At 39.6% G+C, this 287,750-nt stretch overlaps 4 protein-coding genes and 1 long non-coding RNA gene across 7 annotated transcripts; 3 read left to right on the forward strand and 2 right to left on the reverse strand.

Annotated features, from left to right (window-relative positions):
* Positions 1 to 360: 360 nt before the first annotated feature.
* Positions 361 to 73,461, forward strand: MYOM1 (myomesin 1). 2 transcript variants are annotated; one of them, XM_035564142.1, is made up of 39 exons: positions 361 to 788; positions 9,286 to 9,423; positions 14,702 to 14,912; positions 16,580 to 16,737; positions 20,810 to 20,902; positions 21,829 to 21,917; positions 22,051 to 22,113; positions 23,655 to 23,819; positions 24,358 to 24,519; positions 27,930 to 28,071; positions 30,315 to 30,514; positions 31,991 to 32,047; positions 32,405 to 32,529; positions 34,029 to 34,212; positions 35,249 to 35,423; positions 37,191 to 37,312; positions 38,263 to 38,280; positions 40,182 to 40,378; positions 41,584 to 41,710; positions 42,454 to 42,638; positions 43,683 to 43,797; positions 49,604 to 49,760; positions 50,813 to 50,919; positions 51,037 to 51,081; positions 54,458 to 54,594; positions 55,603 to 55,747; positions 56,367 to 56,426; positions 56,685 to 56,752; positions 57,932 to 58,045; positions 58,726 to 58,813; positions 59,551 to 59,589; positions 59,683 to 59,788; positions 61,404 to 61,567; positions 62,764 to 62,800; positions 63,114 to 63,136; positions 64,741 to 64,796; positions 68,974 to 69,189; positions 71,978 to 72,122; positions 73,304 to 73,461. In XM_035564142.1, exons 1-39 carry the CDS (start codon positions 361 to 363, stop codon positions 73,459 to 73,461), a joined length of 5,019 nt encoding a protein of 1,672 aa, XP_035420035.1. The 2 variants fall into 2 exon arrangements, with proteins under 2 accessions (XP_035420035.1, XP_035420036.1); XM_035564143.1 differs by lacking the exons at positions 38,263 to 38,280; positions 71,978 to 72,122; positions 73,304 to 73,461 and having other exon boundaries at positions 364 to 653; positions 9,283 to 9,423; positions 68,974 to 69,961.
* Positions 73,462 to 79,770: 6,309 nt separating this feature from the next.
* On the forward strand, positions 79,771 to 123,349 carry LPIN2 (lipin 2). 2 transcript variants are annotated; one of them, XM_035564134.2, is made up of 20 exons: positions 79,771 to 80,001; positions 94,772 to 94,972; positions 97,480 to 97,575; positions 99,890 to 100,188; positions 104,076 to 104,183; positions 109,998 to 110,121; positions 110,782 to 111,103; positions 111,369 to 111,468; positions 112,618 to 112,805; positions 113,673 to 113,766; positions 114,120 to 114,189; positions 114,296 to 114,385; positions 115,098 to 115,180; positions 116,312 to 116,453; positions 117,293 to 117,441; positions 117,898 to 117,984; positions 119,747 to 119,899; positions 120,894 to 121,008; positions 121,679 to 121,782; positions 122,121 to 123,349. In XM_035564134.2, exons 2-20 carry the CDS (start codon positions 94,781 to 94,783, stop codon positions 122,263 to 122,265), a joined length of 2,661 nt encoding a protein of 886 aa, XP_035420027.1. In that variant the 5' UTR covers positions 79,771 to 80,001; positions 94,772 to 94,780; the 3' UTR covers positions 122,266 to 123,349. The 2 variants fall into 2 exon arrangements, with proteins under 2 accessions (XP_035420027.1, XP_035420026.1); XM_035564133.2 differs by lacking the exon at positions 79,771 to 80,001 and adding an exon at positions 88,771 to 89,143.
* A 5,511-nt stretch (positions 123,350 to 128,860) lies between these two features.
* On the reverse strand, positions 128,861 to 168,856 carry EMILIN2 (elastin microfibril interfacer 2). Its single transcript, XM_035564132.2, is given in 9 exon segments — positions 128,861 to 133,660; positions 134,432 to 134,566; positions 139,878 to 139,916; positions 140,480 to 140,812; positions 147,498 to 149,432; positions 151,502 to 151,677; positions 168,403 to 168,424; positions 168,427 to 168,524; positions 168,651 to 168,856. Coding segments are annotated over 9 exon segments (3,204 nt in total). The 5' UTR covers positions 168,779 to 168,856; the 3' UTR covers positions 128,861 to 133,322.
* A 9,360-nt stretch (positions 168,857 to 178,216) lies between these two features.
* LOC126913190 (uncharacterized) lies at positions 178,217 to 184,936 on the forward strand. Its single transcript, XR_007707857.1, has 4 exons — positions 178,217 to 179,107; positions 179,562 to 179,636; positions 180,826 to 180,922; positions 183,971 to 184,936. It is a non-coding gene; the product is annotated as an uncharacterized LOC126913190 (long non-coding RNA).
* A 5,508-nt stretch (positions 184,937 to 190,444) lies between these two features.
* On the reverse strand, positions 190,445 to 274,191 carry SMCHD1 (structural maintenance of chromosomes flexible hinge domain containing 1). Its single transcript, XM_035563999.2, has 48 exons — positions 273,785 to 274,191; positions 260,824 to 260,899; positions 260,193 to 260,354; positions 252,781 to 252,863; positions 252,539 to 252,669; positions 250,557 to 250,671; positions 250,314 to 250,433; positions 248,834 to 249,000; positions 246,734 to 246,827; positions 246,303 to 246,513; positions 245,416 to 245,536; positions 245,127 to 245,310; positions 244,475 to 244,672; positions 244,226 to 244,339; positions 243,640 to 243,746; positions 243,280 to 243,362; positions 243,009 to 243,122; positions 241,240 to 241,317; positions 241,041 to 241,160; positions 237,842 to 237,986; positions 237,442 to 237,538; positions 235,287 to 235,359; positions 233,479 to 233,618; positions 232,487 to 232,621; positions 231,385 to 231,612; positions 230,534 to 230,682; positions 228,454 to 228,542; positions 226,981 to 227,099; positions 226,106 to 226,273; positions 224,761 to 224,886; positions 221,173 to 221,252; positions 218,280 to 218,437; positions 214,507 to 214,622; positions 214,003 to 214,064; positions 210,830 to 210,917; positions 210,303 to 210,434; positions 205,554 to 205,703; positions 201,734 to 201,860; positions 201,450 to 201,569; positions 200,195 to 200,280; positions 199,012 to 199,134; positions 198,550 to 198,740; positions 197,917 to 198,026; positions 196,452 to 196,522; positions 194,640 to 194,811; positions 192,443 to 192,601; positions 191,606 to 191,723; positions 190,445 to 190,858 (listed from the first exon to the last, which is right to left on the reverse strand). The coding sequence occupies exons 1-48, from the start codon at positions 273,968 to 273,970 to the stop codon at positions 190,750 to 190,752; spliced, it is 6,105 nt and encodes a 2,034-aa protein (XP_035419892.1). The 5' UTR covers positions 273,971 to 274,191; the 3' UTR covers positions 190,445 to 190,749.
* Between the last annotated feature and the right edge of the window lie 13,559 nt (positions 274,192 to 287,750).

The following is a 287,750-nucleotide window of genomic DNA, read 5'->3' on the forward strand; positions in this document are numbered from 1 at the left end:
GTAATGACTGGAAAAGGTGAATACATGAAACTTCAACAGTTTGCAGTAAGAACAGGGAAATCAACTACAAATGATCAGATACAATAATGCAAAGATTTCTGTTCCCAATGAATGACATATGCACTTCTTGAAACTTAAATATGAGCCTACCTTAAAGTCTAAGAAACATCATAAATGAGAGCCCTAAATTTATTACACTTAATTTTTAAATGTTTAAGTTTCATGTTAGTTTGTTCTTTACTAATTGTATGCTAGCTCTGAAGTTTCTTTGATGTTAGTTTTTATGTTTGATCTTTTTCAGACAGTCCTGTTATATCTACAATCAGAAGAGTGCAGCAAAAACAAAATTAGAAGGCACTCATGATGTCTTTACCATTCTATCAAAGACACCATGACCATTATGACCGTGCATATCGCCATAAAGCACTGCAGTCAACTGTAAGCCAGTACCAAAAGGAAACCAAAAGCAAATCTGCTGTCTATGCTCAAGGATCTACAGCTTATGCTAGGGGCTCTGCAGCCTATCGCCATGCCTCTGCAGCAGACTTCAGCCTTGAGTCTTCAGCAGCATACAGCCGTGGCTCTTCAGCCTATGACCTTGAGTCAGCAGCCTACAGCTATGGATCTACAGCCTATGATCACTCTGCTGCACAAAGTAAAAGATCTGCTGCCTATAGTCTTGACTCTGAAGCCCTCAGCAAGAGCTCAGCTGCCTATAGTCATGGATCTGAATCAATCAACAAGCTGGCTGCAGCCTACAGGCTGGGATCTGAAGCCTACAGTCTTGGGTAAGGCAAAAAGTACATCTACCTTTGAAACAATATTCCAAAACAAAAATGTCTAACCATCTCTTATTGAAATCAATGGTAAAACTCTCCAGTTCTTCAACACAAACAAGCTCCGTAACTTGTATTAACATATTTTCCAGACCTGGAGTTTTTCCTTGGCTTTGAGACTGGGAAGAACTCTGGTCAGCTGTATTTGCTGGGCTAACTCGTGTGTGATGGTTGGGTTGGCATGAGAACAGCACTGGCAATGCTGACGTGGCTGAATGATGACAGATACGAGTTGTATATTCATTCTCCAAACTGACTGGGCATGAGCCACCCAATGGTTTTGCCATACTAGGAGAGCTGAAGCTAATCCGCAATGTTGAGATAGATAGCTTTTGGGTTGGGGCTGGCTCTTATTTGGCCACGTTGGAGCAGTAAAAGAACTTGGAGCTGTTCTCCTAAGTTTGAGCTGACATGCCCATATATCATTAAACAATTATTCCTTGGAATAAATGTTTCATTTTTGTGCTGAGTGATTCAAGAAATTGAACATTTCACTGTGGAAATAGGTTGAGGCATACTATTTTCAAAGAGTACATGAAATGTTCATCTTGCAATAGAAGAGCAGCTATGGTAAGCTGCCATGATTTTTGTTTAAGAAAGTAAATATTGCTCAATCAATACATTAGCAGAATGTTTTAGATACCATAACCTCACATTATTTTAATGTATCTCAGAAATTAACAGAAATTAGGGGAGCATTAAAGTAAGATTAGATCAGTTGTTAGCAGTGGAGGAAATAATAAACAAATTATAGACCAAAACATCTGCTCTCCATTATATTAATATAAAATGTAGAGTATTACTAGCAGAACTAATCAAGGCTTGTTCACCGGAAAACTTGAATTCTGAAAACTAAATGGCCTCCAGGGATTTTGGATAAAGATGGAATCCTGGCCAAAACCACTGAATGAAAGACTACCTGTACCATAGTAAATAATGCCTTGTGATTACAGCCTTCACTTGGCTTTCAGGAAGTTCAGGGTCATGTCTCTATTTGCCAGAGTTTGTTCATGAATTTGAACTTCAGGCAATTAGAGCCCAAATGAATGACTGGAGTGCCTGACTATCTTGGGCTAGATCATATCCTGTTTTTCCTGTTGAAACCATTTCCGTTGTGTAAATAATTAATCACTGAATGGAGTAGCAAAAGAGACTCATTTGTAACCTGCTGATTAAGCAGACTGGAGATGGTGGGACTGAGGACTATGTTTCTAGAGAGAGTAAGGTAGGGGAAGGCTTCCCAAATTGTTCCTGCACTGTGGTGGCACAGCTGTGCCTATGTGTTGCTGCTAACCATAACCCAAAGCCTCCCTATTCTCATAGAAAACTTTAAATATTCTGATAAATGGGAACGTTGCTTGAAGTTACAAAAAAAATACTTGTAAAAATAATTGCTGCCTAGCCTCATTTACCATCACTTCAGTGACACAGGTGTGTCAGATGTTTCTTCTGAAACGTGTCTTCTCACCAAGAACAGCAATGTCAGCAAAGCAATACTAAAGGAAACTGAATTGTTTAATGTACTGAAATTGTATTGGGAGAGAGCTTCAAACACTTCTAGATTTCCTACATGTTTTAATAATAATAACAATAATAATAATGATAATAATAATAATAATAGCTTTTGTTTTGAAACAGTATATTTGGTGCTATTTGCAAGCTACTCTGTAGTACAAGAGTTGCCAACAGACCTCATACTATCCTGGCAACCAGAGATAAGAATGCCTCAGCTGCAATGTCTCTCTGTGATCCTGATTTTGTATTGGAGAAACTCAGTGCTGCTATGGGAGACAAGGACTTGGGAGATTAGATTGACCAATTTAAACCTTTCTTGAATGAAATTTAATACACGAGAGAATACGGTTCTGAATGGCAACATTTAACATAATTTAATGGTTAATATGTCCTCAACGTTGGTATTTATTTGGTTTCTGAAGCAACTGCTTAATGGCCATTTTGGTGCAATTTGCAAGAGGTACAAGTAGAAGAATACCATGACTATATTGTTAATTGTGGCAATTTAAAGTAATTCTTCCCAAGTTCATGCTATCTTCCCACGAAAACCCAAAACACTTCAAGGGATAATGAGGAGACAAAAAGTGTTACTAAAAGAATTGGGGCAAATCAAAGACTTTCTGATTTCATCATTACGAAAGAAATGGTGTAACAGAAAAAACGAAAGTGTCTTAAAACACTTTCAATTTTCAAAAAGTAGAACAGGCCTTGAATCAAAATGCTGCATCTAGGTGACCTGGAGCACCGGTGGTTGCCTGAAACTTGAATGTGCACACAAATCCAAAATCAGATAAAATTGTTTAAGTAACAGTTGATTATTGCATATCACTGGATTTTAGTATCATATCTACATTTATGTTTAATAGTTTTGTGGATATATTGTTTTGAGGATAAACCTTGCTGAGCCCAAGGAGAAAAATATACCATTCAAATACTGAGCTCGTATTCAAGCCACCTCTTATTTCTATCTGAAGTAGCTTCTGCTAAACTTTACTATTCCTGCAAAATGTGTCTCATCCTTTTCTGTAGCCGCTTTACAGAAATGAGTATCCATAAAGAGGCAATATTGATATGCAGGTAGTGCTATGTGAGGAATTTATCACAGGAAAGCAGTGGCGAAGGACTCGGGGCTGGGTAACCTGCAAGACCTTGGTTTGATCCCAGTTCTCTGATGTTCAAGCCTTGCTTGAGTGGAAAACATGCCCAGAGCATGGACAGCTTGAAGGAGCTGCAGCAACAAAAAAGGCTCCATTTGGAGACGGGCTGCCTGTTCCTTGCATTTCAAGCTTTCTTCAAACCCATGACAGCTTGAAGAAGAGGAGAGAAATGAAAGCTGGCAAAACTAAGAGCAAGTGCGAAGGCTTTCAGCTCTGTCGGTTACCACTTGCCAAAGCTGTAAAATCCTGGACTCATAAAAGCAAGCAAGTCTCATCATGCAAGGGCTGCCGCTTCACATCAAGCCCTCTCTCCACCAGCCCGTGGGGCCACTGCCAGCCCTGCGCCGAGCCAGAAGGAGTGATGGCTTGCTGCTACCCCATGGATCCTGATGGGCTTGCAGGCCCAGCTGCCCGCTGGCAGCTCTGTCCCAAAGCTGTGGTAGTGGCCACCCGTCCTCCTCCCCTTCCTGTCCTGCCGGGGTATGCTGGTGGGGTTTGTGTGCCCCCTGTATGGTTCTGCCACCCACTCCCATGGCAGAGCCAGGCAGCAGCCTTCTTCCATGGCTTCTCCATGTGCTTCTGAGAAGCTCTGAGTCAGGTCTGACAAATCTCGTAGCTGTCAAACTGGAGTGCTGGATTAAGTCCCTTATCTCTTCTTCATTTCTCTTCTCTCTTTTTTTTTTTTTTTGAAGTTCTTTGTTCAAACTTCCATTGCTTTTCCATGTGTAATTTTCCTGGGTGAGAGCATCAGATAATCCCAAGCAAAGATAATTGTGTCACAGAGTGGTTATCTGCCACCAAATGGGCCAGAGGCTTGCTTACAGAGAAAATAAAAGTTATTGCTCTGGCTCGGGTATTTACATTTATATCCAGGTCAGGAGAAATAGCAAAGAAGACATAGCATAATTAGCAAACAGGAGAGGCATCTTATTAACTTGCAATTAATTGAAGTGCCAGATAGTAAGAGTGAATGCTCTTCTGAGCAATAACGTAACTGGGAACAGGATAGGACTGAATAAATATTACACTTTAAGAAACATGAGAAGACCATGATCTTGACCTCCGTGCTGGCACTGCTTATCCTTTGGTTTATTATAGGTGAGGGTTAAGGAGAAGGCTTCCAAACATCACAGCCAAGCATGGAAATTGATTTAATGCAACTTGCCATGTGGAAACAATTCCCCTTTAAAAAACTTGTTGTGGAAGCTATGTGAGGGAACAGCATGATTATTGCCAGCAATATTGCCTGAGCCCTTGACAAATCTGTCAGCAACTTAAAATGAATTTGGTCACCAAAGAGTGCTTCTCAACTTTAGAAGCTGTTTTTAAAGAGCTTTCTTGTGAAAAGCCAAAAAGCCTTTCATTTCTTTTTAATTTTTCCCTGCTGTAACTACACCTTAAGAAATTCCTCTTGGCTAATGGAGCTCCTCCTCTGCTGCAGCTATGGTGTATACCACATGCATCCCTTTCTGCTGGTGGAATTAAGTGAAAGAGAGAAACATTTAAAGAAGCATGCTAAGGACAAGGTGCATGATTTTCTAATGGTGTAAATGAGCTTACAAATGCCTTTTCATGCTGGGGTGGAATAATTGTGAAATAGGGTATTGTGGTCCACTCCTAGGAAACATTTCTACCTCCACTGGGCTCAGGATCATTTTGTGCAGGGTAGGAAACCTGTCCCTTCAGATGCAGAAACAAGGGCAGTGCCAACATACTGAAGTATATTCATATCTTGAAGATATAAATGAGAATATATATGGGAATAGGACGTCAAAACAAAACCTCTGCTTGTGAGTTTCACAGGCCCTGTACAATGTTGTATTTAGTTCCCCTGTTGGGCTAGAGGGAGCACTGATAGAGGCTGTTCAGGACAATACCTGTGCCTTTAGCATTTACAGTCATCCAGCTCCCATTTCATTCCATAAATTCAGTGACTCTAATGAGAGACTAAGAAAATGTTGGCATTGATATTTTAACATGCTGGAAACTTATCAAGAAATGAGGACACTGAGTTTGGGTCACCAACCTTGATAAGGCAGTACAGATAGCATCTGACCTGGAAAAAAATATACATATGCTAGCTGGGCAGATCGAATGAGGCTGAAAGCTGCTAAAAGGTCATGGTACTGTTCCTCCCTGCGAAACTAGAGAGCACTGATATCCTGCTCCTTCTCCTCTGGGGAGATTCTGTTCCACATATCAGGTAAAAGGTTGGAACACTTTAAAATAAAGGGCAAGATTTTAGAATCTGGTTCAAGAAAGCAGAGTCCTCCCTTAGGCTACCTAAATAATGGTTGTAAGGCAGGGTTTGGTTTTTGTATTGCGCAAGAAGAAACAGTAATAACAAAGAAGGAAAACAGAATCAAATGTCATGATAGAAGTAATGACCAATTTGTCTTCATGTGCAAAGAGGCCATGTGAATATACATTTCCACTAGCCTCCATACAGCTCACCCTGAATAGATGCAAACATAAGGAGGGTTTGGAAAGGAGAAACATTTTCTACCACTTCAAATTTATTCATCTCAGCTTTTGGTTTATGCACTCCAGTTCTGAAAGATTTTGGAGTTACTCTGGATACTCCTCTGAAAACACCAGCTGGGTTCTCTGATGTGGACAAAAACCAGTTAGAAACTTAGGAACAGCTGTGGGAGAAAGTGAGAACAAAACAGAAAGCATATTCTGTCAGTGTGTTAATCCAAGGTACGCTTGTAGCTGAAATACCGGCTGCAGTTCCTACCATCCCATCCCAAGAAGCAACCAGGAAAGGATCAGAGATCATCAAGAACAGTAGTGGGAGGACACCTAGAGAAGGTGTAGGTATTGGGGCTCTTACCTTGGGAAGATGGTAAACGTGAGAATGTAATATCCATGTATAAAATAGTGAAAGATCTGCAGAGAATGAATGAGGAACATTTTTTTTCCACTATTCTTCACACAGAGAAGCAGGTAAGCAGCAAAAAAAAAATATATATATACACATATATATAATATCACAATTTAAAACGGGTTCAAAAAAAGTGCCATTTACCTATATTGCTACAGCAATGATTTCAGCCTCTCACTCAGGACATCCTCAGATCTTTGCTTGAAACTAAAAAGATTTATCAGGGAAAGTATTTCTCTATATGAACTTTTTTTTTTTTTTTTTTAAATCTGTTCTTGACTATTGTTGGAGTAGAAAACTGGCCTAAAAGCACCCTTGACATTACTCAATGTAACACTGCTCACAGGGGTCTTGCTTAGTCCAGATCAACTTGTTGGAAGAGCAACAACTGAAGTAAATTGATCAGTGTCATGTCAGAGAACCTGAATCCAGCAGACAACTACAGGACCAATGTGGATCTGTTATTCAGTTTGCAGCTATCACCTGTGGCTTTGATAGCTGAGTGCTCTGTACCACCACAAAGTACCTGGAGGCAGCCCTTGCTCTTACAAGACGGCACAAAGACTCCCACTGCAGCTGCTGAAAAAAGAAGAAAGGAAAAAATATCTAGAAAGGTGCTTTTCTGGTTCTGAGCACATACACATGAGGACTGTTCACTATGCCAGCCAAAGCATGCAATAATATGAAGGACCCAGGAGTAGTAATCCAGAAAATAATCAAATGTCTGCAGGGAAAGATGCCTTGATCAAGAGACATGCAGCTTAGAAAACTCTGGAGTTACTGGGAATCAGCTGTTCATGTATGGTATTTTTATCCTATTCATCATACCTCCAAGAAAGTCCTAATTCCACCCCAGTTTCTCAGGCTATGGTGGAGATCCCTGGCATTAATCTGAAGGGTTTGAGGGATATTTTAATTAATGCCAGCAGTAGTAGGCAGAAAAAAATGAAGATGAGTTATTCAGCTTCAGCTACTTGCAGTGTTTGATTAAAACAAACAAACAACAATAAAAAAACTCAGAGCCTAAGAAAGAAAAAAACATGCAGAGGAGACATCAACAAAAGACCTGGCAGAAAGCGATGGGAACTGCTATGTATGCTGCCCGTTAATTCCCTGTACAGGTGCAGAATCTAGACCTGAACTGAAAACCAAACTGACAAGATAGCCAAATTCTGCTTTAGGAATAATGAGCAGGTTTGGATGTAACAACTCTGAAAACACCTGAGCTGAGATTTTCACCATATTTCATCTACTTTCATGAAAATCAAAAATTCCTGACATTTAAACTGAAGTCCAAAAGATACTGTGATCTTTCTCAGTCTAGAAATGATCAGGAGCCAAGTGGTCTCCTAAAGGGTTCAGCCTAAAGCCTCCAGGCAATCTGATGGCAGATTCACAATTCCAGGTTTCCCCATCTTGAAATAGGACAGGTATAAAAGTCATCTAACAAGTAAAGGACTGCAGCTCCTTACAGACCACAGTTCATCTACAATAAATAAACAAACAAACAAATAAATAAATAATATGGCTTTGCTTTTTCTCACCATTTATTTGACAACGAGTTGCCTCCATGCATTTCTGGTTGACCATAGTGGTTGTACCATATCATTGCCAAACCCAGGAAGGGGGCAACCTTTTGCTTTACTCTGTCTGGGCTGTTCCCAAGTGTTTTCTGCTTGGATTTCTTTCCCTAGAGCTGTGTCTGCCTCCTTTGGAGTCCCTCCCCAGCTGTCTGGGGTAGTAAAGAATTTATCTTCAATATTACATTCTACATGCTTTACATTCTCAGGGGCCCAGTGCTAGTATGAGGTTTGGCTATTAGTCCACCAGCCCTACCCAGGGGACTGGGAGCAGGTTAGCCCTGCAAGAATGGTCCAGGTCTGGGCTCAGGAGCCTTGCTGAGAAACGGTGGCCTTAATTCTGCCCCGCTGTCTTATGTCATGCAAACAAAGCTCCAGTCCAAAAGCAGGTTCATGTATGATTTCCCTTGGCAATGCCGAGACAGAGATGAATAGGCAATTCAGGGATTTGTAAAAGTCTGACAGCTAATGGGGATATTCCATCTCTGAGATATAAATCTGGCAGCTAAGGATGGAGTATTGCATTTGGAGAAAAGGAGGGAGGTATTTGGAGTTCTGTTAATATGATTTGTAAGCATGTTAAATATAAACCCAAATATGACTGCCTCAAATATGCTTCATACTCATCAGAAGTCCTCCCCACTAGCTGGGAAGTCTTTCCCAGGTTTTCCAGAAGTCTTTCTTTTGGTTTGCTTTTCTTTCTTCCCACTCACTCTCCACCTATCTGGGCAATGTGAAATGACATTACTTCACTCAGCTCTGTGCTTTCAGTAGTTTGGGGTAGTATGGGAGACCAGTGGGAATGGAAACAGCAGTTACTGGACAATTCACTGCCCTATAATTTCTCTAAGAAGACTTAAAAGCATCATGAACTTGAATATATTTGCCCACTGACAGTATTTTGTTTGGGGACCAGACAATTTGGGAACTATAAATTTTGGGAAAGTAGAGGTCATCGGTTCAGACACGATCTCCAGAATTACTTGGTGGTCTCAGTGACTTCAAGACCTACCAAAACTATGTACATAAACTCTCCAAGTCTCAAACCAAGCAATGACATGTGCAGGTATATTGATTATTCTCTGTATTTAAATTTAATATCAAGGGGCATCAGTGTAATATTTGTAATGGTCCCTTTGTCAAAAGTGCATTTAGTTATGTGTTTAATAACTCTGAAGACATGGTTATTAAAGACAATATTTTCTTTCTTACTAAACAGAGAGCAAAAACATGTCGTACTTTAATATTATGTTGGAGTGTTTCTTAACAGCTTTTTTCCCCTGAATTTAACAATATGATTTTTATTGCAGACTGAAAGATTCCAATTTAATGATTGAAGATCAATCCTATAAGATGAGTCCCAAAGCAAAGAGAGCAAAACAGAATTTGATATCTGAGGACAAAGAAAATGAAGCCATAGACTACTCAGTGCCTATATTCACAGGACGGTATGTCCATTTTCCTTTTTTTTGGTGCCTTACTTCTGACATTTTATTAACTAATTATAAAATAACAACTGCATTAATCTTTTTTTTTACACTCCTGGATCTGAAGGTGATTGTTTGCACTTCACATGAGTGATAAAAAGACAAAGAGAAGTTAACTGACTGGCAGAAAGTCCGTCATGGAGGTCAGTCATCCAGAACCAGGACAAATGAATCCAGGTGTCTGGTCTTTGTTTCAAACACGTCACCAGGGCCACTTTCTATGAAACTATGATATAATTATAACACTGCTTACTGGGAACTGGACAAACATGTTGTCTGCATTATTTAGCTTACTCTTGTGGTTTAAAGGCTTGTAATCCAATGTCTCCTACCACACATTAACCATAGAAACGATGAACCAATGTGCTAATGTTTTGTCCTGGCACAGGGAAAACCTGGAACGAAACCAAGTAATTTCTCAAATCCGCCATAATGATTCATGCTGATCTCACGTGTTGGTGGTATTTATTGCATGGTTATTACTGATGTAATACGTTTTACTGCAGCACTGTCCTCAGTAAAGCTGAATGTGAACTTTGTGTGGAAGCCAGAAGCCACACAAGCAAGGAGGCTCCCTTGCCCTTTTCTGGATGTGGCACAATGATCTTATTAGGAGTCTGCAACAGGTCAGGTGTAGCCAGTTGTTCAGGTTGATCCATACCAGGGTGCGGTGTGGAAAGCAGACTTCTGATTGGAGCCCAGGAGAAAAATCTCTTGCCCACCTGCAGCTGAACAGAAACCTTTCTCCAACTTGGCTTTCTTCTGCCCCACCCATTTTTCATGGGACACTTCTAAGCTGTTTTTGTGAGTGAGTGAACTTGTGCCTGCTGCTTGGTCAGCACTCAGTAAACAATGTCACTTTTGCCTTCATGTGAGACCAAGTTCCACCTTGCCAGTGGGAGACATCATTGCTTTTGCCTTCTGAGCATTCTGTTTTTGTGATGAGACCAGCAGTTTTGGTTTTTATTCCTTCCCTTCCACTATCCTGGAGTAATATTTACTCACCCCTTACAGATTTATGTGACAGATTCACTGCTCTTTGACCCCACCAACCTTCAGAAGCACACACTGTTGCATTTTTAAAGGATTTCTTTGGCGTTCCAGCTATATCTACTGTGATAGAAATACATAAATACGTCTCACACAAAGCTTGCAGTAACATATTTTCAAGGTTTCTCACTACCTATGTGCTTTACCTAGTGTTTCTGCCATCTGTCTCCCATGCCCTTAAACACAAATATGCTCCCTTTTTATTGTGCCTAGAGTCTACAAAAGTAAAATTTATAGCGTTGGTCAATAGCTGGGAATCCCAACTGATGGCTAGTACTCCTGGATGAGTATCTTAGATTTTATACAGGCTCCTGTGATCTTAACAAATCACGCCCCCCCCCCCTTTTTTTTCTTTTCACTTTTTTGTTCAGTGAATACTGTAATATCTAATTCAGCGTGATGGTGTGTAACATCATTGAGTTGTGTCAGTGTGATGCTTTGGGATACCACACTAAAGGACACCAACAGATTTTTACATCTCAGTCACTATTCTTCATCTTCTTACTGTTGTTGGTATCAGTATCACTTTTTGCACATGGCAACTCAGAAAGTTTTCTGTGCTTTTGTGCCACTGAAATGACCCAAACAGATCTTTTGTAATTAGTTTAAAAGTATTAAAAAAGGCATATGGTAGTTGTTAGGGTGCCCAACTCAACATGGCATGAAACATTTCAGGGTGCCTGATTTAGTCTTTTTTCTATTGGCATCACATTCACGAGTGCATGCCAAGGCTGCAGAAGTTGAATGCCACATTCCTGTCAGATATTTATTTTTGTTTGAAAGATAACAGCTGAAGCCTATCGAATCATGTGCATGTTAGATGTCATTCCCAAATTCCCCTTGTGAAACTGATGTGTGGCTTCCCATAGGCAGATAGCTGTTACAAGGAATAGTTATTTATAAAGGTCAGCTCTCTGTGTGTCCATCGGAGCTGTTGCTCGTGCTGCTGGACGACCTTCAGCACAGTGTCACCCTTTCCATGATTTGATTCTATTTCAGACCCTTGGATTCTGCTGTATAAACTTTTTTTCACTCAGATTATTCAGCTCATAACTCTTCCCCTTAAGCACCTAGCCTAATCCTTGCAAGATAAAATTAGGGAGAGCCAGCCAGTATTCCAGATAACAAAATATCTGGACCCAGATTTAACACCATAGGTGCTAAAGATACTGGATATGGCTCATGGGACTCTTTGCAGCCACTAATAAGTCTAAGCCAAAGGACTGCAGATGGCAGATACTCTTTAAATAATTGTGTGTGCCATTTGGAGGTTGATCCTCTTGTTTCTGTTTGAGAAGTATTTCCTATTGAAACCCATGAGACAAGGCTGCAGAATCAATTCTTAAATGGTACTCTGTGCAGCTTCTGATGCATTCATCATTTCAGAGGACTTGTTTCTCTTTGATCTTGGAAGATTATAACAGGAAAAAAATGATTAACAAATCTAAATATTTAATACTGTTGATCAAAAGCATCTAGGGAACTTTGCTGCAGACAACTAGGCTGAGTCCTGTATTAGACTGAGGATATTCATCAGCTCCCAGATGATGCTTTATGCCTTGAGGATTGGGTCCGTATTGTGAAGTTGCTGAGATCTTACCTACTGTAATCAAGGAGAAAATAATGTCAGCTTGCCTTTGAAAGAAAATGCCACTGACTCATTTAAAGTGAATGTAGATAGCTACATTCACATGCATTAAACTGAGTTTTCAAAGGTGTCTTCAGAAATCTCTGTCGTATCTCTGAAGCTTAGATGATATTTGTGTGGGGAGCTGATATGCACAAGTGAAGTGTATTACCCCATCGATACTTTTAAGGATCATCCTGTAAAAGCAGTCTGAGACTCAGAAAGTTCAAGGCAGAGTTTGAACAGGAGGGAAGTCAAAGCTTGAAACTTTTAAGTAATTTTTTAGCCTTTTGAGGAATTTTTATGTGTAATTATGTTTACATCATATTCTACAATTTGATTGTCTTGCATCTCACTGAACTGACATCATACTCCAAAGATTAGGAGTTGGATAGTTAGTTATGGGCTTGAATCCATATTTTCCTGAGTGATGAGATGTCCTATCAAATGCATAACATTAGCAATCTTAGAGAAAACAGAGAAAAAATATTTTGATTTGTAGCAGTAGTAAGTGTTTTATGACAAAACAATGAGGTTGTGTTTGAGTGCATTCTGGAAATAAGAGGCTACTTTCTCTATAGTGTTTGCAAGATGGCACTTAACTAGTACTTACTCAGAGCCTCTTTTCATTATGCCATCTAATGTTAATCTAAAGTAACTAAACTCAGCAAAAAGATATAAATGCTTCTAATTAGGTCAAGGAATTCTCATTGTGTATGCACTACTATAGGAGCTATAATGTCCTGACAGTGCCAAAACAATATGACTGCACTCATATTTCCACATATGCCTCTCAAGACAGGATAGAACCCATTGAGAGTACCACTTCTTTCCTGTGTTGTAGAAAGCCTGAAGGAGATACTTCAAGAAAATTCTTAATCATCTTTGTGAAGACTATCTTTGTGAAGAAAGGACTTCTGCAAGGCCTTTGACATGGTCCCACATGACATCCTGATCTCCAAATTGGAGAGGGATGAATTTGAAGGGTGGCCCATTCAGTGGGTAAGGAATTGGCTGAAGGCTGCACCCAGAGTTGCAGTCAATGGCTCCATGTCTAGGTGGAGGCTGGTGACGAGTGGTGTCCCTCAGGGGTCTGTCCTGGGACCGGTACTGTTTAGTATCTTTATCAGTGACAGAGACAGTGGGATTGAGTGCAGCCTCAGCAAGTTTACAGATGACTCTAAGCTAAGCAGTGCAGTTGATACAGCAGAAGGAAGGGATGCCATCCAGAGGGACCTGGACAAGCTTGAGAAATGGGCCCATGTGAACCTAATGAGGTTCAACAAGTCCAACTGCAAGGTGCTGCACCTGGGTTGGGGCAATCCTGGACATGAGCACAGACTGGGAGAAGAACTCACTGGGAGCGGCCCTGCAGAGAAGGACTTGGGGGTTCTGGTGGACAAAAAGTTTGTCGTGAGCCATCCCAGAAGGCCAGCTGTGTCCTGGGCTGCATCACCAGAGGGGTGGCCAGCAGGTGGAGGGAGGTGATTGTCCCCCTCTGCTCTGCCCTTATGAGGCCCCACCTGGAGTCCTGCATCCAGGTCTGGGGCCCCCAGCACAAGAGGGAAATGGATCTGTTAGAGCAGGTCCAGAGGATCACGAGGATGATCAGAGGGCTGTAGCACCTCCCCTATGAAGACAGGCTGAAAGAGCTGAGGCTGTTCAGCCTGAAGAAAAGAAGGCTCTGGGGAGACCTCATTGCAGCTTTACTGTACTTAAAGAGAACTTATAAAAAGGATGGAGAAGGACTCTTTACTCAGGTAGATAACGATCGGATAAGGGGGAATGGTCTTAAACTAAAAGAGGATAGATTTAGATTAGACATTAGGAGGAAATTCTTCACTCTAAGAGTAGTAAAGCACTGGCACAGGCTACCCAGAGAAGCTGTGGATGCCCCATCCCTGGAGGTGTTCAAGACCAGGCTGGATGGGGCCTTGGCCAACCTAGTCTAGTGGGTGGCATCCCTACCTATGGCAGGGGGTTGGAACAAGATGATCTTCTTGGTCCCTTCCAACCCAAGCTGTTCTATGATTCTATGAAAACACATGGAAGATCAATCACACGTTGAATGATTGAATTTTCCCATAACAAAGAGACCTTTTGTGATATGCAGTGATGTTCTGTTTTTGTATAAATCACAAATATACCAAATATATACAATATACAACAAAATACAGCTACAGTTATCCCCCACCCCTTTGGTATTTTTGCTACAAAAGCTCTAACTGATACTTAAGCCTGGCAGATCTGTGGGTGTGCTTGACACTCGTCACTATAGCAATGGAGATACAGGACCACAGCAGGATAGATGTCAAATGGAAAGTGTACATGACATGATTATACAGAAAGACACTGAAAATGGCTACAACTTCAGACAGTGAAGTTTCTGCTTTGAATACATGAGATGGTTCCAGAGGTAATGATCCTCAAAGCAGAAATGTGTTATGAAAGGCTGTTGGACATTTTACATCCACTGTGGTTGGCTAACTTGATAGAAAATAATAAGTGGAATATGTTCTCAGCATTTTCCAATGGCATTCTACTTTTTAAACCTTCTTTCAGTGAAGTGAGCGTCAGTGGGATCACAGACACAGAAGAAGAAAGAATTAAAGAGAGTGCTGCATATGTTGCCAGGAGGAACCTTTTTGCAACCGGTGAAGGAGTTAGTGTCAGCAAAGTGGCCAAGTCATCTTCTGAAGAGGAACGTCATGAGAAAAAATCAAGGAAAGTAGCGATCCGGGAGTCTGCTGAACGTGTGGCCCTGAAGAAAACGGTAAAAGAGCAGAAATGAACACAAAGCTGTAAACAGCATGGGTCTTCTTTCTTTGGTGTTTGTCAAGTGCCTCGCACATCAGAGCCCTGATTTACACCATGGGCAATCTCAATAATGTCAGTAAAGACCAAAGTATTTGCAATTAATATATTTTCAGTGACTTAAAGTCTTCTTATCTTGGTGTCAGGTGGATAAGAAAAGAGGCATCAGGAACTCTGCTGTAATACTGGGAGACAGGGAGGGAGAATGGAGCAGGGGAATTCTCTTTTTTTTGTGCCCACACCTATTTGAATGGCGCAGCATCCTTAACCTGAACCACAAGGCAGTCTCTAGGCAGCACTTGCTGATAAGAAAGTGATGGGGTAAATCTGGCATTTTATGGCCTGGGAACAAGCTTGTCCAAAGGGTTTACCCTCAGGTTTTAATCACAATGATGATGGAGGCAACTGTCAAAGCATCTGGAACTATTTTATATAGCTTTGATATTGTTGTGCAAATTGTTAAAAAACAATATTCAGAGGGTACTTACAAATACATTATGACCAGACTGGGAGAATATATCAAAAGAAAATCTGTTTTGTTTAGCTGATTTATTAATGTTCTGAGCAGAAGAATTGGCCATATGCTTCTAAAATATCCTCATGAGATGAGGTTGGAAAGGGTGTAAACACTTTGAAGGACAAGGTTAAAAATGCAAAATCATCTTGAAAAATTGAGAAATAGTGAAGGTGAAATTTGATAATAAATGGAAATTACTACACATAGAAGTGTAAAGTGGGGAATGCCTGGCTAGGTAGAAGTACTGAAGGATCTGGGAGTTATAATAGTTATAATAAAATGTCAGTCAAAATCAAGATTCTGTTGTATAAAAACAAATGTCCTTCTAGAATGTATCAATAAAGGTATTTTTATTAAAACATAGGAGACAGTAATTTAATTGTGTTAGAAACTGTTGGGCCCCTGATAATGAATAGTTAGCATTTAATGAATGTCGAGGACAAGTAGAACATATCCAGAAGTAAGAAACAACAAATGTAGGTAATATTGGTATTGCACATTTTATTAAAGTTTGAGAGGATTATAAAAGCTGTCTTCTTTTAATAGCCTTAATGCAGGGAGCTGTAATTCTCCATATACATGAAAGTTAGGGCAAAAAGTTTAATTTGCAGAAAGCAAGATTTATAGTATACTAATAACCTTTTTTCCAGCTCTGTGAATAGTCAAGCAGTTGAAACAGTTACCCTGGGAGGATGAAAGATTCCCCTCAGCAGGAAGGGTTTGAGAGCACATCTGTCAGAGATGCTGTAGGCATACATGATTTTGCATTAGAGGAGTACAGAAGACATCTAAGTTTCAGGCCCATTTCACCATTCACCATGTACACCAAAACCCAAACTTAAATGTAGAAAATTATTTTACCTGGGATCATTTTAAGAGGAGAAAATTTGGGAAAACCAAATCTAGCTATTTTGGAAAGAGATCTTTTGAAAATGAAAACATTGTTTTCCATGTCCAAGTGAGATAAATACAATAAGTGTGCTTATCTGGATTTTAGAATTAAATTTCCATACTTTTTTACTGCTTTTAAAAAATACAAAAATGCTTTTGAGAATCAATAGTTTGCACTTATAACTGCAGAAGTTTATGATGAGTTGTTTCTTTTCCAGCTAGAAGATACTCAGGCATTCCACAAAAAGCTGAATCAAGATAAACTTTTACATCCTCCTGAGTTTATTATTAAGCCTCGTTCTCACACTGTCTGGGAAAAGCAAAATGTCAAATTTCACTGTACGGTGGCTGGCTGGCCAGAACCCCGTGTTACATGGTAAGTTTGTATCACTGAAAGTCACCAATTAAACAATGTCTAAACTCACCTCAGTGAATATGGATTTTTTTTTCAGTAAAAATACAAGATCAGTAAAAATATAGGTACAGAGGACACCCTTTTTATAGCAAACACGTTTCAAGTCACTGCACAAAAACAAAGCAAAATACTAAAAGGCAAAATAATTTGTGTAACAACAGTACAAATACATAGATCTTCAGTACTATCCTTAAGAGAATGTTTTCCAAGTACTTCTGTGTAGTCTACAAATGCCATTAACCAAAAGCATTAACAAGAACTACCTGCTTGGCTGCTGAGCAGTTATACTACTGAATCTCCATAAAACTGAAATCTCAAGATGCAGGACGTTCATAGAGGACACATCATATTTATTTGAAATCAAAGGCTGCAGATAGATCTAGGATCATCCAAACCTTCTGAAATCTTCAGAGTTTGTTGGAGGTTTTTGATACACATGGTCTTTGGACCAAGTCATTATTGTAAGAACACCAAAATATACTCTTAGTCATAGCTGAAGGTCTGATTTGACTTGAATTAAAGTTTAACCTGACTGGAATTTAATTTAGCTTAATTAACAGTGACTTGTGAAGCTTTACAGTCTCACTATCTATTATGCTGGTCTTTCTTAACTCTTTCATGCTACACAAACACAGTCAAGTTGTTAAGATAATAGGTAATAAGTTTTTCAAACAAAATGAGTTTTGATAGTCACTTTTTAATTTAAAAGATTCTTATAGAATGTTGTTGTGGTTTAGCCCGGCTGGCAGCCAAACACCACACAGCCGTTCGCTCACCCTCCCCCCTCCCTCTCCGGGATGGGGGAGAGAAACGGGAAAGTGAAGCCTGTGAGTTGAGATAAGGACAGTTTATTAAGACAGGGAAAATAATAACAATAATAATAACAATAATAATAATAATAGTAATAATGTGTACAAAGTGATGCACAATGCAATTGCTCACCACCCGCTGACCGATGCCCAGCCTATCCCCGAGCAGCCGGCCCCCCCACCCCGGCTAGCCACCCCTATATATTGTTCAGCATGACGTCAGATGGTATGGAATACCCCTTTGGCCAGTTTGGGTCAGCTGTCCTGGGTCTGTCCCCTCCCAGCTCCTGCTGCACCCCCAGCCTGCTCGCTAGCAGGACAGAGCGAGAAGCTGAAAAGTCCTTGGCTTGGTGTAAGCATTGCTCTACAACAATTAAAACATCAGCATGTTATCAGCGCTCTTCTCATCCTAATCCAAAACATAGCACCCTGCCAGCTACTAGGAGGAAAATTAACTCTGTCCTACCTGAAACCAGGACAAATGTGTATATAGAATGTATGAATGTGTATACAAAATGAAAAAAAAAAAAGCCTATGTTCAGCATTAAGCATTAATTAGCAATGAGTTCTATGGATATTCTATTGGTGGAGCCAATATAAAGCATCTATTATACCATGATGGAATACTCGTATTTTGTATTTTACTTCTACTCCCCAAAACCTGATGTACTTAAACCAAGACTTCAGTTATTTGATTTTGCTTACACTGTGAACCAGCCTTTCATCTACTTGCTAAATGTGGATGGTGGAAGTTAATGCATTATTTTACAGTACATTTGAATTCCAAAGGGATTTCTATTTGCCATGGACTACTAATGGAAAAGATGAGTTCACAGCCATTTCAGCAGGTGTCTTTGCTCAGAATTAGGGAATAGTTCTGACCTGGATCTGTCAGCTTTCATTCAGCATTTCTAACTAAATGTCAGTTGTGTACTCCAAACAGTCATTCTTTGTATAAGCAATGAAGACCTGTTCATGCTGCGCATGATAAATTATAAAGCTTTGTGGACTTTCTGTAGAGAAAATCTTGCTGTGTGATGCAGCTGCCCTGACTCCCTTGGAAAAAGCATATGGAAAACCCAGGACATTTGAAACCAGTAGCAGAAAGCATAAGCTATCAGTGCATATTGACAGTGGAAGGTTGCAGTCCAAAATTAACTAATGACTTGGCTCTTCTGGAATTTGCGTTTCCAGAAATAACAAGTGGTCTTTCTAACATAAGCCCTATTCTTGCCATAGATTAATATAAATAAGTGAAAACTGAATTAATTATTGTTTAGTAACCTGATAATGAAGACAGAAGAAGTCTCAGTGCTGGCTTGACTCACTTAAAACTTGTTTCTGCACAGCACTGCATGCCATGAAATGCCTTTGCTACCAACGGGATCCAAGGGATGCCCAGCCTTTTGGAGGAAAATTAGAGATCAAAGAGTCAAGTCCTGTTCCACAGGATTTCGTATGCCCTGGAAAACACTGGGAGCAAGTAGCATTATTCTATTTTCTAAACTATTTGACACAGTATATGGAATATAAAGATGCCCAGATGTTGCCAGCCAGGGGGATGCCATTGTGCAGATGAGGTGGTGAATGGATTTACTCTTAGTGGACCCATGCTGTAGGTCAGGATAATGTAGTAGGAGATCTGTAATGTGTTCAAGAAGATCTGCAAATGTCTGAAGCCCAGAATAGAGAGTACTGTCCTGCATCAAGTCCCTTTCCATAGACATTTTACTGACAGGAAGATTGGGATGAAAAGCATTAAGGTTTAAGATCCTTGCTCACTTTGGCACTTGGACAAATCCCAGTGTATTACTCTGTCCAAATATTTGTAGTCAGGGAAACATATGTTATTGCATAACACTAAAAGTGCTGAAAGGCAGTGTTCAGATTTATTGCAGATATAGCTCAGTATATAGCATACTGATATATAGCAAACTCCTAATATTCTTGGTAAAAATAAAATTGGATATTACTGACTCTTTTGGTGAAGTGGGGCACGCCACTGGCAACAGACCATTCCAGTTTTACAACTGGGAGGGAAACTGATTTTTAAATTCAGAAATGAAGAAGCAAAACCCTTTGGCTGGCTATCTGTTATGATTTCTGTAGAGAAGGGTTTGTTTGCGCTACACCAAAGTGTGAGATGAAGACATTTTTATCTATCACCATTTACATTCCCACTTCCCTCATATACACAGCACAGGGAAAGCTGTACTAAAGCATTACACTATCTTAGGGAACATTTCTTCTTTATAGACCTCAAATCAAACCTAGAAGTACTGAATACAATTCAGTATTTGATTTTATTAAACTCCTATTGCCAGCTTGTTCCATACTGCTCACTCAAGACAGGATTCACTTGAACATCTATGCGGTTACACCATGTATTCTCCAGAATGAATGACCGTTTAAGCAATGATTGGTGAGAAAGAACCTACCACTAAATTGTCCCTCTGCAAGTCTCATGTAAATATTCATTTAAATTCTGCAGTCAGCAATTCCAGCTCACTACCAATCAGTACTGGTTCATTCCTTCAAACTACTTACTGGGAATTATGAACAGTAAAATTTCCTACCTGACTCCCACCGTTGAGGATAATGCTCATAGTATAAGAATCAAGAAAATACTCATAGTATGCACTTGTAAAAACTTCTGGTACCACAGCTTTTGCCAGATACCTCACTGCAATGCACTTTCTGATCAAGACAATTTTTTACCAGTCTATCTGCTTCGTGGTTTCCACCAACTTAATTACGCAAGTAAAAATAAAAATAAAGATTATTTCCTACATGGCATTTCTGTGAATATGCAGGTTTCAAAATTACATCAAAAATGCAAACCAAAACAATACCTAGTCATTAAGAATGCTACAAAATTTTTATTGTTTGCCATTCAGAAAAAACTGAAATGTTGCTCATGTGAATCATCCATTCCTTAACAAGTAGCAACTTGAAGTTCATGATAATATAAGCTTATTTTCATCACGTTCAAGACTATTTTTCCTTTAACTAGAAAATAAAATTCACGTGGAGCAGAAAAGAGGAAGAAAGAGAGAAGTTAAACTTCCAAAGATATATAATGCCTTCCCAAGATAAACTATATTTTATCTAGGAGAAACATGCAGAAATTGATTTTATGTTTCAAACACCAAGCATTTGACCTTTTAAAATATATAATTATATACTTTCCATTTGTGATGCACTGTTTCTTTGCTCTTCCATAGGTACAAAAACAACGTGCCCATCGATGTACAAACTCACCCTGGCAAGTATACCATTGAAAACCGATACGGGCTGCACTCACTGGAGATTAGCACGTAAGGGAATATTAGATAATTTAACAAGTAACTTATGCTGAAATGTTGCTGTAGACTGAGACCTGCAAAGCATGAACATATCTCTTGGGGATATAAAGATAAGAGATATCAAATTTGTACAGCTGAGATGTATGCTATCTACTAAACGCTGAAGCAGCTCTGGTTTTCCTCAGCAGAGTATATGCCATTTACTTAAGTGAGTTATTTATCTTTATTATTATTTTATTTATGGTTGACTCAGAAACATATAGAATACTTGTGACTATTTTTCCATTTGTCTCCTTCATGAGTACAGTTAAATATGAGAAATATCTAGTTCAGGGTAACAACATTTGAGTTAAATATTTTTTCAATATAGCAAGGTCCTGATTCTTACTGAAATGAGGAACAGAACGGAGGAGTCCTCACTTATACACACACACAAAAAAAGATCTTTAACATCTTCATCCTCCAACTGGGAAATTTTTGCAGTCAAATTTTGTCAAAAACCACTGAAATCCTGAGATGTAATCAGCTAATTCGACCTTCAGCAATAATCTAAATTTGACAATCTAGGTACTATTAGGTGCCTTTTGAAAATATTTTTTATCTACCATTTCGAGTTTCCACATTAGGCGTCTCTACCTAGGAGAAAGTAAATTAGAAATAACTTAAATATTATCAGACATTTTTTTCTACCTCTGCTATTGTCAATTTCAAATCTGTATGCAATTTTTGAAAAGAAACTTTTTTTTCAAACATGAATTTTTAATACTGAGAAAAGCTTAATGGCTACAGCCAGTCCATTGTCTTGTGTGTCTATCTCCCACGCTTTTACTTGTTTATAGATTTTACCCTGATTTCTGAGGGTTGTTTTGATATAAAATGTAGGATTGGGTATGCCAAGGAGTAATGGGTGCCCTACCTAATAATTTCTCTAATTTTAGGTGTGATTTTGATGACACTGCTCAGTACCGGGCATCTGCTATGAATGTTAAAGGAGAAATTTCAGCTTATGCTTCCCTTGTGGTAAAGAGTAGGTTTGCAAAATATTTCCTTGCTTTTTCATTTGTAAAATGCACGTTACCAATTTCATTTCTGTGACTCAGAGGCCTTTTACCTCATGGTGATAATGACTGGGCTTGCTCTTTTTCTGTGTGTGCATCTAGGGTACAAAGGAGACCTTGATGCAAGTCTTTTGCATGCTGGGACTGTTTCCATGCCTCTGAGCCGTAAGTTGCAATATATGTTTGTTTGACACTTCCATTTACAGTTGTGACATGATGACAAATGACTAAGCAGAATATTTTGTAACATTATAAAAAAAAAAAAAAGAAAAGGAAAAAGCTGGTCATCTTTCAAAGGTACTGAACTCTCCAATTTTAGATAGTGTTTAGCTTAACCTGCAGGAGACAATGTCATCACCCTCTAGGTGTATGGTTACTTGCTTATACAAGAAGCATCATTTTAGTATTGCTGTTGAACATGAAATAAAATCGTCAGAGAGACACTTCATATCTTGCAGTATGTAAAACATATCCTGGAAAAAAGCTAGAGGGTGCATGTGCTTCAGTAGACTGGCTGACTTAATAGTTCTTGTCTGCTGCTATGTGATTTCATGTGGTGCAAGAAGTTGTAGAAAAAATCAAATTGTCAGAAGCAAATCTGAATACGTTGGCTGTATCAAGATAAAAATCATACTTTGTTTTACCTGAGAACCTCACATTTTGAAGTCATTTACAACGGTGCGTGGATACTTCCTTGATCAGAAATGTTAAGAAAATCTACTAGCATATAATGAGTGCTGAGTACCCTAGGCACCCTGTGCATGGAAGGCTTGACAGATGAGACACACAGACATTTCTTTTATTTTAGCATCACAGATAGGTTGAGGGATATGCTGCAAAGGCATATGACATGTCATTTATGTACTGAAGCTCTGAAATTACAGAAATAAGATTACACACTATTACAAAATGAAAGGCCATAAGTTTTCCATGTCATTTTGGATCTATCATTTGGTGATGAAAAAGAAGATGACAATCTGTATATATGCATTGAACACAGGAAGACTGTGAGCTACCAGCATAAGGCAGTTGTGGAAAAGGAAAATGTGACCCTATCTTTTATCAGCTGAGCTCTTTTCAAAAGAATGATGGAAGGACCTGTGCCACGTATGTGCAGTACAGGTATAAAGCACATACAATATTCTGTGAATACTGCATCATTCAGGTAATACAATATCAGGTAAGGTAAATTCAGGAGCAGGTACAGGCTGCACGAATGGCTGAGGGAGTGGAGAGCTCCCCTCAAAAAGACTTAGGCTTTAAAAATGAATGCTGAGTGGGCAAAACTGCCCTGAGATGGAGCAAGGAGTTAAACAGGGAAAGAAAAGAGAAATATTAGGTAAAGATCAGCTTGACCTGAACAAATCAGTAGTCATAAATAGAAGAATGCTTAAGTTATATATACGATAATAAAATGACAAAACACTCGATCTGAAACTTTGGAAATTCTGGAATGAAATTCTGAGGGAGCCTTTCCCTGATAAAATAAACTAGAGTTATATGAATAGAGAAATAATTGATTCCTGGTGATAGTAAGTGCTTGCACTATATGACTCTGCAATTACTTCTGAATACATGTTGTTTCTATTTATACCTCTAAGTTTACCAGAGCTTGTATTCATAATCATTGAGTACTTTTGCTAACTACTTTTATCTCAAAATGAAAGAAAAGGTAAACAGCCAGTTTTTTTTTTCCCCTTATACAGTTGGCGTTACCCCGCATGGCTATGCTTCCAGGTTTGAAATCAGCTTTGTCGACAAGTTTGATGTAGCCTTTGGGAGGGAAGGCGAGACGATGAGTCTGGGCTGCACGGTTGTCATCAGTCCTGATATCAAGCGCTTCAAACCAGACATTGAATGGTACAGAAATGGTGAGCTACATTCGTTGATGTAGATCTTTACTTCTTTCAGCATCTGCAAATGACATGATCTGGTCAACATTTTCTAGGCTTTCTAAGCACTAATATTTCCTCTTTTTAATTCAAAGTTTTTCAAAATTTAGCATTGTGAACTGAAACCACAGTTAGAAAACAGAGGAAGGGCTGTGAAAATGTCTTTTATCTTTCTTAAACAAATTTAAATACTAAAAGTTCTAACATCTCTGTGCCTCATCTACATAGCCCACATAGCTTTTCCTACATATTACATTTTAAAAGTAATTACACAAACCTGTAGCGCAACAGCTGACAAAAAGGTGTTCTTTTCTGAATGTAAACCTTGAAGATGAAGACAAAACTGACATGAGAGAAGAATTAGCTGTAATTTATTATTGTCTTTGAAGATAGAAAATTGTACACTGGGAATAGTCTCTTGTATATTTCCAATCTATTTCAAACTATTCACTGCATTCTCAATGCATTCCTTTAATGTTTTTACCTAGTTCTTCTCATGAAATTCTCTAATTTCTAGGTGTTCTTATTACACCATCCAAATGGGTCCAGATGCACTGGACTGGGGAGCGAGCTTCATTAACGCTGACTCATGCAAACAAGGAAGATGAAGGTCTTTACACTCTACGTGTGGTGATGGGAGAATACTACGAAGAGTACAGTGGTTATGTCTTCGTTCGAGGTAGGATATTATTTTTTGAACCAAACTCATTGCAGAAATGAGGAAAATCTGCTGGCAAAATCAGTCTCTGTTTTAGGTGCTTTTGTCCAATAAAAAGATATATTTTTTATATATAATATAGTAATTTTTATATAAAATGAATTAAATCAAATTATGTTAATACCGTATATTAATATACATTCTAACATTGTAGCTTCCAATTTTTATCTTTGGAAAAATTGAATTCTTTGGAAGAATTGAATGCATGCCTCAAACTTTGGTGTCATATGCTAGAAAACTTCTAAACCACACTGGCATTCCAAGGAAGAAATTTAGGTTATTGATGTAAATTCCCAACTCTTTCTCAGTTTCAGCCTGTGAACAGTACCAAACGTAAAATATAACGAGGAAAACTCTATAAAGCAACTTAAAAATGTATTTTTGTAACTAACTCATGCTAGCTAAACCACATCGTTTAGATCAAGATTTTTTTCTGCACCATTTGAGGGGTTCTCTCTAATGCACAATACAAAAAGAAAAAATAGGATAGAAGGGAAACACAAAGATCTGCATCTGGGGAAGAATAACCTCATGCACCAGTACGTGCTGGGGGCTGACTGGCTGGAAAGCAGCTTTGCAAAAAAGGCCATGAGGATCTAGGGGAACACAGGGTGAAGAGGAGCCAGCAACATGTCCTTGTGGCAAAAGTTAGGGACGTCCTGGTCTGCATTAGGAAGAGGGTCACCAGCAGGTGGAGGGAGGTGAGCCTGCCTTTCTACTCAGCACAGGTAAGACACATTTGGAGTGCTGGCTCCAGTTCTGGGCTCACCAGTGATTCTGTAATGTAAAACAGCAAAGCTGACACCATAATTTAAACAAAGAATTCAAATGTTGTTTCTCTGGGTGTTATTTGCTTGTACCATTAAAAACTTCCTTGAATTTCTATTAGAGCAAATATTTCTTTAAGAAGAGCCATGACTATCAGGTTACTTGCTGAGTCTATGTCTGTCCCAGCTGCTAAAAGCAGCTGAAGCATGTAATGCTAATTCAAAAGGCTCTGGAAATTTTTGGCTCTGAGAACATGCTTGGAGTGTCACTGCTTTCTCTACTCTAGCAAAGCTGTGTGAGGTAACAGTCTGCTCAAAAAATATAACTGAAGTAGATGTTTTCATCACCTGAAGGAAGAGTCTACTGAAATGTGTGTCTGTGACCAAGCAGCAAGGAGAATCAGGACTTGTTTTTCTTGAGTTTTTTAAATTGAGCTGCCATATAAATAAATGATCTTGTTCCTGTTACATCTTCTAGCACTTCTAGCAAGGCAGCTGTTACCTGACAGTGAACCAGCTACCCCTTTCACAAGAGTATCTTACTAGCTGACTGGTGAGCTTGTCAAATTCAAATTAGATTAATTATATTCTACTTAAATGCTTCCCATGGTCCCCTTTGGCTAGTGTGTTCCTCACTGCTCCTCCTAATTTGTGGCCAGTTTACTCCAAACTCAGCTGTTTAAGCAGAAGTAGCTGTCCTGTGTCGCATGTAGAAATCCCTGTGTATTGCTGGAAGTGAGCAGGGTGCTCATCGGGCTTGTAACATCAGCTCTGTAGACAGGCTTAGAGAGAAGGGGTTACTCTTCTGCCATGGCTACAGGTCAGCTTTTGTCAGCGAGCCATAAAGGATGAAATCCTAGCCCCACTGAGGCTGATGAGCAATGCTGATTGTCCCAGCTATTTCCCAGTCTGTCTTGGAAAGAAACTGTGGTGTCTCATGTTCTGTCAAGCAGGAGATACGGGGAATGAAACCTTTCATAGGCAGGTCATTGAAGATATCTTGTCTTTACCCTTAGTGTTGCTATTGTTTTGCTATGTTAAATGGATTGCTTACCCTGTACATTATAGTTTCAAAAACTGTATCTAGTTAGCTGTAGTTAGAGCCTGCACTCGGTAACTTTGGCACAGCTTCAAAGCTTCCATGTGATGCTACCATGTCTAAGAGGGAAGATACAGTGTAAAGTGATTTTTTTTTTTCTGAAGAATACCATTTTATTTAATGAAGCATATTAAATACTCTTGTAAGGCATTTTTTTTTCTGAAAGACAAAAGCATAAAAATGGGAAATGATGTACATTGTAATACAAAATCTTGTAATGCCCTGAAGCACCGAATATTTTAAAAAGTCTGGGTTTCAGATGGAATGCAAGAATAATATTTGTTAGCAAAATATTTTTTTTTCAGGTATGTACAACTTTCTTGTCTTAAGTCAAGTCTTCTTTAGTAGTAGCTCACAACAGGGCCTGAAAAATGCTATATGTAATTGTACAAGCTGCTGCTGTTCTGCAGAGAAACACTCTCTCTTCTTTGAAAGTCTTCTATATAATCTTCTTGCAAGGGTTATTTTTCCCTACAAGAAAATCGCTCCATCTCACAATTTGAACTCTGACTTTGTAAACAGTGTAATTCTCCAGTGCCCAGCACTGTGCATTGCTTTTTAAAGCTTTAGGTAAAATTTGCCCAGAATCTGATGTTATTCAAGGCCCTTTGACACCAATAATTTCATATTTGTGATAAATGCTTGAAAGGAACAATATGCTCATCCTTATAAAGGTTATATTCCAAAACGTGTGATATAATTAAACTTCAAAATGTTTTGATACCTTTTCAGCTCATATCTAACCAAAACCGAACAATGAAGGACTATGTGTGAAGATAAGATATTTAATTCATTTTAAAAACAGAACAGTGTTCAGAGAGGTATTTTCTTCAGCAGAGGTCTTTGTTCTGTGGCTGCATGTCCAGCACAGTAGTTTAACAAAGCTGGTCATTTCAGAGGATGACCTTGTAAGAAAACAAAACAAAACAAAAACAAAGAAAAAAAACAACAAAGGATTTGAATCGAAGAGGTTTTGCCACACAGCTCTCACTGTGGGGTCAGATGAGATCTGGTAGAGGAGTTGGAGCTGTAGAAATATTTCCCCAGTCGGTGGTAGAGGTATATGGCAGAAATCACAAAAGTGAAATGTGTTTCTTTTTAGACTGCAGTGTTGTGTATCCAGCAACTGAATCCTTTTGATTGAGCTATTGCCTGGCTGCAAGGCAAAATGTCAGCCTTATCTAAGTAAAATAAGAGGTAAATAGAGAGTCTGCCAAGCTTTCACTTCAGCTGTGTCTCTGGCAGCTACTTCATCAGAATTCATGATACTAATATTTATTTAAAATGCCTAGATCTGCTATATTTACATTATGCTGTAACACGCTAAGCATTTTTAAATGTTGCGAAAACCAAAACCTGGAAAAACACCACCAATATAAAAGCAAATGATTTTTGAAGTCAGTAGTATAACTTTTTGGCTGAGAAGGAACACAGTTTGGTCCTTAAAGATTAATTGTGAAAGAATCATTTTTCACATTAGGAAATGTGTGTCTCCATCCTTGCAGATGCTGATGCTGAAATCCCAGGAGCCCCTGGCGCACCGCTGGATGTGCAGTGCTTAGATGCCAACAAAGATTATGTCATTGTTTCCTGGAAGCAGCCGGCTGTTGATGGAGGAAACCCCATCCTTGGATACTTCATTGACAGGTCAGCAAGCACATCAGTGTGGAAAACTGCTGTGCATTCTAACTCAAAAACCTAAAAGCACGTTTAAATGACTGAGATAAACTGGTCATTGTTATTTTCATTCTTCATGCTGGCCAGAAAAAATGACTTTTTGTCTTAGATTGGCTGGGCCTGATCTAACTTTCGTGGAAATAATTATGCCCTGGTTTGTTTAAATACACAGAAATGATTCTGCAAGACACTGCTGAGCCCTCACTGATTCTTGTGAGGCTCGAAAGGCCTTGGGATTTTATAGTGTTTGTACCTCACAGGGTCAGCTCCTTCAAGATCAGAGCTCTCCCTCCTGTTTCCAAAGAGTTTCCATGTTCCAGAAAGCAAAATATTATTTCAAAGGGAGTTGGATTTCTTTATGTGCTGTTGTTTTTCAAGCTCTCTTGTTCACAAGCAAATTGCATTTACTTGTTTTTCAATTCAACAAGAAGAATTGGAAATAATTTCTAAAAATATGAAAACTGAATACGTCACACAGTGACAGGATTCCAGAAGCTTGGGGTTTAAGAAATTCAGTCACTATTTTGAGACTTACAGTGAAGTTTTCAGAGTTGGTAATATTTGTTTGAATTTCAGTAATAGAATACATCATTAGTGACATGGAGTTCCTGTTCAACTCAAAGCTATGTTACTGTTCTCCAGCACATCACCATAAATCAACTGCCATGCTTTGGTATAAACTGCCTAGCAGCAAATGCCCGTTTTCTGTCATGTTAATACATGGATACAAGAGTGGCCTGTGATGCACATTCCCCCACATGGCCAAGTTTATTTTCCATCTTGCAATGTTGCCTTGTCATGCCCTTCAGCCCCGCAGACACAGCAGCGTGTCCTTTTGTGGGCCCTGTGGGGCAAGGCAGTCTCTTTATTTTTGCAATACCAAACACAGCTTCCTTTGGGTTGTTTGAGCTGCAGCACACATCCAGGTCCACCTAATGAAATTGGTATCTTTCTAGAATAAGATTCTAGAAGATGTGGTTGGATACTAATCTCAGGGCTGTTAGAAATGTTCCCCACTGCCCTTTGGCAAATTGCAAATTCTGCCTGTGGATCAGTTACAAAGAAAACGGTGTTGAAAGCACTCAGCTTCCTCACAGAGTCTTGCAGAGGAGAAATCCATTAAGGAGCATATATTTGCATGTCTTTAGTAGTATTTGGTTGCAGGGAAGGTATTTAGACAACCAGATATTCAGCCAGGCTAACCCTTGCAGCATGAGCAAGCCACCTAAAGCAGCAGGAACAGTCTGTGCTAAAGCTAAAACTAGGGCATCCTTCACGCTGACCAGAAACCTGGACCACAAAACCACCCTGAGCAAGACGGTAACACTTGCCAGAAAACAGAAGTTTGCAGGTACTGAGAAATCTAGGTTTGCCTAGATTCACCTCATTCACCACATTCACCTCAGCAGGTATCTCAGCAGCAATAAAAAGCCTCTCCTGAGCTGCTGGTTCCTTTTCCTGCTGACCATGTGGCTGGATGCTGGGAAGCTACCTACAGTGGGTCCTGGTGTGATGGCTCCTGCTGGCTGCCTGAGCAGGGGTCGCTGCTCTCCCTGGTTCTCTTCTTTCTGCCAAAAAAAAAGTGTCTTGCCAGGTGTGACCTTAGCAGTGGGATGAGCACCACACTGCTGGGTCTTGTCATTGCAACATTTGCAACCACAGCAGCATCCGAAGCAGGGCTTCAAATTCTTCAAATTTGAAGCTGGGTTTCTGACTTCAGTCATATTCACAGCTCTCTGTGCACTGGGTTGGTCACAGACAAAATCTGAAAGGAGGCTTCCACGCACTATGAAGCCTGCTATTTTTCTGGCTGTACAGTAGGGCACCGTGCATGCAGGATGAGCTCTGCTCCTGGCAACTGCCAAGGCTACACGTATTTCATGTCCCTTCAAGTATGCTGAAGCTGACACTCCCCAAGCCTCCCAGAGCATACTTTGAAGGGTTGTTCAGTGGAGTGAGTTCTGTCCGTGTCCCCGCCCCAGTTCGGGAAAGACGGAGCACAGCTGCAGGGGATTTGGTGCATAACCAGGTGGCACTTCAGCCCTGACCCCTCCTGCAGCTGCTTTGGTGTCACCAGCAGACACCAGTGCTGGGGAAGCTGGCTTGCTTCAGGCAATGAACGTGAACAGATGGTCAAACTAAAGGTCCGGGTGCTTGGAGTCTGCTTTTTTCCCTTCCCAGCACTACTCCTTCCTGCTGTTTGTATGTTTCAGGTGTGAAGTTGGCACCACCCACTGGACCCAGTGCAATGAGACTCCTGTGAAATTCGCCCGTTTTCCTGTCACCGGTCTGATTGAGGGCCGCTCCTACATCTTCCGAGTCCGAGCGGTGAACAAAGCTGGCATTAGCCTACCATCCCGGGTGTCCGAGCCTGTGGCTGCCCTGGATCCTGCTGACAGAGCCAGGCTTAGAAGTAAGACATGCTTTTTGCAGCTTGCCTGAAAGACTTAAGAAATTGTATGAAAAATAATTAAAAAAAAAAAAAAAGTATGACTATTTATTCATAAGCCTTCAAAATCCCACTAGAGGGAGCAGTGCAAAAACAAAATATTCTTTGGAGACAACTTTTGCCAAGAAGGATTCATCTCAGTGCTCTTTGCACAAAGCACTCCAACAGCTTGAATGGCTTTGCTGGCTACAGTGCTGCAATCTGGACTTGCAGAAAGCAGGGAAAAGGCACAGGAGAGTAAATTGCCAGAAGAGACTTGCTTTTGTTCCACCAGCAAAATAGCTGAGTGGATCCTGTGAATAGTCTCCCTCTGTGCCACAGGCAAGAGCAGCTGATTCTGCGCTCATGTGATGACCAAAGTCTTGCAATAACATCAGCAAAATATCAGGGCAGCCCAACAGATTATTGATCCCAAGCTCTCTGCTTAACAGTGAACTTTCTACAAGTCGAGGATATTTCTCCTGTAGCCTGGCGACGTCCTAGGCACAAAGGCCTTGGTGAGGAGTTTAAGAATTTGCTTCAAAATCCCCTTCTCTACCCACATCCCAAAATCACATGCCTGAAATCCAGGTATTTCTACTCATCTCTGAAGTTTTACTATTTAAAATGGCCACGTTTGACACTACTAGGAAATACCGTGGTCACACGTGAAACCTGAAGTCTGGGAGGGCTTTTGCTTTTCACTGGGAAGAGTGGAAGCTGTCTCAGGAGAGGGAGTCTAATTTTGGTGGCCTGTTGCATCTCCTTTTCTCCCTCATGATCCACTTTTCTCCCCATCTGCTCCATCTCTACTCTCATTTCCAAAACAAATCAGCCAATGTAAGGTGAAGCACATGGAGGCGGAGAACAGCAATTGCAAAAATTATCTCTGAAAATGCATTGACCTGGCTGATAGCATTGAGCTACATAACTGTGATAATATGATAATGCAAAGGCACTGAGAGAGCCACCCAAAGCATATCAAGTTGGTGTGTGGAGTCAGGCTGAGCAATTTCTGTCTGTGACTGTGACCCTTGTTCTGAAAGCTGGAAATGTGAGGGAAAGTGGGTTAAAAAAAGATGAAGAGCAGCCTTGCCTCTTTCTTTAATGAGTGAGCTTATAAACCAAATGAACAGAGTGTGGAAAATGAAGTTAATTCTCTAAAAACAATTAACTGAGTGAGCTAAATACCTCTGCTTGTCGCTTAAGTGACTTCAGAGAAATTTCAGCAAGGAATATATGCCTCCGTTGATTAATTTTTTCTTGATATATTGATTGCAGAACTACTTTAAACTAGGTTTGAGTATCCTTACATGAGTAACAGTCACAGCAGTCACCAAGAACTGAGCTCATGTGAATCTTGCAAATGTTAGTTTTGAACCACAAAGGACTTAGTTTGCTCAATATTTCAAAAGTTCCTGAAAGTTCTCATTCCCATCCTCTCTATGACATCTGTTTCAGGTCACCCTTCTGCTCCTTGGACAGGACAGATTATTGTCACTGAGGAAGAACCTGCAGGTAAACACAGCCCTTTTGCCTACAAAAGTTTGGCTGAGTAATGACGAAAACTTCCATTGAGTTCAGTGGACTTTGGCACACACCCAAAGTTTGTTGTTCTCAAGAGTCACTCAACCTTCAACAACTCCAGCTTTAGGTTTCGTTATTCAGGACTTAATAAATAAACATGTTTAACATTAAAACAAGGACATTTAAAACCAGTGCATAGATTACTTTAAATACTATGTTTTCTAAAACTATCAGGTGCCAAGATATGTTAATACCTGTCCTATACTTTAATCACACCACCAATTCTGATACAAATAAGAAGGAATTCATACTCATTTCCATTTCCTACTCTTCTCCCCTGTACTTCAGAGGGTGTTGTTCCTGGTCCACCTACAGACCTCCAAGTTATTGAAGCCACAAAGAACTATGTTGTGCTTAGCTGGAAACCTCCTGGACAGCGGGGCCATGAGGGTATCATGTACTTTGTGGAAAAGGTAAAATCAGAGAAAATCAGAATCACGTTGTGGCAATCCACTTCAACATTTTCTTTGCCGGTTTTTCTGGAATTTCATTTCCACTTTCAAACTCAGGCTAGAACCAGAAGTTCATTGACATAATTGTTGCTGTAGATTAAGATAAAGTAGGAGGAAAAGAAAGATGATAGTTATGAAAATGGATGTAGAATGTGTCACACACTGTAATAGCCTTTCATGAACTGTGTCATTGACTGGCCATAGGGTAGATAGGCTGGCAAACCCACTCTATAATGAGAAAGCAAGGTGCAAAATCAGAGCTGTCTATACATCATTTGTATAAATGAAGCTTGTCTTGTGGGACAGACAGACTGTTAACATTTTGGATGGAGGCATTCTGTGAGAGAGTTTCTTGGCATCAGCACTTTCTTCTCCAGCTGCCTTTTCATATTTATTGTCTGCATTAGCTTTCCATTTGCTTCACCAACTCAACAAAGGTGACAATTTTTCTTTTTCTAGAACAGAATCATTTTTAATTTCAATGTCCTGCTTTTCTGAGCTGTTTTTCACATGGCTGATAGCCTAGAAAGATCTTCACCACCACCATTTTACTAGTATCTCATGGTTCCCACAAACTTTTTATCTGTACTTTTTCCTATCGCTCTAGAGCTGTCATCATGGGAGATATAAATATCTTCCCATTATGTGTTTTTCATCTCTCTTATGAAATCTAGTCTAAATAAATGAGTTTCACTTAGCAACAGTCTCAGAAAGGATGAATATATGAATTTTGACTTTCCATATAAGAAATCTTTTTGATAACCTATTGCATGCTGAGTACCGCACATTAATGTCACGTATTGAGATAATGTTCTCCTGAGAATTTGAAATCCCTCAGAAACAGGACCTATTATTTGAAATTATCTTTAATGTAAGGCAAAAGTTAATTGTTAATATTAGCAGTATAAGTGACCATGGTATGTAGAGCTTCTAGCAACAGAAATAAAAACAATTCACAAATAAAATGCACACGGTTTTTTTTTTTATTTTTTTCCCCTGGAAAATGGAAGTCAGATTAATTAATTGTGATTAATTCTGGAAGTCACCCAAAAACATTCTTAGGAGTGGCACAATGGCATCTAGAAGCAATATGGTAATATTAGAGGTTTGTTCTCTGGATGATGTTGAATGACTACAGAACTTCTTTTGAGGGTGGTCTATAGGGTAAGATACAGAACTGAATAAAGTTGATAGCAAGATCACTTCCTTGCTGTGGAGAAGTGTTTAGCTTTGATATATTAAAAACAGTAAGCTTGTAGGTGTGATTTCTGGAGTAGGTGGACATCTGGCAGATTCATAAGCTTTGAAATACACCTTATTCTGTGGAATGGCCGAAACCAGGAACATGACTCCTTGTTTTCCATGACAGACGTGCATTTGATGGTCCATGTAGAAAACCTTGTCAGGTTAGATTCTCATTGTTCAGAGAGTTTTGTTGCAAGTTGTTTCTGGGTTTGCAGTGCGTTGCTGGCACCGAGGAGTGGCAAAGGGTGAACACTGAGATCCCTGTGAAGTCTCCTCGCTTTGCAGTTTTTGATTTGGCTGAAGGCAAATCCTACTGCTTCCGGGTTCGCTGTTGCAATTCAGCTGGAATTGGTGAGCCTTCAGAAGCAACTGAAGCCACTGTGGTGGACGACAAACTTGGTAAGTGTGTGGTCATAAGTATTAGGTTACCTTCATGATATCTTTTCAGTTTATGATGTAATTGTTTTGCTTGAAGATAGCTGTCCAGCTGCTAAATCAAATATGAAGAGTAGTCAGTGATATATTCCCTTTAGTTAAGATAATTTTGGATTGGGTCATTGAACCTCTAACATATAGTCAAATGGCAGATAGAAATCAAGAGAATTAAGCTGCAAATAATAATGCCAAGAACTGTAAAGACTCAAACAATGGAAGAAAATGAAAACTTAAGAAAGGACAAAACCGTTCTGTTTTACTTAGAGTATTCATTGAAAATAAGCCCAGACATTAGCAGAGTTTAACCTTCCTTGTTTGCCAAATCAAACAAAAGTGAAGAATTTAATACCTATATGGATGCAGAAACTATTTCTACTGGAAGAAAATCCCAGATGTTCACCACAGTAAAGCATTAGTAGCTTGTCTACTAGCTACGTAGTAGCTTTGTCTACATGAGCATTTTTTTTTCAGAACAGCAATGCAGACTTGAGTCCCAGGTCATCTGTTTACTTCATGCTGATTCAGCTCGCAGAACAGTTTGACACACATGAATTACAATTCCTTAAGAAGAAGAGTAAAACAGCTCTCTTCAAAAACCACTTAAGATGCATTTTGCTATTTAATAGGGGCATTGGTTTCTGACTTCTGTGAGCTGTACAGAATTCTTCAAAGGGCACCTGACACTTTTTCCCTTTTAGAAAGCTCCAAATGACACCTCTGGTGCAGATGTTCAGCATAGAGAAATAACCTAAATTTAATCTGAAGGAAATGCCCTGAACTGTAGACAATGGAGATGTGGGGAACCTCATCACCAAAAGCTTGAACTTATTGATCCAGTCATGTTGTACCAGATTACTTGCTTGAGATCACAGTGGATTTTAGGGGGGTTAAAAGAGTATTAGTTGCACTAATACAGTCAAGAACAGAATGTCACCCTTATTTTTTTATTTGCTAAATTTGACTGGCTGGTCATTAATTTATTTCTGTTTCTCTCCCACAGATATCCCCAAACCTCCTGGCCGTATTATGCCAACTAGGAATACAGACACCTCCGTTGTTGTCACTTGGACAGAACCCCCAGACGCCAAGGAGCTAGTTGGGTATTACATTGAGTCAAGTGTGGTTGGATCTGGTCGTTGGGAACCATGCAACAACAATCCAGTGAAAGGCACGAGGTAATGGATTTGAAAGCATGGAAATTGTGGTCACCAGTTTTTGTTTGTTTGTTTGTTGGTTTTGGTTGACAGATTGACTGCATTTATGTGATTCCCAGCCACCAAGAGAAACAGCTCACAAGTTCTAGCTATTGTACAACCTATCAGCTTGATGAAAAACAGTACAGTGAGGAATGAGTGAACTTACAAATATGGAAAACTAAACTGCATAATGTTTGGAAGCAAAGTCCTTCATTTAGAAGACTGCTGTAAACATTTATGGGACTGTATATCTAGCATGTCAGGAGGAAATGTGGATTATATCATGCTAACAATATTACTTTCTAACTACTCTTTCACTTGCAATTATCAAGATATTAATGAACGCTCTTAAGCTGCGTATGATAGTAAGATCTTAGAGATCTTCTCCAACCTAAACGATTCTATGATTCTATCAATATTATGTGCTTTCATATAGTGTTTCATGCAAGTGTTGGTGAAGTTTTGTGCTATTTGCTTATTTCAGAATGTAAAATGTGATCTTTATTCACCTTAGAAATAAAAATACCGTTTTGAATTACAGTATCTTGCTATGTAACTGCACTGTTTAAGTTTCTACCACTGCATTTATATTCTACACAATATAATTTATGATACAGACAGGCACAGGCTGTCTGTTAACTGTTGGTTTTCTGGCTGAGTCGATTTCAAAGCATTAGATGTAGCTCATAGATTGCTTGCCAGAGTACATTTTGACGTTTTGAATTGTTTTCTTCACAAATCCAAGTGAAAGTAAATGCTTTGGAAAAGTCTAGTAGAATGGGTAGTGAAAATTCTGTTCTGAAAGTTTTGATTCAAGTTTTATTTTTTTACCCATAGTAAAATTTTGATTTTTTGAATATATTTTATGTTTTCCACATTTTTATTGCTGCTGGACATCATTGCATGATGTCAGCATTGTAAGTGCAGAATATAAAATTATGAAGTAGGGCAAAATAAGAGGAATGTGAAGTAAAATACACTTAAAATACGTATTGAAAAATAAATGTATTTTTAGAGTAAAATGTTGAAACTTCCAAAACACATTTTTTTCCAAACTAAACATTTTCTGTCTTGGGACATTTTTTTTTTTTCAGGGTGGGTGCCAGAGAAAAAAATACATTTTTTAAATGCAATCATTATGTAATAAAGCAGAAAAACTATTCTAATACAAGAGTTTGTCTGACTTAGATTATAGAACCAAGAAAATGCAATAAAAATTTGGATACTTTTTTTAGCTCTTATACAATGCCCTATAATATCTGTGAATGCTAAAATTTTTCACTTCTGATTGGAAGTAAATGATGGGAACTTGTGCTACAGCTGTCTTTTGCTTATGTCATGAAGGTATCCCACATGCAAATATAAACTAGATCTTGTCTCTGAAGATTTTTGCATTGTTTCCATTAAGAAGTATGGATTTTATACATCATCAAAGGTAAGATAGGTAAGATAGGTAGGCCCTTTGGTAACAGAAGAGCTTGTATAGTCTTAGGTGGGCAAGAGTGTTGGTAAAAAGGGATATATCTAAAGATACATGAATTTAGACATTATCCTATTTGCGTGAATGAGGTGCTTAGATACATTCTGCATTCTCTGACCTTCACAGAAGACTCTGGGTTCATGTTTTATCCTCAATTTTCAGAAAGCAGAATAAGTTTTACAGAAGAAATGCTTCCCCATTCCCATTCATTTTTTTTTATTTTCTTCATAATAATCTCTAAGTATTCCTTCATCGGTTTGTTTTAGATTCATTTGCCATGGGCTCACTAATGGTGAGAAGTACATTTTCAGAGTCAGAGCTGTTAATGCAGCTGGACTCAGTGAATTTTCCCAGGATTCAGAGCCTATAGAAGTGCAAGCAGCTATTGGTAAGTTATTTTCCATTACTCTGTTCGATGGTAAATATATATAATATATATATATATATCTTAAAAGTAAAGATGTTCTCAGCATTTATTTGTAACTAATTGTTTTGGTTTACATTGCTGTCCACAAATAATGCTTTCTCTATAGAGTCTATCTATTGCCTCACAATCACACTTTCACTGTTACTGCACTCTTGTATACAGTTCACCTTCACCATTCAGCCTTCTCCAGGTGTTTCTTGTGAACCACTGTAGGAGATCACTGCCAAGTTCACTTCATAGTCATCCTGGAAAAAGGAATGTCATTCTGATCCTCTAATGTGGTATTTATCACCTCTAATGCACACCATCCCATATACAGGCAGCTCCTAAGAAACGTGTTTCCACACCTAAACCTAATAATAAATGTAGTATGCTTTTTGCAAACCTTTCTATAACCCTGTGTGTTCTCCCTTTGTTAATGAATTATTTCTGTTTGCCACTGCCTGAACTAATCCATAAGGATTAATGAGATCATTGTACTAGAACAAATTGTGTGTCTGCAACATCCTCACTTTCATTTGTATTGAAATTGCATAACTCTCAGCCATAGAGCAAAGAGATGTGGCCCCAGGCAATTTTGTGAGATCATGTTAAAAGGATCAAAATATGACTTGGAAGATCTAATACTAAAATAATTATAGCAGGTGAAGATTACCATTAACTTTTCATTTTTCTTCTGCTCTGAAAATTAGACATTATTAAGAGAACATAATTTGTGAGGAGGTTGAGAGGTATTCTATGCATTTCAAATTTCTGTGAGTCTGTGCTTAGCTTTTTGTCCATAAAAACTGTGATTTGTCATATTTTGGCTGTATTGTTTACTGTTTGCATTTCTTCACTCTGTTGAGTAAATGAAGAAAAAATAATGTACTCTAATTAAAAATGTCTTTGCTGTTTTCTGGCAATTATAGGGGGAGGACTGCTTCATGGTGTGTGTCCTGAACAGAGTGGTAAAGCTGGCGGACTAACAGACTGCACTACCAGCTGGGAAGGCATGCATGAGTCCTCCCAGCCTATATTTGACACAGATGCTTTGCTAAAATGCAATGCTAAATTTAATAGAGACCCGCTACCCAGTAGCTCTGACAAACTGGGCAGTACAGGAGACAATAACATGAGAGAAATGGTTAAGGACGCTGTCACATCTGCACCACAAAAAGTTGCTGCTAAGCAGGCAAGTAAGTCTCGACCCGGGGATCCTTTGACACTGGAAAAAGTGACAAAGAAGAAAGATGTAGGTGAGAGTTAATAAATAAATAGCTTTCACAGCTCTGGTACATCCGCTTTGGATGGTTGCAACCTGTGCTCATCCACACCACAAGTGAACGTTCTCTCCAGTGATGCATCTTCCAGCAGACCTATTAATTATGTGCTCAACTCTCTGTTAAGGTCATTATGCGTGTAATGTTATCAGAGACTGCTTCGCAAACTTAGGAGCTATTGAAAGTGAAACATATACACTCATTTACTAATTTAATAGCTTGCCTCAGTACATATTAATGTATCCAATATTGTATGATTTCTATATCAAATCCATAATTTGTTCTCTGTTAGGAGTCTTCTGGGTTATGTGTGTGTGAAGGAAACAAAATCTGGTTATGATGGTAAGCATGAAAATCTATGTTGTGTTAAGATACATGAAGATCCTTTGTGGATTTATGCCTAAGCTACAGCTTATCCTCTGAGATGCAGTGCTAATGAACGTTGTGTTGTATCTCTGACTAATGGTAATACATAATGAGGGATACCTATTAAGTCGAAGACACATGGACAAAATCACATTTTATGTTGTCAACACCTAAACACCCATCATGCCTAAGAAATATGGAGCTTGAATTTCATTTAAGTCCTGGTACCTGGCCAGTGAACTAATTTAGTTCACCTCCTATGCCATGGGAGATTTATGAAGTGAGATCCAAAAAGCTTGTAGCCAACAAACTACAGGCACCTGGGTCTAGCTGACTCCATGATAAAACACCAAAGACAAAGGGAAACGTATGTGATGAAGGATTTCCATCAAAATTAGAACCCGAAGGTCACAAACAGTGCTCTTAACTGGTACATGATATACTGAGCGTGGGCAAATATGACCCCAATAGATATAGAGAAAGCATTATAAGAAAATGGGTTGGGATGAAGTTAATGATTTCTGTATTGTTAAAAAGTGTTAAAAAAAAAAAAAAGAGGATAATGCTGCAAATTTTCTAAAGTAAGTTCTAGTAACAGACAAGTTCCATTTCCGGTCAGTCTACGGTGCCTGTGATCATGCTTCCTTCCATTAAGGTAAGATGATGTGAAGGGTGCAATGATAAAATCTGCACAGTGTGTAAATTTAATAATAAAAATAAAGTACAGATAAGCTATATTCTGTGAAGGGAAGAATGTGAGCCTATTAAACAAATGAGCTACAATAATTATTATGTGTGTGAAAAAAGGTTCACTTTCAGCAAAAGAAAACAAATCATTGCATCTCCAACTTTTAACTTTTCTTGTAATGTTAGTTTTAGTTCCTCATTTTTCACAGTTTTAAAGCAATTCCTCATCACTTACATCAGAGCTGCAATTGCAACACATTCTTTCACTATGTATCAGCTTGCTTCTCAAAAAACAAATGATTTTAAAAATTAATTCCTATGCAGTTTGGATTTTTACATTTGGTTTATGGAAGCTTTTATTCAGCATTTCTCATTCCAGCGAAACTCCCCCTGACCATGCAAATATTCTCCTACCCTGGAAATGCACGATCAGGGCCACCTGAATACGGTAACCAAATGCCTGTCTGCTTGTTGAAATATTACTTCCTACTTATGTGTTTTTCATGTTGAAACAGCTGCTCCATCTCCACCTTATGACATCACGGTACTTGAGAGTGTTCGTGACTCGATGGTGCTAGGATGGAAACAACCCAAAGTCACTGGTGGAACTGAAATTACCGGCTACTACGTGAACTATCGTGAAGTGATTGGTGGAGTCCCTGGGAAATGGATGGAGGCCAACATTAAGGCCATTAGTGAGAGGGCATACAGGGTAAGAGGTCAACTTCTGCTATTGCTGGGGGTGCGAACAATATTTCCAAAAGACACCTCAAAGATTAAGATGAATTATGATTCAGTGCACAGATTGCTGTTCAGAGGCTTTTACATCCATGGTACATATTTCTGTTGTGTCTTCTCATGCAAACATACCTTAAGTATATTAAGAATCATATTAAATTATTAGTTTTATTTCCTCTAAGGTTTTTAAGGGTCTTTGCTTGAAAGGTGGTACACAAATAATGGATATTATTACACTAGTAACGGTGACCTCAGAAAACTAACAGATGGTATTAAAGCAGTGGTTTTGTGTAGGATAGTTAATGTGTTATGGAAACTGCAGCTTCTTGTACTACAGAAATTCCATAGTGCAGTGAAATACTCTTATCGTTCCACTAGCTTTCTTGTTAGTGTTTGTTCAAGGTGATAAAGATTGTCTGTTCACAGAAGTTTTATGTATACGTTTAGTGCAATGTCCACATTGTTAACCTTATTTCATTAATCCTCTTGTTTAACAAGTAACTCAGTAAAGAATAGTGAAGCATATGGATGATAAAATTTAATTAATTTTGTCAAACTTCTCGGCAAAATTATTTGCAAACTTACCTGTTATTCTGGCACCAACAGTCATCTGTGAATTCATTCCTCTGGACATAGCCTACATTTTTGTTAGTCAGGCTCTCACAACGACTGGCATTCCTACTGGGCTTGGTGGACCTACCCCAGTAGTTAGTGGTGGTGGAACCAGCTCTGTGCCAGCTGGCTTTTGTGATTAGTTCTTGACTCGATTTAGAGGTACATTGCTAGCTACAACCTAGCTGAGCTGCTTTACAATTGTAAAGTAATGCTGGGACTGGGCTTCACCCTGCTGCAAGGACAACTCTTGCCTGAAGTGAACTTGCTCTCTATCACGAGACATATTAGTATACCTGTTGAGCAATACCCTGCTCCCTCCCTGACAACCAAAATGTCTTTCAATATAAACAGGATTTTAGAGTTTGAGCATGCTAAGAACACTCACATCTGCTCTACCACCAAAAAAGGAAAGGCAAGAGAGTTATCCCCTTATGTATGATGTCAATAAAGCTTTCATCTCTTCGGGCACTTAAAAGCATGCTCATGTGCTGAATAATTGTCATTGTAACTTTCTCCTAAAACCTTAATCCAAAGTTAATAAGTACCATTTTATTGGTTCTGCAGATACAAAACCTGAAGGAAAACATGGTGTACCAGTTCCAGGTGGCTGCAGCAAACCTGGCTGGGGTCGGGACACCCTCCCTACCCAGTCAGCCCTTCAAATGTGAAGAATGGACCATTGCTGTACCTGGTAGGATCCTGAGTGGGATGTTGAGGTTACTGCCAGCCACAAGGTGCTTTTGGACAAATAATCTAAATTCTCAATGTACTCAGTTCCAGGGGAGTCAATGGGCTCTGAAGTTCATACCCAGGCCTACATCTCCATCACTTTGTTTTAATGCACTTGCACTGAGGCATTAAACAATCCCCATGTAACCAGGAGCAATTTACAAGCAGCTTGTATTTTCTTTATCTTTCCTGCTTCGTTTCTGTACTGTGTCTTCCACCGTGCTTCCTGGTTTAAATGGTAGATATAAACACCTAAGGGACAAGGCAGAGAAGAATGAAGTCCTGTAGCCTGTGTGTAAAGATACTGCTTCAAGGCCAGATCTCTAACCTTTTAACACTCATTGAAATTAATGAAAACAATCTCCATTGACTTCAGTGGACTTCAGAACAGTCCTTGAAGCAGCATGTCAGCTTAATAATTAACTTATTTCCCCGACTTTAGAGATTATATGTCATTTCTGTTTGTTCATGGATATTTGATCAAGATACCAAATCTCAAAAATTTGGATTGTTTTTGGGGCTAGTCTTTTTATTAGGTATAGGTCATATTCATATCTGGTCCAGATCTGGCAATGGAACTGCACCTGTTGTGTCAGGTCTGCATGTGCAATGTGGTGTCTGGTTTTGGTTTTTGAAGACTTATGCATTAGTCCCTTTGGGCTTTCTTTTGATATTACAACTCCAATTTTCACTCTTACCTTTCAGGGCCACCTCATGATGTCACATACACAGAAGTCAGGAAGGACTCTTTGGTTTTATTGTGGAAGGAACCAGTTTATACTGGTCGTAGTCCTATAGCTGGTTATTACATTGATATGAAGGAAACTGAAGCAAAGGAGGAACATTGGAGAAGTGTCAATGAGAAGCCACTTCAAAAGAAATTCTTGAAGGTAAAATCGTTTAAGATTCAAATACAAGGATAATGGTACAATCTTGAGGAATTCAGTCATAGATGATATCATCTTACATTGAGCATGGCTCCATTTAATGAAACACTAGGATACACGTGTATAATGAATGTGTAGTCAGACATGGCAGTGACTTGCAAGAGGATATGGTACGACAAGCCTAAAAACAAAAGGAAACACTCCTAAAACTACTTATCATTCTTATAACACAAGAGACATCCCTAACATTTGCTTGCTCAAAGGGTAAGTTAGGCATCACTACACAAGAATGGATGGCACGAACACAGATTTTGTGATAATGTGGCAAGTGATTCTTTCTAACACAAAGTACTCTCTCTACACATTTCATGCCAAGTTAAGTCCAAGCTTTTTCCACTATTATAACACATCATTTTGTGGAATGACTTCTAAATAAGGGATCACCTGTATCTCAATTCCAGATATACATCTGAAGTGGCTTCGCTACTTTTGTGCTTTTCAGAACATTTGGAAGATATTCTCCTTAGAGCGTGATCCTTTCATACATGTTTTAAAGGAGCATTTGCAGGTGTTAGAATATTATTAAGATTGCTCAAGTCACTACAAAGCGTAGAAGCATAGGGTTAAGTGCCTTTCTGGTTCTAGATGGGTGTGACTGGGACATTTTACCCTGATAATTTTGTTTTTAAGAGCCAGAATTTACCTGCAGTAAGACTGTCCTGTTTCAGAGGTCAACGGACATGAGTTAAAAACATCCTGTTCCAATAATAATACAACAATGCTCCTTTTATAAATAAATCAATGACAGTTATGACACTGGCTAAATGTTAGCTATGCATACAAGGAAAAAGCAAAACAAACAGATTAGTCATGCCACTCGAACTGAGAAAAAAAAATGAGGAAGAAATATCTGTCAACTTGAAAAAGGAACAAAACAAAAAAGAAAGGAAATATAATTGTCAAGCATCCAGACTAGAACTGTAAGAAATGTGAAATGGAAATCAGTGTTTTGTAAAAAATCATGCACGTATTGTTTGCTTCCTGCAGATAGGTGGCCTAACAGAAGGTGTGAGCTATGTGTTCCGTGTGCGGGCGACAAACCAGGCTGGTGTTGGGAAACCATCGAATACCACTGATCCTGTCGTAGCTGAGACACGACCAGGTTTGTTAGAAATGCTTCCTCTTTTTCGTTGTATTTAAAGAGGTTCCTGTTTGTGTGGTATGTTTGCACACCGGCTGCATGCGAACAATCTGACCCCCCCAAGTCAAACATTTTTACTATGCAGGAAACAAGTTGAGGGTCATATCTTACTTTTTTTTTTCACATGAATTTTAAGGTCAGAACAGATTTTCTTACCATAACTACCTGTTCAGGAATATAGAAATACAATAAAGTTGTAATACTTGTATATAGCAAAAAAAGGTGCACTAAAATCAGCCCAACCAAAAAATTGTGCAGGTGTAGGTTTTGCCCTTCCTATAATAAATCAGTTGTTTATCTCTCTCTTTTCTTTAATTTATGCAATGTGCCTGAGGAAAGGGTAAAAAGAAATTACTATTTTCCCTTGGCATTTAAAGCAAAGGTTTTAAAAATTTAGTCAAGTCATTTTGGAGACCATCTTCAGGAAGAATTCAAGTGTAACTGTTTGCTGGATTCATCCTTGATACCTGGCACTAGCACGTCTGTAATGCCAGAAGAAAAACAGGAACTGGTACAGTGACAGAATCTCTGTACCTGGAACTTCAGAAACCCCCTGAGCTTTATTACAATAGATAGTTATCATGGGTGACTTGGGTGAGTAGCTTTTTGTCACCAGTTCCCTAACAGGAAACACAAGCATGGGCATGTGTCTCTGAGAGTCTTCCTTTCTTTGTTCTCGTTCGTGGTCAGAAGGTTACCGAGTAACAGATTTTTGTCTCTTCATAAGAGATGGGACCTCAGATGCAAAATTAAAAATTAACGAACAATAGAACAAGGTAATTTTAAAGCTCTGTGGCCTACTCATCCACGGACTATGTTAGAAGTGGAGGGGCTGGACCCACCATACCCACATTTTTCCTCAGACAAATTCCTTTCCTCTGCTGGCAGACTCCCGTGCCTCATCCCACCTGGGAAGGTTTCTCAGAGCCCTAAGAGCGCAGGAAAGGAGGCAGGGGCATGGGGAGCACAAGCAGCAGTGCAGGGACACTGACGGCTGGCACAAGCCAAGGAGGTGATGACCTGGGCAGGCGGCTGCCTACACAACAGCCCTGGCTATTGGGTTGATAGCTGCTCCTGCCTGGAGAAATAGTTGGGGTTTATGTGGAATGGTATCGACTGTGAGGGGCTGAGCAGGTGCCACTGGTGAGAATCAGTTCCCATTCCCACCCTAGCTCCCTCAGAAGCATTTTCCCAGCATCCTTCCCCTGGTTCTGCCTCCCAGGTCCATTTCTACCAGTCCCATCCCTGCAGTAGCACTGGGCCAGCTCTCATAAATGCCTAGTCCTTCCGCCCAGGAAAGCAAAAATACTAAGAAGCCTTGAATTAGCTCCCAGTGAGTCAAGAAAGCCTGAAAAAGGAGGTTCAAAGCTGGGGGTATAAAAGAACTGGAAAACTTGGAATGGGAAGACTGGAGTGACTTAGTGAAGCTGGGATGAGAAGAAGGGGTGGAAGTAGTGGATGGCAGGTTGAGAGGGGGCAAGATTGTGGTATGGAGACAAAAGAGGATAACCATGTGGGCAAAAAGGTCTTGGGGCACGAGAGCGAGGTATGAGCTGTGGAAGGACTAAGAACACTTAGCTGAGAATAGGTTTGGGCTAGACTAGGAGGAATTTACGTTGGTAGTGGAGATGTGGATTGCTCTCTAATGAGAAAATCAGCGGCCTGAAAATGGTCACAGATTGAAGCAGGAGGAGTATGGAGCTGGGAGCTCTAAGGACTGGAGGCTTGGGAAGCAGAGGCCGTGAGATGTTTGGGAGGAATAAAGGCAAAAGCAGGAGTATGGGAACTCTGTGGTGCTCTGCTGTACTGGATGAGATGAAAGGGGGCACCACAGGGTAACTCTTACCATAACAACAGCAATATCCAAAGTAACAGGGCATGCAGGATGGCTAGTTCCTCTGCTCATCTGCCATCCATCCCTCAGCTTCATCTCTCACAGCCACTGCATCTTCTTTTTTCTTTCAAAAATACAGTAACCCTAATTTTAGATCTACAAACCACTGAAGCACTAGGCTGATTTCCATCACCTGCAAGTGGAGCAAGGCAAGACTAAGGAGCTTGTTCTTGAAAACAGCTTAGATACTGCAATAACAACCACTCTTAAAACAAAAATCAAACCAATATTAGTACTAAAGTTTTGGTTTTATTAATACATTTTCCTTCAAGGTTAATATCTGTCAGACTTTTGATAAAAACTTGTTATGGTAGTAAACTTCAAGTGTACTAAGTAAAGGATTGGTCACGCCATTAGAATTCCAAACATACACAAATGTAAATGGTTGCAAAGATGATAATCATGACCAAAAAAAAAAAAAAAAAAAAAAAACAACACAGCAATTTTGACGTTCTTTCCAATGAGAACCGTGCCCAACCTGGGAATATGAACGTGAGCAGATCATTTGGTTTGCAGACATCACCATTAGAGAAGGAGATGCATCTCAGGACTGTGGCCCTTTTGCAAGCCAGGCTGGTGTTCAGAGGGATCACAAGAAAGTCAGAGTTTGGCCAGTGAAATCTCAGGGAAGCTGAAAATGATTTACTTATACAAATCTGGTTGACCCATATTTTGAGCTGAGGTCTGCAGATACAGTATTCACCAAACTAAGCCTCTTAAAAGTGTTAAGAAGGAACAAAAGGCTTATTAAAAAAATATTTCAGAAAGCAGTCACTTGGGTAGGCTTTCAGCTTTCTCACTCAAACCACACAAATCTCAAGAACAATCACACCATTTAAAAAAACTGCCACAAATTATTTGGTGTTGCCCAATGAATGCTGCTTTTGTTAACATCTTAGATGGAGACAAAATATTGTCAGGTCTCTGTAGACAATTCCTGCTGGAATGTGGCTGGAATGTTGCTTTTGGCAAATGTCTAAAATCACCAGGAGACTGAGCTGTCTAACCAAAGAATGTAAGTAAATAACATCCTGAATGAAAATATTTGTTTTAATACGAGTGGTAGCAATTTTCTTTATCCAGTAACGTATGTTACTATAATGGTGCAATACTTTGCATCTATCTTCTGTTTGAAAACCGTATTCAGTTTTTACAGTTATCTCTTAAAACTAAATGAAAAGCCCATACACATTAAAATAAATAAACAAATAAAAATCCAGGCTAGTTTTGAGCTGTAACTTTGTCTCCAGACAAAATCACTTTGGTATGTATGGATCTCACAAGAGGCAGGGGAAGTCCAGGAGCAGACCGCAACTCTTCCCCATTACTTCCCGGGTTTGCCCTTAGTCCTTGTGCACTTTGGTGCAAAGTGAAGTTAGCTTCTCATCCTGCATCAGTTGCTTCAGGAGAGCTTGGCGCAGGAATATGATCTGCCCTGGGGGTCAGACTATGGGGTCTGACCGTCACCCTCACCTGAAGAGCTTCACTGAGGGATTTTGTGAAAGGAGCCTTTTTACAGGAGGGCTCCTGCACATTTCTGTGAATCCTAGGCTATAAGACCATGCACTTGAGGGCTGTTTCTGCCAGAGCAACCTGCTCTTAGTTACATCTGCGAGGCTCACCTGGCCTCTCAGAACAGAATCAGGAACACACTAAGATTGTATAAAATAAGTTACCTGTTTTTTCTGACACTACCTTAGGTGCTGCTATGACTGAAGCCATAGCAGACCTACAAATTTAACCCTATGGCTGCCACAGCTTGCATCAACTGTTTCACTTTAATCACACACCCATTTATCCATCAAAATCCCTTCAGCTAACAAATAGGCAATGTCCACCTTGAGAAGAGAGGCTTTGGGCAGTGTGTTTTGAAAGTTTTAAGGCTGAATCTCAGAAATTAATGAAATACTGTCCCATTCAACTTTTTTTTTGATTATCTGTAGACAAGATGATGCCAGTAACTCTAGTGTTTTGAAGCCGTCTGCTTTATCTTAATTTTAGCTCTTTCCAGTCAGTCCAATGAAACTCTCAGATCAATGGAGACAATCAGTATTTGATCTGACATCTAAGTATTTTATTTCTTATGATAACTTTAAAAGTGACTTTGGGTGCTCTGTAGAAACCACCAAGCTATCAAGAGAAGGGAAATTAGACTACTACTGTTGGAGCAGCCTCTTTGGTTTCACATTGTAGGACAGGTGGGGACCTCTGCTCAGTAGTTTAAAAATATATTTTTTTTCTTACTTCCACATAAATATTAGAATTAAAAACCATCGTCACTTCTGGAGATACATGCCATGCATTGTTATCATAATGTCAGTGCTTTAAAAGAAATATAGAGGATGTTGCCCTTTGTAGGGACCTTCTGGCTGTGATTCTTTGCACATTGCATAAGTTGCCATCCAAAGATTCATGTACTAACGATCTACAGGAAACTAAATACTAATGAAATATAAAGTGATGAATTTGCATATAATAAATTACATTATAACATTCTTGAAAAATGTGCAGCTACCTGGAAAAATATTTGTAGACCAAATCACCTATTGGTACTCATTGTGCTTCATTGCTGTGAGGGCTGGTAAATAATAGGACCAAAACAAGAATATTAAACTAATCTTTCATTAAACAGTTATGGCAAATTAGAAAGAATAAGAAGGCTGCACGTACACCAATTGTCATTACAGGAGCTACTCACAGTGCTGGACAGGACATGTATAATACTAGGGTGACGAAACACAGAAATCTCCTTGCATACCTGAGGCTCATTAAGAATTATGCTGAAAACAAAGCTCTTAATTTCAATGTCAGGAATAGGGCTCTTGTCTTTAAGATACAATATGTTGTGGAGAAAGCATGTCGTTAGCATTCCGGGCAGCCTGAAATTGTCTTAGACTGAGTAATATACCACGAGTGCCCCATTCAGATGTAAGACCAAGCTCAGAGCTGTTCAGAGGAGGAAGCTGGATGTCCTCCAGCACATCTCAGTTCTCTGTGGTATTCTCAGACAAGCTGTTGAAATGAAAGTTAACGCCACAGATGACGAGATGCCCAGATGAAATTCCCTCGGCTTCACCAGTGTGCAAGGGAGCAGGCAGGAGGTACACTCAGGTTCCTGACCTAGGCCTCACTCTCAGGGCCCTGTAAGGACAAACTGGGTCACCTTATTCAGCTCAAGGACTGCAGGTACTGGCAAAACAGGGTGGGCGACTTAGCCGCTAATTGCAAATATTCACTCCCTTTGTGGGCCCAAGATTAATGCTGCAGACAGTGGCAGGGCCAGATGCCAAGCATAGCAATTAAACCAACCTCCTGGAGTGAACCCAGAGTCCCTGAAAATGTGCCTCGGTTGCACAAATGAGCGCTGCTTGGGCAGCTCGGTTGTTTCCTCTTTTACCTCCTGCACCTTTTCAAACATCTGCATTTGTACCCAGTATTCCCTTTAGAGCTCTTATTTGACTAGGGAATGAGAAATTCATACTACATAATGAAAGCGCTGACTACCCCTTAGCTGGAAAAATATTGCTATTTAATATTTCAAGCATTTAATGGATTTAGAGACTTGCTTCCTCCCCCTCTTTCCCCCCTTTAGGTTTTTCCAGTGCAAATATCATAAATCTCATGTGTGCTTAGACATGTTCAAATAAATCAATTGATTTATGATGCTCTTTAATCTGTTCCTTAATTTTACGGCCTAGAACAAAAAATTCTAATCATGAATCAAGGACTGAGGATGCCAATGTTTTCAGCAATTTATGTGCCACTCGAGAAAACTGGCAAGGATCTTCTTAATCCACACTATGAATCACATCTATATACATTTGTTTGCTGGTATCTCTAAGAAAGTGGAATTGCCTTGTTCTGATCTTTCAGGAACTAAGGAAGTGGTGGTCAATGTGGATGACAATGGAGTAATTTCCTTGAACTTTGAATGTGATCAGATGTCTCCACACTCTAAGTTTGTTTGGTCCAAGAATTATGAACCAATTGAGGACGACTCTCGACTGGACATTGATACCAAAGGCGGAAAGTAAGAGCCCTCAGCAGTAACAGTCATCCCATGTTTGATAAACCTAGGCTGGTCACAGAAATCGATCCTTTCTGGATGAAAGGGTCAGTAAGAATTGTATCTGCCTTTGTTACTAAAAGGCTCTGGATGAGTATGCTGTTCTCCAACAAGTCCCTGTGCAGACCATTGGGCAATTGTAGTTTGCACAGAATGAGTCAGGCCTCCTGATTAAGCAATTAAGTTACATTTAGGCATAGGGTGAGAAAATTGGTGCTCTGTCCTCTTACAACCTGCCAATCAGGACAGATGATTATGATTCCTATTGCTGTCACTGTAAAAGTCCAAAAGCTAAAATTGTCTGCTTGCAAAATGCTTTTACCATGTAGCACTGTCACAATCTTCTGAGGAGATCCCTGTTTTGATCACCTCACCATAGCCTGATTTGATAACTTTCACAATGCTCCATGAGCCTAATATGTTTCTTCAGGCATTTTTCAAAAAGGAAGAAATAGCAAATGCATAGGTGGAGCCTATGAAGCTATGTGCTCTTACAGCTATAGAAACCATACGGGAAGAAATGGTGGGTCATACCACTCTTGGTATTGCATATGAAAATTGAATCAGCCTGCACTTACAGTATCCTTCCACGCTCACCAAAGACCTGACAAATGCTTTTAAGTATGTGTGAGCTAGCTTTGGCTAGCTCCAGTACCGTTGGCACTACCTGAGAGCTTATTCAGCTTCCTGGAGAGGTTGTGCAGGTTGTGCAGAGGTTGTGCAGCAGAGGCAATTGGTCAGCCTTTACTCTTATGGTCTCATGGATGCTCCTGGATCTCCCTTCTCTCTTTGCTTTAGTAACCGATTCCTCTTAGTCCAGATGTACTGGCTGTGCCATTGCCATTTGTAACCACACGTGGTAGGGCTCACCCTGGTTTATTCTGGTCAGGACACCTGTATTTACCTTTTAGTCAGAGCAAAAGCTTAAAAAAAATTATTTTTATTGTGTGTTATAAAAGGGACCTTGGTTCAGACTGATCTCACCTTTTTGTCAAAATGTTTCATTTTTTCTAAAGGTCAAAAGCAACCTTTAAGGATCTTGGAGAAGATGACTTGGGAATTTACTCTTGTGTTGTTACAGACACTGATGGAGTTTCATCAAGCTACACAATTGATGAAGAAGGTAGATACACAATGTCTATTAAGCATGCCTGTTTTACTTTCACTTCTGTTTTTTCCTGCTGCTGTGTCTCTCATATCCATAGGTATGCACACCTATCTTTTTTCATGTCTTTTGCAGAAATGAAACGTCTGCTTGCTCTGAGCCATGAACACAAATTCCCAAGTAAGTGAATCAAGCATGTCTGTAGGGGAGAGATTTGCATGCGCACGGGTATGTATCACAAAGCTCCTGCCAGCATCAGATTGTGAAACTGCTACAGTAATTTCAAGTGAAAGTGTTTTTGAACTGAAAATCTAAGATTCCTTTTTTTTTTTTTTCTTTTCTTTTTTCTCTCAGTACGTTTGTGTATTGCTCTTGTTCTTCCTCTTCTTTTGCAGGCTGCTGGTCTAAGTATATACTAAGTCTCTATATTAGATTGAAAATAAGTATCCCAATGGCTTTATTTCTTCTGCCATGCAGCTTTTTTTTACTTACTCAGAATGCCTAAGCTGATTTGAAAACCTGAGTTTGAAAAATTCTCTGCCCCTCTAACTTCACCCCAACTGAAGTTAACAGAAGTTAAAAGTAAGGCTAAGAGAACAAGCAATAGTAGTAAATTCATCTCTAATGATATGTATATATATGTACAGAATTTTTCAGCTGAAATTCATTCCCTCCCTCTTTTCTGTAATACTTGATAATAAGAGCACCTTTCTTTTCGCTTGGAAGGATATTTTTGTCATGTCCACAGAACTCTTATACCTTCATGATATCCTGGCTGTAGTACAACCCTGTTATTTCCAGTGGAATGTGACTGAAGAATAACTGAAGAAAATAATAAATTGAATTGTAGAAAGAATCCTATTACACACAACGTGACGAGATCTAAGCCTTGTCTCATCTCCTGCCACTACCATCTCTTGTGCTTTGTTCCAGACACTACTGTTCTTGCCTGGGTTTTAATATCTTCAGCTTTGTGCTTGTGCTGCTGGCACCTCTGCCAGCTCAGCCCACATTGTGCCTCCCAGGCCAGTCAAACTCGGCTGCAGACATTGCCTGTCTTTCTGCACACATCATCTCTCTTTCTCATTTCCCTCTCTGCCTTTTCCATTTCAGCTCTGCTCTTCCCAACATATCATACCAACTTTTGACAGCCTAATGACAGCCCAAGCACCCCCTTCTTTACTCCTGCTCCTCCCAGACGTTTCCTCTTAATCAGGTCTTCACAGCGAGCATTAGTCATCACAATCCCTTATTGCTGTCACTCACCCCAACCCTTCTCCACTGAGTGCTCTTCCACACTCTGTGTTAATAACTAATGTCACGAAATAAGTTCCTCAGGACAAGACTGGGGGGTTGGGTTTTTAACATGTTTTCGGGTGTCAGTATGCTCCCAGCTGTGCATGAACTTCATGGAAAAACAGACCAAAAAAAAAAAAAAAAAAAGAGATTAATGCAGAATGTGTTGCAATGTTTCAAGGAGAAAACCGCTTTTCTTGCTTTGGCCATCCTAGGCCCTATAGACTCTCAAAAAAACCAAACCAAACCAAAACAAAAAACACACATTGTCTAACTTCAGTCTAGTTGCACATGGTAATTTGTGATGCTATACAAATAAGATGTAAAACCTTGTAAGCATGATGGCTGGAAAATCCCTGAAGTCACTGTCAGCTGGTGTTTAGTAAAATGGATTTTTTTTTTTTTTAAATAAGTCTTTTGCTTGTGGAATACTGTTACATGGATCTCTCTGATTCCTTTGGACTGCGGAGCGAATGGCCTTTTCCTAAAATATAAAGCTTTTACATCCTTTCAGCCCCTTCTTGAACAGTTTCTGAGATGTTTTCCTCTCTCCCATTTTAGACTAAGATATTAATAGTTAATTACATGCAAATCAACTGGGAGTTTAAAATTGCCATGGAGCTGACAGTGAAACAAAGCAGTGCAGCCTGGTATCTATTCTCATCCTCATCCTGTTGCTTCTGAGACTCCTGTAGCATTTCAGGCGCTTTGTTCTGAGAAATCATGCAGCATCCAAGATTCCTTTTGTTTCTCACAAGCAATGCAGGAGGGAAGGAAGCTTCACAAGTACCATTTCCACTGCTGGGGCACACTCATAACCTGGTCCCTTTTGGTACCGCTTTCCCCCACAACTCCTTTTTAACCATTTTTTTTCTCTTCCAGGTTATGCCCATGTCTTTTTCATATTTTTTTTTTCCCCTGGGACTGTTGCCTCACCTCCCAGAAGCTTTATTTTCACCAAAGATATGTTCTGTACCACCAAAATGTACATGAGTGTGGAAAAGTATAGCTGCATGGAAGGGGTGCCCATATGAAAGGAAGACACAGGGAGACCTCACACGTGGCCACTACCTGGGATTGACAGCAGGGTAGAATGGCAGCTCTGCTCCAGAAGGCACGCTGTTGTTTAGGGTGGTGAAAACAGGAAGATGAGAGATGCCAGAAAACTACCCCAGTCCCAGTCCTCTCCTGCTGCAGCTAGGCTTTTCACACATGAAGTTAAATAAACAACCCCGTCCTGTGATTTGTCTGGGAGAAGGTGTAGGTTGACACCCATCACTACACCACATAATCAAGCATTTTGCAATGTGTTTGTACGCTCTCCTCGGTTACACCCTTGCAATGCAGACTTTACATTGCTGTGAAAGTGGAGGTTGGGGCAGAGTTCATATATAGCATACGTGCTCCTAAGAGTATGAGGTTTTGGAAACTTGAGCATCCACTAGGACAGCTAAAATGATGGTAATTAAAAAAAATGAGCAATGTGCCCAAATATCAGAGTCTAAATGCCTGTATTTAATGTTGGTGATTAAAATCTCTTAACAAGAATTTAAAGTGAAGGCACACTGAGGACTTTTACTAACAAGAACAAGGAAAAGTTTAAAAACCCTACAGTTAGCTACAGTAGAGTACTCTTTACAGGATTTTTTTTCTCCTGCTTACACAAGGAATTGTTCTATATGTCGGGATTTCCATTATTCATACGTAAACAAAATGTACTGGGGAGATTTGGGGTATGTTGTGATACTTCGTGTATTCTGGAGATAAAGGTTCCACTCAGCAAAGATCAAAGTACTCATAAAAGTCTCCCAACCTGCAATTCACCAGCTGACTTTCTGATCTGCCTTTGTGCTTGATTGTTGTTGTTATTGTTTTTCCACTGAGTCAATTCCCTGCCTTACAATAACATTGTTAAGCGACTCATTAAAGATGTGTCTGCCCTATACAGGCTCACATCATGCTGCAGAGATGCTTACAGTTTACCTTTGGCCTTGTATTAGAATGGAGGAGCCCCAGCACAACTCAAATTGTCAGTGTTTCTGCTCTGTTCAGACCTAGTGATAGAAAGATCAAATGATTCAGTCTCACCTGTCACCCTGTGTACATGTGGGTGGAGAGGTATTCCAACTATATGAAGAGCTGTCATAAGCTAGTCACCTTGCATACATTAGCTGAAAGAAAGACGTGGCTTTTACAGAAGAAGATAGTTGTTGGGGCACAGGCAAAGTATATGCTTCATTCTTGTCTTTCTTCTTTGTAGCTGTTCCACTTGTCTCTGAGCTGGCAGTGGAAATTTTGGAAAAAGGAGAAGTGAGGTTCTGGTTGCAAGCTGAAAAACTGTCTGGCAATGCAAAGGCCAACTTTGTATTTAATGATAAGGAGATTTTTAATGGAGAGGTAAGGCTTTTCATTGCTTACAGATGTTTGCATGTTTATAACCAATGAGTATTAATGTCTCCAATACGCTTCCAACTAGTGTTCCATGCTAGTGCATTTTTGTCATAAATGGCATATTTCATCAAAAAAATCACTAGGAAGTCTTTGTCCATAATTTTCAGCTCCAGCTGAATTCTATTGGATGCAGTTTATAATGTGGAATTAAATGACTTCCTGCCACCTTTGTGAGTACCACATGGTCTGTTAACTAATGGATACCATAAGAGTTCCTGCAGTGAGGTAGTCACAGGTAAGTAACTCCTGTGGTCTTCAAGGAGTCACTGCAGTTGCCCAGATTCATCCCATGTCTTTTATCTATGGCTTATCTACGGCCCTTGTGGTCACTTCACACATCACTTTGCTGTTTGGAGGAATTTAGTACACCAAGGGAAAATTCCCAAGTGGTTGTTTCCAGTAGCAGAGCTTGTTACTTATGAAGACAGGATGCGTCATGCTTTTGTTGCAATACCGATAGCAGTTAGGAGGCAAGGACAGAGCTTCTCTAGACTCCCCAGGGAAGTGGTCATGGCACTGAGCCCGCTGGAGTTCAAGAGGGCTTGGACAATGCTCTCAGACGTGTGGTCTGATTTTTGGGTGGTCCTTTGGGGACCCAGGAGTTGGACTCAATGATCCTTGTTGGTCCCTTGCAACTCAGGGTATTCTATGATGATTCACTCTACACAAAAATTTATATAAATATTGTCTCAAAGATGATAATGTTCTGAAGAGGTGCAAATCTAAACCTTAATAATGAAAAAGAACACAACACTCACCATAGAACAGGATTTTCATGTTTCCATCCTTGTCAGATTTCTTATTAATTTGTTTACATGTATAGAGCTGGAGCTAGAAATAGTGGGAATCTGACTAAAGAAAACAGAATTTCTCCTAAAGATATGAAGCAATGTTTGCCAAATATTCTCTGATTCTGTTATCTGTTAATCGTTGCTTTACTTTCCATTCCTGTAGAAATATAAAATGAAGGTGGACCAGAAGACTGGCCTTGTTGAAATGATTATGGATAAACTTGAGGACAAGGATGAAGGGACTTACACTTTCCAGCTGCAGGATGGAAAAGCAACCAATCAGTCCAGTCTGGTGCTCATTGGTGATGGTAAGCTAATCTATACTGTGCAGAAGGCTTGAAAAAATTACATCGGGGTTGGTTGTAATCTTCACTTTCTACTGTTTTCCCATTTTAGTTCTAATAAATGTTCATGTCACAGCATTTGCCTGCCTCAGATAAAACAGACCATGTGTGTGAACTGATAATTTTTAAGTGCCCAGAGGAAAGGGAAATGTTATAGAAATGTAAAATATTGGAGGCTATCAAGGTTTGCTTTTCTATGGATGCAATGAAAATTCCCCTTGTACAATGCCTGTTCAGCCAGAAACACACATCTGCACCTCTTTGCATTGCCACTGCTTGCCAGTTCTGCTGCCGCTCCTGTTTGCCTTCCTTCTGGGAGTGGAAAGCGATTGCATGATGGGGGATTACACTTCTTCAGAGTGATGTGTTAAACCCCTGATGGCTGCAAGCAGCTTGGGAAGTTGGGTTAGCTGTAATCAGCTTCTGACCCTTGGAAATGTTCAGTATTAAGTTGCTGAGAGAAAATTTGACCACAACACAGGGTTCTTATTGGCCTCCAAGGGACAGAGCTGTGCCTGTTACAGTACTGCACTAATAACACATGTTGTTTAACTTCATATATGTTGCTGGTTTTAATTTCTAGTATTCAAGAAGCTGCAGGGTGAAGCAGAATTCCAGAGAAAAGAGTGGCACAGAAAACAAGGTGATAATAAGAATATTCATAAGAATCACGTGTTAGTTTGTTAAGTATGAGAATTTGTTTATATTAATATGTGCTAAATTAAAATAGATGTTTTTATTCTGTTGTGTAGTTGCTTGCCTTTTGAAGGAAAAATGGGAAAAATAAACACTTTAAAATATAACAGTATTCTTGTCAAGAAAAATACATTTGCCTTTGTTTTTGTATCATGAATACCACTGATGTCATTTTTTAAAGAAAAATATCTGTAATTTCAAACAGGTCCTCATTTTGTGGATAAGCTGGGATGGGAAGTTACCGATGACTGTAACGTGATGTTGAAATGCAAGGTAAGGGGCAAGGAAAAGACTAAGTATAATGTTCAAAGAAGCACTTTGTCCTACTGCTGCTTAGATGCTGAGGGAAGAAAAGGACTAAAGAGAGTCTTTGGTTTTGTATTCCCAACTGCATATTGAGTAGTGGAAGAGACTGAAAGCACACGGGCTAGTCATGCTGGGGTGACTGTAGATTGTCGGAGACTTAGGCAAAACTCCTTCCTGTCCAGCAAAAAGCAGCTCAAAAATTGATAAAGGAGAAGATGGTGGTGAAAAACAAATGGATTGCCCTCCTGCAGTATGATTAATAAGCTCTGCTTTCTTTACAGAAATACAGTATCTGAACAAAGAGCAATGTGTTGGTTACTGTGCTGGAAATAGAAAGAGAGGCCTTCTGCAAAAAATCCATCAAGAAGGGGACTCTGTTACATGCCCCTTGTGTATCCCCACTGGTATTCAGGGACCTGTTAGATGTGCCTGTACAGCTTCCTAATTCAGGCATTTAAGATAGAGACTGGCACAGGAGCAGGGTAGGAGGAAGGTAACATTTATTCTGAAGGGATAAAGAGCACCTGCCTCTGGGCCATAAGGTTGTTATCCCCTGACAGCTCTCTGGTCACCTCTCCGCAATGAGCTGGGGCTATCGTTCAGTCCTCTGTGTGTCCCCATTACCACAAACAGAGGTAAAACAAATCATCCTGTGCTCTTTCTGGTTTTTTTTTTTTTTTTTTTTTTTTTTTTTTTTTTTTTCAGACAAAACACCTTGGAAAATAGCTTAAACATTTTTTCTTCACGTCTGCCATCCACCCATCCATCCATTCATCCCTCCATCCATCCAGTCAGGAAAATAGACCTCAATAGGAATGATGGATCCTTGTGAGCTCAGGGACTGTCTGATTTGGGACCTGCTTATGTGTGTAGAAATTCTTTGAGCAGAATTCACTAGATCCCTGGTTTCCCCAAAGCTGTTGACAGTACTTTTCTCTCTCTCTTCATCCCTTCCATTTTCTCTCTTGCATCCTTTATTGTAACAAAGAGGCCTCCAAGAGCATCCTTGTAATTCACTGTAAACATGTTGTAAAGCTTGCTGTTCTTGTATGCTGACCCAGGATTCAAGCAGGCTAACCCATGCAGTGCTAGGTTCATCTGACCAAATGTAGAGAATAATTGCAATGTGGTTTTCATCCATTTTAGGTGGCTAATATTAAGAAGGAAACACACATTGTATGGTACAAAGATGACAGGGAGATAATGGTAGATGAAGAACATGACTTTAAAGATGGTGTGTGCACTCTGCTGATTTCAGAGGTGAGTGACTGCCTTTGCTAGCCCTAATCTGAAGTCGGTGTTATGAATTCAGGTGAAAGATATGATCTAATATTTCAACAGAACAATCAAAATAGGAAGTGGGTTTTAAAAACGGAAAAACTCATGAGGCATCTATATTTTAGCTAAAATAAATTTCTATCTATAACTGCTCACTCAGATTTTCAGGAAATGATGACAGTAGAGATAATAAGCATGTCACTTCCTTTGCATGTCAGTTAACAACCGAATCAGACCACATCTCTGTTGTGACTTGCACTTGGGAAGTGCTTGTCACTTGGGCTTCCAGAGGACCGCCCTCTCAAAGTCACCCAAGAGACGCACTTGAGACTTGCGGTCCCTACCCAGCTCTGCTGCAGACACAGGGTGTGACCTGCATTAACCACTAAATCTCTTTGCCTTCCGTTCCTCTGGCTGAGAAAGGGCAGAAGTGTCAGGCCCTGTGGGGGCTGGGGACCACGATGAGGCCATCAGAGCAGGACCTCCCAGCCAGGCCCTGACCCACCACCCCAGCCAGGAGCTGGGCATGGGGGGCACCAGGACAGCCCCAGCCCTGGGCATCGGGCACCTTCTGGGAGACAGGCATGGGGATGGGACGAGGCTTGGCTGGGACACAAATCTGGATTTTTCTACAGTAACTGTACTGAATACTGGTTTTACAGTTTTCTAAGAAAGACACTGGCACTTACGAAGTTATACTGAAGGACGACAGAGGAAAGGACACCAGTGAGCTAAAGCTTACGGACACAGGTCAGAGCCCCTTTCTGCATGCTCTAAGCCATGCAGCCTACATCCTGCAAGCAAGATCGAGGCAATAAAGACAACTGCATATGTCTCCTTCCTGTGGTTTTGTTCCTCCTGTATATAAGATTATCTGATTAGAAAAGCAGAGATTGTTTAGCACAAGTAGTACCTGACTACGCCTCATTGCATGGGGATCTTGTATAATTTTGTGAGAATGTGATGACTGGTGCTGAGCAAAATGATAACACATTTCCTCAGGGGCTCGGCAGTAGTTTAAGTTTGTAATTATAGAAAGAAATTATAGAGCTAGATAATTTTAAAAGATCTCACTTTTTTAAATGTTTTGTCATTACTATATTTAGAGGCTTTTCCATTCCTTGTGACCACTGTGTTTTTAAAATTTCAGTTATAGTTAAGTTTCCAAGCAAGTGGGAAAAAAATCATATCCATTGCAATGTACACAGATGGGTTAGCATTCCAACTGAATATGATCATTTACAGGGTAAAAAAGAGAATACAGTTCAGTTCAGCTGCAGCAGTATTCATCCAGGTTAAAGTCTGGAAACTGTGGAATAACAGGCTGCATTTTGGCACTACTTAGCTTTCTAATACACTTTTTAATGTAGGTCTGATTTCTTTTTGGACCCTACTGGGGAGAATATTTCAGAATCAGTGCTTGGCCTATGATTGACTGTGCTTGAGATGCAGACACTGAGTTTAGTCTATGGATTTTGTTTCCACAGCTTTTGCGGATCTGATGAATGAAGTATGCAGAAGGATTGGTAAGCTTTTAATTCTCTTCTGAGATGAATGACTCATTGTGACACTCAATGAATGCCTGCATGGCTGCATAAAAACATGTGGTCTTTTTGCAGCTTTATCTGCAACAGACCTGAAAATCCAGAGCACAGCTGAGGGTATCAGACTGTACTCCTTCGTCACCTATTATGTGGAGGATCTGAGAGTAGGCTGGGTGCACAAGTAAGTATGCAAAAGCTTTGCAAATATCAGTGCGGCTTGGTTTTTGTAGACTCAGAAAGAACCTGGATGTATGAGACAGGCTGGGCCCAGCTGTCTTTTCATCATCTCTCATGAGTCCTTCTCTCACGTGAGAGTTAGTTTCAGAGAACTGCACCTACAAGGAACCAGTAGGAGAGTTAGGTCTTGGTGGCATGGGGCCTTCCTGCTGTTTTGCTGTGAGACCAATAGTCCCATGCCATGTGCTGTTGTCAGGGCTGTGTTGCTTCAGAGGGCTTCCCACCTTCCGAATGGGATCTGCATCTTCCTCTGAACCAGTTTTGAGGGGCAACATGAGTATGATCTATGGCACTGACAAGCTCTGTTAGAGGCCAGCACATCTGGTTCGGAGATACCTAGCCTGGAGGCCTGCTTGTCTAGGAGCCATAATTCACAGGAACTGGGGCAAACGGGCACATCCTCTTCATGCATGGGTTCATGTTTTGGAGGCAAAGCAAGATTAATTCCACATGTGCCTGAGGCAGTAAAATCCAGACAGGCCCTCCTGTGAGCACTAAGAGCCTAACAAGGACAGACAGGAGAATTGAGACTCTTACAAAGAACTTGAATACCCAGCTCCCCATAAAATTAATGGGAGTTGTGTATCCAAATCCATGAGACAGCTTTGAATTTTCAGTCAGCATAAACAGCTTGTACTGTAAAACTCAGAAAAGTAAATAACTTAGTTTATTTTAAATCTATTATTAATGTTCTTGCTGTTTCACTTCCTGTGTATATGGTAGCAGTTTGAGGTCTTCCTCTCTCCTGGCATACATTTTGATCTGGTAAAACCAGGAGTCCCAAGCATTACAAAACTAGAAGTGAATATGAATTGTCCTGGATTTTTTCTCTCTTCCTTCATTTTCTCTCTTTTTCTACCCTTCTTTCTTGTCTCTCTCTTTTCTTTATTTAATTTTTAGAAGCTAATTTCATCTTGAAGCACATCAAATTGCTCTTTGACCCTCTAGCATATTCAAAGCTATCAGCTGAAAGATAAAAAGAAAATGAGCAGCTTATTTGACAAATATCTTCTGCCTCTTCCAGAGCAATTAACTGCTTAGCTAAGAAGCTGAAAATTGATATTTTTCATGGGAGTTGTATTTGTGTCAAAATACATTTAACTGTAAAAGCCAAAGCATAGCAGAACATGAGAAAACTTTCAAACTAGGCAAAAACCATTTGTAACAAAAGTGGTTTTTTGCAGGTACATCCCTATATAGTTTTGCTTTACTCAAGCAGAAAAAACTTGTGCTAAGGAGAGAACAGGAACATTTGAGGTATTACCGATCAGACATCTGAGTCTTAAATCTGTATAATATTTCTATGACTCAGGTTCATAACCTTTCTGCAAACTTTGAGGAGAGCTGGAAATTGAACAGAAGAAGACTGTCATAACAAGTCTGTCCCTTTGGTCTACAGTTTAGCAATGATTTGGCTTTAAAAGCTTCAAAATATGATGGCATACCATTGCACCTTGGAAATCATTTAGTAACTGCGATGTTCTGAGTGACTCAACAGGAACAAATCCTGTTTATATTCCAGTAAAAACGAAGGGGTGACATTGTTTTGTATTTTTCAGTGACACCCAGATTAGGTTTACAGACAGAGTGAAGACTGGTGTCACGGGGGAGCAGATCTGGCTGCAGATCAATGAGCCAACTCCTCAAGACAAAGGCAAATACACCATGGAACTCTTTGATGGTAAAACTGCACACAAAAAGATGGTGGATCTTTCTGGACAAGGTAGGCCATTCATACTGGTAATATCACCTGCACATGGGTATGACACTGTGGTAGAGAAGGAGCATCTCTAGCAGGATCAATCTGATACCGTTTGGGCATCAGGTTAATTTTTCCCAATCCAAATATCAACTTGCAGTTTGCCTTGGAGTTGCCTAGGGAAGATGTCAGCCCAGTTTCTGAGTTATCTTACAAAACCCTTGGGCTGCTGGCATTGATTGGCAATTTTAGACACGAGTTGTAGCACTGAATGCCTTCTGTATCTCTCCCTTCCAAGTAATAATATTCAGAGGAGGAAGTGAGGGACAAGTTTGTTCTGTTACTTTCCTACTGTATTTCTTTGATGGATATAAAAGGGCTCCTTATTCTTCAGAGATGTCAAGACTGGTCCCTTTCATCAGCGCAATGAAGGAATGTTACAGGAAGAGATAAAATTAATTCGATTGCCTGATGGAAGCTCTTACTCTGAGAGAGCTCTCAGAACCTAGGGAGCAGATTAACTACTTCTGAGTTTCTGCTTTCCATCTCCAGCATTTCCCATCCCTAAAGTTTTGCTTTGGGCCTGTAAGACCTGTGTAAGGATGATAACCTTACAATCATCTCTGGGTTGCTCCTTCTTTACTCTATCCTCATTTTTTGAGAAAAAGTGTGAAAAGCACTTAGGAAAAATAAATCTCTTGTATCATAAGCAAGTGGTCTACAAATTGGGGTACACAGGACAATCTGCTGGGGTGCAGGAAAAAAAACACAAGAACTTCAGTAGCATGTGTATATAATTTATAAAGAATTGCATATACATATATGGATGGTACTCAAAATTGTATTACTAATAGGGGGTTGTGATCAAAAACAGTTTGGATGACTTTAATGTGGTATATTTTGGGTTTCCTCCTCTGTTTTGTGAGGTAATTTCAGCCTATCATTCTCCTATCACTCTGTGTGAATTTTTGACCTTTACTATAAAAAAGAATTGTGTTTATGCATGTATATGTACATATAATAGTTACCATATACGAGACTGCCTTTATTAGTTGAACCATTCAGCATTTTAGGGTTTATACAGTATCACAGCATTTATCCATACATGAGTATTTCTTTAATGATGTCTACATTTTAAATTAATTTCTGCATTGTAAATGAACACTTGTGGTGGCCTATGTTTGAACCTACCTTTAAAATCAACTTTTCTCTTTATAAAGCATTTGATGAAGCCTTTGCTGAGTTCCAGAGACTAAAGTAAGTATTATGCAATCCAAATACACCAGTGGCACCCATAAAATAATAATGGTATTTGTTTGTTTTTGCTGGAGCTAAAAATATCCTATGAAACAAATCCTAGTCCTACAGAAGCCCGTAGGAGTTTTGCATGTGACTGCTTTGGTATAACTCTTATGTAACAGTTAGGTAATGAAGAAAAAGCAGTATTGCCAAATGACAAGAGGCATTTTCTTTAACTGATTAAGGCAATTTAAAAGACAAGCTATTTTTCCATCACTCTAAGTAAACCTTAAATAAAATTGGACTTTCTTTTTGTTTCTTTCAACTCCAGGCAAGCCGCGATTGCAGAGAAAAGTAAGTGGCCTTCTTTGACAATAATTGTAATAAGTTGTTTATGAAGGTTTTCTTCCTATACAGGAAATTGTGTGTTGGGAGAGAGAGGGCATGTATGCACGTGTACATACCTGTGCGCATCCTAAAACCAGTTGACCTTACACCAAGGGGAAGCAAGGAGCATGATTTAACATTTTGCACATTGCTGCTACTGACACTTTAAGAAGGGGTTATGTGGACTTTTCCAGAATAAGCTCCTGTTCCCATCACTGGTTATCTTTCTCTGAAATTCATATTTATTGTTGAGATCTCCCATGCATGTTTTTCTGCCCAAAAGTCACTCTGTTTTCTAAGATGGAGGAAATCACTCGGCTAGTTTTGAACTATCTAAAATGTTAAATGGCTCTGCATTATAAACAGAGGTGGGTAAGATTTTGCATAACTTAATGACAGATCCCTGAATCTCCTGATACTTTTGCATTTGTATCAATTTCAAAAGAACGATTAAAACACAAGTATGTAACAATTACTTAAGGAATAAATCATCATAAGGAATCATCAGCTTGGATTATTCAGCTCAATATTTGTCCTATTTACAGAAAAATCCATGGTGAAATGTAACACAACAAAAAATTCTCCAAGTGCAGATAACTTTCATACCTCTATAGAAACTAGGGCATAACCGGAGCGTGAAAAGTTGGTGGAGAAAAATGTGTAGAGGGATCTGAGCTAACTCCTCACTGGACACAGACTCCAAATGGAAAGGGTTTGGGCTATGTACAGCAACCCCTGCTAGTTCCAGCTGGGATGGCAGGAAAGGACCAGGAACAGCCCTGCCCTGGGCAATTCATTTCTAACTCTGCATGAGTCACAGAGGGCTGGCACAGAAAATGTAGTCATGCTCCTGACCTCATCAAGTTGCCATTTACTCCAGAGTATATATTTTACAGAGCATATTAGAGGAGAACATGCTCTATAGTCACTTCCTTCCTCTGCCAGGCTCCTCCAAGACTTACAACTAACAAAATCCATGTTCCAGAATAAATGCCTCAAAGCCTGCATGTGATCAGCTTATTTGTTTTTATGTAAGATTCCTATGGGACTTTGAACTTAACCTGTAGAGCAGATACCGACCTTGTTCACGTCCAGATACACACAAAGGGATGGCATTTCACTGCTGTCACCAAGACCGAAGCCCGTCATTGTTTTTAGACCAAAACCAAATCTCCAGCACTTTCTTAGCTGCCATTCATTTCTTATCAGAAACACGTTTCTAGTGTATGACACTAAAAATTTTGAGCACCAGATCTCAAAAATTCAAATATTTTGCGTGTGCAACCGCAAGCAACACCGAATCAGTGGCTAAATCTGCAGGACACAGCACATGGACTTCAATTCCCTCCAGTAAGTGACTGATGCCAGCTGTTAACACTTCTTTTGCTGTGAATCAAATGTTTCTAAAGTCCAAATGGTGTGCTAAGAATGCTGAGTAATTCTGTCCTAGCGCAGATATCAGAGACAAGTTGTACATAAATAAGATAAGAGGAAAGAACTAGAGGGGAAACAGAATCTAGGACACAGTTGATTTTGAGAGACTAAAGAATATTATGTTCATTTCTTTTCAGACCGTGCACGGGTGCTTGGAGGTTTGCCCGATGTTGTCACCATCCAGGAAGGCAAGGTACAGTGAATTCACCAAAGCTTTACACAACAGCTGAACAGCTTGAATGCCTTTCAATGACAGCAAAATATTCACCTTTTTTTTTAAAAGATTCCATCTTTAAAATCTGCCACATTATTTATTCATTCCCTGTCTTCTGTACATAATGCAGTGGTCTTGCACAGATGGGTTTATTCAAATATTATTTATTTAGGGCAGTGTCTTTTCTTAAGCATTAGATAAAAGTGAGATGACAATGCGAGCTGAGACTAAAATTCTTTATGTAACCAGGTCTTTAAAAATTCATGCACAGGTTTCACTGTTACATTTATCGATCTGTCAATCTATCAATCTATCTAACTTTCTATTTATTTATTGTAACACGGTACCAGGGAAGGTTTTGATTCCCTTTTTTTTTTTATAGGATAGCTACCCATTCTGTATCTTTTGGAGTTAACTGATAGTCAGATCTGTCAAAGCTGCCTTCTAAACAGGATAAAAGTAGTAAACCTTTCTAACTCAATTCTCTTTCAGACCAAAGGAGAAAATTTTCTGTATTTCATTGGGGTAAGCGGGAAGGAAGTCAGAGGAAGTCACTGGTATTACATTGGATTATATTAGCAGAGTTTGGCTAAAAGATTATTGTAAGGCAGTCACAGGGGAACACAGCTACATCACTGCTCAAGCACAGGACAGACATCCCAGGAAGTCAGTTCATAATCTTGTAACCTTTTCCCAGCGCTCTACAAGTTGCAGCAAAGTAGCACTGAGACCAAAAGCATCAGCTCTTCACCTCCCTCTGGTCGGCCATAAGCCACCTCCTTTTCAAAGTGTGGGTGAACGTTGAAATGAGACATTTGAATGTAGTTGAAAACCTGTAACACGATAACTACAGTAAGACAGCTTCTGGATATTTCCACTTTTTTCTTGTAGTGGGTCAGCTGGGTTAGAGGTACTTGATTATTAGCTCAGCAGAAGCATTAAAAATCTAAAAGCCTGAATTGCTTAACAATGCAAGACATAGCATAGCCACCAGATAGTGGGCTGCAGCATTTCATGTAAAATTAAGCATCTGGACATTATAAAATGGAATAACATTTGATTAAACTTTTCATTAAAGGATTTAGCGGCTCATGGAATGATCTAAAAATAAGCAGCATTCAGAAAAGTATTGTAACTATAGGCAGAGGACAGAAAGAAATAGAATGAATTTGCAGAATTTCAGAGAATATTGTTTCTGCTTGAAGATGAGATTCTCATATGGCTTTGGCAGGGGATAAATTTGGGTGATTTTTATCAGTTTTAAACTTTCTGACAAAAGAGAGTTGAAGTTGAGTATAAGGTCACTAAAGCAAAATGTGTAGCTTACAAAAAAAGCAGTTTGTAAAAAAATGAGTTGCAAAATCTCACCCAGACACACATTGTCCTTGACAGCAAGGACATTTGTGATGTTTGAACAAGCGACTGGAAAACTCCCAGAATTCGAGACAAATATCGTTGACCTTATGTTTCTGGACTCTGTAGATGATCTTTTTGAGAAACAGAGTAGGGCAGAGAGCGTTCAGAGAAAGCACTGCATGTTTGGGTGTTGTTGGCTCATCTGCCTACTGCTTGCATATATGCTGGAGAGAGGGGGAAGGCGGTTTTCTGTACCTGGTGTGTAATCCATGCAAATTGCACAATCAGCAAGGGTTTCGAGAAAGAGTAAATGAGGTAGTAGAGGACTGGCAGCTGCAAGTTTGGATTCTGAATACAAGTGCAGCCATAACTGGAGAGTTATATGATCAGATTGGTATCTTGAGATTGAACTTGCAAGCATATGCCTATCTCAAACTTAAACTTAACACTGCGATTGCGATGCTATTTACTGGCTTTTTACATGAGCTGAAGGATATGTGTGGGAATACATGAGCCAGCGCTTACCCAGTGTTAATCAAAGAGTGCTACAGATGGCCTAAGAGGCTTCCACTGATAGACATAAAAGCTCTTCAGCGTTGGGTTATAATTGGAAAAGGCTAAGTGTCAGTTCATATTAGGGAGGAATTATCAGACAAAACTAGCATAGGTTTTGTGTACAGGTGGCCAATTTAACCTAAGTAGCTGTTTTAACAAAAGTAAGGGGGTTTATTTTTAAAAGGAGACTTTGGATCCTGACAGACAGCCACTTTCAGACCTAGAAGCAACATGTTACATCCTCCTGCCCACCAGCTCTCTGTTCTCCCCTTCTGCCAAGGGTTGGTGCCCTCATAGGCATGCTGGAAGAAGGGAACATGTTCCCATAACTTAGCTGCTTTAATTCACACCCTGGCATCTTAGTCCAAACTACTCATAAATGTGAGTATGTGCTAATATGCAGGTGGAATGGCAATACTTGAAATACAATGACACATTTTTCTCTCCCACTTATAATACTAAAAACTCATGAAAATCTGCAGTGAAAGGCAGAAAAGTCAAGCAGAGGCTGAGGACGTTTGCACTGAGAGTGTTAAGGAAAAGGGGGAAACGTAAAACCACTTGTTTTCCCCATCTTTTCGAAAAGATGAACTGATATGGTCAAAACCACATTCTTACCAGTGGGCTACAGGAGAAGGCATTCATAATCCCCAAGTTGTCATCAACTGTAGGTGCTGCAGGAAATCAGATAGGGGCCATTTCCATCAGGCTTTCACCACCCCAAACCCGGTATGTGTCTTTCCTTCAGTACCAAGATATATGTGTTGGTGGTGGTGGGGAGAAACTTCACCCTCCCTTTTGTTTTCATTTTGTTCTTTAGGATTTGGGATTTATGTGATTTTGTTCTTTGTTCTTAGAGGTACAAAAATATTGTTTTTATAGAGGCATTTTTTTTCTTTTCTGTCTGCTCATTTCAATAGCTGTCTGGGTGTCTATTCTGTCCCATCTTCCACCATCACACTACCATATAAAAAGCAGAGCAGTGAAGGGAAGGTAGCTTGTTAAACTGATTTCTCACAGTGCCTTTCTGACATAACAACATATAGGGTCAAAATGTGCTCCTCCTCAGTTGTCTCTATTTCTAATGTATTTTTATCATGAGCCTTTAAAAAATGGAAGAGAAACTGGATTTCAGTCAAGTAGAACCTTGTCCATTCCTTATGTACCACTGAAGACCATTTTCTCTGTAGTATAAATTCTTCAAATTTTGCTAGAGAAAAAGTTAGATTCCTCTCTGAGTAACATTTTCAGTTCGGACCAATGTACTATTTAGTACTTAGACATAAATCAACTCCTTACTAAATAAAGGTCCAGAGAAAGGTGTATGTGCACTGAAGTTTCACGTGAATATTTTTCACATTTGATTTTGTATGTGATGTTCACTTTTGCAAACTCTTTGAGAAGATTCCCACAGCCTTGTGACTAGAGGAAGGGATAACAGCATCCAGTGAGTCCATATGTAACACGTATGTCACAGTTGACAACAACAACAACAACAAAAAGAGATCTGAACATTGTATGCACCTTAGACTTGCCAGCCTGCAGAATCTATTCAATGGCTAGTGATCTCTCCAACTGACTCTGATAATGAAGATTCTTCCTTCAATCTGTTGGGACTTACGAAGCTTACTAACATCAAAGGGAAATACTTACACGAGCACCAAAGAAACAGTAAAGTCTGTTTTGATTTCAGTTAAAAATAGTTTTATAGGAGTGCATAAAACAAATTAAGGTTGTTGAAAGAGCTGTCAGAACATGGTTTAAAAAGATCCTAAATTAAACAAAATATTCCAGGGACACTTTGCCCTTAGTCATTTTTTTCAAAAAGGAAGACAGACTTTCTTTACTTCTGTGGCAAATACATAGTGAGCTTAACCTGAACAAATCCATCTGACAGGTCCTCAAATTCTTATTTCGGGTCTAACACAAAAATGCAGGTGATATCTGGTTTGGTATTAAACATTACGCATGGAGAAAATCCCAGTAATCATTATCAGAGCAGAGAAGAAGGTCCATAAAATATTGAAAAGGTCGTAATGGAGTTTTTGAATTAACTGAGTTCTTTTTCTTTATGATACAGAAGACTGTGACAAAAACTATTGATCACTGATGATGATATGTATCCATTTCCTAAAAGCAGGAAGCTAAATGGGAGGAGGTGGAACATTTGGAGAATTGTGCATCAGAAAACACAGCAAGAATTTATTGACTCTTACATATAATCCTTTCATACTTTTTTCTGTAGGCACTCAATCTGTCTTGCACTGTCTGGGGAGATCCTACCCCAGAGGTCTCATGGCTGAAGAATGAAAAATCATTTGTATCTGATGCTAACTGCATCCTGAAATTTGAATCTGGAAAGAATGTCAGCTTCACCATTTCTGCTGTGTCCACACTCGACTCTGGGAAGTACAGCCTCGTGGTGAAGAACAAGTATGGCACAGAGACCAGTGATGTCACTGTAAGTGTGTTCATACCTGAGGAAGAGCAAGAAAATAAGAAAGAAGATAAGAAAAGGAAAGCGTGAATTTAAGACTAGGAAACAGAAGTATGGGGGAGATTTTGAATGACAATGCTGACATAATGTGTGTGTGTAAATGGCTTTCTGTTTTAGCAGGTAGCCTTGAATTTTTCCATTCACTTCACTTGTGTTTGTAATGCCCTTAATTGTGCCAGGGAAAATAGTGCATCTCCTAAGTATTTTCTCACTGCTAACTTCACAGAACCTAGTTGTGCCATCCTCTCACCCAGGCCAAATGCATGCTGGCTGTAAACACTGGTCTGCAATTTGACCCTCTTCCTGGGGCACTTGACCACACAACACAAATGAAGAGGGTGAAAAAGGAGTAGAGTGGAGGCAACTGATGAGGCAGATGGAAAGATAAAAAAAGATCAAGGCATTTCTCAGCTGCAGTTTAGATTTGTTCCAACTTTGGTAAAGTAGCATAGATGGAATGTGTTAGAGAATTCAAACCTTGGAGAAATTAGTGCTGGTTTTCGTCTACATTAAGGCCCCTTTGTATTGCTGTGTTACTTTAGAGAGGCCTTAATATGGGTGTAATTTACATCCATAAATATTGTTTAATCTGCCCAATTGGGGTAAAAGTACTGTAATATAAATGAAAATTAAGACTTAGGAGGCTAAAATACTAATGTGTGCATGTGTCTGCAAATATGAATGAACTCTCCTCTATGTTCACAAATAAATGGGATTCACTTCTTTCATTCTGTCATGAGTTTGTTTCACTGTGTCATGTTTTACTGGTCACGGCTCTCCTGGTTGTTCACATTATCTTATTATTTTAACCTTTTCACCACTTTATTTACCTCTAGTTTTCCTTTAGATCCATGTTAATCTTCACTTTACTTTTCACTACAAAATCCCCGATGGCATCACCTCGTGTTTCTCTGTCCAGACCTTCACTGCTTTACATCTCAACTTACAAAGGTATTTTGCCAGTTCAGGCACAGGAGTAGTCTCATGCAGTTCAAAGGGCCTGATCATGAATTTTGATTGAAGGGTGGTAGGTAAGTACATTGTTAGACTGAGACCTTAGTTAATTTCATCCACATTTAACACTGGAGATCAGAAATAACATATTTCTTCAAGATCCTTTGAGGGTGCAAAAATAATCTTTACTGGAACTGAGAAAAAAAAAAAGAGTTGTTTTTTTTCAGACAAAAAATATTTAAGAACCTTTCATCCAGATCCAAAAATATTTCAGAACCATTTGTCCAGATCCTGAACACATTTCTATAGATTAAAAACTCCTTGTCAGCCATTTTACAACAATGTCACTGATTATTAGCTGAGGAATAGCAACAGAATGCATATATATTTCCATCCTGTTGGACATTTATGATATGATATTATGCCATCTTAATAATTCTTTTCAGAACTGATCTCACAACAGCACTGTTCTTCACATCAAAATCTAAAGAACAACTGTATATATTTTCAGTGTTCTTTGTAAGGATGATCTGTGTGCATCCTTTACATACTTCCTCGTCATTTTTAACTATGGTGGCTGCAGAAATAGTGCTGTTTCCCAGGCACTCATTTTGCTGCAGTACTGGTATTTCTGTGCGGAATACGTTACTAAGTGCTGTGCAGCTAATGCTGACTTAAATTCTTGCCATCTGAGGCTTACTGTCAGCTACAGCTAATGTTAAAGGCCAAGTGGGTGCATGAGGGAATTCTTAATGTCTAGTACATGGACAATTAAGTGCTGGTTTGCTGGCATTGTGTTTAAAGGTCTTTTTCTTTTTCAAAAAATGTACAGTATGGAAGCTAATAACAAACTTAATAATTCAACAAATAATCCAGATTTAATTCAGGTTTATAACATATCAAAACATTTTAGCATGTGCTTAACTTTACGCATGAAAAGTACCACTAGAACATGTTAGGTTTATCTGGTATACATCTTTTTTATTCCAGAATGGTTTTCACATCAGAGTTATTTTTAACATGAAATTACATAAAGCTACTGTGTTTTCAGCATCTCGCATAAACGGTAAATGTGTTCACTCATCACACAGCCTTATCTACTAAAATATTTCAAACTGAAATATTTAATAGGATTATTGCAATCTTAAGTGTGCAATTATGGACAGCAATGAATCACAATCTCCGTTAAAATTAAAAAAAAAAGACTAGTTACACAGCTGTGTTTCAGACAAAGTAAAATGGCTTAATTATTATATTTCAAAATGTTATCAGGAGAATATCTGTAATTTGAGATACAGCAAGCTTTCTGAGTTTAGAGAAGAAATGTCAAATTATTTGATAATTTCTTAGTATAATATGAAGCCAGCCTACGGGTGATAAGCAGGTCATTCCATCCTGGTCCCAGAATATTACGCTATGTAAAAGCAACAACATTACATCTCTTGTCCATCTTCCCAAGTGCAAACAAGAATCCAACTTGCTCCTTGCAAGTCCTGATATCTGATGTTTATTACTTAGCCTTAGCATAATTTAAATAGCAATTGCATTTTGGCAGCAGCTTATTTCTACTATAGCATCTTCAAAAATCTGTACCGCTGCCTCCATCCATTTGGCAGAACTGCAAGGGAATACAAGAAGTGGGTCATCTCCCAGATAATAATCAGGATTCTACTTCTCTTTGGTTCAGAAGATGTATGTGCCCTGAAAATTTAAGGAGTATTTGTTTCTAAACATATCGCTTCCAGGGACTCAGTCCCCATTTCTTGCTTGTGCATTTTTTGTTCTTGCTTTGCTTCAGGTGATTGTGATTTCTGTGTCAGGCCAGACTGACATGGCTAAGCATGCTGCTAGTGTCCAAGGACAAAGTCAAAATAACGTAACTCTATCTAAAAAGAAAAAAGCAACTACAGCAAGCAAACAACATAAGGAAGGGGAGAAGAAAGGTAAGAGTGCTTTCACCTTTATGACAGCTGCTCCAATGGAAAAAAATGTTGAACATTATGCAGATAGTAATGCAGATCATCACCTCACAGGTCCCAAAGAAACAAATTTACTGTATGTATGCTCTCAGCTGACAACGAATGCAAAGTACGAATTGCCAGGTTAAACCCCAGTGAGATTTAAATCCCCATCCCACCGAGCTACCAGTTCTCACCTTGGCTCACCTGACTGATAAAAGTTCTTTAAGCCATAATACTACTGCCCAATTGCTGAATGCAGAGGAAGTATTTCCTAAGCATATATACATACACAGATTGAGTTATTTTTGTCAGCTAGACATTTGACACTTTAAAAAAAATAAGCCAGGTAAATGCCAAAGTGTTTTAGAAAACTCTGACCGTATAGCTATTTGAGATCAATGAATTATTCTCTCTTTGTTTTATGTCCATATTGAATGTTGAAGTTGGAATTATAAGCAACCATATTTCCATCCAGTCTAGAGAAAGGGTGGAAAATGAAAAGCTCTCTGGTGATTCAGCATTTTTGTATATTACAGATTTTTTCTCTCTGTTTAGACTTTTTATATAATTGCTGCTTGGACATTAATTTATTCTTCGCAACTACATTTCCCTCATGTAGGGCATTTTAGCTCCAAATAAGGCTTAAACTCCAACATTATCAGAATATATATTTTATATGCTTTTGCCCAAGTATTTTTTGTTTGTACACATTTGTACAAACAAAATGTTTGTAAAAATGTTGTATCATTGCTGACACACCATTTTATAATCTTATTCCTCCTGTTTTGGTTCCTAAGGCAAGAAGTAGGAATTAACTGCGTTCCTTTCCTCTCTTGCCTTGCTGCTATGGGTAACTTGGGACTTTTCTGAGCAGTTGTGTAAATGAGATGACTTATGTAAGAAACAATTATTTGTGCGTGTAAATGTTTTGCAGGTTCTTTCCCTTAACTTATTTAATTGGAGATCATAAATATTTGGGCTTGTTTTTGTCTCTGTGAAAAGTGGTAGTGTTTGTGATACTGAATCTCTTTAAATGGGTATAAGAAGAGGAAAAGAACATAATAAGGTCATAACCAATGCTAAGCGAAAATCTAACTCTGCATTCCTCCATGTTGCCAACTATAGTAAATACAAAGGAAATTTTATTACTTCTCCTAAATCAGATTTTATTAAGCCACATGTAGATGAAATTATTGCCACAGAAGAGACACCTGACCCAAAAGGAATCTCCACAGTGGAAAAAAAAAAGGATACAAAGAGCAACCAGCACACAGCAAAGAAGACTGATGAAAAGGCTGCAGCAGCAGAAACGGTTCCTTAGCCCACAGAAAGCCTGGAAATGGGGAATGAAACCACTGGGGAAAAAAAAGCCTTGAGTTAAATCCAATATTCTTGAATGAAGAGTATGATCTTGCTGTGATCTTACTATGTATTAATACATTTTAGCTGAGATTTCATGGGTGGTAGGCTAGCCACAGTACTGTAACACCAAAGTTTGCGTGTTTATTTTTATATGATTTGTGATACTTCATAACTTTAAATGCACAGTAGGCGTGCACTTAGGTCTCAGTATCAGAGCACTTGTATTGCAGACCTTTCTAAGTACCTTGATAATGACCCATGTACTGGCAAGATGATTCTAATTACTAGAAAATGTATGTGTTAAACAGAGGTTGTTAGAATGAATCCTGTCCAGTAAATAACTGACTTTACTGCTCTGTAAAAGAATGTTTTATGGATCAGTTAATACTTGTTAATAATAATCAGTTAATAATAATCAGTTAATAATAATCAGTTAATAATAATCAGTTTTATGGATCTGTTAATACTTGTAGGCCAACATAGCTTGAGGCAGGCCCCATTTACTTTCTCAAAGAAACCTTATGTATGGTTCTTTTAATGCCACGTGGGCTGCACTTTTTACCGTGACCACTGAAGCCACAGGGGAAGATCTCCAGAAGCAGAACCATCTCCTACAGCCACAGGGAGGCCACAGGTAGGTTTTCATTCAGTGCAGGTTTCTCTCATCCATACGTCTTTCATCAGATGGATGATGTTTGGTATGTCTTACCACCAAGACTCACATGACTGCTTTCCAGTCCTTTCCACTTCCTTAATTCCCTCCCTGCCTTGGTGAGGTACTGTGGATATAGCACTAACCCATAAAGCATCAACTGCCCCAAATGCTCATTTCTCTACACCGTTTTTGCTACTGCAATCATATTTCTGCTTCCAAAGCCTGCCGGACCCACTGTCCTCCTTCCCCTCAGTGACTCAGCCCAACACCAAAGCAGTTAAATACCTCTTCTTCCCCTCACTGGGATCAGGCCCACTGGCTTCCTATGAATCACAGGAGTGCAGCTACACATAAGCCTACATATATATAGCCCACACAGCCTTTGTGTATGGCTACACATAAACCAAGAATCTCTGCTTTAAGTCATTACTGTGTTCATTCACACATTTATATAGCGAGGATGTAAGAAAATACAACCTGTTTGTGGATGCTTAGATATGTTGGAGGACAAAGAGTTCAAGCTGAAAGATCAATAAAGCAAAGGTCAGAATTTCCTCTGTTAATATGCAAGCTGAATTCAACTTCTAAGTAACCAGAAATTATTAAGTACAAGAAATAAAAATATCGTAATTACTAGGAAAATATTTTTATTGATTCCAGTTCTTGGAAGGCTCAGTCATATTATATTGGCTTTCTCCAGATGTATTACTGATGAAAGGTTACTAAACCCTGGTGATACTTCTAGGGTGTTAGATCTACGACAAAAGTGGATATACTGAAAACATAAGAAATATCAGTTTCTAATTCATCTTCATAGAATTGTTAGTGTGAAAAAAAAAAAAAGAATCCTATATTTGCTTAAATATTGACTGCTACCCCCTCCCCAAAAAAAGAAAAAAAAAAAAGAAAAATAAGTAGTAGAAACTTAAAATATAGTACAATTAAAATCATCCTACTAGACTTAGCTACTCTTTGACACAGAGCTTGATTCGGTATTACATTGCATCTTGTTCTTTATCTGTATATCATAGTTTAAATGAGCAGAAAACTGGAGCACAGCAGGGAACTACCCAAGTGTAGGTCTCATACAGGAATGAGCATTTCTAAGCTAGGAGTTGTTTTAAATGAGAACCTTAGTGCATGTAGGTGCTCACGCAATTGTTACAGAAATTGATAAATATCTACAGATGTATGATTACATCACTCTGCCAGAGAGTTACAGTCTGGCCTTTCAAAATGTTCCACAGCTGCAGGTTGTTTCACACGGCTCTTAACTCTCTTTGCCGTGGTTATTATTTCAACCTGATTTACCTCCCTAAATATCCATCACTTCTTACAGTCCTTTTGGGTTGCAAGTGTCTCTCTCTCGCACAGACATCAATGGCAGCGTGTAAGTTATAAATAGAACAGATTCTACCACTCAGAGCCTGATCCAATTCCTGCAAAATGCCAGGGCTTTTAAAATGTGTTTTAATGGAAAACAAGCCAGAACTTGGAAGAACACTCAAACAGCCCCAAACCCCAGATAATGAAGCCCACTTTACTCCCTGTGAAGCCAATGGTGGAGCTTTTTGCTGTCATTTTAGCAGAATAAGATCTTAGCTTTTTGTTGAAAGAAAAATCAGAATTCTCCTGATATTTCAATTAATTCTATTTTTTTACTCTAAATTAAAATGGACCAGAGCATGGTTTGATTTTTTTCTTTTTTTTTTTTTAATTTGGATGGTTCCTCAAAAAGCTGGAAATGCAGTCACAGCAATATTGTCCTACTGGAAACTATTTTCTAGCCAGAAATATAGTGTTGTTATGCGTGGTAATTGAATACATAAATAAACATTGCAAAGGTTAAAAAAAAACAAACAAAACATACTTTAAAATCTTCATGTTTATTATTTAAGCTGTAGATGTTCACAAATGTAAACAAAACATTGGTATTAATCAAATATTAATATTAAATATTAACAGAATTGTTGAATATATGCTTGATGAAATTTTTCTTGCAACCTGTGTAAAATTTGCATTCTATTCTCCTTGATAATTATGAAAATTGTTTCAATCTCTGTCCCTTACGTACCTATAGAATGCATATAATTTCTGAAGCAACAGAATTGCCTATCAAACACCCAGAACCATTTGACTTTATTTAAAATCAGACACTGGCTGCAATATTTAACTGAAGTCCCACTTCTGGATCAAGTATTGTCACCTGTATATTCCACTCCCGCACTCTGGAACATAGTGGAATACTAGAACATACTACAATACTCTGGAATACCCTTTATATTCCAATTGAGAAGTATATTATAAATTCATATTTTTGCATTATAAGTATTGTATTTAAGTGTGGGAAAGTGTTGTATATAAGCTGTATTATCTAATCGCTTTCCGAAATTATAAAGTGTGTATTTTAAAGATTAAAGATGTGAAAAACAGGCTTCGTGTAGCACCGGAGTAAAGGCATTGTGGTTCCGTGTGTCCCTGAGTCCTTGTGAGAATTATTCTGGATTTGTTGCCAGTTATTGAGGAAGATCTGTCAATGGCCTGAGACTGATAAACCATATTTTGTTAATATATAAAGCAGTAATATTTGAGGCAGCTAACTGCAAAGTGAGATCATCCTTAAACTAATTAGCCTAGGGTGGACCTCCACTCTGTATCTTTGGAAATAAATATAAAGGGAATGCATGAACAATATTTCATTTAAACTGCACTTGCACAGACTGGACACCTGAAACAAATCTTTCCATGCAGCAAGTTTTCCAGTGTTGCTAAAAGGACAGTAAGTTTTAAGAACTGAAGCAAAATGTTGGCCTGAGAAAAGGGCAACAAAAGCTGTAAAGTGAAAAACATTACAGAAAATCTGTTCCACAAGGGCTTCTGGAGATGAAGGTGAGAGGGACAGTGAGGGGAAGAGACTGATAGCAAGGAGAGGAAGGAAAGCACCAGATTCAGCTGCAACTGCATTCTGCTGACTTTTCTCCTCGTCTCACTTCCGATTTCATTTTGCGGGATGTCTTTCCTGTAATCTTTCTCCTTCTGCACATTTTCAAATGCAACATCTTTCCTCTTTTCTTTCCCCAACTTTCATCTCCTACCACCCCCCCTATCTGCTACAGTCAGTTCCATTTACTATTCCATCACTCACACTAACAGCAGTAGAATACAAACTCCTACTTAATTAGGCTGTGATTTTAGCCCAGCTAAGGCTTTCTATCATGTCCATATCAGAAGATGGTTTATGAAACACCTGCCAATGATTGACAAAGAATGGAGAAATGTTGCTCATGTGAGACTTGAGCTGATTGTGCTGACTGAGCCAAATAGCCCAAAGCAGCAAACAAGCCCATCAACTACAGTGGGACTACTGGTGTGATTAAATATCTGGTGGCTCAGGTGGCTGGTAGAGGAGCCCTGATGGGGAAAAATAACAGCAACGTTTGTGGTGAAATGGCAAAATAAGCATAAATGAGGTGGCGTGTCTGTCATGGCCTGGAGGCCCTGGTTTAACTACTGGTGAGTTATGGTTGAACAAGGATTGCAAATCACACATAGATACAGATATAGAGAGATCCTATCTACACCAGTACGTGTGTAGCCCCATGCAGCCAGAATGGAAACAAATCTCACTTAATACAGCTGCAGAAAATGAAAGCCATCTTTACAGCTTGATTTTAATTTTCTGTGTTTAAGTGCAAAAGAGTGGAGAACATAAAAGGAGAATAATGAAGGCTGTCTACTTCAGACCTTCTGGTTGTCTGGAGATGATAATTTTGGAATGGAAAAGATTACCTAAGGGGAAAACATTGTGTTTTTGAATGAATACCCCTTTAATCAGAAGCTCCTTCTCCAGGTCTGAAATACAAAAGCATGACTTACCAATTTGCTACCCCTTTTCAAGTTAAGATTTTTCTGTCAGCTAAGAAGCTGGCATGCTTTTGAATTAAGCTTAATTTTATAATAGGATCTGGCTTAAATCTGACAATCTCCCTGCAAACTGTCCTGGCTGGTGTTGGAAAGGAGAACCCCCTCAGCTGAGAAATCACTTGGAGTTATGACTGGCAAAGATAAGATCATGGAAACATATATGAAAATATTGTTTGAGCAACTTCTGATGCAGTTACCCTCAGAAACTGAGGAACTAACGTGCCAAATAAGGAACACAGTAGAGAAGGGAAATGCCCTATTATGAATGCTTTGCCTTTTTAGCTGAAGCAAAGACTATGTGTTCGTGGCAGATGTTATGCTAAGATGGCTAGGTTATTATGACTCTATTATAAAATGGGAGGCATCCTTAGAAAACTGCTGCAGCTGAAACATGCTTGCACTGAAGGGTAGAAAATTGCTCCATTAATCTGTGTTGCGTCCTCATACCCAGTGCCCTAGAAAGTGTTCCAAAGCTGACTCTGAATTTACAACATAATCAAAATGGACAGGTGTGAAATCTGACCTTTCGTACTTTTTACCTATCTATGTATAATATATTGTCATGCTATCCATGTAACTCAGTGTGTGCGTCCTCTTCCAAGGACTGTTTGCTTTGAAAAAACACACCGCATGTATTGCAGGGATAGACATTTTAGTTCCATGCTCTAAGGGATTTAAATATATTATTTGCAACTAAGCAAACTCTCTATAATTTTTTATGCAGCTTGCACCAGGATGTACAGATGAACAAAAGGACCTTCTTATCTGTTTGTAGGACTGGTACAAAAGATTTTTGAGGAGGCTCTGTCAGCTGCACTGAATGGTTTGTTAATCAGCCTGTTTTCTTATGTGACAGCCATACAGAACATATGTGAGAGACCAGAATGGCTCCAACACCAAGATGGGAGCAAAGCAGAAATCTAATCAACAAACTGACAGATGAAAAAGTCATTGGTAAACAACAAAAAAAAAGAAAGTACACTAAAATAAAGAGGCAACAATGGATAGTGATAACACTAAAATCATATTTGGAAGACCTGAGCTTTATTTCCAACCATACTACTCTTCTCTTCTCTTGTTTATACTTGTTTATACTGCAGACTGTTTGGGGTGAGATTATCCTGTTTTAGTACAGTTTGGGGTGAGATTATCCTGTTTTAGTATATGTATCAGTACCAACTAGGCCTTGGGGCAATACTTGGAATCATAATCATACCTAATCAAGGCAACTTCACTGAACATCAGCGTAAATGACAAATGGGCCAAGCAGCTGCGGACCTGAAATACACATCTGTCCTGCTGGACACGTTTGGGTTTGGCAATTTTGTGCTGTCGTGAATAACTAAATAAGCCACCTGCAGCCCACCCCGGGTACCACGACGCCTTTCCACAGAGGAATGCAGCAGGAGATGCGCGAAGCTACCAACATCCCCCCCAAAAGCCGTGTTTCTCGTGAAACCCCCCACTGTCACGAGGGGCCAACAGCGGGACACGGCGGTAAAAGAGCCTGAGGAACTGGTGGGAGGAACGAGAGGCTCTGGGGCCCGCCGAGTGAGGGACTCTGCCCGTTACAGCGCCCTCCCGTCAGGGCACGCAACATGGCGGCTCCCCCCCACCCGCCCAGCGCTGGGGCAACGGCCGCCGCGCATCCGCCGCCGGCCCCTCCCACCCCCTTGCGGTCACGTGACCCCCGCGGCGAGGCGGGGCCGCGCCGCTGAGGTGGCGCGCGCTCCCACCCCCCCCCAACCCCCCCAGCTTCGCCACAGCGACCGAGCGAGCGAGCACGCGCACGGGCGTGCACGCGCTGCGCCAACCGCCTCAACCGCCGCCCGGCGTCGCTTCCATCCCCCCCCCGTCCTTCCTCCTCCTCCTCCTCCTCCTCCTCCTCCTCCGGTGCCGACCGCCGCCGGCCCCGTTGAGGTAAGTGGGGAAGGGGGAAACGTGAGGCGCTGAGGGGACGCGGGCGAAGAAGGGGGGGGGGAGGTGTTCTGCTTCCCCTTTTTTAAATTTTTTTTTTTTTAATTTAATTTTCCTGTCCGTCGCTTCTGGTGGAGGGGAGGGTGAAGTTTTAACGGCTGGAAGTAGGCTGCCGGCTTTGTGTGCGCGGTCGAGTTTCAGCCCGGTGCCCATCGCGGTTATTGTGTGGGGGCTGAGCTCCTTCCTCTCGTCAAGTGGTGACTGGGTACGTGCTGGAGGCAGCGGGGGCTCGTAGCTGAGCGAGGCGATGTGCTGCTTAAACGTAGTGCGTTGTCATCCAGAAGACTGATGTGATGAATGTAATTCTCTCGTGCATCAGTGTCTAATCTTTTGGGAACAGTATTCCAAAGCTGTCGTGAGAAAGAATTTGTTAGCCCATAATGGTATATGGCATTATTTAGGATCATGTCAGAGGGGAGGAAGATGACAGACAGTCCTACAGATCATAGAATCAGTGAGGTTGGGAAAGATCACCAACCTATCTGGTCCAACCATCCCCCTCCCACCAATCTATCTCTCTCTCCAATTTTGAATACTGAGCACTTAATGTTTGAAAAATATGTTGGAAAGGGAGTTGTGGGGAGCTGGGGGTCGGCCTCTTCTCACAGATAACCAGTGATAGGACTAGAAGGAATGGCCTCAAGTTGTGCCAGAGGAGGTTCAGGTTGGAAATGAGGAGACATCTCTTCTCAGAAAGAGCAGTCAGGCATTGGAACGGTTGCCCAGGGAGGTGGTGGAGTCACCGTCCCTGGGGGTGTTCAAGAAAAGGTTGGACATGGTTTAGTGGGTGACATTGGTGGTAGGGGGATGGTTGGACCAGATGATCTTGGAGGTCTTTTCCAACCTTAATGATTCTATGATTTTTAAGAGGGAAAATGAGTGGGTTTGTATGTATTTTAAGGATGTACAGATATTCATTAGTTAAAATGAAAAAATCTTAAGTCCCTGCATGACTTCACTTTGTGTCACTGAAAGTGTGGGCCTGGCAATCCCACACATACGTATGTATGTACATGACCGTGGTCTGTATGCATACTAGGCAGCTAGCTCCAGCCACAGCTGTCAGTTCTCTCCTAGCCCTGCTCTAGGCTTTTTGCATCCCAGAACATACAGGAATGTAAACAATTCTACTATCTCTTAGAAAAAACATCAAGGAAATCCTGTTTTATTGGAGTAAGCGAATGTTTGGTGAGATGTCCTTTAAAAACATCACTGTTATATGGTAGAATAACAGAACTGAGAAGCTGATGTTAAGAAGTTTCTAAATAAACTCAGGATGTTGGGGAGTTTGAAATGCTCCATTATGTGGCTCCATTACTACAGTAAGAATAGGTAGTGCTGAAAGGCTGTAGTAAGCAATTACAGTATTAATTGTTAAGCTCATAGCCTAACTTTTCAGTTATCAAAATATTTGTTTATTTCAATGGCCTGTAAAAAAAAGTGCTGTTTGTACATGTCTTATTCTCAGAACTTAATGCTTCGGATTGTTAGAAAATTAAGTTACTTGTTTGTTATTCGGTACTAGTCAAACATACGTCTGAAATGTTGTTGTATTGCAGTGCAGAGAACTTTGCCCTTGTTCCCTACCTGCAGCATTTCTTTCCACTTGTGTAAGGCTGTGATCGGTTATGGGGAAATGTAAGCTGTGCTTTTTTTGCACTTGACACCTCCTTATGTATCTGAAGCCCAGAGGCTGCACACAGGAGCCGTTCTTTGCGCTACATGCTTTTTTATGTCTCTGTCTCTCTGAGAAATTGCCATCTAGTTCAGATAAAGCTGAAAAGATTTTGTTCTAAGTCACACTGGGAACTTTGATAAAAGCTAAAGATTAAATTAGTTGCATTTGGTATTGTGTTTTTTTCTCCTCAAAGATGCTTACATAGCTAAGACTCCAGAATTTTCTTCTTTTTCTTTTTTTTTTTTTTTAAAGTTAAATGCAAGGTTGCAACATGTAGGAGACCAGGGAGTCAGTTCTTCAGTGTCTTTGTGTGTGAGCATCGAGTATCTGAGCTGAATTATAACACTGCTATTTCTGTTTTTAGTAAAATAGATTTGGCTTCTACATGGAGTAACTTCTAATCACTGTGTATGTCGTGAATTGCAAACACCTGATATGTAACTGTCTGAAAGAGATGAAAGGATAGCTTCTGGTGTGAGATCTGGTGCTGCAAGTTAAATATATCCACAGTGAAAAAGCTTTCAGGTTTATACAAACCAGTGAGTGGTACGTTTGTGATCAAATTTCACTCTGAAATACATGCTTTAGATGTGTTCCTGCAATACTGGGCAAATTCTAAGAATGGAACAAAGTAGCATGCTGTATCCCAATGACTTTTAGATCTTGCAGTGCTGATCAGAAGTACTTTCATGAACTTCTGATCTCACTGCTCTCTGCAACTTCCTGGGGAGGGGACATGCAGAGGAAGGTCTCTGCTTCTGGTAACCGATGTCAGGACGCACAGGAACGGCACAGAGCTGTGCCCAGGGAGGTTCAGACTGGACATCGGGAAACATTTAGTTACCTTAGGGGTGGTCAGACTCTGGAACAGGCTTCCTAGCGAGGTGGTTGGTGCCACATGCCTGTCAGTGTTCAAGAGGCATTTGGACAATGCTTTCAGCAATATGCTTTTTAACTTTTGGTTGGCCATGAGAGGTCAGGCAGTTGGAATGGCTGAGTGCCCCCATCCCTGGAGATGTTCAAGGCAGGGTTGGATGAACCTGATCTAGTGGGTGGCATCCCTGCCCATGGCAGGGGGCTGGAACTGGGTGATCTTTAAGGCCCTGTCCAACCCAAGCTGCCCTATGATGTCTGAAGGTTCCTTCCAACTGAACTACTCTATCTAACAAGTCACTGAACGTACGTTTTAAAGCTCTACAGTAACGCAAAAGTGTCATTTCTGTAAATACCTCTGTAGGTAAGCGGAGTTTAAAGAATTATAAATAAAATAACCTACTTCAAGCATAGAAGAATGCTGCTGCTACAAAGAATGTTTTGCTTTAAAATGAGCTTTTACTCTGCCTAGCTGCCCTCTCTCCTTTGTCACAAGCATTCAGGTATATTGTAACTTCAGGGCTTGTGTTTCTGTTGGTGTTGCCAGGCTGGTTTGATACACAGCTGTCGTGCCAAGTCAGGCCTGAATGTAAAGACACTGGAGGACAGAGCTTACCCATGCTTTTGGGGGATTAACGTTTCTTCTTTCTTTAATAAGAATTTAATGTTTTCTTGTGTTTATGTTTCAAGGGAATTTCAAATTAAAGGATGCTAGCTTGCCCTTGTTAAGTATTTTGTTGTTATCAGTGTCTTTCAGCTTTGCAGTAATGTCACTTGACAACATGCAACCACAAGTTGTCCCGAGTCATTCAGTGCTATTCCCAAAACCAAGGGAGGTCTCATCACTGCAGTCTTTATCGAGTGAACAGATAAGAATTTTAACTGAGCAATTAGTCCATTTCTTTGTCCAAAATGCTGAAGTTCAATACCAGAAATCCAAATACATTAATAATAGAAAAGTCTCCAGTGTACCATGTGGCATTTCTGTGTTGGTCACTGTGGCTGAAGTGAACACGTGCTAAACCAGTCGTAGGCCATGTCTTTAGACGTACAAGTCTTTTCAACTGCGTAACTGTCTCCTCAGGAAATACAGGTTTTTTGGCTTGATGGTTATGACAGGCCTTTTAAAGGATACACGTAGAGGACTCTCTGCAAAGTTCTTGCAAAGAAGAGCTTTGAATAATAAATTGTAGCTGATATTACATTACAGATGGAAGAAATTCTCTCTCACTTGCTTAACTATAGAATTTAGTGTGTTCTGTGAACTAAAATAGTAATTTTTTAAAAGTAAATTCTTAGTCTTAAAGACTTTTATTCCTCAAATGAAGCGTGTATGTTAACAGAAACAAGAAATCTGTAGGGCTGCTTTGCAGGTTTGTCATGTCTCGTATATATGGTACAGGCTTGCTGTTATATGCTAAGGGTGAAGAGAAGTATCCTTCAGACCGATGTGTGATCTCTGTTCATTAAAACTTAATAATGTTGGTAGATTGCATTTGGTGAATGAGTAAGCATATGCTGCTTTGCTCAGCTATATCGAATCTTCCCCTTCCCAACATCTGATGCTCTGCATACCTTTGGGTGGGAATTCAGCATTTTTACCTATTTTTCTAATAAAATAGCAAAGTCTTATGTGCAAATTCAATGTATAGATGCCTTGCTATTTTGATATGAGTGCATCAACTCAAGCAAGGCTATGGAGAGTTTAGCAAGTAAAAGAGGTTTCTTGTTTGCTTATATATATACTATATTTTGAACTTCTTGGGTATTTCAGGTATTTGTTTCTCAGAATAAGTACATTTCTGTTTGTTCCTGTCAGCCTGAAAATATGTGCTAGTCTCAGATCTTATACTCATGTATCCATCCTAGAGGTAACTAAATAATTTACTGTTAATAGATAGGATGCTTTTCTTGCTTAAATACACATGCTTTGATTTTGAGGTAGGGAAGGTTGGAGGAAAGTGTAAATACACCTGAGGCAGATCAGTGTATGGAGAGACTTCTTGGGCAGTGGAAAAAGTAGACAGGTAATGGGTTGCTTGTAGGGGAAATGCTTAGTGCTTTCTAGAAATATTCAGGAAAAGCTTCATCTGGCTGCTTCTCTTGTGTCATGCAAAATGAGATTCAGACATTTTGGTTACTGTGGCGTGTATCTAGAGATAAGTGCGACCAAGGGTGATGCAGCGGTGGAACAGTCTGTGCTGCTGGAAATAGATTGTCTGCCAAGCGGGGCAGACGCTTGGGTGCGATATGCCCGTGCAGATTTTGGAAGGGTGCAGTCTGCACTAGCCAGCTATTTCTTTTCAGTACCTTGAAAGAAGCTAATGTCTTCACATACATCATTTGGTTTGTGAATGTAACAAGTTTTTGGTTGAACTGATCATTTCATCAATAAAACGTGCTTTAAGAGCTCTTGAAGTATTCTTTCTTCTTCCTCTGAAGTTGCTTTGTAAACAGAAAAAAAAATAAGAAAATTGAAGACAGGGCTCAAGTTAATGAAGGAAAGATGCCATAATACTGGAATCGGATGATTCATAGTAAGTCATTCAGATATAAGTGGTGACACATTACAAAAGGGACATGCCTATGCAAAGTGGATTTTCTTTCTTGATACTTTTTTTTTCCTGAAATCAAAAAAATACTTAAGCTGCACTGACGAATCATCTCCTTTGAATGTCTAACTGCCAGGAGATCCTGCAGAAACGGAGTTTGCTATCTTGCATTCCAGATGGAAAACTAGACATTTGATTTTATTCATTTTTAATCACTGGTTTAGGGGACAGTGCATTGCTTGTTGCTTTTGTATCACTGGTGTTTCTCTACAATCTGTTAACTCCTTGGATTCTTGTACCATCCTATTATTACTCGTGATAAGTGTTTTTTTCATTATTTCAATACTTATATTTTGGACAGCTGGAAATTTTAGGTAAATCAGGTAACGTTGCCTTTTATTTTTCTGGCATTTTTGAGCAGAACTTGATTTTTGCTCACAACAAAATTCGCCAAAGTGGAAAAATATTCTCACTATATGCTAGGCACGTTTAGCCTTTATATGGAAAACTGTAGCAGGTATTTTATTTTTTTTACAAGAATTGAAACTAGATAATATCTTTCCCCTCTAGTAGAGGAAAATCTCTAGTTGTTTTCTCTGGGAAAAAATCTCTTTTAGAAGGGATTGAAGGCAGATGGTCTTCGTTCAGTATGTCTTCTGTAATTCATGTGTAAATATATTTTCATTTGGCACAGTTATTAGTCTTTATATTAGGTTTAAAAGTCCATAATGAGAATGGATAGACTTTTGCAGTTAAAAGTAACAACGATGCTGCACTGAATGTATTTTACCTCAAGCAGGAATGAGCAGAGCTTAATATCCAGGTTTGGTAAGCAAATGCTTCAGCGCAGGGCTGCAGTCGAGATCTCAGGCGCAGGAAAGCGTTCTCAGTCACAGTCTGATTTTCGTAATATCTACGAGAGAATTGGGAACTCTTCCACTTTGTTTGCACCCTATAGCCAAAGCATTACCAGTGCATGAAAATAAAGTGGGTTGGAATTCAGGATTCAGAGTTGGGCCTTAGGGAGAAAGGACCTTTTCCCATGTCAGGATGAGGTGTGAGGCTAAGAGCTGTGGTGCTTAAGACTTGGCTAATGGTAAGTAAAAGAATTTGGGGGCAGGATGGAGACATGGAACATGGACAAAGACAGGTTGTCCCGTACTTGCTGTATGTATAATGATTCCTTAGAGAAGGATACATTTGTCTCAATTGCTTGTCTCAGCAAATTTCCCCAGATCCGTGAGTGACTTGTGATTGTGTTCTCGTAGAAGCTCCTGCCAGCAGGATTTCTGCTTGCTTCCTTCTCTCAAGACCTTAGAACAACATGTACTGAGGAGAGCTGGGGAAAAGTCCTAGAGCTGTGTTCTGGCCTTGCTGCTTCTACAGTTCCTGTTCAGTGCAATCAAATCACTGAGATATAATTTTCAGTGGCAATCAGAATTCTTGTTTGTTTGTTTTGCAATGATCACCTGGGATATGTCAATACAGCACGTGGAAGAAATGTTTTGAATATACCTCTTTGAGGTAAATAATAACACTGGGAAACTGCACAGTAAAGTTTTAACTTTAAAAAAAATAAAATCTGTGGTTTTAATTCTTAATCTCCTGGACTTAGTTTTCCATTCCATAGTTGAAAAAAAATAAGCCTGCATCTCTGGGATGCTTTAAAACTAAATTAATAGAGCCAAATGTATTATGACGGTTACTACAAAAAAAGTACCATTTAAAAATGGAATTGTATTTCCATCAGGAAGCATGAATGAGCAATGGGGTAAGATGTGGAGATCCACAAAGAGCAGGGAAGAAAACAAATACAGTGTGCTGACTGATCTTTGTCAGCAATATTCACTGGCATGAGTCTAATTAAAAAACTCGTATGTGCTTTCTGAGGCTGAACCACAACAAAATCAACCCTATAGCAAAGAGTTGGTTTAAGCTGACAAATATTGCTTCTAATGCTTTCCAAATTTTGTCTATTTGCTTTTTAAAACTGAAGCTAATTTTCTTGTATGAATTGTAAGTAAATAGCATTGTAGTTAAAAACAAACTTACTCAGAGGGAATTACATTTAATTTAACTTATTAATATTGTGAAATAAAAGACAGAGAGGCTTCCTAAACACGCAGAGCTTATTACCTAAGCCTTGCCTTGCTACCTGCATTTAAAAAAATAAAGCAGTGACTGCAGTGTGATCTGCATTCTGGAAAAGCTGTTTTCTAAATCACTTCTAAAAGCTTTGAAGAAAATTAATGCTAATCTGAAATACTGAACAGTTCTAAAATAAAACAGATATAACAAAATAGCTTTGATTGTTGTGTGTCCAAAGTCAAAAGTGCTTGAAGAGAAGCACTGTCTTAGAAAGCTGGCTTTTGTTGTGCTCATAAACTTGTTTCATAACGTATTTAAATGGAACACACGTGATAAAGGAGTGATGAACAAGCAGATAAAAATTGAGTGTATCCTAGTAATTCCTAATATCCTTTGAAAACCCGTGTCAGATCTGCTAACAAAACCAGTAATCTATCTTGTGAAGTCCCATTAAATGTGAGTTTGTTCAGTATATAGAAAAGGACCCAGAGATGGGAGCAGCTTATTGCAACCTTACCGCAGTTGTGCATTGAGTGGTGGGATCGCTACGAGTATGTCATCAAGTCTGATTTAATTTTGGCCTTGGGTGTAATTCCTGAATTCTTTTAGAAACGCAGGAGTGATTTGGTTGCATCCAGTATAGTTATTCATTGTCCCTGCATCAGAGTTTAACACATCAATTTAAAAAACATAGAGGAGGAGAGAGTGAAGTTGGTAGTAGAATCTGAGATGGTCTTTGAGCTTGCAATTCAAGTAGTCCTACGCATTTTTCTGTAGCAGGCACAGATTAACAACATGGGGGTTGAGGGGTGGGAGAAGAACATTAATGGTCCCCAGGAATGTGTCTCCCATCCCCAGATCACAGGGATAGAATTGTTTCCTTGTCCTTCTCCACTTCCTCACCTAGCCAGGGTATGATTTAGAGAAGAAATGACACTTCAAAATTCCTAAGAACAAAAAATTATCAGAACAAAAAATCTTAGTCATGGAGTATACAGCAAGCTTGAATGTGTTGTCCGCGCATGCAAGTTACACTGCTTTAACAATTCTGTTTCAATAAAGTAGGAATGTTTCCACAGGAGGAAATAATGTTTATTTTGACGTACCTTTTTTTTTTGTATGGTTTGGTATAAGCTTGATACCAGGTCAATTGTCTATTTACTATTACAATGCTATTTCAAAAAGGGGGAAAACGTTCCACAAATACCAGCTGTCATCATATTTGTCCAATAACCTTGAATAGGCAGCCCGGTGAAGCCATCAGTGGGGGGAACACGCCCTTGGAGGGGCAACTGGTGTTCTTGAACACCGTGTGCAGCAGCCTGGGCTCGAACTTGGAATGCTGCCACAGGTGGTAAAGTCATAACAGTGGGCAAAAAGTCTCCAAGTGACCCAATGCAGACTTTGCTTAAGAATCATTAACCAAATCCCTGTTTCTTTTCATGGGAGCTTCAGCTACAGCCATGTGACCAAACGTAACGCAAGATCAGTACCTATCAGAGCAAACATATGGCAAAGTCTGTCCGTGTTAGTGCTTATCTCAAAGAGTGCAAGGGGGCTGCGACATTTCAAGCAAAGCCTATTGGTGAGGGAGTTTCTATGTGAGGTTTCTTAAAGAAGTGCTTCCTTTTTAATCTTGGTCTTGCGTGGGAAAGTACACTGAACGTTTTCCTCTAAGAGACCAAAAGTTTCGCATAGCTCTTCTACCCCTCTATGGAAGGAGAAGAAATGCTGATCCAACGTTCTGCTATGGCTGTGAACTTTGCGTTTACTTGTACTTTGGAAAGTTAGTTTGCTATTTTCTGAGATGAATTTCTCAGAAAAGTATGATTTTGAAGATAACTTCAATAGAAATGTTGCTGCTGCCCATGGAAGGGTTCCTTCTGGAATCTTGGTGAGTTTGACATTTATTGCTAATTATGGGTTCCTACAGCTTAATTAGCTACAAAATCACCTGCTTATATCTTTCTGTGTGGAAGACTTAAGGTGATCAACAGATTTGCTTGGTTTCCCCACTTTTGTTCCGTAAGTGCTCTGTGTAGTACTAGGAACAATCCTAAACCACAATTAAAACCTTACTTTTAGGAGGAAAGTCGGGTTTGTTCTGGTTGTTTGCTTGTTTTTGCCAAGTAGACCTTGTGCTACAGTGGTTGTTTTGTATGGTCTCAAAGTTTTTCCTCTGGTTAGGTAAAGTGCCTGCCTCGTAAATATATATGCATGCAAGCATAGGCAAGGTGAGATAAACTGGGGGAAGCCAGTGCTATGCTTGATTTTTATTTTGCTTTTCTACCTAATCTCTTGAAATACATGCAACTTCTTTGCTGTTTACATCATTGCTACCTTTTAATCCTCTAGCTGCAGCTCAAAATAAATGGGATATAAGAGTATCTACTCTCTTATAGGCTAAGATCTACATTTAACTAACTGTTTTTTTTGCTCTGATAGTTAAAATTCATACCCTCTAAAGCTGTGTATCTCTAGAGCAATCTGATAACTGTCTCTGAGTAACTTGCACTCTTCTTTTTCTGCTGTTGAACCAGGCATTTGTAGTGTTCAGTCCGGGTGTGCCTGCATGAGAGGTGGTGCCTTTAAGAACACCAAAACAAACAAACAAAAAATGGTTTGTCTTTGCTAAAGCAATATTCCAACTGCACGGGAAACACACATTTGTGGGCAGTCTTTGGATTATATCGTGTGTTTGTATATAGGTATTCCTGAACAACATAAGTTGTTCAAGAAGACTTGTTGGTTTTGTAGCAGCCCAAATAACATCCATGTTAATGGTACATGGATATAATTCTCCCACTCAGGTTATACAAACATAACCATTTCCTGGTTCTTAAGTTCTTAAAATCTGGATATCTATTGCGTAGCGTATGTTAAATTCTTAATCTGAGGTGTAGTACAGTTTAATCATTTTTGAGAGCCATTTTATTCCTCATCCTGTAGCATGAGGAGTTCAACCAACATATGCAGGGTTAGTTTAGTATTTTATAGATGAGGGTAGGCGAATTTTATTTTTAGTTCTTGAACTTCCGAGGCAGATATTTTCCTTTGCATTTACTTTTGTGTGTCTTCCTTTCTCTTACCCTCCCCCCCAGACACGGTTTCAGTTTCTGCCTATTGCTGTGTAAAGGCTTCTTGGTGTGAAAAGAATCTTTTTAGGACAGTGTCTTTCAGATCCTTTCCTCCATTCCACTTACAGTTCATTTCACTTAGTAATATTACTATATTCAGCTGTATGAGTTCATGCAAGCTAGGTGGTATTGCTTAAACATTCAAAAATCAATCTCTCTGGAGCCCCAGAGTCACAAAAAAAAAATTCTGCTGCGAGATCTTAGATATTGGTAGGCTTTTCAATTTGCTATCCTAGAAGAATGAGTAGTAGTCAGCTGTAACAACTTCATCTTTTGTGCAGAGTTCAGGAATTTGGCTGCCTCAGGTAATATGTATGCTCTGGATATCAAAACAAATTTGAAAGCTAAACAGGATTGCAAAGTGTTACTGCATTGCCCTTTCTGAACTTGTCTTGTCCATCAAACATCTTGAATTGCAGAACTGGAAATTGTTTTTAGGTTGTTGTAGCAGGTTATGAAGGTATATTGCTCTTGGAGTCATGCTGCTTTCAGGGCAACGACACTTGAAAAATGTTTACTAAGCTTGACATAACTAAGAATGTTATCTAGGAAGTTCTTTATCTTGCTTCCTATTCTGTGATCTGAGGTATTTCTATTAGATTTGCAAGAATTATCACAGGAACATTTTACATTGTTGCTATCTGTAGTCAGATTCAGTGCTGCTCACCACAAATTTTCCATGAATGTACAATAAAATTCTAAGGGAAAAAAAAATCTAGCCGGGGTAAGCTTGACATTTGAGATAAATGAAACGTCTCATGTTTCTCAGGCATGTGGTCACCCTGTTTCTAATCAATCTCGTTCGCTTTAGTTTGAACCTTCTTAAATAAGATGTTTATCTTGCAGGGTGAACTGTTATGTTAAAAGCTGAACTTGTAAACTATGATCATCTTTTCTTCTTGCCTTTTTTTCCTTTTAAAAATATGTAACAATAAAGGTAGATTAGTCTTTTAAGTTCTGATACAGATGTGTGGTGTTTTTTTTCCTTCATGGCTCTGCTTTTTGCAGCTGATGTCTTTCAATAATAAGTGCTCTGTGGTGAGGAAGTTGTTACTGTAGGTGTAGCAAGTGGCTTATCCCTGGAAGGTGCTTTGTAATCCTTATTTTACAAAAAGTGTTTCTCTAGGTATCTCTTGGATGACTTCTATCCCACTATCCCGAAGTGCCACCGCTTCTGAGGTATGCAGCACATATCTGGACTCTTTTTCTGGGTGGCCTTTAGGTCCCTTCCAGTTTGACCCTTTCTATGGTTAAGACTTGGACCATTAAAAGCTTCTTTGTAAACATTTTTGATACTCACTAGGTTCAAAAGTTCATATTTTTTTCATACATGAGGGGTTATTCTGTTTGTGCGATCCAAAAAGTCATGCTGTCAGCTACAGAGCTATAAGTGAGATGTGTAGAAGAGGTAACCTTCCTCGCAGGAAAGTAAGCGTGTGTGCACTAGGTGCATGGTTCTAGTCTTAGGGGCTTTAGGGGTGGTTTTCTGTGGTTAGGCAAGATTGTCTGTGAGGACAACTAGAATATCTACCATCTCAGCTCAGTCCTTAACAGCTGGAAATTCTGAGCTTTTAAATAGCCAGTACGTAAATAATAGGGAATTCCTCACTTAGGCCTACTTCTCAGGTCCTGTTTGTTGAAATGAAATATATGGAATGGATGCTCTGTAAAGGATGGCTATTCCTGATCGTGTCAAACATCTGACAAATTCGGTCATCTTGGCATCATGAAATCACTTTTCTGTGTAAGCAGTACCAGAGTCCCCTTGGAAGTGGCCAAAGTCTAGATGTGAATGACAACATCTGTCAGAGAATTTCCCCTGTAGCTTAAGTAAGGGTTGACTGTCAGCATAGGGCAGGATTAATTGCTTAAAGAATAAAAAATAAAAATATTGCAGCCTTTCTTTTTTGGGTTGCAGCTCCATGGGATGCAGCAAATATCTCCCCTGTCAAAAGGAAGATGTTCAGTTCCCTGCTGCAGCCTTTTCTTGTAGCGCTCTGGTGTCTGCCTGGTGTTTGTCACGTTCTTGTGAGCTGATCAAACTTCCTGACTGAAGCACCCAGACGAAAACTGGGTGTGCTTGCAAGCTGCAGGCAGCTCACTGAGAGGGGCTGGTGAGGAAGGGTTGAAGCACGGCCTCCCAGTCTTGCAAGTGAGCTGCTATTTTGTTAGCAAGCAATTTTACAGTTGCACGTGAAACTAATTGGAGGTGAAACTGATTTTTATTAATTGCTAATGTTAATAAGGAGGCCGTTCTGCTAATTTCATTAGTTGCTCAATGACAGTCTCTTCTCATCTTCGTCAGCCACGTTGTGCAAAAGCTATGGGAGAAAATTCTCTAGCATGCTACCTAGCGTGGTAATCCTGTGGCTAATGCCAAAACAATTGCCAATCTAGATTGTCAAGCCTCTATCTTTGCTTGTTAGCTTTTCTATCCTTCTAAGTTTTCTGGAGAGGAATGGTGTTTGTTTTGTAATTTTAAATCTAAATATGATTAGCTATTGTGCATATGTTGGACTTGAAAAGCCCAGAAAGGGGAAAAATACTTAAACAGCTGTGCTCTCTCTGAAAGTAGTTTGAGATTTCGTGCACGTTTATAGTTATATTGGTCCTGTTAGATGTCTACAGAATCAGTTCCTTTTGAATGAATGCAGTGCACCCTGTGTGACTCTAAAGCAGGCTTTGAAGGCTCAGAATGGAAATACTTGATGAATTACCCAGCCAAGGAAAGCAGTATCAGGAGGAAAAACTCTTGTAGTGTAATAGAGTTTTGGTTAGAGGCATTAAGGAAAATCTTAAACGTCATCTTGAATAGAATTTGAAACCCTGTTTGGAGGCTAATAAAAACAGATAAGCAAATAGACAAATTATTTTTGGATCTCTTTGAACAAATATTATCCCCAAATAGATTTTTATAGTTTAAGCCCAGTTATAGGTTGTGTTTGTGTGCTTTGCTTGTTTGCAGTGGCTCTTTGTTCTCCCAACAGTGTCTTCAACTTCAGAGTTGTGCATTCTCTTGGATGTACTTGAAATGGGTTTGTAGCAATCTTTTGGGTGGGAGACAGGAGAGGGCAGAATAAGGAAAGGTTGCACTCAGTTCTCCATTAGAACACTTTTTTCCTCCTCTTTCTATTAAAGCTGAGATGTTCTTTGGACTTTGCTTCATAGTTCATGTTGTGTTCTTAGTCTGAAAGACTTAGTCACTCAGAAGGTTGCTTACGTATTTTAATGGATTGCAATAGCTGATAAGTGATTGTATGTGTTCTTTGTTTATCTTTGCATTTCGCATTTCTTTCCAGTTTGACTAGAGCATAACCTTAACGTTCATCTTCTTTTCCTTTTATTCTGTCCTAAGCTCCCTCACTCTTATTTAGCAAGGGTTTCTTAACCTACACTAAAATTGTTCTTTTCAGTTTCCTGATGTCAGGAGTGTAAACAACTGCAAAAACTGTGAGAGACTTGTTTTCTCTTGACTGAAACTTGGTGAAACCTCTGTAGTTACTAAGATAGATCTTTACACTTAAAATAAGTTGTTGCATGACTGCGTAAACTTGGTTAGGACTTGCTTTTGCATATGAAAATGTATTTAGTCTTTACTCTTTGGATATAATTTCTGTGGAAATAATGATTGTTACCTGGTAGGTTGTCCTCTAGTTCTCGTAGATGAGAGGAGTGCTCAGGACACGACAATGGCAGTGCTTTTCAAAAAAAGATTTTACAAGCCCATAACTTTATGTTGCAAGAGTTTTTAGCACTTGTCTCGTGACAGAATAAATTCACTGGTGTTGTGCTTCCCTTATTTAAGAAAAAAAAAATGGATTTCTTTCCCATTTGTTTTTCCCAAACTCCTCTGGGGAGCTTACATCTCCCAGTAAATCTTTTGATAATTTGAGGTGACTTAGCCAATTTTAAAATACAGCACTGTAAAGGAAGAGTTGCGTGTCGTAGATTCTATATAACTTACCCTGATGCTTAAGGTTTTCTGCATCCTTATGTATAGTTATCTCTATTTTCAGTAGAGGATCAGTTGTATTATATAGGCAATCTTCGGAGAACAAATTTCTCTGTTGAGCTTACCTGAGTATTTAAGCATCACTTGAATCTAGGCCTTTCAGGTTTTAAAATGACATAAATCAAGATTTACCTTAAAATACTAAATAATCGTATGCTCAAGTTAATCATGAGCTATTAAGAATGGTCTGGAGACTGGTGAGAATTGGCTCAAAATTCTGTTGACTCTTTGAGGCATTTTTGTAATGCTTGTTACATTAAGCAGAGTAATTGATAAATGATATAGCATATGTATTTTGATTTTTAAAAGAACTTAACTTTTAAAAAAACTTCTTTTTACTGTATTTAATTACTCTTTTTCTTCTCTTCCTTAGTCTCAGACTATGAACTACGTAGGACAACTTGCGGGACAAGTCCTGGTTACTGTGAAGGAACTGTACAAAGGCATTAATCAGGCTACCCTTTCAGGATGCATTGATGTCATTGTCGTCCGGCAGCAGGATGGCACATACCAGTGCTCTCCTTTTCATGTCCGCTTTGGGAAGCTTGGTGTCTTGCGCTCTAAAGAAAAAGTGGTAAGTTCAGAAAGTGGGCCAAAACAAAGCTTTGAATACCAATGCATTCCCTTTTTTCCCCCCCTCTTTCTTCCTTTCCCAGTCCCCCACATATCCAGTTAGCAGCTTCATTAAGTGTTGTTTCTTGTTACAGAGTGATAATTTTGGAATACAAAACAGGACTTTCTGTGGTAATCTAAGGATTCTGCAAGAAAAAATGCTGTTTTAAAAAGGTTTTGACAGCTCTTGAAGTTATCAAATGAAGAATAATACTACAGGCACAGACACTTCACAGTCTTAAAATATTTACATGGTTATTTATTTATCTATTCAAGTATGCTGGGAAATAAATGCTTAATGCATTTAATGCATCCCTGATGCTGAAAGCAACTATTTTTGGAATGTCTGGGGGATAAATATAGTATATCTTAAGGGTTGGTGACCTGTCATAAATACTACCAGGGCTGCATCAATACAGGTATGGCCAGCAGGTGGAGGGAGGTGATTATCCCCCTCTGCTCTGCCCTTGTAAGGCCCCGCTTGGGAGCCCTGCATCCAGGTCTGGGGCCCCCAGCACAAGAAGGCTGAGAGCCTGTTAGAGCGGGTCCAGAGGAGGGCCACGAGGATGGTCAGAGGGCCAGAGCACCTCTCCTATGAAGGAAGGCTGAGAGGGTTGCAGTTGATCAACCTGGAGAAGAGAAGGCTCTGGGGAGACCTCATTGCAGCTTTTCTATGCTTAAAGGGGGCTTATAAAAAAAGGTGGAGAGTGACTTTTTGCTCAGGCAGACAATGACAGGACAAGAGGGAATGGTCTTAAACTAAAAGAGGGGAGATTTAGATCAGATACTAGGAGGAAATTCTTCACTCAGAGAGTGGTGAGGCAGTGGCACAGGCTGCCCAGAGAAGCTGTGGATGCCCCATCCCTGGAGGTGTTCAAGGCCAGGCTGGATGGGGCTTTGGGCAACCTGGTCTGGTGGGAGGTGTCCCTGCCCATGGCAGGGGGGTTGGAACTAACTTTCTTTAGTAATTTTCCTTCTTTTCTAACTCATCTTTTGAGGTCTCTTCCAGCCCAAGCCATTCTATGATTATCTTTGTTTAATGCTGATATGCAGTAGAAAATGCAATTGTTAGTATCTACAAGCAAATGAAAATTGGGGATTAAACTTTGTTCGTTGGTAGGCTTATTAAAAAGAGTTGTACCCAGTACGATTCCCTGTCTGGCCGGTCTGAGACTCTGGTGCTGCCATCCCCTTGCCTAGGCTTTAGTAATCATGTACTTAGCGAGTGAGCTGGATTGGGCTGTTAATTTGATTTAAAATGAATCTATTGTGGGGGGGAGTTTACATCCTTGGAAGAATGGTAAGTACTCCCAGTAGGGAGTACTGTGTATGACAACATTGCCTGTGGGTGTGTTACTGAAGAGTGGATTGATTTAAACAGATCATAAAACTTCAGGACTATATACAGCTATTCTAAGAAGTGAAATGTCACTGCAGGAAACTACCCTTATCTTTATATTTCTCTTGTGAAAAGAGAAAGAAGTGCTGCTAAAAGAGCAATTATGTTTTGGGAAGTTTTTTGTTAATGGTATGGTCATACTCAGAGTTACACGCATTAAGGTTTTGCATTTACCATAACACAGGCTATCAGCAGTTCTCCTGTTTCTCTTTTTGTTTTGTTTTGATTTCCCACTTGCTAGTGTTTTCTTAATGAGCATACTGCTGAAAAAAGCTGATTTTATTTTTTTCCTTAACAGTTCTGCAACAAATTACATCATGAACGCTTTTTCAGCAAGGTATAAGAGTGGTGATACAGCTGTACTTTAAATGCCTAATGTCTGTAGAGCAAGTGAGATACACATACAGCAGGAGTTATTTGAAACTGAGCTTGATAAATGTCGTAAAGTACCTTGTAATGAGTCTAAAAACATTTTCCCTCTTGCAAAAGCACTATGGTTGCAGAAGAGTTGTGGTACCATGTCATATTCCCATAAACTCATGAGAAGGAAAATCTGAAACAAGTTATCTGAGTTGCAGAAAGAATTGTGGGAAATCTGTCCTGTTGGAAGCATGGGGTTAAGGTTACTTCTCAGAAAAAATACTGCCTTCAGGAGGCTTCCAGTTTTCCATCTTGATCTTCTGGTCTTTGTGACTGGTTTGTACTAGGCCCCAATTCAGTTTGAGCTTTAGGTATGTGAGTGTGAATAGACTCAGTTGTTCAGCATTCTTCCAGGAAAGAAAGACTAGATCAGTGCTTATTTATGCTCCCAGCTCTCTAAATCAGGTGAGCAAGGTTTAGTCATCAGATGTTTTCAGTTTTTCTTGTAGGTTATAGGATCTCTATTAATAGCCTGATGTATTTTCAGTTAACAAAATGAAGACCATTATAACAAACTTCTTTCAGAAAGCAGAGGAGGAAGAGTGATGATTATGCAATGGAACAAAGTTTATTATCAGAGATGAGCAAGACTCAAGGTCAGTGCTTTCCCCTGTGATGAATTATTCATGTTAAATCGTCTCTTTCCACAGATCGATATAGAAATTAATGGTGATGCTGTTGATCTTCATATGAAACTGGGTGACAATGGAGAAGCTTTCTTTGTACAAGAAACTGAGGAGGAAAATGTAAGAGCTTTGTGCTTTATGATGGCTACGATGCTGTGTTAACAGAGTAATGTGTTGAAAATGCTTAATATAGTATTGTCAATATGGTAACTCCTGAAAGCTAGATTTTGTGACTGAGTCTTACGCCCTTTTCATGTGCTACCAAGGTGCTTGGTATTTCATAGAGTTATGTTACCAGTGATAATAAAGTAATTAGTTGATTATTACCATTATTTGAAAGTTACTTTGTTTTAGTATGTTCATTCTTGTTATACAGATTATAACTGCAGTTATACAGATCGCAATGTCTTATAATCACGTTTTGTCATATGTTCTTATAGCTTGCATTAAAATCTCTGTACTAATGAAGGCTGATTAATTTGGCATATTTTTTGTTACAATTTTTAGCATACTTTTTCACAATTTTATTTATGAAACTTTCACCAGTTAGCAATAGCTGCTTTAACTTGAGAATTCTTCTTGTATTAGAAAGCAGTAATTAATGTCCCAAGGCATTTTCCAATGGGAAGATAATGAGCTTCTGGAAAAAAAACAGGAATAATAGTTCATTTTTAGTCGAGTTTTCTAAGGGTTTGGAACCTGTGTAATTGCAATATTTTTCAGTATAGAGCTTTGGTTTTGATCGCTTCTGCATCAGGAAGGATATTCAGCAGGATAAAAGGAAACAAATTTTAAATATAACAATCCAAAAGGTTTAATGAAAATAGAGGAGAAAAGGGAAAAAAATCTATCTCAGCAAAGTAAAAAGATGAAGTGTGTGCATTCACTGTTGCTATTAGGAATCAGTCTTTCAAGGAAATGCGCTTGATCCTCTTACTAGCTTATAACAGTGCTTGTCTACTGTGAGGGAATGGAGGAAGCACTCGTTTCAAAAGGAGATAAATATTACTTAAAGTTGAAGAAGAAAAGCATTTAGACTAGTGTCCTAAATGATAAGTTGGGGCAGGAATTCACGATACTTAAGAGAAAGCAAGCATGAGTTCTGTTGTAACATGCACCATGAGTAAAATCAAAACTGAAAGTGGTTCTTTATAGCTGCAAGTTGTTAGCCATTGGTGGGAACTGATCAGTCCTAAGATTATTTTCAGAAAGCAAGGATGATTACTGCTAACTTTGTATATTAACTTTGAACAGAAGTTGTATATTAACTTAGAAGTCCCTTACCTGTGCGTAATGTGTTCTGGAAAGCTGGTAGTTCATGCTGAAACTATAGATTGAGTTAGGTAAGAAGCAGCGGATTGAGTTATTTCTAGTGCTCACAGATGCCTTCTTCTCTGCATTTCTGCTGCGGGTCAACATTTCCTTGTGGTAACTTATTAAAGCTGTGTTTAATGCTAAAGCTCTCATCAGAGTTCTCAATGAATTTGGAAAGGCTCTTTCAAGTGGTCTGTCTTTGCTGTTTTCAGAACTTGATATTCAGAAAAAACATCACACACAGGCATTGAGTATTTAATTCTATTGCTACCGTTAATTTGAGCCCATAAATTTTTCTTTTTCCCCTCCATGGAAATTCCATTATCTTCTCTGTGTGTTCACTTCATATTTGTTCCTTCACAGTGTACTTCTTTCGATCTAGGTCTTGATATGTTTTAGCTTGTTGTTCTGATGTAAACAAACACACAGTGGTTGATTGGTAAAGCTTTTTCTTCATCTGGATTGTTGCTTCTGTAATTAATTGAGGGTTGGTGCTGGTTTTGGTTTTGCTCTTTTTTTTAACCTGAGTAAGTTATAGTTAAGTTTATCTTTTTGGAAGATACTTTATGTAAACGATGTCTGACATGAATGACAGGGCTTGAATGCACCCTCAGTTTTGTGGATAACATGGAACTGGGAGGAGACTTCAACTCGACGTGGCCATGGGTATCCTAACCTAAGGCCCTACTTTCAACAGAAGATTGAACCAGATAATGTCCAGATATCCCTTCCAACCTTTCTGTAATCCAACCTTCCAACAACTTTCTATGAATCTGTTTCAAAATAAGTAGGTAACATTGGGATTAATTAGCCTGTTTTTAGTAATGCATTTGCTAAGTATGGATAGAACTGTTGTGACTGAGTATTTGTTTTGCTATCAAAATCAAATGTGTGTGTGCCTTAAAACTGTAATAATACTAACATTCATTTATCTGAACTGTCTGTAATCCTTCCAGTGACCTTCCTTTCTGGATATCAGTCTCTTATATCGCTGGGCTATTGTATGGTTTCATGTCTAAAAATAGATACAAGGATTAGTCTGTAGGCCATAATTATCCTGTATGCACATAACAAAATTTAAAAAAAATAAAAAGTTTGTGCTTTATTTTCTTTTGTTTAGGAAAAAGTTCCTGCATATTTGGCAACATCTCCAATACCCACTGAAGACCAGTTTTTTAAAGACAGTGACAATCATTTGAAATCAGGTGAAAATGAGAGGACATGTGCGAACTCAGAAATTCCACACTCTGTGGAACCAGAGACTGTATTCACCCCAGGTTCTGTGAAAAAGAAAAAAAGAAGAAGAAAGAAATACAAGCAAGATACCAGGAAGGAAGATCAAATGTCTTCTACTGGGACAGAAGAGATTTTTGAAATGGAAATAAGCTCAGATGATGAGAAAAGTGTTCAACCCCTAAGGTAAATAAACTATCAGGTATTTGCTGAGTGCTTTTACTGGTATTACTGAACTTTTTAAAAGTGACTTGTGCCCTTCCTCTATGCAAGTAATGTCTAAGTTTCAATAGGCTGTAGGTAGGCTCTCATTAAACAAACAAAATCCCAAACTGTTACCTTCCATATTCTTAGAGTCATTCAAGTTTGGCCATTTTGTTGTAAACATGAAATCCATTTAAGTCCATTCTCATAAAGAAGTTTTGTCCTGATCTGTTGCCTACCTTCTTAGAGGCAGGGTGGTGCAGTAGTGTTTGGAAACCTGTAAGTAAACTCTGGTGTGGAATGTCTCTAGTACACTGCATCTGACTCCTCTTGTAACTTGAAGTTTACTTCAGTAACTAAAAACTACAAAAATTAACACTCCTTTGCATTAATAAAGAGAACTCTCTACATATGTGTAGTTGTGGTGGGGAATAATCAGCCCTGTATGTTGAAGTGGATAAACTATTAGTAAATTGGAGCTTGTAGTAAAGTTATAACACGTACTAAGAAAAGTTAGGAGCTTATACGAACGATCGGAAGGATTATGGTCATAAAAGAAAGCTATCAAGCATTTAAACATTTAAAATCCAGAAAAAGCCTACTCAATGGGGCTTCTCGGAAATTTCTTAGGCTGCTGAATGAAAGAAGTGAAGTTAGGTTTTAAACAGAGCTCGGTGCTTTATTGGACAACTTTACTGCTAAATGTAGTACGAGTAAGTTCTATATCTGGTCTGGGAAATGGAAGAATGCTTTGGTAAAAGAATAAAATGTAACTGAAAAATCTCTCCTTCAGTATGGGTCTTCAGGGGAGTCTCAAGCTTAATAATAAGTAGCAGTCAAAAAGATCAGTCAGTGCAAAAGAACGTGAGTCTAAGTAATGTCACACCTATGCCCAGTAAAACACAACAAAACCTGGAATTTAAAGTGTTTTCTAGAATATTTGTGGTATTACTATTTCATTTGTCTTCGTTTTCATTGTCGTGCTTATGTCAAAGAATTTTCATTTAGATACTGCTCCGTTGAAGATGAAGATTTGGTATTTCATTTGGCTTGATTTTTTTCTTTTTTTCCTTTTTTCTATTTTAAGAAAAGCAAGATTTTTAATCAGGCTTCAGTGCAAGAGCATTAAGACAACAATATTTTAGTGAAAACATCAAAAATCAAAGTAACCATCAACTATAGGAAGAAAGCAAATAGACCCTGTGATTGATTTAGTCTCCATTTAATAAGTCATTGCAGATGATAACAAATCATTGCAAGATTCATTTTCTCTCATTGCAAATTTGGAATGTTGCATCAATAGTGGTCGATTTCAACATGTGTTCAGAATTCAAATTAATATTCCAGCAATTATCTTAATATGATGAGAGATGAGTAAAAATTTGTGGGTTTGACTAATGTCTGGTCTAGTCATAGCCGAACAAGCAATAGTGTTTCCATAAAGGTTACCCCAGTTTTATTTTTGTACTGTCTAGAATAAAGGATTGAAAAGGCTTTTTATTTGTAAACCAGAATACTTTTAATAACAAAAACGGCAGTAGAAATGCCTTCTCAGTGTTGTGATGTGAAAGGAAGGTGACTTTATAAAAAATGAATGCTGTTTTCATGTGAATGATCAGTAAGTGCAGGACTGAAAAACTAAATTGTAGTAATTGAAGCCCAGAGACAGTAAGTTCATGGCTATGTATCTATTAGCGGAGTTCATGGACAGTCATTCCAGTGGCCTATCAAGGCAGGAAATAAAATGCTTTGCAACAGACGTATAAAGTTTCTTTCCCAGCTGAAGATACTGTTGTAGAAAAACATTCATAAGGTGCACACGCATCCTGTGGGGATGTAAGGTGATATCAGTAGGTTTGAAGTGCTTTATAGCCCTGCGTGATATCCATAAATGAAACTGAAAAAAACTCTCTGTAAAGAAATAGAACCTTGAACTGCTGTTAGACATATCTTCAGATTGCAGAGTGACTCCGAGAAAGGAAAAGGGAGGGTGGAGTTCCAACAGGAAGGTCAAAAATTCAGCCATAGGTACCAGTACGTCATGTCTTACCTAGTTCTTCCCTTACAGAGTGGTAAACAAGCTGTTTCCTGTTCCTCGGGAAAATTCAGAATCTGTTTCCACATGTTTATGCAACTTTTTTTTAAATGTCCTTTGTCTCTTCTAGCTGTGATGGTATGCTGTAGATTTAGTTATGTTACAAATGCTTGAATAATCTAAATTTCCAGCAGGACTGAGATTAGTGCATACACTCAGAAATAGAGGGTGTTATTTTTCTAGTGCTAAGGGTGTTGCATTGTGTCTGTCCTGGGTCATGCTCCACGACTGCTCCCAACCCTGTAAAATGGAAATGATTTTCACTTTCAGTCCGCACAGTTTGTCTGTGCTTTCAGGAAGGCATTAAATGTACATTAACCTTCTGGAGCATTCTAACGTAATGCCATTAAATGGCTTTCGCTGGTCTCTTAAACCACCCATGCAGTGCATCAAGCTGGAAGAAGTTACCTGTCTCTAAAGTCTTCAGTATTTAGATACTATATAAAATAGGTATGTATGAGAGGAAGTGGTAGCAGTCTTTATGAACGTTGCAAAATAAGTAGTTTAGAATTAATAGTAAACTCAATGTTACAAATTGGTATACACTGATCTAATATTAATTCTCCCCTCTTATTTTCAGTGATCTTTGACTGTGTTTGTATTTTTAACCTTAGAGATGAGATTTATTCACTTAGAGATTTTATTCTTTTTTTTTTTTTGGTCCTTCATGTAAACTCATTCGGTGGCTAATTCCTGGTGAATAAAATCTGTTTAGTACCACCTACTTGTCATCTTGCCCACCCTCTGAAGTCAAAATATCGAGGACCTCTCTGTAATCATTTTCTAGTGTGCTTTCTTAATCTTTTGATAACAACTTTTGCCTGTGTTTAGATACTTAGCACTGGCTACAATAAAATAGTATGAAACTTTTCTATCACAGTTAGCTTGGTTTGAGTACAAAAGGTGTGTACAAAAGTCTTTGCAGCTGTAATAACAAGTCAAGCTTTCATCACCAGGAATATCATTTCATAAGAATAATAATACCCAGTGTTAAGATACATTTCTAAGTTCAGTATTTAACAGAGTCTAGACTCTTCCAAATCAGACTCTCTCAAATGAGAGATCACTGTAACTGCTTACTGTCTAAGTAAACTGCAGTATTAAATAAGTGTGTAAAATCTTATTTATGTATTTTAATACATAGTGTTAAAATCTTCTCTATGTCCATAAGATAAATTAGCATTAGCACTACAAAAGAAGTTCAGTGCAAGCGTGCTGCTAATGGAGGAAATACACCTTTTCTTTCTTTCATAATAATGTCTTAAAGTAAATTTTTGCGTTTTACACTGAAGTTCCTGACTCATCTTTATTGTATTATTTGCACTGTGTGGCCATGATGCAAACTTCTGGGTGAATTGTGTGGCCAGTAGCTGCCCCTATTTAATTAATTTGTGAAATGTGCAATCTTAAAACAGGTTGTCAAACTACTTTTTAACTTCTTCAGTGAATCTGAAGTGAGGGTTATGGGTTCATCTTTGGGTTTTGGTAGTATTAGCTGGCTGAAGAGAGTGATATCACTTAAGTTATTGTGAATTCTTAGTTCAGTATTAACTTACACGGTATCAGAGACCCTTTAAACTTGTAATATTTTAAAGTGTTAGTTTCTGTAATAATTAGTTTGTATACAGGTGTGCTGCAAACAATTAATTCTTTAAGCTGTACACTTCCTTTTCATCTTGGATTTTTAATAGCATGTGAAGTCACTTTTCTAACTGAATTAGTAATGCAGATTTCTTAGAGTTGACTTATTAAATGTCCCTTGTTATTTCTGCAGAGGATCCTCAAATTCATCACCAAAAGGCGAAGAACAAAAGGAATCTTTGATTTATCACTCAAAGGATCATTACCCCTTATCTGATGGAGACTGGTCTCCTCTGGATAAGTAAGTCACTTTGTAATGTCATTGTGCATATAAAGGTGAATGATTATAATAAATGTGCCTTTTTATTATTATTATTGTTTTTAATTTCTTGATCTGTAATACTATCCAACTCGTCTAAGTTCTGTGATACCAAATGTAGCATGAGCTGCTTATTTGGAACTTTGGGAACTTTCCACTCTGTGTATTAAACCAAAGTTGTCATTTTTTCCTCAAATGAACAAAATGTTCTTGCTCAAATTCGCTACCAAAGAAAGAAAATGCAATTAATAAGATTTTGTTGAGAAAGATATGTAAAGGTCCTGTGTTCCCCACGATTCACCGTGGCATAAGTAACATTTGATATGCCATAAAGCAGAAGCATTGGGTATGTAAGTTAGAACTTGTCAGGTGCAAATTACTTGAGGTAAATTTAGGTCCTCAGCTTGAATCATTGCAGTGCAGAACAGAGGATTTGCTAGCTACTGGAACACTAACCCAGAGATACCAGAAGCACCATCTGTTGATTGTGGATTCTTACAAATTGCATGATAAGGCTCACCAGTCAATTTTCAGTTAGTGACTGGGGCATTTATGTTTACAAACCCAAGCTCTTCGGTTTATGATGTTCAAGCTCTTATGTTCTACTTGCATTCAGTTTCTCGCTTTTTCAAGACTCATGCTTCTGAAGTTTGGCTTTACCACTCTAACGCTAATCTCTATTAGTGTAAGTAGATGCAGTCCTTGAGGTGAATTTTACCTGAACACTGAGCAATAGGGAAGGGCGTGTATGTAGCACATAGCACGCTGATCAACATCTTGATTCATGTCAACTGTTTGGTGAGTGTCTAGTTTTACTGCTTTTCAGTTTGAGGAGTCTACCTCACAGCAGATACATTCTTGGTGTCAGGGAGGATTACTGGTCAGCCCTGTGTGATGGCCATTGTTGCATTTTTAGCTGCTCAGTGTACCAGGTGCCTATTTTTCTGTACCAATACAGTAGAATATAGATTAAGCTTCAGAAAATACTTAAAAATAATCTCCCTGCTTTGGGTGTTTTCCAGGGCCATGGCCTCAGTAAGTCTGAATGCACCACACCATGCTTGGTGCCTGCTAATTCCCCAATTCCCCCAGTCACAGCTTGTTAATGAACAGAAGCCTCTCAGAAGCAGTTGGACAGGAAATCCCATTATTGTTCCTTTTTATGTTTTGGGCTGACATCCACATCCTCAATTGTGCTTAATAAGATGTAGTGTTCAAATGTTCCCTAAAGGTTTGTGGTTGAAAAGCATCCACAGTGTTTGACCCTGAATGATACAGTGTCACATGGATTATATTATCTAGTTAATTGGAACATCAAGTCCTTCATCAAGACAGGCTGGTACTTCTTTTCAGTTTATCGAACTCTAGCTAACATAGACTAGCAGATTATATCTAGGAGACAGGATCCATCCCTTTCAGTGCTAATCTCCTTTCTTCTTGTTTACATGTTTATTGGGATAGTCTTCTATAGCAACTTGTCTGTGGGTCTTGTGAGATGCCTGGGCTGTCAGTTTGTTTTTTGTTTTTTTTTTTTTAACAAGAAGCTATCCAGTAACAGAGAAATTGCCAATTTTCATTTCCCTTTTTTTGGGGGGTGGGGTGGGGAAAATCTATCTGGGAAAAGGGAAGTTTTATGTTGAATTATTTCTCCTGAGCCACCAAAGAAAGATTCTTTAATGCACACATCGTACAGTGAAAGAAATGAGAGGTTATAAAAACCTCTTTTTTGGCAGACCTGGAACAGCTAATAGTCTTTTTTTTTTTTACAGTAATATGGTAACTTTAGCTGTTACCTTATCTCAAAAAGGATTACTTCACGCATGTTAATCTTTGAGATGTTTTCATATGAAACTTTCACAGGGCATAGATATGTTTGATAGTGAATATAGTGTTTGCTATTTCTGGTCTTCTCTTTTAGTCAATTCACCCTTGAAAACTTTTAGTGAAGGTACTACCTATCGCAGTAGTTCATCTCCAGTGGTATCTGGGTGACTGATTGGTAAATTGCCATTTAAGAGAGTAGGTGCTCCATTTCTTGGTTAGCCTGTGTCAGTGTTTGGATGTCAGTGTTCCTCCTATCCAGGTGCACAGCATTAACTGAAGTGACTCAAATCTGGCATCTAGATACATGTCTCTCATTTCTGCAGTACTGAGAAATCTAATCCCTTATTTGTCTTTTTTACTACATACAACAGCATATATGGGTATATTTTCTTTTGCACAGAACAGTATGTCCAGCTGTACCCATCCTAATACTTAGGTACCATCTGAGGGTTAAATTCACTTGAGTCCCAAAGCAAATCTGCCTTTCTCCCTTCTTAGGCCTCATCAGTGAGATTTCTTGTAATAACCTTAGTGCAAGGATGACTCCTTTCTTATTTTTTTTGTTTATCCAATGGGGACCATTCAGAAAGCCTCATTCTGTCTGATATCTGATACTTGTAAACTCTGAGAAACTGTCCTTACAAAGACTGTCAAAGTGAGCAGTGGGTTCACTTTTATCAAAAATTTAGGGACCAGGGATATATGGCCCGCTTAATTCATCAGGTGGACCTTCACTGGAATTTACCAGACTTGGATGAAAAATCTTTCTTTTGCTCACATTTTCAAAGCTGCACACCTGGAATTCCATTTGTCCTTCTACAAAGCACTGTCTGCAGGTGTTATGATACTTCAGTGGTCTTTCTAAGAAGCAGTTCTTTGGCATTCTCCTGCTGAGTGATGCTATGATCTCTCGTTCTATGACTGTACGCTTAAAACAAGACGTTGATAGTTTTGAGTGACATCTAACTATTAAATAGTTTTTAAGACATGAAGCTCATATTTGTTTGCTTCTCTTCTTTCCTTATGACTCCTTTTCAATCACAGAAACAGAACCTCAGTATGTCAAATATCCACTTTAACAGTGGCAAGATGGGAACAGATCTCCTGCAAAAGCAAAAATTCTCCACAGAGTGGTTTGGGTTAGGAGGGAACTTAAGGATCATCTAGTTCCAGCCCTCCTGCCATGGGCAGGGACATCTTCCACCAGACCAGGTTGCTCAAATCCCCATCCAGCCTGGCCTTGAACACTTGCAGGGATGGAGCATCCATAGCTTCTCTGGGCAGAAGTCCATCCCCAGATGATTGGACATTTCATGGCTTGTATGAGTGTATATTTGTACTGTACTTGTTGAAGAATTTTAGCTACTAATATGTAACCACTCCACACTTTACAAATGTGGAAGAAGAAAGTTGAGTCGTTTAAGGTAACAGAAGTCTAGCGGAAAGATACGAAGTAAATCATGTATATCTTAAATCATGTATATCTTTAGTCATAGGATTTCTTTCTTAAATCCAAAAAGTTTTGCTCCTACTTCAGAGAGCCATCTCTGATAAAAGCTTAAGAGACAGGAAGCTTGCTTACCCTTGGGACAAGATAGGATGCTAATTATTTGCACTGAAGGCTGTGTGTATATGTAGTGGGGCCATGTCTGTCTTCAAATGTGCTAGGTATTTTAGTTAAGGAGCAGTATTTAACTTTGAACAGGCATTGCATTGTTGCCTACTCAAAATAAATAGCAGCAGTCAATACAGATGGGCGGATTTATGCTGGTAAACTATGTTGCGTTTTGAAATTGATACTTTATTCATTAGGGTGGTATCAACAGATCTACTTAGTAGTTTTGTGTTTGAGAGTGGGGCCACATTTTGAACAGATGAATGCCTTAGGATGTAGTTTCATTTTTTCCATCACAAAAGGCAGGCATATAGAGAATGATACTTTAAATGAAGAAAAAGTAGAAGGTGGCCACAGGTCTTTTTCTTTTGGCTCTCTGGTGTCATTTCTTCTAATAAATGGCTAGAAGTTTCCTTCATGTGTACTATGCATTCAAACATGTATCTTCCAAGACTTCCATTTTAACCATCGTGGTAGGTGATCATGACTTACTCAAAATGGGGAAGGTGTTGTTTTTTTATGTTGGAGAGGTTGAAAGGCTGGTTGGGGGGGGGGGTTGCCTTTTTTTTTCTTGAGATTGGTCCTGTTGATCTTCAGAACCTTTGCAGGGAGCCGAGTGAATATAACAGCCTAAGTCTTCCAGCAAGACACTACAGTTTCTTTCAAACCACTGTCCTATTCACTAGAATAAAACCAAAGGAATAACCGTCAGCTATTTGTTGCCTGATACCATCGATGTTTTTCCTGTTTTAACAAGCAATGTTAGCATGAGTGGATCACTGTTACAAGCATGGGCCTTTTGAGTAAAACCTTCTCCCTGACAATGATAATGGAAAACTTGCACTTTGGGGGAAATGGAACAGATTTTGCCCTGAAGTACTCAGTCTTTTGCAGGTACAACTGATTATTAGGAATTAGGCTAAGAAACAGGTTAATAGGTCTGCATGGCTTCCAGTTGACTTGTAATGTAGGCAGAACAAATTATTTGACACCAAAGGAAAATGAGCTTATATTCCTCCTCGTAACAAAGATGTGCATGTATTTTCATCAATATATTGCTTTAAGTTCTTCTAACAGTGTAGAAAGGGCAATTTCTGTAGGAAATTTCTCTTTCGCGTCCCTTGGACAATGAAGACTGGAAATGAACAATGAGATGTTGAATCGCATGTTGTAGACTTGCTTAAATGTACTGCTACCTAGGATTTTCTGGTATCCCTTAGAATATTATTAAGGACTCTTACTGTTTGGATTGTGATCAGATGATTGGATTTGCTTGCTTCAAATGTCTGTTTCTTATTGTGGAAGCCTGATTCCACAAACCTCCAGAAAGTTTCAGATAAGATACTTGCATTAATTCTTGAAAGAACTTTATATGTTTTATATTTGTGTGTGTGTGTATATGTGTATATATATATATATATGTACACACATAAGTGAAATACCTGTAGGATTTACTATAAAATTTTTCAGTATTCAATATCAAGGTTTATATTTAAATAAAAAAAACAATCCCCAAACACTATGAATGTCAAAGTGTAAAAAGAGCAGGATTTCTATAATATGAGTTATAAATGCCTTATTTGAGAGTGGACAGACTTGGACCTTTCCCAACCCCCAAATACTGCATCAGAGCAACATCATGTGTTTCCCTTCTTCCCTAAGACCTGAAGAGCAAAATGATTTTGAAATTTTTGAAATCACACCTTTCTTACATTTTGTAGAGTGAGTTCTTTTGGCTTAAAAGTAGTTAGAAGTAAATTTCAAAGGGTCTTTTTCTGATTTATGGATAGTAAATGCTGTGGGAGGAGTAAGATGGAACTTTAACAAGTCATGTAGTCTGAAGGAAATTTTCAAATAATCTCCCTTGCCTCTCCTAAGGAGTCTTGCTAATGTTGTTTTTCCCACCTGTAGACCAGGATTTGGTGTTGCTTCATTCACATGAGTTATCTTTGTAAAACTTCCGTTACTCAGGTCTTGGCATAGCAGGCTTAAATGCTGTATCTTTACAGAACAAAGGAACTCAAAGCAGGCTTCTGCTGTACTTTTGGATAATCAACTTCTTTTTTTTCCTGTTTGTTTTTTAATGGAATGTGGGCTTAGGAGAGAGCTATACCTACACTGCAGATAAAGTGAAGGAATCTGTTTAGGGTGATCACCGTGGAAGTCCTTTAATGTGATTTTGGTTTTAACCTAATTTCTCACTGTCTGAAAACTGCTGGGCTTCTTGCCATGATACAGAATAATAGAAGCTCTGTTAAGCTGTAGAAAATTCTACCAACAGTAGCTGCACAACAAATGCATTTTAAACACTGTAGCTTTCTTGCTTTTTTTTTTTGTTGTTCCTGTTGATTTGCTAGCCCTTACTCTGAGCCAGTCTGCCCTAAAAGTGATTCAGAACTAGAAGTTAAACCTGCTGAGAGCTTGCTCAGATCTGAATCTCACATGGAATGGACATGGGGAGGATTCCCAGAATCAACCAAGGTATCGTTATTTACTGTCTCAAACTCTGTGAACTGAATTTTGGCATATTTAAAATTGTGCACTACAAGTGGTTTGTAAATCTGCTGCTGTTCTTCAGAATAATTCAGCTGAAGTAGGAAAGTAGCACCCCCTTGTGGCTGCCTGATAGTCGATGTTACTGAGTTCAAAAGCTGATCAGCGAAGTAATTCTTGAAAACTTTGTAGTGATGTAAAATTTTTGAATTTTTAGATAGAAACTGATGAAATCAACTCTGGAAACAGATTTCCTTTATTTTAGGTTAAACTATAGTTCATTCCAGAGGAATGGTAGTCTTAATAGGTGGAATAAATTTTTTATCTAACAGGACAGCTGATGGCTTAAGCCCTATCATATCCTTGTTTATGCATTTTTCTTGCCTTGTGTCATCATGTCAAGACTTGCCAGTTTCTTTATTGAACTTGCTAATAAGCCAGTATGAAGCTTTTCTTTTAGGGAACTTTGCTAATAACGTAGGCCATGTTTTATGTTGATAAAATACATGTTTAAATTCTTACCCCGTTTACTTGTGATCAGGGCACCAAGCTTACTGACAAAATTACCCTTGAGTACAGGTTTAATGTTCAGACCAGAATAAAACAAATACATGAAGTGAGAGGATTGACTGGAGTCTTGTTTTTCAGATAAGCAAGAAAGAGAAACTGGAACAGCCCAGAACAGCTACCATTACACCATCAGAAAAGACTCATTTTAGGGTCATCCTCAGCTCTGATGAAGTTGAAGATGATGATGTAGTGAAAGATTCTGTCTGTACGGTACTAAAACCTGAGCCAAGAACTCATCCTCTTCTTAAGCAAATGGATATTAAAGATTCTCTTGCTTCTGCAATCATAGAACCACAGGATTCCTTAACATTAGATGCTGACCATCATTCCAGACTGTTGGTAGACCCTCTACCAGAAACGAAGCCAACAACAAAAACTGACTCTCCTTCCAAAAAGAAAGGTATATAAATAAAACTGATTATTTCCTTCATTGTAATCTACCAGATAGGGGCAGTAGCGAAAAAAGCGCAAATGTGCCTTTTCATTTTTTCCTGAAAATCTTTCAAGTCTTAATTGACTAAAACCATAATTAAATTCTTCAATTTATAAATGCTGTAAGTCTCAATCTTCCAAAAATATCTTCCAATAAATCTTCCAAAATTATGTTTGTATTTAATGCGTCTGGATAGCTTCATCTCAGTAACCTTAATTGTTAAAATTAACAGGGGTGCACAAGCGAAGTCATCATCAGGGGCCTGATGATATTTACTTGGAGGACCTAAAGGCTTTGGAACCTGAAGTTGCAGCACTCTACTTTCCCAAAAGGTAATTTTAAACTAAAATTCCATGAACCTAGGCTTATACTGCAGTTGCACTACGTGAACAACTACATGTATGATTTAAGTGTCTCCAATAAGAGAATGGGACTTCAGGTTTCTAGGTGTTTGTGGAGAAGTTGGTCCTAATCTCATTGTGGAAATCAGTTTCTGAATTGGCGAGAAACATGATTAAAGATCATGTGAGAGTTTATTACTGAGAGGCTTAAATCTTTGTAGAATCTGTATGTTCTGAAAATATTGCTAGCTCTAGATAACACGCATCAGTTTATTTTTTTACATGCCCTGTACATTCTTTCCAGCTAATTTTTTAATATCAAAACAGACAAAAAAGATCTCTTAAAATCTTCATGCAAGGATCAGTCTCAAAATTCACTCGTTTTGTATTTTATGAAATCTAAGCCTTCTAGGTATTTCTAAAATACTCTACGAAAGTCTTCCAAGACAGTCATTCTTCTGGAAAAATACAGCCTAATAAGGAAGAAGTGTCTAACTTCTGTTGACCTGTGTTTAAAAAAAAAACAACTGCACTTTTCAGTTTTTGTGGGTCTGGGGGCAGGATTGATAGCAACAGGAGAACATAACTGTAAAAAGCTTTAGTTTTATTTTGTTAGTTACTAATAATTGTAACTTTAGATGACAGTGTGGTATTTTTCTTATTTAAAAGACAACCTATTGTAGTTTTTTTCCAAACAGTGTTCTAAAAACGTTAAGCAATGTCCCTTTTCCTTCTTATTCTTATTCTACAACATTCTGGTAAAGACTGAGGAGCATGGTATTGTTCTGTGACTATAGAATCTAGAGGAATTTTCCTCATTTAAATCCAGTTTTGTTGCAGACAAAAGAAATGTAATTATTTCCCAATTTAGATGGACATTGGGAGGAGAATTGGACGCCATCAGTGGAGGTTAATAAAGGGTTTGCATGTGTGTCTGATTTCTCTTTATTATTAAATTTATGTATTTATGTTGTAAAATGATGCAGGACGTTATAGAAATGCAACAGCAAAATCATTTTCGAGTAATCATACAGCATGTTCTGTAATCTAAAATCTATACATCTGTTTGCAAGTAAAATAATTATGGAAAATGTGATTCTTTTTTTCCTTTTTTTTTTTTTTTTTTTCCCTCCCCTATAGTGATTCTGATCCAGGCTTCAGGCAGTGGACCGAGTCAGATACCCTTTCTGGTTCTCAGTCACCCCAATCAGTAGGAAGCGCAGCTGCTGATAGTGGCACAGAGTGCATGTCTGATTCTGCGATGGACTTGCCTGATGTTACACTCTCACTTTGTGGAGGTCTCAATGAAAACGGGGAGATTTCTAAAGGTACGTGAGAAACTAAATCATAAACGGTAGTAAAGCTCAGGCAGTTAAATGAAGTGGCTTGAATACTCTCATTTCTACCTTACGAAGCTTTGGCCTATAATTAGGCTTATGTTGAGAAACATATTCAATTTTCTACAATTCTCAAGCATTTGCCAAGCAGAGGTTGTGGAATTTAGCCTTAAGTTAATCAAGAGCACACGGAGTCTTGAGAAACGCTTATCTCCTTTTTCATGTTACATATTATACATTTGACTAACCATTCTTATTTCTGTCTGCAGTTCCTTGTTTACTCCAATATAAATCTTCACAAACTGTATTCTTCCTAATCGCCTGGTGTTTTCCTTTGGTGGTGTTTTTTAGCCATTGAGAGACTAATATTATCTTGGACTATCTTATCTCCTGCTCTACTTTTCCCGTCCTAAATGTTTGTTAACCTTTAGCTTTCTTACCTGGTGATTCTTAGTGCTAACTTCAGTGCTAACAACATTAACTTCAGCACTGAAGTTGTATGCATTTTGAGTGAGCTTCTAGTAGTGCATAATTTTCATCAGTGTTTTTAGTATTACTTTTTTAATGATCATCCTAATACTTAAGTCATCCAGTGAACTTTACATGCATATTATGAACAAATCCTTCTTCTAGTTTCTTATTTCTTACTTCTTGTGACTGTTAAAGTGTTATGAGGCTTTCCCTGCTACTGAGAAGGCAGTCAGACTCTTGACAGGTAGGCCACATTAGTGTATCTTGAGTGATGCTGCAAAATTAGCAAAGACTCTGAAACAGCAAAGCATTTTCCTAGATACAGACTAATCAGACATCTTAGGATTTTATATTACTAATTTTAATCCAAATCCGCTTCTGTTGCAGAAAAGTTCATGGAACATATTATTACTTACCATGAATTTGCTGAAAACCCTGGACTCATAGACAATCCTAATTTGGTAATAAGGATTTACAACAGGTAAGTTCTCTGTATCATAAAATTAATTCATAGAGAAACATACTTAAAATCTACCATATAAAGTGAGTGCATTTCTCAGCTTCCATTTTGATTTATTTTTTGATGGATCTGCTTCTTGGTCATAAAGAAAATGCTTAAAGCTAAGTTTAATGCAAGCTTTTAGCTCAAAATCAAAGTGAGATTTCGTTTCAGCACTGATGTTGGTGTGTATATTAAAATAAGTCCACTTGCAACAAACTAGTTGTTGGCAGGAAACGCATCTTTTCATCAAGAAAAGGGCAGTCTGCACACTGGTATTTATTTACCTCTGTTCAGGTTTTGTAATAACTTATCAATAATGTGTTTTAAAACAGGTATTATAACTGGGCGTTGGCTGCTCCAATGATTCTGAGTTTGCAAGTGTTTCAGAAAAGTTTGCCTAAGGTAAATGAGATGTATCCTTCTTTAAAGATTTTGTATGTAGTAATACATGGTTATCTTTTTATTCTGTTTTTTCTACACAAACTTAAAAACATGCCTATTTTTTCAGGCTACTGTTGAGTCTTGGGTCAAAGAAAAGATGCCAAAGAAGTCTGGAAGGTGGTGGTTCTGGCGCAAGAGAGAAAGCATGACTAAACAGGTAATTGATTTATATTTTCCTCATATATTAAAAGATTCTAAAACTCCGTTTGTCAAAAGTGCCTCAGAACACTGCTCATACAGCTCTGTCACTGACTGCCAGCTGGGAGTTATTCACTGTTGCAGTAGCTATTGCTATTACTGAACATTTCATCTCAAATACTACATAATTTTTCATTGTTCCTAGTTACTTCAACAATTTATTCAGCTTTTGCACAGTATTCTTCAAATCCTTTGTTCTAAGCCATAAGCTTAGTCAAGTCAAAGCTACTCTTCAGTCACTGCAATATGTTTTAGGAATTTATACACAAATTAAGTAGGTGCACAGTAGATGTTATGCTGAGACACCCCATTTTAGATTAAACTATCTAAACCTTGAATATGTCTTAAATTTTCTCTTTTTTAAAAATCTGATTTTTATAAGCTTAGAGATTGACTTTCCTTTAATGCTAAATTCATCACGTTAAACTAGTATTTCTCAGTTTCTGGTGCGTGGAGTGTTTTTTTTTCTTGGTAGACCAAAAAGCTTTAACAGATCGCTTCTTCATAAGGAACCTTTTGTTAAATAATTTACAGAATAAGTGATTCTGAGACTTGATGTAGCGTATGTACTATACTGATAGCTGTTTGCTTACATATGAACTGTTGAGTTCACTTGGATCATTTTAAAATGCTTAAATATCAATATGTTCTTTATTGTCATGTTGCTTTAGATACCAGAGGCAAAAGAGGGGAAGTCTGAGGCGCAAAGAGCAAATGAACTGCCAGCAACTATAAAAGAGCAAGTTAATAGTAGGTGTGTTCCTGCCTGAAGACTATTTTGTGTACTGAATAGTCTCTCCGTCTTTCTCTCTCTCCTTTCCTCTTTTGTCCCCTCCCTCCCTCTCTCTCTCGAGGAAGAATTCAGTAGGAGTTCACTGTGGGAGAAACGTTTTCCTCTAAGCTATTGAAGAGAAGCCAGATATGTTTGGCAAACAACTCAACAAAATTATGTGGCAGTAAACATTGTAGGAACTACAAATACACTACAGTTATGTCCTGAATCCTATTGTTTTTACTTCCTAAATCCCGATGTAACTGACAGAACAACAAAGACATATATGGTAACCTTTAGCAATGGGTCACCACCCTATAATTTACTTGTGCGATTGTTTGAGATATCGTTTGATGTTCTTTTGTATAACTGTAATATTCTTTGAATAACTTAAACCATCTGCATTTTTTGTAACATGAAATAATTGAAACAATAAAATAGCATTAATTACAGTACACAAGTTGCCCAAGATTGTAATGGGAAACTAGCAGTATTTAGCACAAAATTGTTTCAGTCTAAATATGTACACTCATATTTTCCCATGATTTTATGAAGATACTTGTAAATGTTTTTGTCCTTAAGATTTAAGAAACTGAATATACTGTGAAATTCAGATAAATTAAATGCTACTTTTAATCTTAAAATCTCTAATTAGCAGAAAAACAAATCTGAATAACCTTAAAAGGTGAGCTACTCTGCTAATTTATCACATAGAATTAAAAAACGTAGTGACTGTGACAGCTTTTCTTTAAAAACAGGACACTATTACTCTCAGTATCCCTTTTCATCTGCAGTATACTTAATTAATCAACACAGTATTAGTGACCACTTGACACTGTCTTTACTAATTTTATCATGTGTGGATCCAGCTAGACTATGCATAGTAATACTTAGAGCTTCATCAACAGTAGCATGCTTTACAAGTCTTATTTGCTTATAGGCATGTACTGACTTTTTCTGGGCATGAAATAGACTTTGGACTTTGTTAATCACTGCTATCAGGCTAGTAGTGAATCCTTGGCATAACCAGAACTTAATCTTGCGTAGGAGTGTTTCAGCATTAAAGACAGATTTTTCTGGCGCTTACATTTATTCTCTTTGATGTCATGTTAGACCTCCAGAAGATGACTCTTCTAGTGATGAAGCATCACAAGAGTTGAAGGAATCCTTGAAAATAGATTCTACAGTAGAGCATCCAACCCATGGGAACATTCCATCTTACAAGAAGTCACTTAGACTCTCTTCGGACCAAATAGTAAGTGGCATGCCTTCCTTGCACATGGGATGCGTCATAGTTCTATTCTTTGTTTGACTGTAAAAGTTGGATTTTTTTTCTCATTGTTACAAGGTAAGTATAAATACATTTCACAAAGGCAAAAATGCTATTGGCTTACTCTTTCAGCAGTAGAAAAAAGGAATGGGGAAATTTAAAATGCAATGTTTAGTTTTCTTTTTAAATTTAAAATTTAAGTATTTTCAATTGCTAGTATGGGCAGCTGCATTATTATTTTTTTTAAGGATCATGATTCTGTATTTTGATTTTAAAAAATATGTTGCCAAAAAAGTTGACATAGTCACTTTCTGCAATTTGGATATCCCGGGATCTTAACTGTATATCTAAGTTGGTGTGCTGTTTATTCGTTTCAATCTAATTTACAAGTTCCTTCTGCTGGCTAAATATATGATCTCCATCATGGAAGAATTTTGAGGAAAGCACCCACTAGGTAGAAAATGCCATTGCATGCTTGGTTGTTTACACATTTACTAAACAGATCAGTTATTTATATGCTAACATGTTAGCAAATAGTATTTGCTAATAATGTAAGCCTATGGTAATAACAAGAATTAAAATAGGAAAGAGTCAAACACTTTTTGTTACTGCTGTAGTCAGTGCTGCTGTAATCAAATATAGAACTTATGGGCAAATACATGTAGCCAGTACAAAACAGACTTTACCGGTGAAATTGTGCCATTGTTAAACCATAGTTCACTTTTTTGAAGAGTTGATCAAAGTAGAGGAGGAAGATTATAGAAGCCTTTTTCTGAGAGTTTATTTATGATTCTAAAAATTCTATATTTCAATTTATTCTAAAGGCGAAGCTGAAACTCAGAGATGGCCCTAATGATGTTGTATTTAGTATTACAACCCAGTATCAAGGGACTTGCCGTTGTGCAGGAACAATATATCTCTGGAACTGGAATGACAAAATCATCATATCAGACATTGATGGAACAATAACCAAGTAAATACCATTTTTTCTTTGTATTCAATACGTTATCTTGCTTTATTGATGCTATCCTGCTTTTCAAGATCAGATAAAGAAGCTTGATTTAAGGTGACTTAACATTCTTAACAGCTATAAGAAATACTTGTTGATTTGATTTCAATTTGTACAGCAAACTAGAAAATCTCTTTTAAGAGACTAGTGTGACTAGCGTGTGGCAACTGCCCTTTCAGTCAGACTTCTCTCGGTTTAGCAACCATAGGTTAACTTGGAAACTGACTTGTGCTTTATGGCCTATCTAGTACTAACTAGTAGATACTAATTAGTACTATATCTAGTACCACTTCTCATTTGCAATGGTTAGGACCTTCTGCAGAGGTATTTCTGTAAATACTCATAAATTGTTTATTCATTAATAGTTGTCTTTAACGAAACTCATACAGTTAGTTTCACCTATCTCCAATTTTCTTTTAGGTCTGATGCTTTAGGACATATCCTCCCTCAGTTTGGCAAGGACTGGACTCATCAGGGCATTGCAAAACTCTATCATTCCATAAATGAGTGAGTATGTGATTTATGAGCAACTAGGGCTTTCTGGAATTTGGGAATTAATGGGCAGGTAATTGAATTGCTGTTAATAATTTTGCAATCCAGTACGATGTGTTGGTCTAAATGACGGAAGGGAGCTACTTCTGTCATATACAAACAAAACTAAGTTTTTCCCTCAGATGTATACTTCAATAGGAATGAAAGCCAACACTTTCACTAGTTCCTTTTTCAAATGTTTGATTCTGCATTTGAGTTCTTAAAAACTGTATAATACCATTGTGGCTATGAGAGAGAACCATAATAGAAATAGCTTCTCAAACAGTCATGCATATGTTTATTTTCACCAACTCAGGTTGATCACAAAGTCTTTACAAGCATGGCACACTGTAAATTCAAACCTAAACAGTGTCCTCCCAATATCTAAATATTCTGTGTTTTACTGTTTGCTATCAAAGTCAAGTGAAGTCTCCTTAGGATGCATTTTTGTGTTCTGAAATGAAGCTAATAACTTGCCACTGACACAAAGGCTAGCGGCCTGGTTCAAGTTCTGTCACTCACTTTGCTGTGCTTCTGAAGTAAGCTAACGCCATCCAGCAAATCAGCAATTTCCCCATCTGCTCTCTGGGTTAGTCACCTGAATGTGCTCACCTTGTCTACAAGAGCCTGCAGAGGCAGCTCGTGTGACTAGAAGAGGGAAGGAGATGAAAGATGATTTCACTGTTGTAGCAGTGGTGAGGTATTTAATTCAGAAGTATAGTGAACCACAGCCTTACAAATGTAGTGTGCAGTTAAGAGGAATATAGCCTTATCGTATCTATGTCCAAGAACTTTATGCAGAATAAAGCTTCGTTGTTTCTCTCCCTTAGATTTGGTCATTCGTTTAACAAACTTTCGAACAAACCATACCAAAAAAACACACGCATTGACGCTAGAAATAATAATTCGTATTGAGGATAACAGGATGGCTAACTGTTAAAACACTTTGTCATCCACTTAAAATAATCCATTTTTATCTTTGGTTTAACGTTTAATAGTTTTTCTTTCCACTAAAATAAATCTGGGGTCTTGGCAATCCTTTTTTTTGTGTGTGTGGTGTTACACAGAGCTAAATTTTGTCTCTGGCCCCATGCAGTCTGTGGAAGATAACCAGAACTTTGTTTTGTGCTCAGTGTATAATAGAAGAGTAATTTTGGAATTATTTGCCAAATTGAATCATGTCTTTGAAAATGCACATAAACACTCGAGCCTTTTGTGTATGCAGTAACTGTGTACAAATCTGTTTAACAGATGGATCTACGGAGTCTGTAGGAAAAAAATTAGGGGCCTGATGAATGCTGCTTGTGCTTCCTTTGCTATGAGTTGCAAATTCTGGTAACAATCTGGAGGGAAAAACAAAAAAACAAAAACACCACAACAACAGCAAAAACAACAAACAAGACAGGAGATCTGGTATCCAATATTATGGAAACTGGGTGAAACCAATGTGACATTTATCTAAACAGATCTGAGTCCATCTAAATATGTAATCTTAGTATTACCATCCTTGTTCTTCTTGCATTTCCTGTTTCTCAGTTTTGATTGAGTCGTGTTTTCAAACTATTACATGCTGTTCTGATTTTATAATAGCAGAACAGTCTTTTTCCTAGGAGTTTGTGAAGCTCACTGCAGGAAGTCAGTACCTAAACTGGTGCCTCTGGATGCTGCTGGTACAGAATGCCTGTGTTGACAAATATCTTCAGCAGGAAAATGAACCAAGTTGGTATTTCTTTTCCAGAAATGGTTACAAGTTTCTGTACTGTTCTGCCCGTGCCATTGGAATGGCAGATATAACTAGAGGATACCTACACTGGGTGAATGACAAAGGAACAATTCTTCCCAGGGGACCTCTCATGTTGTCCCCCAGCAGTTTATTTTCTGCATTTCATAGGTAAGCATGTGGGATTTCAGACATCCATTCCCTCCTCATCTCAGAGTAGGAAGCAAATTAAAAAAGACTTGGGATGCTGATCATTATAACTGTGTATCCAAACATTCTGCTCTCTGCTTGGCTTGCTACTGACACTCAGTGCCCCTCTAGTGATCACTTATAGGCTATTTGTATGAATTTCACTTGAAATATACTTTTGTTTCTACGGACACATTAGATGTGGCTGCTAAACAGAAAATACCTGTCACAGAGCAGCTTGTTTTCTACTTTCTATATTCTTCCAATCTGTGAGTGATTACTATTAGGTTCTGCTTTCATCAGTGCTCCTATGCAAGACAGATTTAAAAAAAAAAAAAAAAAAAAAGAAAACTGGGGAATATAGACTGTTAAACTAAGTGATCTTGCAATACTGGGAGTGTTCCATACGTGACTGCTTACAGATGGGTATGGAATTTAGCTGTGGCTCATCCCAGCCAATCTTTTGAACCAGCTACAGTCTGCCTCATTTTTGATGGGAAGAGCTAATAGCATAAAAGTCTTTTTGTTCATTTTATTATTATTATTATTAAAAGCAAACAACTGAGTCATGGCCAACAATGACAGCAGCTTCTGTTGTGGTCACTTAATTGTCCTGCAGATTTTTCAGAGGCAGGAATGGTAACAAGCTTATGTGTAATTGATTTCAGTCTTCTGCTTTTGGTCTAGATGGTAATGTACGATAAAAGCGGTTCACAAACTGCACCCATGAGCTGTGAACTTCATCACATTTAGTTAGCCTAGTTTAGTTAGTTTATTCACCTATTTCTACTGTGAACGTTGTTTTTATCCTATTATTGTTTCTCGCATCATCCTTGGAAAGGTATTTACCAATGTCTGTAACTAGCCACACTAACAGCAGGAAATAATGAGAATACAAATATCAGATAAATTGGTGAAGGAGGGCACCCGCTGCTTGGTCATGATTTAGAATTTGACTGTTCATTTTTTATTCTAGGGAAGTAATAGAAAAGAAGCCTGAAAAATTCAAAATCGAATGTTTGAATGATATCAAGAACTTGTTTGCTCCCAGTAAACAGCCTTTCTATGCTGCTTTTGGAAACAGGCCCAATGTAAGTCCGAGACCTTCTCTTTGAAGGGTTAAAATGCATGAAGTACTTGGGAGGGAAGGGAAGTAGGCTTTTCTTTTTGTGCCTATATAAGTTTGAATATGGGAATGGGACACTGCTATTTCTATGGATTTGGCCATGCAGATTCTTAAATAAAAACTATAGCTTTAGAATTCCTTTAGGAAAAAGATTACACGGATGTATTAGGATTCCCAGCGTTTAACTAAATACCTAACACCTTTCTATATTTTTTCAGCAGTTTTGACAGCATTATAACCTAGAGGAATTCAATACTCCTCAGGCTTGAATCTTTTTTCCTATCACACAGTTCCTGTACTTTCTCTGCAGCTCAGTGCTATTGTAATTGAGCTCGAGAGAAGGGGTATTCCTAAGAGGAATGTTGTCACAAGGAGTAGTACGAGTAGTACTGTGTGGTATAGATTTTGTGGTGCATATTTGTGGTCCAAGGCTTGAGAATAAGACTTGAGGGGTGGGGGTGGGGGAGATGCTTTGTTACAATGTGTGGTTTTTGTTTATTTGTTTTCGGGAATTTTACTGTATGCTATTGGATCAGCTTTTAAATCTGTTTTCTTATTCCTTCAAGAATTTGTTCGGTATATCACATTCAATAAGAAAGTGTTAAAGCATGTGCGTTTGTTCATGCTTTTCACAGGATGTGTATGCCTACATGCAAGTGGGAGTTCCAGACTGCAGAATATTTACTGTGAATCCAAAGGGTGAACTGATCCAAGAACGGACTAAAGGAAACAAATCTTCGTAAGAGCATTTTTATTATTTCAGTTAGAGAAATAATAGAGTACTTGGGAATGAGATTACAAAATAATTACAGTTGTGACCATGATGATTCCTTATGATCTTCTGTTATATGTGATACATGAAAAACTTATTTGCCAGAGACTTACCACTTTGGATACATAACTGAAACTTCTTGAAAAGAAAAGTAAGCTGGCAAAATAAAATTGAAAATTGCTTCTGCAGTAGTTATACCTTATTTGACTATAGTTTTCTGGTCTAGACTTCTAAAGCTCATTTTTGGCTAGAGTTAACAGTGACTAGACTGTTAAATAATGGTCTTTCTTCTTTTTTTAATATAGGTATTACAGACTAAGTGAGCTTGTGGAATATGTGTTCCCATTGCTTAATAAAGAACAGAGTTCTGCATTTCCATGCCCAGAATTCAGCTCCTTTTGCTATTGGAGAGAACCTCTTCCTGACCTTAACATGGAAGATCTGGCTTGAAAAATACTTCTCACCTAGAAACGGAATTTCATGTTCAGCTACTCAACTTCAGTTTAAATGTGAAGAACTTTCTTAATGAAGATGCTAATTTATATACTGGTACCATAAGTCTTACTAAAGAAATCACTTTAACTCTGTTGGTGTAAGATGAAGAAAATGCAAAGCTACTGTCCATTTTTTGTTATTTTTTTGTAATATTGTTTGTCTGTGTTGCTTGTCTTTATATACCTGTACTAAGGCACTTGAAATTGGCCTGTCATTGATGGCCGTGGTACCCAAGTGCTTCATGGCAACTAAATGCTGAGTGACTTTGCATTTTCATCAATACAGACCTTATTGTAAGCATAGATTTTTTTTTTTTGTATTAGTCTTAATAGTATATTTTCTAAAACAAAGCCAAAAAGTATATGGAAACTGCCAAATAGAATGTCAGACCTATTAATAAAAAACCTGGTCTAATGTTCAGGTGGGCAATTAGGCCATTTTGCAGAGGAGCCAGAACCTAAGACCCAGTGTGCTCTTTCTCAGCTAAAATACAGAAAGTGTATAGATATTGCTAGCCTGACAGTCTGAAGACATAAAATTCATCTTTAAATGTAAATATGCCTTTTGTCACATGTACGAGACTGTGCTTGTACAATTAATGCTCAGACTAATTCTGCTTCTTTTTTTATATGCAATGCTTAAACTATTTAATTATCTTGTTAAATTGAAAGTTGTCTTCAGATACTTGTATGGCTTTTGTTGCTTTCAGGCTGCACTATTTCATGTTAAATTTCCAAAAGAAATCTTGAACGTTTCTGTTAGAGTTGGGGAGCTGGCATTTTAATTTTTTTCATTATGGAGATTCGTGTGTGTGTGTATGCTATGTAGGCCAGTAAAAAGTATGTACAGATTATATTCAGGGAATTGTTATACTAAAAAAAATGATGTATTTAATTTTTTAATTATCTACTGCAGGTCTTTCCAGAATTCTGTATTACAGGTTTTCACTAGCTGGAAGGAAATGCAGCTCAGTAGTGGGATTCCAGGTATGAGAACGGTTAAATGCTGCAGAGCAGAATAAAACCTCTTTTTTCTTTTTTTTTCCTTTTGGTTTATTTGTAAGCATCATGCTGGTCATTTCTAAGGTTCAGATCAAGAGCCTGTGAACAAATTGCATTCCAAGTCTAGTGTTTATCAGCTGTGAAAACAGCTAGTATTTCTCTCTCCAAAAATACTTGAAAACAAAGGTAGTTCTGCTTTTTAAGTTGGGTTGGTACATTTAAACTCCTTAGGACAGGTCTGTGGTGAGAATTGTATGTTTCCAGCCCAGATGGCTTAAGGCCTACAGTCGTTTATATTTCAGTCCCAGGCTTTCCGTGGTACACAGTCTTTCCTGTCACTCCTTAAGCAAGTTCCTGAGGCCGTGCCTTAACAATCCCACCAAGGCGGCCACGTCCAGAATTTCCACCAGGCTCCAGGGCCAAGCTCTCTCCCCACACAGCTCCCAGTGGCTACACACTCCTGCGCAGGGAAGTGTGAGTGATCTTGAGCAGGCACTTGTACGGCTGCTGCTGCGGTGCTTAGCCAGAGCTGCTTTTGATATAAACATGGCTTGGGCAGGCCCCTCTGCTTTGGCTTACATGGCCTGAAAGCAGGAGAGGATCTTTCTTTCTTTCACTACCCATAAAAGAGCGCGCTCAGAGGATTTTGCCCCACCCCCATGAATATTTTCTTTATCAGGCCTTAAACTTAATAGATTAGAGTCTTAACCCTATGTTCTGAAATAACACCAGCCTAGTGCTAGACAACTGGTGAACTACTTGGGGGCAATAATTTTTGTATTCTTTTTTTTTTTTCTGATAAAATTCCGGTGTATTCCTGTGACTATAAAACGTTAGAAAAGAAGGGGAGAGGGACAGGGTCAACATGAAACCTCTCTTTCAAAGCAGGAGTATGAAGTTGGGAAAGGAAATACACCTGCCTGTCACTGTGCCATACATGTTAAGTGACTTGAAAGGCATCCTTCTTGTTCTTACGCAGTGAGAACAAGACATTTCGTGACTGTTTCAATGAATTCTTGCTCCTGTCACCAAACTACTCAGTGTTTAAGTATATTTGATGGATTAAATTCAAAGCACATTTTGCTGTACTGCATTTTTTTGCACTGTCAGAAGCTTGCAAACATCATTCCGTATATTTTTCCTTTATTTCCTTACCTTTTATTCCATAAAATTCCATAGAAACTGAAATTCTCATGATCACTAAGTGCTTTGAAAATTAACAGAATTTGAGCTTTTAAGTCACTTAAATACTTCAAAATTTATAAGAACCCAACATAATATTTTAATTCCATCTCTCATGAAGGGAGTGAAGCTGCCTCTCCTAAAACAGTCCTTTGTGGATGACAAAATTTTCTGTACCATCCTTAATGTATTCTTGGTGGCCTTGGTATTACACAGATTTTTGGAAAAAATAAAAATAAAAAAAAAAAACCACTTCCAGAAAGATAAATTTTACCAGAGATGGGATTCTAAGTTGTGCAGATTGTTACTAAGGTTTGGCTGTGTTTTGCTAATTTTTACTGAGTAAATTTTTTTCACTTAAGTCCTATTCATCTTTTTGGATTGTCATAAAGACAAGCTATGGATTTTAAGGTGGGGACTTGGATAAATGGGCGGGGTGGAGAAATGGTATCAGGTCCATCTCCAAATGCGTGTAATTTAAGCTGGTGTGGTATGGGTGTGGCTGCAAAGAGCTCCCCATTCTGCTGACCTCTTATTTTGCAGTATAGGGATGTCTAAAAAGTTGCTTAGTTTAAAAAAAAAAAATAAATTTGCTTTTCAATCTCTGTAACAGTTTTGATATTTGGGTTTTGATAAAATGTAAAAGATTTCTTGAGTATTCCTGATACAAGTAGGTTGTGGTGGTTTTTTTTTTTTTTAATTGACTTGTATTTGAAGCTTTGTTCAGACTGTTTGTTAACCCTGCTTAGGGACAGAATTTGGGGTACTGTACCTGTCATTGTGTACCTACATGATTTGGATTGTTGGGCACTTTATTGACTAGAGAAGACATCTCATTGCTATCAAACCGTAGGCTTGTGCTGCAATATTAATATGAAGTGGGGCTTATAAAAATTACGCATTTGCCTATCTATTGTTAGTTTAATTAAGAGAAGTGGCCTGAAGTTAATGTTTGAGAACAAGTTGTGCTATGCGTATTCAAAACTAGCGCAAGTGAAATCATTCTTTCTATGAAAGAGGAACTTCTAAGTGTGTGTGTCTGCAGGCGCGCACACATCCCTGTTAAGACTGTGTTGTTGAAGATGCAGATCCTCTTAGCGTTGGAAGCATGTCAAAAGCTGAGTCAACGATACCTGTCTGGGGATTAATAAAGGAACATTGCAATTCAGAACTTGTTAGTGACTTGGACGTTTCCCATTTCTATAATGATTTTAAGATCAGTAACTTGTGCACATTTCTGGATTCATCGTTTTACACTGTACAAAACATGCTTGTACTTCAAAAGGTTGGGCTTTAACCCCTAACATTATACAACTGCATGTGCAATATGGCTCGTGTATCCTCAGCTTCCTGTCATCAGTATATTCCTTCAAATATTTTTTTTTCAGCTGGAAAAGTTTTAACACTTGTATTGACTCAGTTATGGAACTTCTGAAGCAAACTCTGAATCCTCTTATGGTAAAGACAAAAAATAAGATTTCATGTTAATATTTCATACAAGTCTTCCAGAAGATGCTGTCATATGAATGAGTTGTTTAAATGACTGTAGTGCATATTCATAATGAAATGTCAAAAATAGATAATGGATTTGAGATGCCTTTGAAGTGTCACTTTTGCCTAAAGAAGTTTTAGTTTCCAAAGTTGAATTCTGCTGAATAGAATGGAATTGTTTGGATTTCTTTATTGCAGTGTTAATTATTTCCAGATGAAAGTTACGTTTTGGTTGAGTTTGAGGATAGGAAAACTCTCTTCATTAGTTTGTTCCATTTTTATGTTGAAGAAGTGAAATATCTGATTATTCAAGCAACCCAATCACTAATAAGGTAGTGTGTTTAAAACTGTCAAATCTGTGACCATACCGATATAGTGGTTTTTGTTAAGACTGGACTATCTTGGGTACAGTAACCCACACTTCAGTGCAATGTTTATTGATGTTCAGAACAATGTTATCACAATAAACAAACTTAAACTAATTTTTTCTTCAATTTGTGCTTATGAGTTCCATTCTTGTATTGCTAAACTAGTAAATGTGGATTTATTTAAATTGTATTCATATCTTACATTTTGAGTTGCTCTAAGGACTATGACATTTGCTTTCTCTCACACTTGGTTTACTCCTGAAGTATTTATACAGCTGATAAATAATTGCTGTAATCAAATTTACATTGTCTGCCAATACCAGTATTAGGTTATAACTAAAAGGAAAGCTAAGCATGCATTGTTAATGTAGAACATGAGGTAACAGATGCACTATAGACACATCTCAGGAATACGCAAGCTGCCTTGAAGAAAATACTGCGGCTACGTAGTGTGAGCACTTGCTGCCCTAGTTTGGTGTTTCATCCTCATTCCGTCCAAGCTAACACTTTCCTTTCAAAGCAAAGAAAACCCAATGATTTCTATCGCATAGGAATGTATGATAGATCTGCATGGAAGTGTAAATCATATTTGTCTTCTGATCCCTCTGCTGTGCAGGTGTACCATTTGTATTGCTGCTCCCACTACACGTTGGCTCTCCTGTCCAGGTACAGAGCCTGGTGCTAGAGTTTTATCTCCTGCTGCAGGAGCACAATTTCCACTTCTATGTAGTTTCTCCTGTGATTCTGCTCCATACCGTGTGCCCTTCTCTTCACACCTAGGTCACTTCACTCTTCATACCAACGCTTTCATCACTGCCCATCTTTCACACCTAAGTTTCAGCTCTCTTTTTTGGTGTGCAGTGCGCAACAAAGGGCAGGCAAGTCCTGTGCATGCCAAATGTTCAAATTTGATAGAGGAATATTGTCTGTGCTTAAATGGTTTCTCCTGTATCCATCTTACCCTGTTCTTGGTGGATGGATAGCTTTGTCTTGGAGCAATTGTCTTAGACCTAGGGGCATCTCTGACCTCCAGATGTGCCATGAGCTCCTTTAGACTGCTGGAGGACCGGTCACCTTTCTCCGAGGGCCTCAGGTGCCAGCAGGGAGCCTCATCTGCGGCTTGCTGACTTCCTACCGCCCTTCACGGGCCCTGGCAACCATCCCCTTGAAAACTCTGGTATGCTGCAACTCTTCCCAGCGAGTGGGCTTTGAGGCAGGGAGATGGTGAGGGGTGGGGGCTGCTGTAGGTTTGTGTCCCTTAAATCCCACTACTGCAGTGGGATTAAATCCCACGTATTGCAGTGATGGCATCATTATGTGAGGGCCCGGTGTTGTCATACAGCCTGATCCCAGCAATGGACACCGTGTGTGTGTGCAGGATGCCCTCTCTAGTGTTACCTCATTTAGTGTGTATGCTGAGGGCACTGGGAGGCCACGCGTACAGCTGGTTCTCCTTTGAGCAGATTTCCTGCACACCGTGTGGGGGGAGAGGCGTAGGGGCCCACAGCTTCTGGGGGTTTCACTGTTGGGCACAGCAAGGGCTTATCGCTGCCTTATCTCTGGCACGGGCTTCTGCTTCTGTGCAGCGTGCTTTCAAAGCATGCCAACGCTCACTTCTCCCTCCTTGCCCTAGTCACAGCAACCAAAACCACAGCGATGTTTCTGTCCCATGCCCGAGATGCCCAACAACCCTCCAATGGCTCAGGAGGCCGGGGCTGTAGCAAAGAACAGCAGGAACGCTCCGGAGCCCCCAGTATAACCCTGTGCTGCGTTTTCTTAAGGGCCAAAGTGGTTGTGGCTGGGACTGGAGGCCCAGGGCTGCGTGAGGGTCTCCCAACCAAACAGCGGCAGCCCACAGCATGGCTCTGGGAGAATGGATGCTGAGCTGCACGACAGCGAGGATGGGGCTAATTAATGCCTTGCATTCACACAGATCTTCCAACAAGGTATGGTTAACGGTGCATTGGGGTAATTAGAAGTAATGCTCAGCCACCTCCTTGTGAGTGCCACATGTGCTTACAAGTGCAAGTCCTCACTTCTAAGAGAGTGGGGACAGAAAGTTCTGACTAAACTTTCACCTCGTACTGCTAAAGTCCGTGTGAAGGAGCAGGTAGCTGCAGGTTGTGCTTACCCCAGCACTGAGAATCAAGGCACTTCGTGGTTCTTCCCGATTACTCCTCCTTCATTTCTCCCCTGCCTTTTCCTCCTTCCTAACCTCTGTTCTCTGCCCTAATATTTTGTCTGATACTACTTCATCCCCAAAAGTTTTGGGGAGTGAAATAACCAGGAATCAGGGCACTGAATGAGGAAGTCTGTTGGCAGAACTTCTATGCTGTCTATCACAAACCCTATATAACAACGCCTGAGACTGAATTAAATACTTAACCCGTACATGCAGGCTTGGCTACGAAGCCAGAAACTGAAATTTTAAAGGTGGTGGAGGAAAGAGCAGAAGTTTTGGCTTACAGTACTGCTGTACTCACTGGAAAGCAAAGGAGCGTCAAGACATCACAAAACAGGCAGGCTTTATTTGGACATGTCAGCAGTTGGCTTCCTTCCATCAAACAGTTTTCCTCATGTTCTTAGGTATCGGACCCTGTACACCCATGTATACATGCACAAACAAAGCATATGCTCAAATGCACTTTGAAAAATTACTTTTTTTTTTACAATCAAGATAGCAAAACGGATAAATGCCAAAACCTGCTTATGTATGAACGTGTTATAAGATGCTCTTTGAAGTCTCCCACGTACAATGAATTGGCAGAGCAGTTCTTTTCCATCTTGTCTAACATCTGCAGGGTACATTGCAGGAGGTTCGGTGCATGCAAGTCTGCCTTGTGATGACGGGACGCGGCCTCAGGTGTTCCCGGTAGCTCGACAACGTGAACTCTGCACCTTTCTCTGGGAGCCAAAGTGTACCTGCAGCGCGTGTCTCAGTGAAGCAAATGTCCCTCACATCTCCAAGCTGACGCTGCGTGAGTGCATTTGTGGTTTTGGTGGACCATTCGTATCCACTACCATGCCATACCGTAAGGACTGACTTAGCAGCTGTAACTTGCTTCCAAATGCAGGCTGCAGCCTTGGGAACCAGTTCCCTCCTGAGGCTAAGCCGCTTGCGGTTAAGGAGCCATTTACCTTGCATTCCCAGCACATTTGAGCCTTTTAAAGCTATAAAGGGTGCTCACGTATGCTTTGGGCCAAGTTGCCTTCCCATGCCTTCTACTTACAGGTGCACATCTTTGGCTGTTTGTAGTGTTCCTGGAGTGGCTGGCTGTCTCCACCAAGTTAACTAGCTCCTCTGTCTGCTAAATTGCACAAAGTTGCTGCAAGTAACCTGGGGTAGGTTGAAAGGTGACGTGGTGGAAGTTGGTGGAGACGTCCGTGGCACGCAGCCACTGCTTTAAGTGCTCAGTAGAGTGACGTCTCCACTGTCTCCGAAGTTTAAATGGCAAATGAAAATAATGAGGTAGTTTCACGTTTTCTGATGGAAAGTTGCATTCCCGCTTTGATCCAAGCTTTCCTATGATTTTCTGTGCTATGATTGATTTTTAATGGCTCTCTGCTGCCCTTCCCGTCTGCTCTAGGATGCGCTGTGTTTGGCCAGGGCAGTCGGTCTCTCTCTGGCTGGTACCACTGGTTTGTGAAACATGCAGTGTACCTGCCTTAGCGCTTCAACCTACACTTTTTTTTTTTTTTTAAGGTGTTCTTATTTTCAGATGCTTCCTATTTGAGGTAGTGGATGCTTTTCTATGTGGTAGCTAAATGAACCAACAGTGTGAAAAGGTTCTTTCAGTGCAGGCTATTTCCTTGGTTTGTTTCTGATTCCCACTGAAGATGTGAAACCCCGTTGGTGGGTTCGGGGTATTCTGAGCAGTGCTCTCACCCCTTTCCTTTGAAGCTGAGCTGTTTCGTACAGAACAAATCCTCAGTAGGCCCATGAATTCATCTGTGCCTGAGTCTCTTCCAGCTGCTGCTAAATTTAAGGATCGTTTTAACCAAGCACTGACTGAGGCAGCAATTGGCAGTCTGATCCCTCCTCCCTTTGCTGTTCAGGGGCTGCAGCACTGCAGTCTGCCCAGCAGGGTGAATAGTCCACCTTGAACGCTCCAGTAAGGTAACTTTATTAAGGGAAAATGAGCCACTTACCCTGATTACAGCAATTACCAAAGAAGCAAGGCAGTGGTTCCTCATCAGAGTTCATAGCTTCAACCACTGTGCTGCTAGAGCTGGTGGATGGGGAGCTAGGTCTAAAAGCTGTTCTCAAAATATGCCTCAGACTGGGTCCTGCTGTGACATACCTTAGAGGGTGCTTTACAACCAGGTATAGATCCTGGTTATGTTGCGTTGTATGGGATCAAACAATCCCAGCATCGTCAGCAGCAGATCCTGGGCACAGGGAGAAGCTTTCTGTTAGAAGAGAACCCCGTCCCACAGCAGAACTGGGCTCATGAGGGTGCGTGGGTTGGGCTTAGAAACCTACCGGAGCAGTCAGGTAAGAATTAGGTGATGAAACGTTTGTACCTCTAGCACTAAACTTTCACCGCTGATTCTTAAAAATATCTCACTTGGAGGTAGGGGGGTGGGGAAAAAGGAGGTGGTGTTTGCCAGCAAGGTCTCCCTAAGCGCTCAGCTCACTTTGTTTGTTTCCATGAGTCATTTTTAGCACAGGCAACAATAATGTAACAATACTTGAGTCACACACAATCTGGAGCCAACTTCTTAGAGAACACAGCTTTCTTGAGAGTGAAAAATATCCTAAAAGGAAAAGAGCCCCTATGGCTTTCATGCATAACAAGAATTTGTTAAATATATATATACATATATATGGTTGATGTAATTAGCTTTCAGAAGAAAAAGTCTTTCCTGTCTGTCCCTTCAACTCAGAGACCTAGAAAGGCATGGGAGAGCAGCAGGCTGTTGCTTTGGGACAGAAGAAAACTGAGCCCCTCTTGAACGAGGGGTGCTCCAGCCCAGATCAAGTCAAATGTGCAGGGAAATGGGGGGGGGGGGGGGGTGGCTCCCTTCACCAGGCTCTGCAAGTTCACCAGGTCCCTGAAGCAGCTGCTCCTACACAGACAGCCTTCCTGCTCCACGACACATCCAGCCCTAGCTGCTGCTTATCAGCAACACCCCAATTTCTGAAAACCAGGTGCCAGGAGATCTTCCTAAGCCATGCGCTTTTAAAAAATCCACTCGCAATTTCCTTCCTGTGCTCGCCCCACCACCCCTGCCCGGCACAACCCTAGCTGCAAAGGAACTGATGCAGAGCTCCTCGGGGGCCAGAAAGCTTTTTCTGTCTGCTTTTCTCAGAGGCAGCTCAGCTTCCAGGATGTGATAGTTTGTTGTGGGAAGGCCCCATCTCATCGCCTGGAAACAGGGTTATTAGGGAGTATCTATTCCAAAACTATGCAGCAAAGGCGTGAAGTCTGCATTTGACCTCCTCAGATGGGGAAAGGCTTCAGCTAAGTGTACGGTGCTGCTTCCAGCGCAGGGAGTTCGTCCTTCACCTAAAGGATTTATTTGTTCTGAGGCTATAAACAGCTGTTCTGGATTCGTAAGAAGGAAAATACACTACACAAACCACTATGACAAATACAACTCTATATGTGATGAATAGACTATGAAAAAGAGGGCCAGTTTATGTGCGATATGGATGACAGTGGAAAAGCCCTGCTCTTGCTGAAGTATGGTTAGATTTTTTTTTTCCACCCATGAAAGAGCTCAAAATGTTAACTCCAACGAGCCAAAACATTATTTTTGTTTTCTCAATTGAGACATGGCTAGTGTAAGAAATAAAACATTGTTGCACCAAATGTGATTAAGCTAATAAGCAAGTTGTTCCATCCGTATAGACAGATGCTGAGTGTTAAACCCCACTGAAAAGTGCTGATGCAGGAGGCTGCTAAAACAAAGACTCAGTGCAAGTGCTTGGTTTGTACTTTTGACAGCATTGGCTAAAAAGACTATTTTCCTATAATCTTTTTAGCCAATTTTTCCTCTGGTTTATCTTTTACAATGCAACAAAGAAGAGAACTACTTCTGTAATGCAAATGCTCTAGGAATTCCAGACACCAGCACTGTAAAATTTTTCAAAAGCTTTTCAAAATGACCATTTTTCTAGCTAAGAACAGGTGACTCGGAGATTTCTCTGACCTGTCTTGTTATTTTCAAGCACTAAGCCCGAATCTCAAGAGCATCACACTTCACCGGTTGTCTTTTTTACTGTACCAGTTGGAAATTACTGTTTAAACCCTTCAGTAGCAGCAACTGTGCCTTACACTCACACTTGCCCGCTGAAAAGCTGAGGCAAGGCTAAGTTCTCCTTGCACTGCTGCTGCCACTTGACTGGGCTGAGAGGCACTCGTCTCTTAGCACTGCATTTGGCCCTTAGGGGAAAGAGAAAACTGATGCAGACAAACATCATTTTGCTTTGCACCACCATGGTTAGCAATTGCTTTGAACAAATCATGTGAATGCACTTGGCTCACCGTATTATTTTAATAAAGCAAGGACTAAGTCATCGTCAGTGTCCAATGTGGTCTCACTTTCTTGCCCCTGCTTTATTGAAAACATGAAAGAAGCTGGCTGCAACTGGAAACTGCAGCAAAGATGTAAACTTTGATACACCACGGACCCTGGCAGAGAGAAACTGGGGAGCAGACTGCAAAGGCTATTTAATAGGGAATAGCAAGAGCACAGTGGAGAAGTGTCTACTGAGAACGTATTTGTTGTTTAACAGCTGTTTGTTGTGTTTGTACAGGTAAACAAGGACTTGGGGAAGGAGTTAATTTAGCTACAGAAACAGGTCTTTTGTAGCTGTCTCTGAAAACTGGGGACAAGGTTTCAATACAGATAATAAACCCATCACTGAAACCAAATATATAAACTGAATATATTAAAGCTTTGAATTTTATTACACTTAATTTCTTCGGAATATCTTACCCTTCTCTCCTGTTCCACGATGGACCTAAACATGGGAAACGGAAGGATAAAGCAGAACCCCACTAAACGTGGAATACATTTCATCGGAGTCTGTGTAGGCCAGTTTGCCTCCTGTCACGACGACGTTTACTTCATCTCCTGCTTTGAGGTGAAGAACGAGGTGGAATGTCCCAGGACCACCACAGGTCCGTTTCCCCGAGTAGGGTTTGTGATACTCCAGCAGTTCCCTCCTGTACCCAGCCGTGTGGAGCTGAGCAACGCTGGCATTGGAGACGGACAGCACTGCCTCTACGTACTCATCCCGCTCCGGCGCCAGCACAGCGGTGATCAGGTAGCGCCCCTCATACGGTGATGTGAAGATGCCTGCGGAAGAGAGACGGGCAGGGCTTTCCTGAGGTATTCAAAACGGAGAGGCCTGAGTGCGCTAAGCACAAAGACAAACATAGCACAGCACGCGCTGTCCGCTGCTACGCAGAGGTGACTGTGATGAGGTCAGCCTGGGCAGCTGACCAACTGAGAGCGGTCACGAAGGCAACGGGGTGTGCTGAGCTACAAGCCAGACTCTTCGCATACAGTTTAAAAATTTAAAAAAAACAGATTCAGTTTAAAAATTTTCCAGGCTTGCGATGCAGAAAGCACCAACACCACAGGTACGTAACACTTAAGTCATGACAGCCCTACATAATTCTGCAGAGCCCTGAGTTTTAAAGAGCCAGCCCGCGGAGGCGTTTCGGGGTGCGTGAGGGGGCTGAGGTGGTTTACACTGTAGTCTGTGTCAAAAGCAGGGAGCCCTCCTCTCCCCCAGCTGCAGTGAAACAGGTGGGTAAGGAGCCTCCCTGCTGCTAATAGCGCAGGTGCCTGAGGAGGGGTGAGGAGCACACAGTGGTCGTGCTGGCAGAGCAGAGAGGTTGGTGAGTCAGGCCTCGGTGTCACTGGCAGCTGTGGAAAACCAGCAGGGACAACGTGCGTGACTGTCCCCATCCTTAGGAAGCCCCTGCCCTGCTGCATCCGGTTTAGATGGACTCGTGGATTTTGTTTAGTTCGACGCACCGCAGCGCCTGAGATGGCATCGACCGCTGGTAATGGGGTGCTACTGCCCAGCTGGCAGCAATGTGGGTCCATTCTCTGCCTTACCTGTGTTGGGGTTGTAATAGTCCCCGTCATTCACGAGCACTTTGTTGAAGTGAACCACGCCGACGTCACTGGAGAAAGGCTTCTGCGTGAGCCCAGCAGAGAATGACACCAGCGAGGCGGCGGCAGCAGCAGGTCCTAAAATGGGTAAGAACATGACTGAGGTCACTTCGGGATGACAGCACAGCCTTTCCCTGCGATGGTTTATAACCCACTGTCTCTGCTCCCACAGATACTCCACTCAGCCTAACCCTGCCACTTGAGGGGTGCCAGAATTAGCAGAATATATTCTGCTGGCCCAGCTTTCTCACCGTAAAAAAATTGACTGAGCACCATAAAATTTCCCCCTTGGCTACGGCCTCCCAGCTCTGGCAGGGGAGCCAGAAAACTGGCATCACCTACGAGCTGCTTTTTTGCCCTCTAAGGAAAAGATGCATGGCTTGTAACTGCTGGAAGTAGCCATCCTGCCACACCTGAATTCGACAATGCTCTGCCACGGAGTGGCTCCAGGATTCAGGCTGCCCCCACGCATCTCTGCTCTGTATCACCATCACAATGGCAGCAGAAGTGCGGAAGGTCGGAAGCTCGTGCCAGCTTTCCGAGGGGAGAAGCTGTGAACAGCTTAGATCTCCTGCTTTCTCTGCCAAAGGCTAGCAAAAACATCTACACAAGTAACACTTTTAGGTACTCTATCAAAGAGAATCATGTCTGGGGCTTTTTTCTCTTTTGCACTTCTCTTTCAGGGAATTTTTCGTTCTGTATTTTTTTCTTTTCTCAGCAGCTCAGACAGACACAAGTATTTCATAGTCTTATCTGCTTACTAGCTAAAACCACTTGATGAAATACAATTTGGACTATTAGGACAAGTTTTTACTTTTTAAACAGACTGGCACAAAGGCAAGTCTTGGTGATCAACCACATGTTAGTCTTGTTTTAGCTCCCTTCCTTCTAAAGGTTTCCCTTAAGGCAGGAACACTGCTAGAAGCAGTCAACTATTGCTGCTTTGATCAGGCAATTAGGTAAACTATGAATACACTTAAAGTTGTCCTCGGCTGCTCCTTCTGTTCAACCCCGTTCAGGTTAGGATCCAAGTCTCTCTGTGCTGTGTCAGCCCTGCTCCTTGTTCTGCTGCCTTTAAAATAAACGTCTGGTTTCTCTCCCTCTCAATCTGACATGCTACCAGCAAGCAGTGATACAAACGTTCAATTCTGATTATATCACTTGGATAGAGAAGTTAAAAAGTGACAAAACTTTACCTAAAATGTGAATATACCAATGTTACGTTAGTTTTTTTTTTTCCTGAATAACTTTGCACGGAGGCAGGGGGACCATTAAGATGCCAGCAGCTTCAGAAATGGGAAATAACCACCATGAACTCCCTTGGGGTCTAGCAACCAGATGCCTCGTGCATCTTTGGGTATCTCCTCATTCAGTATTTTGTCTCACGCTCACAAAGCAGACACAAGCCCTTTTACCTGGCAGTACATGTGTAAGAGCTCCTGTGAGCTAAGATGAGTTTATTCAAAAGGACCAAAATGAATTGCAGGAAGTCTGCTTGCTTCAGGAGGGAGCTTCTGTAACGCTCCAGCCCTTTAACATCACTCTACTTACAGGAAGCGCCTTTGTAGTCACAGCTTACCCTGAGACTCACATCAAATGATGATGTACATCAACTCATTTCTTGCTGGCTGACTCAGAGAGGTTCCTGCAGCCTGCCCAGAAATGCCCTGCTCTCTGTTTGCAATAGCTGCAGCTCACAGTAGCTAAGGATCTGGGTAGGGAAGTGACTCCTGTTCTGCCTCCCCTCAGCTTCCTTTAGATTTTCCTGCACTGGCACTGATTGCTTCAATAGTTGTTAGAGTTTGCTGCCGAAGCCTCATTCAGATCTGCAGCCTTGTTTTTTGAGCCGTCAGCTCAGTTTTATGCGTACTTGTCTAAAGAAGAGATCTTAACTGCCTCTAAATATCCTGTAGGGTAGTTCAGTGGGCAAATAGAGAGGTGCAGGAAAGTCACGATGTTTCTATGCTCTCCTCTCCTCCTCCTTTCTAACTGGAGCTGTGCCTGCTTGAAGTTTGCCCAAGTCCTACCGATAGCTCTCAGCAATGCTTTTGCAGATCCTTACAGGGGCCAATCGCCTTCCCTTACATGTCCCCGCTTGCAAATGCTTTTCTTCACCCCGAGATCAAAGTTCAGTTTCTCTACGCAAGGTCCAGGCTTGGAAACTCCACACTTTCACTTAGGAGCTAGTGCTGTGAAATTTTAAAAATCAGGAAGAAAATTTCAAAGCATTTGAAAGCCAGGAGCTATAAATGCACTCCTCGTGAAGAAACTGCGAGGCAGAGAGGAAGTTTCACCTTCAATTAGAAGGAACGGGCTGAAAATATCAGCAATTTACCACCACCACCTTTCTTTTTTTAAAAAAAAAAAAAACTCCTGTTCTTCTTCTGTGCTGTTCTTCCAAACAAACAGGAGAAAAGCACAGCCACCGGTGCAATTGAGGACGTTTCCCTCAAAAACATCAAACATGCTTTCCCCCTGCACTAAATCATTAAGGTGTACCCACTAGAATATTGTTCCCCATCAAACAATCAAAAGAAACACAAGAACTCATTACAAGCACAGCTTGGTAATTTAGGTATTCAGTAAGCTCTTTCTTCAAATCAAGAACCACTGACAGCACCACGTCTTCCACTGCAATAAAACTCATGTTTTTACATCTGAAACGTGTCCTGTAGGCTGCAGTCACATGGAGCTGGCTCAGTATCACACAAGTAAGAATGAAAGAGCTCAAACCCACCTTAGCCCTTTATCTGCATGGGCGTGTTCAGCGGTGTTCATACAGCAAAAGGGTTCACTAGCTCAGCAGTGTTCTGTATTACACTGCACAAGAAATTCCTCTGAGAGAGGAGCGATCACCCTGAGTTGGAGCTGCAGGGTCGGGGACTCCACCAACGCTGCAAACTGCATGAAGGAGGAGGGAGGGAAAGGCAATTTGTGCTTTCAGTGAATTTTTTTCCCTGTGACCCTCTGCATGCTGATCAGAGCGTCCAAATCCTCTTCTTGGCTCTGTCCTTGCCTAGCTGTGTGACCTGGGGTTTTCTCATCGGTTCCCAGAGCAGTTCATCAGCTAATTTATGAACTCTGCCTCTGCAATTGTCAGCAAAGAAAAATTCTCACGACTGTAAAATTGCCGTGCTTCAATAATATTCGCTGATGATGTTTCTTTAAGTAACTATTGGTTCAACTCCTTTTGTAGCAAAAGGCATTAGGTGGAGCCACTTGGGTCCTAATGTTTAATTCACCTTTGTCATAAACCCGTTGCTTGTGAAAACAGAGCTAATTCCTATTATTGTACCTCACACCTTCTCATTAACACTTGTAAATCCCTGAAGATCTTTACCTACAAAGTTATACTGTAAGATGCATCCAAACAGACGGCTAATGCATCTGGAAAGCTCAGAAGTGCTATTGAAAATATGCAAATTAAGCCTCAGCATTCAAGACAAGCACTAATGTGGGCTAGTTTAATACCAGAGCACAGAGCTGGAGCCCTCAACTTCTTCCTGAGTAATGCTTTCACATAACAGGCTAGTCAGAAACAGAAATGAAAGGGAAAGAGAAATGAAAGGGAGTACTCAGAAGGCCAATTTAACAATACATGCTCCTTGTTTTAGGAATCATAGTACAAGAAGGTCTGATCTTTCAGATTACAATTTCAGGACCACAAAATGCTCTGGGCGAAGACTGACAAAGGCATCAACTGCGGTCCTGCCTGAATTAGGTCTTAAAGGTTCCTCAGTGCCTTACCTAAGCATTAAGTTCCTCCCCCAACAAACCAAAAACCTTCCCTTTCCCAGCTGTTAATTTCTACAACACCGTTAGCTGCTGAATTCTTCCCCAAAAGGCTCTCTTTCATTGCTGTTTATAAGCAGCCACCACCTATATGATCAGGGACAGCGGGTGTAAATGCCCCAACTCCACCAAGTCGAACAGCTACTTGTTGAACAGCTATACCTTACCCTCTGCTTTCTATCACCTTACCTGGCCTCAGGGCTTGCGAGCCATTTTGGGTGAAGTATGACAGACTGGCAGGTGTATCTTATATTGAGACAGGTCTTCAGGGGCACAAATCAGGAAAAGGAACTCCTTGGCTGAGCCTGCCTCTCTGTAGATGTCGGAGTGCTACCACACCATCTGTAGCAACATGTTCCACCAAGCAGCCCTCGTGCACATTGGCTGCCACACCTTGCCCTTTCAACATGTTTAACGTGCACAGTTCACAGTTTTAGCATAAACTTATTAAAATACTGCTGTCTACGAAGTGCAGTAGTATGCATAAAGTGGAATAAGTCCCCCAGGAAATCCATTTATCACAGAGATCTAGACATTTATATTGGCTTTTCTGGCAACAAGATGAATGAGCATTTCCTTACTTCTCATCCCTTTCCAGAAGCCTAATCTATAGCTCCTTGTTCTTCCTCTACTGCAATCCTCAAACACAAAAATATTGCTTTGAGGCTATGGAGGACTTTTAATTAGAAAGTATATTTATCAGAATTACAGTATCAACTCTTTACACCTCTTCTTGTCAGTCCCCAGCCTAGTCTTCAGGACGTGCATCGGTGATTTTGTTAAGGATAAAACCCAGGGGTAGGATTTTGGATGCCATAAAGCCCCTCTGTTCTATCTATTTCTGATATTTCCTTCAACAAACTTAAATGAAATCATTCTTTCTGGAGAAAGTGTGGGAATATTCACTTTAACACAGGATACCACTCCCCAGGGTTTGATACTATCTGGAGTATGAGGCTGTAGGGCAGGCAGCAGCCGATCCATGTATTTATCGAGGCCAACTAGCATGGCCCACACAAGCTATATAGCTGCTTATCATACAAATCCCTAAGTGAATTATGATATTAAAAATTATAATAAAACCGCACCAAACCTAGAAAATTGTATTTTAAGTCTTTCTAGATGATGGCTGACAGTGGGAACACTCCTGCTTTCACTGAAGTCAGGAACACAAGTCCTCATCATTCTAACAAAGGTAGAAACTCTCCCATGAGGAGGACCAACTCATGCACTCAGTTACTAACAGTGCTTCAAAAATCTTAGCATTGGCCTCAGTATTAATTTCTTACTAAAGAAATATTGAATTCATTGGAAAGAAATAGATATTTTTCATTTAAAAGGAAAAAAGGTCTGTCTTGGCATTTGCTAGGAAATAAACACTTAAAAAAGCACAAAGTAAGTAACAATAACCCCAAATGAATATTTTTTAAAACCTCAAAACACCTACATTTGCAAAGGACGCAGGCTCTCTTTTAATGCTAAGGTGTAGCAAAGGTGTTAGGTTTTCCTTAACATCATTTTGTTCTCTCAGCCACAGCTCTCCAGGGACTGATATAAAGTACCCGTGTAAAGCATTTCTGCAAAACAATTGCCTTACCCTGTGAGTCCGTGGTTGGAGGAGATAACTTCGGATATCCTACAAAGCAAAAGTAGTGTGTGTTAAACAGAACATAATTGAGTAAATTATGACAAAATATCACTGCATTCTTCTAAAAAATATCCTTTGTTATCAAAAAGCTACCTACCAAAATTGCTACCGAATAACATTTCCTATGAAATGCTCAGATTATTGTTAAACTGAGGCAGTCACAGCAGAGAAAACCAAATTCTTACTACAATGCGTTAAATCCACTGCAAGCACTACAGCAAGAAAAAATTAATTTAGGTTTCCCTAGGGGCAAAGGCTGCTGTAGTTACCAAGGATTTTACATCAGCTCCATTGACCTCATGCTCTGTGCAGCCCTGACGAAGGCAACAAAGCTGGCACTGACCAAGTTTCCCCTACTTCTGTAGCCAGCTGGAGGCTGCCAAGCCCCATTTGCAAACCACCTCTGCCCTAACTCCCGGCTCTAATAGCTCTAACGGCTGTCCACGGAAGGCTGACAGGCATCTGGTAAAGCTCAGTTTCACCCCCCTAGCGAAGGCCTGGCACGTCCGTAGGTCTCACAGGGTGATTCGCCGCTGGTCTGGTTCCCTCACCTGGTGCTCCAGCGTAGCCTTCAGCAATGGGCATGGTGCTTTGCCCAGCCTGGCCATCGACGCTTCGCAGCCGCCCCCTTCCCGACATTAACACGGTGCCCGGCGGCCCTGCCTCTCCAGCCTCCAGGATGATCCCGGTCGTTCCAGGCAGGAATGGGGCGACTCCCGACCCCGGCAGCGCCGGCCGCGGAGGAGGTCTGGGCAGAGGAGGCTGGAGGGGAGGCCTGTGCCGCGGGGGTTGTATCCTCGGCCGGGATGGCAGCAGGGATATGCCCGGCTGGGGCTGCAGAGGAGGTCTCGGTGGCACCGGCTGCCGCGGTGCTTGTGGTCGCCCTTTGAAAGGTTTGAAGAAAAGGGAAATGCAGAATTATTCGCTTAAAATAGTCTATGAAATTGGTGTATGCATATTCATGGGAAGCAAATACTTCAAAATAAAACCTTGTCTTTCTGCACCGAGCTGGCTGCACGTTACAGCTACCTCCCGCCGGTGGCCTCCACCTCCACTTCATGCTCTCTCTCCTTCCTCTGCTTTGCTCCCTCCTGCCCACAGCTCTTCCCTTCTATTCTGTACTCACACAACACCCAGCACAAGGCAGTCTTGTTCTTACCCAACCCTTTAGCGCTATCACCAAAAAAAAAAAAATCCACAGGAAAAAAAGAGTAAATGGACAGTGACTTGGGGATTTTTTCCCCTACTTTGAAAAGCAACGGATTTAAAATTCCAAATACTCCCATTACTAATATGTTCTGACAACAAAGGCAGAACCCCAGGATATAATTTAGCTGAAAAGCCCTTATTGTTTAAAGGCAAGAGATACCATTAAGAGACTTTTCCAGCAGGGCAGCCAACACATACGACATTGGGGTTGAACAGTGCTGACATGGTAACATTTGGGTTATCAGCTGGTACAGTTCTGCATCCTTTACAGGAATTACAATGCATTCCTATAAATGAAGTCCTGGATGAAATTTAAAGATGCAATGTCCTCCTAAGTGTGAAGCTGACTTATTTATAGCTGTTATTTATAGCTGTTATTTATAACAGGAATTTACAAATGTGTAGATTTCAGCAGATGCAACGACACAGTTTTTACAATGAATTACCAAAAAGAAGTGCCTAAATGCACACTTTAGACAGCAGAGTAAAAAAAAAATATCTAACTCTTGATATTATACATTAGCATGTATTCATTGCACTTTAAGACCAAAGCATGGTTTTAGGCACAGGGATAGGAGTGAAAGTTTCTGGGGAAATGAACAAACATCCCCTTGCAAATTTATCTGATGCAACTTGTCGTGCCAAAGACAATTGCCACGGTCTGCAGCAGGAGACCTCTGCCCCAGGCACTTGGTGGTGAAAACAAAGCACATTAATCCCTTACAATCAGCCTGGGTAACCTCACCAGTGGCTAAGGCTAAACCAAACGCCTGTGCTCCACAGCAGCTGGAGGGGCTTGGCCGTGGCAGCAGTGGCTGCCCTTCAGGAGAGGGTTACAACCAGATCCTGCAGGTATGGACCGTGACGGTGTTGCCGGCAGCCCCTGTGCTGCTCCACCACTACCTGGTGCTTTTTGTCTGCATTCCCAATGCCATGCGTGATTAAAGGTGACAAACTCTGCACCTGCACTTTACCCTTGTGAATCTTATTTCTTGTTTCCAGTCTCGTAAAAACTCCTCCTAAGCCCTCCAGGGTACTGCGAGGCTATCTGAAGTCATGGTTCCACAACACCTGCATTCATTTGCTATATGTATGTCCTTTAAAAGAAAGTCTTCAGGAGCTTTGCTGGCTTGATTTTAACTGCTGTGGGAATTGAAAGTTATGCAGGCAATGCGCCACGAGGTTGGACTGAAGCTTACTCGGTAATTCCTTCCACAAGGCAGAGGACTAAAAGGTGAAGTGTTCACTTTGCACAGGTTAGAATGATCTTCATTAAAAAATCACAGATTTTAAAATCTTCTTAAAATTTTCCAAAACAAGGTTTAAAGTATCTAAGTGAATTATTTAGTTTACTCTTAAATCAAGCATAGTTGCTAACTTAATGGGACGTCTGTCCACAGTAGCACAGATTCACACCTTCAGCTAAGATCTTCAGACTAACCTCATTCAAAACAGAAACTGGCAAAATGCTTTATATTGGTATATAAATATAAGTACTTGTCATTTCTGTAGTCACTTAAACTGAGCTTTATTAAACCAGGGGCTGACACAACCAGGGGCTGATTTGGGCTGACACAGGGAAAATGACTATGCTTTTGTGCTTGTTTTTCTAGAGCTTTAAATAATAATCTGCAGCTCAAATCCTGCATCCTGTGCCAGCAGCTTCCTTGCATGCAGCATCAATATTCCAGCATTCAGTATTACCCAACTACACCCCCATAAAGCCAAATCAAAACTATCTGGCTAAAGCTCAACTTAAAGTGCCAGTTATCAGATATCTGAGGGCTAAGAAGGATCATGGTCTGCCATCTTTGCCAAGCTTTTTGGCATTTTTGACTGAGAAGCATCAAACAACGACAAAGTACCAATAAATCATTAGATAAAGATAACGCTGGAACCATCCTATCTCGATGCTGGATTACCCAACACGTGTTTTCAATTCAGAAAGGAATGAGAAAATGAATCCCCAACAAAGGCTGAGGTGAATTTAGCTGGACCTGCTTAAGCTTTGCTGAGCAGCTGACAAAACAGACATGTTCCTCATTGTCTACAAAATACCTGGGAAGGCAGAGAGCAGAGCTGAGATGGTTAAACAGCTGAAAACGGTGATGCTGTCCTCGCAGCGGTGTTGTCACTGCTCTGTTTGCTGCCACCAGACTAAGTGACAGCTCGGTTACCAGGTCAGGCAGCAGCACTGCCTTGCTTCTGCTCTCAGATGCCCCTCTGCAGCTGAAACTGAAAAGGCTTCCCTTGTACAATTAAAATAAGAATGCTTTCATTCCCATCTCCCCTTAAAATATTTTATCTTATTCAGTTTGATTAGCCAGGCAGCTTTAACCTCCATTTTACTTCACTGAAGAAAGAATAATTTTGCAGGAATGAAGAAGAGCCATGACCTGGATGCACAGCTCAAGTCTTTCCTTGCAGTTTGGCTGATTCTAATATGGTTCTGCCCTGGCCACGTGCTCATCAGACCCCAAAACACACAGTAAGTGAAAGATAAAAGAAACTATCAACTAAAGGAATCAGTGGCTGCACACACTAGAAGTCACAAAGACATGACCTGCATTTTCTTACAGATATCAAGGGGATTTGACAATTAAGCACCATCTTGTAAGGGAGGCTACAGGAACTGACCATGACTCGTTTGTGATATAACACCTGTGGTTTATGTTGCCCCTTATAGATGTAGCATAGAGCATACATTCAGTTTCTTTGACCCTAACATCAGCAGACAATATTTAGCTGTTACTTTTGAAACCCTGATACAGCAACAATTACCAGAGGAATTGCAGTTCAGGTTAAATAACCGTAACCGGAGCAAACTACAATCCCACACACTTCTAACTACCAAAAATCTTCACGAATCTGTACGAAGAGGCAGTAAAGAAAAAGGAACAGCTGACTTTAACATTGCTTTTAGTTTCGCACTATTTGAAGAGCACTTGTGTCTGCAGAGAGGCACAGACCGCAATGAGCAGCTACTCTGCAAGAACTTATCTCTCAAAGGAGCTGGGGGCAGTGACCATTTCGTTTAGACAAACAGAAGCTGGAAAACATAACCTTGGCGAATACATCGTATGTGGTGATCTACGTACTTGGAGCAGAGCACCACCTGTCACCACCCTGTTTAATGCTAACATTAAGTTGCATTATCTTCACCAGAAATCCAAACTAATATAATACTGTTCTAGCCGCTGGGTTTACACCTGCTGTTGTCTGCAATCCTTCACTAACCTGGTGTCTTAGTTTGGACTCAGGCACTCAAAACCCTAGATCCAAAAAATCTTTAAAAATTCTTAATAAGATACAGCCACACTCCTGAGTTCAGCGCTGGGCCTGCACCACTCAGTAAGACTTCATATTGGATCCCTTCTGACATATCCTTGCCTTACTGCCCTCAACAACTCTATTAGTAACAAGTTGTTTCTGTTATGGTCCTTCTGAAGTCAAATGACATCACTTGAATGCTACGATACACTGGCAAGTAGTGCAGAAGACATTCGGCACCGATCTACGGCCAGAACTGAAAGTCTTCTTTCAGCTAACGCAGGTATCAGAGAGGCCACTGCAGTCACACCGCCTGCGAACACAAACACAGCTAAAGCCGTGCCCAGCTCGCGTAACAGGGCTCCCAAACTGCTTCCCAAAAAGGCTCTTTTGCCAAAATCTTTCTGGACCTCCAACTGTCCAAACTTACCCAGACTGCTGCGCTAGACAGCGTTATTTTAATTGGAAACATTTGGGGATCGAGGCATGTGCTTCACAAATCCTGCAGAGGCCGGAGGGAGCCGAAAGCTGAGACGGCCCTCCAAGGTACCTGCGTGTCTGGGCTTCAGCAGCTGAGCCTTTCCCCATGTGCTAAAAACCTAATGGTGGACGGAGAAACAGCTCTGCTCCGAAACTGAATTACGCTATGGAAACCCAGGCACGCTTTAGGCTTTTTAATGCCTGACAGTGTTGTAATAGAGGTTGACAAACACAGCCCACGAGGCCGCCCGAACACCTGCTTTAAATAGCAGGAGAAAGATTACTCTAAGTGTCTTGGATCTTTCTCCAGTGTCAGTTCCCAGTGCGAATTTATTTTCGGTGAGACGGATGAGCAATAGGATAACACAGATACATCATACTGCATTTTAATGGGAACTGGGTCTCTTCTGAGAGACTCGGGGATTAAGGTCTTAACCCTGTTGAATTTAACAGATTTCACTAAAAGAGATATCTGAGAATTACAGACCTCCTCTGTTCCTCTGCATTTCTTCCTTTAAAGGAAGATATATATTTTTTTAAATTTTATTTAATACAAGAGCTTCTCACCTCAGAATGATTTTTATGTCAAGCACTGCAACTGTACTGGGTTTTTGTGGCAAAGTTTTGGTAGTGGGGGGTTGCAGGGGTGGCCTCTGTGAGCAGAGCCCAGCAACTGCCCCATGTCAGATCAGAGCCAGCTCCAGTCAGCTCCAAAGGGACCCACTGCTGGCCAGAGCCGAGCCAGGGAGCGATGCTGGGTGGGCCTCTGGGATTTAAGACTGTTCTAGTCCACTAGTGATAGGCAATAAATGATATTGATCACTCTAGGCCGAGTCTGTTCTGCCCATAACGATAATCATTGCGCGATCTCCCCGTCCTTACCTCAGCCCTTGAGCCCCTTCCATCGTATTTTCTCCCCCTTTCCCTTTGAGGAGGGGCAGTGAGAGAGCGGCTGTAGTAGAGCTCAGCTGCGTAGCAGGGTAACATCATTACAACAATACTTTTGTTTTCAAATGGTTCTATGCTCAAAGTAAACACGTCTACAGCAGGCTTTTAAGTCTTTGCCTCAGACTGAGAGGGGTATCCTTCCCCACAGGAATTATTTTCAGACCTCCATGAGGCACAACTTTTCCACTCAAGCAGGCACGCTCTCAGTCAGGCACCAGATCTCCCCCAGCCACCACCAGTTCCTGCAGCCCACAAGGCTTCCCCTCAGCACCTCTTCTTCAGATTTAGGGCCAGACGCAGAAACTGGCCTCTTTCCCACTGCTCTCTCACCAACTGAACGCATTCTGCCCTTTGAAAGCACAGCCTTGCCCACTGCATCCAGGAATCAATACTCCAGCGGGGCTGGCCAGCCCCAAACACCCCATCTCCAACAGACTTTTCACAGGCCTATCTCCACGTCAGTACTGGTGTCAGCATCCGTAATTCCCCTGAATTATTATCCTTCTCTAAAATGAATAAAATGTCAAAGGAAAAAAATACTGAATTCGAGAAAAGTTCCTTCTGACAAAATAAGTATCTCAGTTTTGACACAATAATTCATGTTGTGTCAAATTTATCTCATGTGTATACAGAAATAAAACCAGAAGCATCTCCTGGGCTTCACAGCCAACTGAAAAGTGCAATTTCAAAATAGCCTACACTTCCTATGTTTTTTCTTCATGGTAACAGGAACAGGAAACCAGCTTCCTTCTGTACACTGACTCTTTCAAAAGAAAACAACTCACTGCTGAAATTTTGGGCAAGAACTGCAGAGGGACCGACTGGCATTTGGCAAACCCTCTAAACCATTACGGCAAGGTTCACCGACACATAGAGGTTACCATTTCATAGCGTTTTGGGCCAAAAAGATTGTGCCTCTGTTTCTCAACCACTCCCACACAAACTTTAAACTCACTGTGAAGTTAGATTTGAGCCAACAGGTTGGACGACTAACGGAAGTGGCTGAGGTATGAAAGCATTGCCAGCCGTAGTGTGAACATATTGCCAACTTGCCACCTATGTTTGTGGGAACACAAACTTCTGGCAGGACTATGAAACGAAAGTGTTAAATTGCCACACCAAGATATGCCAGAGCTTGTTTGCGAAAGTCCTAAATCAAAGAGTCGGTGCTGAATTATAATCATTAACTCATGCTATGAACAAAACTTACAGGGAATCTTTCTTATCATAAATTTGAATTCTTTTGTGTTTGGTTTTCTCAATTTACTTTTCAATTCCCCTCGAGGAATCAACTGGAAGGATTCTCACACGTAATCTCATACACACAGGAAAAAGTTGAATAAAATAACTGAAATAATACCTACAGATAAATATTAATTAAAACTTGCTTTAAAGCCACTATCTAAAATATTAGTTTTACTACTATCTTTATTCTGGCTCAAAGTGAACACGAAAGCATAGAAGACTTTTTTTAAGAATGCTTTTAAAAGCAAAGTCCTCTATGGTGTCTTAGAGGAAAGCCAAAATTACAGTCATTGTAAAAACAAAGCAGAAATTGTGTAATATTGATTTTTTCCTCCTTTGTTTAGTTCCTCTATAAATGACTCAGGAAAGAAAGCCTGTTGAAAAGCAAATAAAGCATTAAAAATGCACAAAACTTACTTGTGTCAGACTGAGATTTCAGCATGCCTTCCATGTCTGTGGTGATTTTAGAGACCTGACTATAAAACTGCTGGACAGAATTTTTGAGGCCAGAAATATCTTTGGAATGAGATGATATAGTTCCATTCATTTCACGTATGCAGTTCCATAAGCTGCTCACGTGCTTATTCAGTCCTTCTTTTATCTTCTGCAAGCTACCCGAGACAGAGTCCAGCTTGCCGCAAACTTTTTCAACATGCGAGACTCTGCTCTCAACATCTGAAACACCATCCTGGACACCTTGGGTCTTTTCTTTACACTTGCTGAGATCATTCAGGACTTGGTCGTTTAATTGTTCTAGTCTCTCTTTCACTTCACTGCAGCAATTATCACTAGGGTGAATGGTTTGATTTGCAAATGTCCTCTGCATTTGATCAATTTTTCGGTAGACGCCTCGTTGTGTTTTTCTACAGGTAGAATTGACACCCAGAAGTTGCTCCCTGCAACTATTCAAGCCATCTTGGAGATTTTTCATATCTTTATCCATGACATTTAGACTATACCGGAATACACGCAAATCTCTCTGCATTTTCTGGTTGTCACGTTGGTTATCCTTAATTAAGTTAAGTTTCTCGTTAAGAGAGCTATTTAAAGACTGCAAAAGAACAGAGTTGTTCTCCGTTTTCAAAAGCAAGTGATTGTATTTGTTATTACAATTTTCTAGCTCTTTCTGAAGGTCCTCTGTTCCTTGTGGTGCAGATGGACATTTCTGCCCACAGAGGTGTTCGAGGGACAGTAGTTTGTTCTTGACAAGATTTATCTCCGTTGTAAACTGCTCATTTGCAAATCCAGTGTCACTAGGCATAATAGGCCCAGGATTAATATACATTCCATCTGGGTCTGTGGTATTAGCAATCTCTAAAATAGTGCCACCTAGTCTATCTTCTAGTGACCGTAGCTTTTGGTCAAACAAGTCTCTCAGTTCATCTACCTCAGCAGCTATGGCACCTCGGAGAGTTTCCTCGACATAAAAGCAATGTTCTTCAGCATTTCGTTCTGTAACGTTCATCCTTGCATCTAGCTCCTCCAGCCTCTCACCAAACATGTCTTCCAAATCCGGAGTCGACAATCGACTGATTTCATTGTCTATTCTGACATTCAAGATCCTGTGCGCTTCCACAACTCTGTCAAGCTTCTTATCTAAATCTTTTATCTGCTGGTCAAAGTCATTTCTCTCACCCTCCTTGCAACAACTGGACTGGTTTGATGGAATCTGAGTTCGAAGGGCATTTATTTCTTTCCTCAAATCATTCTCTTTTCCTCTTATAACATCAATTATACCTAAACAGTTATTTTCATTGTCATCACACTGCTGCTGGATATCCTGTAGTTTGTATTCACAAGAGTTCTTCAGATCTGCCATTTTCTTTTCAAACCCTTCCAGTATTTCCTGTCTGAGGGACTCAAATTTTGAGTCTATATATTCCTGATATACATTGCCACTAGGCATTGTTAATGTAGGTCCCTGTGCTGCCTCCTGCAGTTGTTTTAGTTGTCCTTCATAGCCTTTTACTTTTCCATTCAGCTCCTCCAGTTGGTCATTCCTGATCTTCAATGCTTCTTTGACCTCAGCTAGCTCAGACTTTATATCTTCCATTTCAAAATCAAGAAAAGGGTCTTTCTGATCTTTATTGCTGAGGAGTCCAGGCAGATGGATAGTGTCTGTTTCACCACCAACCGCACTGTCAGGCTCTGGGCGGTCATAAAGGTTGTTCAGCCAAGTGACCAACATCTTACTAGCATCTTCTTGGACAGTCAGCTTTAGGTTTTCATTCACACCCGCCAAGGAGGACTGAAGTTCAAGCACTGATCGTGTAAGTCTAAACAATTCTTCCTCAAGAAACTGCATTTTCTTCTCATATGGTGGAGGTTCTGGCGCTTCCGTTGGTTCTGCATCTGTTTCAAAGAAATAACAGACAAAGTCTGGAAGTAAGTATTCTCAAGGGTATCTGTTTTGGTCAATGGAGGCCAATTTTACTTTTGCTGAAATCCAAAAAATACTTTAAAATGCATAATGCTTATTCCTTTTCCATTCTTGCTTTCAGTAGTTTATAATTAAAAAACCTTATCAAATAATTCCAATCTAAACGTTTTATAACATTGACCAACTCCTGCTCAGATAGCTGTACAGGAAAGACATTGTCTGCACAAGCAGCAGATTTCCCACCCCTGGAAGCTGGACAGGCACAGTTGATCCTACCTAAGAGGATGGATAAATGGAATCCCTAAGATCCCTCCAGTCCTAGTTCCTAGGATTCTCAGCAACAAGGCACTAACGAGTCAAGACACTGAGTGTGATTCCAAATAATGATTTAACGTATATCAAACTTTCAGCTAGATCACCAATTGTTTTGATTTAACAAACATTTAAATATCATTTTAATGTGTAGATCTGTATGACCATATTTATTTACATACTCCTACGTATCTTTGCCATTATGCACAGAGGGATAAACTCTATAAAGACATCATGTATAAACCCTATTGTGGTGTCACATTATATCCTTTAGGCAATTCATAATTCAAGGACCTTTGTGCAGTTAAGACATGCTATTACAGGCACAAGTAAAAGTAAAATGAAGTTAAGAAGCAGAAGTGAAGAAGAAAGTATACTTCTTTATAGAAAATAGACACACAAATTGTTAGCATCAGAAAAACTCTTTCAGATGACAAGTAAACAGCTAAGGATAAGAAAAGTCCCCTGTCCAATTGTGACTATATTGTGCTGGAGTGTTGTTAACAGTTAAATCTTCAGATAAACGAATTTTAGCACTGATTCCAAGCTAAGAAAGCTAGATATACTTTGTAAAGCAACACTGAGATTGAGTTTGAAGGGCATGCGGTTGGAATTGTTCTTAGTTTTAAACTGGATTTCAGCTAAAAGGCAGTACAAAGAAGCTAGGAAGTCACAAATTATTCAAGACGGGCACCATGGCCGGTTCCTTTAATAACGAAGAAGTTTGAAGACACACAGTGTAGCTATTACATACACACTGGTCTATTTTTGCTTTGAAACATATTTTTAGGGGGGTTTGTCAGAGCAAAAAGAAGATTTCTAGATCTAAGCGGTGTGCCAGTTACTAAAGAGATTATCTTGTTTTATTATCTTTTTTTTTTTTTAAGCAGTATTTTAGGTGGGCTAACAAAATATTTAAACGCTTTATTTTTAAAGCATAGATATGATCTATAGGGGTGGTTTAAAACTATGTATTCAGTCCCACTTGATTCCACTACACAAAAAACACCAGTGCAAATCTGACCAAGTGCTATATGTGACATTAATCCCTGATACTGCCATGAAGAAGTCCTTCAAAAAGAAGCATCTGTTTACCATTTCTTGTTAATGGAGAAAAGGCATAATCCTGCAGCAACAGCGCTCCTTTTACCCTTTCAGAAGAAAGTATCTAATACAAAATTGTTCATTCTTTATAGTATTTTTTTTAGCATTTGAGGCTTATCATTCCCTTACCCCTCAGTATTAAGGCAGGTAGTCTAATATTAATCTGTAAAATCTGCTCAAGCCCTTGAACATGCAACACATTGTGAAATGCTAGGAAGCATCATCTATCATTAAAACTAATACCTATTCTTTTTTCATTTTAATAACAGTTTCTCTTAAATATATCATTTTTTTCTTTTTTCTGAACACTGAAGAAATCACCAAAAAACCCTCTATATTCTTACAAAAAATAACCCTAAGACAAATATTTTCCTGAGCCATGAGCAGACAGATGGCATTTATGGCCAGTGTTCCACACACACCCCTTCATTATTCTTCAGGAAATTCTCTGTATCAAGACTGTGACTGCCTGGCTATTATTTTCCCACCACACAGTGTCTTCCATATGGATTTTGTACCTGCCAGTAGTTGAGTTTAATAGAAACCATAACAGTTATTATATGTAAAAAGGCAAAGCAAGAAACCAGACGTTATCATGCATACCAAAACTCAAACAAAAAGTTACCCAAGCCTTTCTTCACAACAGCTTTCACTGGTGTTGTGGGACGACGAGCTGCCTTCGGCTGTTCTGCTGGCCCTTCTCTGCAGTCTTCACCTTTGTACCCAGGACAACATCTCCATTCTAGCTCTGTTACTGTCTTATATGCAACTGTGTACCGAGGTCTGAAACTCGTTCGGTACCTGCCAAAACAGAAAGTACTGTAAATGATCTGTAACGTAAGCCGTTATTTAGACTAAGCCTAAAATTAAAACTGTTTTTCTTTTAAGTGAGATTCAATTAACTACAGACATGCTTTATTTTTTTTCCTTCAAACATTAATTAAACAAACTTTTTTGTCCAGGTCTAAAAGTTACATGCACTTAGCACAGTCATGTCAGGAAGAGCAAACATGGCCCAGGCATGAGGGACTTTCTTCTATGAGCTGAGGGACAATGCGCTGGGGGAAGTGAAGGTTCATCTCATCAGGCATTGCTGGGAGTAACAGTGACTGCCAGCGTATTACTCTATAAATTCAAAACCTTTCTCCTCTAACTGCTTTTCATCACAAACCCACACACAGGGCTCCTCTGGCAGCAATTCTTTGCGGCATCAAAAATGCTTCTGCCTACTTTGTCCCACTTGTCCCGCCATCATCGTCACTTAAAACGTTCCTCGGAATCCCTATGTACAGAGCAGTCAAAGCCGGGAAGGCTGTTCCAGGAAAAGACAGGATGCTGACAGCATGAGTCAGATAAGGACATGAAAGAAGGGGTCAGATGAAAGGCTAAGACCAATGAGGGAATCGACTCTTTCCTACTTCACTGTCCCTGTTAAGCTCAAGAGTTCATGAAGACAACCCTATGCACCTTACGCATACACAGACTTAAGGTTCCCCGATTAATCACTCAAATAGTTAATACACGGCAACCTGATTCTGAATGTGCAACTGTCTTCAACCAAGACTTTTTCCACAATTTTCGATAAGTGCGTATATCGTACGTTCATCTACAGTCATACCCTATGGGATTCCCCCAGACCATATTCAAAGGCTGTTTTCTTTTATAAAAACTATTATCAGTTTAAGGTATAACTCACGTTGGGTGGAGAGATGAGGAAATGAAATAAAACAGGGATTTGTCACCTGAGTTCTGTAAAGTGGTACACCTGGAACACAAACTTCAATATGAACGAACACGTTACCCCGACTCCTCATGAGAATTTCTTTCTGTGAATAAAACTAGTATGACACTACCCTCTTTATAGTATCTTCAGGGTTTTTTTTGTAGATTCTTTCACATTAGAACAACACTTTGCATCCATTAAAGGCAGACTCACTTCCCAAATGAGGTGCCCCTAACGTAGTAATACTGGCAGAAGAAATATGGGACAACTGCAAAGGACTTAACAAAAGCTCTACAACACATCTCATTCATACGGAGCATATTTTGGGACAGAGAGAATACTGCGCAGAACGAGCATCAGAAGCACCCAATGCTATCGCAAAAAATCAACTCCATGTCTCGTTAAATGTTTACTTGTATTAATATGCAAAATCCCCTTTTGTTTAAAAATAATCAGGAATCCGCTACCAGATGGAAAGAATTAAATCGTACACCAACTGTGAAACAGTTTCTATTGAAAGTCACAGAGTTTAACTGTTAATCTCCAAGGCTTGTGTACAAATAACTGCAGAAATAATTCTGCATTTTTCATGCATCTCCCACTCCAGACATAATTCTAGTATGTCCCATATCCGATAGCCGTTTGCTGTCCGTGTTTTGGTAAACTGCTTAGTGAACTCGGGGTGGGGGGCTTCAAAGTGTTAACCAATAAGTAGGAATTTGTTTCTTTTCCAAACATAACTTTCCGAGTCCTGTAACAATATATTCTACTTTTTGCACTGAGGAAATACTCAATGTTCTTTTGCATTACTACTCTATGTACAACCTCTTATTTAAGAGAAAAAAGTTACTTTGACTAAAGACAATGCCATACTTTTCCAAGCCATTTTTGGGCCAAACAGTAGGTTATTCTAACAAGCCTCTCTGGATTCCCTTTTCCTGTGAATCTTCATAGAAAGGCGAGGGTGGGACTAGCCTGTAAATCTGTCCACCAGCCACTCCTAGCTGAAGTGGTTTGCTCTGGTTATCAGGTTTTCAGATTCTGCCTCGGTGAACATTAACTCAGAGGGGTTTCCAATCCTTTTCAACCTTCACTATAGCATACATGAAACTGCTGTGGGCTGCGCTCAAGCTCATAATTTCTTTTACTGTGTTCACGAAAACATCTGCTGAACCCTGTTTACAAATGTAAAGTGCAGCCATCCCAAGGTCAAGTGCTTTAAAATTAAGTGAGTGCAACGTAGAGGGCACCATTGGAAAGGACAACATCCCGACCACCCAGGAACTTCCTTTTCCTTCTCCCTTATCTGAATGTTAAGCCACATCTCATGTAGGTAATTTGGGTAGGATCCCCTTCCTTTGAACTAGCTGCTAGAGGCAGAGGAGTGACGGGATTAGCTAAATGTTTTAGTGGTTTGAAGTGGTTTAAGAGTCATTACCAGCTCTCTCACAAACACCACATTACTGAAGTACAAACTTTGAACTTCCAGATCCATTTTCATATGCCGGAAATGGTAGTACAAACTTTTCTCTGATTGCCATAAAGCACTTGACTGCTCTAAGCTTTGTGTGTGTTCCTTTCTATACTTTCAGGGACAAACTCCTCCCTGAAAATCAAAGTATTTTGACTATCTTCAGACGCCACTAAATTACATTTCTCTGTTTTTTTCAGTAAAAAAAAATATTAAGAATGTAGCTAAAAGCAATTTTATAAAAGGCAATAAGAACAATGTTTATGCAAAACATGCATTTGTTTACTCAAATTATAAAATCAGAATTTTCCTTGTACCATTTCTGCCATTTCTATCATATCTTAGATAAGTTTCTCTTTCCATACTTTATAGTCATGTTCATCAGTGTAGACACCTTCAGATGACTGCAATATTCAGATAACAGTAAATTACAAGACAATCAAATACAAAAGAAGAATATAAAGAAATTTAAAGAAGCCATGCTTAATATTTTTCATATCGGCTAATTATACAACTTTTATAACAATCTGTCTTAAAAATAAAAAATAAGCAAGTTCAACATTCTCAGTCTTCATTTTCTTTTATTTCACAATTTCACAATCATAATAGGCATAAAATGCTTTCATATGATTTATTACAAAAATAATTTGAATTGCAGAAGAATCCTCTCACCTTAAATTAGAGAACAAAAACACTGTGTAAGTCTTAGCAGTCTATTCCTTACAAATGCTCATAACTAAGTCTGAGAGCTCAAGCAAATACACAAATTGGACCTGTTTTGATTTGAGCTATGACCCGTCAAGTAATGACTATCCTGAATCTTAAACCACAATTCTCCTAGAGCAAAAAGCGTGCTAGAATGAAAATGCTTCCAAATCTGGACACACCACAGCTTTCATATTTTACAATCTGAACTGCCATACCGAGACAGTAATGCTTATGCGGAGCTCAGAAATTAAACAGGGATTTTCTTAGCAAGAGCTACTGCTTCTCTGTGCTGCCAGCCCACTTCAATTCATCACACAGCCAGTCCCATCGACTGCAGCAAGACTAGTCATGTTGAGGCAGGGAAACAGGAACTTATCCTAACACTTTTCTAATTGGAATTCAGTCATATACAAGTTTCTTAAAATCACAGCTTAATTGCTACAGCTTCTCGCCTTCGTGCAGACTTGTGGAAGTTGCCCATTCAAGGAATGGTGTCACTGCGCCAGGACTATCCGGATGCACTGATGAATGAATGACCTTCATCAACAAGCGGCCAGCCTAAGCGTGATTCCCAATCATGTAAGTTTTTTAAAGCCAGAACTTTGCTCGCACAGTGGGTTTCAGTGGAGGAGCTGCAGACTTCCAGGGTTTTGGCAGGATGCAACAGCACTGAACACAATTATACTCTTGGTTACGGTTCTGACAAAACTAAGCAAAACATACCTTTCTGCTAGGGAGCACAGCCAGAAAATAATTTGTGATTCTACACAGTTTAATGATGTAGGCTTGGGAGCTACTAGAATACAAAAATCAGATGTCTCTGTTTCTATTTGCTGTATTTTGAATTAAGCTGCTCACACATTAGAGCATACAAAATGTACTCAGTGTAGCAGGAGAGAAAAAATGTCATTATAACGTTGCTTCTCTATGCAGCTGGGTCGTGTTAAACAGTTAAAACATAACATGCCCGAGTTTCTCATATTCTGTCTTGTAGATGTGAATCTCTGCACAGTTACCTAATGAGGCAATTTAGTCAAATGGATTCAGGAAAGTTTCCTACTTTCATGCCTGTATATGTTGGAACACAATTAAAAACATAATAATTAATTAAATCTTCCCCCTGTGACCTTGGATTTCTGCTATTCAAGTGTTAATAATCACAATTATTTTTACAACTGTCTCACAGACAGTAAAATTTTTTTCTTATGTGATTAAAACTTGCATCATCAGCATTTATTGTACCTCGTCACCTAATCCTCACGAGGACTTCCAGCTAAAGGAGACGGTCACATCCTCTCAGAGAATTGAGCTAAAATAATATTAATGAGGTCATTCTTTTAGACAGCAGGAACAAAGAGTGCCTTCAACAGTCTCTAATCTTTCCTTGCAAGAGAGAAAATAAGAACAGCTGGTATTTACGTTACTGGTGACAACAGACATGGAGAAGGTTAACATCCTCAACAACTTTTTTGCCTCAGCCTTCACTGCTAGTCAGGCTTCACCACATCTCCTGAATCCCTGAACTTCTAAGCAGGGGCCGGGGGAGCAAGGTCCTTCCCACTGTAAGTGAAGCAGGTTCGAGACCACCTGATGACACTGAACAAGTACAAGTCTATGGGGCCCGATGCCATACATCCCAGGGTCCTGAGGGAACTGGCTGAGGGAGTTGCCAAGCCCCTCTCCTTCGTATCTGAAAAGTCCTGGCAGTCAGGCCATGTGGTGACTGCAAAAAGGGAAATGTTACTCCCATTTTTAGAAAGAGTAGAAAGGAAGACCCAGGGAACTACAGACCGGTGAGCCTCACCTCTGTGCCTAGAAAGATCAGGGAACAGATCCTCCTGGAAGCAACGTCAAGGCACATGCAGGACAAGGAGGTGATCTGAGACAGCCAGCATGGCTTCACCAAGGGCAGGTCGTGCCTGACCAGTCTGGTGACGAGTGGTGTCCCTTAGGGGTCTGTCCTGGGACGGGTGCCGTGTCATTTTATCAATGACAGAGACAGTGAGATCGAGTGCACCTTCAGCAAGTTTGCAGATGACTCCAAGCTGAGCAGTGCAGTTGATACAGCAGAAGGAAGGGATGCCATTCAAAGGGACCTGAACAAGCTTGAGAATTGGGCCCATGTGAACCTAATGAGGTTCAACAAGTCTAAATGGAGGGTGCTGCACCGGGGTCGAGGCAATCCCAGACACAAGCACAGACTGGGAGAAGAACTCACTGAGAGCAGCCCTGCAGAGAAGGACTTGGGGGGTCTGGTAGACGAAAGGCTCAATGTGAGCCACCAGTGTGTGCTTGCGGCCCAGAAGGCCAACTGCGTCCTGGGCTGCATCACCAGAGGAGTGGCCAGCAGGGGAGGGAGGTGACTGTCCCCCTCTGCTCTGCCCTTGTGAGGCCCCACTTGGAGTGCTGCATCCAGGCCTGGGGCCCCGGCACAAGAAGGATGTGGGGCTGTTAGAGCGGGTCCAGAGGAGGGCCACAAAGATGATCAGAGGGCTGGAGCACCTCTCCTATGAAGAGAGGCTGAGAGGGCTGGAGTTGTTCAGCCTGGAGAAGAGAGAGCTCTGAGAAGACCTTATAGTGGCCTTTCAGTACTTAAAGTGGGCTTAAAAAAGATGGAGAATGACTTTTTACTCAGGCAGACAATGACAGGACAAGGGGGATGGTTTTAAACTAAAAGAGGGGAGATTTAGATTAGAGGTTAGGAGGAAAATTTTCACCCAGAGTGTGGTGAGGCACTGGCACAGGCTGACCAGAGAAGCCGTGGATGCCCCATCCCCGGAAGTGTTCAAAGCCAGGCTGGATGGGGCTTTCAGCAATTTGACCTAGAGAGTGGCATCCCGTCCCATGGCAGGGGGTTGGAATTTGGTGATCTTTAAGGTCCATTCCAACCCAACCCATTCTATGAGTCTGTTACATAATTCAACTTCAGGAGTCTTTCCATAACAGGCTTTTAGCTACCAACGCCTACCACCTTCACCATGAATTCAATATGGTGATCAAATGATCCAACAAATTCAGAACAGCAATGCAAATTTCTATTTTTAATATCTAAGAAATTCACAGTTGAACTAAAGTTGTGCAGTGTGGCAATCATATTGAAAGATTCTTCCTCTCTGAGAGAAAAGTATTTTCTTAGGAAAACGTTTAATTAAAAATACATGTTTGCTGCAAATGCTAGACATTTTGACTATGGAATGAGCTCTAATTTTCTCATGGTGCTAAACCACAGAAGGAAGCAGTTAGCACTGATATTTGGAATGTCACCTAATAGCGATAAAACAAATCCGAAACATTTGGATGAAATTGGTGGGAAAACATATGGCTCCGTTCTGTAACTAGATACTAACGTTCGACCTTCGGGGAAATGCAAGGAGATAACTGCCACCACATCCTCATTGTGAGCGAGGGACTGCAGAATCAGCATATGTTTCTACATAAGCAGTGTATAAAATGTTTATTCTGAGCACAAAACTTCAAGGTCAGTCCAAAATTCTGTAGCCATTGGAACAGGTCCCATAACTTCTGCAGTCTGCAAATCGTGATCCTATTGGATATAAGATAACTAATCTTCACTGGTTAATGCCTTTATTGAACGTAGATCCGCTCTTTCTAAATGATATAGCATGCTCTGGCATGTCCCAGTCATCCAAATCTCCAATGGGAGTGCTGGGGTAGCACATAGAAAAACCCCCACAAAACACCAACTATAAGATATAACTCCAATCATATCTGACCAAGTATTTTTTTTCTTATTTTGCAGGCTGAAAAGGCTTCTGCTGAAAATATACCTAAACTGGCCATTCTTCCCCCACAGTTACTAAGCTAGTACCACTTAATCCCACATTTCTAATTTCCCGAAAGTCTTGGCCTATTTGTAGCCCCTACAAAAGCTGGTAGAAATCCTAGTTCCAGTGAAATCAGGGAGACTTGATTTCTGACAGAAATCAGTCATTGACTGTAACAGTGAGATTCAGTGCACCTGAATTTCAGGTGCCTATAATGTGGGTATTGATGGGCATTAGCTGTATGTGTTTCCCTTAAGCCAACAGAACAGCCAGTAGAGTCTAAATAGGATTTCATCTCATCCTAAATCCTTATTTACATCTGATTACTTAAACATTGTGTTGGACACCACTGACCTGCATTTGAGTCACCACTACTGCAGATGTCTAAGCTCCTGTGCTCACATGCATCTCTCTGTATGGTAGACAACTGAAGTTACGGTGAGCTGAATCCTATCTCTGGATTTCGTTCATTTATAACCTTACTACTGCACAGTCACACTGGCAGCTATCTGCTGTTCTAGGCCACAAATGAGCTTAATTTAAGAAAAAAATATGTCTTTAATAGGAGTTTACCCTAAGGCACTTATGGCAACCGGCGAAAAGATGTGTTGACAGGAACAGATGAGAATCACAGAATCACAGAATGGTTTGGGTTGGAAGGGGCCTTAAAGATCACCCAGTTCCAGCCCCCCTGCCATGGGCAGGGACACCTCCCACCAGACCAGGCTGCCCAAAGCTCCATCCAGCCTCTGAGTGAAGAATTTCTTCCTTATAGCTAATCCAAATCTACCCTATTTAGTTTAAAATTATTTCTCCTTGTCCTATCACTACACTCCCTGACAAAGTGTCCCTCCCCAGGTTTCCTGTAGGCCCTTTTTAGTTATTGGAAGACCTCTATATGGTTTCCCCAGAGCATTCTCTTCTCCAGGCTGAACAACTCCAACTCTCTCAGCCTCTCTTCATAGGAGAGGTGCTCCACCCCTTGCATCATCCTCATGGCCCTCCTCTGGGCTTACTCCAACAGATCCACATCCTTCTTATGCTGGGGGCCCCAGAGCTGAACACAGCACTCCAGGTGGGGATCCCAAGAGAGCAGAGCAGAGGGGGACAATCACCTCCCTCACTCTGCTGGCCACACTGCTTTTGATGCAGCCTAGGATACAGTTGGCTTTCTGAGCTACGAGTGCACACTGCTGCCTCATGTTGAGATTCTCGTCAACCACCACCCTCAGGTCCTTCTCCTCAGGGCTGCTCTCAATCCATTCTCCACCCAGCCTGTATTTGTGCTTGGGATTGCCCCGGCCCAGATGCAGGACTTTGCACTTGGCCTTGTTGAACTCCATGAGGTTCGCACAGGCCCACCCCTCAAGCCTGTCCACGTCCCTCTGGATGACATCCCTGCCCTCCCGTGTGTCAACTGCACCACACAGCTTGGTGTCATCAGCAAACTTGCTGACGGTGCCCTCAATAACACTGTCCATGTCACCAACAAAGGTATTAAACAGTGCCAGTCCTGATAACAACCCCTGAGGAACACCTCGTCGCTGATCATTGAGCCGTTGACAGCAACTCTTTCAGTACAGCCATCCAGCCAATTCCTTACCCACCAAGTGGTTCATCCATCAAATCCACATCTTTCCAATTTAGAGACCAGGATGTTGTGCAGGACATCAAATGCTCTGCACAAGTCCACTTCAGTCACTCTTCCCTTATCCACCAATGCTGTAACGCCATTGTGGAAGGCCACCAGATCTGTCAGGCATGATTTTCCCTTAGTGAAGCCGTATTGGCTGTCACCTATCATCTCCTTATTTTCCATGTGCCCTAGCTGTACTAAAAATCTATTTAAAAGGAATTCTAGTGAACCTAGAAATATTTACTGATTTTGACTTGGCATTGGAGACACAAAGTTGCCTCTTACAGATTTGTGAAATTCTCATCTTTGCACTGGTCTTCCTCCTTTAGCTGGCAGTTTTGCTTTCCAAAATTTGTATAAAGAAGACAGTACATGTATTTGCAGGAGTTGAGGTCTGGGGTCTTTTCCTCCGAAAAACTGCCACTGACAATACCCACCATCCCAATATCTAGCCTAGTCGTAGTCACCTCAACTGGAATTCCCTAAAAGGTCGTGGTCAGGTCTTTATGTAATTTAATAATCAGCCTCTAATGATCACATCATTAAGCTCTTATTAATAAGCTTTGCACTACAGTAAAGCATTAGCCACAACTAATGTCATAGAATGAGCACCAAATCGATTCTCAGCTAAATCTTGAATAAAAAACTGCTGCTGGCTGAGAGCACTAACAGGGACTGACACTGAAGGACTTGTTCTCTCAAGAGAACAAGTTAAAGCACCGCACATCTGCATTGTGGAGTTCAGCTACACTTTGCACATAAAACAAAGAAATCACCCATCCAAGTCACTACAAAAATGTTTTAATATTTGACTACGAAAACCCTGTAATTTTACTAAATACAACATAAAACAAGAACGAGGGTTAGAGACTAAGTAGCTTTTCCAGTGTTTACTATTTGCTCTGCCCCTTCACACCACCTGAGAAGCACAATGGGAACAGAGATTGCTTTCTGTCTGGAGGAAACTGTTAGCAGGCAGAAACATGCCGCAGGTGACTTGTATCCCTCCCTCTTACTCCACTCCCAGAGTATCAGCATGTCAGGACAGAGGCAGAAAAGTTGCTGTCCTCCATCCCCTGATCTGTTGGTAACAAGGAAGGAGCAGAGAATCATGCTGCCAAAATCAGCTCTCTACAACCTAACCTCTCAGATGGTTCTCTTTAATGCTGAACATTAGTTCAATGCATCCAAGAGAATCTGGCTGAATTTTACTGAGGTATGCTTTTTTTTTTTTTTTTTTAAATAAGTAAGGCAGAAGATCACAGGAACTGGTGGAAGGCAAAAATGCTTCTCAGACACAGGGTTTCATTTGTAGTTCCATTCAAAATCTCCATACGTGCCATCATTCATTACCTATGCAGTGAATTTTGATGTCAGTCATCTCAGTTAGGACTTTTTCTATCAAAAAAAATGAGACTCAAAATAAAACTTTTTTTTTCCCTAGGTGTATAATTAAACAGAGAGAGGAGAGAAAGTGAAGAAACAACTAAGGGATTGCATTCTCTGAAGCACGTCCCCATGCCTCGTATTAATGGTTTAGTTTCCCAGTGGTGTATTTGTATGGATACATAAGGACATATCCATACACATATATCCATATATACATGTATATCCATACACATAGAGGCAGAGAGAGATTGATATATATCTCAATCACCAACGATTTTATTTTTCAAAAGCTGACCACTGAACTCCAGTGGGGAATGCCCAAAAAGTAAGTTTCAGGTTTAGGTTTTATAATCTTAATGTTATTGAATTATTACCCCTTAAAGCTAGGCAGGCATCCATTTCTTACGAACAGAGAAACCAAGATATAGGATGCAGTTAAGTAGCTTACAGCCACAGTCTGTGGCAACACTCAAAGCAGAGCTTTGTTCTTGGGATTTACAGTCTTGTAACTCTTACATGGTTGCTTCCTTCCATTTTGTCGCAAGATAAACATACGTCAGTCAACCACATGCCAAAAATAAGCTAGTAAAAACACTAAATAAAATAGGATATTAGAACCTTGAAAAAGGACAGTCCTTCCAAGAGATTCAGAAAAAAAAAAAAAAGTAGAGTAGCACTGTGATGTAGTCAAAGAGTGATGGAACAGAAAGGGACTTAGCATCAGCTTACATGTTTACAACATCCTCACCTGCTTCTCCCTCAAGTAGGGACCGAATTTCTCCCCTTACACCAGTGGAAAGGTCCAGTGAGGATGCGAAGTACTGCTGCTGACAAAGCTGCCTGAGAAACAGAGCTCCAGTCGTGTCTCTCCTGCTTCCCCAACCCACAAAATAAGCTTATTTCTAAGAAAAAGCGACTCCTAAGAGACCATTTGAAAACATACCCAAATAGAATAGACCGAGCAGATAACCAATACTTTTATGAATCCAAGAGCTAACCAGTGGGATTAGCTGGAACCCAACTTTCAGAATAAAACACAGCATTGCTTTGAGACCTGATACTTTTCAAGACACCAGGTCAAAGTGAATCAGAGGGGAGAGGAAAGATGAGATGTGAATGCAAAAAAAGAGGTCAGATGTCCTTAGGACTACAGGAGGAAGGGAGTAAGAATCTGCAATGTGTAAAACTGGAACAGCTCACTTTCTAGCGGTACAGAATGTTCCCTGTTTTTTGGAGGTGAATTACGACAAAATAGGCCTTCAACAGGTCAGCAGTTCCCAAAAATTAACAATCTGTTATTTTGGCAATGGTTTGGTGCTTAACAGAAGAGGCCCCAGACCTCCAGGTCATACACATCTCAACCCAGAAAAACATGAAAAGTGTAATTATTTGTATTAATGCAAACTGAGGAACAGTTTGTGATTTCTGAATTATTGCAACAAACTATGAATGATGTATGAAAATTAAAATTCCCTGTCTGATTCACAGAGAAGAAAGACACTGTTGCATTCAGCGTGTGGAGGCAGAGACGCACAATTGCTAGCTCAGGGAGATGGCCAGGAAAGTTTACCACGCCCAGCAGGCCCTCAAAGATTACCAAACAAGCACTCCAGGAAACTCGAGTATGCTCTGAAGTGTTTAAGTTTCCTTACTGTTTTCAATGCACAATCCCTTAGGCTAAACTCCCTATGCAGTCAGCTAGCTGGAGCCTGTACAAAGAAATTCTGCTTCATACGAAATACCTAAGTAGGGGAAAAAAATCTTTAAAGGGTTTTCTAGATATTTCAAGGGGAAACATGAAATAGCCCTCACTTTCTCTTCAACTCCTTGTGCATCTTGAAAGTTTTTCTTATGAGGTATGCTTTGCTAGAAGCCAGAGGCAATAGCCTCCGATCCTGTACTGACCTGTGTGTCTTAGGTTTGATCCTGCCTGATGCTGAGCACTCTGACTCTGGTCTGTGCACTCAACTTCCATCAGCTGAGTATGCTCAGGGAAAACAACACTGAGGCTGTTCAAGGGCTGAAAACTACATGTGGCTTTACTACATGTTCCTAGACTAGTTCTGGTGTGCTCCACCCAGGACGCTCTGAGGTTGCCAGAAAACAATAAATCGATACGGCCACGCAAATTTGAACTGAAGTCTGACATGCTGTTTCCCAGTAATAAAATTTCCACTTTTACTCAAAATATTTTTATTTATAAGCGTTGTATACTGCCTATTAAAAGCTGTGCATTGCTAGTAAGTATAGCCATCTATCCCGACATTTACGATTACAGAAAACCAGCAGTAAGAGTCTGTAAAGTTACTTCAGCCTTTTTGCCCTAAATCTTCTTCTTGGCAATGACTGAGCTTTGAAGCTGTGCTTTGGATTGGGAGCAGGCTTATTTATGGTCCTTTAATACAAGAAAGTTGGAAAGTATTGCTCAATGAGAGATCTGGAGAGGCTTGCTAGTTTAGCTTTTGATGCATTTGTAACTTTCTTGACTGTTTTCTAAGTATGTGCAACCTGGTGAAGTAATTGGTTTGCTTCTTGTACGTTAATCATTAGCGTTGAGATAAGATGCTCACACTAAATCATGAAATCGGCTCCCCACAAGCTAAAGACAGGTGACCTGACTTATTATACTCTTGATCACAAGCATATCTTTACACATGAGCAGAATTAATGAGGACTGTTATCTGGATTAGGGGATCTGATAAACATCCTTTCTTTAATTCCCTGAGCAACCTGACCTAACTTTGAAGCCAACTCTGCTGTGAGCTGGGGGCTGCAGGGTGATTACATGACCTCCAGAGGTTCCTCCCAGTGTAAATTTTTCTATTTGATTTACTACCTCTCCCTCCATGGGACTGGGAAGTCCTGTTTGCCAGTTCCGTGGTAATGATGGAAAAACAGAAAACATTCCCCTGCTTCAGTTCACAGGCTTATTATTAATTAAACTCTGCTAGTGAAAGCAGATTTACCCTAAAATGCTGGGCCATAAATTGGGGCATCTAAGATAGAAGTGTCCCAATGTACTCTACACCACAAAAGGGAAAAATAAATAGATAAATAAATAAAACAAAACAAAAATGGTAGAGTAACATCCTGTAACAACATCCTACCCTGAAGCAGCTATACTGACCAGAGGATGTCCAATAGATTCAGCAACCCTCAAGAGTTTGCAGGACCTAGCCAAGAAGAAAACACATTTGGCTTTTAGAAACAGATAATGCTATTAAGCCAGTTAAGTTTCTGAACTATTCAGAAGAAAGCTAGGAAAGAAAATTCCTAATAGAAGAAGTGGGGAGGGGTCACTAATTTAAGAAACGATGCTAAATTTCAAAACATAGGAGTTCTTTTTAATGAGTAATGACACTAACATTTTTGTATAAGTACCCTTCATTCCTACCACCCATTAATAACAAAGTTTCTCTCTCCTTTACCAGTCACAGTTTTAAGTAAAATAAATCAGGAGCCCCCCAAACTTCAAAGGGCACGTACTTCAAAGGGGACGTCTGCTTTTTCTTTTTCCTCCTTCTCTTCGTATCTCTTAAGCGGCCACACTTTAACTCACATTTATCCTTGACACTTTAATCAGCCAAAGCCTTCACTAACTGTTCAGTGAGGAAATCATTATTGAGCCCAAACACCTATAGAACAATGAAGTGTAATAATTTCCTCAATTTCAACATAACATTTTAGGAAATCAACCCTGTAACCAAATTTAAATTACAGTTGACACTCCTAGATCTGCAGTCATTCCAACAGCGTGGGATTTTTTATTTTTTAATTTTAAAAATATTTTAAACGATATTTGAATGGGCCTAAAGGGCAGACATAAAGGGTTCATGTACATATATGATTTAGGTTTAATCACCAGAGCTTTCTATTTCAACCAAAGAAAAAAAATGGTGGTAACTAGAATCCATATCTGCAATACCTAACACTTGTCCATGAAGAACATTTGGAATTCAGGAGTACACTCTATGTTTACGGCAGTGAAATGCTCAGAGCCCTAAATGCAGAGAACTATTTAAGTAATCGCTGTGCAGAACCTAGACTGCACCTAAAGAGTGCACTGTAGAAGGAGTCTTAAACTAACTTAAATCAATAGTAAATCCACTGACTGAGCACCAAAAAAAAACCCTCAAGTACTAATAAAACCTATAAATCTATGATACAGTTAACAAGTTCTTTGACTTGGATCTCACTGTACCCACTGTCTGTAAGAGAATGAGGCCTTAGATAAATCAAGGGTATCAGAAGGAGACTACACAGGGACTGTAGTTTATCCCAATGAATATCTACTATTTAGTTCATTTTTAACTTCCCTATCTAAAGTGTATAAAGGAAAAAGAGAATAACTTCAGAAGAGTCCTCACAATCTTTTCTTTGTTTCTTTTATAGCTCTTTCCTGTCCTATTTTTGTCAACGTTAGGCTCTGAGCTAGCAAACGTATACAAACACATTTTGTTATTCAGACCACTACTCCTACTGAATTAAGCAACACTTTTCATGTGAAAAGTGCGTTCTGTGCACAGGGGTTTGCACGATTTGAGCCATGTATTTCCAACGCTTCTGATTAATTCCCTTCTTACACTGCTCCTAAGAAAACGTGCATACTAGCAGCAGACAGAAAAAATAAGTCATTGTCTATAAAAAAAAGTTTAGAACAGAATAAAACTTCAAGAGTTTGATATGACCTGCTTAAAGGATATTCCAGATGCTTTCAGTGTTCATCAGCTGTTGCTGTAATAGGTACTTAAAATATTTTGTGTTAAGAATGAGGAATTATTTAGCAGTTTCCACTCAGGTTATGAATAAAGCAACACTTATATTCACCAAAAAAAAAAGCAAATTCAGGAAACAAAAGGCTTATGATAAGTATCTAATTCCGTTCTCAAAGAACAAAAAACCCCATGAGGTTGGCCACAGCAGGCGAGCCCAAATGTCTGTTCAGCCCCACATTCTATCTCTGACAACAGCCAGCTCCAGATGTGTAGGAAAAGCTGAAGGACAGACAATGCCATTTCACAGAACCACAGCATAATTTGGAAGGGCTGTGACTTCTGGAGGTCATCCAGTCCAGTCCCCCCACTGAAGCAGGGCTTCCCCTTCTGATTGCTGCCAAGGTTTCCACCAGCTCAACCAGTCCTTTGGTTCAGGAATTTCCTAAGCTAGAAGCAATGCCTTTGCACTTTCTTCATTATCTACTAGCAGATAGTCCAAGAAAACCCTAATTTACCACCTCAGAATTCCTTACCTCTATTCCTGTTGATGTATGTGTTCATGGAGTTCAGTTTCAACCCTTCCTCACTCCTCCACAGCTCTCTACTACTGAGACTCTGTACAACAGAGGTACACCCCATCATAAAGCCCAAAACCTTAATCAGAAATCCAAAGCGGACAATTCAATTCTCCAGAGAGAAATGAGGGAAATTACACAAGACCGAGTTGCTCAGCTGCCTGCTGCCTTTGTTATTTGCCTCCAATTCCGGTGTTCATATATCCCAGTAGAGAAAAGCTATTTTTTTCAAACCAAAACTAAAACCAGTGCATTCAAAAGCCAACACAGGCCCCTAGGAGGCAGCGCCATCAGTGTACGCAGCCCATTTCAGAAGCACCCAGGACACAGCAGTACCAGCTGCCTCCTCACTTCTCATGTCGAAATAAAAACTACTTATTTGTCCTCACCATCAGGTCAGTCCAAGCGTAAGCTAATCCCACCGATATCTGTGGGAGTCCAACCCCTGACTTCCGGAGGTGAGAGAGTTTCAGAAAGCTTATCCCGTACAGCTTTCCAATAAAAAGTGCAACTATTACTGTTTTTCAGGTGGGGAAACTGAGGAAAGGGGATGAGCCAGTGGGTGAGCGTGATGCAGCTGTCCCGACTGCTGCTCTACCTGCAAGATCACACAGCCTTGCTACATACAGAACAATGTGCAGGTCACCCTGTGGGCTTCACAGAATCACAGAATCATCTAGGTTGGAAGAGACCTCGAAGATCACCAAGTCCAACCTCTGACCTAACACTAACAAGTCCTCCACTAAACCATATCACTAAGCTCTAAATCTAAACGTTTTTAAAGACCTCCAGGGTGGTGACTCAACCACTTCCCTGGGCAGCCCATTCCAATGCCTAACAACCCTTTCAGTAAAGAAGTTCTTCCTAATATACAACCTAAACCTCCCCTGGTGCAACTTTAGCCCATTTCCCCCTCCCTGCAGTTGCTCTCAGTCACATGAAGCTTAAATCACACTTCACACCATGCCGCGCAGGAATCTCTGCATTGCCTGTTCCCGTACAGTACAACTGATAAGGAGACAGAAATGGTGAACGCGTTGGGTCGTGCTCCTGCCTCTCCCTTTCTGTTAGCCACTGATCTAGCTGTGGGGCACCCAGGAGACCTGCTGTGAGCAATGCTCACCCTGCCAAGCCCGGGGCAGGGGGCATTGGTGTGCTCCCAGCAGGTGCTGGCGCTCGGGCCGCCCGTGGCAGCGGTGTGGGGCTGCGGGACGGTGTGCCAGCGCAGCTCCCCACCCCTTGGTCCGCGCACAGCAAACGCGTCGTACACCTCAGCGTACTCAATCTGGCTCTAATTAGCTCCGGCAGCCTTATGTTTGCAATAAAAGCGAGCGCTTTGTTCGGGGCGTGTGCCTGTGGACCAGGGACCAGAGAGCGGTACGCGCCGTCCGGCCTGTTTTGGGGTGCAGCGAGCCCCTGGAGCGCAGCCACCGCTCTCCCACGGGGCCCACGGGGCTCTCGCTTGGGAGGGCTTCGGGCCACCAAGCGCTTCCCCTCCCAGGGTCGCCTCCTCGGCTTACTTACACCGGGGTCGGCCGGCAGGGAACTCATTCCAGGCGCACTTGTACTGGGCCTGGACGTAGCTCTCCGTCCCGTCCAGCACCGAGCAGCTCACGTTCCTGTTCACTATGTAGGCGCACCAGTTCCTGGGGGGGAGAGACAAGCGGCATCACCCCGGGGCGGAGGCGACGAGGGGGGGGCCCATCCCGCACGCCCGTCCCGGCTCGCCCCAGCTCGCCTCGCCTCGGCCCCGGGGGCTCCGCGGTACTCACTTGCTGCGGGAGCCCGGCCGGGAGTACCGCAGGTGCGGGGTGGCGTGGCTGAGCCCGGCGCCCAGGGCGAGCAGCAGCGGCAGCGCCCAGCCCGAGGGCGCCGCGGGGCAGGGGCTCAGCAGCTCCATGGGCCGGCCGCTGCCTCTCCGCCGGCTCCCTCCGGCCGTCTGTCCGGCCGGCCGTCCCTCCGCCCGCCCGCCCGCAGCTCCCTCACTGACGCAAATCCCCCCCTTCTCCACCCCGTTGCCGCCCCTCCGCGGTGGCTCCGCGCCCCTCCGGGCCCCGCCGCCGCTCCCCTCCACCCCCGCCGGGCCGTGGCCGGCCGGCCCCGCTCGCCTGCCGCCCCCCGGCGCTCCCCTCGCTCCCCCGGCCCGGGCGGAGCGGGGCGGCGCGGAGCCGAGGCGCAGGGGGCGGCCGCCGGCCCCACATGGCGCCCGGCCGCCATGAGCGGGGTCCCCGCCTCTGCCGCCGCCCGTTGCCCCCTTCCCCTCGGGCCGGCACCCCCTGAGATGGCGGCCCCCGGAGGGGACGGGTCTGGGGCCGTGTGGTGGTGCCGTCCCAGGTGGCCTCGAGGGCTGGTGCCGTGCGTGGCCCAATGGCTCACCCAAATTGTCCCCAAAGGGCCGCCTCTCCTTGTCCTGTGGTACCTGCCTACACCTGGAGCACCTTAGCAGAAATTTCTGCCCATTTTCCAGGTTTTGCCTTGAATAAACAGGAATGAGCCCGTGGTCTCATCCGACACTGCATCTTCTGCCCTGGCCAGTGCCAGCTGCTTCAGAAGACGTTGCAAGCGCAAGGAGCAAGCACAACAGTAGCTTCCCAAGAGGCCTTTTTTCCTCATGTGCCCAGTTTTAGTACACTCAGAATGCCATACGAGTCAGTAATGTCTAAATCCTTTTAAAAACATGTTAAGCTCTTTGGTGTGAGGGGGAGCTTCCAACAGTGAGACAGTTGCTCCCTTGCATCCTGCATCAGGCATCACAACACTAGTAAGAAATTTTTCAAACTAACCCATACAGGTACAAAATATCAACATACATTTAAACACTAGTTCAGAAATTCTGCTTTTAGACAAGTGATGTGTTTGTAGGCCATTAATCATGAGGTGAATCATGTGCTGAGCAGAGAAAGCAATGGTTATTGAAATCCACTCGTGCTGTAGTCTTCTTCAGGCACCTGGACTGTGTTACCTGCCTGTGCCAGGCAGTCTGCGTTGGGTCCTACCACTCTCCAGACCACAGGGAGGCCCCTCTGTCCTCATCAGCTTCTGTTCTGAAGTGCTTCCTTTTGATGGCCACAGGAACATTGTGCTGTGGTTTTAGAGGCAGAGCCTGCACTGTGCTTGTGCAGCACGTGGGAGGCTCAGAGGCATCCTCTGGATGCAGAGGTGATGTGGGCATTGGTGTCCACAGTGGCTTGCACACTGCCACTACTTGTCCAGCCATGGGCCCTGCTTGTTCAATGCTCTCCTTCAGCAGTACCGGTAGCTTGATGGGCTTCTGCATCATCCCTCAGACATAACTGCTCATGGGACCGTGCAATTGGCAGCAGCGAGAAGCTGAAGTGTTTAAAAAAGACAACTGTTTCTTCTGCATTTTTGTTTATCCTCAAGCCAGACCCCTGATCCAGGCTCCAGCAGGAGCAGGGGCTGTAGGAGTGTGTCAGGGCTGCACAAGGGGTACAGGGTAGGGGCTTGGGAGCCCTGTGTTGAGGGGTAAAAATCTTGAAAGTCACCAAGCCTGGACTCAGCACAACCGAATAAAGCTGCGAGGCTGTGGCAGCACAGGCTGCTCCTGCCAGAGGGAAAGAAGAGAAGGGAAGGAGGGAGCAGTGTTTGGGTGGAGAGCTGAGAGGTCAGGCAGCTACCATGAGGTCGATGGAAGATTTGGGAGAGATGACTGCTGCTGCTGAGTGTGATCCCAGCCCAGCCACGTGCTCCAAAGCCTCCCTTGGCCACAGCTGCCTCTCTGGCTTTCTAGGTCTCAAATAAAGCAGGCAGCAGGGCCAGGCCCTTTCTTCTGCTCTAGGCAATGGCCCACTTTCAGCTGTAGACCTGGTTGTCTGCCCAGACTTGCCCAAACAGGCAGGTTTCATCTGCTGGTCTTGCAGTCAACCTCATCCAACTGCTTTGCTCACTCACCCTCCGAGTCTGACAGGAAAATAAGCTTTACACACAGAAGTCAAAATTATGCTTTCAAACTGTTTTTTTTTAACAATTGTCTCACTGGCAACATACACTAAAGCTTTCTGCCCACAACCCCAAGAAAAACTTGTCCAACTACAGGTGCGCAACGATACTTCACTGGTGATAAGCAGAAATGGAAAAATCTAAGGTTATTGCAGTCATTTCAGTGCATCCTGTTTCACCTGAAAAAAAAATGGAATCCTCCTAACAGCTCTGCAGCTCCTTTGGAGAGAGTAATACGTCACTGTCTAAGAAACTACGCCTCAGGCAAAGGTTAAGTAATTTACTGTGCCACTGTTTGCATTTGCAATAGCATGACATTCAGGCATCATGATTTGTGCTGGCAGAAATTATTTGGAGTTTCTCCAGCCTGAAGAAAGCAAGACTACAATTCAGTCCCTAAAAAGTACAATTGAAGGCCCTTTCTTCCTTTTTCCCCTCCCCATCCAGTCAAGGAGCTCTTGAAGTTGGTCCTTTTCCAAAAGTGATGAGCAACGTGGAAGAGCTGTATGTCGTCCCACAAAGGGAAAGTCATTAAATAATGGAAGACTGAGGTCATGCCCATCTTGAGAATGACTGCACAGGACAAAAAAATAACAGGCTGATTTAAACGAAATGAGCAGGAAACAACAGCATGTTGCCATACACAAAGCATGGAGCTTATGTCTTGGTGAAGGAAGACAAAGCAGGTGTGACTTGATTTGCCATGAGGGCACCCTTCTGACCTGCAAACTGAAGACTTGCCTGTTTACAGGATCAATGTAATCAAGGATCAATGTAATCAGGATCAATGTAATACGGGACATGATTAGTATGGAGAGTCCCTGTAGCCTTCTGCTTACCTCTTGGATGTGGCAGGTAATGAGCCAGGAGTTGCCTGTAAGTGCAGGACCCTGTCCTTGGAAAAATATTTGTTTACTCGGGAACTGTGCAAGAAAGTCTCTTCTGTTTTCTGATATAGAGGAGTTGTCCCTTTGCTGTCTGGATCAACAGGTTTGTAAATATTATGAAAGTGGACTTCGATAGTATTTACTGCATTTACTTTGCCATTACTTTAAAAGGACACGTGAGGCTTCTTCTGCTACAAAGCATGGTGTATCTTTGTTTCATTTCGAACAAACCAGAACAATGAAAAACAAAATCCTGCAGGACCCTTCACTGCTCCTCAGTGACACCAGAGATCTGTGGGAACTTGGATGCAAATGCTATGGCAGAGAGTGAAGTTTTGTGTGTGGCTGTGTGTGGCTCAGTAAGGCAGTGACAGCAGAGGATGACTTGTGCTGAGAAGTATTGAGCTGAATGGAAATGGATGAATTTGGGCAGATGTTTAGAATTTACTTCAACGCCTATGATATTCACACTGGGCCTATGATATCAGCTGATACAACAGCAACCAGAACACAAATTTGGCTTTGCCAGGAGAATTTTCAACTCAGGTGCACACTGAACATGTGCTTCAAGCTCTGCTCATGGCTGCATTTTTTCTATGGGTGTAACTAGCTTTATTTCAGGGTGTAAGTATTAAGGTTAATATTGCTTTCAAGGAGACAGCAATGTTCACACTTTATTTTTCTGTGCCACATCCTCTCGTCTCTGAAATTCACAGAAATCCCAAGACAGATTTTTTCTTACAGTACATGGAAAGCATCCTGAACCCCTCCCTCCAAAAGGAGCGTGTAATCTGCAAGTGCACCGAGAAGGGCTTTGGTGACTGGAGAGGTCATAGCACGAGTCCCTGGAACACAGAGATCACAGATGTGAGTCCATAAATCTCTTTAAATTATTTTAAAGTGGATCTTCCTTTACTGAGCTGCCTGGCTGTGTTTTCAGCACCAAGATCAACTGTGCTTTCATGCTTCATAACAGGATAATGATGAGAAAATAGCTAGGGCCATGTGCAAGGGCCTGCCAAAGAGAAAAGTGCATAGAGTGGGAGGGCAGAATAAATAGCAAAAACATTATCAGAGTATTTACTACAGAACACCCAAAAGATAAATGTGTCTTTAATAGCATGCTGCATGGAGAGGCTGCCTGTTCTCCCTTTTGCTGCATATTCATCTTAACATCAATATTAACATTAACAATTATAATTGGAGTCTATTATTGGTGTCCTTCAACCTTTCTCAGGTCAGATAATGAGCTTGTTTTTCAATATATTTTTTTAAATGATTCCTCACTGCAAGATTTGGGTTTCAATTTTGAAAATTCTAGCTGTAGTCACCTGGCTGAAATCAGCCAGACGCGTATTTAGCTGTGAATGTTTAATGAAAATTAATGACCGAATGAAAAGTTGACAGATGTTAATGACAGATGTTAATAAAATTACTATCTGTAAAGAGGTAAACTTTGGAGCATGCAGAGAATTCGCCAGCACGGTCCTGGCCAGTGCTCAGGGCACATCTTGGCCCAGCTGAATGCTGTAGGTCCCTGTCTAGGCTCTGGTGGTGTGGTGTCGTGTGGGCTCCATGGAGCAGGCCTGGGGTTGTTTCAGCAAATGGGTGGGCAACTTGGCTGCTACATCCTGTCTTCCTTTGTGTTATTTCCTTTTTGGAAAACAACAACGACAATAACAACAAAACAAAACACACACACACACACAAACAAGCACAAACATTTGTGCTAGGATAACTTCTTTAGACAGAAAAAACAAATTAGTGTTTTACAAACAGCCCGAACGTTGCCCAGTTGTGTCCATGTGTTTGTATTAAAAGTGACACTGTGTATTGTCAGAATTATGGTTTTGGCTAGAGAACGAACTAAACAACTGCTCTTCCCTGGGAACAGGTACCTGAGCACACCATTACAGTCTGCTGAAGGCTTCAGGCCCAGGACAGCAGAGATCAATATCCATTATCCTGCACCAAGAAGAGGGTTGGTGAATTGCAAGCCACAAGTATTTCACGCTTGAGAAATGTTGTATCTGCGTTGTACTGAATAGGCGTGATTACTAAAAACAGGAGAAATAGTGATTAAACTCTCCATTGCTTCCGTAGGAGATACTAAAATACTCTCCTGTATTACAGCGTGCGAGGACTGAACCCACTGTTACCATGGGGTTCCTGGCACAGCAAGGCTGGAGCCTATGCGGAGAGAAGACATCCGAGTATAAGAAAACAATCTGAAGGAAATATTTTAATTCTCCACAAGACCTCTCAGTGAAGAGCCCTGAGTGTGGCTGACACGTGCACAAAGGTGGAAGAAGTTAAAGGGCACTGGAAAGAAGATCAGAGGAGATTGGTATTTCTTGGCAGACAGCCTGGGGGTTGGAGAGTAGAGGAGGTATGGGGAAGAGATTTCTTTTTGTGCCTGCTTATCTTACGCTTGTTGAAATTGGCAAGTGACTTCAGTGGAGAAGATGCATGGTGCTTTTTGGTTCTTTCCACAGCTATGACCACTCTAACCTGTGTGTGAAGTGGGGCAAAGTTGGTTCCTACAAAGCTACATCTGCTGACTGCACACAGACCCTCCAAAAAACCTGTTGACAACTAGCTGAAATGTACTTAAAGACCAAGTCCAAAACAGCATGCTTTTTTTTACCCTTGCTGTAAAGAGTTTCTTCCAGTCTCGCTTGTTATGAAATCAAGAATTGTCATACGTGGTTATAGACATACTTATTACTTTGGTTTGGATACCTCACCTCTGATGGTAGTGCAATATTTCAGTATAAAGAATAAGAATCTCTTCCTGAAAACAAACAGGCAGAAATTATTCACATAGATAAGACCTAAAATTGTAATTCATAACATCTTTCTTGCTTCCTTGGAGAAAAGAACTCCCAGCCTAATAATTATTTTCCAATTAAAGAAAAAAGAGAGTGCTATTTTTAAGGAGACACTTTGTATGTTTCTTCTAATTCCTTTTTTTTTTCTTTTTTATTTGAAATCATGATTAAATTTTAAATTTAACTTCTTTTGAAGTTGCACACTGTAAAGAAGATTTAGGGTTCTTAAAGAAAGTTTGTGTTTTAAAATGAGCTAACCAAACACAAAAATGCCAGGAATATTTTAAGTAAGACCTCATTAGGTAAAGACCATGACTGCAAATATTTGTTGCCTCTCTGCAGGCTCATCGTGTTTTTAGAAGAGGATTTATATAGGCTAACTCATTTTTCTGCTTCAGCCATTTGGACACTCAGCAAATTTCTTCAGCTTCTCTAGTTTCTCCCTGTTTGCTCCCTCGTAGAACACACCGCTCGTTCTTTATCCTGTGAAATTTCACTGAGGTTATAGCAGCTCTTAGATGCAAGAAGCAAAATAAATAAAGGCAAGAACAAAACCCCAACCTCTTTTTCTTCTGCCTTCTCCAGTCTTATATTTTCACTGCATGCCGGTGGTATGTGGCTGTTCTTAATCTCAAAGCTATGACGCAAAACATATGAGGACAGCTTCTGGTGAACAAAGCGAAATGACAGCTCCGGGCCCCCAGTGCCTGCCGCTGGTGGTACTGCTCACAAGAAACAAAACTATGGGGAGGAAGGGGGAGGAGAATCCCTTTTGGGAATCACTCTCATTATCCTTCCCCAAGGCAGAATTCTGCTGAATCACTCACCCTACTCAGTCCCTGAAGGTTCATTCTTATGGGATGATATTGGCAACCTCCTACGAATACAGGATGAGGCTGTCATGCTTTTATCTGCAAACAAACCTACTAAATGAGCACGACTCCCTCTACAGTAGTAAAGGTATCACAATCCAGTTCATAAAAATGAACACGTAGGTTCTACCCAAAGGAGTTTACAGTCAGATCAGACTCAGGCAGCAAATTTTATTCTGCCTGTTTTCCAAACACACCTGTAAGCTCCAGTACTGTCTTGTGACAAATCATATCCTATTTTAACGTAATATGAAATGCAAAAAAAAGTATCTGATGATTTTTTGCAGTTGCTTGTGATTCCCTTGTTATCCTTCGAGAATTTCAAAGGAAGTGGCAATTTAAAAAATGAGAAGTTGAGAAAAAGGAAAGAAGAAGATGCAGTGAAGTGGCTGCACAACAGTGTAACTGGGGATGAGGTGCAAAAAGGTATCGGAGTAAGAAGGTGGGAAAGGAGGAGGTGGCGAGTACAGCAGTGTAAGGATGGGCAGGGTCTTGCTCTGTTCGTAGCTCAAATGCCGTGAAACATTATTCACACTTTTGCCTTACTGTATTGCACTTTCTTTTTCTAACATGAATTTCTGTTCATTTGGACTGAGAGGAAAGTGTCTGTCCTTCCTCAGCCCCCCTGCCTGCTGGGGAGCGGCGAGCCGCCAATGTTGCACTGGTGAATCCTAACTGCCTACTGTACCAATGTGTGGTTGCAAAGACAAATGTATCAAGAAGCATATTAAACTGGGAAAAAAAATGAAAGTTTGTATTTATTTTGCTCATAATTTCAAAAAAAAATTATCTGTGTTTGTTCTAGAGATTATTATAGAAATTAATCTTGAGAAATGTTTCTCACTGTGTCAAAATTATGTGTTTAATCATGTGGTAATCAGACTGCAAGACCATTTGTATTTAATTTCTCAAGGCTGCAATTAAATAAGCTGGTGATAGCAGTGCTCTGTTTTGATCAGTTAAGCACTCCAAATCAGCCGAGGGCAACCTCCTTAAAGCAGGTAATTACTTCACTCCCACCAATTTTGATGGGAGTTAAAAGCCTGCATCTCCATGAGAACTAGAGATTAACCACCCAAGATTTGTTTCAATCAAACCTCTGTCAGATAACATCACTGGATGCATTCATTTTGTCTGTGGGCGTTTCGAGCCTCACTGTCAACTTCTCCTGCAAAGGTAGTTTATTTAAACAAAACCAAATATTCTTCTGTTCAGACATGCTAGATTAAAACAGTGAGGGCAGTGGCTTGGTCGGCACATTGCATAGAGAACGGGGAAGTACAGAGGTATAAAATGGTCTTGATTATTTCTTTCCAGTTGTCAGAGGTGGGTAGGTAGGTTTAAACACCTGCCCCACAGCAAGCAGTAAGCCATGGAGGTAATTGCAAGTAGTGGAACGTGAGGAATACTGAAATATATATTTAAACTCTCTCACCTCTAACCATTGAAGTTTCCATTCTTAACCATAAATATATCAACACTTTTTAGAACATCTCAGAGATTTCAGAAGTAGATACTTAAGATATTGAAGTAGATACTTAAGTGGTAAGTTTTCTGGGAGATGAGTCCAGCTCAGTTTTCAATTTCATTTTTCCCACTTGCGATCAAAACCTCAGGTGACATCAGTTCCTCTTGAGTCTCTCAGACACATCTTACACTGACGTCCCAATGACCATTCTTGATCAGCCGCTGACTTGTATTTGTCTTTTACTGTTCAAAGGAAATCCCCTTTGCCAAAAGAGGCTGTATCTTTTATATAATTTTAGAAGAACAATGGTTACAGGAATGACGATTGATGGAAAATAAGTTAAAAACGATGAACGCTGCTGGTGTGCTTCCTGTGTGGCGGACTGAAAAACGATGGAGCAAATGACTGTAACACTTTCACTGCACAACAAGACTATATGCAGTAGTGGTGAAATGAACTCATGATTTTAGAATACTTGAAAGGACACAAGATATGAAGAATTTATGTATAGCAGTATGTGTTCAAGAATGAACTCGGTCATGGACTCAATTCAGGGCATCTGGCATTATTTACAACATTTACTTCTACTTTTAAGAACGCAGAATTTCAGGCCTGAAGAGTGTCATATAAAATATTATTACCTTTTTTCTTTTATGACAGTTAAAACTTAACCCAAACATTAGGATGAACTCTGTCAGGGATTGTTAATACTCTCTGTGCCTGTTGGTGTTAGGCTTTTCTGTTTATTCCCTTCAGCAATTTACAGAACAACACAATGGTGTCATTACTGCAGTAGGATAAGAAATAGTCAGGGAAGGAATCCTGTTGTTTTATATGTACCTGGCAGCAGTGCTGGAGGATCTGAACAAAATCAGAGCTCCACTGTCTTCAGTGTTTTACAGCCACAAGCTTTGTGCCAAGGCCTGGTGTCTACAGAAAGTTTTGCCACTTCAGTTATAATAACAGTGTTAAAGCCAGAAAAAAATCTGTAGATACAGATGTGGTTAATGTGCATAAACCAGTGCAGCCTACTTCAGTTTGGGAAGTGGTTAAACTCTGTGCCAGATGAAATTCCCCGTATTCCAGTGTAACGGTACCTCTGCTGAGGGCTGGCGTTGGGATGTAGGGGGAGGCAGCGGGAAGGAAGCAGAGAACAGTCAGGGAGTTTTGGTTGGTTTCTTTCACATTGTGTACCTGTTTCTGAACGAAATTAAAAGTTTACTCATTATTGCCTTTTAAATGTGCATTGTCTATCCCTTTTCTCCTTTCAATTTTAAGCGTGGAGCTATAGGAGAGTCTCTGCTGTGAGATATTGCCTTACTTTATGCCAACCTACACATTCATTCTGAACTGTTTTCTGATGTTCCCAACAACAGAGCACTTTAAAGCAAGCATTCAGTTAATAAATCGTACCAGCTCATTGCTATTGTTTCCCTGAAATCCGTCATTAACAACTAGTAATAAAGAAATAATGCAGCAGAGGCTGTAGCTACAGAGATATATTCAACCTATGCCAGGGGAGAATAAATCGTCTGAGGTACATGAGGATATTTCCAAATCAGAGGGCAAAGAAGTCACTGCAAATTATTACAATGTAATTTTACTGCAAGTAGTGCACGACAAGATTATAGGGACAGTTCTCTTTCACATAAGAAGATATCTGTATCTAGAGCATATCAAGTAAGCCAAATGTCTAGAAACATCAGTGAAAATGTTTAATTAGTTTTAGATAAGTTGCAAGAACCACTTCAGTGACTACATCCAGCGAGAGCCAAACATTCACTGCCTCTTGTGTGAGTTGTCCTGGTTTGCTCTGAAAAAGTGGGAATGCTCCCAAGACCTTTACTCTTTGAGAAGTCTGACTAGTTCAACGGACTTGATAAGATACAACAGTGAGATCCTGATGGAGAGCAGCCTTGTCTTTGTTAGAGTATGGGATGTATTTTGTTTTATCAATCTTCTCTCCAAAAACGTGGCAGTAAAAGTAGTCCCTATGACTATTGTGCCTTGTTTGTCTTTACATTTCTTTTTAGTATTGTGGAGTTTCATGCATTTTGTGTTTTCATTCAAGCTCCAGTTCCTGGAATTCCAGCGTGACTTGAGCAATTCAGATTGTATTGCAAGAAAAAGTTAGTTCTGGCATTCCCTTGCAGAGAGTGATTTGAAAACCTGACTCACAACCGTCCTGCAGTCTCAGAAACAAGGCGGCAGGTACCAAGAATTATACGCTTTTTAAATCTTATGACTTTTAAGCCAATCTCCTGATTCATTTTGTTGCAAGGGCTTTGCAATATCTTTATCCAGCTGCTTCTGACTTCCAACTCTCCTCTTGAGTTGCTGTTCTGGAGTTGGCAATGAGATAATTCTAAAGCACTATTTCCAATGTGGCATACCAAGAGGCAGCGCAGGCTTTAACTAACTTCTCTAACCAGTTATGGAATCACACAGTTCTTCGTACTGCTATCTTACAGTTCAGCCTTAATTTACAATTAGTTTATTCCATTTATTCCTTGCGTGCAAGATTTCTCTGGTAAACATCATTAATCTATGTTGAGTTACTCGTCTGAAACTTATTGAATAATACTTACTGCAGTGTAAAATAAAAGACACTTCCCCTTCTTTTTCCATCAATTCAATCTGTGGTGACCAGGTATCTATATTTCAGCTCCCGTCTAAATCTACAGACAGCACTTCATGTATGAATCATTTCTTGGTGACTTGCAAAACTCTTCTGAGATGAGTAAGTAAGTGTTCAGTTTTTATAATTGCTTCCAGGTTTTCAGGTTTTAGTGATTCTAAGTGTGAGGAGCTCAGCTTAAAATTCAAGCCTAAATCTTTTGCATAGATATACCCTTTTGTTTTTAGAGAGTTACCAAAATTAAAAAAAAAAAAAAAAATGCCCACAGCCAAACATTGCAACATAGGTTGGACACACATCCAGGGGTGGAAACAAAGCAAGCCTTTTCTACAGACTGTGTCTCTAGGGTCTGGTCCTGTTTTGCAACTGGCAAAAATATAGTTATAAAAGATATTACACTGACAACAAACCTAATTAGCTGCTGTTACGGACAGGGTTGTCTTGGGCCTTTTGGAGGCTAGGGGCCTCTTCAGGATCCAGTCTGTGCAAAGCACGCACAGTCTGTGAAATTGAGCAAGAGCAGCAAGCATTGAGTTGTTTGGTATACGTGCAGTTGGTGTGGTAGCCAGATTTTGTGGCTATAGCAGTCAGTGATCAAGTCTACTTGACACCACCATCTTGTACACAAATGGGAACCGAAAGAGCCACATTATAGTATTCATTGGATGGAAATCCAATGGGTTGAATTTCAAAAGTATAGAATAATCAGGAACCCCCACAGGAGTCACTGCATTAGTATCTACAGGAATGAATCTGATTTAATCACCTTTAATTTCTGTCCTGGATGATAAGACCATCCAGGGTCTTAAGCAGAAGTTTAGGAAAGAAAAAAAATCAAGTGAAATGACATCCAGTACTTCATCTTCAAAGCCTTTCTGATCCTTTGGCAGAGATAATCTGATAGTTCTTTTTCATCCTAAAGACTCTGGTTTCCATTTTACCTTTTGGAGGAATATTTATGTTTACCACTCACAAAGCCCTTTCTTAATCTTTACTAAATAAATATATATGTACAGAGAAACAGCAAGAATTAGAAAACAGTTCTTTTTTTAAAGGTCTGCAGACAGAGAAAATTATGCAGATAAAAGATCTAGATGTTACGCATTCTGAGATGGGATTATTTGTTTTTCACCTAAGTGAATGTTAACTAGGCTTGACTACTGCGCTCTCTGTTTCTCTCTCTCTCTCTCTCTCTCTCTCTCTGTAGTTACTTAGTCAAAGTATTCCAAGACCAATAATGGGCATTGCCTAAAAACTGAGGAACGTTCTCACAAGTTTCCTTTTTTCCCAGGAATCAGGAACACTGCTTTAAGGAGGAAATGGAGATGTACAGTCAGTGTGCACAGAAGACATGGCAAGTAGGCTCCAAAGACAGAGCAGACTTAAAAGTGAGAGCTGTGATTTTGAAATTCATGAACATTTGGAAAGCTGAGAACAAAAGAACAAAGTAACAATTAATAAGCTTGCTGATTTCCAAAGTTTTAACTGTATTGTAAATGTTTTGCAAAATATCATTTTAATGCAGAACGCTGAACTTTCTGCTTTGCCAACCCAGAAAAAAGAGCCAGATTTCTTTCCAGTTCTCACCCCCCAGGAAGATGGCGTATTTGTCATTACTATTTTTCACATGCAATCTCTGCACATGCAGGAATGCTTTTCAACAAAGGAAAGGCTCACATTTCAAGTAGTACTGTGGAAAATGTTCCATATAGTCAGCTCCTTGACACACTGCATTGATGTGTCAGCATGTCTTTGTAAGGCTCTGGAACAGTCTTGCCAACAAAGCTAACCAGCAAACTCTTTGACCCCAAATTCCTCTATTCCGATAATGTTATCATGCATTTGACATGGGGTCACTGTTACTCACTTACATAAAGGAAACTTTCAGAAGAGAAATGGGGTAACACTTATTCGTGAGAAATCCAGTTTGAAATGATAACATGGACTCAAATAATTCATAAATATCCTTTGTTTCATGGCTATGCTAGTTTTCTTAGGGCAAGAGGATCTAATTTTTTTTTTGAAAAAATTCTGACAGACCACTTGAAAACATGATTCTGCTATTGAGAAGATCAATCTGAGAAAGCAAAAAGAAAAGAAAAAAATTGGGAAAAAATACCATTTTGTTCAATATCATGAAGCATGAATGAGGTTTGAATTGCCTTAGTAGCATCCCTAGTGGAAGCTGGAACAAAACCAAATCTGAATAAATTGTGCTAATTCCAGATAATTCTATTTGCCAGCAGTCTAACAAAAGCATCCATGTTCTGCTCTTTCTCCGAACCTGGCAGAGACCCCTCCAGACCCTCTGAGAATGCAAGAGTTCATAAGTTCACTTGTTATTTGCACTTCAACACATTTTGTTGGAATAAATGTTTCCAATCTTTCTTTACAGCAGAAGTCATACATATTACCATTCAAAGATAAGAGTAAATAGAGCACAAACTTCAGAAAAAAAGTTCAACATTAACTTTTAAAATGTACTTTTGGGGCTTAAGAATCAGTGCATCAATATTTAACGAGTAACTTCTCCAGAATACCTGACTTTCTGTTTGTAAGGTACACGAAGTATATCTGCTTATACCCGTGGTTCTCTTTTTCCAAGCCCACTGAACATTTTCTAGAAATTACTGCTTACACTTCTGAAATATTAACATAAAAATGACTCAGGCTTGTATAGCCTAGAACACACGTTCCCACACTATGATTCAGGGAAGAGTAATTGGATAGCTGAGGATTAGAAGGCTCTGTCTCTTGGTCACACACACACGAAAGGAAGATATGAAATTTTAAGAATTGGAGTGTTTTTTTTTCCCACCAGAAAATGGCTTATTGTACCTCCAAACCTTGGTTTAAAATTGATACTTCCCCTGTGACCATTCAGTGACTCAGGAAAGTTATGTGATCATAAATGAGGAAAAGTGGTCCATGAAGTCCTCTGGGACATTATTCAGCCTGAATAATTTGAAAATCCACTGCGTAGAGATGTTGCAATGTATAATCTCCAGAACCCTAGATTCGAGCCTAATCTGTAAGTGTGGAAACAGAACTAGGCTGTTAGGAGTCTCACTGGTAGGGTAGTTCATAAACTTACCACAGCAATTCTGTGTAATGTTGATAGATGTGTCCTTCTCTCAGTTCAGTATTAACATTATTTCTTGCATACTTATCTGGGATTTTATTTGTAGGAACTCCAGCAGTTTCTGCTTTTATGCTTGTCTTCTCTGTGCCTTCGTCATCTATTTCTAGAAAAAATGGAGCTGAGACTTTTGAGGATACGTGAAGTCATCTGTTGGTAGCCTCCACAGTTAGCTCATCTGTAACCCCAAGCCACTTGGATCTTGGAAATGCGTCTTGCATCCAGCACTGAACAGAGGCCTAACAATGTCATGTCTCCTTTTGGGAGATGTGGAAATTCAAACCCAAATTTCAAAGCTATAGATATCTGATTCCTTAAGCCTTCTCCATCGCTTACACACCCTTCCCCACTCCTGGCACACACTCCTCCATTCAAAGTTCTCTGAGGGCTCTTGTTTATGTTTGAAATATCTGGGCACATGTGGGACACAAAGTTCGGTAGAGGAGACTCCAACGATGTCACAAGTTTATGCTCAAACACACAGGTGATAGTTAAGTGGAAAATGTAAAAAACCCTTTTGGCTTTGTGTAGTGTCAGACAAGTACACGCTTCTTCCAGCACTCCCGCTGGCCTCACAGCATTTGCAGAGTACAAGAGGACAAGAATGGTCAAATCTCATGCAGGTTGGATGCTCTGATGATGACTCTCAGGCAGGGTCAGTTCTGTAGGTAGATAAAATCTCTCTCCAGAGTCCAACTGGATAAGTCACAGTCTTGGCCTGACCACCCACTTTCAGAGGGACTTTTTTTCTTTCAAGCTGTGCATGACAATAAACTGCCTTTGGCATCTGGAAGGCTCTCCACTCAGAATGTAATTACAAACATTAAAATGGTGGTTAAAATGTCAATAAAGGACATGATTAGTTGCAAGCTTCCACATGCCTGTGTAACAACACTCCAACAGCAACTCACCACTATTTAGTAATTGCTCTAACCCATCCCCATTTTTACCATACTCTTACAGCAGCTGAACTCAACCAGCCTTGCTGTATACCTTCAAGTCAATTCAGGGTGGACGGTGGTGGATGACAGAAGATAAGAAAGTCGCTATGCTGAAGACAGCTCTCTATTGTTAATCTATCTGTCAAAACTACCATTTGCCACAAAAGCAGGCTCAATTTTAGAGTATGTGGCTTTTTGCATGTCTACCAGTCTTGATTATGCTTCCACTTCAGCATCTGTGCTTTGATTTCCCTCCCTGAACTGTTACGTATTGCTAAAATTACTCTCCTGCTTGCTTCTGCTAAAAGTCCCTGACACCACAAGGACTTCTAACCGTCCCTTCTCACTATTCACAGGACACCCTCCGCACTAGAATTGCCCCGGGACTCTGCTGAAGAAAAGAAGCTCTTGAGCAACTTGCAGAATCGCCTCTTCCATTGTTTCTGAAGAATTCTTTTCACTGCATTCCTCGGGCTGTCATGAATTGCACAACCAGCTCTTCCAGCTCGAGCAGAGCTGAACCTGAGATCTGTATCTTCCGACAGAACAGTCATTAACTTAGGTCGTTACTGTGCACACGTACATGCGTGCTAAACGATCCTTAAAGATCCTTAGAGTTAAGAAAACTTGAAAGTCTTGAAAGTAAGATGAAGTAGGAACACGCCAACCCACCTTGCCTGTTTACTATGAGGCAGTCTTTAATTCCATACTAATTTTATGATTTCATTTCATTTCATTTCATTTCATTTCATTTCATTTCATTTCATCTCATTTCATTTCATTTCTCTAATGTATTTTGAATCCAGTCGTAAGAATACAGTGAAAGCATGAGCTATATGTAATGTGAAATATTTGTTTTCACTAGCCCCCTTCAGCTGCTTAGTGGAGCATGCTAAGGTCTGGAGCTTTTTGGGATCATTGCCATTAAACTAAGTAGCAATGACTTTTAATTCAATAAACCAGTTTTTTATTCAGCAACTTTTAAACCTGCCAGGTTCTTGTGAAAAATGCTGAATGAGAGGTTCCAACAGTCGTTCCAAACATGTAGGTCAATTGGGGGAAAAATTAATTTTCTTGTTCTAAAAATCAGGCTTGAATGCAACAATTTGTGTATTTCTTGCATGACATGGTCTAGTTAGTTTGCCAGTTATATGATGAGGGATAAAGAAGGAGTGAATAATAGGAAAGTACAGCCAACTAAATGTCCTCCACACAACTAGTATGTAACATTCCTTTGCTAAAAAAAGTTAGCATTATATAGTTTAGGCAAAATTCTTGGACTGTGTTATTAGATGTAAAAAGTAAAAAAATAACCTTACATGATTTGTTCTTGTGTACAACTTTATCAAACTATTAGTGTGTGTTCGAAGATGGTGAAAGGTCTCGGGGGGGGGGGGGCGGGAAGACGTATGAGGAGCGGCTGAGGTCCCTTGGTTTGCTCAGCCCCGAGCAGAGCAGGCTGAGGGGAGGCCTCATGGCGGCCTGCAGCTCCCTCACGAGGGGAGCGGAGGGGCAGGCGCTGAGCTCTGCTCTCTGGGGACAGCGACAGGACCCGAGGGAACGGCATGGAGCTGGGACAGGGGAGGGCCAGGCTGGGTGTTAGGGAAAGGTTCTGCACCCAGAGGGTGGTCGGGCACTGGGACAGGCTCCCCAGGGCAGCGGTCACGGCACTGAGCTGCTGGAGCTCAAGAAGCGTTTGGACGATGCTCTCAGACATCTAGGGTTTGATTTTTGGGTGGTCCTGTGTGGAGCCAGGAGTTGGACTCGATGTCCTTGTGGGTCCCTTCCAGCTCGGGTTATTCTGTGATTCTGTGATTGTGTAAGCCTGGAAAAGAAATAGCTCTACCATAGTAAAATATTTAAAATTCTTACAAATAGAAGGAAGATCTATTCTTTATGGCCCGTTTATGTTGCAAGTGACTTGCATGTTTGGTTGTGTGCCTAAACAGGACCTAGATATCGTACTCATAAAGAGCTAGCTACTAGCATAGTTTAAAATAATTATACACAAAGTAATGAGTGAGGGTTTCTTTAGAGGCCTTATAAACTCAGTCCTATAATAACTGTTAAGAATTGTAAGAACCAACATATTAAACGTACAGTAAAAATTGTGGACTTTTTTTTTTTTCCAAATAGAAGGTGTTTATTGTTTGTCAGTAACAACTGAAAATTTGCCCCAGTTTTATATATAGGTTGGTTTAAGATAAAATCTCCTTCAATTAGTGTATGTGCACACGTATCTGTAAGTTTTGTTTGCTCAAGATGAGACTGCTCCTATTAGAAATATTTGATTGCAGAGGAAACATGCGGCATGGATAGAAATAAAGGGGCTGTGCAGTTCAAGTACATCCAGTCAACAGAATGGCTCTGCTGCAAGTCTGTGCATCTCTGTAGTGGTAGTGGGTGTGGGAGAGCCTCTTTATGGAAATATTGTATAATGGAGTAACTGTATGTATACATACATATATTTATATATATAAACCTTTGTGTATGCACACACATAAGTGTATACTTTTTATGAAACAGAAATGATCACTGTTGCTGAAGCCTGGGGAGATGATCTGGTGTGACAGGAATGTCAAAATCACTGGATACACCCTCTCCAACAACAGGCAGAAAGGGAGGCTAAGAGTTACTTCATGCTGAAAGGCAGCGTTACTGCTACCATCAGTAAAATGCTTGTGATTCCTAGAGGATAAGCAAACCGACTTTGGAAAAAAGAAAACAATATAACTTATGTGGGCTTCTATACCAGACTGCATCCTGGCAGGTAAAGATTAATTGACTGAAGATCTGGTCAGTAGTAGTTGCCTTGGTGAAAATAATTAGAGTTGCTGAGCTAATGACAAGCAATCTCACCCAGATTTTTTTTTTCTATATATGGAAAAAACGGAGCAGAACTCATTGGGAGAAGACGTTGATAAAATGCAAACAGCATTTTAATGACAGTTCCTTACTAATGCTTAAATGCTTAAAATGCCCATACAATGACACCACCACAGCCTCAACCAACTACTATTATCATGAGTACTACAAATACTATAATCATATGTGTTTGACCCCTGTCTGACTGGCTAGGAAAAGAGATGAAAAAGGCCTTTAAAAACAATGATGAGTCCTTTGTTGCTATCACATGGAAAAAAAAGTAAGCAAAAGAAAAGTACACTCAAGGAGTCCGAAAATACAGAAAACTGTGATGAAGGAGGATGAAGATATCAAATATCTCTTTAAAAAAAAAAGAAAAAAAGGATTGTTAGGATTGGAATATAGAAGGGTGGTAAGCGTGGTGAGGCCCTGGCACAGGTTGCCCAGAGAAGCTGTGGATGCCCCATCCCTGGAGGTGTTCAAGGCCAGGCTGGATGGGGCTTTGGGCAACGTGATCTGGTGGGAGGTGTCCCTGCCCATGGCAGGGGGCTTGGAACTGGGTGATCTTTAAGATCCCTTCCAACCCGATCCATTCTATGATTCTATGATTAACAACAACAACGAAAAGAATGGAGAGTCTGAAACAAAAGGACTTCCGGAATGGTATAGAATTTGCCCAAACAATCAGTATTATTTTTCAATGAATATCCAAAAGATATGATCAGTGTCACAGAAGTAAGATAGAGCTTTTTGATTGCTGTACCTGTATCTGAATATACAACTTAGTGAGCCAGACCTGCTTTGAGTGCCCACAACTGCAGTTGTGCTTCGTTCAGCATGAAGGATATACAAGTTTGCATATATATTTTTTCCAACCAAACTACTGGACCCCAGCTATTTAGAACCACACAGCAAAAGGGATGGAGGAGTAACTGCAAAATGCAGCTATAGTCACTGCATCTCTGAAACAAACAAACAAACAAACACACAAAACACTACAGCAAGCAACTTCTTTTCCCGTTGTAATTGACAGTTTTGACCATTCATCAATGGTGACTTCAAATCTCTTGACCAGCTCAGTTGAAATGGAGCTCAGAATAGCAATATAAACATACCTCAGTAATGTGCTTTAACTTTTGGTTAAACCTGAAATGGTCAGGCCTTGATGAGCTCTGTAAGTCCCTTCCAGCTGAACTATTTTATTCTTCCCTCCTCCATGGCTGCTGGAGGCAGAGGGCATGGAAAGAAACAAAGCCTTGCCATTGATGCCTTCAGCTCTGCTGAAGGTAGGGAAATTGGGAAGAAGGCAAGTAAGGCAAGTATGGTTGCTGACAGAAGCCCAGGAACAAGACTCCCAGTAGGTTTCCTCTTGACATGCTTGTGCCAGAGCTTCCCTATCCTACAAGAAAATCCAACAGCAGCTTACAACAGAGAGAGGTGTAGTTCCCCATCTCTCCTTGTTGAAGTTACGTGCTCAAATTTCCACCTTCACTGCTGAGCCCCCACACAACAATGGGGTTTGGTAGTGCTGGTGAGCAGTGAAAGCTGCAAGCTGGGGCAAGGGCAAGGTCTCAGGGCTTTCAGTGGAGGAAATCCCATCTTCTGAGCAGGAAAACTGGTGGGGATACAGGACCCGCTGTATGGAGCGGGGTCACCTGGCACAGCAACGGGCCTCCTGCTCCGCCTTCTGTCAGGACACAGCAGTAGGCCCCCGTGCACCAGTGCCCACTGCCCGCAATACCCCACGCTGGGGCAGCCCAGCCCTGCTGAGAGGTGGCTCCATCTCCCCATCCTCATGTGGCAGGCTGCGGCCCTTCCCCACCCACGGCTGCTTCTGGCGTGACTCAGAAACCACCTCCTCACCCCTCAGCCACTTCCTCTTGTTTCTTGCACAGCTCTCCACCAGCCTCTCATGAAATCAAATAGCACAACATACATACCCCAGTAGATTTTACTCCCTGGTCTGGTCTGCTACAGAGTAAAGAATTGGGTAAGGATAAAAGTGACACCTTCAGAGCTTGAAGGCTCTGTCAGGACCAGATCGGTTGTCCTAAACAGCTGCGCAAAGCAGTAATTTGTGCTGTCATTAACCTTCAATCATTCCACTGAAAAATCTTGAAAATTCCCCTGGTGAAATTCCCTGAAATCTTTGATAACCGTTGCACAACTCCGGAAACCATCCTTAATTTCCTGTTGGCTTCTTCCAGCAGGGAGATACACCAAACTACACCAGTAGTGTGCATACTATACTGACCATTGAAGCCAAGAGATGAATTTCAAAAGGAAGCATTTCTGATGGACTAGGTATTTAATCTAATAAAATTCAAGATCATCCAGAGGTTGAATGTTGAGGTGAAGTAGATGCCAGAAAGAAAATAAATGCATCTTTAAAAAGTACTATTAAAAAAAAGTACTATTATTATAGTTATGGAGTACAGTAGGACATTTTCTTACATGGCTAATGCTCCATTGTGGCTGCCTGGTTCAAGTCTGTAGAGCTGAAAAACAGGAAAAAGGACTGAAGCAGAGATAGCAGAGTCCCTGGCTGATGTTATATGCTATATTCAAATATATCAATTTTCTTTAAGAACAGCACAATTTAATGTCTAAAATAATTTAGACTACTATTAAGATGTGAGGCTTTGGAGAACCCCTCCTAACCTGGAATGTATTGCACTCAAAATTTGGAGAGGTTTTATTAGAAATGTCATCAAGATGTGCATCCGTGACCAGCATTATGAAACTTACAGCAGGATGTCATGAGGTCTTCAAGTGTAATGCTCCGTTTCAGAAAAAAAAAAAAACTGTATACAAAGTGCTTATTTTTGGGTCAATAGAAATTGGTAGAGAAGATATAAACTTTGAGTCCAATGCAGAAATTCTTTGAGGCTGGTGTGAACCAACACCTCCACATCCTTAAACAACAGACCAGGAGAAGGGGTCATTCACATAGTATAAAACTACTACTTGAAGCTATCTCAAGTTGAGCTTTCCACTCTTGCTCTAACTTTTTCAACCAACGGAGCCTATTTTCAGCTACTCAGTCTGAGCCTGAATGAAATTGTATCTTTAAACACGTCTGGTCCTTTTCTACCATGTACATTACTAACATCCTCATGATGCAGTTAGAAAACTAGAGGTAACCTTTGACTCCCCCTCTCTTTTTTGTGGTCTCATTTACCTGTTGAATACTTTGTCTAGCATTTTAAAACTATTTCTTAAACCATGAAATATTTAAATTTGCTTTAGGCATTTAAGAAAGCCAAACAAAATCATATTTATGTTTTTCTTAAACCTGGAGACATCCTTACAAAGTAAAATTCTGTCCAGATATCTACTGTTTCCCCACATGATTATTATACCTCCTGTTTCAGTCTATTTCCAACTCTTAAAATACACGCACGGTTCAGATGTAATGATTTTTTTTTCCGTTTGTAATATTCCCCACTTAAATCCTGGTGTCATAGTTACATTTATGGTGTAATTATGGATCAATTTTTATCTGCTTAGCAGGAAGGCTATTTTATGAGGGTTGTTGGAATGCAGACGTTAAGAAGTGTTTAGCACTGGGACAATAATACATTTCATTTGTACCCATGAAGTGTCGTCCTTTGCCACTCTCCCACTCCACAGAACAGCCTCCTAGTAAACCTGTTACACTTTTTCATACTCACTACTTTGTTTTCTCCATTAAGGAGAAACTTCTGAAGGAAATATAAATTCCCATGTCAACACTTTGGACATAGCCTTAGATAATGACTTCTTGTTAACTGAAACCTCTACAAATAGCTCTGGTTAAATTTCAATACGTTGCTTCTCTAACCCTCTCTTTATTGATACTACAATGCCTTGACAGTTCATCAGTTAAAAAGAGTAACCCAGAAATTTCTCCTCCCCAAGACACCCAAAATTCTCATTTCATTATACAGTCTATTGGCTTAATTAATGCAATCAACTATATTGGCAGCGTTTTGTATTGCAGCAGTTTTATTGAAAAGTTTGAATTTTTTCATAAATAAAAAAGGATATATTTAATTTTTTTTCCACACATGAACATAAAAACTCTGAAAGCTTTTAGAAATGAAAATTAACTATACAAAAATTAGGCTATCAATGTTAAATACTTAAATTTTTGTTACTACTAACTGAAATACATTTATATCTTCTATCAGTATAGAAATCTTCATAACGGGTAATACAACATGAATATTTCCTTTAACTGAACTTATTCACATTTTCAATACATTTATTTCCAGCAAATTTCATCAGTCTATGCCTTTCTCTTTCGTGAATTTCCATTAAGTTCTGAGGGGGATATTTGCAGAGGTTGTTGTTGCTGCTGCTGCTGCTTTGTGGGAGAAGAAATCCATTCTTCTGAGCTTAAAAAAATAAAAAAAAAAAAGAGTCACAAAAGCTTATAAACCTTTGATTTTATATATTTATCTCCTATAACTGAATGCAAATAAACAGATCTCCAGCCAGTATAAATATCATAAACCTTATTTTTATGCACAGCTTCTTATTCTCATAATTATTTAGTTAAAATAGGAATAGCATCAGGTTAAATATTAGATAATTCAAATACATAACCACTTAAGTTCTGTATGTGGGTAAAAAAACCAACAGATATACAAGTAAAAGGATAATTACATTACATACCTTACCAGTTATCTCAGACAGTTAGCTAGAAAAAGCTACATAAGAACAATCTTTCTCTGTTCATCTGCCCAGCATTTGACATTGAATCTTGAAAGAGTTTAAAGACCTAGCCATCTCGAATATTTCTAGGGTACAAGAGTTGAAAATACCAGAAAATTGTGGGAACGTGTGAATGCATAAAGATGCTAATCAATCACTTCATAAAGGAAAACAATTAGAATTAGTGTGCAAATCTTTAAAACGAGCTGAAACAACAAAAGAAACCTTTACAGGAAATAAAAATTCCTTTGGAAGTCAGACATGCAAACTCTAATCATTGTTGGTTATTGCACACAAATATTAATTGAAACAAAAACAAAAAACAACAACTCCTGTGAAAAAAAACCTCCCGCCACCAACAAAACCAAACATTTTTCCTTTGAATTCTGACTATGGGAAAGTAATGACTACATTTGAAATAGACTTACCTGTACAATTTTTTTATTGTTTCTCTTCGGATTTTTTTGGGAGGGATAGGGGTGTCGGACGTATCTAGCATTATAGACTGAAGTAATGATTCAGTTACTTTATCTGATGGAGTCATACCTATTAAAAAAATTGCAGGTAAGAACTAATTAAAAAAAAAATATTAATCCTATTGGTTATAAATGGGACCCGTAACAGTAGTGTTAAACTTTCCAAATAATGCTTTAGACATGTCATACATTTTATAGTTACCTTATATCTGCAATTGAGTTCAAAGATGAAAAAGAAAAAAATCTTTTTGCTTTATTTACAGTTATCACAGGGTAAATGTTGATTTTTGAAATGTATTTTGAAGCATCACGGATTACTTGGTATTGACATAAAAAACATTTCTAACTATGAAATACTATCTTTGCAGAATTAGGGGTGTTTCTTTTTATAGTGCAATGTTTTGATTGTGTTTCCTTAGCAAAAGCAATTCATCTCTTTGCCTACGCAGTCACTTCAAAAAGAATTTCAATGTTCTCTACCACTGGGCAAGCCGGACCAATACAGTTACATAATCTCACATTAGTGAGATCATAGTCTCATGTTCACAATAACTGATCATATTTTTATTATCTGAGCACATTACAGGGCAGTGCTGTAACAAAACAAGAAGAGTTTTTACATTCTTTACCGAAAATGAGATCTCTCTAGGCTTTTAGGTAATTTTAATGATTTTCCTTCATTACTTGAAATTGTTAGCTTGCAAGTATAGAATACATCTGGATGTAGTTAACAGTTCTCCTCCTTTAGGACACCAATTGGTGTTAGTACAATCTACTACAATAACATACCCAATTTTTGTTCTATAAGCATGAGACTCTTTTCTTGTTCGGCAAGTTCCTGCTTTTTCTTTTGCATTTCTGGAGTGTTAAGTGACCGTAAATGTAAATCAAGGTCCTTATTCACACTATCAAGTTTCACCACAGCTGCACGGTATTGCTGAAGAAGATCTAATGGAATAATAAAAAACAATAAAACACAAAACAGTAAGCATGTGGTCCTTCAGAGGTAGAAGGCTACCAAGTATGATCTAGACAAAGTATAAGATTCACAACAAAAATCTTTCAAAAGCACAATTTAAAATACCACCCAAATTTATAGTGGACCAGCGGCTGTTCTTAAAACGACTGTAAAGAGAGGCTGAAAAAATCACAGACTGTATTATGAATTTTTCTTTTCATTCTGAACAGGTATTTAGATCCCAGTGAACTCTGAAAATGACTGTGGCAAACAGGCACTTCTTTACACAGCACATTGCTTGTGTGCTCCAAACTGAACTCTCTACCTTTGATGCCATTAAGTGTGCTTGTTTTGCTTTGAGGGCTACAAAGCTGAAGCTTGTATTACTGACTTGAATTGTAGTCCACCTTGTGGAACAAGAGAAAATAGTTTTCTGAGTTTCATTTGTCACACCCACTGTCATTTAAACAAGGCAACAGCAGTAGACTCATGTAAACAAAGGTGTATTTTGCTGACAAACTTTGTTATTCTTGTTAAAGTAACAGAAAGAATTTTTCTTTGTCCAGGCATTGAATAAATGTAAAGTAATAAGGAAACGTTTCAAGCATGTTAGCACAGGCTCATTCATTTTACTTTGTTGTGAGTATGAGGTAGCTTGAAGAAAGCTTAATTGAACAGTAAATTATCTTTTATTTGCCACAGGATGAAAGCATTCACAGTTACTGCAGAATGACAAAGGGCACTGTACATTTTAGTGCAGTTTATTTTAGAAGTACCTTGTCAGTGTCATCAGAGTTTAAGTAACTGTTATCCTTTTATGCTACAAACATAGGAGGCAATTCACAACTTATGTCAATGCTGCAATTCAGCTCAACGTAAATATTATATAATATATATTATATATAATTCCTTCATATAGATTTTTTTCCTTTATTCACCATTATTTTCATTAAAATGCCTCGTAACTATCCAAGTGAAATTAAAACATATCCTTTGCTCCTACCATAATTGTTCCTGTACTAAACTATAAAAAATTCCAGTTTAATTCACATTTGGTAATAATTGAGTTTGACAACTGAAAATGTGTTCCCAGGGAAATATGAAACGTGCTAAATCCAGCATATTTTAATCTGTAGCTGAAATGCTTAATTTGTTATTCCTAGATGCAATATATTTTTACTGAAAGGGCAAGGAAGGATCTTTTAAGCCTTTTTTTCTCCCTTAAATGGTCAATGTTAAGTAGTTTGCTCATATATAAGACTAATCCAATAAGAACACATGTCCTCTCTACCTTCCACCCACCCCTTCACTCCATATCGCACGTTTCTAGGAATACTGTCATGGAAAAATTTTGTGTCCTTCCTTTTGAGAATTAAGTATTTAGGAACAATCCTAATTTGTGAATAAGACTTTTCAATGTTTTATAAATCAGTCAAGTCAGGTTTTATGTCAGAAGCTGCTGTCCTTTAACTTCATTTATAACATTTATTCTGAAAGGAACAATCTAAGCACATAATGAAACATAAGTGATCCCATAGGAAATATAACGCATCTTCTTGTTATGGAAATAACGTAGATGATCTTGTGTATGAGAAAGAAGAACAGGAATTTTTCTACCAGTGCTTCACAGAGATTACTTGTACAGTAGGAAATTCTAAATTCATGTATGGCATTTCTGGAGAAGAAAGACTTGAAACTTGTTTTCAGGAATGCTGGAATTCAATCAGCTGAAGCTCCTCATATCTACTGTTTGAATCATTACCACTGCTTGAACTCTTTAACGAGAGTAAGAAGATGGAAAATATCCCATGACTTTTTAAAAATACTGTTTTTACTTTCAGGAAATGTAACAGCTTTAGCTTTTAAGAAAAGGGAAATTCATAAATAGGACACTGTACAAGTCATACTTCTTAAAATAACGTTATGTTAAGTTGAAGTTTTCCTTTTTATGTTACATAAAGGAATAACAAACATAGTCAAGCAATATAATTTCGGAAGTTCTTTATTTACATGATTTCATTAACCCACCTATCTGTCCGGAGAAAGTAGAGTAAAGTTTTGGCATGGGTGCTCCAAATACCATTCCTCTGAGTTTATCCATTGGAGGGGCTTTATTCTGAAGGCCTCCAAATTTGCCATTGCTGCGAATTCTGTCTCCTTCCCTCGTCAGCAAAGTAGGGCAATGTGTAATTTTTACAACCTACACAGATAAAAAAAGTGATACTAAATTAGTAAATTAATGGAAAATTAAATTTTTGGGAATGCTGTTGTGATGCTTTGCATCTTTCAACTACAAAGCAGCTAGTTCTTAATAAGGCCATTTTATGAAATCCTATTTCTTAACTTTTGCTTTCAAGTAATACAATAAATATATTCAACAGTACCACTGAAAATGGTGAAAAATGAATGAAAAAATGATGGAAGTGAGGAAAACTAGATTTTTTGCCTTTTTTGGTGTGTCCTCAGATTTTACAAGAACTTTAGAGCAAAATTTATATCTGTACTGGAAGAAAGCTGATCATCATATACTGTGAAGTAATGCCAATACATATTAGTGTTGGTAAAAAAAAAAAAGTCAGCACTTTTTTTTTTTTTTAAATGCGTGACATTAAAAGCATCTGAAATCTAAGGGATTTACTTCTGATAGCATGTTCAATAAAAGTTTACGTATATTATCTGTGATGCGTGAGGGTGACTGAAACCAATGGGGTGACAACCAGACCAAATGAAATGACCCAGACCTCATTTTGAGAAATGACTGCATATACAAACTCCTTTTCTTGAACAGATACAGATGATCAGTCTCCTGACACTGATCAGTCTAGATCTGACTCTCCTGTCTCTTTTGCAGTAGAAAAATAAAATTTTTGATAAAAGAAACTCATAGCTGTGCTTCTCAGTTGAAAAATGGCAGCTATATATAATGGTAGCTATCATCTCACTTGATGAACAGTGAAGTGGTTATAACATGATGAAAATTAGAATATTCATAAGTCAATCACCTGTTTTTTCCTGTGACTGTAACCATATTTCTGAAAAGCTCTATGGAAACATTTAAGACGTTCTTTGTTCTCAAGTTATTAGTTAGCAATAGCCAATAAGAAGGGAATAGAATCAGTGCAGAAGAGCTTATCAGGCATGATCATAATACATAGAAGGAAACCTGTGCTGCACTGTTAAAAAAAAAAAAAGATGGAACAGGCAACCCATTTTAGATGTTACAAAAGGTTTAAATCACTGTTCTCACAGTGTAAATTCTTATACTTCTGAAGAGGGAAAAAAAAAAAACAACTTTCTGTTACATGAGCTGTAACAGAAAGTGCCCAATGTCAGGACTACCTCAGACACTCGTCTGCTGAAATCTGTCCCATTAAACTAAACTAAAATGGCTCAGAAAAAGGTCTACTAAGTTTCACATCAAGATCTTGGTCATTTTAGTGGGTTTGAAACTTCATGAGTCACGATCTCACAGCCATCACGATTTCATGATCTGAGGCGCAGACTTGTTTCATTACAAATTCAGGGACCAGGGAAGTCCAGGAGAACTTACATTTAACACTAACAGCAAAACTACAAATGTTTGTCTCTAAAAACATGGTTCCATGCTTCATGTCAACATTCACATAATGGAATTTTTGAAATGGAGGTAATTTTGTCAGTGCCAATAAAGATAATTCCATTCACTGTAGGGCATCATAATTGACTTACGGACATTAAGCACACTTATAATTGAAGTGTCATTAAACTTAGCAAGTAACCACTCAGTGTTTATAATGTATTGAATATGTAGCCATGTAATATGTTTGTTTAAAAAAAATATCAAGAATAACTGAAGCATACCTCTTTTCTGTAATGGTTTGCAGCATCCAAGTTATCTATAATGATGGTGTCACCCAAGAGCATCCCAAACACTGGAAAACAGTTTTTTGAGCTGTGAAATTTCTCTACAACAAAATAACTTAAGTTTTGAAAAATTAATTCTGGGGCATCATTTGAGCAACCTGGTCTAGTGGTAGGTATTCCTGCTCATGGCAGGGGAGTTGGAATTAGATGATCTTTAAGGTCTCTTCCAACCCAAACCATTCTGTGATTATTACAGCTTTTCAGGTAAGTGCAAGGGAAATAACATATGCATTACCTTTTCCAACGAAATTTTATTCTAATATAATATAAACATGCAACCTTTTGCTTTCAGTAAAGAATTCGTAAAATAACTTAGTACGTTTAATTGCCTTATGGCATAATTGACAGTGTTTTCCACCACAACACTCTGATATCTTATATTTACATTTATAAAGACATAGATAATAAAATCCCAAGTTTTAGGAAATGACAAATAACATTTTTAGTCCTCCTTAAATGGAGTTTTTGGTTTCTTAATATTCACTGGATTATTAAGGAAAAAAACATTCACAGGTTTATCCAACTGATCTGATCTTAAGACCTTCTGCTAATAAAAGACTGCTCTATACAAAATTTAACTTGATATAGCCTTGCATGAGATGTGTCAAGCTACATGGTTTCTAAATTTCTCCAGAAAAGTAGTAGCTTATCTGCTAATGGGGGACACAAAGAAGAATTTATAAGTAAAATCTCTGACAGCATCTAACATCCTGAAAATGAACTTTTTTTTTTGGATATACATATTTTTAATTAACAATAGACAGGAATATTTTCATACTGGGAAGCTGTGAAGTAAAATAGAAAACTTATTGAACTAATTACAGATTACAACGCTTGATATGAAGGAGTAGACCTACTTAATATAAGCAAAGGAGTGTAAGGTAGGTACTCCTATGCTGTTAGAAAGGGCAGAGGGATGCTGGTTCCCTAAATCGAAATCTACATAAAAACTGAAAGCTTACTCTTACTCTAAATATTTAAGCACAACAAATAAAGTCAGTTACAGCTTGGTCTGAGTGTATATTACGAATCTATGCATTACACATTTTTGAGAGGGGTAAGACTGGAAAAAAAAAAGTCTAAAAAATGGTCATTTCTGTAATAAGTGGTTTTTCTGTAAAACGAATATTATGGTGGTCAGCTTCTGCTTGCATGCACTTGGGAATTAGAAAGGGCTGCAGTAATTATACAGTGGTCATTGCTGAAATTTTCACAGTTTTTGTCTGCAAGTACTTCATACTGATTGTCATCCCCGTTACACCTGCAGACCTCAAAGAACATACACTGGTATTTGCAAACGTCTTAATGAAAATTAATTGAGCGAGTTTTGATTTGTGATTTTTCTCTATCTCATCTATTAAAAAAGAAAACAATTACTAACAGTTTCTTTAATATCATTTACCTGTTTGACAGTGCTCTACGTTATCTGGAAACGTTAACAGATCTCTGGCAAATACAGGATTTCCAACAGGTTTGAAGCAGATTTTTCCATTTCTTAAGTGAGGTAAAGGCCTAGTTAAAGAAAGGGAAGAATGAGAGAGAAGAAAATAAATAAATAAATAAATAAATAATTGTCCTTATTTCATTATTACTTCTGACAATCTAGTCAGATCTAAAACTGAACTGAATGCATCTTAACACTTCCACAGTAGAAGATAAATGATCCCAACATTAAGATACCATTTAAATTAAGGATGTTTGGGTGGAACACTGATTTTTAATGACACATGTATCCAACAATTTCATGTGATTAATTTTATGGGCAATTTTAAAAAAAAAAAATACAATTGAGAATTTGGACCTTGTAAATATTGTATTAAATAAAGAACAGTGTTTAGTTAATTAAATATATAAAGCTAGGATTTCAGCTAACATTTCAAGTGACATCACTATTCTTAATATTACAAAGTTGGAAATTTTTAGACTTTGAATCTTTAATAAGAGTGAAATTTTAAAAGAAGCTAGAGAAAAAATATTATATACGTGTTAAAAGTATGTTATACAAATGCAGAAGTTTCATTGTTTTTTTCTCTACCTGTTCCAATCAGGGAGTGTCCTCTTGTAAATAGAATCAAGGGGTAGCACTTGTTGACGACCTTGAGTTTCATCAAAAATACTGCGAGCTGCTTCAGTAGTCAATGTGACTACACAGTCCATGTCGCTGGCCAAATGCCAAGAGATAACTTTTGCTGCTTCATTATCCTCAATTTGTGCTAAATGTGCAATCTGTGCCATAGAAGTTAGAACACTCAGAACAGAAGCCAAGACCACATCCCCTTTGCATACTAATCACAATCCTACTGCAAATTCAGTCAGACATTTAATTCCCCTGTTGATGGCTCTGTTAAAAGAGCTGGTCATCGGACAGGATGAGAATGCTATCATTTTCTTAACACTCATCAAGAATTACTAGGATATTCAGTTGGCTAATTTTTCATTGCTACCACTTCCTAGAATTAACAGAACTCATTTGAAGGCTCTATGGGAGAAAACTCACCTTCCCTAAAATATCTTGGTTGCCTTTTGGATAGTTTGGGAGGGTACAAGTTCGCCTTGGCTGTTTCATTATTCCTTCTTGATCCAACATCTTTTGTTTTATAAGAGAATCCACATACTGAAGCTGAGAATTGAAATTTGAAGTTAGCAAGCATTTATTGATGGGACAAGTTGCAGAAACAATTACTTGTTGTCTATCAAGTTCTGAACAAAAGCATTCAGTAATCTGAAAAAGACTGTAAATATATAGGGGGACACTGCATATAATCTCAGGGGAGAGTAAAAGGAGACACTGCAATTATGACTATAAGCTTTTTTTACTTTTTTTTTTTGTTTTTTTTAAAGAAAAGCGCTTTTCACAAAGAGCTACTGGAGCTTCAATAGAGCCAAAACTATAGAAAGTTTTAACCAGCAGGAAGAGGTAACCGTGAATGTACAAGAAGAAACCATTTTAGGAGGGGACTATGCCTGAAAAATTTAGCCAGCAGGAGGAACTTAGGTACTGTGGTTACAAAAGCTGTATAATTTAAGTTTTACTGATTTGTGATTAATGGCTGTAGCATATTCTTATTTGATCTAAAGATAAGGGATAATTTACCTATTATTTTTTTCAAAACATGAGTAGTTTGAAAACTTACAAGCTTTCTTTAAAATGTAATTGGATCTTTATGGGAAATCAGTAATGGAATACATTGCCTTTAATCTTACAAACCTACTCTTTTATCAGCTTTTGCAGTAGCATATGAAATGCTCTATTCACTGAAAAAGAAGCGTTTTCATTTGATCTATTTATAACAGAATATATCCAATAAATTGATCAACCTTTAAGAAAACATTATTAAAACTAGTACTATCACTAAGCCACTAACCTTAACAGAAAGGCAAAAACAAGATCAGGACATAAAATGACATAGCAGTTACTTTAAGAGATACTTATACTACCAAAAATAAAATAAAATAAAAATAAAATAAAAATAAATAAAAATAATAAAAATAATAAAATAAAATAAAGTTTGGCACCGATCCATACATTTTCCTCATGGTTTAAATTTTCAGGGTTTTGTTAACAGGTGCTTGTGTATATACTAGTGTGATTCAATAATGTTATAAAATAATGCCAACTTCATATTAAGATTTACATTTATTTTAAGATGTTATGGAGTTTAGTAAGAAATACGCCATACTGTGTTTGTCTGTGGTAATTCAATCTGCTGTTTTTTCAGTTCATTCTTCAGGTGAGTTTCTCTTGTTTCAGCTTCTTTAACCTGACCTGAAACCAATAAAATCAACAGAGAATAAGGATATATCAGAAAGTAAGGGAACATTTATTGCAGAATTTCGTCAACTTTTCAGAATCATGTCACCCACAGTTGATGGTATCTACTCCTCAAAATATTAGCACAAAATACCAGGATTTGTCCACAAAAGTTTTGTGATTTGTCCATCTCATAAGCAATTTCAGCAGCTAACATCTCCTTCAGCTTTGAAAACAAATATTTCATCAAGTGAATTGTTTCCTGCTGTCCCTATTCAATCAGTTTTATCCGTATTTGAAAATATTTTTAAGCATAAAACATATAACTGTTCTTTAATTTACTATCTAGAGATATGCATAATTCTGAAAACATGAAGCAAAACTTTTTGCCTCTTATATTGAAATTCAGGAATTTGCATCCATAATGGGAACATGCAGTGGGCAAGTTAGAGAAATGTAGACCTGTGGTAAAATTAGAAGAAACAGCTTCTAACTCCAGCATGCATTTACTTTTAGTGATTACTTACAACAAAAAATTCAAAATACATCTATTAAAACAAACCTTCTGATCTATAGGCAGGATGATTCAAAATATAGTGCAAAGAAACTGTTTCCTCCTCCTTCTCTCCCACTTCCATAAGCAACTGCTGCCTTCACACTGCTCTACCATTTAACAGACTTTATAAAGTATTACATTTGCTGAAGAATGTACAGAAAAAGTATCTACACAATACTTTTGAATAATGTACAAAGGGTGAAATGTGGGGGGGAAGTAACAAAAATGTAAGAATGACTTTTCTGAAAGAGGATTATCTATAGTTAATTTCATAAAATAATTTTAGGTAACAACTCTTGAATTCCAGATGAATGAGCATTCACACATCCATTGTAAAGATGGGAGTGCAAGGCAGTCATGGATAAAAGGGATCAGACTACCAACTTAAATGTTTTATTCCTCTTTTGACAATTCTGACAAAAAAAAAACTACCTCAAATCAGGTAGGGTCCATCCAAATAACTAGAGGCTTCTCTGCTAATGCAAAGATATAATCATTTCACTCCCCTCTAATTAATGTATCTCATGACTTTAATGCTGATCTTTCTCCTCCTCCCTACACTGACAAAATTGTTAAATGGAAAAGAAAAAGTCCCAGGAAATAGATGTATATATTTGATTGAACTTACATCTCATTTCGGTTACAAGCTGATTAGTAGTATCAAACCAATTTCTGTAAACACCTATGGACTGAGATAATTGGTCTCTTTCCCTTGTAAGTGTTGCCATCTGTTGCTGCTTCTTGTAATCTACATGAAGAAACACATATTTTTAGAAAGAAATACACTAACACAGTTTATTTAAACATCAGCAAAAATCTGTTAGGCCATTACACAGTTTCAAAGTAGTATTATGGACCCAAGCATAGCTGCTTCTAAAGACAAGAAAGCATTTTAAAGTAATTGAAACATACCATTGTAAAACATAAATGACAGACGGTATGGCTCCAAAGGCTTTCTCAAAGCTGGCAGATCTGGCTCAAACACAAGAATATATTCAGTGCTATCTCTTCCAGGACTGTTTTCAGCCAGCACTAGATTCTAATTGAAAAACAAACAAACAAGCAAACATAAGTTTATGTTCACACCTGAGGTAACACACAAAATAAAATAAGACAATGCTCAAATACTACGTCTTATAAAATTACTTAACACGTAACATATGTATGATACTACTCCTAGTTTTAAATATCAGTTTGGAAATGTCCTTTTCTACCTAATAAAAGGAAGTAAAATTTGAAGATTTACCACTAAGTATTTTGTTATTTAAGAATGAAGATTATTTTACCTGTTTATAAAGTCCTATTATTTTTTTAGCTATGTATTTTATTTGAGAGACATGCTCAGAAAAAGTATTTTCTGCACCATCCCACAGGCAAGATTCTCTCAGGTGTACTTCATACAGCATGTGAACAAATGCAAACATTAAAAAGAAGGACCAAATGCATAATCACAGGGAAGAAAAAGCAATCTATTCCCAGTGCTGAGTTAAAAGTTACTGCTGTTCATGGAAGTAGACAGCACGTCCCAAATGAATGAAAAATATATATCTAGAAACTGACAAGAACATCCCATTTCTCAGAAGTTTCTTTTACATATATATATATAAAACAAGAAATAAAACCCTCCTTTCTTTACAAACACAGAAAATATTATAAAACCATAAAGAATGGTAAACAGAAATAAAATTAGTACAGGTAATATCTAAATGTGCTGTTACTTTGGGAAAGGTATCATGCATAAAATGAATAATGTTTATAATAAAACTCATGTTTCCACCTTTAACGTGTAGAAATTGCTACTCAACTGGCCAAATCAAGAGAGGTGGTTGCAGCCTAAAAGAAGAGATAGATATATAACCTTCAAAGATAGTCTTCATGGCTTTCAAAAAATATTGCAGCTACATATTTAGTCAGGATAAGTCTGCAGTGGAAATACCTTTTCCTTTGACAATTTATGCTAACAGAAATCTAAACATTTTCCTTCATTAAACAAGTTTAGCATTCATGATCCTCAACTTAGGGGCAAACATGTCAGATCATCACCTTCATTACATTGATGCTAATTGCACATGACTGTAGTCCTAAACAAGATGTGACAATTTCAAGGTATTTGAAAAAAACACTATTTTTTCCCATCCCCCTCCATTTACTAGTCATATGAAATGTACATTAAATCACAACCAACAAATCCTTTCTGCATGAGCTTTGTGAGTTGCCTGAAGTCAGAGAACTCAGTGCAAAGCAGAGAACTGAAAACTGCCTGAAGAGAAGAGAGATGAGATTCACTGAAATGGAATTACTGCCAAGGGGAGGGCGACAAACAGAAGCTACTACTAAAAGCAGTAGGATCTCATCAGATCACAGTAATGAGGCAGCAGAACACCCAACAAAAAAACAAACCCACTCAGGAATATCTAACTAGAAAGAAAAAGCATCTGCTTATAAAAAAGCTCAACTAACAAACAAATAATACCCTGTTCCCCGTTACACAGGTTGTTAGATGAGACACTGAAGCAAGAGTGGTGTATTTATGCCACAACGGCTCAACAGCAGCAGGTTACTTGTATATGGAGATAAGAAATTGCCGATTTCTGTATCAGTAAGGAGTCTGAAAAAATATCCTGTAATTTTATCTGAACTGGTGGAGTCCACTGTATAAGGTTGTTATTCCCCTCACCAGTATGAAGTTATAAAAAATCTGTTTAAATTTCTACCATAGATATAATAGATGCAAAATCTCTGGAGAAAAGCATTGTTTTGTTAGATCAGTGGTTACAGCAATCCCGCTACCTATACTTGTGCATTTTTTCCCACCCCACCTGTCCCAGAAATATGTGTTCACAGAAAACTTTTCTCTGTCTCTGAAACATATGCGGCAATCCTTAAAAATATATACAAGAATAGAATTGCTTTGAGAATTGCTTAGAGAAAAAGGTAACTGGCACACGGTTGAGGACATGGAGGCTTTCATCAGAGAAAAAGAAGAACCATGGGGAAGCAAGGAGTGGGAGGGACAAGCAAATAATTTATTAATCTTGAAAGACACTTGAGGTACAAGTGAAACTTGGAATGCACCATAAATCAATTAATACATTAATTTTATTCAATACTTCCATTCAGTCCATGTTTTTTATTTTTTTTCTAGCCTTTTTTCCATATATGTTTTGTCACTTTTCCTTACAGATCAAAGTAGACGTGTTTGATCAACTTGTTCAGTGAAAATTGTTTACCCATACTAACTAGATGTTTCTGTCCTTGATCAGTGAACACTGTTTACCCACATTAACTAGATGTTTCTGTCCTTGATTGTTATCAACAGACAATTAATTATGCCACGTCACTAAGTTTCGTCTACATAGTTTCACAAAAACAGTTGATGTACTGAATATAATACAAGATGAAGAAATTTGTAGGTAGGATCTATAGATTTCAGAGATTCTACTGGGGTTTTATTGTGTTCATTTCCAAGATATAATGGGAGGTTTTGTATTTGTTGCTAAGGCAGTCTGCTTCCATGCCAATCTGCTGGGAAGTTGCTCCCAATGAACAAGGTAGAAAAAGTGATTGAGAAAATTTCTTTTAAAAGTTGGATTTTCCTTCAGTATGCCTTCAAACTGTTTCAAAATTTCCTAGGACTACAGGCTGGTAAAACATATGACAACAAGAGGAGCCAAATAAAGCAGGGGTATATTTTTGCTCTAAAATTCTTATGTGGTACTTCAGCTACCTAAAAAACAAACAAACAAAAAAAAAAGAGGCAAATCTCTATGTACCTATTTTACCACGTGAATAGTTCTAATGACTAACATTCTCTGTAAGCTGTGAGCATTCTACTTAGAACAAAAGTGTGGCTCTATACTCATTTTTTTCTGATCCATTTTAAACAGTTTCTGATCTGTTTTGAACAGTTTCTGATTTTGTGCACATGCATGTTTTAACTTGTGTCTTTTATACTACACTTTGTAACAACTGTTACAATTCATAGGTTTTCAAAAACCAATCTGTATTTGCTGAATAAAGTGACTGGGATGGCACGACGACAGTGTACGGTACTTTCAGTGGCACAAAAAAGCTCTTTAGCTAAAAGTTTGCAACAAAACAGACACTACACAGATTCAAACTGATATAAAGCATTTTTAACAGTCAAGGTCACTAATTACTAAAATGAAGTGGTAAAGTTTTATCTTTCATTCTTCAAATGAGAATAGGATGCCTTTCTGCAAAGTATATACAAGACCACTTAGCTTAACAAAATATAAAGAGAATTGGGTAAAATTTAATTACATATATATAGGGAGGTCAGATTAAATGATCATAAGATTTTAAAACCAGAGAGTATTACTAAAAAAAAGAAAAAAGAAAAAAAAGAAATACTACTAATAGTAAATACTGAATTCCAAATTAGTGAAGTGTTATTTACATATGAAATTTAAATGAAGAAAAGACTTAATCTGGATCATCCTGCATATCATAGACCCTAATTGAGTTTTTGAATGTAAACTTCCCTCAGTTTGCAAGAATAATCGCTTTAACGAACGACTCCTCTACATTTTCTGAGAATCAGCAACCAAATAGCGAAGAAATAATTTAACTACGTACCATTAAGATATGCTACAATATATGCTAAGCCTCCACAAACCATGGCTAGGTGTAAGATCAACTCTGAAACTGTAGAAGAATGTACTTCATTAGATCTGTTGCTCATGGAACTGAGTATTCCAGTCACACTTACAATTTCAGCTGATCCCCTGTCAAATGGGAACTCAACTGCACTGACTTTCCCTTGAAACTGTGGAACCTCTGTATCATCTTCACTGGGGCTCTTAATTTTTGCTATTATTCTGCCAACTAAGTCAATTCCAGTGCGGTTGTTGTATTCATCCTGTAAGTGAAACAGACAGAAAAGTTAGATTGGAGAATGAACAGGAACTAAAATAAGTCATTTATAGAATCATCTAGGTTGAAAAGACATTCAAGATCATCAAGTCCAAGCATCAACCTGACCTACAGAGTCCCATCATTAAACCATTTCCATTAGTGCCATGTCCACACCTCTCTTAAATACCTCTAAGGATGAGGACTCCATCACCTCCCTGGGCAGCTTGTTCCAATGTTTAACCAACCTCTCCTTGAAGAAACTCTTTCTAATGTCCAAACCAAACCTCCCCTTGACAACTTGAGACTGCTTCCTTTCATCCTAAGAGACCTACATCCTCCTTGCTGCAATCTCCTTTCATGTAGCTATAGAGAGCAATGAGGCTCCTCTTCTCCACACTAAACAACCCCAGTTCTCTCAGCTGCTCCTAAGTCTTGTTTTCTAGTCCCTTCACCAGCTTTGTTGCCCTCATCTACACACATTCAAGCAACTCAATATCCTTCTTGCAGTGAAGGGCCAAAAAATGAACACAGTACTTGAGGTGCAGTCTCGCCAGTGCCACATACAAACGGGACAATCACTTCCCTAGGCTTGCTAGCCACACTTCTTCTGATGTATGCCAGGATGCCATCGGCCTTCTCGGCCATTGCTGTCTCATGTTCAGCTGGCTGTCAACCAGCACCCCACATACTTTTCGTACTTTGAACCTGCCAGCCATCTCTTCACCCAGTGAACTGTACACCTGTCCAAGCCATGAGCAGCCAGTTTCTCCAGGAAAATACCATGGGAGACTGTGTCAAGTGCTTCAATAAAATTGAGGTAAATGACATTCACAGCCTTTCCCTCATCTACTAAGCAGATCATCTTGTAATAAAGTTGATCAGGTTAGTCAGGCAGGACCTGCCGTTCATAAACCCATACTGGCTACTACTGATCAGTTGATTATCCCATATATGCTGTGTGATGGCACTGAAGGTGCCCCATAACCTTCCCCAGGACCAAGGTCAGACTGACAGGCCTGTAATTCCCTGGATCCATCTTCCTGTCCTTCTTGTAGATTGGAGTTACATTCGCTAACCTCTAGGCAAATGTGACCTCCCTGGTTAGCCAGGACTACTGACAGATTATTAAAAGTGACTTGGTGAGTGCTTCTGCCGGCTCCTTCAGTACCCTTCGATGAAACCAATTCAGCCCCATAAATTTACGAATATTCAGAACAGTGAGGAGGCCACTCAGCTTCCCATTGGATTACACTGGCTTCATCTTCCTCCCTGTCACCATCTTCCAATTCAGGGGGCTGGGCGTCCTGAGAACAACTGGCCTTACCAATAAAGACTGAGGCAAGAAAGTACCTCAGCCTTATCCTCACCTTTCATCACTTTTCATAACTTCCTCACATTTCCTCTCACATCCAATAAAGGATGGAGATTCTCCTTAATCATCCTTTTGCTGTTGATGTATTCATAAAAGCATTTTTTAATTATTTTACTACACTAGCCAAATTGAGTTTCAGTTGGGCTTTGGGCCTGCACAGCTAGATGACAACTCTATGATGACAGTTCTCCAGAATTGCCTGCCCCCTCTCCCAGAACTCCTAAATTCCTTTTCTCTTCCAGAGTTCCTGAAGAAGCTCTCTGCTCAGCCAGGCTGGTCTTCTCCCCTGCCAGCTCAACTTTTGGTGAACTGGGATGGCCTGCTCCTGCACCTTTAGGATTTCATTCTTGAAGAAGGTCCAGCCTTCTGAGACTCCTTCACCTTTCAGAACCACCTCCTAACAGACTATCAACCAGGTCTCTAACTAGGCTAATGTCTGCCCTCTGGAAATCCAAGGTGGCAGTTCTGCTAACCACCTTCTTTACTTCACCACCTATCATTTCATGATCGCTGTACCCAAGGCAACCTCCAACCACCACATCACCCACAAGCCCTTCCCTGTTTGCAAACAACAGGTCAAGTGCTAGCGATTGTGAGACCTCTCCTAGCTGTCTGCAAAATATTTCATCTACCTCTTCATCCAGTTTGGGTGGTCTATAACAGACACCCATCATAATATCAACTTTATCGGCCTTTCCCCTGGCTTTTACTCAGAGACACTCAACCTTTTCATTGCCATTGCCTAGCTCAATGCAGTCAAGGCATTCCCTAGTGTACAGGACTTCCTCGCCTCCCCTCCTTTCCTGCCTGTAGAGCCTGTAACCATTTATCAGAGCACTCCAGGCATGTAAGTTGTGCCACCATGTCTCACTGAGGCCAATGATACAGCCTTGAGACTTAATTAAAACTTCCGGTTCCCCTTGTATTGGGTGTACACGCAAGGTTCTGGCAGCAGAGGGGCTGCAGAAAGGCTCCTGTGAAGTGAGGCCAGGGCTGCCCCGTGCCAGACTCAGTCGGTTCCAATTGTCTCCAATGGCCCCACTGCAGGCCAGAGAAGGAAGGGGAGGAAGTGGTCCGGGTGCTAGAGCTGAAGTTCCCCTGCAGCCCGTGGAGAGACCACACAGGAGGAGGTATTTCCCTGAAGCCTGTGAAGAGGACTGTGGTAGAGCACGTATCCACACTGCAGCCAGTGGAGGACACTACACCAGAGCAGGTGTCTGTGTGGAAGAGTGGTCCATGGAGAGCCTACACAGGAGCAGATTTTCCCTGAAGGGCTGCAGCCTATGGAGGACCCACACTGGAGCAGCAGAACGGAGTGAGGAGGAAGGAGCGACAGGGAGGAGCTGTGACGAACTGACTGTTAACCCCCATTCCCCAACCCCGTGCTCCTCTGGGAAGGGAGACATAAGAGTCAGGAGTGAAGCTGAGCCTGGGAAAGGGCAGATGAGGTGTTTTAATTGTTTTGTCTTTGTTTCTCACTACCCAAACCTATCCTAACTGGCAATAAATTAATTTTTCCCAGGTTGAGCCTGTTTTGTCAATGATGGTAACTGGTAAGCAATCTCCAGATATACATATGAATGTTTGAAGTTCAGGAAACCTGATTTTGTTATGGAAGATTCTATGAGAAACTGTCTCCCGAACAAAAATAATATATACAGTAGAAGTTCCTTTCCAGGGTTTTCCCACTAGAATTTATTCTTGTGACATTTTTTTCCTGCAGCAAGAAATGGACTTCAACTGAGATACCTGACAGCAAGTCAGATATCCTTCTTGTGCTGGGGGCCCCTGACCTGGATGCAGGACTCTTCTAGGTGTGGTTCTCATAAGAGCGGAGTAGAGAGGCAGGATCACCCCCCTCAACCTGCTGGTCACACATTTTTTGATGCAGCCCAGGATATGATTCACTTTCTGGGCTGCAAGCACACACTGCCAACTCTATTCCAATTTTTCATCCACCAGTACCCCTGAAGTCTTTCTCTGCAAGCCTGCTCTCAATCCATTCATCCCCCAGTCCACACCGATATTTGGTATTGCCCCAAACCAGGTGCAGGACCTTGCACTTGACCTTGTTGAACTTCATGAAGTTTGCATATGCCTAGCTCTCAAGCCCGTCAAGGTCCCTGTGGATGGCATTCCTTCCCTCTGAAACATCAGCTTCAGCTTGGCGTTGCCTGCAAACCTACTGAGGGTACATTCAATGCCACTGTCTATGTCACTGATAAAGATATTAAACAGTATCAGTCCCAATACAGACCCCTGAAGGACACCACTCATCACTGGACATTGAGATACTTGACCACAACTCTTTGGATGCAGCAATCCAGATGATTTCTTATCCACTGAATAGTCCACCCTTCAAATCCATCTGTCTCCAATTCTGAGACAAGGATGTTGTGTGGGACTGTGTTCAAGGTCTTACAGAAGTCCACTTAGATGACATCAGTTGCTTTTCCTTTGTCCACTGATGAAGTCACTCCATCACAGAAGGCCACTAGATTGGTCAGGCACAATTTGCTCTTTGTGAAGCCATGCTGGCTGTCTCATATCCCCTCCATGTCTTCCATAATGCCTTAACACAGCTTCAAGGAGGATATCTGTTCCATGATCTTCAGGGACATAGAGGTGAGGCTGACTGATCTGTAGCTCCCAGCGTTTTCCTTTCAATCCTTTTTAAAAATGGGTGTTATGCTTCCCTTTTTTCATCTATTGGGGTCTTCACCTGACTGCCATGGCCTTTCAAATACGATGGAGAGTGGTTTGGCAACTACATCAGCCAGTTCCCTCAGGGCCTTGGATGCATCTCATGGAGTCCCATAGACTTCTGTATATTCAGGTTGATGAGGTAGTCTCAAACCTCATCTTCACTCACAGAGGAAGGGACTTTGTTACTTGAGTCCCTGCCTTGAGGTTCACGACCTAAGGGACTTGAGAGATGTGGGAAGAGTGAAGCCAGTGAAGACTGAGGCAAAAAAAATTTTGAGTACCTCAGCATTCTCCATGTCTGTTGTCACCAGATTAAGAAATTTTAAAAATATTTTTATTTAAATCTATGAAAACTACTTTTAGATTCGTTTTCAAATGTTTAAAATACAAAATACATTTAATGGCTTTAACCATATTCGTTTATATATTAAAACATAAGAGAATAGCAATGCCTTACAGCAAAACTTCACACGTTTTGAGGAGTCACATTTCTCTAATTATGATTTTGTATTAAAGTATAGTTACCATTACATGGAGGTGTAAATCCTTGACCAGTGTACGGCTAGTAACAGTTCGGACATTGGAAACGGCTGGAGTAGCTGGTAAAGAATCAGGTAACAAGCGTACTGGGTCATTAGGTACAACTTCAACTACAATCTAGCAGAAAAGGGAAAAAGAATAACATAAAACAAAACAAAACAAAGAAAAGTCTGATATAATTCACAATTCACCTGCACACATTAGTTGCTAAAAAAATACCGATGCAAAAGCATGTGAAATTTACTGACAGAAATAAATTTAGGATGGCCAAAAAGCAGCAGTACTAGCTTAAAAATTACGGAGTTTTATTTCTGATTACTTATAAAAGCTATTGTAATTTTGTTTTGATAATCAGTTTGATATCAATCACTATTTCAAAATAAAAGTATAATTTTTTTTGCATAACTCACAACTGAAAGCATTTGCATTCTGTATCTACAAAGTATCACAGTATTTCTCCCAGATCTGTATTACATGTTCTTGGCTATGTGTAATTAATTATACTTTCATACCTGGTCACTGCTGAGCATGTTTGTCTTATCCATTGCAAAAGTAAACTGTATATTGTAAGTGCCCACTCTCTCTGGAATCACTTTATCCCTAAAAGTAATCAAAAAACAAAACACAACCAAAACCAAGTAAATATTGAAGTGACAAGTATGTAAGTATGCAAGCAATTGAAATTCTGAGTAGTCCTCCTAACTAGATAAGAGTTCTATTAATGTATGACCGATTTTAATACTCCTCCATAATGACCTTCAGCAAGAATGCCACAAAAGAACTTGTCTCTTCTAGAAAAAGGTTTTTGGAAACTTGGATGAGGAAAGTTGCCTCCAAGAGTTTTTCTCCATGAGTTGACAGGATGTTTGTTGTGGCCCTATTATTCAGAAGTCTGCCAGTCTACCCTGTTTTTACTTTCCATCCAATGAATTCTACTGAAATTCAATGAAAGCTGCTGAAACAGATCACAGAGATGTTTGTATCTACAACAACAACAGCTTCTTTCCAAATTCAATCATTGGGCTTGAGATTATGTAATATCTGAATAGTTGATTCCTTCAGATACTTAGAAACCATACAAAATTAGGTCATCAACAGCGGCCAAGGTTGAGCACATTGAGACAGAAAAGAGTTTTCATTCTACCTTACAGGGTTTTGGAGTGCCAACTACTGGCATGGAATCCCTATCATCAAAATATGAAGGGAAGACAAACACCTGCACTTCTGCTGATAGAAGCAGAACTTCACCTAGCAAGGAAGGCAACACAGTAAGTGGAAGAATGCTGAAGTCTTCCAATGGATAGCAGTGACTTACAAATATTTAGAGACCTTTGAGGAGATACAATCACAGCCTCTAACCAAGATTCAGGCATTGTTCTGGGAAGATGACTTATGACACTCTTGAATTGGCTAATGTGATTATTGCTTTCAACATACATTTTATCTGTTTTGACAGTAACAGTAAACAATTTGTTTCCTCTTAACTCGTTTGGAAAAGAGTAAGGTGCAAGATTCTCTGGAATGCTTAATTTGTAAAAAGTAAAATCTCAAAGCTTGACCTATCTCTGGAAAGGGGCATGACTTTTTGTCTTCCATATAGAACAGAAACAATTCTACCTTCTTTTCTGCATTTTATCTGGGTTAGGACTTACAGTATTACTGAGTTGTAAACAATCTGCTAAGGATCTTGGCATGGCTGAACATCATCTAACCAGGCATAAGCTTTAGAAAAAGAATCAATTGCACTGTTGTTATGAAAGCTGAAAGGCTGCAACCAAGTTGAAAGGGGCACCCCTACTATTAATCTAGCATCCAGCAGACGATAACCCATCAGTGACTATGCCAAGGACATAAAAACTAGAGAGAAACCACAGGCACTGGTAGCAGTGAACAATATGCACTTTCCTAAAAGTGCTGCTAATGAGAAGGGTCTATCTACTGCTAGTTTTCTCAAATCTTTCAGAAAGGTAGGGAGTTTTAATTCTGGAAATTTGTAGCTAACTAGTAATCTAAGGGAGTGATGTCAAGATTTTTTAAATTCTTTATTCAGCTCTGTGTGGGTTAATTTATATCACATCTACTATATGCTTCCTCTGTGAGAAGCACCATGTAGGTGAATGGGATACGTATTTCTTTTCTGGAGGTACAAATACGCAACACAAAACATTATCTTGTTTTGTTTCAAGGGTTTCATGTGTTTGAACTACACCCATTACTAAGCATTTCTCAGAATGAGCAGGGTCAGAAACGCACCTTCTGCTTGGCATAAATTTTTCAGTAATCCTCATTTTTTGGAGAATTTCATTTTGTAATCTTGGACTAGCTGCTGAGAAAGCTCTGTTCTGTTAAAAGCAAAACTATATCCTTATTCTGGAGGGTCTTCTTTTGCTACAACTGTCAAACTCAGCATCGCAAGGCTTTGGAATCTCGAGTGCCTTTAAGGTAAAGACTGAGACTTTAGTAAAGATTCGAAATGTCTTGCCTAAATAACTACAATTCCAGTTGAGATGTACTGCAGTTTTCTGAATTAGTTCCAATTTCTCAGATGGAAATCTTCATATATACATACATTACATTGCTGTACCGTATCTGAGAAGCTAAAAAGACTGAGTAAATGAAGGTTGCATCAACTGCTTTTCCCATTTTTTTTTCTTGTCTGAGTATGACACAGGGATTTACAGATGGAAGTACATTTACGCTGTGTATCAGAACCTTGGATTTAAGCCTCGGCTAACCTGCTCCCCAGGAAAACAAAGCGTTAAAGACCTAATGGTAGGATACAGCAGTCATGGCCAAGGTCTTGAAAACAACATAGATTCCCAAGGATTACAAATTCGACATCTGGCCTCCTGATCTCGATTATGTGCCTTTTGAAAGGAAGAAGAGCCACAGTTGAGAGGCAGCTTGGGAAACTCCCTTTTCATCTCTGACAGTGCTGCCACTCAGATGGTCCTAGAATCTTGCCATAGCTGAGCTGCAGCAGTGTCTGTTCCTCTGATGCAGGAACCAGATCAGCTGTGCAACAGTGGTACCTGCTGCATGCAGTTGATCTTAAAGTCTGTTTTCTAAAAACAGAACGGAAGTCTAAAAACAGGAGGCAAGAGCTTGAAGCAACAGCCAGCACCACAACTATTCAACTGATCCTGTAGCATGCCTGACAAGAGTAGATGTGGCAATCAGGAACCAGCTTATCATGAACTCTAATTCTCCTGCCGGTTATCTAAGACACTATCTAGACTAAGTGACCGAAGGAAAGACCACTAAGCCACCAAGGCCAAACTCACGGTTCAAGACTAACAGTTACAGAAGGTGCTTAATCAGAGTTAATTAAGTCTACTTCTTCCAGCCAGCAATTCTACAGCAGCTGAACATTATGCTGAAAATAACTACGGAATGTTAATAGACAACTAAGAAGCTTGAGTGGAATATACTCTCCTTGCACTGCTAGCATTTCTCATCATGTATTCTAATATATTACCTTAGACTCTTTCCTTTTCTCAGATTAAACAAGTGTCACATACATCTTGGGAAGAATACAATCCTCACACTCATCACAAAACGCTCTTTTAACATTTCATAGCATTGCATTGTACTAATTCTTTAACAGATTGTTATAAAAACTAAAACTGTATTTGTACTAAAACTGTATTCTGCATCAGTAATTGTAAAATAAATGCTGCTGTACCTGAAATAAAAGAAGCCATCTTCCTTGTCATCCTTCACTTTACTACAGCCCAACGTTGTAACCTGAAAAGATGCAAAAAATTTAACATAACATACTTGAAAGTTTAAGTACCTTACTTGTAATATACTGTCAATCTTAATAATTTGCAATGCTGACAACATAGTAATTCAATGAGATCACCTACAATTTAGATGCTAGTTTCATATTTTTAATCCTGGGACTCTGCAAAAAAGGGTGTCAAGTTTTAATAATCTCCTTGTTATTACTTTGCTTCTGCAGAGCAGTAGCATTTCTGTACTTATAGTATTGACATTTGATTAGTCCAACAAGTTGTAACAGGGCAGATTGTTAAAAAAAAATATGATTGATATGTATTGCTAGTTATTTAAAACCTAGAACAGGATACTGATCTAAGTCAAAAACAGGAAAGCCCCCCACTACAAAAACGTTTGTCGTATGCTAACATTTTGATATCCATGTTGAAAAAGTGTTTTGATGACTTACATCAATTGGTATCCTAGTTCCGCTGCCCTGTCCTTCCCACATTTTCATAGAAATACGTGCTGGATTAATATTTTTGATAATATTGTCGTCTTCAGAAAGAACACTAACCATAAAATCTGCAGAATGAAAGAAAGCAATTTTTCAGGATTATTTTTTATTCCAAATTAAGATGACAAACCTTGATGAATTTCTCGTTCTCTTTCCTACCTGGAAGAAAAACACACAAAACCCGCGTTTCAAATAGAATCCAAACAACAAAAAATATGAAACCAGGCATGGAAATGCATCTCTCCCTAGACTTGTAACTATATCAGGTAACAACCCTTACACAGGAAAAAAACCACCTACTTTATACAATGACTGCTTAAAAAAAAAACACTCAAAATTCACGCCTGCCTTTTCCAGGTTATTGTCCTTAACAAAAGCAAACCAGATTGTTTCTTGCTCTCAAGAAAGAACAACCACTAAGCTAGATAAGTAGTCAATTTCTTCCTCCAAGGACAGGAGATCCAGATCTCCCTCTTCCTTCACAAGTGCTTTAGCCATTGAACTGCTGGATAAAAAGGCACAGTAGTTGGTAAGAGACTGTACCAAGACCACTATCATTTTCTACACCTATTAGCCACATTGTAATCAAAAAGATTCAGGCTATGAACCTTAATCTTTGTTTTGCTACTTCTTACTGCCTAGTACCACAGACTTTAAATCTGTTAGAACTATACGGATGTTTCACTCCTCCATTTACTATTGACTGATTCTGTGGTCAAAATACTGGCAGTTTTAAATCCCAATCTGAAAAATTTAGCTTTCCCTATACATTCCACAGAAAATTTAGCAGTCTGAAGGAAATGAAATCCAAACAAGATTTGGAAAAAAAAGCTACCCTTCCTCTAGCTGAAAATGTGAACTGAACACTTTGACACTATGGCTATGGGGAGCTTTCAAGCACATAACTGAAGCTGCATTGTTCAAGTAGAAATGAAATTTGCACTTTAAGGAAGGATTGTGCTTTGATGTGCATAAAAAAATCATGCATGATTTCCTCCAAGATTACAGTGCCTGCTCCCTGGTGTACCTGAATTCACCAGTAAATCTAATATTTAGGATGCTAATTAAATATCAAACTGTTAGTAAGGATTTTACTATCTAATTTCATAATCAAAATTTAATATCACATTGTATAATGTTGTCTCCTAAAATTATCTTTTTGTCCTCTTCTCTCAAAACCTGGATTATTTATACAGCATACGCTACATTTGAAAAATATTTTATTTATAATATTAATGGTAACTTCCCTATTATACTTAAATCTTCAAGTACTGTAGATTCAGGGAAGTTTGAAAAGCACACTCTTCCATGTTGTCCATAAAGTGGAAGTCTCTTTCAAGGTAGCTTCAATTTCCGTTATAACAATGAAAGACATCAAGAAGTAAGCATGACAGTTATCTTCACTCACACGCTTCTCTTTTTTATTGTCTCATGAAAGAAGCCAACTTACAAGTACATTAACCTCTGCTTACAGTTAAAGTTTTAGATGTAGAAATATATTAGTAGCAAGAGACTTGATCTCCTTGAAGAGAAGAAAAGAGTGGGAAATAGAGGTTACAAGTCTGCATGTGCCCAGGAAAATTACACAACACACACACACACACATAAAATGCACTATATATAAAAATAAATAATAAAATGATAAAATAATAAAAAATACAAAAGTGAAAGAATTAAGAACTATTAGTACAAGCAGAGAAAATCAAGGGACTTTGGGAAACAGGCAGATAAGGGACCATAAAATCTGTCCTCTAGCTGTCTTGTTCTGAGCTGCAAACTAAAGCTTTAAACCTAGGATAGTTGGTCACTTCAGAACATGGTGAAAAGTAAAAACAAAAATGCCTCAAATTCATACTCAGAAGAAAAGCTAAGCTTCCTGACTTGATTCAACAGAATCAGGGCAATGTTATCTATATAATACTACCATTTTACAGTAATATACATTAAAGTACAGCAATCTATTCACCACCAATTATTATACACTCAGGAGACAGGTATTAAATGTATACAAATGCGGTGCTTAAGATTAATGTATTCATTAAAATGGAAAATATTTCATTTTTCTTTGTCCTGTAGTATAGGGAAAAAAACAGCCAGAGGATGCTTCCTCATTAGGCAAAACTAAAACACTTTGTGAATTTAGTCAAGATAATTTCTGCATAAAGAGTATTTTAAAGAATAAAAATCTTGTTCCATAAAACACCAGCTGATCAAGTTATGACAGTATAATTACCCTTGATTACAAACCTTCTTCAGTCATATCAGCAGCACAGACATAATTTAAATAATAATACTAAAAACATCACTGTTCTGAAAGACAAGTGGTTACAATGGTATAAAAGACGTGTAGAATGAGTTTGTTTTAGTTTCTGAACTCATAAAATGAAACAATCTCAAGTTTATTTTTATGCCTGCTGTCAATTACAAGCAGCTTTTGCATCAATTGATTCCTGTTTTGCACCTCCAATTTTAATGAATACCATTCAGTGTAGGAAATTTGTCAGTATTTACTTCTTCAAATAGGTATAAAACTCATCTACTGAAGATTCAGATGTGATACACACGCACACTTTCCCAAGGATGGGATCAAATGGAAAATTATTAGGTTGGAAACTACTTTACCCGCATTTTCAGAACACTGACAAATATTTAATCTAGTTTCTCACAGCAAAATTTGAGGCTTCATCACTTGGCTCAGAAGCCTACAGCAGGCTTCCCAAATATAAAGCGTTGTTTTTATAATTCCAGTAAACTGTTAAAAAAAAGTCTTTTTTTGCCTTCCTTAATATGGTATTATATTTTAAACAACAGAATCTACTTGCTTTCTCCTTAAATTTAGAGAGGACTACAGCTTTCTGAATAACATCTTTGTATCGTAGTTTCATATTGCAAATTGGGCTATTGTAAACTAAAAAGGATTTTTTTTTTGAAGATGGGCTAATAAATTCATATAAATTCACCGGCAAAATCAAGAACAATATCTCCCATAGTCTTCTTAGAGAAGACCTCTCACCTGAAATAGCGGAATTAGTTAATATAGTTCTCTTATTCATGCCAAAGTTTCGTTATGGAAGGCACGAGTTTCAAATTATTTTTTGCTTTTAGCAAAAGACGTTTTCTCATGGTCATACCTTGCTCTTCATTGTCCATTTTCTTTATTGTGAATATCACTGGATGTAAAACATGAGACTTTTTTTTTTGTTTTATGACTCATCAACCTTAGTTTGAAGGCAAAGATCATCCTTTCATAAGGGAATACATCAGGAGAGAAAAGTATTTTGGACTGTCTCTGGTGTACTCGTTTTGGTCCACTTTTGGTTCCTCTTGCCTTACAGATGGCATATAATTTCAAAGCTACCTCCTTTGTTACCATTAACCTCAAAATAAGATGAGGGAAAAAATGCAAGACCAAGCTCAGATCATCTTTTGGGAATCAAAACCTGAAATATGGCATTTCACTATGGATAAAGAAGAGGTTCTCTAGTTTTACTATTTACAGATAAAACAAGAGGTTTTTTTAAGTGCTTTCATAGAAAATGTGCAAGTCTTTTCTCTCCAAATGTTATAGAGGCATCTTAGATATGGCTTTTACAAAAACCTGAGACATGCATACACACAGACAGACAAAAAATAAGAAACAACACCAGGAGAATAACCAAAATAGTTCTCATGGGTTTACAAAATTTTTGAGTGACTTGTTTCCATCAAAGAATCCTTATACTTACCAGGGAAGGTACCTCCTGCTGGAAAAGAAGCATTTTTGTCATATTTAACATTCAAGCGGACAGGTTTCTCAGGATCAGGCAGGACATTTAATGTAATTATTGGACAATCTAATGTGATCTTGTTGTATGAAGCTTTAACCTGTAAAATGTGCTCTCCCCTGAAACATACAGAAATCATAAAAACCATTATAAAATACCTCTTCAGAAAAGGCAATTTTCAACATACATCAAATATGAATCATGTACATGAAAGCATAAAAAAACAAAATCTGAAAAGAACTTCAAGTTATCAGTAGTAAAGGGAAGAAAAAACAGAATTGTTAATGCGAAGCTAGAAACACTTGAATGAAGTAAAATAATAGTTTTAATATCTTAAGATATTAGTTTATTAAATTTAATTTTAAATATTTCATTAGTTTGATCGTTTCATTGCTTATCTGTAAAATGCTAGCAACTGCAACTGTATGTTTCAGAAGACAGTAAGGTGGAAAGCAAGCATAACTAATTGAAATGCTGTCTGAGGAGCATTCTGCTTTGACAATTTCCAAAGAGTGAATCTGTGTACAATTCACATCTAGTAAAGTGCATTACAAGTACATAATGACTCTGCTGCACTGCTATATAATAACCCATTTTTTATATTATGAACTAGAAATTTATGTTTTTAAACAGAACTGGGATTAACATATTTAACTAAACAGTGACTGTACTCCCCAGCCAGTTTTGATCATGCTATAAAAAGTAGGGTGTTACCACTGAACACACCTGTTTCTAACCTCGAGTAATATATTAACTAATATTTACCATCCACCAAGATGTGAGCATTACAAACACACTGAGCACCATCAATAGCATTTAAAATATTTTCTTCCAAATGTATAACAACATTATAGACAAAATCCTGTAGATATGAATGCCAAAATATTAACTGGCATAAAATACTTCAAAAATTTAAGAACAAGTACTTAGTGCTAGCTTCTAAGCTACCTAAAGCCAACCTAGTCTTGTAAGAAAAGCTCCTATGAGCTAAGCATTACTGATTTTTAATCAATATTTCTCTTCTGGGTTAGTGGTTTTTTTTTTAAAAAAGTACTTGTTACAAAACAGTCAATACACTTTTCTCATGATATACATAAGACCTCTCTACAACAGGCAGATTAACCTCTATTTCCTGTCTCTTGTCAGCCAGTAAAGAATCATCAAAACACAAGAAAGTACTACATTTAATTGGTACCAGTGATATTTTAGATTTTTGGAGGAAATATTATCTATAATTACACAAAACTATCTCACTTTTTGCTTTATAAAAGCATGCTTACGAATTCTCATTCTTGAGAATTTACTGCAAAAATGAAAACCAAAAATGTCGCCTTCAGCTCATTTCCGTAAGAAAACAAGGTTTAGGCTATTCTGTCTCAATATATTTCCAGCTGAAACTAGCCAGTTGATTCAAAAGTTAACTGAAAGGACGGAGGGACTGAAGTTCTAAAAGGCCAGAAAGAACGTGTAGGGTAGCTGGAATTACAACTGAGGAAATGGAAATGCAGAACAGAAATCATACCACTACAGCTTTCGAGAAAATGCTAGGTGGCTAGAAGAAAGAGCCTGCAGTCATAGAACCACAGAATATCCCAGATTGGAAGGGACCCACAAGGATCACTGAGTCCAACGCCTGGATCCACACAGGACTACCCCAAAAATCACCCTATACGTCTGAGAGTGTTGTCTGAATGCTTCTTGAACTCCGGCAGGCTCAGTGCAGTGACCGCTGCCCTGGGGAGCCTGTCCCAGTGCCTCTGGGTGCAGAACCTTTCCCCAACACCCAGCCTGACCCTCCCCTGTCCCAGCTCCATGCCATCCCCTCGGGTCCTGTCGCTGTCCCCAGAGAGCAGAGCTCAGCGCCTGCCCCTCCGCTCCCCTCATGAGGGAGCTGCAGGCCGCCATGAGGCCTCCCCTCAGCCTGCTCTGCTCTGGGCTGAACAAACCAAGGGACCTCAGCTCCTCATACGTCTTGTCCTCCAGACCCTTCACCATCTTTGTAGCCATCTTCTCCTCTGAAGGAATAGCAACTTTTCTGATCAGTAACGCAGGTGTACTATCCACTTCAAAAATCATCACATATAAACCCCAAACTAGATATAGCTTGTTCTGAATCATGCCTAACCAGCAAGACAAAACAGTAAGATGCAGGAAAACACTCTAGTGTCATCAGGTGTGCCTTAGGGATACAGGAACTGGGTAGCAGAACTGTGAACAGAAAGAGAAATAATGAATTTGAAAAGACAGATGGGACATGCGAGTGCAAAGGGGAGACGGGAAGACTGACATGAAGAAGCAGGAGGTGCATGACACAAAGCCGCAGGAAATGAAGCTTCATTAGCTCTGTTGCAAGTAAGAAAATATTTTTTGGTTTTAGATTATTTTTTTCCTCAAATTCTTTAGGACAATTTATCTACTCCTTTAAAACACTGGTTAGCACCCAGAGGAAGTGGGATTTCAACACTTCTAAAACACGTTCCTATTTTAAAAGCATTACGTCTAGTTCTGGTCACCCAAAGCCTATATATTTCAAACATTTTAAATGGTACCATGTACACTAGGTACAGGTTGGCAATTATAGGCTGTGTTTTACCATGACCAGAGATCCTAGAATTCAGGAAATTAGAGCAGCAGCTTTTCAGAAGACCAAAGAAAAAGCTATTCAATTTTATTTAGTTACGCACTTAATTTCGTAAAGCTCACTAACTGGCCTTCCACCAGCATCTAAATAATAAATGTTTGACCTCAGCTGTAGATGAATTCCTCGTAGGTACTTTATGAAATGCGCAGCTTAAATACATCTAGCAAGCGACATTTCAGAATTTAGTTTTTCCACATAGTTTTCACTACTTACCTAGGTGCATGAATACTAATAACTCCCAGGTTAGCCCTACCATTTTCATCTGTTTTATGTAGCTGGTTTGAAGAAACAATCTGTCAAAAAAAATATTTTTTTTTTATTCTTTCAATGACACAGAAGTAGTATCAAGTCTTAAAATAAAACGTATACCTCATTTGCCTACATACTGTCTTTCCATTTGAGCAACAGCTGCTTTGAATTTTTGCAATCTAAATTAGGGAAAGATACACTCTTAAGAATATGATATTAAGAGGTTTCAGAATTTTCTCTGCCAGTTTTTGAAGACAATCGCTTTATCTAAACTAGGATATTTTTGTTCATTAACATGTTTAAATATTTTACAAATGTTATTTCTTTAACTGCCACTGATAATGTCACCCATAATACCTGCTAATCTATTTTCAGATTCTAAAACCTTCTACAAACTGTTTGATCCCTCTCAGTGTTTTTCTAGCCTGCACAGAGATTCCTGGGTAGCAAAAATTAAAGAATGATATAAACTAAAACATCTGTGTCTATCTTCCCTTTTCCCAATCCCATCAAACTGCCAAAAGGATTGCTAGACAACCTAGAGAAAAATGTTATGACAACTACCTCATTAATCAAAACTTAACAACAAACAAAAACTAACCTCTATACCAAAAGAAACTGCATTTAACCGAACACTAATAATGATAGGTAACTTCTTGTCAGCATTGTTTTAGAAAAACAACACAAATGCCTTACACGTCTCCTGTTTACCTCATACATTAAACAGGTTTGGCTAAAAGTACTTTGAAGTCAATGGGACTTCTGCTTTCAAGAAATTCTGGCTGAATCTCTTTGTTAGAAAATAACTCCCCTTTACTCGCTGGTGTTCTTCAAAGTGCATTTTTCTGTGTGCTCTCTGTCTTTGCCACACTTACTCTCCCAGCACTGAAAGTGAAATCTTATGATTGGCAGTATCATTAAGTTACACTTGTCCTTGCAAATTAAATGGCAGAGAAGCTATCACTTCACTTTCCCCATGAATCAGAAACTTTTGAAATTATTGCTGCCAGGATAGGAGATGCAGAATGCCTGTCCTCTGAGAGAAACAGGTGAATACTAACATGTTCTTTAAGTAGAAGCTACTTTTTTTGAAAATGTGCATGCACACACACGTGTACACGCTGTCTTAGCCTTACCTAAGAAATACCTTGTCAGTGTATCAGAAGAACCTCAGATAGGAGCTTTAAAGTTTAGAGGACAGCAAAGGAAGCCATGGATATATTCTGAGTTCTCGTATAATGAATTCCTCTCTAAAGAGGGAAATCAACTTTTTACATCAATGATGTAACACAACAATATCATGCAAAAGATTGTCCTTATCTGAACAGCATTTGGCATTAAACTGCTTTCCCTTTGCTATTTCAGCACAAATTTCAGAAGACTACATGCCTAGTGCCCACTTACACAAAAACAGTACTTTCAGAATATGTGAAGTAGGCAATCTTCTTCCAAAATTATTTTCTTTTCCAAATCTCATGTCAATAATTTACATGAATGAAACTACTTTAGCAAAAAAAAAAAAAAGTGAAAGTTGACTGATAATGGATCAGCTATGGAAGCATGAATTTATCCAACCATTTCCCCACAGAAAGGCAATGGCAAAAAAATGTGTGCTCAATGGTTTAAGAGGCAGGCAGCACTGTAAAGATATTGTGATTGTGACTGTGATAATAATAACAGCTAAGAAAATTGCCATATATTTAATATACTTTTCTGAAGACTATATTCAGCTTAACAGAATGATTCATATTTGAAATCACTGTACATTACAGAATAGAAATTTTAATTTTCACGGAAACTGGTGATTTGTGCATTTCCACTGTTGGGTTGCCCATACGAGTTTGGAGAGTTTCTGTTCAGCCATACTCATTCAGTTCTGGACCCATAGCATACAGAATGGAGTACAGAAAATGCATGCTGCAACCACATAATATCAGGTTTAGGACTCTTAGAGGATGGGACGTGAAATATAGACAGACAGCTTATTTGAGAATTTCAGTTCCTAGAAACTTCTCGTTTCCTTTGGGAGACCGCACATACAAACTATTTGAAATGCCAAGGCAAGACAGTTCTCTAAAGAGGTTCTCAAAGATAATCATGAAATGGATCTGATGTCTGTTGAGCAAATATGCAGCTAGTTGCTCTACTAATGTATAAGAGTATCACTCAGAAATGGTACTGCTGTTGCTAAACTCCAGGAGAGTGCATTGTAACAGACACATTAGAACAACGATTGACCTTGGGTTTCAGAGTATTTTCTCCTCAGCACATTCAGCTGGGATGAAGACCATTTCTAAGACATGTTGCTGGTCCTCCCTGGAGAAAGGCATAATGTCTGAATGTTTGAGCATACCACCACAATGTCTCTCTGATTAGATACAGTGTTACTGTCAAGGTATGTTTTCTCAAGAAAAACCTAGCCAGAAGCCCCATGGAGCTGCAGCTGCCATCATAAATGCAGCAGAAGGGACAAACAAAAAAAATCACAAACTATGAGGCAAGCTTCTATGGCAAGATATTTAAAAGAGCCAGAAGAAAAACTTTCAAGATGTAAAGAAATTTCCTAGATAATAATAAAAAATATAATAAAAACCAACAATGAAAATAAGTAATAGTAGTATAACTAAACTGGGGAGAAGGTTGAGGCTGTGGAATAGTTCTTGAGGGGTAAATAAAAGAAAGTTCTTGGCTGTTGCGTATTTTTAGAGAAATAATATTTTGAGACAAATTTATGGCAAACATGAATAAAAAGAGACTAAGGCCAGCCCTGCATGAAAAAGGTCGTGTCCAGAGATGCATGAATATATCTGTATTGATAACATACAAATTAAATATAACAGTTGCTGCATCAACAGTTAGGAAAATTTGACAGTTTGGAATTTCTTCCCCCAGTAATTTGAAATAAAATGTTAATTCATTACGTATTCTGTCAAACTCCTTTCTTTGTATAGACCAACGTGCGGGCCATCTGACACTCATACCTCACTCACAAAAAGCATACTAACTGCTTAACTCTGGGTTAGATATTGCATCCTCATTGTTTTAATTTGGTTTATAGAACCAACGCTCTTCTCAGAGATAATTAGGTGGGGTGGAGACCTGCTGAATAGGTGCTGAATGTATAGGCCACTAGCCATACATTCATTAACCATGAACAAAGAACCACAAGATAAAAATGATTTGGTTGCCCCTTTGGAACATGTTATTATTATTCAGTAAGTTACCTCAGATAAATTGGGGGATACACACAGAATTTGCAGAAGGGTTGAGTAGAAGATCAAGAATGTATACTAAATACACATGGATACTGCACTACAGGAATTCTGTTATATTTATGATTGCTATAATAAAAGGGAGCTCAAATCTGTCCTGGGAACTCTTTACGTTACTAATTGAAATTAGTATTATGTGAGATTAATTATTCTTTTGTACTCTTACAATACCTTATTCACTTTTCCAAAAATGTCTTGGTAATTTAGAAGAAAATGTAGACATGACAACACAAATCTGTGTTATGTGGACAAAATTTCATATAATAAGGCCTATGCTTACCTTTAGGTTGCTACTCTTTGAAAGGCTGATTTTGACATTAGGTTCAGAAGACGGATTTCCCCACTGATCACACAGTTGAAGGACAAGGGGCTTTTGCAATTCTCTGCCATTAATCACTGCAACAGGCTGGAAGATAAACAAATGCATTGTTCTGTTCTGTTGTAGGTATATTAGACATTCGTAGCAGATCAGGAATACCCAAAGTGATAGCATCTGCTTTTTCCATACTGTTTGGCTCCTGTAACAGCTAGACTATGTCAGAAGTGTAGAACTCCTGGAATGTATTTTCAGAGTTCTCCTGTGTACATTCTTGTCATCATAAAACACACTGTTTGATTCAATTGTATGTGTTACTCATGTTGATATAACTCAAAGTAAGGACAGTAAGGACATGCTTCTGAAGAGCCTCATCAAACACAGTTTCCTTGTTGCATAAGGAGTGAAAGGACTGAAACTTTTTGTCTTCTCATAGACCATGATAGCTTTCCAGAGAGTAAAAATAGTTACTATATTCCATGAGCCTTTTGTTTACCCATTCTCATCAGTAGTTTCCTTCTCCATTTTCCCAACACTCTAATCTTTTTACCTCCTTCCACTCTCCTATTTTGCTTTCTGTTGCAACTTAATATTTTCACTTGAACAGCCAAAGTAGACATTGAAAGATCAAAAAACCCAAACAGACAAGTGGGATGGTTCCAAAAATCTCTTATCATTTCTATTTGATAAAGTATCATACACTCATCCCCACTTTATGACTTTAAATAATTCTAAAACGGTAAGTAAATTTGTGGTTGTCTTCCTATATCCTAAACATCAAAAATAACAATAACAGATAAAGAAGAGATGAGCTGCCAACCATTTCTACCATTAAAGACATAATCTTTGGCAAACAGCAGTGGAAGATCCAGCCCACAGTAAAACTGCTGCACCAAGGAAAAACAAAATGAATGAACTGTAGAAAGGCAAATGGGACAGGAAAAACAATTAAAGGGATAATCAAGGAATACAGCGTTATGAACAGACACGAGTTCATTCTAAAATAAATTTACTTTTAAAGCTAATGTAGTTATTGTATGAAAAATCCTTCACATTTACTGTCCTATTTGAAGCACGTCTATATAATCAGGCTGCAAAATACTTACTTGATTTTGCTTGTGTTGTCCTGAACAACACAAGAAAGTGTCTCTAGAGATGTCATAATCTCACAATTTTCAGAATCATCATCATAAGAAGTCAGTGTTTTCTTTCATCTTTGCATCCTGTGCTCCAAAAGCTCAGGAAATAAAGGACCTGCTAACCAGTCACCTCCTTGTTTTTTTCCCCAAACAAAAAACGTTTGACTTACCTTTTCGAGCTCTGGCCAATCCACAATTTGCAATTTAGCAGGGGATCCTGCAATTAAGTTTACTCTGAGAAAGTCAGAAAATTCACGCCAAGCAAAGCACAGTTCTTTGCTTCCAAGTAAACAGGATTTAAATCGAATTCCTTTGACTCTCATTGTTAAGGTACTTTCCTATTGAGAAATAAAAATAAAATTGTATCAAGAACAGAAAAAGGGAATTATACTTTAATTTTTTTTTCAATATGGTATTTTAATATTTGGACCTACTAGACACTGTTTGCTATTTTTACTGTGAGACTGTAAACAAACAGTTAAATACAGGTTCTACTCTTTTTGCTAAATTTAGATAGACTTCTTGTGTAAGAAATGATCAATTTCAAACTTGAGCATTTCCCAGAAGCCTGTTTTTCAATGTAAAAGAGTTATGTGTAACTTAGTTATATCCATCATTTTAAAAGCTGTAGGATACATTTTAAATTCAACTACAGCAGACAATATCATTAGTTCTACGTGGTTCTTCAAAAGATCATAAAATCAACTACACCACTATAAAAAAAAAAACAGGAAAAAAAAGCCTAAAAAGAAGTTAGAAGAAGAGATACAGAAGAACAGACTAGAAACAAAGCAAACCAGACCCTAGCATAAAGTGACCTCACTGACATGGCGTATAGCTGCAGCAGTGATAAGGTTTTTAACAGATGCTGCTATATTCCTTAGAACAGGATCATATTATTTTAATGCTATCTTCTCATAGCTTACCACCTAGAGTTTAATTTGATTACCTTTCTTCCATTTTGGCTCAATTCTGTGAGACTGAATAAGATGAATTACCACACGTAGGCCACAGAGAAATAAACTATATGACATCTTATAAATACCTGCCAAGTTATTTGTAAATTTGATTTATCAAGTCCAGGCCCAGAAACTCCTAGGGAATTTACACACGCAGACGTCACTGTCTGAACTTGATTTCCATACTGATCTGTAATCATTACATCTGTTAAAAAGATGATTTATTAAAATGATTATTAAAATCATTACACCAGCAGTTGCTTTAATGAAACCTTATAGAATATATAGAATATAAATGTATACAACATACATGCAAATTTTCTCTATTTTGTGTAAGTATCACAGAATCACAGAACAGCTGAGGTGGGAAGGGACCTCTGCAGGTCATCTGGTCTAACTGCCTGCTCAAATAGGGCTATTCAGAGCAGATTGCCCAGGGCCACGTCCAGGCAGCTGGTGAAAATGTCCACACTGGGAAACTCCACAACTCTCTGGACATCTTGTGCTGGTTCTCCATCACCTGCACAGTGTATATATATATTTTTATTTTTTGTTTTTAAAAAGCCTTTCTATTCAGAGGGAATCTCTTGTGTTTCTGTTTGTGCTCCCTGCTTCTTGTCCTGCCACTGGGCACCACTGAAAAGAGCCTGGCTCCATTTTCTTTACATCCTCTCCTTCCAGGTATTTATATACCTTGGTAACATCCCCTCCCCCATGCATCATAATAGGGTATCAAAAATGTACCTATCTAGTCATATTAACCAAATATTTGTGCTTCCCACTTTCTTTTTGAGATTACTTCTTGATATAAAGTTAGAAGAAAAAAAATCTTAAGATAGAAGCTGATTATTAACCTGTAAGACAGTTTGTTCTGTGTGCTTTTCTCTTCCCACAGAAAATCTTTTAATGGCTCTAAATACCATAATATTTTTTCATTTCTAGAAGTTATTTAAAATCTCATGTTTATTAGAAGTAATTGACACATTCAGAATTGTTAAAGCACTGCACACTATCTGAAGAAGAAGAAAAATACTCAAGTGATTTTTCACCAGCAGCATAAATACCAAAATAAAAAAGAAAACAACAAAACAAAAAGGCAGTTTTGAAGCATTTAAGTATTTTTATTCTCACAAGGCCTGGAGCAGCCATGTGTAGAAACTGAAGGCAAATGAGAAGACTGATCCCTAACATGGTAGTCTTTTTAGGATAAATTCTTAACATCAAAATATTTTATTTTGAAGACCATGCCTTTGAAATAATCTGACTGCTGTTTTTGCCTTTAGGATTTTAGAATATACAAACTAAAGAAAAGTTTATGAACTGTACAAATGTGGAGTCAAATTTTTCTGGAGAGTAACCCCAGAATTGTGATGTGGCAGTTACAGAAGTCATCCATGCATGAATGAGAATGTAAATACATTTTATGTTATAATAGTAGAACACAATTCACTCTTCATGGCATCTGTATACATAACAAATATATTATATCATATACATAATAAACTGTAAAGAAATAGAAATGTATTTTACAACAAAGTGAAGAATATGCAAATACTCACCAATGTCACTTTGTAGTTCTTCACCCAATTGCAATGTATTTGGTCCTTTTAATTTGCATTTAATGTGTCTGGGTTCATCAGGAAGTGGTCTAAACATAGGAAAATTTATTTATAACCATTTTCATGAAGGTAATGACTTACAACACTAGCACACGTGACAAAGGATGCATCAGTAATCACCCATTTGTAACTGGATTTTTTGTTTTTTAATTTTGTCCTTGCATATATTTAAGAGGATCAAATCTGGTGTGCACAAACTTTACATTGTAGCTTTCACCTCAAATTTATCAGATGCAGCTTATCAGACACTGCCTACATAATAAGACAACACTGCTATAGAATTTTACTTTATTCATATTAACTTGCCTACCAGTATTTTACCACAGATCAGATCCATAACCAGATAAATCAGAATTCAAGGCTGGACTATTTTATATCCTGAAAAAACATCCCCAAAGTAACATACAATTGTCTATATATATTAATATTACTGTAAGACCAATGGTAATATTAACATTCATCCTGATATATACATGCAAAAATATCTCAGTCTCACTATGAAAATACTTGCTGATTTCTTAAGGACTTGATTACGACTAATGTAGTTTAACATTTTTAGTCAGTTTTTCTTTAAAGCAAAATAAAAGCAGAGAAAAAAATACAGTTACAAAAATTATGGAAAAGATAAACAACCGTAAAAAAAACACAAAACCACGACAAATAGATTTCCATTTCCTCTTTTGCTATGTTAAAACAGAAGTCAGTAGCCTAAATTATGCCTCAAAAGTCTCCTCTAAATACTTTAAAATAGTCCTAGAATTTTCTTTGGTTTACTTGATGAAGGTTAACATACACTATGTGTTGGGTCCCCCAGAATTTGTTATCTGACAACTTGTAAGTTATTTGAGACTTCAGTTATCCAACACATTGGTTTTGATTCCTTTTGTGTGTTTTAAGCTAAAAATTACATTGAGATCTTCAAAAATCGTATCAGAATGACCTCCAGTTAATTTTTACAACTATAACAGAATAACCTCTCAATAAGATTTTCCTCGTCTGAGACTGCTTTCCCACCATGACAAGCAAAAATGTGCAACAAAATTAAATAATCCACTCTTCTATTTCCTTTCAAGAAGAGAAGTACTAATTCAGCCTGCTTTTCTGCTCTTCATAAAAGAAAACAGAAAATAGTACTTGACTAAAACCTTTTCTGTCTTTAACAATGCTGCATCATAGGTAGTTTACAAGCATTAAACTCTGAGTATTTTAAAGAATCTTAATGCTTTAGATTGGTCATATATATATATATATATATATATATATATATATATATATATATATATTTTAAAAGCAGCTCTGTGAAATGTCTAATTGCTGCAAATTTACCCCTGACATCAGCACGTTGTAAACTAATTACTGAGTTTTAACCTACTAAGAATGCAAGAAATACACTGAAGTAATTGCAGTCATTTAGAATTAGATTAATCTCAACAAATTTTATAAAGACACAGCAGACAAAGCCAGTCGCCTAGATTTACTAAGATTGATAAACAGGCAGTTTTAAAGTTTGATTAACAGTTTGCCGCTTTTGACCAAGACACCATATACAGACAGGCATCCTGTATTTGGTTAGACAAATCTTTAGCTACAAAGTAATCTTGCAAGGCTAACAATTCACTCCATTGATATTTCTCTACAGTAACTTTCTCTACAGTAACCAGTGAGATGACTCCAAAGTAAGAGCAATCCTATAACCTAACACCTGAATAAAGTTATCAAAGATAGCAATAATCTCCTTCAGTGTGCATATATATATACACATATACTTACAGAAGTGATTATAGGGCTAGATATAAACAGATTGCAATGGAATCTTCCACACAGGTGATGCTCTCATCTGTAAACATATTTGCATGCATAAAAAATGCATGCACCCACCCAACCCTACATTTCCGTTAATTGATTTTCTTATTTCAACCTCCGTAGAAAGATTTTTTTTTTTTTTTTTTTACACAAAAGTACAGATCTACAACCCTTTGACAACATCATTACTCATAAAATGTATTTCAAATGGACAAACCTGACTGTAAACGCACTCTCCAAAGACACATGGTCATCAAGGTAAGTAATTAGACAGTAGCGTACATCTTTTACTGATGTAGGTACTTTTACATCGGGTAATAATCCCTGCATCAACTGTTCTCTGTTAATTCTGGGTGTCCAGTTAACCTAAAATTAAAATTTATCAAATTAATCAGGAGTTAAATTATTAATGACTAGCAACATCATACATCTGAGGTCTTGCTGAAGTAAAATACAGGTAATAGAAGCTTTCAGTGCAAAGCCTGAGTTTTTTCCAACAGTGGTTAATGCTATCTGTCCAAATATGGAAGTTACTCCAAAAAAAACACACAAAATACACAAAACAAACAAACACAGTTTCTCTTACTATACTTTCTTAAGAAAGATCTGATCCAGAAAAACCTTACCAAAAAGTCACATATATGGTGAAGCTCTACCTTCGTATTAGGCTCCACATGATTCTATGGTATGTACACAGACAGAGAGCTAAGACACTTCTGAAAAGTCTTCAAGAAGGAACATGTCCATTTAGCATTCCTAAATGCTGGGAAAACCCCAGATATGAAGAATGTTGAAATTATATTATTGTGTTTAAGAGAAGAGCCGGAAATTACTACCCTGCTTTTCGTATTACTAACCTGAAGCATTATTTAACACTTCATTAAATGTCTTCAGCTCATTAAGGACATGATTTTAATACATAATTTTAATTTTTTAAGCAGAGGGTGAAGTTCCTAACAATACAGTCTTGAGGAATATTATTTAGAATGGTAGTCTGATGTCTATGGATTTTAGAGATGCAGCATAGTATCATTCCCCCACACTATACTGCTGTTCATATATACTTGCCTTAATTTTTTCTGCCACAGATGGAGTTACGTGTATTTCCCTTTCTCCTTCATCATACATCTGAAATATAAGGTTGCGCATGGTATCTCCAGCTATCCAACTGATTTCATCCTGATGTTTAATTTGAATAGCTTTTTGTCCATCCATACTTAAGACCTGCAGTCTTGCAACACGACTGCTAGGAAGAAGTTTAATAATCTTTTCCACTGGTGGAACGTCTTTACAACTCTGGGTGGGGGAAAAAGAGATATAATTAAGTTATCAGATATACATAAACGCATAAATATTGCTCCATGGCACTACTCTGGACTGTTAGGTGTGAACAGCTGCCCAAACATGAAATTAGCTTGACTTGTCAAAAGCAAAGTTAAAGAGTATGTCAGAATGCTTACAATGGTTAATGGAAAGTGGAATTGATGACAGCTACTTAGGAAATATTTTGTTTATAGTAGTTAAAAATCTACAATTTCCAAATACTTCTTAAGAGTAATCAGAAGTAATGTTTCATATAGGTTATCTTGCCCCATTAATATGTTTACATCTTTTTCAGGATAAAACAATGAAGGTCTCATCTTCTCCAGCTGTGTGGCTCTCTTGACTACCAGTGAACTGGGATGTACAACATAGTTAAAAAAAAATAATTAAAAAAAGAAAACTTTAAGAGTTTTAAGACTGAAATGTTACCAAAAAAAAATTAACTCCTAACCTGTGGAAAAAAAAATAAATATCTCAACTTCCTTCTTTACTAAGGTTTTGGGAAACACTTTACCATGCCTGTTCTGTCTCTAAATGTTTATGCAACAAAGGTTGGAAGGTTCCAGGGTGTAAAAAGGGAACATAAATTGCCCGAAATAGTGCTTATTTCTGAAACACTTCAGAGATTTCAGAAGTAAAGGTGAGAGGTGAAGAAAAAATTGAATTTTTGCCTTTTTATGGCTTCCCAGAGATGAAAAGGGCAGACACACAATTCTGAGACCCATGGTAATTAAAAGAGTGACTTTCGGGGGTCAAGTTGATTCATAAAACTTTGGTTTAATAGCAAGATAATACAGCAAACAGCTTCCAATCTTTTGTTCATTCAAACATTTCAATCAATACTTACAGGAATTTCAATCCTTGCTTTGAGCATCTGGTCTTTCTTTATATTCTGTACATGTATAATCGGACCAGTTAAAATGTTTGTTCCTGCATTACTGCAGTCCACAGAATACACGGGTAAGTTTGAAGCACCTAAAAACTGTTTAAAATGTAACATTAAACTTCAGTGTTTTTTTTTTGCAGAACTTCTATTATTATTCCAGAAATGTGCAACTCCGAAGATACACACAATTATTTACAGACAATTTTTTTAGATTTCACAAAATCAAACAAAAAGTTTTTTTTTTCCCAGGTGATCCACACGTGAAACCTGATGCTTAAACTCTGTGTGTCTCCATGCTACTGCAGACCTACATACTTCCATACTACAGGAATAGAATGTATGCACATGAATTATAAATGGAAAGCAGACTGTTTTACCCTGTGCAAACCATTTTTATTTATCTGTCCTTGTTGAAAGACTGACTTCACTATAATTGGAAAAGTCACTTTCTTGAGTTAAAAAACCACAAAACAAACAATAAAAAAACCTCCCTGTCCAAACAGGCAAAACACTTCTACTTTTAACAGCCATAGTAACTCTGGCATTCCTTTCTGAATTTAAGTGCGTACAATAGTCTTATCTATTACTAATTTTTAGGCACTAGACCTGCATTTTCATCTTTAAGCAAATTAAAAGTATGTTGTCTAATTCTTTTCCTAAACAAATTTTAGTATCATATGTGGAAAATATGACTTAAAATGTCTTAAAATCTTAGTTAAATATCCTCACTTCATGTTTTCTTCCATTTCTAAGTGCAGGTTCCTATGGTTTTGAAACTTACTGAATAAATCAATGAATGAGACAAAAGAGTCATAGTGTGGCTACCAAGCTACAGAAACTTCAAAAGCACTACAAAAGACAATCAATTCTGTCTAGATGTCAAAAGATGGTTCTTTTCCCAGTCCTTTTAAAAGTATCAAAATCATTATGAAACATTATAAAATGCAGTTTACCTTACAATGAACGACCAGCTTTGGCTGTGCTGTTATATTGCCTGATTCATCCAATACTTCAACCTGAAAGGGGAAAGCTGTACCATTTTCAATCTTAAGAATTTCAGAATCGGGTTTTACTTTCAACTGACGTGGAGGGCCTGTAAAAATGCACAATTGCAGAACAGCAATTATATTTAGGTAACCTGCAAGACCCTGGATTTCAGTTTTTGCTATCTTGAAAAGTGTTTTAAAGCCACGTTATCCAGGTATCTGTATCAAGGTATCAAGGTTAACAAACACTTTAGTTCAATTCAGGTATACTGATTTATGCCAAGAAGTTTCTTGACACTTTCTGTCCTTCAATACATACCACCTGCCACTCTTTGGAATGAATTCAGTAAGGAATAGTTAGACAAACACGGTGAACTTCAGCATACACAAGGTGTAAACACGACATTGTACTATCTACATACTATACTGATGCACCTTCATCAAAAAAAACCTGGAGCTTTCTCCTGACATATAAAACCCCAAAATATTAATGTTGAGATATCTGATCAATCATAACATGCAGCAGTTTAATAACGAAAACCACCACAGCTGCAATTTGCATGCAAAGAAAAACACAACAAATGTTGATGGTATTACTTAGCAAAGTGAAGCTATTAAAATAAATCTATCCCCTGGATGTATAATTAGTTTTATCAATTTTAAAATAAGAGAAGGAAATCATAGATTACTATAAGATGTTTCTGAAAAAGGAACATATCTTATTCCTTCAAACATCTTTTATGTATCACCCATTAAAGCTTCCATTTGAAACTCAATGATAGAGGAACAGAAAAGACTGAAATAGCTTTTATTCTCTCTTTCCTCTGAAAACAGCTTCAACAGCCAAGGGTAATCAATGAGAAAGATAGGTACTTAAGAATGTCTAGATTGCCAAAAGCAGAAGTTTCTAAAAGGGGCTGCAGCTGCCTTCAGTCCAAGGTAAATAACTAAGCAGTGCACAATACAATCTGCCACAAGTCAGATTGTTCCACCCTGTTTTCTACATGAAGCCTTAACTCCCCATATGGTAACACAAAATGGAATAAACTGTTCCTTGTTGGTCTAGAGAAGCTTGAACTACATGAATTCTCTGCAAAATGAGACAGGAAAGCCATCTGAGAGATCAAAAATCATCCTTCAAACTATCTCCCAAATTAAAAAACAAAACAACAGCAAAAAAGTCAACCACCACAAAAACAGGTAAAAATGGATAATAGCAATCATGTAAGGAAGTGCTCAGTATCAACACATCCACAAAACATAAAATTCTGGTAAAGATGGTGGACCTACAGACTTACATTCCTCTCTTGCGTTATGATAAGGTCAATATATAACACTAAAATTCTCAAACAAAATCCCAACTTGCCACAGCATCCCCCCCTACTTTACTGGGGTAATAAACTGAACGAGAACTTATTCACAAGCTGTCTTCTACAGGGACCGCAAGTTAATGCAGGTTAGTACAGGTTAACGTGCTTAATATTGAAGAAAACTGAGGAGATAAAAAGATTCAATTAATGGTCCTAGGTTAGAAAAACACTAAAAAAATTTTAAAAATGATGAAGAAAATCTCAAGTAAGCAAATTCCAGCTGCTAGAATAACGAGACTAACATGCCCTTAGCTTTATCTAGTTTCAGTCATCACTTGCATGAGTTAGAATATCTTCATTAAATGCTTCACTAAATGTTTTATCTCCTTAGGAGAAGAAACATGTTATTAATAGTATCAGAATAAAGTTCAACAGAAATTCACCAAGTATTCAAACAATACTTACCAGGCTGCAATCTTATTTTAAAAATTTGTGTGTCTTCTTTCAAACCAGGAAGAGTAACCTTCAGACTAAAGTTCTAATGAAAAGAATATTTTAAATATTAACTTTAAACAAAACCAGATCATAGAAAAATTCTCTCTCAGTCACGTCAATCCATATATATTTCAAATTTCAAAAGTACAACCAAATTTGCTTGCACTGCTACATAAATCAAGATTTTTTCACTGCACTAAAATCTATTTTTTCATGTTATTACTCCCAGTGATATCCAATCCAGGATTTGCACATTAAACTAGGTTCTGAAACCACTGAAAGCAGCTATCATAAATTGTGTTTTCCTGCTCAGAGGCTTGTTTTACTGGGGACAAGATCACAACAGTTCAAAAAAAAAAGCATAGCTTCAAAGAAAGGACCTGCAAGTTCTGCCTTCACTGTATCATCTGACTGCCAGAAGGAAGGTAACAGACTTGCTATCCATCTCATCTTGGAATAAAACCACACAAAAAACAACAGGTGCTATACAATTCCATCACTAAAACTGATCTTTACATGAAAGCCAGAGAATGAATCAGTCTAATTAACAATCTTAAAAGCACAAACTTAAAACTAGTTGCACTGCAGTAAGGGAAAATCCTATTTTATAAATTTGAGAATATTCAGTTGCAAATTCATGAAATGTCATGCTCACATGATAGAAACACTGCCTTTGGAAAGTTTTAGTTTCATAAACCTGGCCTACACCTTTCCCATGCCTAACAGGGTATGTCTAACATTAACTGCCTGTGGCTTGGATGAAAGTAATTGGTCAACTCTTTTACTTTGCTGGGAAAAAGATGAGGTCTGTGCTGATGACATGCATGCTTAGAGTTGAGAGGCAAGCACATGAGCTCTGTAGATGATGGCTGGCTATACAGAGGCGCATGAAAACTCTCCAGCTCTGATCAGCTAGTCAACCATGCTGGTCTGCCTGCAAGCCAGGCAGCACATACCAGCTGCAGCCCCATTAAACCAAATGGTGAACTGTGAGATGAGAAAAGGGGAAGGCACAGAAAAGGGGAAGGCACAGAAAAGGGGAAGGCACAGAAAAGGGGAAGGCACAGAAAAGGGGAAGATACACTGAAGTTACAGTTGGGCGACTTGAAAAAATTGGAAGAAAGTAGGAAATAAAAACAGGAAACCAGGAGAGATGATAGCTGAAGTTCAATGTTAGTAAGTAGAATTATTCAGTAGTTCATTCAATCAAGCTCTGCATTCACGCACTAGACACTACCCCTTCTATGCTCCCAGCTTCTCTTATCTTTAAACCTTTTTCTTCAATATTCATTTTTGACATAATCTTTTTGACTTGGCATCTTAATACTGTACTATTTTCTACCTCTTATTCATCAGTTTACATCTTTAACTTCATTCATTTTAATCTTTCAACATTTGTGTCCTCTTCTCCCTTATCTTCATGATCCATTTATCTACTTCCCTTCTGCTTTCAAGCATGCTTCTATACACACTATAGTACTTAAAAATGAAAAGAAAAATAAAGAACTATTTTCCTTTTTAAACTTCACTCCTCACCCTTCTCCTGACTGTATTCAAAATCCTACGGGGGAGCAGTTGTCTCACTATTGCTTACACACTTTTCTAGTTTTCTCATTGATTCTACACATAACACCAGAACATACTTCTCTCTGACTTGACTGGGTGGAATTAAATCAGTTACTACAGAACATGATGAAATCTGCTTCTCTTTCTTATCTATCAGTGCTTCCTTCACCGACGACTGTGATCTTCAATATTTTGTAGTTCCATCAAGTTTCTCTTTCCATTCTGCATGACTACTACTCCTACATTTCTCCCCTTCCTCCCTTCTCAAATTTCCTGCCTCTTGTTCTCTCACTTACTTTCTTCTAAATTCTTTCCAAAATCCCTATTACTAGCTGTTTTTCTTTTAAGATGCTGAAAATGTCTATGTTGTTCTCTGCTTATCTTAATCACCGAAAATTACACTGTGCCCTCACCGCTGCCACAAGCTAACAGACTGAAGCTGTGGGAAAGACGAATTACAGATGGTAGAGACAAAGTAATTAAAAAATATCCCAAAAAATAGCCATAGATGTTTTTTTCTTAAAAATCTATTACTTCAAGTTTAAATTCATTAGCGTACCTTGCCCTGGTAACTATTTACACAGCCTCTAGCAGTGACACCCTTTATGATGCAATTTGTTCCTGCACTCAATCCTTCATACTGCAATGTCAATCCACTAAAAAACAAACAAACAACAAAAAAAACAGAATAGATTAAAAAACAATACAACAGATCATTTTAATTCTCCATTAAGACACATATATATATACACACACATATTCACATATTTCTATGGAAATAACAGCAGAAGTGCAAGTTACCTCATGTTAAAAGTATCCATTACACCACTCAAACAAAATCCTGCAAACAATTACTATATTGCTACAAGAACAAAAACAAAAACTAACAAAAATCACCTCCACAACACCCCAACCCAACAACAAAAAACAAACAAAATATGATCGGACGGCTGAATTACCTAGCTTCAAGAATTGGTTTAATGTCACCTGTCAACTGTGTTGTGTGACCAAATTCATCTTGCAATTCCAAGGGAATATTAAAAGGCACTCCAACTTGAAAAGGAAGCTCCAAAAGACCCACTGAAAATTTCTCTGGTTTGCCCTCTAAGAGAAAACAACAATACATTTTTAGAAGCAATTATGTATGTTCATTGGCTTTTTCTTAATGAAAGCTGCAGTTAGAAGAGGTGGTTTTCAGCTTTAAAATAGGCTGCTAAAAATTGCCGTTGTAAACAAAAAAATTGGTTTATTGATTGATTTAAAAAACAACAACAACATAAACAAAAATCCAAACAAACTTATACTAACATAAGAAATAATAGTTAAAACCTACTGCCACACTCTATGGTATAAAAAAACATAACAGCCAAAAAGTTCAAAAGTACTTCTGATATCAACACAGCACCTGAAAATGGGCAAGTTTCTTCTGGGTAGCTTTTAACTAAACATTTTATTCCTTTAATTCTGTTTGTATTATGCATGCAAGATTTTTGTTTTACAATTATCCCAAATATGAGTAAACATTATTTGAGTAAGATAGCTGAGTGCATCTCTCCTGTGAAATCTTGCCTTGTTAGACGGCCTCCAATTTGGCACTCCACATTAAGACAAAACATGCATATTTAATAGTTGTGTTTTGAAGTCTTTGGCATCACTTGCATAGAGCAGTGCAAATAGAATTCTGTGAATCAAAGTTTTGTGGAATCAAACTTTCTTGGCTAAGTGGCCTTTGAAAAAAGAAGCAATATAGCACAGAGCTAGATAAATATCCTATGAAATTAACAACTACGTTCAGAGTACCTCCAGGGTGTTACTACCAAGGATTTTCTTTTCACAAGATATGTGAAAACCACAGGGGAAGGGAAAACGTTACCTTGTATTGGCCAGAGTTACTCTAATGGTAACAATAAGTAATAGTTTTGTTTCCAATGAGATTTGTTCAAAAAATTTTTTTATGTTCAAAGGAAACATTAATTGCAGGCTGCCATGCTGGGTGAAGCTGTAATACTATTGAAAAAGATTTTGTAAAACTTCATTCTGTATTTTAAAAATTTTAGGATTCTCTTTCCACTTTGATAAACGGAGATAAATGAACCTTGTCTGACCCTTTATGTATTCAAAGATTTTTTTCCCCTTTCTTCTCTTGTAACTTCATAGAAATATCTTGAGATTTCAATGCCAGGTTTTCAGACATATGTTTAAACAATTGCTCTTTGGAAATGATGCCAAACATTTCTTCTGTATCATCACACAAAAAATACCTTCATATACTCTGCCAAAAGTACTTCAGAAGCTTTTAGAAGCATACACTACAAAGAACTCTGTTCTGCCTAAAGGGTTTGCATTCAAAGCCTCCAGTTTATACAAATAATAGGAGGGTACTGAAAGCATCTACGCCTTCTTGATCTTCTAGAAACAGATGATAGCTTTACCTCCCGAACTTGTGCTGAAAATATCCATTTTAATATTAAATACAAAGGAAGTACTGTTTTTTGTTCCCCCCCCCAAAAAAAAAAAAAAAAGCCTTCTAAAGTTCACAGAATCATAGAAGGGTTGAGGGTGGAAGAGATGTCTGGACATCATCTTTTCCAACTCCCCTGCTCAAGCAAGGACACCTAGAACAGGTTGCCCAGGACCACATCCAGATGGCTTCTGAGTATATCTCCAAGGAGGGAGACTCCACAAGCTCTCTGGGCAATAAGCTCCCTCTGAGCATCAAGAAACACTTTGTTTTTTCACCATGTGGATGACCAAAGCACTTCCAACCTCAACCCTTCTGCTATTTCTGTCATTTCCCCCCATACCCTTCATGTATTTATATACATTGGTAAGATACCCCTGAGCCTTCTCTTTTCTAGGCTGATGAGTCCCAGCTCTCTCAGCCTCTCCTCATAGCACAAGTGCTCCAGTCCCTTCATCATCTTTATGGCCCTTTGTTGGACTCTTTCCAGTAGCTCCATGCCTCTCTTGTACTGGGGAGCACAGAACTAGACACAGTACTCCTTGTAGGACCTCAACAACACTCGACAGAGAACAAGGATTACCTCTCATGAGCTACCGGCAACATTTCTTCTAAAACACCCCAGTGCATACCTTCCTTTCTTTCAATCTTCCTTTCTGAAAGGGCACATTGCTGACTCACATTCAAGTCCCCAGGTTCTTTTCTGCAAAGCTGCTTGATGTCTTTGCATACAGCTGTCAAGCTGGGAGAATCCCAGCATGTAATGGCGGATGGGGTTGTTCCTACCCAGGAGCAGGACTCTGCAGTTCCCTCTTACCGAGCTGTATGAGGTTCCTGTCAGCCCATTTCTCCAGCCTGTTGAAAGCCCTTTCAAGGGCAGCACAACTCTATCTTATCAGCCACTTCTCCCAGTTTTGACCAGCTTGCTGAGGGGACACTCTGCCTTATAATCCAGATCATTAATGAGTATGCTAGATAGGATCAGACCCATTATAAACCGCTGTGATACACCATTAATTGGCTCCAATTAGACTTTACTGTGCTGGTCACCACCCTCTGGGCCCAGCTGTTCAGAAAGTTGTCAATCCACCAGCCTGCTTATCCAGTCCATGCTTCATCAGCTTGTCTATTTGGATATTATGGGAGATCGTGTTGAAAACCTCACTGAAGTTTAGACAGACAACGTCCACTGCTCTCATCTTATCTACCAAGCCAGTCAATTCATCATGAAAGGTTATCAAGTTGGTCAAGCATGACTTCCACTTGGTGAATCCATGCTGACTACTGCTACTGACTTTCTTACTCTTCAAGTGCCTGGAAATGGTTTCCAGGATTAGTGGCTCTATCACTTTCCTGGGGATCAAAGTGAAGCCGACCCACCTATTCATAACAATGCCAAGAGGAAAGAGAGTGATTCTAATTAAGTAAAAATTTATTTTTGTTAAGTATGTTAGGAAATTTCACATCACGGAAAAGCTTTTGATTCCATCATCGCTTTAATTTTTTTTTTACATCTATTAGACAAAAAAAACAAACAACAGGTTGTATCCTGGATCTATATCATATTTTACATGCAAGTGTTACTTTTCAGGGCTGAAAATTACATCTCCCAACTAAAACATGTATAATTTTGATACAAAATGAATCAAAACTAAACACAAAAAGTAAAAGAAAACTGGCATGGCTGGAATTCTTACCTATAATAGTAAATTTAAATGTTTTAGATGGCAGAGGCCTTCCTGCATATGTGTCTGCACTACTTTCATTTAATACTACTTGCAGCTTCAAGGTGTAGTTCCCAAGTTTCTGAAGATTTTCTAAAGAGAAATACAAATAAATTTATAAAGAAAAAGTAAAATTATAAATAAACTGAAAATATTTCACCTAGGAACTCACCCATTTTTTTAAACCAGTATGGCCATTTGCCTCCATGCTGACTTATATGGGAAATTATCTCTTTATTTCCTGTAGGTGCTGAAAAATAAACAATTATCTACACGTATTTAGGATTTACAACATAATTCTCTATTATATAAAAACATGTCACTTTAAAATCTAAAAAACAGAAATTCAGGTGCAGTTTATCACACTGATCACAGCTTAATAAAATATTTATTTCCACATCTAATCCCATTTTAATTAAAAATTGCTAGCCCCAGACACATAAAAATGAAAGCAGCAGGTTTATAAAGTTGTATTTTATCAGCTCTTTCATTATATGTTCCCTGTTAAGTCTGAGCACTTGCAGGCTGTGCAATCCATACTGCCAGCTGATCAACTTGACAAATGATAAAACAAATTAGCTAAATTGGAGCAATGGTAAAAATGTGAAGTTGACTGCAAGTATATTTGAGGAAAAAAATAACATTCTTTTTTTGCTTCAAATTGTTTTGTCTGTCTTTATAAACACTTCTGCTGCATGAAGGCACAGCCTGAAAGAAAGTATAATGAAACTCTGAGGTAATTTTTAGTGACTGGTGCTATAAACTCAGATAATACAGGAACAATACAGGTAAAAACTCTTGCAATAACATATTCAAAATAGATTTTAGTGTAATTTACGTAAACACAGAATGTGACTGCAAGAAGACTACATAGAATAGAAAGAAATGCATGAGAAGATACAACTTGATCTATTGGTGAATATAAACAATTGTTTCACATCCTGCTTTTTCACCAAATGACATATATAAAGCAACATTTGCCAACTTTTTTCGGTGTATTTCTTTGAACATTTAATTTTGGAAATATTGGGTTATTACAGTAAGTTCTGATGTTTTTTGCTGTAACATAATTTAGAGAAATAAGTTCTAACATGATTTAATATATGCACATAGTTTAATACATACACTACATATTTTCACCTTTAGTAGTTATCAACACTGAGAAAACAGAACTTCTCAAGTAAGTGCAGTTTTCCTATTGCACTGTCAACTACCAGCAAGCTAAACTGAAAGACTTTGTATTATGTAAGATGCACACCTTGAGGATGCTCACATTTCTTGTACTGCCCCTTTATAGATTGATCATACAATGGGCAAATTTATCTACAGGAGAAATGTCTTCACTTCTATGGGAAGTGAAGGAAGTCTAACACTTCTGTGCATACTGATATGTAAAAGTGACAATAAAACTAATTGGTTCTTGGAACAGAACCAGTGGGAATACCTGAGCTTTAATGGAAGGGCGCTATTACATTCTCCTGGTCTGTTCTGAAAGAGGACACAACCCTAAGTTGTTTATGTTTAAAATCTGCAAGCAACTTTCAAGTTAGTATTTTTAGGTACCAAATTAGTCCAGTCTCTAGTTTTATGTAACTTGAGTGAATTGCTGTTTTAATTGCAAATTCCTTTAAACCAGAAACTATGAGTATTATGTAGAGAATCTGAAATTGATATGCTCTCCTTTTATGTGACAGAAGAGTTAATGATAATATAGCATTGAGACGTTAAATATTTGGCCTTAAGGCAACTGCCATTTCATGAAATGTAGCTTTGGATGCATACTCGAAACACTGATTGGAAATTGTCCTTGAAATTAAAAGCCTGATGAGTCTACCAAATTCTAATATATACACAAGCAAACAGTTTACACTTCATGCATTTTCAAATAATAAAGACTAATTTTAAAGACTATTTTTTAAATAAAGGCACTAAAGTACTTACAATGTAAAATAACCTTGAGTTCAACAAGAAGTTTCTTTGAACCTCCATGACTGGTACCTGGGAGTTTTTGCATTGCTTCTCCTTTTTTATTCAAAATTTCTATTCTTAATGCCCCTATATTTAAACAGAAAAATGAAAGACTTTTAAAGTATGCTGTTTTTAAGTGACTGGAGATTTGTGGTGGTTTTTTTTTTTTTTTTTTTAACAGAGGTGAATAGTATCACTTTAAACTACCATCTTCCTTTTGAATATTCAGAAAAAGAAACTATACCTATTGGTGTACCAGCAAATCTTGTTTCATTTGGTAATAGCTCATCTCCTTCAGGCCATGTTACAGACAATTTGTCAGGAAGTCTAGTGAAAATGAGAGAAAGAACAGTTTTTCTGTGAGTTAAAAAAGAAAAAAGTAATTTATCTTCAGTAGAACATATATGAAGCTCTTTTTCTGAAAAAAGAAAAGGTTCAAAACCATTTGTTCTTGTTTAAGAGTTCCATTTTTTTTCGTTTCTGCTCAAACAGTTGACTGCCCTTCTATTGGGAATAAAACTAACCATATTTTTGTGCTCCCTGAAAAAATACTAAAACTCTTAATAGGAACTGCACAAGTAAATCATCACAATTCAGAGCTTACCTTGCCATTTCATCCTCTATGTATTTTTTAATAGCTTTGTCAGACACTGTTCTGTCAAGTTTTGAGATGGGAACAGTTTTCGTTTCAGCATACAATGCCTTAGGTTCCTGGAAAAAAGTTAAGTCAAGTTAAAAACAGCCAGATTATAATGCGTCTGAGAGAAAAACTTCTCTATCAAGGGACCGCACAGGTAGACAAAGACATAATGCAATATGTTAACAAATGCTACCTGGTGACTCATTGACCACTGTGGTAGAATTTGCTGAAATCACAAGGGTTAAAAATGGGCTTGCAATTTACTAGTGAGCCCAACTGTGATACTATATGTCGTATGGAAATTTAATTAATTTAAATTAATTGATCATTAATAATTATGTTTAATATGAGATTTGCATTAAAACTGATTTAAATAAGCAATTTGATTCTTTCTAAGCAATTTGATTTCTTTGCTAAATCCAGAATTGAACAGTTGTTGAAAAAAAAAAAAAAAAACAAAAAAAAACTTTTAAAGAAGTCTAATCTAGAATTAAGTTTACAGATTCCATAAGCATATTAGGTATGAGAACTCTCTTTATATTTGTCTTACCAAAGCAATTTGAACCTCTCCTCCAGTGGCAAATATATCCCCATCATGGTCTCCATACAAAAAAAAATTCTCGATGCTTCCATAGAATATTGGAAGAGTCTTAATGGTTTTCACCTGTTAGTTGAAGACAACAGGTAATTTCAATACATTAATTCTGCATTAAGTGTATTGTATTTGCCTTTTGTACAGTTCGAATGCTGTTACAACATAAACAAAAAAATTCTCAACATCAGTGAGGACCTAACTTACCAGCTGCCCAGTTTTGTACGTTTTCCCATCCCACTCTATTGCAGAATATACTGTCCAAGGGCTCTGCATTCTTTTGGATGGCAAATCAGTACGTGTCGTTATTCCTTTAAAGACCGTGAACTTTATCTGTTTGTCATATTTCTCATGACAGTCTTTGAGCCACAAAGCAAATTCTCTGTCAATTTTCATTCGCTGCTCCTATAAGGAGATGACAAAAGAAATGCATATTATCAATGTATTACAGAATGCAAACCTGACAATTTGTGAAGTATGAACAATTATAGGAGAAAAGTGATATTTTACTCAAAAAAATGGAATCTTCAGCTTGGAAACAGTACAATATTCCACAACAGTTACACTTCCAGCCAGAGAAAGTGTTTCCCTCAGCACTCATATTCTGTTATGAGGACAGTCTTTCCACAAAAATTGTTAAAGAAAATAAAAGGAAAGACAATCTTATTTTTTTCAGATTTAAAGAGTCGGCTTTAATACTCACTGAAACTGAGAGAAGCGTCCGCTACAAAGCCTGCAAAAGTGTCCAAGCTGAAAGTTCTTCAGTAGCAGAGAAATAACCAGTGAGACGAACAAATGACCCAAAAGTACACACTTCATTTATGCCAGAAAGCAATATGTAATAGATTAAAGTAATCACCTGTCCATTGAAGATTCTTGTGAACAGAGTATTCTTGTCTTTTAACTTCAGTTCTAGATCCATGAAAGTGAGTTTGTTTGTGCTGACCTGAAACTTATCATTGGTAAACAATGCGCCAGAAATTCTGTTGTAGCATTCAATTGGTGCCAATCCTCTCTTCTTTGGAGGAGCACACCAGTCAAAACTTAAACAAAAGAAGACAGACATTAAAATCATCTTCTACACAAAGGAAGGTGCTTACACCGTAGAAAAAGATTGGTCTACATTGTAGAAACTGATTATTACTTACTCTTCTACAGTTGTGTATGGGATTAATCTTCCATTCCAAAAACATTCAAAAATAGGTCTTTTTCCTCTGGCACCCTTTTCTACTATAAAGCAGTCGTAATCGTCATCATCATCATTTAACTCTTGATTAAAAAGAAGACATTCTCTATGAATAAAATTCTTAGAAACCAGTGTAATATCACACAACATAGCATTTAATGATTATCTATGCATAATAGGTTATGCACAGTAGCACTGCATATGCTATCAAGTTGGGTATTTACTAGCATTTTTTTGTTTAAGAAATACCAAACAAAGTGTAAGGAAAATTTTAAACAGAGGTTGAATATTTCCAAATTTTAAGTTGAATAAATAATACTTATTTCCCCCCCACCTTAATTCCATATGACGTTCTTCTAATATCATAAAATCTTCTCATTATTAAACTTCATTTATTGTGTTAAAGGAATTTCAAGGGGTGATGTTTTCCTTTTTTTTTTAAACACTAGCATTTAAACCTGAAAACCCATCAAGACTGCATAAAGCAAATTTTACATTTAGGGCTTAGTCTACATGTTGTCCTCTGCAGTATTCTGGTGTTATAATGTCTTGAATCAAACTGCTGCTCATTATTTTCTCAAAAATCTAACATCAGGAAACTGAAAATGTTTCAATCAGACTGCATTTTGTAAGAGTTTATAGTTTGATAGCAGAGGGAGTTATGTCAAAGAACAAGTTACCAAAATAACCAATGTCAGGAGGTGAAGTTCTCTGTTCTGCCACAATCCCATTTAGATGATTATTTACACTTCAATTCAATTTTTTTTCTATTTCATTAAAAGATTTGTAGTAGTAGGATTGTTTATAATATGACTTTGCCACTGATAAGCAGCATAACATTTCACTCACTTGATGGATAACATGGATCATCGGGGTATGTTTCTTTATCATACAGGAAGGGATGGTATCGGATGATGCCTTCCACTATACCTTCTCCTTCAACAAGCGCCTTAAACTCAAAACTATCTGCTGTAGTATTTATATACAACGTCTGCATGTCATCTTTGATCTCTCTAAGATTGACAATCTTTGGTACTTTTCCTTTTTCAAACATTGAAATCTGAAAAACAAACAACAAAAAAAGTTGATCCTCCTTAGACGAAAAAAACTAGAGTAATTAGCATTTCTGACATTTGTGTTAACTGTTAGCGAAATGCATTAGCTTCTATGCTGCAATGATAAATAATGTTACTTCTCAAAAACTAAATTACTTATGTATCTTAAAATGCTGCTGTAGTTCAAAATACATAATTTTTATCTATAGATATAAAATTTCTTACCTCAATGTCAATGTTGTTGAAAGGGCTTATCTCTTTTGTTACAGCATTAGTTTCATTCCCTTTTGGTCCATGGATATAATAGTGATAGATATGTCTGTAATATTTTTTAAATGAAAAATACATCTCCAAAAATTGAAATTAGAAAAAACGAACATTATAATTTTCAGTTAAACTCTGCAAACAACAAGCATACCTGGTACAGAATATTTACTAAAGACAGCGAGTTATTCTTTTTTACTTCTTTGAACTCTTACTTCCTTCACACATTCATTCATAGGATCAACTTTTGGATAAAACAATCAAGAACATTACAAATTGGAAAACAATACACAAGTGAAAAAAAATATTGTTGCTACATGGCTACAGATCCTTTACATCAAAGCACAAGCTAGTAAAACTGTAGGGTGTTTTGCGCTCTAGAGATTAAAATGAACTAGAGCCAAAAAAACCTCCCACATTGTTTCCAATTCTTTATATTGATCATTTGAATAGTAATAGAAGTATTTAACAATCCACCAGCCTTACATTATTAAAAAAAAAAAAGTTACCCTATTTCAATATAGACAGAGTTATGGATATGACCTGCATATTAGAAATACATGTTTTAAAATTTGTAAACGTTATGTACTAATAGTACCTGCATCCATTTCAGAAGCCACAAAGATCTATACTGTCAGATAGGTTAATTCTTTACGTTGAGATATGAAGTTAGGAGCTTAAATTCTATTTAATTCAACTTTTCAGCAAGCTAGCTAATTCTTCCAGCTTCCAAAGTTTGAGTCCTTAAACCTCATAGTAGTGGTTTGCAGAAAAATGAGTTTATACAAGCCAATGAGACTGAACGTATAAAAGAACCTAAATCAACCTGCAAGTGTTTATAACCTCTTTGCTTCTGACATCTACCACACTAAATGCATCCCAAGGAGAGATCCCAGGTCAAAATTCCTCATGCTCTCATTGCTCATGACTTTAGAGCAGACTGGTATGTCCTCATTGCAGAGCATTTTGCTTGCACCTCCTCCAGACCTCAAAAAGCGCCCTTGTGGTCTTGGGGATTCATCTTCCCTCCCTCCATTTCAAAGCATCCGAAATAATGAGGGCTGTTCTGTAGTCCAATAGAGCAGAATGAAACTAGTATCATCCTGTGTAGCAAAAGGCACAGCAGGAGGATATGCAGAGATGTTTGAGGGAATAAGGCCAGCTGAAATACTGGTAATGAATTGTATAACACTGTGAAGCAAAATCTGATTAGATTTGCCGTAACAGCTGCAAGGGCATAATTGAGTAAATGGTGCCTGTCTTTCCTCTCAAGTGGGAGCAGTTTTTTCACTTTGGGAGATCTCTGGAATGAAGATACACATGTAAATGCAGCTAATCATCAGAATAGACCCTAATGGGGTAATGGGGTACCTAAGTTATTTGTCAATGTAGATGTACCCCGAAATTTTCATATGGTTATAAAGGGTTTCAGTCACAAGTTATGTGAACAGCATTTAATATAATATTATCTAATTGTCATATTATGTATGACCCATTACTATTACAGTACAGGTAACAAAAAAAAAAATCAAATTATAGATTAGAAACCAAATTCTAGTTTGCCAGTTATTCAAAATTGGACTACATAACGCTAGTAGTGAGTGGTCAATATCATACAGAGTTCTCCCTCTAAGGCTGAGATGAAGCAGCATTTTTCTATATATATATATTTAAAAACACTATGAACACAAAGTTAGATACTAAGGTTAGGAGTACAGCTGTCAAAGTAACAACGTATTAAGTTACTCATAATTAGACTAGTAATTAATAACGTAACACCCAAATAGGTTAGTAATTAGAATGGATAATTATATAATAATTATCAAGTCACACTGATGTTGATGTTTGTAAATATCTTTCTTTGGATTGGGGACTTTTTCAGTTGTGCTGATTTTAGGAAAAACAGCTAAGACTACATCAACAAAATATATATTATCAACTGTCTTAACAGGAATATTAACAGGAATAAAGCCATTGATGATGTACTAATAGGAAGCAACTCATAATTCTCTGACTTTGTTAGTAGCCTAGTTTTAAATCAACTATAAAGCACCAACTTACGCCAGCTGCCTTGTCCAAAGGTGAAAGTAGTTTTTCAAGTACTGCATATGATCTAGTTGAACACCTGTAATGACAACTGCCGTGAAACTCTCTTTATCCCTTTCTTCTAATATTAGATTATGTAGAAATCTTTCATCATCACTTGTGATATGTGTAGAGTCAGTTGGCTACAAAAAGAGTAAAATAATAAGAGCAGGAATGTAAACTGAATTACTGAACTCCCATCAGCTTTGAAAGGACTAAAAATCAGAAGAGGAACGCAAACACACAACACTATGTATCACAAAGGACTAATGCTCAAAATGAAAGCTTCCATATTCAAAATAAATGAACTGAGAATCCGTGATCCAGTTCATTTTCAACGCACTCATCACTGCATTTTAAATGTTTAGAAGTTCATTTAATCATGCTTAATGTAGCACTGTCTAGTACCTATGTCCTCGTCTATCAAATGGAACAATCATGTGTCCAAGACATAAGAATTTATAAAGTAAATCACGCCAGAGGAGAAAAAAAAAAAAACAACACATTTTTTGTTTTTGAATGCATAGTCTGCTTTCTAGAACAGAACTCATAGAGGAAGAAACATGCTTTGGCTGTGAAACAGAAAATGTGAATCCTCAGTTCCAGCTGAAATATCTAGCAGTCTCACAGAAAAAATGAAGTTGTGATTGTCTTTTTCTGAATGAATGCACCTCACTTTTATAATGACAGGTTCCTAAGCTGCATAAAAACACAGTGGTTATTGTAATGCTTCATGCTGGACCAGTGGATAATTTTTGCATATGCTTCATCCAGAAAAGAAGGTATCTTGAACACAAAGATTGAGATCTTTCTAGAAATCGCAAATGACTGATACAGCTTCACCCCTTGTTTTGCAAGAAAGCAGGCAAAAAGGAAACATCACTAAATTGATTAAAGGATGCACCTCTGAGCTAACTGTAGGTAGCGAAATATGTTAGTCAACAGTGTCCTATTAAGGCTTACTTTCCCCAAGGAACCAAAGAGCTCTCCTTAACCAAAATGATAATTAAACCAGTTTTGGTGCCTTCCATCAAACTCAGATTGCAGTAATCCATTACAATTTCTATTTCTGACCTAACATTCACTTGGTCAACTACGTGTACTGCAGATCCTTTTTCAGGACATGCATGGGACAAATTCTGACGTTTAATTTCACGTCAGTATTCTAAACTTGCCTGGCTACTTCAATCATTTATACCTACTTCTTAGTCTCAAGTTGTCTATCCATCAACTCCACACTGTTGAGTTGCTCTTCTATCACTGCGTGCTTCAGCGTCTACAAGTATCCCATTACTTCCTTTAACACTACACATTGCAAGTGATGCAGAAGTGAAGACATCCCCAGATAAATATTACAAAAACACACAGGAATTATGTTACAAGAAATACTACAGGAAGTCATGTTAGCCTGGGAATGGCTTTCAATTAAAAATGAGAAAGCATTAAGGCTCCTTACCTTTCTGTTTCGAATATATCCACTATATATTGCTTCTTTGTTTTTCTCCTTCTTTTCAAAATCCTCTTTGGAAAGGACAAGTTCATGAACATCCTGAGAATCTGCAGGTTTGCTTATCATCTGTTTATATGTTAGTATTTAAAATCAAAATGAGAATTAAAATGAAAGCAATAAAATAATTTAGTGACATTATGTGACATCTCAAATGTTTTAAAATGAACCCAAGGATCAATATCTACTTACTCTGGCAGATTGTCCAACGAAGAATACTGCTTGTTTGCCTCCAACTCCAAAATATGAGATATCACTATTTAAGCTACGAGGTACTGGCAAAGGGCGAACATATCCTGAATGATCACTGAAAGTAAAAATGGCTTTAATAAGTTTTCTCAAGCCAATTATCATTTAAAGGAAAAAAAAAAAGGAAAGAAAAAAGAATCTTCTGATCTAACCAGCTTGTATTAAACTCTTCCCTGCAGTCCCTCTCTTCAAATGTCCTTTATTTCATAATTACAATTTCAATGAAAAGTAACATGCCTAAAGTTCCTGATGTACTTTTTTTATTTTAAAAGTATGTTGATAGAGTAACTTCTTTCTCTTTAAGTTATCTTATGTCTTCTGTCCCTTCTAACAAACCAAACTTCATTCAGTGAAACACATCTAACTTTAAAACCTGAATTACTCTTTCGCTTATGTACATTTTATTTTTTTTTACATTGAAAGACAGAAAGGGATTTGGCAGTGAAAATCTTACAGAAAAAGAAATATGCTACTGTACTTAAAAATTCTCTCCATTGCTAACTGTCTGAAACAGTGACATTGCCAATAGGTCTGCGCAATAGGTACTGTGGTACCAGCAATTATATACAGGTTTAAATGGTACAAGATAAGAGGCAAATCCCTCAGTGCTCTCCTTTGACTATGGCAAAATGTTAACTGTTATGCTTATGCTAATGAAAATAAATCATTAAGTGAGCCTTCTTCCTTATGACATAACACCTCAATGAAAATACTTTTGAGTCAAAATGAGAAATAATGCCAGCCATCTCTTAAACAGTCTTGAGGAGATTACAAACACCATCAATAATTCAATTCCATGTCTTTTGAATCAGCTTGGATGGATTAATAGTCTTATCTAGTTTAAGCAAACAACAGCAAAAACATCTGTCTCTTAAATTATAGCAATAATGAATGAAAAGGTGCAGACAAGTATCCTAGTGTAATTTACAGCTATGCTCTTATCAATATCAACCCACAATTTAAACCTATAGTTTAAAAATACTACACATTTCTGTTATTATTCGATTTACCTAGAGCAATTTCAAAAACAGTGTTTCTTTACTAACGACTGGACAAGATAACCTAGATATCAAAACCCCAAACCTTTTCAGCTCTATTATCACTTCCAACTGCTCCAGTACTCTTTACATTAGTTTCTCATAGGAGAAGTTATTTATGATTAAGGCTATGATCACGATCTTCAAAGAATCCTGTCCTAGGGTATTTTTCAGGTATTCTTAAATAAAAAATGACTAAAGCTCAAGAATTGTACGTAATTGTATGTAAAAGAATTGTACGTCTGGAATTTTTCTACAGTAGGGTTAAGTGTCACTGTACAGGTTGAAGGGAATGGACTTGGGAATGGACTGAAAACCGTAAAATGTATTATTGCAAGCATCAAGAAACACCATAAACTTCTACTTTCTTCTTTAAAGGCAAAAGACTTTTATTTTGCCTAGCCTTCTTCAACAGATACAGACATCTTCAGTTATAATTTTGCATTACATTGTATACAATTAAGTCAAAAGAAAAACAAGCAGAAACCTAAACTAAAACCCTGTATTCACTATACCCTTGGGGAACCAGTAACACTACATACACTGAATGTTTACTGTACTATTGAAAGGCTTTCAGGTAACAGATGAACATGGCTTAAGAGCTCTGCAGAACGCAGAATGCTCTTAGCTGTATGCAGACGAGCTGAAGACAGCTTAGAAAAGGCCATGATAATAAAAAAATGTTTTCGCAGTACCATAGCATTAGAAGAATATTTCTGTGTTATGAAACTTTTCTCTTTTCTCCTTACAGAAAATACATACCTACTGATGTGCAATCATACAATGACAGGCTTCAGGTAAGCACTGCTGAAGAGCTGTGCCTTAGAATGACATTGTACAAACATTTGTACAATTTGCCTATTGCAAAAACGATTAAAACTTTCTAACCTCTCAAAGTCACCTTGCCTTGTAAACTTTGACAATCTGTACACCGCCCAGTTGTTAAGCTCTTTAGAAGTCATTCCTCTTCCATTATCAATCACAGCAACAGCTGGTTTTCCATTGGAGTCATCAAATAACTGTTTGGGGGGGAAAAAAAAAAAACAACAACAAAAAACAAGGAGCACCAAAAAAATATATATAAAAAAAGGAAAACCACACCTGAGAAAAGCAGAATGTTTCTATCTTACCAATTTGATCTGTATGCTTCGAATACCAACATTTCGGGATGTGGCTGATAGAGAATTGTCAATCAACTCGGCAAGGGCAAATGCTAAAGAAATTAAAGAAAAATCACCCTATTAAAATCCTGTTCTTAAAAGACAGCATTTAGAAAACAGATGCACACTTGCAGTAGTTCCTTCTGAGCCATCAGGATAATACATTCCTGTCCTGGATTTATGTGGCAAGGTGTTGGTAGTGGAGGGAGGGCTGCAGGGGTGGCCTCTGTTAGCAGAGCCCAGCACTGCCCCATGTCAGATCAGAGCCAGCTCCAGCTGGCTCCAAAAGGGACCCACTGCTGGCCAAAGCTGAGACAGTGACTGACACTGGTTGCGCCTCTGCAGTAACATACTTTTAAAAAAAAATAAATCAAAATTGCTGTGTAGCAGGTGTGAAAGAAGAGAAAAAACATGAGAGAGACAGCCCTGCAGCCACCAAGGTCACTGAAGAAGGAGGGGAGGAGGTGTTCCAGGTGCTGGAGAAGATTTCTCTACAGCCTGTGAAGAGGACCCTTGTGAAACAGGTCGTCCCCCTTAAGCCGATGCAGAGGGCCGCACTGGAACAGTCATCTCTACACTGCAGCCCATGGAGGACCCCACTCTGCAGAAGGTGGAAGTGTCCACGAGCTGCAGCTTCTTTCAGGGGAGTCCATGCAGGAAACAAGCTCCTGGCTGGAATTACAGCCCATGCTGGAGTAGGCTGCTCCTGGAGGACTTCATCCTGTGGTATGGACCCATGCTGGAAGTGTTCTTGAAGGACCCCACGCTGGAGCAGTTCCTGAAGGACTGTAGCCCATGGGAGGGACCCCACAGTGGAGGAGGGGCATAAGTGGAAAAGAAAGTGCTATGAAATGACCACAAACCAAATTCCCCATTCCCTTGCACTGCTTGGGCAGGAAGATGGTAGAAGAGTCAGGAGGGAAGCTGAGTCTGTGAAGAAGGCAGTGTAGGGGGGAAGGTGTTTTTAGTACTCACTATCCTACTCTGCCACTATCCTGGCAATAAAGTTAATCCTCCCGAAACCAAGTCTGTTTTGCCATTAACTGTAACTGGTGATCAATCTCCCTGTCCTCATCTCAACCCACAAGTTTTTCCATCCTATATTCTCCCTCCATCCTGCTGAGGATGAAGAATGAGAGGGGTTTGGCAGGCAACCAGTGACCAGCTAAGGTTAACACCCTAAACGCAAATGGACCAGAAATAAACACTGTCAGAACTACCAAAATTACATAACACCTTGTTTATTAATGACATAGAAAGTGGGGCTGAAGGCACCCTCAACATGTTTGTCGACAAGCTGCATGGTGCAGTTGGTGTGCTGGAGGGAAGGGATGACATCCAGAGGGACAGGCTTGAGAGGTGAGTCCACGTGAACCTCATGAATTTCAACTAGTGCAAGATGCTGTACCTGTGTAGGGGTAATCCCAAACATCAGTACAGGCTCGCGGGTAAATGGACTGAGAGCGGTCACTCAATACATAAACGGGGCCATAAAACGAAGATGGGAAGAGCCTCATTACCAGGGTGTGCTGTGATAGGACAAGGAGTAATGGTTCTAAATTACAAGAGGGCAGATTTAGAACAGGCGTAAGGAAGAAATTATTTACTGTGAGTGGTTAGATACTGGAACAGGTTGCCCAGAGAAACTGTGGATATCCGCTCCGTGGACAAGTTCAAGGCCAGGTTGGACGGGACCTTGACAAACCTGACCTTGTGGAAAATGTCCCTATCCATGGGGAGGGGGGGGATGGAACTACATGATATTTAAAGGTCCCTTCCAATTCAAGCCATTCTGATTCCACAATCAAAGAACAGCGGCCCTTTATCAAGTATGAACATCAACATAATGAACTAGTCAGAGATACCCTTAAGAGAGGTTGTAAATAAGCAGCGTTAGCTGCAGTACCCTTACAGACACTCAAAACTGCTATTTGCTCTAAGTCAATTCTAGGATGTAATAAACAAAAGTGGACTTAGTTACTGATGTGTTCAAAAGTTATACAATTTGTAGTCTTAATAGCTTTAGGATTGGAGAGCTGTGACACGCACAGCACCAGAACTTTTGGACTGTTTTTAAAGGCTTTTTAGTAGCAAGATGGATGATTCACAGCATGAATTCTCCTCTTTTCCAGGTCACCTATTGCAGAGTACATGTCAGGTAAAGAACTCACTTAAATACATATGAAAAGTTCCTCACAAGTGCCTGAAGCTTGCATTCCCTCTTCTAGCAAGAGACAGGCTGCTTTAGCAATAACATGACAGAGAAAAACGTAGTAGTGAAGTTTACTACTATTAAAAGTTGGATTTACTACTAAAGAAACCAACAACCTTCACAAAGACAATGTTGAGACCCCGTATTTAAATAATTTCTGACTCATGAATTAATATGCTTCAGGTATTTGGGCAACAGCATGAAGGGTGAGAAAACAGTACATGTATGTTGGTAATACTGCCAGATGGACCCAATCAAGAACTCAAAATGTTTCTAACACAGCAAATTGTCGAGTAACTTTGACATCTAGGCCCACAGACATCGACAGGCATGATCAAATTTTTCCTCTCCTGTGGATTTCCTTTCCTTCAATGCTTCTGGAATTAATAGATCTGTCAAAGACGCTACTATATCCTACATTCAAACCGTATTGCAATGTAATGTTTTTAGATGTCACTAGAAGATTTGACATTGATAGCACCTTCTGTTACCCAGAGATTTTCCATCACTGGAGTTATGTACTTTTTTAGCTACATGGTAATGCACTTCAATACTGTCCTTTTGAAGCAGATGGCGGCAGACATGATTTTTGCACGTGCTTCATATACTTTCATGAAAAGGTGTACTAAATGATGCAGGCATTGATGCATTCAGTACTGCATGGAAGTGAGCACAATGTTAAGTGATGGAAGTGAAAAATGTCTTATCAAGAACAGAAAGGAAACAGCAAAGAAATCAACTGTACCAGTAAATAAAGGAAAATAGAACATATATGTGTATTATCATTTCATTTCATAGTAGCATATTGAGGCCTGCTGAGAGAAGGAAAGAGAGGTTTTCCTACCAAGGGAATGATTAGTATTTCACAGGAGAGGAGCAGTAGCTGCAAAATACATGATCACTTATAGTAGATGTGTAGTACTGAATGATTTCATATTCATCAAGAACTTATGAGATTTAACAGTTCCTTCTGTCAAACCAACTGTTTGTTTGATTGCAGTGCTGTTAAAGTGAAAATAGAATGAGAGTTGGATTGCTCATTTGAATCTAGTCAAATTCTGTGACTGCTGAGAATGGAAATGCTTCTAGTTAACCCAACTCTAGCAGTGAGGACAATACTTCTGTGTTTTTTGGAATGTACACATTTATCTAAAAGTACTTTTGTCACATTTTTTTCTATTAGCCTGCACTAATGTCTGTAAACAAACAATAACTCAACACTGACAAAAATCATGACAAAGAAATCTCATTCTACTGATCTTGTTATTTCTCTTGTAATCTATTCACACATGCAAAACTCACAGCTTAAAACAGCAAATAACTTCAGAATCCAAAGATGAGAGTGGAAAAACAAACAGAGAACATTTGCCAATAACAGAAAAATCTGATGAGTGAAATTAGCAGAAAAGTCAGATAACCTAAGATAAGATGCTAACCATCTACCTCTGGGCGGCTTCAGTATCCATAATACGCCACAGTGCATGTCACTGAAATATGACACGAGGTAGCAGTATAATTTTCTAATGTTTGTTCTTCAGAAATGAAACAAGTCCTGTTCAGCATTAAGATCTATCACCCCGACACACATATATGGTATCTGCTAGCTTCATATAAGCTAGCATCATCTGCTAGCTTGTATCTGCTTCTTCATATTCTCCAAAGGAACAGTCCCACTGTTGACAACACTTTGCTGTACCTTACAGAATCACAGAATGGCTGAGGTTGGAAGGGACCTCTGGAGGTCATCTGGTCCAGCAGGGCCACCTAGGGCAGGTTGCCCAGGACTGTTCAGATGTTCTTGCCTTTGGAAATCATTTTCAGTAGTTGCCCCGGAAGGTTCACACCTGCCAGTTGATTTCTAAGAATTACCTCCTCAAAGCATGAGAACAATTCATTCTAACATGCAGAAAATTAAGTATGGCAACAGCCCAAAACAGATGAATAAGAGACTCCTGAGATCAACTGCTGACAAGAAGTACACAAGAGGCTGAAGAGAGGATGGGCTACCCAGCAGGAATACAGAGCCATTGATCAAGTGGGAAGGGGTAGTGTTTGGAAACCCAAAACTCAGACTTGGAACTAGTGAGGGACGTGAAAAGCAATGAGAAGGGCTTCTGCAGGTTATGTTGCTAGCAAAAGGAAAGCTACAGTAAGTATGGATAAGTATGGATATATGCTGACCTATATGGCAGGGGACACAAAGACAACAGACACTGAAAGGGCCGAGGTACTTAATATGCTTTCCTACCCCACCCTCATCCTTTGATCTTCACTTGCAAGGTTTGCCCTGAGTTCTACCAGATCCCTAAACCTACTAGCAGAATGTGTGGGGAAAAAATCATCCCCTCCAATACATGAAGACACAGGGAGCTCACATAAGCCTATGCATCCAAAGGACACTAAGGAAGCTGTCTGATTCCATTGCAAGGCCGCTCTGTACTATCTTTGGTGACTGGGGCAGTTTAGTGGTGACAGCAGAAAAGCAAGCATCTTCTTCATGAAGGGCAAGGAGGATGTAGGGAGCTACAGGTCGGTATCCTGACCTCAGTCTCCACAAAAGGAACAGGTCCTTGCAGAAGACATTTCCAGGCATGCGAAAAGTGACATGGAAACAGCCAGAGTGGTTTTTACCAAAGACAAATCATGCCCAACCAATCTGATTGTCTGCTATAATGAGACGACTGTCTCTGTGGACAAGGGAAAAGCAGTGGATGTTATATAGCTTGACTTTAGCACAGTCTCTGATGTGGTGTCTCACAGTAATCTTATAGACAAATTGCTAGACAGATGAACATAATAAGGTGGGTTAAAAATTGGCCAGGCCAACAAACTCAGAATGTTGCAATCAGCAGCACGAAGTTCCAACTGACAGCCAGTTACTAGCGCTGTCCCACAGGAAACAAAAATAGGGTCAGCAACACTTAATGTCTCTGTGCTCTCAGTAAGTTAGTTCACGCCAAAACCAAACTTGGGAAAGTGGTGAATGTAATGGAAGGCAGGGCTACAATGCAGAAGGACCCTGACAGGAATCTCAAGAAGTTCAACAAAGGCAAATCCAAAGTCCTGCACTAGGGATACATTAAGCCCATGCAGCAGTACACACTGGGAAGCACACTTGCTCTAAAGCAGCTTTACAGGAAAATCTCAGGATGCTGGTAGGCATCACCTTGAGTATCAGTCAACGGTACACTCCTGTGACTAAGAATGCCAACAGCATGAAGAGTTGTATTAAGCAGTGTAGGCCAGCCCATTAAGGGAAGTGATTCTTCCTCTCTATTCAGTACTTGTCAGACTGAATTTCAGGTCTTTGAAAGACACTAAAATACTGAACTGAGTCCAGAAGAGGCCTCCAGATAATCAGAGGACTTGAGCACAGGACGTACAAATAGAGGCTGACAGAACTGAGATCATTCAGACTTAAAAGAAGGCTAAGGGAGACTTATTGCTGTCTTCGTGTTAGGAGGGTACAAAGATGAAGCCAAACTCTTCTCAAAGGTGTACAGTGACAGAACAGGAAGCAACAGACAAAAGCTGGAACATGGAAAATTCATTAGACAAAGACGTATGTGTATATATATATATATATATTCTATAATCATAGCAATGGACAAGTTATTAGAACATGCTGCCCAAACAGGTTATGAATATCTCTCATGGAAACAGTCAAATCTCCAGTGGGCTTGTCCAGACACCTCATCTAATTAACTCTGCTTTGCGCAGGGGTGATGATACGACCTCTAGAGAACCTTTCTGACTTAAATTATTCTAGGATATGACGAAACAGTTTTGCATCTCCAAGACTTCCCTACCTTTCCTTGAAAAACCCTTGGATGGCTACTGCAGGTAATGATTACCATACAGAGATTGTAATTTTCAACATCATCAGTTTCAACCATCAATTTGGTGTCATGAGGAAATGAAGCAGTAGTCTACTTTTACAAAAGCCCTGAGCTTAACCTCAAGGGCAGAAGCATCAAGTTCAGTTTAAGAAGTTATACATAGACAAGAAATGCTGAGGCCAGTTTGTACTGCTGTACCTGGGTTTTATTTTGTTTTAAAAAAGTACAAACAAGAGCCTTAATTAAGTAGAGCAGAATGTAAATGCCTAGAAAAAAGAACTTCTGTGATCCATAACTGGCACAGAAAATGTGAACAACAAATGATGCTTTAAGGTCTCTCCCCTGGCATACAAAGTAGAGTCTACCAATGAAAAAAATGCTAAATAGTTCAATCTATACAAAAATACATGACATTTCACATCACATGCAATTAAGCTGGGGGCACAAAACTACAAATTATTATGAATACTAAAAATTTACATAGTTCAGAAGGTAACTGGACATGCTTATGGAAAAGAGAAATTTACAGGCATGAACTCAAAAGTCCCTAAATTACTTTTTTTGCACCTCTGCCTTTCTGTTCTCATATTACTTTCTCAGGTCTCTGATATTGGTTGCTGGTGGGAACTAAAAGAAGAACTAGGCAGGCACTGAACCAAAACAGTGTCTTTGGGGGAGCTGGGAGGCGGACCAGCGAATGAAGAGCAGAAAGAGAGTGAGGGGGCAAAAAGAGAATGTTACTTTAAAAATGCAATTGCTATTTATAGATACTGATGAGATTTTTTTTTTTTTGAAACAAATAGTTGTGGGAATGGTTTAGAGTTTGAGTCTTGATGTTTGCATTTTTCCAGGCAATTTTGAGCCTGCTGTACCTAAGATGTACATACTTAAAACGCAATCATTACTCCAGATATTTTTTTCAGGGAAATCATGAAAGTACTTTTTTTCAATAAAATAATACAAAATGCTAGTTACGCATTTAAAATATGAGCTAGATAAAAACTAAAACATACCTCTCTCTCCCCCTCCCCCCCATATTTCAAGTAAATTTTACCAATGAGAACAAGCATTAAGACTCAAGTCATTTTATGTCTAAAATACTCAAACTTCTTACAGGTGTATTTGGGAAGGTACTCCTGTAAAAATGGCCATGAAAGAATCCAGACAGAGTCATGTTTAAAAGAACAATTTGTTTAAACACTGTAATTAAGTTTCCTTTTACAGCTAAGGAAACTATATTTTCCACCAGCTGCAACTACAAGTTACATTGTTCATAACCATTACATTCATATAAACATCATTTATGTAAGATTATTTTGGCAAATACTTACGCAAAGGATTTTGCCCTTCACTGGCATAATATTCATACATTCCACTTTTGACAAGTGTATCATAGTGGGGCAGGAAGTCAATTCGCTCCTTTGTTGCTGTAAGTAGCACTTGATCAACAGACTGTAGTAGATATAAAGTAATTCCATCCTGAACAAGATCACCTGCAATAAAGAGGAAGTATAAAGTATACCGCAGAGCATTCACTGCACTCATCGACTTCTCAAAAACAGTACCATGTTTAGCCTCTGTATTTGCTCAGGCTCTGGCTACTCAGCCTCCTGGCACAACACCTAATTTAAAATCTTTCCACATTTCCAAGCCTAATAATGCAATAATAATAATTCTCTGGTAAGAGCTATTAATGAGCCATTTTTCCTATTATTTACAGATTTTGTGATGGAACTACAAAAAAAATCTTTAATAGTTGTAAACATACTATCAGTTGTTAAAAACTTTTCAGTTTTGTGAACCTCAATTTTGTAACAAATCTTGGCAAAGTATTACAGAATTTTTATTTCCAGTTAATTGCTGCATGTAATAGAGTAAAAAAAAGAAAAGAAAAAGCATCATATGATCTTTAGAATCAATATAAGAGACAGCTGTATTTATTTTGCCATCTAAGATACTTACCGAAGTTGTCTTCTGTAATTTCTTTCCTGTTTGTTGTGGTGAGAACAAAGTTTTCATCAGAAGGTATGCCAAACGCCTACAAAAGTGGAGGTCATTTAGTTACGATAAGGAACTACTCCATAAAGTGTTCTGATAAATGAAAAAGAACACTGCTCTTTCTATTCACTTTGCCACAAATTACTAAAAAGCGACCAGATATTTTTCCCAGAAGTAGAAAAAACGAAGTCCAGGACTTAATTTCGTTTGCTTTCTCAACTTAGCTGAAGTGGTTTGCCTTCTTTCTTAAAATAATGTTCTAGGGAACAACAGGAGTTTTAAGGAGGAGGAACCATCTTACAGGTAATCACCTCGGAAGCTGAATAATGAGACTAACAGTTCTACCACAGACTGCACAACTTGAACAGTAATGATCTACGTGACCCATATTTAATTATGCTTTAAGGCATTAAACCAAACATGCTGAAATGCTTGTTTTCCAATTATACCATGCATGAAAAATTAAGATTGCTTTTAGAAAATCTTTCTCATTAAAACACTCAGGTATGTTCTTCGAAACCTAAATAATTTGCCCCCTGCTCTTTCCAACTTTTGAATGCTTCTGTAGCTTTGGACTTTTTATCCTGCTTTCTACATGCCTCTACACGCCCTGATCTCTGCACCCTGGCATCCAACATTAATATCTCTTTCTGAAAATAACATATCAGGTATCTGTATTTTTTTTACTGCCTTTCCAAATCTTTGAGACTCCAATTCTGGTGAAAGCCAACTCTGGTCATGTTTAATTCCATCAACCCTTTTAAACCTGGTCCTCTCTTAGACAGATCTCTCCCTGAAGCTCTTGCATTACATGTAACTACCTGCTCTGATCATTTCCCATATCTATTTCTTTCTATCCCTAGTGCTAAAACTCTCAAAAATATTTTTAAACGACTGCTTAAGGTTTCATCAGAGAAGTCTGCTTCCTATCTTCCAACTACCTTCACCCTGGTTGCTACCATGTTAAAGATACAGTTAGCATCCATTAGCAAAATACCTTAACAAACAAATTATCACATTTCTCACTGCACTTGGTACAAATGAAACAAATGGACATGACATGAAGTGATTGATGTTCAGACTCAAAAATGTAATAATTACTCTAGACTCTTAACTGTTATGTAAAAGTCACTTCAACTTAACCTCTCACAGCGCACAGATTTCCACATAGCAAAGCCATGCAGGAAAATAATGCTCAGAACAAGGAAAAGATGGGCAGAGGCCAACGGGTGATGTTCAACATGGCTCAGTGCCGGGTTCTGCACTTTGGCCACAACAACCCCATGCAGCACTACAAGCTTGGGGCAGAGTGCCTCAAAGCTGTGCAGAGGAAAAGGATCTGGGGGCGCTGATTGATGCTCGCCTGAATATGAGCCGGCAGTGTGCCCAGGTGGCCAAGAAGGCCAACAGCGTCCTGGCTTGTGTCAGGAATAGTGCAGCCAGCAGGAGCAGGGAGGTGATCGTTCCCCTGTACTCAGTTCTGGTGAGGCCGCACCTCAAGTGCTGTGTTCAGCTTTGGGCCCCTCACTACAAGAAGGACATCGAGACCCTGGAGCGTGTCCAGAGAAGGGCTACGAAGCTGGTGAAGGGCCTGGAACACAAGTCCTGTGAGGAGCGGCTGAGGGACCTGGGGGTGTTTAGTCTTGAGAAGACGAGACTCAGGGTAGACCTTATTGCTCACTGCAACTACCTGAAAGGAAGCTGTGGGGAGCTGGGGGTCTGCCTCCTCACACAGATAACCAGTGATAGGACCACAAGGAATGGCCTCAAGTTGTGCCAGGGGAGGTTCAGGTTGGAAATGAGGAGACATCTCTTCTCAGAAAAAGCAGTCAGGCATTGGAACGGGTTGCCCAGGGAGGTGGTGGCATCACCGTCCCTGGGGGTGTTCAAGGAAAGGTTGGACGTGGTGTGTAGGGACGTGGTCTAGTGGGTGACATTGGTGGTAGGGGGATGGTTGGACCAGATGATCTTGGAGGTCTTTTCCAACCTTAACGATTCTAAGATTCTATGAAATAAGTAATTAAAATACGGATACTATAAAACTAACATCCTACCGTGATCTTGGAGGTTAACAGTGAATAACTGGAGAGTTTTGAATCTGAGAGCACAGACAAGCATATTCTCCTTCCAGGTATAACAGTTTCCCTGTTTTCTCTACCGCCCCAAAACTTCTGCTTTCAAAACGTTGTGAAGAGCCCAATATTTATCTGAAGCATAAGAAAGTAGGATGAGGTAGTCCGTGCACAAGACATGAGCCTGCTGTCTGAGTAGGGGCAGCTCTCTCCTTTCTGTGCTCTCACTCACTGCATGAGCGGATCTCAGTGAAGCTGACGTAACCACAGGCTCGTAGGCAGCTCTACACCCGCATTTCCTGGGTGTGCCCAGCGTTACTCCATGTACTGGCAGCAGCTCCTTTCTGTGTAACTCTGGTTGTCATTTGGAGGTAAGTTACTATGCAGGTTCACAGACCAAGTTCAGTGGTCATTAACTGCAGATAACCTGTTGTTTTTACTCACGTAGCAATTTAAGAAGCTTTGTAAACTACGGCCAACTTATCAAAGTTCTGTTTGAAAGCTTCACTTGCTTCCTCCTTCCCTCCACCTGATAATCTCAGTTATCCCCATCTCTGCCCAGGGTGCTGGTAGCGGTGAGGGAGCTCAATGGGTGTCCCATTATGTGGATGCAGCCTCCAGGAGGATGAGCTGGTCATCCCTGGAAAAAAGATTAACCTGCTGGGTAATTTACTTCAACAGCTGATTCTGTCAGATGGTATTCTGTCAAATGTTTTGTCTTTCAGTAAGACTCCAGCATGTAAAAGAGATTATATCTTCTGATGACTTGCTATCAAGTGCAGATTTCACTGCTAAGCCCTTTTCAGCCTGGCATTATGTCTTTTTTCAAATAAGCACAAAGGATGCACCTAATTCTTGACTTCAGAAGATTCATAATATGACAACCTAACACACATTCATATTATAAATTTGGTTATTCTTCTACAAATTTTCCATACGCACAATCATTATCTAGCTTGTTGTCAAAAGCATTTATGCCTTTTTTTTTTTTTTTTTAAATGGAAAGTAGCTCTGCAGTAAAGGATTTGGTGGTCCTGGTGGACACCGCATTTAACATGAGCCAGCAGTGTGCCCTCGCAGCAAAGGCAGCTAACAGTGCCCTGGTCTGCATTAGGCAAAGTATTGCCATCAGGCTGAGGGAGGTGATCCTTCTCCTCTGCTCCCTACTGGTGAGGCCACGTGTGGAGTGCTGGGTCCAGTTCTGGGCTGCCCAGTACAGAAGAGACATGGACATACTGGAGAGAGACCAGTGAAGGACCATGACAATGATGAAGGGGTTGGAGCATCCCTCCTGTGGGTAGAGGCTGAGAGAGCTGGGACTGTTCAGCCTGGAGAAGAGGAGGCCCGGGGGGTTCTTATCAGTATCTATAAATACCTGAAGGGAGTGAGACAGGGAACAAGATATAGGATGTTGATTCCATAGGTCTTAGCTAGCACAGCTGTATGTTAACGACCCCAAAGATAAGGGAGTAAAAGGGTGTATGCATAGATAATGGAATCAGCAAGAACTGGCTTGACTGCTGAAGTCTGTCAAAGAAAGGTCAGAAGTTTAGCAGTGAGGAAGACTTCTGGCCTTCATCAAAAGACCACAAGAGTACCTCCCAAGGACTCCAGTACGCATGCAAATAGGGGGGGGAAGCTATGTTAATGAGTCTTTGGAGACCTGATGAATATGCAAGAGACGGGAAATGAAATGAATATGTATTTATCCCGATAACATAAGCACACTGCCACTAACCCTTGGTGTGTGTGTTAGGCGGAGCAATCCCACACATAGCCGGCGCCCTAATAAAGAATACCTGCTTAATAACTCTGGTTACTGAGTTTTCACTGTGTCAGGAGGGAGCAAAGAGGATGGAGCCAGGCTCTTTTCAGTGGTGCCCAGTGCCAGGACAAGAGGCAATGGGCACAAACTGAAGCACTGCAGGTTTCTTCTGAACATCAAGAAACTCGTTTTCCACTGTGGGGGTGACTGAGCACTGGTGCACCTTGCCCAGGCGTTGCTCGACATCTCCCTCCTTGGAGATATCCAAAAACCACCTGGACACACCCTACGCAACCTGCTTTGGGTGGCCCTGCTTGAGCAGGGGTTGGACCAGGTGACCTCCAGAGGTCCCTGCCAACCTCAACTATTCTGTGATTCCATCAACAACATCTTGAAGAGTACAATACCATCACTACACTCAGAAGTGTTCCTGCGCATTCACAGCAAAACTGTGCTCGGAAGCTATGTCAAAAGAGGTATGCAAAATGTTTTTTTGGACACAACGAAAAAATAAATCATTTGGGAAATACCGAGACAAGCTGCAAATTAATAATCTAAGAGAAAAAAAAGAATGTATGTTCTCTAAAAAAAGGGGTGCATTATGAAAAGACAAGGGCACCTACGTTATTGGTTACATAGGATCCCTACATGCAAATGCAAAAGTCACAGTGTTACAATGATGCACAGCTACATCCATAAAAAAAGACACCAGAAAAATAAAAGGCACAGAAGATGGCAATGTGCCAGATTCTGAATAGGCTAGGAAAACAACTACAGCTTGTTTTCTCTGTACTCCTAAGAGCCATTTACATTGTTTGCTGAGACACAGCTGATAATTACACTTAGAGGAGCACTGACTGTGTTTTGCAGGGTTTTGGTACCAGAGGGCCATGGGGTGTGACCAGTGAGGGAGAAGGCCATGAACTGCCCTGAGCCACTGCCAGATGAAACCGATGAAGACAACCCAATGCGCACCAAAATTTCAACCGCTCGGAGGAGCATATGATGCTTCTCGTCAAACTTATTTGGAAAGAAAAGAAGAAGACACATGAGAAGCAACAGAGGAGACATACAGCAGGAGACATCACCAGTGGGTGCCACAGACAACGTTGCAAGGAGGTGCACCAAGCCAGAGCAGCAATAACCCAAAAAGTGCAGTGGCCCATGGAGGATCTATGTCAGAGCAGGGAGTTTCCCGTCTACCCTCCCACCCCCACGGGTCTGTGGCTTGTGCCAGAGCAGAAGAAAACCAGTAAGGAGCCCGGAGGAGTAGCACTGAGAAACCCTTAAGCACAAGGCTCCACCTCATGCCTCACCAAAGGAGCTGACAAGTGAAGTTTACGCTGGGAATCAGGGAAGAGAGACAGAGGGCAGAAAGTGAGCTTGGCGAAGGTGGAGTAAAGGTGTTTCCCTACGCGTTTGTTTGATTGCCCTTCACCAAAGAACAATCAAAGGTTCCTGTTAACTGGAAATAAGTTAAACTAAGAAAAATTTCCTGCACTGAGCCTGTTTTGCCTACCTCAAGAAGCCAGGTACTGTACCTATGAAATGGTACATAAGCAAAAAAGCTGTCTTTAACGAAAGAAATGTATTCTTTATAAACTGAAGGCTCAGTCTGAAGCACTGCCTGTGCTTCATGGTAAATAAAGTTAATGGCTCTCAATTTGTTGGCGGGTGTTTACGACACGAGATGAGTATCAGGCTAGAAGGTAAGAGTTTGAAACAGCCAGATGAAGAATGCCAGAAGCTTTCAGCAGAGCAATTTACAGCTAAGATATGTGCAAGTGTCAATGAACTGTAATCTAACTCTTAAATCTCAATGGAGAATCAAGGTTCAATTTAACCTATGATTGATGACTTTCTATATATACTAAAAACACACTCAAAAAAAAAAACAAAAACAAAAGCCAACACAAAACAGAAGCTCACAAATTGCAGACACCTTATCAGCAGCTAAAACTCCTTTAATCAGGTCTCATTTTCTTTTTTCCTTTGCATATAAGCACACAGGCACCCAAAGCAAATTTTCCTATTTGATCTGAACATGCACTGTGAGTCTTATCTGGCTGCTAAGCCAACTACAACACTTAACATGAAGTCAACACAGATTTTGCCTCTAGATTTAACATTTACTTTGGAAAAGATGTTCAACAACCAAATGTCGAATTTCGTGTGCATATCACCATGGCTTGGAATAACACGGATAGACTTGAAGTGTTAAATGAAGGAGAAATAACACACTGTAGATAAAGAATCACTGGTCTGCTTCCAGTGGTCCTCTGGTATTTTACCTAACATTGTGAAGTATAAAATAATCATCATCAGGGTCAACATTTCAAAGTAAAGGAAGGGAACGTTCTCACTGACTCACTGGAGAGCAGCTCTGCAGAAAGGGGCCTGGGGGTGCTGGTGGCAGCAGCTCAGCATGAGCCAGCAGCGTGCCCTGTCAGCCCAGAGAGCAAAATGCATTTTGGGGAGCATTAAATACAGCATGGCCCCATGGGTCTCTGCAACTTCCTGGGGAACTACGGCCTCACAGCTTAGTGATGTAGCCAGGGACTAACAGAGACATAGCAGCCATGCAGTCATCTTCCATAAAGAGGCAACTAACCCAGAAATAATTTTCTGGCTAACAGGATCAGACTGGTGGTGCAAACCTCTTGGTGGGAACCTGAACTGCTTCAGTTAATTGCATCAAAACCCAGCATGGGCATTTTCAGTGCTGCCCTTTATAGCTACTAATTTTCTCAGAAAATACCTCCATACCTCAGCTACATAATATAAATAAACATGGCTTTACTTTGAGTATTTCACATTGGTCCAGGAGCTTCTTTGCTGTGACTTGTTCAGGAATCTTTAAAAAGAAAAAAAAAAAAAGAAAGAAAGAAAAAAGGAGCCTAAATGCCACATCCAAACTCTGTGAGCTTGCAATTGCATGCAAAGTTGCAGGTTGGCTGAATGTTCGATGCTATCTGCCAGCTTACCACCTGAAAGACGGACACTTACCAGTCAGCTATCCTGCTTTATGTCCCATTAAGAAGAATTACCAGTCCAAATTGAAAGAAATCTGTTAGATCAACAAATGAAAGAAACTATAAAACACATTTAAGGAAAAAAAAATTCTCAAATCACAAATTTTCAAACCAAGAACTGTTTTTCAGTTGTGCTTACTGGGTAGTGGATATTTGTATCACACCTCTCCATTATTCATAAACTGAATAACATAAAGGTCATTCATACAAAATAGCAAATATAAAAACTAAGATTAAACACATTAAGTGGAGACTAATGTCTTGCTGAAAGTAATTGCGAACAACTGCATAGAACAGCTTCTAAGTGGGTTAATCAGATAAACTTTTCTAGTCTGCTGTTGGGTCACCCAGTTGGTCTCTAAAGATGATGAGCTGCTGAGGATCTGGTAGTGGGGACCTAGTACTGAGCAGTCATGGTAGCAGAGCAAGAATGATAACAATCACCTTAAGGCAAGCTCATTTGGATGTAATTAATGTCATCGCAGAAACATAAAACATCTTTGGATACCAACAGAAAAAGGTTCCAAAGGTCTCTAGAAAAGGACTTGCATTCAAAATATAAATTATCTGTAAGCATTTCTCACAGCTTAGAGTCGTACGTTACAGAAATATAGGATTACTCAGTAGCCCCTGGGAAGATGGTCACTACAGGCAACCTACTTACCAAACAGAGCACTGAACACTAGTGTTCTGAAACAAACACTTCAGCCTGAAGAGCAAATTGCACAAGATAAAACAGCAGAACATGAAGTGCCTTGTCCTCTCTGCAGTGCTTGTGGGTTTCCCTACTTTCAGAGGTTATTGGTATAAATATTTACAAAAAGAAGCTTCAACAGAAGCATTAAGAACATCACTACATATAACAAAATTCAATAATAAAAGATGCTTTACTTTAAGATGCCACATGAAAACATTATCACAACTATAATGGAAAAAAGACAGAAAAAAAAACAATCAGAAGGTAGCTGCATGACAGAAGCTCTCTAAAGGAGCTACATACGGAGATCTAAGAAATCTTTCCCACAACAGCAAGTTAACCTACACAGTCTTGCAAGGCTTAACAAGCTGAAAGTTGAGGACCCTAAAATTTATACAAGAAACACGCTGCCATTAGCGGACTTGTTCAAAGCCTGCGCAATTATAGGAACTTTCACCAGAAATTCACAAGCACAAATAACAAAGAATAAAGTTATCTGCCAAAGCTGACATTAACTCCATGCAGCTTCCACCATGAAACTGTGTTGTATGGCATCACTTGATAAAAGTAACAAGGTTTCGAAAGCCACTCTTCAAAAGCAAAATCCTTGGTGACATCCAGGAAGTTGCACCTGGATAGCTCGTGCTGAAGGAATGCAGACACCATGCATCTGAATATCACCACTGTTCAAATTTGAGCAGGAACTTAAAAACCACATAGCCTTACAAATCAGTCGACACATGCATTTAATAACTGGTACTACATTATTAAATAGCACTGTAAGTGCACAGACGTATGCTAACTGTATCCTCTTCCCACTGAAATGTCAGTAACAAAAGCAAAGATGCTGTATGTAAGCATTTCAGTGAAGCTTGGAATATAGTATGGCAGTTTGGGAAAAAAATCTCAAAATTGTCGGGTCTTATATGTGCCTTATGTTTTGTATATGTATGGCATGTTTAAAAAATATCTATTTTAGTTCACGTAGTCTTGAAAAGTGAGTAACGGAATATAGGTTTTATAATACAAAAATAAAATCATTGCAAGATGGATTGATTTCATTATTCAGAATGGAAGAAGTTGCATTGAGCAAATTACTGGGACAGGAGCTTAGCGAGGTATCGAAACAGCTCTTAAGAAGATTTAAGAGTTACCCTCTGGTGATAAAGAGCTTAAGGTGCTAATACTTGTTCATTGATCGCAAATAATGTCATTAAAATGTTACTTATTAGGCATTGGCAAACAAATATTCACAACAAATATTACACTTATTTCTCGAGTTCCTACTACAGCTGTGTCTCTCTCTCATTACTCCCTTTCAGTGAACACCCTTTTTTGCCTCTTAGCATAGTGATGCACTGGAATTTATTCCGGAGGACTGGAAAAAGAATCTTTTTAAGCAGTTGGTAGAATGGAAGGATACAATGGGAAGGACACAACGGAAAGCTCAACAAAACATTAAAAGCAAAATATTTTTGGCTTATAAGTATGTCTGAAATTCAAGCATATACTTAAATTACAAATATTTACTTTCTATACACACATACTTTTCTCCAAACCATGAGGCCACAATGATGAAAAGTGTCAAAAGTAAATGAGTCCATTTTATATTTATGTAGTAACACTAAATTCAGTACCAAAAGCACCCTTCAGACTCGTACTTCACTTCAAATACCCCTTTACGTGCTACAACACTTGTATGCAGTTTTCAACACAGGTATCTTTCTGCTTAAAAAGCAGTGTGCCCTCTACAAGCACCTGGAAGGATTCCTACTAGTTCAGCATCAAACTGAGGTGTTCCAACTTCACTGCGTACTTGGCAACTTAAGCCAGGGAATTTGGGGTTAGCTGCTTATCTCCATTCCTCACTGCAAGCAAATACCTTCCAATTAGACTCTAAACATCAGAGCAAACAGTGCCCATAGACCTGATAAAAGACTGAAAGGTGTGCAAGCAATTTCGCTCCCACAAAGAGAGAAAAATCCCTATTTATTTCACTTATTAATCTCAAAACTTCACGGTTCTGGGGACTGAAGTTACATAAATACTCCACCTATGCTCTATAATGCGTAAATGGAAGAATCAAACTAACAGATCATTTTCAATTAAGAGGATACTGCTTTAGGATCACTGTAAGCAAGAATAATGAAGACTAGATATGCTCCAACCTTTTTTTTTTTTTTAATATAGTTTTTTAATCTCTCTCCTCTCCTCCCCAGAAAGGGAAGGCTAATTTATAACCATATAATGCCACATCTAACCACACTGTCACGCATGCTGTTAGGGGACAGTTCCAAAATTCCTTAGGTGACAAATATCTGTTTCAAAACAGAAATACGAACATTTTAATAATAAAAAGAGACTACTGTATATGACGACAGAGGAAATGAATCAGCTCCTAAACCCACCTCCCACTTGCTGTACCACCTGTCTCAACTATCTCTTAATTTTTTACACCTACAGGAATGCACTAACCTTATGTCAGCGTTAGGAATCGTAGAATCATATTGGTTGGGAAAGTCCTCTAAGATCACCTGGTCCAACCTTGAACCTAGCACTGCCAAGCCCCCCATTAAACCACGTCACTAAGCACCACATCTACACGCTTTTTGAAGACTTCCAGGGACTGTGGCTCAGCCATTTCCCTCCGCAACCTGTTCCAATACTTTGCAGCCCTTTCAGTGAAGAAATTTCTCCTAATACCCAACCTAAACCTGCCCTTGTGCAACTTAAGGCCATTTCCTTATCACTTGGTGCTTGGGAGAAGAGCCCGATCCTCACCTCATCCTCACCTCGCTGTAGCCTCCTTTAAAGTAATTGCTGAGGGTGATCAGGTCTCCCCTGAGCCTCCTTTCCCCCAGGCTAAGCAATCCCAGCTCCCTCAGCCACTCCTTGTAAGACTTGTTCTCTAGACCCTTCACCAGCTTCATTGCCAGTCTTTGGACACGCTCCAGCACCTCGATGTCCTTCTTGTAGTGACAGGCCCAAAACTGAACACAGTATTCAAGGTGCAGCTTCACCAGAGCTCAGTACAGAGGGACAATCACTTCCCTAGTCCTGTCGTAAAAAGATAAAAGCGTAAGTCTCAGGAAGCAGCAGCCTGAGACCATGCCTTCAAGCACTCATTATTTTCAGCTTGCAATCAGCTTTAAACAGTATTTTTCAAGATTTACATTCTCCTTTAACTCCTATGTGTTCAGGTATACCCAAAGTAACTCTCATGCCATAGGATGATGCTCAGAGCAAAAACAGTTCCAACAGCTGAGCACTTACCCGGCACCTTTGCCAGACACTACCATCCTCACAGCCAGTTGGCAGATGGAAAAATGCCTGCCCACCCCGGCTGTGACAGCAGAATAATTCAGTCGTGTGACAAACTGCCAATGAAAGTAGATCTAAAGCCAAGCATGTACTGAGGCTGAGTCACCAGGCAGAATAACTGTGGAAATAAACACTGCTAGATATACTGCATTTGCCTTATCTTTCACTCAGATGGTCTCTAATAGCTTTAATTGAAGAAAAGTGAAGATGACATTCTGCTTTATCTTATCTAAACAATTCAAAGCTTGCTTATCAAAAAGATGTTTTTTCCTCAACTTTCATCACTTCTCTGAAAGGTTTTCAGCACTATAAAGTGGGGAAAGTCTGTCTCGATCACGTGAATCCATTCATCATCTTTCTCCCAAAAGCAGTTAGTTCCAACTTTCGAGGTGCCAGAAATTCTGCCCTTTGCAGTAAGATGCTTGGCGAACCGCAATGTGCAAAACTGCCAGAGGCACTGAGATGCCAGAACGCTCTTCCAGAAGCCCAGCAAGAAAACCTTTACACTGCCAGTGTGCCACACATCGAACGCCAAAGTTCCCGAACCCACCAAGCCCGACAGTTTTCTCTGTACCAGCATTTACTGGACATGTCAAACAATCTACCTTGACAAACCTACATTCATTCAGAGTCAGATGTTCCACGAGATACTGAAAGCTCTGAGATGTAAAGTGTGACCACGCTGAAATTAGCTGTGATGGAGGCAACTCTGGCTGAATTCGCAGTCAACACATTATTACAGATGCCCTTTCCCTGAGGGAATGATCATTCAAGGTTCTTGTTGCACAGGTTTTTAACAGCATCAACTCTATTATCCTAAAGACTTAGCACCTCAAAACAAGACTTAACACTTCAAAACAAGACTTACCACCACCAGGAGCAGTGAGAACGATTTGGGTGTTGACATGCTAAGAACTTATACTTGAAAATTCCACTTTAAGTGTCACCAAATCCAAACACATCAAGCTCTGCTTTGCAGAGACGAACTTCTCCAGCACTGTGTTCGAGTGGTCTGCCTCGTGGCAAGGAAGTCTTGATGTCAGTAAGTTTTTGACATAAGAAAACCCAGAATATCACATGATGATGGTTTATTTCTAAATAAACCTTTAAATACGCCAAAATCTGTGAACCAGCGGACACAGAAGTCGCATGGGAACAGAAGTTGCTGGAGCACACAGCAGATATGAGAAGCAACAAAGCAGGGAGGCCAGCAGGACAGCTCGGTAATGTGCCATCCTGAACACTGACGGAAGAGAGCTGTGCAAGGGAGAGGGAGACGCGTGTGACAGGTATTCCTGCCCACACTGGTAACTCAAAACTTCCATCCCAGAACAAAACTATTACATTGAGCACTGCCCAGACGGAGGGCAAAGCAAGCAATGCTCTGCAAAAACACTCAGCCTGGAGAACGATGGGCAAATTAAACCGGATAAAGGAACTAAACGTGAACGTTTGACAAGAATGAATTCGTGCAAAGTTTACAATATGCACCGCGAGTTGAAGGATACATAGGTGGTTAATGAGTTCGTACTCTCGAAAAGCGAAACCACAACAGAAAACGGGCAGCTGGTGTAAGTAGCAAACTCAGCAGTACGAAACTTCCACCTGGGAGAGCCCGGAAGACCAAGCAGGCTGTACCGAGAGGCGAGAGGAGCCAAGGGGGCAGAGCAGGCAGCGGGGAGGCGGGCGGCAGGCTCCAGAAGCCCGGCTACACCTCCCGGGAAGCCACCGGCGCTGCCCGGACACCTTGGACAGCACAGAGCCCGCGGCTCCCTGCCTGCCTGCCTGCCTGCCGCCTCCCTCCCCGCACGGGGGAGCTGCCGGGCCGCCGCCGCCCTCCCTCACAGCCCCGCCAGGGGGCCCACGAGGGGGAGCGGGACCCGACGCCCCCATCTCCCCTCAGCTCCCCTCAGCCCCCCACAGTCCGCGAGGCGCGACCGTTGGGGCGCTCCCCCCCCCCATTCCCCCTTCCCCCCCCCCCCGGCACCTGTCCGCGCTGCGCTCCGCCTCGCCGCCCGCTCCCCGCCCGGCCCCGCACCTGGCAGACGGCGCCGCGGAAGGCGCAGTAGCTGTCCGTGCCGCAGCTCAGCACCTTCTCGTCCGGGTCCGCCTGCTCCCGCCGCCGGTCGAAGAGGAAGACGGTGCGGTCCCCGCCGCCGCCGCTGCGGGACGCCGCCGGAGCCGGCTTGCGGGAGCCGTGGCCGCCCCCCGCCGCCGCTGCCATGTTGGGAAGGCCAAGAGACGGAAACCGGCCCGCGACGATGGCGGCGGCGGCGGCGCCGCCTGGGGCCTGGCCCGCGAGCTCCCCCGCCTGGCGCCGCGCTGCTGCCGGGCGGAAAGCCCCGCCGCGGCCCGGAAGGACCGGGGCCGGGCGGGCGGCCGGGAAACGAAACCGCGCCGCGACCTCGGAACGAGTCCGCGCCCGCTGCGCCTCGGCGCCGCCGCGCTTCCGGGACCGGGAACGGTGGGGGCGGTGGCAGCGCCGCGGCTTCCGCTCCCCGCCCGCCCGCCCGCTGCGGCGCGCAGGCGGGGTGGGCGCCGCCACCGCGTGCCGGCCGCGCGCGCGGCGGGCGTTGAGGCGCCGTCGCCGGCTGAGGTGGTGCGGGGCGGCGGCAGCCGTGGCGCAGCACTCTCAGGAGGGGAGTGGGTGTGGGAGCGTTTGTACACATCTACTGGGGTAACGGAGCATGTTTCCTGAGTGAAACACCATATCGCAGCACCTAGGATGTTAGTTCTAGAGTATCCATATTTTTAATTGTTTCTTTCATTGCTTCACAGAATCGTTAAGGTCGGAAAAGACCTCCAAGATCATCTGGTCCAACCATCTCCCAACCACCAATGTCACCCCCTAAACCTTGTCCCCAAGCACCACGTACAACCTTTCCTTGAACACCCCCAGGGACGGTGACGCCACCACCTCCCTGGGCAACCCGTTCCAATGCCTGACTGCTCTTTCTGAGAAGAAATGTCTCCTCATTTCCAACCTGAACCTCCCCTGGCACAACTTGAGGACATTCCTTGAGGTCCTGTCACTGGTTATCTGTGAGAAGAGGCCAACCCACAGCTCCCCACAGCTTCCTTTCAGGTAGTTGCAGTGAGCAATAAGGTCTACCCTGAGTCTCGTCTTCTCCAGACTAAACACCCCCAGGTCCCTCAGCTGCTCCTCACAGGACTTGTGTTCCAGGCCCTTCACCAGCTTCGTAGCCCTTCTCTGGACATGCTCCAGGGTCTCGATGTCCTCCTTGTAGTGAGGGGCCCAAAGCTGAACACAGCACTTGAGGTGCGGCCTCACCAGAGCCGAGTACAGGGGGACGATCACCTCCCTGTTCCTGCTGGCTGCACTATTCCTGATACAAGCCAGGACGCTGTTGGCCTTGGCCACCTGGGCACACTGCCGGCTCATATTCAGGCGAGCATCAATCAGCACCCCCAGATCCTTTTCCTCTGCACAGCTTTGAGGCACTCTGCCCCAAGCTTGTAGTGCTGCATGGGGTTGTTGTGGCCAAAGTGCAGAACCCGGCACTGAGCCATGTTGAAACTCATCCCACTGGCCTCTGCCCATCGACCCATCCTGTCCAGGTCCCTCTGCAGGGCCTTCCTACCCTCCGGCAGATCGATACTTCCCCCCAGCTTGGTGTCATCTGCAAACTCACTGAGGGTGCACTCAATTCCCTCATCCAAATCATCAATAAAGATATTAAAGAGGATGCGCCCCAGCACTGACCCCTGGGGAACACCACTGGTGACTGGTCGCCAGCTGCCAACTGGCAACCAGCTGCCAACTGCAATCCCAACCAACTGCCCCTCTCGGTTCCCTGTGCTTCATTAGCAGTGATAGTAGGTGTCAGGTCTACATGTAACACCCAGAGAATCCCATTTATAAACAGTCTTTCTGATGATGATTTCCTCTTGGCAAGCAACTCTTCAGACTTGCTTTAAATAAGAAAATTAAGAAAATAATATTTTTCTAAGCAAGAAGAGTAATTTTATGTATGTATATATTTTTTTTGGTCATAAGTTCCTACTGAATAGCTTACACAGAATTCTAAGGGAGAAGAGTAATTTTATATATGTATATATTTTTTTGGTCATAAGTTCCTACTGAATAGCTTACACAGAAGGAGTAATATAAATAAAAGAGAAGTGGTGGAATCCTTAATTAAGATCCATAAACTGGTTATTAGTCTTTTTAATGGTTAATGCTATGGGCTTGTAACACCTCCATTTTCTGAAGGAAAGTGTTGGCGTATTCTCTTCAGTCACAGAATCAAATTTCAAGTAAAATTTAGTTTAGGTGAAATTAAAAATTAATAAAGTTCTTGTATATGCAAAACTAATGACTTTTGCATGTGTGCCATTTTTGAAGAGTGGTAGGACTGTAGTAGGTGCAAAACAGCAGTTGAAGTGCAACAGTTAAGGAAATAAATAAATTCCTCGTGGTCTTTAAGGAACCAGAGAAACATACTTGTGAGGAAAATCACGATGTTTTGATTTGTGATTCATTCTCAGGCTAATAGCTTTTCCTCCCATCAGCAACAATAGGGACATTGTTGGGACACACTTGATAACCTGGCTCAGAGAAAGAAATTCAGTAATCACAGTGTTTGCATCCAAATTTCCAGAAGGTGCAGCTTCTGCTTCTGATGTGGTTAACCCAGAGAAACTGAATGTGTTCTGAGCTTCGTGTGTTCTCGCCGTACGTACAGTTCATTCTTTCATGCTGGATGTTGTTCATATATTTTGGCTTTATGCGTAGCCTTTTAGTACTGTCAGTCGAATGTAACATTTTAAGAGTTTCCTCATTTGCTGTCATTTCTGAGAGAAATCTGGTCAAGGAATATATATAAAAAAAAACATATTTAAGTGTAGTTGCTCTTTAATTTGAGGGTGACATTTTCATTGTTTGGGTCAACTGCCTGTACTGATTCAGAAACTGGAAGATATATGTGGCTGGACACTTTGATTTATGACCTAAGGTCACAGGTGTTGTGACCATTTTTTTTTTAAACGTACAATAGGTATACATGGAGTATTGGCATAGCTTCTTCAGGTCCTCTAAAAAGTGTTTATTTCTCCCTTTCCCTAATTATAAATAAATTACTTTCAGACTTTCGTGGTACAAAAGTGTATGTTCACTAGTAGTGAAGGGAGTACGTAGGGCGTGTAGGGTTCTTGGGGTTGGAATAAGAAATGAAAGAGAAAATAGTCTAAAGGAACGCAGACCTTCTACGGGCTTTGCCTCTGCTTGTCTAGAAAAGGTACAAAGAGCAATGCTCAGCAGAGTGCAACTGCTAAGTAAATTAGGGTGCTCAGCTTGTAAAGGAAATGTTTGTGAAGGCATAAGGAGAAGACCTATAAAGCTGTGAAACTTAATAAGAGAATAAGAGAGAACATGTCATGCAAGGACTGAGGTTCATGCAGTTACAACATGAGGAAGAAGTTTTAAAATACTTTTTTTTCCATGCATGATTGCATAGCAGAACTCAGCACTGCAGAGATTTATGAGAAAAAAAAAGAACGTTTACTACCCAGTTAAGGGGGGAAGGGTCTCTACAGGTGCTTTTTTGTTTGTTTTGTTTTGTGTTTTTGTTGTTTGTTTGTTTGTTTGAAAGTAGGTGCATAACCTGTGACGCAGAGCCCATCTAAATCATGTCTTCATGAAGTTTGGAAGAGTATATTAAACCTTATTACTTTTCAAGTTCCTCAAACAAAATTTTGTTTTTCAAAATATTTGTAGAGTATTTCTAGACCTAAGACAGCGCTTCCATTTCAGAATGTTAATTACTTTGGGCAGAGAGGAAAAAAACAGCAATCAAACTGGTGAATTCTTTCATCTAGCTTCAAAATAAGTATGCCAAAGGGGAAGAATGGTTCTACCTGAAGTGCACGCATTTCACTTGCATGAAAACAAGGTCCTTGTTATTTAGCCTATTTGCAAGCTGGATTAAGAAGTACCGACAGTTACAAGTCTTTAATTCTGCAATGCGAAGTTTTTTTGTTTTGTTTTGTTTTGTTTTAACTATTAAGTAATCATGTTCAATTCTCACGAAAAAGAACTTTCTTTGCTGGAAAAAGGGTTATTGCTTACAGTGACTGATCTGCTGGATTTTAAAGTCAGATGTTAATTTTCAAAATTGATAGTGTCACTGGAGGAACCAATTATTCGTTCATGTTGTGGTTTGATATTTCATGTGATGCCCAAGAATGCTGTTTTTTGTGTTTTTTTTTTCTTGTGTTTTTTTTTTTTTTTAATGTGTGAGAATTTGTTTATCATTATGTCTTGCCTGTACCCAGAGCCTACATTTTTCATTCAAGGAATAAATTAAGTAGTTGATTTCCTTGTATTGAGGGAGAACATGAACTAAGTTCTAGCACTGGATATGGTTAGATAACGTATTTTGTAAATATAATGAAAATTGCTTTGTCTTAGCTAGAATAAAGTGCATGGTCCCTCCAGCAGTCTATTGCTGTGCACTGTCTATTGAGTGATATTGGATGTTAATGCCTATGTATGCTTTATGAGCACAAAACTGCAAATTCTGAATTATCTAATAAAACATAGGTTTTTTTAAGGTAACAAGATTTTATATCTAACAGGAGGAACCTGGTATCTCCATTGACCTTTTTACAAGGTCCACTACAAGAAGTACCTTAGGGAGAATCCCCGAGGTGTGGAAAAAACAACATCGTCAGAGAAAACAGTCTGAGAGACAGAAACCAAAGAATAGAAATAAACAGTGAGTTGTCATCATAGCATGTGAGTGAAGGTGAATGTGGAGAAGTGGATTATGAAGTGCTAGCTGGTATTTTTTGTTTTCTTCTGAGTAACTTGAAAAAGAGGTGAGCAACTGAAGTGTCAAAATTTGTGAAACACAATTTGTTTGGTCAAGATGACTGTAAAGACAGTCCATGCCTCTTGACAGATCTGACCAATGTGGTTACAGATGAAATTATATGTTAAAAATTTGGATACAACACAAGGGGAGATGGTGGAGAATGGGGAGGGACAGTGAACCGTTTGTTCACCCTTTTGTGATCCAGAATAACTCTACCATCTGGTCTTTATGCAACACGCTCATTTAAAAATCCAATGGACTGTCTTTGATGACTACAGATAAGGTATAATTAGTTGTGGAAATTGTGTCTGCTAAGACTGGGATTGTTCATTTCAGAACTAAGAAATAATTAGAAGTATAAAAATAGAAAAGATAATCAGGAACTTCCAGTCACTCGTATAAAGCAATAAAAAGGGACGTAGCGTTGCATGGAAAAACATGTGGAACTGATACAAAGATATACTTTTCACAAAACATTTAATTAACTGTGGAATATGTCGTCACATAATTAGAATCAATAACTTAGTGAGATTTTTTTTTTTTTAATATTGTCCTGGTTTCAGTTAGGACAGAGTTAATTTTCCTCCTAGTAGCTGGCAGGGTGCTATGTTTTGGATTAGGATGAGAAGAGCGCTGATAACATGCTGATGTTTTAATTGTTGTAGAGCAGTGCTTACACCAAGCCAAGGACTTTTCAGCTTCTCGCTCTGTCCTGCCAGCGAGCAGGCTGGGGGTGCAGCAGGAGCTGGGAGGGGACAGACCCAGGACAGCTGACCCAAACTGGCCAAAGGGGTATTCCATACCATCTGACGTCATGCTGAACAATATATAGGGGTGGCTAGCCGGGGTGGAGGGGGGTCCGGCTGCTCGGGGATAGGCTGGGCATCGGTCAACGGGTGGTGAGCAATTGCATTGTGTATCACTTATTTCGTACACATTATTACTATTAATACTATTATTATTATTATTATTGTTATTATTTTTCCTGTCTTAATAAACTGTCTTTATCTCAACTCACAGGCTTCACTTTCCCATTTCTCTCCCCCATTGCGGAGAGGGAGGGGGGAGGGTGAGCGAACGGCTGTGTGGTGTTCGGCTGTGTGGTGATTCGAAATCCAATGGGGTTTCCCCGCACAGGTTTAAGGTGAATGGGTCTTGCTGATCACTCCTTGGCTCTCCAGTTGACGAATTAGCTCATGGATGGGAATCAGGGAGTCTCGGTTGGTGCGATATTGCCGCCGGTGCACAGTTGTGGTAGCGATTGGCACTTGCTGTTCTTCAACCCTCAGCAACCCCACAACAGAAGGGTCCTCTGAGAGACCGGGCAAGGTAGACAACTGTTTAATGTCCTCTGTCTCTAAGGCAGCTATGCCAAAAGCCCAGCGAAACCCTTTTGGGTCCTTGAAATATCCTCTTCTAAGATAGTCTATGCCAAGGATGCACGGAGCATCCGGGCCAGTCACAATATGGTGCTTTTGCCACTCATTTCCGGTTAGACTCACTTCAGCTTCCAATACAGTTAACTGCTGGGATCCCCCTGTCACGCCATAAATACAGATGGGCTCTGGCCCTTTACAGCTTGATGGCATTAGAGTACATTGTGCACCGGTGTCTACTAAAGCCTTATACTTCTGTGCGTCAGACGTGCCAGGCCATCGAATCCACACAGTCCAATAAACTCGATTGTCCCTTTCCTCCCCCTGGCTGGAGGCAGGGCCCCTCTAGTCCTGGTCAGAATCTTCATTTCTGTGTTTAAAGGACTGCCTGCTGGAAGTTGGAGCAGCAAACTTTTCAGAGAACCCCTTTCTCCCGATTGTTTTCTTTTGCAACTCACGTACCCGTGCCTCTAGGGTCTCAGTAGATTTTCCATCCCATTTTCTCATGTCCTCTCCATGGTCACGTAGGTAAAACCACAGGGTGGCGCGGGGTGTGTACCCACCATATTGTCTTCTTGCACGGATGAACGTTTACCCCTAATAGCCGAGACACTGGTTTGTACAGGTGGGGAAGAAAATACACTCTCTTTAAGTTGGTGGACCTCTTCAAAAAGTTTCTCCAAAGTATTCTCTTTTAGTTGGTGACCACTGGTTTGTTCAGGTGGGGGGAAAGATAAATTCTCTTTAAGTTGGTGGAACTCCTCAGAGAGTTTCTCCACAGCTGAGACGCAGGCCTGTAGGGAAGAGGAGAGATTTCCTTCGTACTCCCGGAGTTGTTTAGCCATTTCACCCACTGTGGGGTCTTCACCGTCTTTCCAGGTTATTATTGTCAATGAGCTGGCCCATGATGATGGTGCATTCCGTACAAACTTCCGCCACATGGGTCGAGTACACTGGACTTATCTGGATCTGTGGATATTTGTGCGTCGTCTAGGTCCTTATAAATTACTTCCCGTACGGCTAATTCCCTCAGGTACTGGATTCCCTTCTCCATGGTGGTCCACTTGACTAGTAGACATACAAGTTCTTCCTTGAAGGGATACCTTTCCTTCACAGCTAACAGGAGACGCCTCCAGAGGCTGTGAGATCGTGTTCCATCTCCAATTGCTTTGTCAATGCTTGCATCTCTAGCAAGGGATCCCAACCGCCTGGCTTCCCTGCACTCTAATTCCACACCATTGGCTCCAGTGTCCCAGCACCGGAGCAGCCAGGTGACAAGCTGCTCACCTATACAGCGACCAAAATCTTTTCGCACATCTCGTAGCTCACGCTGGCATAGGGTTCAGGTAGTTACTGTTGATTTTTCGACATCCTCATCCTCATCTTCATCCTCCTGCACATTTGATGGCCCAGCCCTGTCTTCTCCATACCCAGACTTAGCAGAAGACTGTCTGCGTTCTAAACGACCTGAGTTTCTATACCATTTTTTCACCTTGTCTACAGGGGCAACTTGCACTGCTACAGCTCGCCTCTCCGACCCAGCCACAGGGTCTGCCACAGGGGTTGGAATACCCTCTGCATGGACAACTTGCACTGCTACAGTTCGTTTCTCTGATCCAGCCACAGGAGTGGGAGCGGCTGCAGGAGCTGGAGCAGCTGCAGGGGCTGGAACGGCCGCGGGAGCTGGAACTGGAACGGCCGCGGGAGCTGGAGCTGGAACGGCTGCGGGAGCTGGAGCTGGAACGGCTGCAGGGTCTGTCACTAGGTTGATAGTAGCATCAATTGCAGCTCGATAGGCACAGGCCAGACCCCAGCACGCCACAGTGATTTGTGTCACTTTGGAACTGCCAGAGTCACGACACCTTTTTTTCAAGCATTCTACCAGTTTTTTAGGATTTTGCAGTTGTTCAGGGGTGAACGTCCAAAACACTGGAGGTGCCCACTGCCCTAGAAACCTGCCCATATCCTCCCACACTCCCTGCCACTCGCAACTATCCCGCCTCAAGACAGATCTCCAGATGAGATTCCTAAGTAGTTGTTTAACCTTAACCAAAACCTGAAGCACATTCAGGAGACATAACAACAAGAACATGCTGGTCTGAGTATCCCAAGGATATTCAACATCTTGGAGAGCTACCGTAACTAGCTCGGGGGATAAGAGGGTGGTGAAGGAGGAAGGGAGAGTGAACAGGTAGGAGAAAATATCTTCCCCTGTCCCCTCCAGAGATTGACTCCCTGATGAAAAAAGGCAATAGGTGTAATTGCTAATAGTTTCTGAGATATGGTTTCCGAAGTATAGGGTCGACGACAGTGCTGAGTACAAATACCAGGTTAGAGTCATGACCAGAAATCTCATCATTTCATAAGCCATCGTTACACCACACAGTACCATAACAATCTTAAACCAGGGCCCGGAAAGGATAAACAGCATGACAGGGAGCACATACAGAAAGTAACTTGCTATAAAACTCAATTTGGGAAACAGGCACAGCAGACTTGTGATTAACGCAATCAACATTGTGACTAGCAACTATTAAGCAGGTCGAATACTTATACCAATTTTAGTTTAACACACTCTGGTCAAATCTGTCGATATCTCAACCCTTCGTGCCCCACGTTGGGTGCCAAATGGACTGTTGTGGTTTAGCCCGGCTGGCAGCCAAACACCACACAGCCGTTCGCTCACCCTCCCCCCTCCCTCTCCGGGATGGGGGAGAGAAACGGGAAAGTGAAGCCTGTGAGTTGAGATAAAGACAGTTTATTAAGACAGGAAAAATAATAACAATAATAATAATAATAGTATTAATAGTAATAATGTGTACGAAATAAGTGATGCACAATGCAATTGCTCACCACCCGCTGACCGATGCCCAGCCTATCCCCGAGCAGCCAGCCCCCCACCCCGGCTAGCCACCCCTATATATTGTTCAGCATGACGTCAGATGGGATGGAATACCCCTGTGACCAGTTTGGGTCAGCTGTCCTGGGTCTGTCCCCTCCCAGCTCCTGCTGCACCCCCAGCCTGCTCGCTGGCAGGACAGAGCGAGAAGCTGAAAAGTCCTTGGCTTGGTGTAAGCACTGCTCTGCAACAATTAAAACATCAGCATGTTATCAGCGCTCTTCTCATCCTAATCCAAAACATAGCACCCTGCCAGCTACTAGGAGGAAAATTAACTCTGTCCTAACTGAAACCAGGACAAATATGCATTCTAAAGGAGATCAAGAGCCAGAAGAAAATAAATAGTGAACTGATTATTGGGAGACATACAAATCATATGCTTTGGTCTTAGGATAGAATACCCAAATATTCCTGAGTGGTAGTTTAATTTGGAAGACAGTCATCCCATATCTGAACATTGTAGGGTTTTTCACCTTTTCCTGAAGCCAAAATTTGAAGGACACCAAACTAGATGATTACTTGAAGGCTTGGATGCTGAGACACTTGTGGAACTCTTGGAGGGAAGACATGGCGATACCAGGGAACCTCTGTGTAAACTGAACTGCAGTAAGCTCTTGCCATTCACCCACCAGAGACAGATGACTACAGTCAAAAATGGAGTGGTCACGAAGTAGGTTTGATGGCAGTTCATTCCATTTTGTGAGTACCAAAGTCACCTCTCATGCGGGAAATGATTGCATGGACCAAACCTTAAAAACTTGCTTACTCTATAAGGCAAATAAACACAAATGATTCTTGAACAGGTAAATGAAAAAGTGTCTGACGTATTCACTGGGAGAAAACAGTTTAATTTGTGGAAAGAGTGTTGGAATATAAGATGAATGTCTTTGACCATTAATATTTTAAAGGTTTCTAAAGAACACTGTTGCAGTTGAGTTAGCAAAGATCCTGAAAAGACCATGTCTGAAGAAGTCCTTGAAGCCACACTCTTATAGGTCATAAAGACTGGGATCAAATCCATCATACTCACAAGATCATACTGACAAGATATGTAACAAAATAGGAAAACTTCATAAATTGTCACAGAGAAGGTTCTAATACAGGTATGGGACATCGTGCTTTTCATTTCAAGTTGGTAGTGCTGCTACGTGGTCCTATTTCAGTAGCTTTCAGCTTTTTTTTGTAGCTGAAGATCATTACTATTAGCTTCTATTCTGGATGACTGCTTTCCACTTTTATTCTTCCTATAACCATGGCGTTTGGCACTGTTTTCTCATGCTTCCCTTTTATCCTGAACTAAGTACTGCTTTCTCCTGAACCTGTCAAAGAGTGCCTTCCTCACCAGCTCCAGGATCAGTGGCAGCATGGAGCCCAAGCCAGCTCCACAGGTTGGTCCCAGTTGACTAGCAAGGCTAGACTGGTTGACTATCTACTCAATTAAATGCCAGTGCATTGCCTTTCCTGATGTTCTGGGTTTTTGGGTGGTGACACAGGAACCATTGCACCTCCTTTGTTACTTTGGGCATCTTTCACTGTGCAGAGATCCTGGAAGCATGTATGACATGGACAAGCTGAGAAGTGGGCCCACGTGAACCTCAGGAGGTTCAACAAGTCCACGTACAAGGTGCTGTACCTGGGTCAGGACAATCCTGGACATGAGCACAGACTGGGAGAACTCGCTGAGAGCAGCCTTGCAGAGAAGGACTTGGGGGTTCTGGTGGACAAAAAGCTCGATACGAGCCAGCAGTGCATGCTTGCAGCTCAGGATGCAGTTGGCCGTCTGGGCTGCATCACCAGAGGAGTGGCCAGCAGGTGGAGGGAGGTGATTGTCCCCCTCTGCTCTGCCCTTGTGAGGCCCCACCTGGAGTGCTGCATCCAGGTCTGGGGCCCCCAGCACGAGAAGGATGTGGGGCTGTTAGAGTGAGTCCAGAGGAGGGCCCCAAGGATGATCAGAGGGCTGGAGCACCTCTCCTATGAAGAAAGGCTGGGGGTGTTCAGCATGCAGAAGAGAAAGCTCTGGGGAGACGACGTTACCGTCTTTCAGTACTTAAGGGGGCTTGTAAAAAAGATGGAGAACAACATCTTACTTGAGCAGATAATGATAGGACAAGGAGGAATGGTTTTAAACTAAAGGAGGGTAGACTTAGGTTAGATATAAGGAAGAAATTATTTACTCAGAGGGTGTTGAGGCACTGGCACAGGTCGCCCAGAGAAGCTGTGGATGCCCCATCCCTGGAGGTGTTCAAGGCCAGGCTGGATGGGGCTTTGGGCAGCCTGGTCTGGTGGGAGGTATCCCTGCCCATGGCAGGGCGGCTGGAACAAGGTTATCTTCAAGGTCCCTTTCAACCCAAGCCATTCTGTGATTCTATGACAGAGTTTTTGCTGTAGCCCACACAGAAGATACCCAGCATTTAAAGAGCTTCTAGGCAGAGCACTTGCGTGTTCCCCAAAGAACAGATGATCTTTAAGGACACTTCCAACCCAAGCCATTCTATGATGTTCAGCACCCACCATAAAACACCGAAGGAGTCTTCTGAGTAGTTAGTCAGGTGCTAAAGGTTGATCTCTGCTGGTTGCTGGAATGGATCCTCAGTGTTGCTGAACTACCATTCTCTGACTCCTTGTTTATTCCTCTTCTGTTTTCTATCTTCTGAGTTGGTGCTTTTCCTCCTAAAAACCTACACTTGTCTGAAACAGTACAACCTCTGCGTGTAGTTTTCTCTTTCTTATCTTGTATGGCTCTACTCTGCAGCTTTCTTTATGCTTTTCTTGCAACTGATGGCCAAAACCTTAGAAGTGGGAGAGGACAGTAAGTTGCTATACACTATTAGTCAAGCAGAGCACTTTATCTTGGTGTCCCCTCTGTGTTTCAGATGCATTCACTAGTTAAGACCTGACGGATGATTAGAACTGGTAACTCTGGATGCTGTTTTCTAGGCAGCTTAGACACAAGTGAGAGACTTTCCTTTCAGCTGGGTGCACCCGCCGTTGTGTGTGGCTCTGCTGGTGTCCAGCATTCTCAGAAGGGCTGTGCAAATCCTCCTGATGCAAAGGCATTTGCTACTGTGCATCCTGGTATGAAAAGTGAAACAAAAGTCAGGACATCATCTTGGTTATTTCAAAATATTCATACATCTCCCTTCTGCTTTGGAGTCTTGCTGTATTGGGGACTATTTCAGTGGAGGCAAAAACTGGGTAATAGATAATTTTGTGTGCCTTTTAAAACCTTAGCCCTCTGCAAAGAGTTCTCAAGAATAAAATGCTGATCAGATAAACAACACCAATTAAAGCTGTGACTTCATGCACGTGTTGGTAAGAAAAGCAGCAAAGAGACCACATCACAGGCTCCAGTTATCACAAAGATGTTGCTAAGAACTTGTAGAGTGGAGGGACAAACACAATCAAGCATCCTGCAGGCAGACACACAGTCCTGTCTCCTGCTTTAGGGAAACGCCAGGACAGGTAGGCCCTTGCTAAAGGGCTTGAGATTCCCAAAGGGCTGGGTCCCTAGAGGGGAGCAGAGCACAACAGGCCCTTTGGGAATCTGCTGTGTTTTATACAGTGCTTGAAGGCCAGACCACTACCATGGATGGGCTGAAGCCTGCCAGCTTCTGGTGAAGTGGTGCTACTGTTTTTAAATCATCTTGTTACATTTGCTGGAAGGCACTGAACTTTTCCAGGCATCAAAAGTGTAAGGAAACAATTGCACAAAAAGATTAACTTTTTCCACCTGCAACAAAGCAACCTCTGCAAATCCCCCAGTGAAGCAATAAACAACGTACTCAAAAGATGGGTTTTTGAACTAGCACAAAATACTGGACAGAAACAGATTCTCAGTATCAAAGATTATGCAAAATTATAGTGTTTAGGGTGGGAGATGATGATTAGTCTACAAATTCCAATAAATTTGTCAAAGAACAGTGTCGATGATGAGATAGATAGTCCTTTCTTTTCCTAAGCAGATTTAAGAATCCCTTGCAGCAGAATTTCACGGAGCTGATTTCCATGTAGGTGACACGGGAATTTATCATTCTTTTGTGCTAGGGTACGCAGCCCTTGTAAATAGGAAATGTTAACAAAACATCCAACCAGCAGGTTATTCAGGTTCTCTCAGACATCAGATGCCAACAGTAACTGCATTGTCCTGACATTATCATAGAATAACAAGCCATAACCTTGTGCATTTTCTCTAACTGCAGTTGTTGCTAGTGCCTGACCTGTGATGGATAACAAATGCCTTTTATTCCTTCAGTAAATTTGTAATCTGCAAAGCTGAAAAAGAGAGCGCAAAGGGGCATAGGGATGATAGTCTTCCGCCAGATCCTATTGTTGTACTGATGCGAACTGACATCTACCAGAAAAAAAATCCATGAACTAGCAGAGCAAGTTGTACAGAAGAAGCCTGCAAAATTATTTGAGTTTTCCTCGGAAAACTGACTGAGCAGTCCCCTAAGATAATGCAACATAATACAAGATGTAGGTGCACTCTTCTCAGATACGACATTGTCTCGAGCATCAGTAGCGCGTGAGGATGCTGAGGACTGCATGAGTCTTCTGCACTCCTGTTGCTTAAAAAGGAATGAAAGCTATGAAAAACTTTCAAGAAGCATGTAAAATGTGAAACATACATACAGATGTAATAATTGTATGTGCTGGAGACCTTTCTATGAAAAAAACTCTCAACAGTATATGCCTTCATACTGAAGCCACTCTTCCACAGCCAAAAATCTGGAGAGTAAGTATTGAGAAAAGAGGTTGTTTCTCTGTTCCATACCATTGTCAAATGAGCAATGAGTGGCTCAAAAGGAGACACTGAGGTTTCCAGTATCACAACAAAAGAGTGTGCCCCAGAGCAGAGTAGAAAGCTACTAAGTTTAGTCTGAGTCTTTTGTA

This window comes from Cygnus atratus, chromosome 2, assembly GCF_013377495.2.
Source record: "Cygnus atratus isolate AKBS03 ecotype Queensland, Australia chromosome 2, CAtr_DNAZoo_HiC_assembly, whole genome shotgun sequence".
Classification (NCBI taxonomy): Eukaryota; Metazoa; Chordata; class Aves; order Anseriformes; family Anatidae; genus Cygnus; species Cygnus atratus.

Bases quoted from the DNA above. Each gene is read 5' to 3' on its own strand.
- SMCHD1 (XM_035563999.2), bottom strand. From the start codon at position 273,970: ATGGCAGCGGCGGCGGGGGGCGGCCACGGCTCCCGCAAGCCGGCTCCG. The intron at 237,987-241,040 runs GTAAGAATTCCA...GTTTTCTCTTAG, and splicing joins ATTTAAATTTACTATTATAG to AGGGCAAACCAGAGAAATTT. The intron at 214,065-214,506 runs GTAAGTCATCAA...GCATCTTTTCAG, and splicing joins GAACTAGGATACCAATTGAT to GTTACAACGTTGGGCTGTAG.
- MYOM1 (XM_035564142.1), top strand. From the start codon at position 361: ATGATGTCTTTACCATTCTATCAAAGACACCATGACCATTATGACCGT. The intron at 56,427-56,684 runs GTGATAATAAGA...AATTTCAAACAG, and splicing joins AGAGTGGCACAGAAAACAAG to GTCCTCATTTTGTGGATAAG. The intron at 61,568-62,763 runs GTAGGCCATTCA...CTCTTTATAAAG, and splicing joins GGTGGATCTTTCTGGACAAG to CATTTGATGAAGCCTTTGCT.
- LPIN2 (XM_035564133.2), top strand. From the start codon at position 89,057: ATGAATTTCTCAGAAAAGTATGATTTTGAAGATAACTTCAATAGAAAT. The intron at 100,189-104,075 runs GTAAATAAACTA...TTATTTCTGCAG, and splicing joins AAAAGTGTTCAACCCCTAAG to AGGATCCTCAAATTCATCAC. The intron at 116,454-117,292 runs GTAAGTGGCATG...TTTATTCTAAAG, and splicing joins GACTCTCTTCGGACCAAATA to GCGAAGCTGAAACTCAGAGA.